Here is a 288358-nt window from a genome sequence, read left to right on the forward strand (position 1 = left end):
ACATGGCCATAGGAAGGAGTGTGTCTGATGCCCGGTCACCACATGAAGCAGACAGCTCTGTGAAGGCAGCCAGACTGCGAACCTGGCAGGCTGAATAAACCAAATGAGGTGAGGTTTCACTCTTGCTGGCTAGCTGCCAGCAATGTGGCTGCGGAACAATTTTTCTACTAATTGTAACTGAAACAAAAAAATATATTATTTATATATATATATACACTAATGTACGTGTGTATATACAGTATACATATATACACATATATATATATATATATATATATGCTGCTCACTTTTATCTGGTGTTAATTACATCAATTAACCCCACATGTGGGGATCAGAAGTTAATCATAACAAGTATCTATCGCTCAGTGCTATACATACTACAACAAATCCTCCCCATAACTCTCACTATCTAGGGCTGTCAAACAACTTATTATAAACTGGGCAAAGTAGTATATAAGTAAAAAACTCACCCATATCATATGTACGTGGTTAAAACATATTTGGAACGCACGCCGCCATTGTGGGCGGTCCCCTCGTGCGTGTCATCTCACAAACCAATCAATAACGCATTCTTTAATGACGTATATCCCCTCCGGGCAGCGCGTTATACACAACACGTTAGTTCCCATCTATAGACTAATGGAACGCACGGCGCCATTATAGGCGGTCCCACGTGCGTGCCAAGTTCCCGTGCCAAGTTTATGAACCCGGTCATAAATATATCTGAGTACACTCTAACTCCGGGTGAGGAAGAGTTGCTCAGTATGGGACTGGGATTTGTACCGATTTTTTCAAGGCCCAAATTTGACACAGTAATAGATCAATACAAACTGGGGCGTAAATTGCGATTGAAAGACCACTTCTGTGATACGGAAGAAGTGTCTAGTGAGGTACTAAATCAAGTCCTAAAAAAACCCAGCACTTATGACCCACCCACAACCAACCCAAACATCAAAGTATTCCTCAGAATGATTGATGTAGATCTGAAGGAGGATAAAAACAAAAACGTACACGACAACCTCACCCCTGCTCAGCGGGAGGCGGTAAAAACTCTGAAAAACAACAAACAGATAGTAGTACGCCCCGCTGATAAGGGGGGAGCTGTTGTCGTGATGAATTATTCTGATTATCATCAGGACATCTGCGAGCAACTGAAAGACACTTCTGTTTATGAATGTGTTCCAAAAAATCCGATGTATCTAATCAAAAGCAAAGTAGATATCCTCATCAACCAGGCAACAACATCAGGCTGGATTGATACGGGGATAGCAAATTTCCTGACAGTAGATTGCCCAATTTGTCCTATCATGTATACCTTGCCTAAGGTCCACAAAAGGCTGGACAGGCCTCCTGGCAGACCTATCATCTCTGCCAGGGGGTCTGTAATGCAGCCTATGGCGCAATTTGTGGACCAGGTATTGCAACCTGTGGTGATGGCAACCCCAAGTTTCATACGTGATACTCCTGATTTTCTTATGAAGATCAGCGACATCAGATTTACGGGGGATGATGTGGTATTAGCGACCATGGACGTCTCATCCCTCTACACGGTGATTCCACATGTAGAAGGGATAGATGCAGTGAGAAATAGATTGTTGAAGTCTAACCATACCATTCCTCCAATTGAATTTATCTGTACCCTTATTGAACAGGTCCTAATCAATAATCATTTTTTGTATGGTACTAAGTACTATGTCCAACGCAAAGGTACGGCCATGGGCTCTAACCTGGCCCCTGTATACGCCAACATTTTTATGGCGGAGTATGAAGAGAAGAACATTCTGAGTCCATACAAAGCATGTATTATGCATTACTATCGTTTCATTGACGACATTTTTTTGGTGTGGCAGGGAGGCATGGTGACTTTTGAAAAAATGGTCCATGAGTTGAATGAATTACGGTCCCCAATTCGCTTTACACACACAGCGAGCCTCACATCGATAGACTTCCTCGATGTGACAGTCTATAAGGATGGTAATAAGATTGGCACAAAACTGTATAAGAAACCGTCAGACCGTAACTCGCTACTGCACTACACGAGTTATCACCCAACAAATTTGAAAAATGGACTGCCTATATCCCAGTTCTTAAGGGTCCTTCGCACCAATACTGATACAGAAAACACGAGATGTCAGATTGATGAAATGCGAGAGAAATTTCTTGATAGGGGCTACTCACCGCAGATTGTAAAAAGCAGCTTAAAACGAGCTAAGGCAATACATTCAAGTGACAATAAAGACAAGCGAGTGAAGCCAAATGATCGCTTGATAGTCACAACGACCCATGATACAAGGGCATCATCTTTCAGAAAAAGCATCAAACAACACTGGGGGATAGTAGCATCTGACCCCAAGTTGAAGATGAAAAAACAACCGATGATAGCCTATCGCCGAGGTCAAAATTTACGTGATATGCTGATGAGACCTACACTGAATTTTAACGGATCCTCTGGCACTGAGTGGCTGAGACCCACACGGTTGGGTTGTTACAGATGCACAGGGTGCACCACGTGTCAGTCTATGAACACTGGTCAATTCTTTAACCACCCGCATAATGGGCAGAAAATCAGGATTCGGCACAGATTGAGTTGTACATCTGACCACGTTATCTACTTGTTAAAATGCCCATGTGGCCTGACGTATGTCGGGAAAACCGTCTGCGCCTTTAAAGAACGGATGGCTAATCACCGATCCAGCATTAGGGCAGCACTGACGTCAAAAACAAGTGATAAACCAGTGGCGCGCCATTTTCTAGAGAAAAAACATGCTCTCTCCTCATTGAGAAGTATCATAATCGACCAGATACCGACATTGAGTCGTGGAGGGGATCGAGCAAAATTACTCCTGCAAAGGGAGACGAGATGGATATACTCCCTGGACACCATCAGCCCTAGGGGCTTAAATGAATACAATTCATTTAAATGTTTTCTATGAAATTAACACTTTTTTCAAATTCTCTCAAAAGAATTTTTTCTTATTTTTTCATATATATTTTTTGTGTAAATGATGTTCTTTGATGGAATTCCTTGTGTTGGCTATTTGACACTAAATTCACTAGAGTGACATAATAAGCTTGGGTAACCATGGTCGCATACCACATCAAATTCTGGGTCTTTATAAAAGATAGGGACTAGCTTTGAGACTATTGGTTGTTGTACCTAGGTTATCATTAGGCTTTTTTAATAAAATATTATGTGCTTTATTGTTGTTTGTCTGGGGACTGCGATCCTGCTATATGCTGCTAACTAATTGCATTCATCTAAAACAACACCTCCTAACTTTCCTTATATATAGTTCTATGGTATGTGCCCTCTCATGATGGTAGATCTAGCATTTGTGGGTTAAATAGGCAGCAGCACATTGATATATAGACAAAGTGCAATACGATTACTAGACAAGCGCTGGTATTGTTTACAGATGACGCGCTTAGATACTGATATGCGTCCCCTAGCAACAGGCAGGGATTGGCCGCCGCATAGGACGCTGGAGACGCAGCGACGTCCTATTGAGAAGAGGACGTGCGCTACAGTGAGTGGAAGGGAACTTGGCACGCACGTGGGACCGCCTATAATGGCGCCGTGCGTTCCATTAGTCTATAGATGGGAGCTAACGTGTTGTGTATAACGCGCTGCCCGGAGGGGATATACGTCATTAAAGAATGCGTTATTGATTGGTTTGTGAGATGACACGCACGAGGGGACCGCCCACAATGGCGGCGTGCGTTCCAAATATGTTTTAACCACGTACATATGATATGGGTGAGTTTTTTACTTATATACTACTTTGCCCAGTTTATAATAAGTTGTTTGACAGCCCTAGATAGTGAGAGTTATGGGGAGGATTTGTTGTAGTATGTATAGCACTGAGCGATAGATACTTGTTATGATTAACTTCTGATCCCCACATGTGGGGTTAATTGATGTAATTAACACCAGATAAAAGTGAGCAGCATGTAGCATGAGATCAGTTGCCTTTTCTGTGAGATCCAGGACGCCATGATTAAGGGCCCAGTTGGGTCCGAAACGTCGGCTTATTTGTCATATCTGATGGATTAATAAAAAGAAGCATTGCCTTATAGCTGCTTGGTGAGTGCCCTGATTCTAAGTGACTTTACATTTGGACCATAAGCTGTGCTTGTGCGACTGGCGGGAGCACCTCCGGATAAGAACAAACTGAACCGTGAGTGCATTGGAAATTACAGTATATATATATATATATATGTATATATATATATATATATATATATATATATATATATATATATATATATATATATATATATATATATGTATATATGAGTCTGGCACTCCTCCTTAATTGGCAATAGTTGACAATCATGGGTCTGAAGAAAGGTAAATATATTGGTCACATAAAAATGTAATGTGACCACTACTGTATATTCACCTTTCTTTTTTCAGACCTATGAGTGCCACTGTAATGTTTTTAATTATTTATACTGCATTGGGAGTGCCAACGTCAACTATTGCCAATTAAGAAGGAGTGCCAGACTCTTATATATAAGAGTCTGACTGATTGTAGAACAGACATGGACATGTCACTCATCACAAATAATGACAGGCACAATGGTTAAGCCAACGTTTCAAAGCTTTACGATTAATTTTTAAGGTTATAGGAGACAAAGTCCTGTAACCTTGAAAAAGAAGCGTGATTCTGTTTCTCTTGCTTCCTCATGGGAAACCCCTTTGGGGGCCTGCCTATTTTCTCAGTCCCGGGCCCCACTATTTCTGGTGGCAGCCCTGGCCGCATGACCTCAGAACGAGGTGATTTTGGAAGTGTGCTGCCTGGCCCCGGCTACCAACACGAACAGCAGCTCTGTGAAGGCATGCTGGGCTCATCCGCCTAAGGTGAGGTCAGTGATGCCAGCAGGCTGCGGCACTATTTCTATAATAATTGTAACTGAGGCACAGGCTGTATATGTTTCTATGTAATGTATATCTGATTTTATAGATAGATAGATAGATATAGATACACGCAAGTCCCCGCTTGGCAACAAGCAATTTTAGTCACCCTTGGCAACAAGCAAGTTTAGACCCCCTTGGCAACGAGCAATTTTAGTCCCCCTTGGCAACAAGCTATTTCAGTCCCCCTTGGCATCAAGCCTGAAGCCCTTTGGCATCTCTTTTGTTTGGAAGTTCCTAGCAATGAGCATGTAGGTAAGTGGCACTTATGTGTCAAAAGTGTAATGGGCATTACGGTTTATTATATAGTATGTAATGGGCATTACGGTTTGTTATATACTTTAGTATATAATGGGCATCATGTGTGGCCTTATGTGTAATTGTCATTACGGCATGTGGCTTTATGTGTAATGGGTATTTCAAAGTTCACTAAAATGTGCAATGGGCATTACGGTGTGTGGTATAATGTTAGGCCGCGCCCCCTTTTCTCTGTGCAAGAGCCCCGCCTACTACAAATGGTGCGGGGGGTGGGTGCAAAACATGCTCTTGCTCCGGGCACCATGGCACCTAGCTACACCACTGGTCCTATTGGAGAAAGAGCGCTATATAAATAAAATTATTATTATTATTGAGAAAACCTACCTGTATGTGATCCTATCATTTACCAACTGACTCCTAATGGTGAAGGTCTACTAATCAACACCTGATCCCTTTCCTTCTGGAAAGAACACTTGGGAACATTATATTGTTGTATAATTTACTACATATCGTTTTTTTTCCTGTTTTGTTACGGTTTTGCTTTTGCCATCTTGGAATATTATCAAGAGATTCATCCACAACCCTGTGTACATTATCATCTGCAGGGAAGTACTATTATAGGGCTTATTTTCCATCTGATCATCACTTCCTGTATTGTTTGTTTCCAATACATATTCTGTTCTGCCTGTCTACAGGCTCAATTTTACAACATCACAATATACAAGCAGGGACAGATTGGGGGGGGGGGGGGGGGCTCGGGCGTTTTGTACCCCTGGTTCCCCCTCTATCTAGGGCCCCCTGTGGTCAGCATTTATTTTATTTTAGCTAAAGGTTTTGTGCATGGGAGTGGGGTAGTGCTGCAGCTTCACCTATGGGAGCCAAGGCACACTGACTCCACAAGTGTGCAGTGCATTACTGGGAGTTGACCAGTGAGACTTGCACAAGAGGTAAGAGGCTGAGATGCTTGTGCTGAGCTCTGATTTATGGAGCTCATCACATGCTTCTCAGGCCCATAGACGATAGCAGCAGCAGCATCATGGGAGGGTTTTAAACCAGAGGCAGCGCCTAGCCTGTGAGGTCTCCTACAGAGTAATGTACAGAGGGACACACACAGGCTTTTCATTTGGTGTGTGTGTGTGTGTATGTGTATATATATATATATTACTCCCCCACCCTGCAGTTACCCATTGACCAATTTTATACTGCCTTTGCACTGTGTTTTGACAGTGTAATATTCTCCTCGTGCAGTTTGCAGCCAGTAATGGCACATGGGAGCGGGCCTCCCTGTCTAAAGTGACCCCCCCCCCGCCCCCCGTAGGCTTAATCCACCCCTGTATACAGTGTCATACAGTATATATAATTAATGAGCAGTCTCTTTGTTTATCCTAGTTACATTGCGTTGCCACAAAGATGCATTTTCGGGAAAAAAAATCCTGCCATAAGCAGAATTGTAATGAACCTTATAGTCCATTGCTACAGGCATTCTGTGCTACATGCCATAGCGAGATATATGAGGACACATCTGTAATTGGATTGGATGGGAAAATGTAAATAAAACTTAAATATATTTTTTGTTTCATTATGGGTCCCATCCACACGATATCACATTATGCTGGGCAAATTCTCAACTATGGAAACCCCCCAAAATACTTCCAGATATGGGAGACTCAACATGTACAATTATTGTAAAATAAATAGGGGTATATGTATTGCTCATTCACTAGTTTAAGGGATGTTTATAAATGTATTCATGCTGGGATAGTTGCCCTGATAAGCTTATCTCCATATAATAACACATGTATTTTTTTCGCATTTAGTAACTTTGCTCACATTTCCACAGCTCTTTCTATTCCAAAGAGCATGCCATCACCACCAGAAGATGGCATCAGCTAGTGGCGATAAACTCCTAAATGTTATGCTTGGTATATAGGAGAAGACAGCTGCTCTTATGAATTAACTGTCTCCTGTTAAATAAACCTAGAACCTAAAAGTGAGTTGTTCATGCAGAACTAGCCAATTGGAATGTGAGTTGTTCATGCAGAAGTAGCCAATTGGGAGGGGAGGGGAGGGGGGGGGGGGGTTATGGTTAATATATAAGCTAACATGGAGTGGAGATTTTCTATTAGCTCTATACAATGTACATGGATTAAATGACCACAAATACATGCTTTGTACCAAGATTTTTTGTTGAAATGATTGTGTAGCTACAGTAGGTGTGTATATTTTATCAATAAGTTTTTAAAATTTTTCTCATATTTTGTCACATTTTAGTTGCCCAACTTGAAGCAGAATCTGTGCATACTTCCAGTGATGTCAGTGATACAGGTCACACTGATGGTCTCACATTCCAAGCTTCTGCCATTGCTGCAAGATCATCAATGCGAATGATGAAAGTGACACAGAAACTGGATTCAGTTCTGGTATGTTTCGTTATTTCTAATAGCTTTAGTTAATCTTTGAAGTTCCTTCCATGCTGTATGTAATAAGTAATGTACAAGCCTCTACCATTGGTAAGAAAATTACAAAAATAATGTGTACAGTATATGATTTGGGATTTTTTTGCTTTAGAATATTTTCCTACAAGCTATGAAGTCATGTTCTAATATCTAGGGCGAAATGTAAAGGGTGCGATTTTTAGTCATGTTTTAAAATCGCACATTTTTGGAAAAACCCCGAAATTAAATAGGGTGCGATTTTTTTTTTTAAAAGCAAGGGGCCAATAAATGCCCCGCATGCTGGGACTTGTTGTTCGACTGTAAAAAACTTTTTTTTTTCAATTAAATTTGACACATATCAGCCCTTCATCCACTGCTTAGGGACCCCGGGGACATTGCCGGGCTTCAGCCCTGGATGGGTAAAGCCAGGAGGGAGGGGAACACATCCCTTTATTGAGGGGGTCCCCACTCCCCCAGGTACCCCATCCAGGTACCCCAGCCACGGTGCGCATGGTACGGCCAGGGGACTTTGCGTAAAAACGTGTCCCCCGGGTGTGGCATGACACCACGGGCTGTTGGAGCCCAGTGCTGGTTCCAAAATATGGGGGACCCACAGTTTTTTTGTCCCCTGTAGTATTGGAACAAGGACCGGCTTAAGAGTCCGGGGCTGGTTTCAGAAATACAAAGGACACCTACACTTTCTGTCCCCCTGTATTTTTGGAACCAGGTCCAGCTCAATGAGACTAGTTATGCTCAAGAGGGGGGACCCCACGCCATTTTTATTTAATTTAAACTTTTACACATTTTTTAAGACAGAACCATGCACATATTTTAATGATCTGTGCGTGGTTTTGTCAAATTCGTCAGTCAGAACCTGGTGTATTGTTTTTGTGATTTTTAGTAACCTTTACCAAAAATCGCACCCTATTACATTTGCGAGTTGTATACTTTATAATGGGAAAACATCTGGATGTGAATTGAAGGGTGACCAAAAATCGCCACTTCAAAATGTGTTAATTTCGTGGCAAAAAGTGCAATTTTTACCACAATTCGCACCCTATTAAATGTGCGATCTTTGGAACATGTGCGAATTCAGACTTTTTGACCAAAAATTGCACATATCTAAATAATTGCACCCTATTACATTTCGCCCCTATAGTCCTTTAGTGGAGCAGTGTATCTTTTATTGGTGGTGGATGTTCTCCCTTATGTTGCTGAACACTAGGAACAATCTCAGGGTTATACAGTGGCGTAGCTACATATGTGGCAGACCTTGTGGCGGGTTGGGGGAGCAGCGCCAGTTGAGTCTGCGGTGGGCACCACTGGCTGAACTGACAGGCGTCCCAGGCAGCAGTGAGCGCTTCGCTGGTCCCGCCCTGTACACATCTAATGCGCTGACCCAGTGCTGTGCATATGAAATGAGCAGGTCCCACTCATTACATATGCACGGGGCGGCGACCCGCTCATTAAATATGCTTAAATATGAAAATATTAGACCTAGACTACGTACTGTACAAATACTGTAGCTAACGTATGTCATATAAAGAGGTTGGTGGTTAAAACTTCTGATAATTGCAGCCATCGCTCATCACTTCTTAAAATACTGTATAATAATGGCTCCTTTTGAAATCAGGCAAAGCCATCATTATTGGTACAATAAGCATGTTGCTCAAAATGCAGCAATGTCACTTAGATCATTTGATGACTACAGAACACATACTTTCTGGTCATTTTAATATAATAGATTAGGAGTGTATCGCCCGAAAACATCTGAGGGAATTCCAACATGGGAGCCAATGTTTTAAAGCTATATTTCCATAGGACCCAGAAATTCTATGCTTAGCAATGATTGCATGCAGCACAAATATTGGAGTACTTGAGCATATACATACTGGCCCCTATACTCGCCTACACACTTAGCACAGATCGCCCATACACACACATTGCTACGTGTGTATGGGTGATCTAGCCGCATGGAAGCACAAGGGCTATTTCCCTAGCCTGTATCACTCAGTATTTAGGCTAGCAGAAATCACCCCGTGTGGCTTAACTTTCTCTCCACCTCTGTCCCATATGCAGTACAACATGGTTTTGGCCATTACAAAAAAAATGTTCTTTAAGATACAGACTGAATTAGGCCCGGTATGTGGCACATGTGGGTTCCGTTCTGTATCATGGTGTAACGGTAGTCTATGGGCCAACAGGAGCATGGTAGACCCTGTGGTATGTAGGTCAAAATAATTGAGCATTTCCACATGGTCGCGAATCCATCCAAGAGTTATGAAATATATGCCGTAAATATTTTCTAAATCTCTTCTGAAATATCTGTATTATATAACTACAATCTAGCATCTTTTATACTGTCTATATATCCAGATTCATGTCAAACTTGGTGTTTCTTTGCTGCAAATGTTTTCATTCTAGCAGTTTAGAGCTAAGAAATATTCCCAGCAATTACTTTATGTAACTTTTATTTGTTCTAGCTGAAAGTTGATTAAAAAAATTGACCATGCATATGTAGTATCAATTCCTGCAGATCTTTTTTACATCATTTCTGCTGCTGGCTATACAGGTGGTTTACTCAAACTTCATTCCAACAAATACTAAAAAGAATTCTAAATTCACTGTGTTAATATCTGAGATGTGAATTCTTCAAATGTTAATTAATGATAGCCTACGGTTATACTAGTGCTATTTTACCCAGGGCTGTTTTAGAATTTTTTGAAGATTTTGTTCTGCTGTATATTTACTATACTATGCCTTTCAATAAAACCAATCAAATATTTTTTTTAACAGATTGAATCTCCCACTATCTAGTTCTTTCATATTTAGAAAAATCTGGGTCCGAGCAAAAATGTAAACGGTTCGCACCCATTTCTGCAACATACACATTTGGCAAAGAAAGCAATTGCCAGACTAGGCATACACATGTAGGCAGAGATTGTAAGTGTGGGCAGATTAATCCATACTTTAATGGTTCATTCTTTTTGGGCAGTAACCATGTGAATGTCTGCTGCTGGTGCACCTAAGAATTTGACATGTAACTTTTAATATATTGGTTAAAATAGTTGCGAAAAATAAAACCACAATACAAGACATACAACACAGTGTGATTAAAAATCTACACTCAGTGGGCCCCCAGTCTGTTTTTCCTATAATCAAAAAAGTAGCAGATATGATAGCTTCACTTGATCCCCTGGTGTGTATGGGCAATGACAATCTCGTGAATAATTGGGTGTTTTTACTTTTTGTAAGGTGCCGCTGCACCAATTTGTTGCTACAATATGCAATGTAGAGATTGTTGCTGGATCCGGGTGTGATCCCGACTCTGCTTAATTGTTCACAGCGGTATTGATAGCAGGCTGTGTGGTCTGGCTGGCATAACGGGAGAAGGGGTGTCAAATTGCACCGCTGTCTCCCCTGTTGCCTTACACACGTGGGTCCGCTTAGTTGGCCCTGGGACAGTGGTGCCACTCACGAGCTCCCAACACGTAATGGTGTTAGCGGGAGACAGATGGTATCGGCTGTCTAGGCTCCGCCGTTTCGCTAGTGCGTTGAGTCTGATGCCAGATACCACACTACTAAGTGGGGGAATCTGTATGTTACGGAGACCCGGGGGCGCTCGGCTATCTAAACGGATCAAAATGCAGTATAAAGGAAGCTTTTTGCGAAGCGTACGCAGACCGCTATCACACTCAGTGTGTGTGTCCCCAGTCCCTTTCCCTCCATATACTGCATTTTGATCTGTTTAGATAGCCGAGCGTCCCCGGGTCTCCATAACATACGGATTCCCCCGCTTAGTAGTGTGGTATCTGGCGTCAGACTCCACGCACTAGCGAAACGGTCCTACATTGGCGGAGCCTAGACAGCCGATACCATCTGTCTCCCGCTAACACCATTACGGTGTTGGGAGCTCGTGAGTGGCACCACTGTCCCAGGGCCAACTAAGCGGACCCACGTGTGTAAGGCAACCGGGGAGACAGCGGTGCAATTTGACACCCCTTCTCCCGTTATGCCATCCAGACCACACAGCCTGCTATCAGTACCGCTGTGAACAATTAAGCAGAGTCGGGATCACACTCGGATCCAGCAACAAACTCTGCATTGCATATTGTAGCAACAAATTGGTCCAGCGGCACCTTACAAAAAGTAAAAAAAAAACAATTATTCACGAGATTGTTATTGCCCATACACACCAGGGGATCATGGGAAGCTATCAGATCTGCCAATTTTTTATTATAGGGAAAACAGACTGGGGTCCCACTGAGTGTAGATTTTTAATCACACTGTGTTGTATGTCTTGTATTGTGGTTTTATTTTTTGCAACTATTTTAACCAATATATTAAAAGTTACATTTTATGTGTCAAATTTTTGGGTGCACCAGCAACAGACATTCTTCTCTTTTCTCTTTTAAATTGCACCTTGTATAATATTTGGGGCCTGTCAGATTGGCCAGTACCTTGGCCTAATAATTTGTTTCATTTAGGTAGGAAGATTTTGAAACCGCAATGACTGTTGGTGCACATCTTGCACAGGCTACATTGGAGGAGGTAATTGTAGTCTTTAGTGAGGACAGTTCAGTGGAGTGGAGAGGATGGAAATCAGACTAGAATGGGTCAAGCAATGAGTGAGAGAAAAGAAAGTAAGTAAGTAAGGTGGTTGTAGACACAAAAGGTTGTTTGGAGGCACAAAAGAGGTGTGAGACGGGTCAGTAGTTAGAGAGGGTATTGCAAGAAGGCCGAAGGGACAGTGGGGCAGATGTATTAAGCTTTAGCAAGAGATAAATGCAAGGGTGATAAGGAGAGATAAACGTACAACCAATCAGCTCCTTACTGACTTTTTTCAAACACAGCCTGTAACATGGCAGTTAGCAGGTGATTGGCTGGACGTTTGTCTCTCTTTATCAGCCTTGCATTTTTAGCCCCAGTGCCAGATGAGAGGGAGATATTGAGGAGGTGGGAAAGTTGGGAACAGGCAGAAGGAAAGAGGTAGTGGAGGAGGCAAGAGGGGATAGGGTCAATGGTGAGGTGGAGAGGGAGAGGAACAGATGCCGACCATGACTTCCTCACCAGATACATGGGAGAAAGATGTCTGTGTAGGCAAGAGAGATTGGGTGGGGCAAAAGGAGAGAGGAGGTAGCTGCTTGCTGGGTACATGAATTGATTTGGACAGGCGACAGTTGGTTGACAATAGTCTCATCCACTTTGATTATAGAGGGTAATGAGGTCTTTAACATATGCACACAAAAATATATTTGATTTTACATGAAACAGAAACACATAATCATAATATACTCACAAAACTGCAATACACAGTTCTTAAAAAAGAAACACACCTGAAGACAAATACAGAATGAAAAACAAAACAAAACTCATCACATTTAGCAATCACTTTATATTTTTCTCCTTTAATACCACTTTTACACTGATTAGCCTGGTCACACCTGGGATTTTCTACCTGGCTCCAATGCGGGTGCATCCCGACATGTGCCTTTTACACTGGCATCTCCGGTGCCGGAATAATTCAAGGTGGGTGACGTCACCGGAGGCAGTTCCTAAGCCAGCGCTGGGAGATGAGATCAGCTCCCAGCGTCGGATGTTTCATTGTTGTGAATGGGTCTTTTCAACTCTGTCCTTTTACACCTACAAGCCGGGTACCGGGTGTGACACAGTTTGTGACCCCACGGGGTAATACTTTCCTACAACTTGATCCTCCTTTTACTGTTATACTCCTTACAAACCCACCAAGTGAAAGTTTTACTGTAACTTTTTATATCAGAATCTCAATCAGCTTTATTGGCCATGTATACTTGCGTATACTAGGAAGTTGATTTGGATTGCTGTGCAACAGCCAGTTAGCCAGGCTTGACTACCTTCCTGGAATGGCCGGGAACCTCCCGGAAATCGGGTCCTTCTCCCGGCCCCTGGGAAGGTGGGCAAGTCTCCCACTTTGTGGTAATAGACCCCGCTCCCCTCATGCCCGCTGGTTTAATTACTGGAAATCGTGTGTCCACGGACAGGGGGCGGGGCAAAAATTACACGTTCGCTGAATTTAAGCCCCGCCCCTCTCCGCGGCCCGCAAATCACAGAGTTTTCTGGCATGGGGGTGGGGCCAAGTGATGTCAGCCTTGCTCCCGCCCCCCCTGACTTGTTGCCTCTCCGGGCTTCTCCCGGAGAGGTGAATTTGAAAGTAGGCAAGTATGCAGTTAGCTACAGTGAAACAGTGACAGTACAGATATGCATAACACCTACAGGTATACGCTAGATATACCCTGGGGATTATAGAAGCAGAGACAGCGCAGTTATCACTCAGGGAACACATAGCTACGGAGCTGCACATCACCTAGGCAGCCATTTAGTGGCGCCACAGGTCACCGCAAAAAGCCAGGTAGGTAACAATATAAGCAGAGACAGTACAGTTATCACTCAGTGAACACATACCTGCCGAGCTGCACAGCACCTAGGCAGCCATTAGCGACGCCACCGGCCGCCGTAACAGCCAGGTAGGTACAGTTAAACAGTGACAGTACAGATATACATAACACATAAAGTTATACGCTACTGGTCATCGCAATAGCAAGTTAGGTAACAATAAGCAGAGACAGAAGAGTTATCACACAGGGAACATATACCTGCTGAGCTGCACAAGGCCTTAGTGTCACCACTAGTTGTTGCAGCAGCCAGTTAGGTAATAATATAAGCAGAGATGGTACAGTTATCACACAGATGACATATTCCTGCCAAGCTGCACAGCGGCTAGGCAGCCATCATCGCCGCCACTGGTCACCGCAACAGCCAGGCAGGTAACAATACAAGCAGAGACAATACAGTTATCACAAAGGGAACATATACATGACCAGCTGCACAACGCCTAGGCAGCCATCAGCCATATGTGATATCATTGGGGCATTTACAGAAGTAAACAAAGTTGGTGAAAACAAAAATATATTCTTCAAACTGTTCTGCTACTGATCATCTATATCATGGGTACTCAAACTATTTTGCTCTGGGACCCCATCAGACAATAAAAATAATGACAGTTTCTGCAGAAGGTCATCACATCACATGTGTGGTCAGCTGAAAGCACATACATGACAGCAATGTGGAGGCACAAAATGATTGGAGGAGTCTAAAATAACAGACAACTCAACAGATTTTTCAGAGTCTTTGATTCACTGACTGAGATTAGAAAAGTCATCAGCCTGATGGTCAGCAACATGGAGTCACAGCCCATTCTGAGAAGGTCGGGACCCACTTTGGGGTCAGGACCCACAGTTTGAGAACCACTGATCTATCTATATATTTATATATGTCCAGTGACCATGAGTCTCCGAAACATTGCCATCTGCTGGCAGAGTGTGAAACTACATCTCTTTCTCACACATGCACAAACATAGAAGGTAGCAGACTAGCTTTCTTGTGCGAAACATATACATTCATTTAGGTAGTAGAGACATTTTAAATGCAGCCATGCAGCCTAGCCATGAAATATCAAACGTGACATGACTTAGAGAAGGTTGCTTAAGATTAGAACAGTTTCTTTTTAGGGGTATACATGCTAATGATTATAAAATTATATTATAATTGTAAAGTATATGTTCTTTTCCTCATACATCTTGTATATATGAATAGATTTGTCAATGTACTTCCACATTTGGTACCTGTGTGGCGTTTGCCTTTATAAATAAGTCATTGTTCCACTGTTATGGAATGGTCTCAGGCAGGCTGTGTGACAGGTGTTCTCTGGCAGCAGTCTTTGCACAGGTGCATTCACAGTGTGGGTGTGATGGTGGGAATTCAGCCAAGAGCAGCCATTGCTATAGAAATCCACAAACAGTCCTAGTCAGGAGGGATGTGCTATGTAAACAAAGGCAATAGGGGCAGCTAGCAGAAATGAAAAATTGCTATAAGAAGAGGAACTACAAGGTGGATGGTTATTGCTCATTACTGAAAGATCTAATGCTTTACATATTTTACTGGTTGTCTATGGCAGGTATTCAATGCTGTTTGCGAGTGGTGACAGCGAGCAGGGCTTCCTGCTCGCTGTCACCACTCACCCTGACAGCATTCAACACCACCTCCGCATCCGCCAATTCCCCCTCGCTCCATTTTTTGAGCGAGGGGGAATTGGCGGATGCGGCTCCAGAAGCAGCGAGACCCGTGGCTAAAAACTGCGAGTTTTCTGCAGCAGCCGCGGGTCTCGCTGTTTTGGGGAATTCTCGCCGTCCTGCTTTCTATTTTACAACTTTTGCTGGGACCATCATGCAATAGTCTTCAACCAGCAAGACAATTGGTCAAGAATGTAGTCAACATTTTTATATTTTACAACTTTTGCTGGCACCATCAAGAGATAGCCTTCAACCAGCAAGACAATTGGTCAAGAATGTTCTTGTTATCAACTATCTGTGGCTGTTTCTGCAGGTGTTCAATTAGACATGGATGAGGAAGGACCTCAGTAAGTTATGAAGAGCAAATTAAGTACTTATGCAAATTAGTTCAGAATTGAGACCATCTGATTGGGTGATGCAACTGTCGTTCAAAATAAGCCATTCTGATTGGTTTATGTACTGTCATTCAACAGTTTTCTATTTTACAACTTTTGCTCGGACCATCATGCAATAGTCTTCAACCAGCAAGACAATTGGTCAAGAATGCCCTTGTTATCAACTATCTGTGGCTGGTTTTGCAGGTGTTCAATTAGACTTGGATGAGGAAGGACCTCAGTAAGTTATGAAGAGCAACTTAAGTACTTATGCAAATTAGTTCAGAATTGAGACCATCTAATTGGGTGATGCAACTCTCATTCAAAATAAGCCATTCTGATTGGTTTATGTACTGTCAGTCAACAGTTTTCTATTTTACAACTTTTGCTGGGACCATCATGCAATAGTCTTCAACCAGCAAGACAATTGGTCAAGAATGCCCTTGTTATCAACTATCTGTGGCTGGTTTTGCAGGTGTTCAATTAGACTTGGATGAGGAAGGACCTCAGTAAGTTATGAAGAGCAACTTAAGTACTTATGCAAATTAGTTTAGAATTGAGACCATCTGATTGGTTGATGCAATTGTCATTAAAAATAAGCCATTCTGATTGGTTCATGTACTATCAGTCAACAGATTTCTATTTTACAACTTTTGCTGGGACCATCATGCAATAGTCTTCAACCAACAAGACAATTAGTCAAGAATGTAGTCAACATTTTTCTATTTTACATCTTTTACTGGGGCCATCATGCAATAGTCTTCAACCAGCAAGACAATTGGTCAAGAATGCTCTTGTTATCAACTATCTGTGGCTGGTTCTGCAGGTGTTCAATTAAACTAGGGTTAGGAAGGACCTCAGTAAGTTATGGAGAGCAAATAAAGCCAATATGCAAATTCGTTTACAATTGAGATCATCTGATTGGTTGATGCAATTGTCATTCAAAATAAGCCATTCTGATTGGTTCATGTACTGTCAGTCAACAGTTTTCTATTTTACAACTTTTGCTAGGACCATCATGCAATAGTCTTCAACCAGCAAGACAATTGGTCAAGAATGCTCTTGTTATCAACTATCTGTGGCTGGTTCATGTACTGTCAGTCAACAGTTTTCTATTTTACAACTTTTGCTAGGACCATCATGCAATAGTCTTCAACCAGCAAGACAATTGGTCAAGAATGCTCTTGTTATCAACTATCTGTGGCTGGTTCATGTACTGTCAGTCAACAGTTTTCTATTTTACAACTTTTGCTAGGACCATCATGCAATAGTCTTCAACCAGCAAGACAATTGGTCAAGAATGCTCTTGTTATCAACTATCTGTGGCTGATGTTCAATTAAACTAGGGTTAAGAAGGACCTCAGTAAGTTATGGAGAGCAAATAAAGCCCTTATGCAAATTAGTTTAGAATTGAGACCATCTGATTGGTTGATGCAATTGTCATTAAAAATAAGCCATTTTGATTGGTTCATTTACTATCAGTCAACATATTTCTATTTTACAACTTTTGCTGGGACCATCATGCAATAGTCTTCAACCAGCAAGACAATTGGTCAAGAAGGTAGTCAACATTTTTCTATTTTACATCTTTTGCTGGGGCCATCATGCAATAGTTTTCAACCAGCAAGACAATTGGTCAAGAATGTAGTCAACATTTTTCTATTTTACAACTTTTGCTGGCACCATCACGCAATAGCCTTCAACCAGCAAGACAATTGGTCAAGAATGTTCTTGTTATCAACTATCTGTGGCTGGTTCTGCAGGTGTTCAATTAGTCTTGGATGAGGAAGGACCTCAGTAAGTTATGAAGAGCAAATTAAGTACTTATGCAAATTAGTTCAGAATTGAGACCAACTGATTGGGTGATGCAACTGTCATTCAAAATAAGCCATTTTGATTGGTTTATGTACTGTCAGTCAACAGTTTTCTATTTTACAACTTTTGCTGGGACCATCATGCAATAGTCTTCAACCAGCAAGACAATTGGTCAAGAATGTAGTCAACAATTTTCTATTTTACAACTTTTGCTGGGACCGTCATGCAATAGTCTTCAACCAACAAAACAATTGGTCAAGAATGCTCTTGTTATCAACTATCTGTGGCTAGTTCTGTAGGTGTTCAATTAAACTAGGGTTAGGAAGGACCTCAGTAAGTTATGGAGAGCAAATAAAGCCAATATGCAAATCCGTTTACAATTGAGATCATCTGATTGGTTGATGCAATTATCATTCAAAATAAGCCATTCTGATTGGCTTATGTACTGTCAGTCAACAGTTTTCTATTTTACAACTTTTGCTGGGACCATCATGCAATACTCTTCAACCAACAAGACAATTTTTTTCTTTTTTTTCTATAAAACCATCAGGTTTAAAAGCAATCGCTTAAATAGTCTACCCTTTAGACTATCTCTCACATGACTTTCTGAGCGATAAACTTTTCTCCTTCATCACCTGGTTTTGTTTTTCTTTTTTTTTAAATGAAAAGAACTTACAAAGAACCAATAAAGCACCACAATACCATATCCCCTCTACCCTAAACTATACAAATTTTACAACATGCATCCATTTCTTTACTTTCCACACTCCCTCTGCATCCATACCACCTCCACCTTCTTTATCAAACAAATAACATGTATACAATTTCCCCAACACCATCCTAATACAATCATTCACACTATTATCTTATTTCTTATACACATACATATTCCTATTATCCCACAATACTTCCATTACACAACACATTAATAGCCACATCACTCTTTCTTTTATTTTCCCATTGACTCCCAAACCAAACATTGCCAACCTCCATGAAATCCCATTTACACCACACAATTCTCTACATAATCCACTCATACCCTTCCATACTTTTTTAGCAAAACCACATCCCCACATTACATGCAATACTGTCTCATTTATTCCACATTCTTCTCTCGGGCATATTTCTATTCTTGTCAAATCTCTCTTTTTAAGTACCATTCTTACAGGCAAGACACCATGCATAACTTTCCAAACCACATCTTTTTGTTTATTTGACATCCCATTCATTTCCATTTTCTTCCACACCACTTCTGCTTCTTTCAATCTCAAATATTCAATATTGCATACAGTTTCTCTGTCTTTCAAAATCTTTATTATTTTCTTCCTCCCCATAAAATCTTCCATACTCATACTTAACAAATCATTCTTCCTAATAAATCGCTCCACAAACACATACCATTCTGGGCAACTGAAAGCCATTGGCACACTCAAAGATCTCTTCATCCATCCAATCCCACACAACATCCATCCACCCAGGTATTTTGTCATACATGAGGTTTTTGAACTCCCCTTTAACAATCTCGCCACAATTGCCACATAATTCACTCCTATAAATCTATCAAAATTTGGAAAATTTCCCCCTCCTTTAATCCTAGATTTAACCACATTCTCACGTCTCAACCACTCCATTTTACTACCCCACAGAAAAACAAAACATTTCCTTACAATTTTTCTAAAAACACCATTTGGGGGGGGGGGGAACACACATGCAACATACAATAATATGGGAAGGATCACACTCTTCACAACTAGTACTTTCCCTGTCATTGATAAATTTCTTAATTTCCAGAAATCCAATCTTCCTATTACATTCATTCCAACTATCATTACCTTTTAAGTTATCATCGAAAATTAAACCCAACACCTTTATCCCCCCTGCCACTCTTGTAATCTCATTCACTTCCACATCAATTTCACCAAACACTCTATAATTACTTTTATCCCAATTAATTTTAAAGCCTGATGCATTACAGAAAAAACCCACTAATAATCTTGTCCTGTTTAAGGCTGCTTGGTTTTGACACAATACTACCACATCATCCATGTACCCCATTACTTTAGCACTCTTACCACCACTCCCAGGTATAAGTACTCCTCTCACAACCTTATCACACCTAATCATTTGTAACAGTGGCTCCATCACACAAATAAACAACACAGGGGACACAGGACACCCCTGCCTTACACCTGATTTAACCATGATCTCCTCACTCACATTCCCATTCACCAATATACGACTCGATGCCAAAACATACAAACTTCTTACTCTTTCTACAAACCCAGCAGGAAACCCCATTTTTAACAAAACTCTGAACATGTGCAACTTTATCAAAGGCTTTTTCAAAATCAAGACTCAAAACCACACAACCTTGTTTCCTATCTTTACAATCTCTCAGTGTATCCCTTAATAAAATCAAATTATCACTAATTTTACGTTCCGGTACAGCACATACTTGGTCTTCATTCACAATTTTTCCTATTACACTTCTCATTCGATTCGCCAAAATTTTTGAATATATTTTGTAATCTGAATTTAACAAAGTTATAGGCCTCCAGTTGCCCAGATCTCTTCTATCATTCTTTTTATATATTAAAACTACAACACCCTTACCCATAGACTTGCCAATTATACCATGTATCCACATAAACTGGCATACTTCCACTAAATCACTTCCCAACATATCCCAACACATACAATATAACTCTACTGGCAATCCATCTTGCCCAGGAGTTTTGTTTTTTCTTGCATTCATAACCACCATTTTTACTTCTTCCGCACCAATATCTTCCATCAAAACACTTTTATCTTCCTGACTCACTTCATTCTGTAATACACTTAAAACTTCATCTCCCATATCACTTTCAATACTTTTCCTTCCATACAATTCTTTGTAAAACTTAACTACTTCTTCCGTTAATTTACCACCACTAACATCCATTCCTTCTCCATTCCTTAATACATCCATATCATTTTTCCTTTTACATATTTTCCTGAAAAAAAACCTTGTACATTTCTCATTTTTCTCTTGATGCTCAACTTTCGCTCTAAAAATGATTTTTTCCCCCTATTTTCCAAATAGTTGTTTAACACACGCCTTTCTTTCACTATCTCTTCACTCATGTCAAATCCTAGATCTCTCATTTTGTAAAGATACCTCATTCTTACACATAATAACTCATACCTCATTCTTTCCTTCCTTACTTTTTTGATTCCCCATTTTCTGAAAAAACACCTCATCCTAACTTTCAGCCACTCCCACCATACTAATATATTCTCAAAGTCATTTTTTCTCCTCTTCCATATTGTATACATCTTAACCAAATCATCCCTTACTTTACAGTCTTCTAGCAAACGAACATTTAATTTCCATATACCTCTACCATATACATTGTTTACATTCCCTTGGACTTCACATATAATACATTTGTGATCTGAAAAAGGCATTCTTACCTGCTCTCCATTCATACATGATATACCTTTGGATATGAAAATATAGTCAATTCTGGAAGTTATGCCTCCTCTATCAGCAATATACGTTGGTGGAGGTGGCTTCCCCATACACACCGCAGCTGCATCTATAAAGGAAAAATCCGTAATAATCTGATTTAATATATTCCCGGTTATATCAACACTCCTAGTACTTCCATATCCTCTCCCACTTTTCTCAATTATACAATTGAAATCCCCCATTAACATAAGGGGTGTTCTTCCAGGAAGGAATAACCTTATCTTATCAAACAATTTCTTTCTTTCTAATTTACAAGCAGGAGCATATATACACATGATCCTAAACCTCCACCCTCTAAGACTAAAAGTCCCAACAATACACCTCCCTTTTTCCACCACAAAAAAATCCTCCCCTATAATATCCCTATTATTTATTACAATACCCACCCCATCATTTTTATTTAAACAAGACCCAGACCAAAAACTATCCCCTTTGTCCCATTCTTTTTTAATGGGCTCTGAAATCCCACATTCCTGTACACAAATTATATCAGCTTTTAAGTTTTTTAATATTTCAAAAACCGCAGCACGCCTGGGTCTGCTTGTTATCAGCCTGACATTTAATGTTGCAACTTTTACACTAATGTTGCTTGTAATATTAGGCATAGGTAGATTTAGAAGTCCCGTAAATAATTTCAAGGTAGTTGGTTACAAAAACACAACTTAAATCAGCATCATCCAATTTCATCATAGTTCTCCTTCCCAGTCAAACGTGCGATTGACTGTTTGGATGCCCCAAAAATATTAGAAGATTCAGTGGAAGATGGGGAACTGGCATTGTCTTCGGAACTTAAGGTAGTATCCATACCATCTGGTTCAATTGCTGAGGGACTGAATTTAACCCTTTCAATTCTGGCTTTTTTAACAGCCCTTCCATCAGGAGTTGCTTTCCTCAGTTTTATAGACTCCTCATCAGACAATATGGTATCAGCACTTTGAATATCCTCTGAATCTAAATTTTGACTTTCAGCTGAGCTTTCATCACTCTCTGTAACGAGTTGACTAGCCTCAGCTGCAAAGACTTTCAACTGCTCCTCACTGTGGTCAGTTGCAGTATCAGCAGTTTGCATTGCCTTAACTGGCTGTTGTGGATCTGGTGTAGCCTGTGCCTCCACCTCCATCTGTACTCCATTTTGCACAACAAGCACCTGGGCTATACATGTCTTTTTAGCCTCTGTTGTGCGAGTATCCTTAGCCATTTGGCATGCTGCCTCTCTGGCTTCTCTTTCAGCTTGCTCAGCTAATCTTCGAGCACCTTGCTCTTTTCGAGCTTTGGTGAATTCTGAGCATGTTTTGAAAGAATGTCCAGGTTCCCCGCAGAGGTCGCATTTGCGTTCCTCTGGGCACCGGTTTGCTTCATGCCCCTCTTTTCTGCAGTTTCTACAGGTTCTCCCTTTCTCTCACTCTTCCCTTGTGTGGCCATATTCAAAACATTTTCTGCAGAATCTGGGTTGGGTGGGGTAATATAGGAAGCACCTGTTGCCTCCAATTGTGAAATTAGCAGGAGGATGCATTACCCCACCTGGACATCTATCATCCCTCCTTAGTTTACACCAAAATTTTCTTTTGGCATTAAAGATACCCATACTGTTTTTCAAAAATTCCCCTCCTCTCACAGAACTGCAATACCTTGCAAGGAAAGCAAGTAACAAATCATAGTTCATAAACGGATTGTAAGCATGTACTGTGATTGGGACTTCTTGTGCAGTAAATAGGGGAAACATTTCTATCCCCTCCATTTTAGGGTCCAGATATTTCTCTTTTAACATTTCATAAACTTTGTAACTGTCTTTCCCATCGAAAAAACTGACATCATACATGCCCTGGTTAGGAACATCTTGGATACAAAAAATTGTACTTAGCTCCACTCCTGCCAGCTCCACCAAAACTTCCCTCACGAGATGATAAAGTCCACAGTCTTTCCTCCTTCTTTCTTGCACGATAAAACGGATTGAATTCTTCAGTCCAGGTGTTCCAGCCATGATGCTTCAAAATTCCTGCGGTGTTGATACCTCCTCAGCGTAGTAGATCCCACAGAAAAGTTTTCCAACCTCACAACCTCAGGCCCAGACCTCAGCCCGGGCCAAAAGGCTGCAAAGCCCAGACAATTGGTCAAGAATGCTCTTGTTATCAACTATCTGTGGCTGGTTCTGCAGGTGTTCAATTAAATTAGGGTTAGGAAGGACCTCAGTAAGTTATGGAGAGCAAATAAAGCCAATATGCAAATTCATTTACAATTGAGATCATCTGATTGGTTGATGCAATTGTCATTCAAAATAAGCCATTCTGATTGGCTTATCTACTGTCAGTCAACAGTTTTCTATTTTACAACTTTTGCTGGAACCATCATGCAATAGTCTTCAACCAACAAGACAATTGGTCAAGAATGCTCTTGTTATCAACTATCTGTGGCTAGTTCTGCAGGTGTTCAATTAAACTAGGGTTAGGAAGGACCTCAGTAAGTTATGGAGAGCAAATAAAGCCAATATGCAAATTCGTTTACAATTGAGATCATCTGATTGGTTGATGCAATTATCATTCAAAATAAGCCATTCTGATTGGCTTATGTACTGTCAGTCAACAGTTTTCTATTTTACAACTTTTGCTGGGACCATCATGCAATACTCTTCAACCAGCAAGACAATTGGTCAAGAATGCTCTTGTTATCAACTATCTGTGGCTGGTTCTGCAGGTGTTCAATTAAATTAGGGTTAGGAAGGTCCTCAGTAAGTTATGGAGAGCAAATAAAGCCAATATGCAAATTCATTTACAATTGAGATCATCTGATTGGTTGATGCAATTGTCATTCATAATAAGCCATTCTGATTGGCTTATCTACCGTCAGTCAACAGTTTTCTATTTTACAACTTTTGCTGGGACCATCATGCAATAGTCTTCAACCAGCAAGACAATTGGTCAAGAATGCCCTTGTTATCAACTATCTGTGGCTGGTTTTGCAGGTGTTCAATTAGACTTGGATGAGGAAGGACCTCAGTAAGTTATGAAGAGCAACTTAAGTACTTATGCAAATTAGTTTAGAATTGAGACCATCTGATTGGTTGATGCAATTGTCATTAAAAATAAGCCATTCTGATTGGTTCATGTACTATCAGTCAACAGATTTCTATTTTACAACTTTTGCTGGGACCATCATGCAATAGTCTTCAACCAACAAGACAATTAGTCAAGAATGTAGTCAACATTTTTCTATTTTACATCTTTTACTGGGGCCATCATGCAATAGTCTTCAACCAGCAAGACAATTGGTCAAGAATGCTCTTGTTATCAACTATCTGTGGCTGGTTCTGCAGGTGTTCAATTAAACTAGGGTTAGGAAGGACCTCAGTAAGTTATGGAGAGCAAATAAAGCCAATATGCAAATTCGTTTACAATTGAGATCATCTGATTGGTTGATGCAATTGTCATTCAAAATAAGCCATTCTGATTGGTTCATGTACTGTCAGTCAACAGTTTTCTATTTTACAACTTTTGCTAGGACCATCATGCAATAGTCTTCAACCAGCAAGACAATTGGTCAAGAATGCTCTTGTTATCAACTATCTGTGGCTGGTTCATGTACTGTCAGTCAACAGTTTTCTATTTTACAACTTTTGCTAGGACCATCATGCAATAGTCTTCAACCAGCAAGACAATTGGTCAAGAATGCTCTTGTTATCAACTATCTGTGGCTGATGTTCAATTAAACTAGGGTTAAGAAGGACCTAAGTAAGTTATGGAGAGCAAATAAAGCCCTTATGCAAATTAGTTTAGAATTGAGACCATCTGATTGGTTGATGCAATTGTCATTCAAAATAAGCCATTCTGATTGGTTTATGTACTGTCAGTCAACAGTTTTCTATTTCACAACTTTTGCTGGGACCATCATGCAATAGTCTTCAACCAGCAAGACAATTGGTCAAGAATGTAGTCAACAATTTTCTATTTTACAACTTTTGCTGGGACCGTCATGCAACAGTCTTCAACCAACAAAACAATTGGTCAAGAATGTAGTCAACATTTTTCTATTTTACAACTTTTGCTGGCACCATCACGCAATAGCCTTCAACCAGCAAGACAATTGGTCAAGAATGTTCTTGTTATCAACTATCTGTGGCTGGTTCTGCAGGTGTTCAATTAGTCTTGGATGAGGAAGGACCTCAGTAAGTTATGAAGAGCAAATTAAGTACTTATGCAAATTAGTTCAGAATTGAGACCAACTGATTGGGTGATGCAACTGTCATTCAAAATAAGCCATTCTGATTGGTTTATGTACTGTCAGTCAACAGTTTTCTATTTTACAACTTTTGCTGGGACCATCATGCAATAGTCTTCAACCAGCAAGACAATTGGTCAAGAATGTAGTCAACAATTTTCTATTTTACAACTTTTGCTGGGACCGTCATGCAATAGTCTTCAACCAACAAAACAATTGGTCAAGAATGCTCTTGTTATCAACTATCTGTGGCTAGTTCTGTAGGTGTTCAATTAAACTAGGGTTAGGAAGGACCTCAGTAAGTTATGGAGAGCAAATAAAGCCAATATGCAAATCCGTTTACAATTGAGATCATCTGATTGGTTGATGCAATTATCATTCAAAATAAGCCATTCTGATTGGCTTATGTACTGTCAGTCAACAGTTTTCTATTTTACAACTTTTGCTGGGACCATCATGCAATACTCTTCAACCAACAAGACAATTTTTTTCTTTTTTTTCTATAAAACCATCAGGTTTAAAAGCAATCGCTTAAATAGTCTACCCTTTAGACTATCTCTCACATGACTTTCTGAGCGATAAACTTTTCTCCTTCATCACCTGGTTTTGTTTTTCTTTTTTTTTAAATGAAAAGAACTTACAAAGAACCAATAAAGCACCACAATACCATATCCCCTCTACCCTAAACTATACAAATTTTACAACATGCATCCATTTCTTTACTTTCCACACTCCCTCTGCATCCATACCACCTCCACCTTCTTTATCAAACAAATAACATGTATACAATTTCCCCAACACCATCCTAATACAATCATTCACACTATTATCTTATTTCTTATACACATACATATTCCTATTATCCCACAATACTTCCATTACACAACACATTAATAGCCACATCACTCTTTCTTTTATTTTCCCATTGACTCCCAAACCAAACATTGCCAACCTCCATGAAATCCCATTTACACCACACAATTCTCTACATAATCCACTCATACCCTTCCATACTTTTTTAGCAAAACCACATCCCCACATTACATGCAATACTGTCTCATTTATTCCACATTCTTCTCTCGGGCATATTTCTATTCTTGTCAAATCTCTCTTTTTAAGTACCATTCTTACAGGCAAGACACCATGCATAACTTTCCAAACCACATCTTTTTGTTTATTTGACATCCCATTCATTTCCATTTTCTTCCACACCACTTCTGCTTCTTTCAATCTCAAATATTCAATATTGCATACAGTTTCTCTGTCTTTCAAAATCTTTATTATTTTCTTCCTCCCCATAAAATCTTCCATACTCATACTTAACAAATCATTCTTCCTAATAAATCGCTCCACAAACACATACCATTCTGGGCAACTGAAAGCCATTGGCACACTCAAAGATCTCTTCATCCATCCAATCCCACACAACATCCATCCACCCAGGTATTTTGTCATACATGAGGTTTTTGAACTCCCCTTTAACAATCTCGCCACAATTGCCACATAATTCACTCCTATAAATCTATCAAAATTTGGAAAATTTCCCCCTCCTTTAATCCTAGATTTAACCACATTCTCACGTCTCAACCACTCCATTTTACTACCCCACAGAAAAACAAAACATTTCCTTACAATTTTTCTAAAAACACCATTTGGGGGGGGGGGAACACACATGCAACATACAATAATATGGGAAGGATCACACTCTTCACAACTAGTACTTTCCCTGTCATTGATAAATTTCTTAATTTCCAGAAATCCAATCTTCCTATTACATTCATTCCAACTATCATTACCTTTTAAGTTATCATCGAAAATTAAACCCAACACCTTTATCCCCCCTGCCACTCTTGTAATCTCATTCACTTCCACATCAATTTCACCAAACACTCTATAATTACTTTTATCCCAATTAATTTTAAAGCCTGATGCATTACAGAAAAAACCCACTAATAATCTTGTCCTGTTTAAGGCTGCTTGGTTTTGACACAATACTACCACATCATCCATGTACCCCATTACTTTAGCACTCTTACCACCACTCCCAGGTATAAGTACTCCTCTCACAACCTTATCACACCTAATCATTTGTAACAGTGGCTCCATCACACAAATAAACAACACAGGGGACACAGGACACCCCTGCCTTACACCTGATTTAACCATGATCTCCTCACTCACATTCCCATTCACCAATATACGACTCGATGCCAAAACATACAAACTTCTTACTCTTTCTACAAACCCAGCAGGAAACCCCATTTTTAACAAAACTCTGAACATGTGCAACTTTATCAAAGGCTTTTTCAAAATCAAGACTCAAAACCACACAACCTTGTTTCCTATCTTTACAATCTCTCAGTGTATCCCTTAATAAAATCAAATTATCACTAATTTTACGTTCCGGTACAGCACATACTTGGTCTTCATTCACAATTTTTCCTATTACACTTCTCATTCGATTCGCCAAAATTTTTGAATATATTTTGTAATCTGAATTTAACAAAGTTATAGGCCTCCAGTTGCCCAGATCTCTTCTATCATTCTTTTTATATATTAAAACTACAACACCCTTACCCATAGACTTGCCAATTATACCATGTATCCACATAAACTGGCATACTTCCACTAAATCACTTCCCAACATATCCCAACACATACAATATAACTCTACTGGCAATCCATCTTGCCCAGGAGTTTTGTTTTTTCTTGCATTCATAACCACCATTTTTACTTCTTCCGCACCAATATCTTCCATCAAAACACTTTTATCTTCCTGACTCACTTCATTCTGTAATACACTTAAAACTTCATCTCCCATATCACTTTCAATACTTTTCCTTCCATACAATTCTTTGTAAAACTTAACTACTTCTTCCGTTAATTTACCACCACTAACATCCATTCCTTCTCCATTCCTTAATACATCCATATCATTTTTCCTTTTACATATTTTCCTGAAAAAAAACCTTGTACATTTCTCATTTTTCTCTTGATGCTCAACTTTCGCTCTAAAAATGATTTTTTCCCCCTATTTTCCAAATAGTTGTTTAACACACGCCTTTCTTTCACTATCTCTTCACTCATGTCAAATCCTAGATCTCTCATTTTGTAAAGATACCTCATTCTTACACATAATAACTCATACCTCATTCTTTCCTTCCTTACTTTTTTGATTCCCCATTTTCTGAAAAAACACCTCATCCTAACTTTCAGCCACTCCCACCATACTAATATATTCTCAAAGTCATTTTTTCTCCTCTTCCATATTGTATACATCTTAACCAAATCATCCCTTACTTTACAGTCTTCTAGCAAACGAACATTTAATTTCCATATACCTCTACCATATACATTGTTTACATTCCCTTGGACTTCACATATAATACATTTGTGATCTGAAAAAGGCATTCTTACCTGCTCTCCATTCATACATGATATACCTTTGGATATGAAAATATAGTCAATTCTGGAAGTTATGCCTCCTCTATCAGCAATATACGTTGGTGGAGGTGGCTTCCCCATACACACCGCAGCTGCATCTATAAAGGAAAAATCCGTAATAATCTGATTTAATATATTCCCGGTTATATCAACACTCCTAGTACTTCCATATCCTCTCCCACTTTTCTCAATTATACAATTGAAATCCCCCATTAACATAAGGGGTGTTCTTCCAGGAAGGAATAACCTTATCTTATCAAACAATTTCTTTCTTTCTAATTTACAAGCAGGAGCATATATACACATGATCCTAAACCTCCACCCTCTAAGACTAAAAGTCCCAACAATACACCTCCCTTTTTCCACCACAAAAAAATCCTCCCCTATAATATCCCTATTATTTATTACAATACCCACCCCATCATTTTTATTTAAACAAGACCCAGACCAAAAACTATCCCCTTTGTCCCATTCTTCTTTTTTAATGGGCTCTGAAATCCCACATTCCTGTACACAAATTATATCAGCTTTTAAGTTTTTTAATATTTCAAAAACCGCAGCACGCCTGGGTCTGCTTGTTATCAGCCTGACATTTAATGTTGCAACTTTTACACTAATGTTGCTTGTAATATTAGGCATAGGTAGATTTAGAAGTCCCGTAAATAATTTCAAGGTAGTTGGTTACAAAAACACAACTTAAATCAGCATCATCCAATTTCATCATAGTTCTCCTTCCCAGTCAAACGTGCGATTGACTGTTTGGATGCCCCAAAAATATTAGAAGATTCAGTGGAAGATGGGGAACTGGCATTGTCTTCGGAACTTAAGGTAGTATCCATACCATCTGGTTCAATTGCTGAGGGACTGAATTTAACCCTTTCAATTCTGGCTTTTTTAACAGCCCTTCCATCAGGAGTTGCTTTCCTCAGTTTTATAGACTCCTCATCAGACAATATGGTATCAGCACTTTGAATATCCTCTGAATCTAAATTTTGACTTTCAGCTGAGCTTTCATCACTCTCTGTAACGAGTTGAATAGCCTCAGCTGCAAAGACTTTCAACTGCTCCTCACTGTGGTCAGTTGCAGTATCAGCAGTTTGCATTGCCTTAACTGGCTGTTGTGGATCTGGTGTAGCCTGTGCCTCCACCTCCATCTGTACTCCATTTTGCACAACAAGCACCTGGGCTATACATGTCTTTTTAGCCTCTGTTGTGCGAGTATCCTTAGCCATTTGGCATGCTGCCTCTCTGGCTTCTCTTTCAGCTTGCTCAGCTAATCTTCGAGCACCTTGCTCTTTTCGAGCTTTGGTGAATTCTGAGCATGTTTTGAAAGAATGTCCAGGTTCCCCGCAGAGGTCGCATTTGCGTTCCTCTGGGCACCGGTTTGCTTCATGCCCCTCTTTTCTGCAGTTTCTACAGGTTCTCCCTTTCTCTCACTCTTCCCTTGTGTGGCCATATTCAAAACATTTTCTGCAGAATCTGGGTTGGGTGGGGTAATATAGGAAGCACCTGTTGCCTCCAATTGTGAAATTAGCAGGAGGATGCATTACCCCACCTGGACATCTATCATCCCTCCTTAGTTTACACCAAAATTTTCTTTTGGCATTAAAGATACCCATACTGTTTTTCAAAAATTCCCCTCCTCTCACAGAACTGCAATACCTTGCAAGGAAAGCAAGTAACAAATCATAGTTCATAAACGGATTGTAAGCATGTACTGTGATTGGGACTTCTTGTGCAGTAAATAGGGGAAACATTTCTATCCCCTCCATTTTAGGGTCCAGATATTTCTCTTTTAACATTTCATAAACTTTGTAACTGTCTTTCCCATCGAAAAAACTGACATCATACATGCCCTGGTTAGGAACATCTTGGATACAAAAAATTGTACTTAGCTCCACTCCTGCCAGCTCCACCAAAACTTCCCTCACGAGATGATAAAGTCCACAGTCTTTCCTCCTTCTTTCTTGCACGATAAAACGGATTGAATTCTTCAGTCCAGGTGTTCCAGCCATGATGCTTCAAAATTCCTGCGGTGTTGATACCTCCTCAGCGTAGTAGATCCCACAGAAAAGTTTTCCAACCTCACAACCTCAGGCCCAGACCTCAGCCCGGGCCAAAAGGCTGCAAAGCCCAGACAATTGGTCAAGAATGCTCTTGTTATCAACTATCTGTGGCTGGTTCTGCAGGTGTTCAATTAAATTAGGGTTAGGAAGGACCTCAGTAAGTTATGGAGAGCAAATAAAGCCAATATGCAAATTCATTTACAATTGAGATCATCTGATTGGTTGATGCAATTGTCATTCAAAATAAGCCATTCTGATTGGCTTATCTACTGTCAGTCAACAGTTTTCTATTTTACAACTTTTGCTGGAACCATCATGCAATAGTCTTCAACCAACAAGACAATTGGTCAAGAATGCTCTTGTTATCAACTATCTGTGGCTAGTTCTGCAGGTGTTCAATTAAACTAGGGTTAGGAAGGACCTCAGTAAGTTATGGAGAGCAAATAAAGCCAATATGCAAATTCGTTTACAATTGAGATCATCTGATTGGTTGATGCAATTATCATTCAAAATAAGCCATTCTGATTGGCTTATGTACTGTCAGTCAACAGTTTTCTATTTTACAACTTTTGCTGGGACCATCATGCAATACTCTTCAACCAGCAAGACAATTGGTCAAGAATGCTCTTGTTATCAACTATCTGTGGCTGGTTCTGCAGGTGTTCAATTAAATTAGGGTTAGGAAGGTCCTCAGTAAGTTATGGAGAGCAAATAAAGCCAATATGCAAATTCATTTACAATTGAGATCATCTGATTGGTTGATGCAATTGTCATTCATAATAAGCCATTCTGATTGGCTTATCTACCGTCAGTCAACAGTTTTCTATTTTACAACTTTTGCTGGGACCATCATGCAATAGTCTTCAACCAGCAAGACAATTGGTCAAGAATGCTCTTATCAACTATCTGTGACTGGTTCTGCTGGTGTTCAATTAAACTAGGGTTAGGAAGGACCTAAGTAAGTTATGGAGAGCAAATAAAGCTCTTATGCAAATTAGTTTAGAATTGAGACCATCTGATTGGTTGATGGTGCCAGCTGGGCTTCATTTCCTCTCCATAACTTAGTGACGTCCTTCCTCACCCTAGTCTAATTGAACACCTGCAGAACCAGCCACAAATAGTTGATAACAAGAACATTCTTGACCAATTGTCTTGCTGGTTAAGGGCTATTGCGTGATGGTGCCAGCAAAAGTTGTAAAATAGAAAAATGTTGACTACATTCTTGACCAATTGTCTTGCTGGTTGAACACTATTGCATGATGGTCCGAGCAAAAGTTGTGAAATTGGTTTATGTACTGTCATTCAACAGTTTTCTATTTTACAACTTTTGCTGGGAACCATCATGCAATAGTCTTCAACCAGCAAGACAATTGGTCAAGAATGTAGTCAACTATTTTCTATTTTACAACTTTTGCTGGGACCAACATGCAATAGTCTTCAACCAGCAAGACAATTGGTCAAGAATGCTCTTGTTATCAACTATCTGTGGCTGGTTTTGCAGGTGTTCAATTAGACTTGGATGAGGAAGGACCTCAGTAAGTTATGGAGAACAAATAAAGCCATTATGCAAATTAGTTTAGAATTGAGATCATCTGATTGGTTGATGCAATTGTCATTCAAAATAAGCCATTCTGATTGGTTCATGTACTGTAAGTCAACAGTTTTCTATTTTCCAACTTTTGCTGGGACCATCATGCAATAGTCTTCAACCAGCAAGACAATTGGTCAAGAATGCTCTTGTTATCAACTATCTGTGACTGGTGTTCAATTAAACTAGGGTTAGGAAGGACCTCAGTAAGTTATGGAGAGCAAATAAAGCCCTTATGCAAATTAGTTTAGAATTGAGACCATCTGATTGGTTGATGCAATTGTCATTAAAAATAAGCCATTCTGATTGGTTTATGTACTGTCAGTCAACAGTTTTCTATTTTAAAACTTTTGCTGGGACCATCATGCAATAGTCATCAACCAGCAAGACAATTGGTCAAGAATGTTCTTGTTATCAACTATTTGTGGCTGGTTCTGCAGGTGATCAATTAGACTAGGGTGAGGAAGGACCTCAGTAAGTTATGAAGAGCAAATTAAGTACTTATGCAAATTAGTTCAGAATTGAGACCATCTGATTGGGTGATGTCATGCAAAATAAGGCATTCTGATTGGTTTATGTACTGTCAGTCAAAAGTTTTTTTTTTTACAACTTTTGCTGGGACCATCATGCAATAGTCTTCAACCTTCAAGACAATTGGTCAAGAATGCTCTTGTTATCAACTATCTGTAGCTGGTTCTGCAGGTGTTCAATTAAACTAGGGTTAGGAAGGACCTCAGTAAGTTATGGAGAACAAATAAAGCCCTTATGCAAATTAGTTTAGAATTAAGACCATCTGATTGGTTGATGCAATTGTCATTCAAAATAAGCCATTCTGATTGGTTTATGTACTGTCAGTCAACAGGTTTCTATTTTACAACTTTTGCTGGGACCATCATGCAATAGTCTTCAACCAGCAAGACAATTGGTCAAGAATGTAGTCAACATTTTTCTATTTTACAACTTTTGCTGGCACCATCACGCAATAGCCTTCAACCAGCAAGACAATTGGTCAAGAATGTTCTTGTTATCAACTATTTGTGGCTGGTTCTGCAGGTGTTCAATTAGACTAGGGTGAGGAAGGACGTCACTAAGTTATGGAGAGGAAATAAAGCCAATATGCAAATTCATTTACAATTGAGATCATCTGATTGGTTGATGCAATTGTCATTCAAACTAAGCCATTCTGATTGGTTTATGTACTGTCAGTCAACAGTTTTCTATTTTACAACTTTTGCTGGGACCATAATGCAATAGTCTTCAACCAGCAAGACAATTGGTCAAAAATGCTCTTGTTATCAACTATCTGTGGCTGGTGTTCAATTAAACTAGGGTTAGGAAGGACCTCGGCAAGTTATGGAGAGCAAATAAAGCCCTTATGCAAATTAGTTTAGAATTGAGATCATCTGATTGGTTGATGCAATTGTCATTCAAAATAAGCCATTCTGATTGGTTCATGTACTCTCAGTCAACAGTTTTCTATTTTACAACTTTTGCTGGGACCATCATGGAATAGTCTTCAACCAGCAAGACAATTGGTCAAGAATGTAGTCAACATTTTTCTATTTTACAACTTTTGCTGGCACCATCACGCAATAGCCTTCAACCAGCAATACAATTGGTCAAGAATGTTCTTGTTATCAACTATCTGTGGCTGGTTCTGCAGGTGTTCAATTAGTCTTGGATGAGGAAGGACCACAGTAAGTTATGAAGAGCAAATTAAGTACTTATGCAAATTAGTTCAGAATTGAGACCATCTGATTGGGTGATGCAACTGTCATTCAAAATAAGCCATTCTGATTGGTTTATGTACAGTCAGTCAACAGTTTTCTATTTTACAACTTTTGCTGGGACCATCATGCAATAGTCTTCAACCAGCAAGACAATTGGTCAAGAATGCTCTTGTTATCAACTATCTGTGGCTGGTTATGCAGGTGTTAAATTAAACTAGGGTTAGGAAGGACCTCAGTAAGTTATGGAGAGCAAATAAAGCCATTATGCAAATTAGTTTAGAATTGAGATCATCTGATTGGTTGATGCAATTGTCATTCAAAATAAGCCATTCTGATTGGTTCATGTACTGCCAGTCATCAGTTTTCTATTTTACAACTTTTGCTAGGACCATAATGCAATAGTCTTCAACCAGCAAGACAATTGGTCAAGAATGCTCTTGTTATCAACTATCTGTGGATGGTGTTCAATTAAACTAGGGTTAGGAAGGACCTCAGTAAGTTATGGAGAGCAAATAAAGTCATTATGCAAATTAGTTTATAATTAAAATCATCTGATTGGTTGATGCAATTGTCATTCAAAATAAGCCATTCTGATGGGTTCATGTACTGTCAGTCAACAGTTTTCTATTTTACAACTTTTGCTGGCACCATCACGCAATAGCCTTCAACCAGCAAGGCAATTGGTCAAGAATGTTCTTGTTATCAACTATCTGTGGCTGGTGTTCAATTAAACTAGGGTTAGGAAGGACTTCAGTAAGTTATGGAGAGCAAATAAAGCTATTATGCAAATTAGTTTAGAATTGAGATAATCTGATTGGGTGATGCAATTGTCATTCAAAATAAGCCATTCTGATTGGTTTATGTACTGTCATTCAACAGTTTTCTATTTTACAACTTTTGCTCAGACCATCATGCAATAGTCTTCAACCAGCAAGACAATTGGTCAAAAATGCTCTTGTTATCAACTATCTGTGGCTGGTAGAGATGGCTAGTGAATCGTTGTCTCGACTCAGTGTCTCGAAACATTCAGCTGACTGCATGATTCGAGATACTCACTGTTGGCTGAGTCGGGACAGCAGCAGCAGCACACTGAATCTATGTTGGTAATTATATTATTAACAATCATTGCATAAGCAGCTGCCTGCCTCTGCCAGATGAACTGCACAATCATTATTAAAGCTGGTTCGGTTACTAAGCAGCAGCAAGGGACTGAGCCTCTGCAACTCCCTAATGTGTTGTGAGCCTTGCACTGTCTCTCTGTGCCTGCTGCAATTCCAAATGAGTTGTGATCCCAGCCACTGTCTTACTTCCTGTCTGCCAGCACACTGAGCCTCTGCAACTCACTAAGAGTTGTGAGCCAAGCCACTGTCTTACTTCCTGTCTTCCCTGCACACTGAGCCTCTGCAACTCACTAAGAGTTGTGAGCCAAGCCACTGTCTTACTTCCTGTCTGCCAGCACACTGAGCCTCTGTAACTCACTAAGAGTTGTGAGCCAAGCCACTGTCTTACTTCCTGTCTTCCCTGCACACTGAGTGACTGAGCCTCTGCAAGTCCCTGAGTGTGCTGTGAGCCCTGCACTGTCTCCCTGTGCCTGTAATTCCATATGAGTCGTGACTCGAGAGCCGAGTCACTGTCTCAACACACTTTACTGAGCTGAGCCGTGTGGCTCAACTCATTCCAATGAATCGTACTGCCCATCTCTAGTGGCTGGTGTTCAATTAAACTAGGGTTAGGAAGGACCTCGGTAAGTTATGGAGAGCAAATAAAGCCCTTATGCAAATTAGTTTAGAATTGAGATCATCTGATTGGTTGATGCAATTGTCATTAAAAATTAGCCATTCTGATTGGTTTATGTACTGTCAGTCAACAGTTTTCTATTTTACAACTTTTGCTGGGACCATCATGCAATAGTCTTCAACCAGCAAGACAATTGGTCAAGAATGTTCTTGTTATCAACTATTTGTGGCTGGTTCTGCAGGTGTTCAATTAGACTAGGGTTAGGAAGGACTTCAGTAAGTTATGGAGAGCAAATAAAGCCATTATTCAAATTAGTTTAGAATTGAGACCATCTGATTGGTTAATGCAATTGTCATTCAAAATAAGCCATTCTGATTGGTTTATGTACTGTCAGTCAACAGTTTTCTATTTTACAACTTTTGCTGGGACCATCATGCAATAGTCTTCAACCAGCAAGACAATTGGTCAAGAATGTAGTCAAAAGTTTTCTATTTTACAACTTTTGCTAGGACCGTCATGCAATAGTCTTCAACCAAAAAGACAATTGGTCAAGAATGCTCTTGTTATCAACTATCTTTGATTGGTTATGCAGGTGTTCAATTAAACTAGGGTTAGGAAGGACCTCAGTAAGTTATGGAGAGCAAATAAAGCCTTTATGCAAATTAGTTTAGAATTGAGATCATCTGATTTATTGATGCAATTGTCATTCAAAATAAGCCATTCTGATTGGTTCATGTACTGTCAGTCAACAGTTTTCTATTTTACAACTTTTGCTGGGACCATCATGCAATAGTCTTCAACCAGCAAGATAATTGGTCAAAAATGCTCTTGTTATCAACTATCTGTGACTGGTGTTCAATTAAACTAGGGTTAGGAAGGACCTCAGTAAGTTATGGAGAGCAAATAAAGCCCTTATGCAAATTAGTTTAGAATTGAGACCATCTGATTGGTTGATGCAATTGTCATTAAAAATAAGCCATTCTGATTGGTTTATGTACTGTCAGTCAACAGTTTTCTATTTTACAACTTTTGCTGGGACCATCATGCAATAGTCAACAAGAACATTCTTGACCAATTGTCTTGCTGGTTGATGACTATTGCATGATGGTCCCAGCAAAAGTTGTAAAATAGAAAACTGTTGAATGACAGTACATAAAACAATCAGAATGGCTTATTTTAAAAGACAGTTGCATCACCCAATCAGATGGTCTCAATTCTGAACTAATTTGCATAAGTACTTAATTTGCTCTTCATAACTTACTGAGGTCCTTCCTAACCCTAGTCTAATTGATCACCTGCAGAACCAGCCACAAATAGTTGATAACAAGAACATTCTTGACCAATTGTCTTGCTGGTTGATATCAACTATTTGTGGCTGGTTCTGCTGGTGATCAATTAGACTAGGGTGAGGAAGGACCTCAGTAAGTTATGAAGAGCAAATTAAGTACTTATGCAAATTAGTTCAAAATTGAGACCATCTGATTGGGTGATGCAACTGTCATTCAAAATAAGGCATTCTGATTGGTTTATGTACTGTCAGTCAACAGTTTTCTATTTTACAACTTTTGCTGGGACCATCATGCAATAGTCTTCAACCAGCAAGACAATTGGTCAAGAATGTAGTCAACATTTTTCTATTTTACAACTTTTGCTGGCACCATCACACAATAGCCTTCAACCAGCAAGACAATTGGTCAAGAATGTTCTTGTTATGAACTATTTGTGGCTGGTTCTGCAGGTGTTCAATTAGACTAGGGTGAGGAAGGACGTCACTAAGTTATGGAGAGGAAATAAAGCCCTTATGCAAATTAGTTTAGAATTGAGATCATCTGATTGGTTGATGCAATTGTCATTAAAAATAAGCCATTCTGATTGGTTTATGTACTGTCAGTCAACAGTTTTCTATTTTACAACTTTTGCTGGGACCATCATGCAATAGTCTTCAACCAGCAAGACAATTGGTCAAGAATGTAGTCAACATTTTTCTATTTTACAACTTTTGCTGGCACCATCACACAATAGCCTTCAACCAGCAAGACAATTGGTCAAGAATGTTCTTGTTATCAACTATTTGTGGCTGGTTCTGCAGGTGTTCAATTAGACTAGGGTGAGGAAGGACGTCACTAAGTTATGGAGAGGAAATAAAGCCCTTATGCAAATTAGTTTAGAATTGAGATAATCTGATTGGGTGATGCAATTGTCATTCAAAATAAGCCATTCTGATTGGTTTATGTACTGTCATTCAACAGTTTTCTATTTTACAACTTTTGCTGGGACCATCATGCAATAGTCTTCAACCAGCAAGACAATTGGTCAAGAATGCCCTTGTTATCAACTATCTGTTGATGGTTTTGCAGGTGTTCAATTAGACTTGGATGAGGAAGGACCTCAGTAAGTTATGAAGAGCAAATTAAGTACTTATGCAAATTAGTTCAGAATTGAGACCATCTGATTGGGTGATGCAACTGTCTTTTAAAATAAGCCATTCTGATTGTTTTATGTACTGTCATTCAACAGTTTTCTATTTTACAACTTTTGCTGGGACCATCATGCAATAGTCTTCAACCAGCAAGACAATTGGTCAAGAATGCTCTTGTTATCAACTATCTGTGGCTGTTTCTGCAGGTGTTCAATTAGACATGGATGAGGAAGGACCTCAGTAAGTTATGAAGAGCAAATTAAGTACTTATGCAAATTAGTTCAGAATTGAGACAATCAGATTGGGTGATGCAACTGTCATTCAAAATAAGCAATTCTAATTGGTTTATGTACTGTTATTCAACAGTTTTCTATTTTACAACTTTTGCTGGGACCATCATGCAATAGTCTTCAACCAGCAAGACAATTGGTCAAGAATGTAGTCAACATTTTTATATTTTACAACTTTTGCTGGCACCATCAAGCAATAGCCTTCAACCAGCAAGACAATTGGTCAAGAATGCTCTTGTTATCAACTATCTGTGGCTGGTGTTCAATTAAACAAGCGTTAGGAAGGACCTCAGTAAATTATGGAGAGCAAATAAAGCCATTATGCAAATTAGTTTAGAATTGAGATCATTTGATTGGTTGATGCAATTGTCATTCAAAATAAGCAATTCTAATTGGTTTATGTACTGTCAGTCAACAGTTTTCTATTTTACAACTTTTGCTGGGACCATCATGCAATAGTCTTCAACCAGCAAGACAATTTTTTTTTTTTTTAAACCATCAGGTTTAAAAGCAATCGCTTAGTCTACCCTTTAGACTATCTCTGAGCGATAAATTTTTCTCCTTCATCACCTGGTTTTTTTTTTTGTTTTTTTTTTAAATGAAAAGAACTTACAAAGAACCAATAAAAAGCACCACAATACCATATCCCCTCTACCCTAAACTATACAAATTTTACAACATGCATCCATTTCTTTACTTTCCACACTCCCTCTGCATCCATACCACCTCCACCTTCTTTATCAAACAAATAGCATGTATACAATTTCCCCAACACCATCCTAATACAATCATTCACACTTTTATCTTCTTTCTTATACACATACATATTCCTATTATCCCACAATACTTCCATTACACAACACATTAATAGCCACATCACTCTTTCTTTTATTTTCCCATTGACTCCCAAACCAAACATTGCCAACCTCCATGAAATCCCATTTACACCACACAATTCTCTACATAATCCACTCATACCCTTCCATACTTTTTTAGCAAAACCACATCCCCACATTACATGCAATACTGTCTCATTTATTCCACATTCTTCTCTCGGGCATATTTCTATTCTTGTCAAATCTCTCTTTTTGAGTACCATTATTACAGGCAAGACACCATGCATAACTTTCCAAACCACATCTTTTTGTTTATTTGACATCCCATTCATTTCCATTTTCTTCCACACCACTTCTGCTTCTTTCAATCTCAAATATTCAATATTGCATACAGTTTCTCTGTCTTTCAAAATCTTTATTATTTTCTTCCTCCCCATAAAATCTTCCATACTCATACTTAACAAATCATTCTTCCTAATAAATCGCTCCACAAACACATACCATTCTGGGCAACTGAAGGCCATTGGCACACTCAAAGATCTCTTCATCCATCCAATCCCACACAACATCCATCCACCCAGGTATTTTGTCATACATGAGGTTTTTGAACTCCCCTTTAACAATCTCGCCACAATTGCCACATAATTCACTCCTATAAATCTATCAAAATTTGGAAAATTTCCCCCTCCTTTAATCCTAGATTTAACCACATTCTCACGTCTCAACCACTCCATTTTACTACCCCACAGAAAAACAAAACATTTCCTTACAATTTTTCTAAAAACACCATTTGGGGGGGGGGGGAACACACATGCAACATACAATATTATGAGAAGAATCACACTCTTCACAACTAGTACTTTCCCTGTCATTGATAAATTTCTTAATTTCCAGAAATCCAATTTCTTCATAATCTTCCTATTACATTCATTCCAACTATCATTACCTTTTAAGTTATCATCGAAAATTAAACCCAACACCTTTATCCCCCCTGCCACTCTTGTAATCTCATTCACTTCCACATCAATTTCACCAAACACTCTATAATTACTTTTATCCCAATTAATTTTAAAGCCTGATGCATTACAGAAAAAACCCACTAATAATCTTGTCCTGTTTAAGGCTGCTTGGTTTTGACACAATACTACCACATCATCCATGTACCCCATTACTTTAGCACTCTTACCACCACTCCCAGGTATAAGTACTCCTCTCACAACCTTATCACACCTAATCATTTGTAACAGTGGCTCCATCACACAAATAAACAACACAGGGGACACAGGACACCCCTGCCTTACACCTGATTTAACCATGATCTCCTCACTCACATTCCCATTCACCAATATACAACTCGATGCCAAAACATACAAACTTCTTACTCTTTCTACAAACCCAGCAGGAAACCCCATTTTTAACAAAACTCTGAACATAAACTCATGTGCAACTTTATCAAAGGCTTTTTCAAAATCAAGACTCAAAACCACACAACCTTGTTTCCTATCTTTACAATCTCTCAGTGTATCCCTTAATAAAATCAAATTATCACTAATTTTACGTTCCGGTACAGCACATATTTGGTCTTCATTCACAATTTTTCCTATTACACTTCTCATTCGATTCGCCAAAATTTTTGAATATATTTTGTAATCTGAATTTAACAAAGTTATAGGCCTCCAGTTGCCCAGATCTCTTCTATCATTTTTTTTTATATATTAAAACTACAACACCCTTACCCATAGACTTGCCAATTATACCATGTATCCACATAAACTGGCATACTTCCACTAAATCACTTCCCAACATATCCCAACACATACAATATAACTCTACTGGCAATCCATCTTGCCCAGGAGTTTTGTTTTTTCTTGCATTCATAACCACCATTTTTACTTCTTCCGCACCAATATCTTCCATCAAAACACTTTTATCTTCCTGACTCACTTCATTCTGTAATACACTTAAAACTTCATCTCCCATATCACTTTCAATACTTTTCCTTCCATACAATTCTTTGTAAAACTTAACTACTTCTTCCGTTAATTTACCACCACTAACATCCATTCCTTCTCCATTCCTTAATACATCCATATCATTTTTCCTTTTACATATTTTCCTGAAAAAAAAACTTGTACATTTCTCATTTTTCTCTTGATGCTCAACTTTCGCTCTAAAAATGATTTTTTTCCCCCTATTTTCCAAATAGTTGTTTAACACACGCCTTTCTTTCACTATCTCTTCACGGGTGTGGATCGTTTTATCGAATGAAATTAGGTCGAATGTCATTTGGTCGACCCAACTAGGTCGAATGTGTAAAAAGCTCGACATGGGTTTATGTCGAACTTCCGACTATGTCGACTGCCATTAGGTCGACTGGGGTTATGTCGAATTGCTCTTTTTGGGTTTTTTTTGGCCGAAATGTCAACAGTGTCGACATGGACACTGTTGACATAGTGAATCAGACCCTCGCTTCGCTCGCAATGCTTCGGGCACGGTGGCTCGCTTCGCTCGCCACAGCTTTAATAACCTCCACAACGCCCTAGTGGATGGTAGGGCATGAACCACCGCCTGTCGGCACATGTCGGCACCAAAAAAAAACCAAAAAGAGCAATTCGACCTAACCCCAGTCGACCTAATGGCAGTCGACATAGTCGGAAGTTCGACATAAACCCATGTCGACCTTTTTACACATTCGACCAAGTGGGGTCGACCAAATGACATTCGACCTAATGTCATTCGATAAAACGACCGTATCCCCTCTTCACTCATGTCAAATCCTAGATCTCTCATTTTGTAAAGATACCTCATTCTTACACATAATAACTCATACCTCATTCTTTCCTTCCTTACTTTTTTGATTCCCCATTTTCTGAAAAAACACCTTATCCTAACTTTCAGCCACTCCCACCATACTAATATATTCTCAAAGTCATTTTTTCTCCTCTTCCATATTGTATACATCTTAACCAAATCATCCCTTACTTTACAGTCTTCTAGCAAACGAACATTTAATTTCCATATACCTCTACCATATACATCGTTTACATTCCCTTGGACTTCACATATAATGCATTCGTGATCTGAAAAAGGCATTCTTACCTGCTCTCCATTCATACATGATATACCTTTGGATATGAAAATATAGTCAATTCTGGAAGTTATGCCTCCTCTATCAGCAATATACGTTGGTGGAGGTGGCTTCCTCATACACACCGCAGCTGCATCTATAAAGGAAAAATCCGTAATAATCTGATTTAATATATTCCCGGTTATATCAACACTCCTAGTACTTCCATATCCTCTCTCACTTTTCTCAATTATACAATTGAAATCCCCCATTAATATAAGGGGTGTTCTTCCAGGAAGGAATAACCTTATCTTATCAAACAATTTCTTTCTTTCTAATTTACAAGCAGGAGCATATATACACATGATCCTAAACCTCCACCCTCTAAGACTAAAAGTCCCAACAATACACCTCCCTTCTTCCACCATAAAAAAATCCTCCCCTATAATATCCCTATTATTTATTACAATACCCACCCCATCATTTTTATTTAAACAAGACCCAGACCAAAAACTATCCCCTTTGTCCCATTCTTTTTTAATGGGCTCTGAAATCCCACATTCCTGTACACAAATTATATCAGCTTTTAAGTTTTTTAATATTTCAAAAACCGCAGCACGCCTGGGTCTGCTTGTTATCAGCCTGACATTTAATGTTGCAACTTTTACACTAATGTTGCTTGTAATATTAGGCATAGGTAGATTTAGAAGTCCCGTAAATAATTTCAAGGTAGTTGGTTACAAAAACACAACTTAAATCAGCATCATCCAATTTCATCATAGTTCTCCTTCCCAGTCAAACGTGCGATTGACTGTTTGGATGCCCCAAAAATATTAGAAGATTCAGTGGAAGATGGGGAACTGGCATTGTCTTCGGAACTTAAGGTAGTATCCATACCATCTGGTTCAATTGCTGAGGGACTGCATTTAACCCTTTCAATTCTGGCTTTTTTAACAGCCCTTCCATCAGGAGTTGCTTTCCTCAGTTTTATAGACTCCTCATCAAACAATATGGTATCAGCACTTTGAATATCCTCTGAATCTAAATTTTGACTTTCAGCTGAGCTTTCATCACTCTCTGTAACGAGTTGACTAGCCTCAGCTGCAAAGACTTTCAACTGCTCCTCACTGTGGTCAGTTGCAGTATCAGCAGTTTGCATTGCCTTAACTGGCTGTTGTGGATCTGGTGTAGCCTGTGCCTCCACCTCCATCTGTACTCCATTTTGCACAACAAGCACCTGGGCTATACATGTCTTTTTAGCCTCTGTTGTGCGAGTATCCTTAGCCATTTGGCATGCTGCCTCTCTGGCTTCTCTTTCAGCTTGCTCAGCTAATCTTCGAGCACCTTGCTCTTTTCGAGCTTTGGTGAATTCTGAGCATGTTTTGAAAGAATGTCCAGGTTCCCCGCAGAGGTCGCATTTGCGTTCCTCTGGGTACCGGTTTGCTTCATGCCCCTCTTTTCTGCAGTTTCTACAGGTTCTCCCTTTCTCACACTCTTCCCTTGTGTGGCCATATTCAAAACATTTTCTGCAGAATCTGGGTTGGGTGGGGTAATATAGGAAGCACCTGTTGCCTCCAATTGTGAAATTAGCAGGAGGATGCATTACCCCACCTGGACATCTATCATCCCTCCTTAGTTTACACCAACATTTTCTTTTGGCATTAAAGATACCCATACTGTTTTTCAAAAATTCCCCTCCTCTCACAGTACTGCAATACCTTGCAAGGAAAGCAAGTAACAAATCATAGTTCATAAACGGATTGTAAGCATGTACTGTGATTGGGACTTCTTGTGCAGTAAATAGGGGAAACATTTCTATCCCCTCCATTTTAGGGTCCAGATATTTCTCTTTTAACATTTCATAAACTTTGTAACTGTCTTTCCCATCGAAAAAACTGACATCATACATGCCCTGGTTAGGAAAATCTTGGATACAAAAAACAGTACTTAGCTCCACTCCTGCCAGCTCCACCAAAACTTCCCTCACGAGATGATAAAGTCCACAGTCTTTCCTCCTTCTTTCTTGCACGAAAAAATGGATTGAATTCTTCAGTCCAGGTGTTCCAGCCATGATGCTTCAAAATTCCTGCGGTGTTGATACCTCCTCAACGTAGTAGATCCCACAGAAAAGTTTTCCAACCTCACAACCTCAGGCCCAGACCTCAGCCCGGGCCAAAAGGCTGCAAAGCCCAGACAATTGGTCAAAAATGTTCTTGTTATCAACTATCTGTAGCTGGTTCTGCAGGTGTTCAATTAAACTAGGGTTAGGAAGGACCTCAGTAAGTTATGGAGAGCAAATAAAGCCATTATGAAAATTAGTTTAGAATTGAGATAATCTGATTGGTTGATGCAATTGTCATTCAAAATAAGCCATTCTGATTGGTTTATGTACTGTTAATCAACAGTTTTCTGTTTTACAACTTTTGCTGGGACCATCACGCAATAGTCTTCAACCAGCAAGACAATTGGTCAAGAATGCTCTTGTTATCAACTATCTGTGGCTGGTTATGCAGGTGTTCAATTAAACTAGGGTTAGGAAGGACCTCAGTAAGTTATGGAGAGCAAATAAAGCCCTTATGCAAATTAGTTTAGAATTGAGACCATCTGATTGGTTGATACAATTGTCATTAAAAATAAGCCATTCTGATTGGTTTATGTACTATCAGTCAACATTTTTATATTTTACAACTTTTGCTGGCACCATCAAGCAATAGCCTTCAACCAGCAAGACAATTGGTCAAGAATGTTCTTGTTATCAACTATCTGTGGCTGTTTCTGCAGGTGTTCAATTAGACATGGATGAGGAAGGACCTCAGTAAGTTATGAAAAGCAAATTAAGTACTTATGCAAATTAGTTCAGAATTGAGACCATCTGATTGGGTGATGCAACTGTCATTCAAAATCGCTTCTCGGCCTTTTGGCTAAGATCAAGTGTAGTATCTGTTCTTATCAGTGGGTATGGACTGGCCTCTGGCAGAGAATAGAGAAAGGCTGGACTGAGTAGCTGTTCTGATGGGCGGAGGGTGTGGGACCCCTCTTTTTTGCCTGGGAGTGGTGAAAAGTCTAGCTGAGTAGATTGGTCCAGGTTGGGGCAGGCCCCCAGCCTGGGCACAGCGAAAAGCTCAGCCTAGTATCTTAGTCCCAGTGTTTCTCCGCTCCCAGGGTTGAGTAGATTGCCCTTCCGATGGGGGTGCAGCCCCTAAGGGAGTCTTTCGAAAGGCCCAGTGGAGTACCCATTCCCATGCCAGGGGCTGGAAAGTGCCTGCTGTTGAGACGGAGAAACACTTGGTCGGACGCTGACTGGCTGGCTGCTTGGAGTCCGAGGCTGCACTGTGCCCCCGGGGAAACTCGGGGGTGCCGAACATGCACGGGTGATCCCAAAATCACCATGCACTAGTAAGCACTAGCACTGCGCACTTCCCCTCTAGGTACGCGCTTCACGTCCTTACCTCGTCCTTTTGGATGGGGTAGGACAATTTTTCACACACCCCCACCCTGGCCTTCTGGCTAGGGTCTTCTTTATTATTTATTTCTTTTCCTTCTCATGTTCGTCACTTCACGTTTTCTGTTTTTTTGTAGTTTGTCACATTTTTTTGGGTTGTGTGGTCGTCCCTTACGGGCCTTCCATTTCCCCAAAGTGCTGAAGCTCTCGCCTTTTGGGGAGAGCTTCGTGCCCCCCGAGGACGACCCCGAGCTGCAAGGCGGAGGGAAGTCCACTGCGGGTCTCTCCAAACCATGGGGTGCGGAGGACCCACCGTCCTAACCCTTTCGGGGGTTGAGGAATGAGGGTCTCTCTAAGTTTCGGCGAAGAGAACCCACCGTTCCCTATTTTCCCCTCTTCGGCCTTATGGCTGAGAGGGATTAGGGGAAAAACGGGGCCCGTCTCCTTCGGGAGATAAGCCCACTCGATCGCACGGCCGCTTTTGCCCGTGTTTAGGCACACCTCGGGCTCCTGAGTTTCTTCAAACTCAACTGTCATTCAAAATAAGCAATTCTAATTGGTTTATGTACTGTCAGTCAACAGTTTTCTATTTTACAACTTTTGCTGGGACCATCATGCAATAGTCTTTAACCAGCAAATCAATTGGTCAAGAATGCTCTTGTTATCAACTATCCGTGGCTGGTTCTGCAGGTGTTCAATTAAACTAGGGTTAGGAAGGACCTCAGTAAGTTATGGAGAGCAAATAAAGCCATTATGCAAATTAATTTAGAATTGAGATCATCTGATTGGTTGATGCAATTGTCATTCAAAATAAGCCATTCTGATTGGCTCACGTATTGTCAGTTAACAGTTTTCTATTGTACAACTTTTGCTGGGACCATCATGCAATCGTCTTCAACCAGCAAGACAATTGGTCAAGAATGCTCTTGTTATCAACTATCTGTGGCTGGTGTTCAATTGAACTAGGGTTAGGAAGGACCTCAGTAAGTTATGGAGAGCAAATAAAGCCCTTAAGCAAATTAGTTTAGAATTGAGACCATCTGATTGGTTGATGCAATTGTCATTAAAAATAAGCCATTCTGATTGGCTTATCTATTGTCAGTCAACAGTTTTCTATTTTACAACTTTTGCTGGGACCATCATGCAATAGTCTTCAACCAGCAAGACAATTGGTCAAGAATGCTCTTGTTATCAACTATCTGTGGCAGGTTCTGCTGGTGTTCAATTAAACTAGGGTTAGGAAGGACCTCAGTAAGTTATGGAGAGCAAATAAAGCCCTTATGCAAATTAGTTTAGAATTGAGACCATCTGATTGGTTGATGCAATTGTCATTCAAAATACGCCATTCTGATTGGTTTATGTACTGTCAGTCAACAGTTTTCTATTTTACAACTTTTGCTGGGACTATCATGCAATAGTCTTCAACCAGCAAGACAATTGGTCAAGAATGTAGTCAACAATTTTCTATTTTACATATTTTGCTGAAACCATCATGCAATAGTCTTCAACCAGGAAGACAATTGGTCAAGAATGCTCTTGTTATCAACTATCTGTGGCTGGTTTTGCAGGTGTTAAATTAGACTTGGATGATGAAGGACCTCAGTAAGTTATGAAGAGCAAATTAAGTACTTATGCAAATTAGTTCAGAATTGAGACCATCTGATTGGGTGAAGCAACGGTCATTCAAAACAAGCCATTCTGATTGGTTTATGTACTGTCAGTCAACAGTTTCCTATTTTACAACTTTTGCTGGGACCATCATGCAATAGTCTTCAACCAGCAAAACAATTGGTCAAGAATGCTCTTGTTATCAACTATCTGTGGCTGGTTATGCAAGTGTTCAATTAAACTAGGGTTAGGAAGGACCTCAGTAAGTTATAGAGAGCAAATAAAGCCCTTATGCAAATTAGTTTAGAATTGAGACCATCTGATTGGTTGATGCAATTGTCATTCAAAATAAGCCATGCTGATTGGTTTATGTACTGTCAGTCAACAGTTTTCTATTTTACAACTTTTGCTGGGACCATCATGCAATAGTCTTCAACCAGCAAGACAATTGGTCAAGAATGTAGTCAACATTTTTTTATTTTACATCTTTTGCTGGGACCATCATGCAATAGTCTTCAACCAGCAAGACAATTGGTCAAGAATGCTCTTGTTATCAACTATTTGTGGCTGGTTCTGCAGGTGTTCAATTAAGCTAGGGTTAGGAAGGACCTCAGTAAGTTATGGTGAGTAAATAAAGCCATTATGCAAATTAGTTTAGAATTGAGATAATCTGATTGGTTGATGCAATTGTCATTCAAAATAAACCATTCTGATTGGTTCATGTACTGTCAGTCAACAGTTTTCTATTTTACAACTTTTGCTGGGACCATCATGCAATAGTCTTCAACCAGCAAGACAATTGGTCAAGAATGCTCTTGTTATTAACTATCTGTGGCTGGTGTTCAATTAAACTAGGGTTAGAAAGGACCTCAGTAAGTTATGGAGAGCAAATAAAGCCTGTATGCAAATTAGTTTTGAATTGAGACCATCTGATTTGTTGATGCAATTGTCATTCAAAATAAGCCATTCTGATTGGTTTATGTACTGTCAGTCAACAGTTTTCTATTTTACAACTTTTGCTGGAACCATCATGTAATAGTCTTCAACCAGCAAGACAATTGGTCAAGAATGTAGTCAACATTTTTCTATTTTACATCTTTTGCTGGGACCATCATGCAATAGTCTTCAACCAGCAAGACAATTGGTCAAGAATGCTCTTGTTATCAACTATCTGTGGCTGGTTCTGCAGGTGTTCAATTAAACTAGGGTTAGGAAGGACCTCAGTACAGATGGAGCGGGCCTTATGCTTGCTGGCGATCCGCCAGCAACACGGCGCTCCATCTGACTGAGACGCACGCGCGTCTCAGTATCCGGGCGGCAAGGCGGACGCAATACTGTCCGCCTGCCACTCGAGGGGGGCTGGGGGACCCGAGGAGGCTGTGGGGGGGTGCGGTCGCCCGGTGTGGGCACCGGGCGACCGAGGGCAGCACCATCGGAAGGGGACGCGCGTCCCCTTCCGACACACAGATGGCGCGGGAGCAGGGGATGGTGATCGCCATCCCCTGCAAAGATGAATCCCGCTCCATCTGTAAGTTATGGAGAGCAAATAAAGCCATTATGCAAATTAGTTTAGAATTGAGATCATCTGATTGGTTGATGCAATTGTCATTCAAAATAAGCCAATGGTCCAATGTTAAATGCCCCCCCAGACCCCATTTTCTATTGTATACCCCCACTTTCCAAGTGGGCATGGAGTTGATTTTATATAGTGTGGCCGAGCCCGAAGCATGGCGAGCGGACGCGGATTACTTAACATGTATTCCGCGTCCGCTCGCCACACTATATAAAGTCAACTCCATGCCCACTTGGATTGTGGGGTTATGAACATGTCTATGGGTTTGGTCAATAGATCTTGCAAACCAATCCTTGCACGATGGAGAGACTATCCATTTCGGTTGCCAAGGTTGCGGCGCAGGCTTTCTCCTCAGCCTCCTGCACCTACTGTACAGTGTAATTTACCCTGAACCCTTTGGCTGGTTTCACACACTCCGGCTCCTGCCGGACGGTGAAATCCCGCACACATTAGTTGTGAATGGACACATGTGTCCATTCACACGGACGGCCACGGACATTTCCTGCCCGAACCTCGCAGCCTCCCTCTATAACAACACCCTATCTTGGGCATTGGACTCTGCCTGCCTTCTATCCCCCTTCGATGCTCCAACCCCCATCCGTGGCACTCTCCTTTCACCCGATTCCTTAAAAAGTGCTCTCGCACTGCTGAGCGCTTCTGGTAGAAATCACGCTCCCTTGTGGATTATCTCCATTTCAAATTCATTATTTCCTCCTTCAGATCTGCCTTTGCTCTGGCCAAGGAATACTACTTTAAGTCCCTCATCCTTTCCCAATCATCCAACCCCCACAGGCTCTTCGGCACCTTCAACACCTTGCTCTTCTGTCCTCCATCGTAGCCGCTGATTTTGCTACCTACTTTTCAACCAAAATCTCCTCTCTCAGGACTGCCATCACTGCTGCCATGACCTCACCCCTCCCTCCTCCCCTCCAACATCTCCACTCCCCTCCTTCCCACCCCTGTCCTTATTTTACCCCCACCACTGCCGCTGAAGTCCATTGTATCCTTCAATCCGCTTCTCCTTCCACCTGCCTGCTCGATCCTATCCCCTCCAATATTATCCGTCGTCTCAGTCCGTCGGTCTGCTCTCACCTGGCTCACCTCTTTAATCTTTCCCTATCCTCTGGAATCTTCCCCCTCCTCCTTCAAACACGCTCTTGTCTCCCCAATTCGCAAAAAATCTAATCTGGACCCCAACTCTCTGTCCAACTACAGGCCCATCTCCCTCCTCCCTTTTGCTTCCAAGCTCCTAGAACGTCTGGCCTATAATAGACTCCTAAGCCACCTTACTGCTAACTCAATTCTAGACCCCCTCCAATCCGGGTTCCGCCCTTTACATTCCACTGAAACTGCCCTGACCACAGTCACTAACTATCTACTATTGGCTAAATCCAAAGGCCTCTTCTCTATCCTCATCCAGCTTGACCGGTCAGCTGCCTTTGACACTGTTGACCACCCTCTCCTGCTCAACACCCCCCACTCCTTTGGCATCATTGGCACGGTCTTCTCCTGGTTCACCTCATATATCTCCGATGGCGCCTTCTCAGTCTCCACTCCGAGCTCCCCCTCTCCTACTACCCCGCAGCCAGTCTGTGTTTCCCAAGGGTCAGTCCTTAGCACTCTCCTCTTCTCCCTCTACACCACCTTTCTGGGCACCATCATCAGCTCCTACGGCTTCCATTACCACCTTTATGCTGTTGATATCCTAATCTATCTCTCCTCCCCCGACCTATCCCCATCACTCCTGTCCATGGTCTCTGAATGCCTCATGGCCATCTCAGCCTGGATGACCCAACTCTTCCTGAAACTAAACATGGCTAAAACTGAACTTCTAATCTTCCATCCCCCGAACATCCCCTCTTCTCTCACTATCTCCATCAGCATTGGTGAAACCAAGATCACCTCCACCGACCAAACGCGCTGCCTCGGTGCTATCATTGACTCCTCCCTCTCTTTTACCCCCACATTTGTGTTCTCTCACAGTCTTGCCGATTTTCACCTCCGCAACAACTCGCTCATCAGACTATTCCTCTCCACTGACGCAACCAAAATTCTCGTTCACTCTCGTAATCTCCCGCCTTGACTACTGCAACATCCTTCTCTCCGGGCTACATCTCGCCCGCCTCGCCCCTCTCCAATCCATTCTTAACGCTGCTGCTAGGCTCATCTTCCTCTCCCGCCTCTCTACCTTCGCCTCCCCCCTCTGTCTATCTCTTCACTGGTTCCCCATTCCTTTCAGAGTTCTCTTTAAATTCACCACCACCTACAAGGCTTTCTCCTCCATCGCTCCTTACCTCTCTTCACTGATCTCTATTCACACACCCTCCCGTCCTCTTTGCTTTGCTGCCGACGCCTCCTGACCTCTCACCTAATCACCTCCTCCCAATCCCGTGTCCAAAACTTCCCTTGCGCTGCCCCCTGCACTGGAACAACCTCCTGCCACCCATCAGGCTTTCTGATTCCCTTACCTCCTTCAAGCGCTCCCTCAAAACCCACTTCTTCCAACTAGCCTATCCCTACTCCTCCTAACCTTTCGCTCCTCCTATCCTGCCTACCCTACCCCTCCATCCGTTCCTACTTATCCTATTGTTTTTCGTTCGTCCACCCACCTCCTTTTAGTCTGTTAACTCTTATGAGTAGGGACCTCCTTCCTCATGTACTCACCCTACCTCTTTACCTCACCAGCGCTCCTGCCCTGTACTTCATCTTTAGTCTCCTCAACAATTTCAACACCTACTTCAGAACTGATGCTGATTTTAGTTCTACCAGCTATACCCCTATTTATCAACACACCCTGTACGTTACTCTTTAATTTGTTTGATTTTTTTTTGCTATGTATAGCGCTGCGGACACTTTGTGGCGCCTTAATAACAAACTACTACTATTTCCATCTTGCTGGAATTGCTGCTCGTGCCGCGTTACCTATATGTTTTAACAAGGAATTTTTATATTCCGATGGAGTTTGTGAGTGGTTAAGCAACCAAAAAGCAGGGTCTGTTGGTTTTGTAGCATTTAAAATACGCTGAGTTACCTTGATAACGTCAGACCAATATCTTTTCATTTTGGGGCAGCTCCACTAGATATATTTCAGTGTACCTACTTCTCGCATCCATCTCCAATAGGTTTGAGGAGTTGAAGGATATATTGCATGTAATAGAGAGGGGTTCCTGTACCATATCATAATTGTATATTGTTTCCTTTATTACAATGCACAAGGAACTATAGTGTGTGTTTAAGCAAATATTTTGCCACTCTTTTTCTGTTAACGTAATCCCCAATTCTTTTTCCCAGGTGCAAACCCAATGGGGAATCTGGGAGTCATATTTTTGTAGTAATGATTTATATATAGTTGAGGTTCTATGAGATTGAGTATTTACAGCTACACATTTTTTCTCAAAACCTGTCATTAGATAATGCCTTATCTGGATTAATTTCCAGAAGTCAGATTGGGGTATTTTCTATTGATCGCGAATGATTTGTTATAACTTAACTCCAGTAGAGTTCACCAGCTGGCCTACTCTAAAAAGACCACCTTGGGACCATTCTGAAAAACATTTAGAATTTAATCCTGGTAAGAAGGATTGATTTGCAATGAAAGAGGTTAAGGGGACAAATGTAGTAGATACATTCACATTGCTTCTAATGTTATTCCAAATTGTTAATGTTGCATTGATAGTTGGGTGTATATGGGATGGCTTGTATAATTTAGGGGTCCATGGTAAAATCTTTATCGGGAAAGGTATAAATGACGCCTCAATGTTTACCCACTGTTTGTAGTCTCTCTCTCTCTACTCCACTCTAGAATCCTATTTAAATGAATAGCTTGATAGTACAGCTTAAAGTCTGGAAGCTGCAGGCCTCCTACCTGTCTGGACCTTACTAAGGATGAAAGCTTAAGATGGGTACACACGGGGCGATATATTGCTCAATGCCCCCTTTTCATCGGCGACCAGAGATGGTTGCTGATGAAAAGAAACCTCTGCCGGCGGTGCCGCAGAGGTAATCAGTTGGTAGCTATTAGAACGGGGCAGAGAATGGGAACGTACACCCGACGATTTATCGCCAGGGCACACTCCCATCACTGGCAATATGGTCGCCAGCGACCATCTTGTCCGTGATATTAGCAAACATTGCTGCCGTGTGTACACGGCTTTAAGTCTAGGATATTTTCCCCCCAGATAAATTGCCTAATTAATGCATCCAGTGATTTAAACCAGCCTTCCTGAATCTGTATTGGTAGTGTCTGAAATAAATATAGACATTTTGGCAAAGTGTTAATTTTAAGTGCGTTTATCCTTCCTATCCAGGAAAGTTGTTACCTATTCCATCTGGAGAGTTCAGATCTAAGTGAAGAGATTAGTGTAGTGAAATTAGTGGAATAAAGATCGTTTAAATTTGTTGTGATTTTTATACCTAGGTAAGTGATATATGTGGAACTCCATATGACTGGGAAAGCTGATTGTAGTTTTACAATTTCTTCAAGTGGGGCTGTTACAATTTCTTCAAGTGGGGCTAAAATAATAAGTGCAAGTGATTTCGAAAAGTTTATTTTGAAATATGAAAGTGCACTAAATCTTCTAAACTCATTAATTAAAAGGGGAAGTGAAGTATATGGATTAACAGTGGAGACACAGCTCATCTGCGAATAGTGCCATTTTATATTCACTCTCCTATTCGTATTCCTGGGATACTTTTATTGGTTCTTATAGCAAGGGCCAAGGCCTCTATACACAACACAAAAATAAGGGGAGAGGAGGGGCACCCCTGTCTCGTACCAATGCCAATTCCGAATGAATCTGACCGTGTGCCATTTACCTTCACTCTTGCTGATGGCCCCCCTATATAGAGTCAAAATCCTATGTAATGCCGTAGGACCCAATCCCATATGCTCCAGTATTGATCTCATGAATGTCCAGTTCACTCTGTCAAATGCTTTTTCAGCATCTGTGGACAAGCGGATCATTGGAATATTTTTTTGGGAGACTTATTGAATTAAGCTGATAATTTTTGTTGTATTATCTTGGGCTTCTTGTCCTTATATAAACCCCACTTGATCTCCACGTATCAACTGGGGCATTTGCCCCTTCAGTCTATTTGCAATTATTTTGGAGTACAATATGAGGTCTACATTCAATAAGGACATAGGCCTGGAACACATTCTTATGGATTACAGTAATATGCGCTTCTAGAGATTGGGGAGAAAAATGTTCTTCACTGGATACTTCATTAAATGCTTTTAATAACATTGGGACTAAATCTCCTTAAGTGTTTTATAATTGCTAATTGTATATCCATCAGGGCCTGGACTTTTCCCAGAGGAAGATGAGGAGATGGCTACTTTTTCAATGTCGAACTAATGACCCTGTCGACCTAAAGTCATGTCGACCTTCCTGCATGTCTAACTTAATGTCGACATAAATGAATCTCAACCATAATGCTGGTGACGTAATGATACATACCCCGTTATTTATAACTAGTCCTAAGACCTGTCCGATGGATGGGTGACAGTTTTATGCTTATACAATTCTTATTCCACCTACCCTTCCCAACCACAGTAGGTCAAAAAAAATGTAGAAAATGAATAAACAATCAAGAGAAAAAATAATTGACTGGAGATCAATCTCGTATGGATTTCGAAACGATTTCTACAGTGTTTGATTCACAGATCACTCTGCCAGTGAGTCATTTATTCATTTCTATTTGTCAAAAGTTTTGTAAAGTAAAAATGTTTTTCATTTAATGGCCAATATCCTCTGACTGACCGATACATCTCTACAATAACGTATTTTAGTGGTCAGACCTTTAAAATATATGTATATAAAAAGATATTTTAGAGTGCGCTAGATGCTAGAATTAAATCTAAACCTAAAAAGTACCACTCAACAGATTATAGTACAATAATAAATGACACTGTCATAATAAAAGAGATCATTGATAATATTTCATTCAAATGTCCAATATCGGCACCTGATTACATAATACGCAGGATCCATTTTTGCAGTAAAGCTGTTTATTCAAAAAACCCAAAGCGTTTCGTCAAACGACTTCATCAGAGGTATAGCAAAAAAAAATGGTTATCAAAACAAATCTGGATGCTGGAGAATATTCTTTGATACAAATTCATAAAATCAAATCCATTTCATGTGGTAGATCAACTACTTTGAACAAAGATGAAAACAGCCACAGATAAAGGGTATCTTTAGAATAGGGTATCTGTCACTGTATAAAGAGTGACCACAGTAATAGGTGTAGCTCATTCCACTCTAACCTGAGTGAGACAGCACAATGCATGCTGTTTATGGTCTGACCCTGTCCTCAATACAAGATTATCATACACTGCATATGGTAGCAACAGTAGCATTACTTTGCATTATAGGACATAGGGCCTTATTCTGGTCTGTGCGTACTTTCCTGCACTCTTTCGGATGGCGTTTTTTTTAGTCGTCTGCGCATGCGTGGGCAACGCTATGCGCATGTGCCACGCAAGGTCTCCATACTTGTTCTCACCAATACCGTACAGAAATGTGCACCGCATTCACTCGGGAAATATGGGCGTCATTCGGAACTACACAGGGGCGTAGTTTCAAAGTGGGCTAAACTGGGCATAAACATGGGCGTACACGAGGGAGTGCACTAATTATGGTACGCTTACATTCGGACAGCACACCGAATGCACGCAAACAAAAAGGCCGGAAACATGCGGTCTTCATAAGCAAGTATTTGCGGACACCACTCGGTCATGCGCTAGGCATTCGGAACGCCCAATCAGTACAACCAATGTCAGCTGAACACAATACAATCCACTCCTTTACTCATTACTCATTAATCTCACGCTTGTCAGTGCTTCAATTGGAACCATTGCAGCTTAAATGGACCATTACTAAACACACACATATATGCTGCAGTTTTCACACACTTTTACTGTCATGAACCCCGGTTCCCGCACTGCTCGCATGCGCCCCTTACCGGCACGCTGGGGTAGTGTCCTCCGTAGGTCAGCTGCCGGCACAGTCGGCAATCCCTGGCGTGATGTCTTTTGCTTCCCAGTCACCCCTGCGTCACTGTAAGCTCCAGGTGTATTCCCTGATCAAGTTGCGGGTCACATGATCCAGGTAAACTCCATCTTACTTCCTGATCTGTGTGCTGCTGCTGCGGCTAATTCCATCACCTGCGTCTGATTCTCTAATCACCTGGAGGGATAAATACCCAGCTCACAGTCTCCTCCTTGTCTTGAACAACTCGTCAGTTTACCTGTGAGTTCTCCAGCGTTAAGCTCCTGTCAAGACTCCCCACGTGCTCCAGAGGTCCGGTTTTCCTGAGTCCGCTGTCTCCTGTGTTACTCTCAGCGTCCTGGTCATTCTACTCCTGCCAGAAGTCTCCACGTGTTTCCATCTGCCGTGTGATCCTGTCTTCTCGTGCAGCCCAGGTTACTTGCTCAGTGTCCGGTTATCCGTGGGTTCCGTGCCCGTCTCCTCTCGGCTCTCAGGCCGCTCCAGTGATCCCCAGTATCGGCTCCCTAGCCGCCCCAGTGATTCCAGCGATCCCCAGTGATCTCAAGTACCGGCTCTTTAGCCGCTCCAGCGATCCCCAGTGATCTCAAGTACCGGCTCCCTAGCCGCTTCAGTGATCCCCAGTGATCTCAAGTACCGGCTCCCTAGCCGCTCCAGCGATCCCCAGTGATCTCAAGTATCGGCTCCCTAGCCGCTCCGGTAATTCTCATTGTCTCCAGTGTCCCCCTGTGTTACCTTCACGTCATCCCCGGCTTCCAGGCCGCATCCCACTACTCTCAAGTACCCTCCGTATTGCTGTATAGCATTCAGTGCCATCGATCACCATCGATGGTTTTCGTACCCCATTAAAGACTCTTGTTATCCAAACTCTGCCAAAGTCACAGAGGGGCAGAGGGCCGCGACCTGGTCGGCAGTTGCAGCTAAGTCCATATCCCCTTGCGGGGGTCCCTGGTGAATACCACTGTCGGCTTAGACCCCGCGCCTCTACCTTAGGTCTCAGCCAATCCTCTGTGTCCCCGGCAGTTCAGCTCTCTCCTGTCTCCGTGCATGAGCTCCAGCTATCTCAAGCCTCCTCGCTTCCAGTTCCCTGCGCCCTCCACTGGCGCACCCAGGTCAGTGCCGGGAACACAGACAGTCCAGGCCGTGACAGATTGTTCAAGACCGATGGACTCGGCACGCGACCATAGTGTGGGGCCAGCGGCGCTTCAAGATGTCACCTCGCGTATAGAGACGCAAGAAGCGACGCAGCAGCAGGTGATTACATACCTCCAGGATGTGTCCACTCGTCTGGATTCTCTCCAGCAATCCCTCCGGCCACCTCCGCCACCAGTATCTAATCAGCCTGTCACTCATGCTTCTTCATATTTCCCTCGTCTTCAGATGCCTACTCCTAATAAATATGATGGCAATCCCAAGGCCTGTAGAGGCTTTCTAAACCAATGTGACATTCACTTTGAACTTTTACCACAGAACTTTCCGACTGCCAGAACCAAGATAGCATATATTGTCTCCTTGCTGTCAGGTTCTGCCCTAGATTGGATATCACCCCTCTGGGAAAGATCTGATCCAATTCTCACCGATTATGAAAGATTCGTCTCTACCTTCCGACGGATATTCGATGAGCCAGGAAGGCCTGTGTCAGCCTCTACAGAAATTCTCCGTATCAAACAGGGCTCTCGTTCCATGGGCCAATTCGTGGTTCAGTTTCAGACCCTTGCCTCCGAGCTCAAATGGAACAATGAGGCGCTAACAGCCGCCTTCTGGTTGGGCGTCTCAGAGCGCATCAAAGACGAACTTGCCACCCGAGATCTCCCCGAGCAGCTGGAAGATTTAATCTCCTTGTGTGTCAAAATAGACCTGCGCCTAAGAGAGCGAGGTTTAGAAAAATTAAAGAAAATAGTTCCCCGAGTCCCGCCTCCGTCTCAACACCGTCCTGCGACAACCTCCACAGAAGAACCTATGCAAATAGGTAGATCTAGGTTATCTACAGATGAACGGTCCAGGAGACAAAGAGAAAAATTATGTATCTACTGTGCCGCCCCCGGTCACTTCATTGGGTCCTGTCCCGAGCGTCCGGGAAACGCCAAGTCCTAACCTGCAGTGGGGGAGTCAGGTTAGGTTGTCTCAGTAAAGCTCCTCCCACCAATGACTTAATTCTACCTGTTGCCCTTGTGTCCCCTGTGGGTACCCTGAAAGTCTCAGCCCTGGCAGACTCCGGGGCTGCAGGGAACTTTATCTCAGCCGAGCTGGTAAAGAAGTGCAAAATCCCAATCCTGCCTCTTCCCCAGCCTCACTACCTCACAGCGGTGGATGGAAGCAGGATCCGCGGAAGTGACATTGTGTATCGGACAGTCCCTGTCTCATTCCACATAGGGGTACTTCATCAAGAATGTATGGACTTCCTGGTCATTCCTAAATCTTCTTATGATCTTGTGTTAGGATTACCATGGCTACAACTCCACAACCCCCGTATCGATTGGAGATCTCTCCAAATTGTGGAATGGAGCGATTATTGCCAGAAACATTGCTTGACTGAAGTAACTCCAGTCCGATCTTCCACAGTCAAAAGCCTTCCAGGTCTTCCATCAGCATATCATTCTTTCAGTGATGTCTTCAGTGAACAAGCCGCTGATGTTCTGCCTCCACACCGCCGATGGGATTGTCCCATCGATCTCCTCCCTGGAAAGTCCCCTCCTAAGGGGCGTACCTACCCCCTGTCAATCCCTGAGACCAAAGCGATGTCTGAATACATTCAAGAAAATCTCCAGAAAGGGTTCATCCGACCCTCTACCTCCCCTGCTGGTGCAGGATTCTTTTTCGTGAAAAAAAAAGATGGAGGGTTACGCCCATGCATAGATTATAGAGGCCTCAATGAGATAACCATCAAGAACAGTTATCCTCTTCCCTTGATCACTGAACTATTTGATCGTATCAAAGGGGCAAAAATTTTTACCAAGCTTGACCTCCGAGGGGCGTATAACCTAATCAGAATTCGCCAAGGCGACGAATGGAAGACTGCCTTCAACACTAGAGATGGGCATTACGAGTATCTAGTGATGCCCTTCGGTCTCAGTAATGCACCTGCCGTCTTTCAAGAATTCGTCAATGAAATTTTTAGAGATGTCCTATACAAATATCTCGTTGTATATCTCGATGATATTTTGATTTTTTCTTCAGATCTCCAGTCTCATCGGTCTCAAGTCAAAGAAGTGCTGTCCCGTTTACGTGCTAATAAATTGTACGGTAAACTCTCCAAGTGCACATTCGAAGTTCCCCAGATACCCTTCCTAGGGTATATCGTATCCGGCTCAGAGTTGCGAATGGATCCCGCAAAACTTGAAGCCATCGATAGTTGGTCCCAACCAACCACTCTCAAAGCAGTCCAGCGTTTTATTGGCTTTGCCAACTACTACAGAAAATTTGTCAAAGGATTCTCCACCCTCATCGCCCCCATCACAGCCCTCACCCAAAAAGGTGCCAATCCAGCTGTCTGGTCCGAAGAAGCCTTGTCCGCATTCCACCTGCTAAAACAAGCCTTTATTTCTGCCCCCATTCTCCGGCAGCCAGATACAGACAAACCTTTCCTCTTGGAAGTTGACGCCTCTAATGTGGGTGTTGGGGCTGTGCTCTCTCAAGTCACAGACGATGGCAAACAGCACCCCTGTGGGTTTTTCTCCCGGAAATTCCTCCCTGCCGAGAAAAACTATTCCATTGGCGATCAGGAGTTGTTGGCAATTAAACTTGCACTGGATGAATGGCGATATCTGTTAGAAGGGGCCAAGTTTCCCGTGTCCATCTTCACAGATCACAAGAACTTACTGTACGTCCAGACCGCCCAGTGCCTTAATTCCCGCCAAGCTCGCTGGTCCTTATTCTTCTCACGATTTAGTTTTAAAATTTTCTATCGTCCTGGGTCCCAGAATGTAAAAGCCGATGCACTGTCCCGCTCTATGGAAGATGACACAGTGCTACAAGAACAACGTCCCATCATCAGTCCTACGGCGTTTTCGGCCACCCATGTGTCACCTGTGCCACCTCGAGGAAAGATGCTAGTTTTACCTGAGCTCCAGCCCAAAATCTTGTCTTGGGCTCACGCCTCGCCCTTCTCCGGTCACCCAGGTGTTCACAAAACCCTGGAAATTCTTCGCCGGTCATATTGGTGGCCTCACATGAAAAAGGATGTCCAGGATTTCGTGGCCTCATGTCCTATCTGTGCCCAACATAAAGTCCATCGTCAGTCCCCTGCAGGTGCTCTCCTTCCATTGCCCATTCCCACGCGTCCCTGGACGCACATTTCCATGGACTTTATTTCTGAACTCCCAAAGTCTCAAGAATGTAATACCATCTGGGTGGTGGTAGACCGGTTCTCCAAAATGGCACATTTCATTCCATTGACTGGCCTGCCCTCTGCTCCCAAGCTTGCCCAGATCTTCATCCAACACATCTTTCGAACTCATGGACTCCCCACAGATTTTGGCCCTTATTCAAGTTCGTGCGGTACGGCCCGCGTGCGGCCGTACCGCCGATGTTTTTACACTGCACATGCGCAGAGGTGAATCTGCGCATGTGCAGCCCCCTTCGCCGCAGACGGATTTCGTCCGCCGCAAAGGGGGCGGATAGGGGCGTGAGAGGCATCATGCCCTCATTTCCCTATGTGTACGCCCCGCGTTTCATGGGCGTTCCCATGCAAACGCGGGGCGTATGCATGGTAATGAGGCCATGACGCAACTCATGGGGGCGGAAAGCTGACGTCGCCGGATGTCAGCTTTCAGCCCCCATACAAGCTACCACACGGACGATTGTCCGTGTGGTCTCAGCTTGCGGGAGCTGCCGCGGCGTGCGGACCTGCCTTCGATGGTCGACGACCATCGAATGCAGGGGGCAGCTCCCACCATGGTGGAGGCGTAGCCTCCACCATTTTAATGCGGATCGCCAGCCGTCCGTGTACGGACGGCCGTGGCGATCCGTAGGGTGGGCGGGGATTGGTTTGTGCGGCTGGAGCCCCGTGTGCGGCTCTGGCCGCACCAACCAGAATAAGGGCCATTGTCTCCGATCGTGGAGTGCAATTTGTAGCCCGCTTTTGGAGAGCTCTCTGTTCTGCCCTGAAAGTGAAATTGAACTTTTCCACAGCGTACCATCCGCAGTCTAATGGGCAAACAGAGAGAGTTAACCAAGACCTAGAAGCATTTCTGCGCCTGTATGTGTCCTCGTCACAAGACAACTGGGTCAACTGGCTGCCCTGGGCTGAATTTGCCCACAACTTCAGATACCACACAGCTACTGGCTACTCTCCTTTCTACGTAGTCTACGGTCATCACCCTCGACCACCGATCTTTGAGCCCTTACCAGTTTTGGAAGTGCCTGCCGCATCTTCCACCCTCAAACATTTTTCGCAAGTTTGGAAAAATGTACATGTTTCTCTCAAGAAAGCCTCAAAGAGATACAAGTTCTTTGCTGACCGTAAAAGAAGAGCAGTTCCTCAGTTAAAGCCTGGCGACAAAGTATGGCTTTCCACTCGAAATCTCCGCCTCCGAGTCCCGTCCATGAAGTTCGCCCCCCGATTCATTGGGCCATTCCCTGTGATCCAAAGGATCAATCCCGTAGCTTATAAGCTGAAACTACCACCATACCTGAAGATCCCAAATTCCTTCCACATATCCTTACTGCGACCTCTTGTTCTCAACCGGTTCCAAAGTACTACTCCTGAGCTCCCCAGAGTTTATACCCATCGAGGGGTTGAATTCGAGGTCGATAAGGTGGTGGATTCTCGCAAAAGATATGGAAATATCCAATACCTCATCGATTGGAAGGGCTATGGCCCGGAAGAAAGAAGCTGGATCAATGCTGCAGATGTGCATGCTCCCCGTTTGATTGCAGCTTTTCATAAAGACAATCCAAGTAAGCCCAAAGGGTGTTCGGTGCCCACCCTTAAAGGGGGGGGTACTGTCATGAACCCCGGTTCCCACACTGCTCGCATGCGCCCCTTACCGGCACGCTGGGGTAGTGTCCTCCGTAGGTCAGCTGCCGGCACAGTCGGCAATCCCTGGCGTGATGTCTTTTGCTTCCCAGTCACCCCTGCGTCACTGTAAGCTCCAGGTGTATTCCCTGATCAAGTTGCGGGTCACATGATCCAGGTAAACTCCATCTTACTTCCTGATCTGTGTGCTGCTGCTGCGGCTAATTCCATCACCTGCGTCTGATTCTCTAATCACCTGGAGGGATAAATACCCAGCTCACAGTCTCCTCCTTGTCTTGAACAACTCGTCAGTTTACCTGTGAGTTCTCCAGCGTTAAGCTCCTGTCAAGACTCCCCACGTGCTCCAGAGGTCCGGTTTTCCTGAGTCCGCTGTCTCCTGTGTTACTCTCAGCGTCCTGGTCATTCTACTCCTGCCAGAAGTCTCCACGTGTTTCCATCTGCCGTGTGATCCGGTCTTCTCGTGCAGCCCAGGTTACTTGCTCAGTGTCCGGTTATCCGTGGGTTCCGTGCCCGTCTCCTCTCGGCTCTCAGGCCGCTCCAGTGATCCCCAGTATCGGCTCCCTAGCCGCCCCAGTGATTCCAGCGATCCCCAGTGATCTCAAGTACCGGCTCTTTAGCCGCTCCAGCGATCCCCAGTGATCTCAAGTACCGGCTCCCTAGCCGCTTCAGTGATCCCCAGTGATCTCAAGTACCAGCTCCCTAGCCGCTCCAGCGATCCCCAGTGATCTCAAGTATCGGCTCCCTAGCCGCTCCGGTAATTCTCATTGTCTCCAGTGTCCCCCTGTGTTACCTTCACGTCATCCCCAGCTTCCAGGCCGCATCCCACTACTCTCAAGTACCCTCCATATTGCTGTATAGCATTCAGTGCCATCGATCACCATCGATGGTTTTCGTACCCCATTAAAGACTCTTGTTATCCAAACTCTGCCAAAGTCACAGAGGGGCAGAGGGCCGCGACCTGGTCGGCAGTTGCAGCTAAGTCCATATCCCCTTGCGGGGGTCCCTGGTGAATACCACTGTCGGCTTAGACCCCGCGCCTCTACCTTAGGTCTCAGCCAATCCTCTGTGTCCCCGGCAGTTCAGCTCTCTCCTGTCTCCGTGCATGAGCTCCAGCTATCTCAAGCCTCCTCGCTTCCAGTTCCCTGCGCCCTCCACTGGCGCACCCAGGTCAGTGCCGGGAACACAGACAGTCCAGGCCGTGACATTTACATTGCAAATAGTGGACACAACTTCATATTAATAATACTACTACACATGTCACTTCTACATGTATCAATTAAACCACACTTAATAAGTCCCATCTAAAAGATACGGGGGACTTTTTAAAGGGCATATCTACTATTAAATGGGAGACTGGCGATTTATTGGTCACGGCGGATGTGAGTTCCCTCTACACCATCATCAATCATGATGATGGTGTAGAAAGTGTCAGAACATTTCTGGAAAGATCTGATAAGCCTGTTTCCCTTCAAAATGTTATCATTGAGGGTGTCCAATTCATTTTACAAAACAATTATTTTTTGTACAATGAGGAATTTTATTTACAGAAGACTGGTACCGCTATGGGCACCAGATTCGACCCGAGCTATGCGAACCTGTTTATGGGCGCATGGGAGCTTGATACCATCTGGGCTCCCAATCCGGGTCTGGTGTCCTACATGCGGTACATAGATGACATTTTTTTCATTTGGAGGGGCGACAGAGATATCCTTAATACATTCTGTGCATACTTAAACAACAATAACCGCAATATAGTCCTTTCTTTTGACATCCAGGCAGTCCAAATTAATTTCTTGGACATTATGGTGTATATAGAAAATGGATCCCTTAAATTCAAAAATTATATTAAGCCAACCGACTCAGGATCGTACATTCCATACTCGAGTTGCCATCACGATCATTGGCTTAATTCCGTACCTATGGGACAATTTAAGAGGCTGAGGAGAAACTGCCTGGATGATTCGGTATATAAAACACAGGCTACCGAAATGAAGGAAAAATTTAGACCTTGCAGTTATAAAGAAAACATGATAATAAAAGGCTTAGAAAAAGTTGAGGAAAGCCAAAATCCAGAAAGGGTAAACCCTCCACTAGATGAACCAAGGTTAAGAAAAATGACGATTTTGCATATGCTTTCATCACCACATTCACTGATGAGCATAAAAAAATCGAACGGATTTTTAGCAGACACTGGAAGGTTATTCAAAAGGACCCCATTTTGGGTAAACTCATCCCAAAGAAACCCAAACACATTTATAGAAGAGCGCCCAATTTACGTACCAACTTAGTGAGCAGTAATTTTTCGTCCGACACCCCAAAACCTGGTATAAAATCCAAAGGTTTTTTTAGGTGCGGAGATTGCCAGGGCTGTAAAAATATCAAAAGCCAAGGCACCAACAAAATAGAAGAATATACTATCAATGGGTATAATATCAAAGTAGGGAACTTTATAACATGCAGTTCAAAAAATGTATTCTACATGATAAGATGCAGCTGCAATAAATGTTATATAGGACGTACCTCCAGGCCTTTAAATATTCGCCTAGGCGAACATTTCTCTTTCAATGGTCCTGGTGACACAGCTCAACACTGGGATGTAGGAGGGTCCGAAGGAGCCAGGCACCTATCCTAAAGCTTTAGAGGGTAGGCTCCTCCCCTACTGCATCCCTGGACTCTTCAGTTCGTGTTAGGTGCCCACTGGAGTGGGTGCTATTCTAAAGGGCTGTGGGAGCAGCCGAAGAAATAGAGTAGTTAGGGAATTTTTATTGTTTTATTAACTTTCACCCTAGCTAGGTAGGCACAGTGTGAGGATTCTCATAGTGAATCCTCACACTGCTAGCGCAGCAGGAGCTGACAGAATCGCGTCCTGTCAGCTCACTGTGCACAGGGGAGACGCTGTCTGGCCTCCCTGTGCAGCGCTTTCAGCCTCTATTAAGAGGCTGCCTGGGCTCCGGAGTATCCTGAAACCGGCTCCACGTTTAGGTGGGGATCATGGGGGACAGGCGCTCCGTGATGGCGGCGGCCATTTTATGCGGAGCTTACACGCTGAGCTCCTATATGAGAGGACAGCAGCGTTGTGACAGGCATGTTCCAAGTGGTCCCCAGTCGAGGGGGAGACACTGGAACTAGGAAATCCTACCTAAGGAGCGGCTGGCTGGGGGTGGTTGGCGCCAAAAGTCACGGACCCCGCAGCAGCAGGGACTTTTGGTCTCTTCCTTCACTCTGACTTTGGCGCCTTTCAGAACGCTTGCAGCGGAGCTGAGCTGGCTTACTGATCCTGGCAGAGTGACTTGGATTTCCTGGGCATCGCTTCCCCGCAGTTGAAACCAACAGTCAGATAAGTGATTGGGTGCATTGACTCTGTATAAACGCTTGTACATTGTTTGCACTGTGTATATTGAGATATATATTTTTCACTTGCATCATGTCTGAGCATCAGGCTGTGGTTTTGTGGGAGGGAGCCCTTAGTGCACTGAGCGCGTGCAATGTTTGCACACAAAAATTTGTCCCTGAGCAGATGGCCAAGGGGGGCTTATGTATTACTTGCGCTGATGTGAGACCCATGGGCAGTGAACCCCATAGGGCAGAGCAGAGTGAACCTGCGTGGGCCAGTGCCCTAGGCAGGTCAGTAAACGCTTTGGTGCAGCTTCTGGACAGGCAGAGTGATGTGTTGGTAGAATCACAGAGACCTATGCCATCATCTCAGCAGTCTTCTGGCTCCTTGCCTCTTACCCAGGCAGATCCTGCGCTTATTCAGGTGATGCAGGATACTGCTAAGGGGATCACCAGGTTCAGTGAAATACTGGACAAAATGGATGATGTTGCAGGGACCCCTAAAAGGTCTTATGCTATGCCTACTGTGGTAGATGAGGAGGAGGGAGCGTATACTGACACCCCCTGGGATCAGGGTGATGATTTTGAAGAGACCTCTGCTGCTGGTATAGAGGATCTTATTGTAGCTGTGAAACAGGCTTTAAAGCTGTCTGTGGAGGATAAGACTCCTGTTAAAGGTGTTTTTAAGCGACAGCGGAAGGAGGCTGTTACTTTTCCTTCAGATGAGGGGTTGCAGGAATTATTGGAAGGGGCTTGGAAAACCCCGGATAAGAGGCTACAGATGCCTAAGAGATTCCTTAGTCTGTACCCCATGCCAGAGTCTCATGCTGAACTCTGGGAAAAGGTGCCTGTTGTGGATGCTTCAGTGGCACGTTTATCCAAAGCTACGGTATTGCCTGTACAGGGCGGTGCAGCTTTTAAAGATTCTGTGGATAAAAACCTGGAGGGAAACCTCAAGGCTATTTTTGAAGGGGTGGGGTTTACCCTACGCCCCCTTATTGCTTCAGCCTGTGTCTCTAAGGCCATGATAGAGTGGGCTGGTGAATTATGCACCATGCTGCAGGCTGACCCTGGTGCTTTGCTTATAGCAGAAAAGATTAAGGCTGCTGCAGAATATGCGGTGGAAGCAGAGGAGGAAGCTCTTAAAATGGTGACCAGAGTGTCCACAGTCTCTATTAATGCCAGGAGAGTGCTCTGGCTTAAGGCCTGGGAAGCGGACAATGAGTCCAAGAAGGCCCTAGAAATGTTAGCTTTCAAGGGAAAGTTACTTTTTGGTTCTGAACTAGAGGAGATTATAAAACAAGCCACGGGCGGCAAGAGTACATTTCTGCCGGCCCCCTCAGCAAAGCAGACATCCAGATTCGCTGCTTTTAGGCCGTCCTTTCGGCCCTCCCCTAGAGGTGGTGCATCCTTTTGAGGACAGTCTTTCAGGGGAAAGTTTCAGACCTCTAGGGGCAAGACTCAAAGGTCCAAGTTTGGCTCCTTCCATAAGAAGCCTGCCTCCAAAGGAGAGGACAAACCCTCCGCATGACTGTCAGGGGATGGGCCCGACAGTGATAAAGGTGGGGGGGCGTCTCACACACTTCAGGGACGCATGGGCTTCTCTAGACCAGGATGCCTGGGTCTTAGAGATTATTACCCAGGGTTACAAAATCCCTTTCAAAGGGTTGTCTCCGAAGAGGTTCATCCCCACATCCTTGCCGAAACAGGTGCTCCTTCGCACAGCTCTTATGAGAGCGGCTCATTCCCTTTTGGAAAAAGGGGTGGTTATTCCGGTTCCCAGGGCAGAGTGGAAGAAAGGCTTTTACTCCACGCTGTTCCTGGTGCCCAAACCAGACGGGTCTTTCAGACCAATACTAAACTTGAAATCCTTAAATGTTCATCTATGGGTAGACCATTTAAAAATGGAGTCTTTAAGGTCAGTACTCCTGAGTCTGGACCAGGGAGAATTTTTGGCGTCCATGGATGTCCAGGACGCATATCTGCACGTTCCCATTCACCCGGAACATCAGACCCTGTTGAGGTTTGCTATAGGCGACCTGCATTTACAATTCCGGGCGTTACCCTTTGGGCTAGCAACCGCGCCAAGGGTATTCACAAAGATAATGTCAGTGATGGCGGCGGTGCTGAGGCTCAGGGGAATCACAGAGTCACTTGGCAGAGGCCATCAGTTTTTTGCAGGCTCACGGCTGGATTTTAAATTTACAAAAATCTCAGTTGGTACCATCACAGAGGCTCCAATTCTTGGGAGTCATACTAGATACCCATCTCCATCGGGTATTTCTCCCGGAGGTAAAGGCCAGGGATCTGGTCACCTTAGTCCAGGAGATTCTCAGGGCTCGGAGCATTTCAGTATGGAGGTGCCTCAAGCTCCTGGGGAAAATGGTGGCGTCATTCGAGACGCTTCAATTTGCCAGGTTCCACTCTCGGGTGTTCCAATGGAACATTTTGTCGGCTTGGTCAGGAAACACACAGACCATGAAGTCGGAGATGATAGTGCTGTCTTCGGACACTCGAGACTCCTTGAAATGGTGGACAGAAGTGGATTCCCTTCAGTGGGGCCGGTCATTACAGACCTGGGACTGGTTGGTAGTAACTACTGACGCCAGTCTCAGGGGCTGGGGGGCAGTAGTCCTGGATCTCAGGCTGCAGGGCCTGTGGACGGCAGCGGAATCAGTGTTACCAATCAACATCTTGGAGCTGAGAGCTGTCTGGAAAGTGATTTCCTTGGCGGGAGACAGGTTACGGAACCTCCCTTTGAGGATTCAGACCGACAATGCCACAGCTGTGGCGTATCTGAATCACCAGGGCGGTACACGCAGCAGATTGGCCATGTGGGAGGTGTCCAGAATCTTCCTATGGGCGGAACAGAATGTTCCAGCTGTATCAGCTATATTCATTCCAGGAGTAGAGAATATAGAAGCCGACTTCCTGAGCAGGGAGGAGCTCAAGGAAGGGGAATGGAGCTTACACCCTCAGGTGTTTCACCAGATCACCTTGATGTGGGGAACTCCGGATGTGGACCTGATGGCATCCAGGTTCAACCATCAAGTGCCCAGGTTCTATGCCAGAACGAGGGATCCACTAGCAGAGGCAGTGGATGCCATGACTATTCACTGGCAGGGAGATCTTCTCTATGCATTCCCACCAGTACCAATGTTAGCGAGACTTTTGAAGAAAATACAGGGGCAGAAGGTTCCGGTGATCTTAGTGGCCCCAGATTGGCCAAGGAGGTCCTGGTACTCGAGGCTTCAGAGGTTGTCTGTGGGCTCATGGCGTCTACCTCTGAGGCCAGACCTTCTAAGACAAGGCCCATTCAATCACCTGGATTCCGATCGATTGATTTTGACGGCCTGGCTATTGAAGCCGCCATTTTGAAAAGAAAAGGATTCTCTGAGGCAGTAGTACAGACTATGATAAAAGCCAGGAAAGCTGTATCCTCTGCAAATTATTATAGAGTCTGGAAGACGTACATCAGATGGTGTGAGAGACGAAAGGCTCACACATCTCACTTCAAGTTATCAAGGATGTTGGAATTCTTACAAGATGGGTTTTCATCGGGCCTAAGCCTTCAATCATTGAAGGTGCAGATTTCGGCCTTGTCCATCTATTTCCAAAAGAGGATAGCCATTTTGCCGGAGATTCAAACTTTTTTACAAGGGGTATCCAGATTGAAACCCCCTTACAAGCAACCAGTAGCGCCTTGGGATCTGTCACTGGTTTTGGATTGCCTTCAGAAGGCACCATTTGAACCTTTAAGGTCGGCTGACTATAAGTTTCTCACGTGGAAACTAGTGTTTTTGTTAGCAGTAGCATCTGCTAAAAGAGTGTCAGAGTTGGGAGCCTTGTCATGCAAATCTCCCTTCTTAATTTTTCATGATGACAGGGCTGTTCTGAGAACAGTGCCTCAGTTTTTACCGAAGGTAGTCTCTGCCTTCCATTTAAATCAGGAGATAGTTCTACCTGTGTTTCAACCCCCAGAGGGTTCTAAGAAAAGGGACAAGTTGAAGACTTTGGATGTTGTGCGTGCTTTACGCATATATGTGGACAGAGTGAAGAGTGTCAGAAAGACTGACACATTATTGGTACTGTATGACGTACACAAAATTGGTTGGCCTACATCTAAGCAGACTATTGCTAGGTGGTTGCGATCTGTGATAGCCTTTGCATACACCAAAGTGGGTAGGCCTGTACCGGCCAGAATTAATGCGCATACCACCAGGTCAGTTGCCACCTCTTGGGCGGTTCGACATGGGGCCACAGCTGAGCAGGTTTGCAGAGCTGCCACTTGGTCATCTGTTCACACATTTGCCAAATTCTATAGATTCCATGAGTTCGCGTCGGAGGACGCATCATTTGGGCGAGCAGTGCTGAGAGCTGCAGACCTGAGCGTACCCTCCCAAAGGACCGGCTCTGGAACGTCCCAGTGTTGAGCTGTGTCACCAGGACCATTGAAAGAGAAAAAGGGATTTTTGTAAGAACTTACCGTTCGAATCCCTTTCTCTGATATGGTCCTGGTGACACAGCGATCCCTCCCTTACGCTCAGTAAGTATGCCAGAAGTTTCATGATGTTCATGTTAAAATGGTTAAAAGTTAACAGTTTCTGTTATAAAGTGTGCAAACTGTGCATATAATATGTGCAGGCGTTTGTACTGAGTTAATGTATTCCAGTGGCTTTGAAAGATTGAACTGAAGAGTCCAGGGATGCAGTAGGGGAGGAGCCTACCCTCTAAAGCTTTAGGATAGGTGCCTGGCTCCTTCGGACCCTCCTACATCCCAGTGTTGAGCTGTGTCACCAGGACCATATCAGAGAAAGGGATTCGAACGGTAAGTTCTTACAAAAATCCCTTTTTGCGCAATATAAAAAAAGGCCTGGAGGCACATGCCCTATCTGCACACTTCAAGGCGGTCCATCAGTGTTCTGTGGGGGACATAGTAGAATTTGGTGGCCTTAAGGCAATCAAGGGCAGTTTGAGACAGCCAGACTGCACAGTGGCTTTGGCTAAAGCAGAAATGAATCTGATATTTAATTGCAAAACCTTGTTGCCCAGCGGACTCAACAGTGACTTTGAACTTAAGTGGTTCTTATGAGAGCTGTTGGGTCCGCTGAGTTAATGATAAAGACCACCTCTATTAAAAATCTATTATTAAAAACTTGTTAAAAATCTATTATTAAAAATTTATTAATAATTTATTGGAGGTTAATAACACCACAGAAATTACTGTATAAATGTGTTATTAGGAAAAAAATCTCTGTATTGCTGTACATATGCGCATTTTGCACATAGATTAGATTATAAAATGTGCATTGTTCTCATTTTTGAGATTTGTGATTAATTAACTGAATCCTCTATCCATTTAATTCCCATATTAAATAAATGGAGATGCGCATGTGTACAATGGATTTTTGCGAGTTTTGCAATTTTTCAAAAACCTTGTTGATTCCTTTGTGAATATAACCATAAAGCCCTATTAATGTAGGTGAATTTGTGTTAAGCTATTGTTGGGTAACCCCTCTCTCTTTGTAATTTTTCCCCATATGTCAAGCGTCCAGTTGCTATGGAGACCCGATGACACATCCGGCTCATTCTTCACGATCCACCCCATCAGCAACAGCCAGCCGGCAGGACACATCAGCACTTCCTATAGCGTGCGTTCCACCATTTACCCCGCCAAAATCCAACACCAGGAAGCAAATGACGCGACTTATGCGTCTCAAACTCAACCAATGGAATAGCCGAACTTCCGGATATATGCGGTTCAACGCTACTTCCGGGTACTGACAGCACATACCTGCTACCGGCGATCGTGTGGGTCCTGACAGCTCCGGACTCCACTGGCGGGCAGTGCGCTCATGTGTGTGCCGGTTTGTGTGGGAAGCACGGTGCGCATCAGGCTCATTTGAGCCATCGCTCCCCTTTACTCCATTAAATGATGCCGGATGTTGAAACGAGTTTCCATGGAAACAGACGCCCAGAAAGATGTTTATGTATAATGGACTTTACGAATATGATGAATTTTGGTATTTTTTATGTTGTTTTAGATATTATCATCCTTTTAATAAGTGATAGGAGTATTTTAAAGTGATTATGTAATGCAGGAAAGTTAAATACAGACAAAATATGTTACTTCCTGTTTCACTTCAATATGTCATTTCCTGTCCTATTGTGATTGGCTGTTCATAGAATAAATACAGGCTCCTCACTTCACTCTGACACATCTTGATAAAGGTCAGCCAGACCGAAACGCGTAGATCCTGTCAGAGGAAAGTGAACAGCCACACTCCTGGATGTATGTATGAGCTTTTTTAGCTATATTTTAATATTTTTGGATTACATTGGATACTTTGGATTCTTTTTGTATTTTTGTATTTTTTGTCTCGTATTTATGTCCGCATGATCTGTCTAGGGGACATACTTTTTTATATGGATTAAAACATTGTGAAAGATTTTTATCGAAATTGAATCTTCGGCTTCATTCCTGTTAAAATTTGAGTGCCCACCAATAGGAAAAGAAACTGCTATGGGCTTTTGCCCCCCTCTATAAGGGGTGAGTAAGGTACTGTACGCCACTACTTGTTGGCAAGATAGATCGATTACACAAATTTGGTGACATTCTACCTCCCTTAAAAAAACACTTTTATGTTTCATGTACCCCGATATACTGGAGCTACCGGGCTAACAGATACATATCCGGCTTCATTAACACCCCACTCATCAACACAAAGAAACCTTTATAGGTTTGAAAACTACTAAACACACCGTGAGTAGGGGTACGCCTTTACGTCATTCAATATAAAGAAACCTTTATGTGTGTATAATATTTGATTTAAACGTAAGTGAGGTACGCTGGCAAAACATTATTTTTGTACAGCTCCCACTTACCTAAAAAACAAGTCACTTTGTTTCTGAGACACTACTTTTTCTCTTTTTTGAACACTGGTGAAAACCCCGATATATTGGAGCTACCGGGCTAACAGATACTTATCCGGCTTCATTAACACCTCACCCATCAACACAAAGAAACCTTTATAGGTTTGAAAACTACTAAACACACCGTGAGTAGGGGTACGCCTTCACGTCATTCAATATAAAGAAACCTTTATGTGTGTATAATATTTGATTTAAACGTAAGTGAGGTACGCTGGCAAGACATAATTTTTTGTACAGCTCCCACTTACCTAAAAACCCACTTACCTAAAAACCCACTTACCTAAAAACCAAGTCACTTCGTTTCTGAGACACTACTTTTTCTTTTTATTGAGCACTGGTGAAAATCACCATACATGAGAATATATCCATTGCTGCTGAGAGGCTGAGTTTCCTGAGACTACGACCAAAGAAACCTTTATAAGAGGGATAACATCTAGAACCAACGTGAGTCTTGGTACGCCTTGTGGAACTCAACTTGTCTCAGCATTTACGATATCACTCACTAGAGTGTTTATAATAAGACACACACACGGATTTTTAATTTTTTGTTTATTTCTCTTGCTTTTCACGAATTTATACTGCTTGACCACCTTCACTTGAGACCAAGCCAACAATATGAAAATAAAAGTTAAAAAGAACGACTTCAAGTATCAATTTTGCGCCATTGTGTCGATATCCCACCTCTTTTCCCACATCGGGTTTAAAACAATGTAAAGCCTAGGTAAATAAACATATTAAGGGAGGAAAGATCAACCTAAGTTGATTGGGAGCGCTTTCCACCAGCTGTTTTCTCAAAAGATTAAGCGGCTGCTATATAGGGAGTAGTCAGTTCCCTTAGAAAATTGCACAATAGAAAAACAGATTAGCAGCGCTGGGGTAGTTTAAACAATTAACAACAAGTGAATCAATTAATAGCAAATAGTAACAAATTTAATGGCACATAAAAAATACATTTATCCGGATATGAAATTATATCATAAAAAATTAGTTTAAAAAGCAGAACTTGATAAAAGTGGATTTTGGGTGTATCATATAACCTGCATTAGACGATTCAGAGTCCCGTGGAGAAGTCCAAGTGTGAACCACAATGATGGGAATAGCCGCTGGAGGTGGATTTAAAGATGAAGTCCTTCTTTGAATTAGGGCAGGGTTTACCCACGGAAGGTACGACCTCAACGATTGATGCGGTGAAGATTGTAAATCCCGAATGGTGGTGGTACTATCTCCTTGGTACAGTAAACTCTGCTCTCGAATGTTTGGCAGGCAGGTGATGGGCAAGAATCCACTGGGCACCTACGCGTTTCGCTGACCCCCGTCAGCTTTATCAAGGTGTCTCTTAGGTTGTGCCTTAGGGGTATTTATACCCATACTTCCTGTTAGGTAATTACCATATGGAATTGATTCACTTGCAATTACAATAATAACAAACTCAAAGACATGCTCGGAGACAGAACTAAATTAATGTACAATTCATATATATACATAAATTAAAAAATCGCAGGATAAAACAATATAAAACATTTAGATGGGCTGTATTATAAATTGTAGCCTAGTTACGGAGTTATACTTCCGGGTCATTTCCGGATCCATTAAATCATAACATTTCAAAAGAATTTCATCAAAAAAACTACGGACCATTTAGGCACATTGCCCTTAATAAAATTTATTAAATCAGAGAAGACATACGTTACAAATCATTGTATGGGACCTATTATATTCATATGCACAATTTATCATTAGCAGGAAATGACGTTACGTTGTAGCTTGCGTCCCGGAAGTACAACATTATTACTAAACCACAATGGATGTGTGCTATTTGGTTTAGGTGGTCTTCTGTAACATCTATGGACTAGCCGGGGTGGTTGCGTGCATACCTTTCATTTAGTGATCATTCCCCCGTCTCAGTGTTTGTCCGTTCACAGACACTAACTTCGGAGACCAGAAGCGCCGGAAGTGATGTCACGGCGTGTCAGTACGTCTCAATAATCATTCCCCGCCACCTTTTCGTTGGCCTGGGAATGTTTGCGTTTCACTGCTCAGTCTATTTCCTGCGTGCCAGATCATACCAAGTGCATCGCTATAAGTATTCATTTCCGTTTGATCATGCTTTGGAACGCGGAAACGTGTGAGGGGTGGAACGCAATACTTTGGAGAAGTTTTATATTACCCAGATGTATGCGATATTGGTTTATATACGTATAAATCAACAAATCGTTTAATTAGGAGCACATTTATCCAGGTTTCTTAATCTTAGAATCACAAAAACGATTATTTCAGATCAGACTGTTTTGCAGAGAGAGAAATTTTCCTTTCTTCATTTATTATTTTTTCATTTTTAACTTTTAATTACCATCAATCATGTTTAATCTTTCATCAGGTTGCATTATGGGGATCTTTCGACAAAAATATCGTCAAAGGGATATTCTTATACCACTTTCCAATAAATTTATCCATTATGCAAAACCCTCAAACATAACATTCTATAAAAAATAATAAATAAATAAAAATAATAATAAATATAAAGGACAAAAGAAGGAGAAAAGGGAGATTGAATTTCATAAGTATGGTCTACAAAGGTGAGACCATAATGACTTATTTGTAAAGATTCAGGGACATTGATAATTCGGAGATGTTATCCATGATAGAGAAAGAGGTTTTATATATATGATGAATATCCTAAACATAGACAGGGGAGGGAGCAATACATGTATATAGTGGTGGTTTATAGAACAATATTCAGCTCCATTGAGTCGTTCAGTCCCTTCGGAAACAGTGAATTACATTTAAATATCCAATAGATTTCTTGACAACAAAGTGTTTTAAATCTATTGCCCCCCCGAGTGGTTGCTTTTATATGTTCCAGACCCAGGAGTTTAAGTCCTTCTGGGTTACCATCGTGACATTCTGCAAAATGTCTCGATACGCTGTGTAGAAGGTTTTTATTTAAGATGTTTTTACGATGCTCCAGAAATCTAGTTTTAAGAGCTCTTGTAGTACGACCTACGTAACGCAGTCCACATCCACAGCTGAGGAGGTAGATCACGTAGGTCGTACTACAGTTGATGAACCCCCTAATGTCAGTGGGTTTAGAGTCTACATCAAGTGTAATATTCAGGGTTCTGTTCTGTATGAACCCACAGGTTATGCATGAGGTTTTCCCACATTTGTAACAACCTGTAATTTTTTGTGGGAGCCACATCGTGGGTGACTCTGTTGGAATAGTTTCTTTAATATTCTTAGTTACTTTTAGCTCACTAGGTGCCAGTATTGATTTGAGGGATTTATTTTTCTTGTAGATGAAGGTTGGTTTGGGGGGGAGAATTTCATTTAGTGTGTTGTCTTGTTTCAAAATATTATAGTTTTTTTGGATAATATTTCTCACCTCTTTATATTGAGAGTTAAAGGTTGAAATAAATGCAATTTTGTTTACATCATTATGTTGGATTTCTATATTTTCACTATTCAGGTTGTTCCGTTTTTTTCCCTTTAATAAGGAGTCTCTATCCTGTTTTTTGGCCTCATCCCTCGCCCCTTCAACCAGGGGTTCCGGATATCCACGTGTTACGAAAGCTCTACTGAGATCTTTAGATTGTTCCTCATAGGTGGTCAGTTCGGAACAATTTCTTCTTAAACGAAGCATCTGACCCTTGGGGATATTTTTTATCCAATTAGGGTGGTGTGAACTATGAAAGTGCAGGTATGAGTTTGTATTTGTTTCTTTTTGATAATTCGAAGTCTGGATTTGGTTGTCCTTGATATCCAGACTTATGTCCAAAAAATCAATTTTGGTTTTGTGAAAATTGTGAAATTGTGAAATTCTTTTGAAATGTTATGATTTAATGGATCCGGAAATGACCCGGAAGTATAACTCCGTAACTAGGCTACCATTTATAATACAGCCCATCTAAATGTTTTATATTGTTTTATCCTGCGATTTTTTAATTTATGTATATATATGAATTGTACATTAATTTAGTTCTGTCTCCGAGCATGTCTTTGAGTTTGTTATTATTGTAATTGCAAGTGAATCAATTCCATATGGTAATTACCTAACAGGAAGTATGGGTATAAATACCCCTAAGGCACAACCTAAGAGACACCTTGATAAAGCTGACGGGGGTCAGCGAAACGCGTAGGTGCCCAGTGGATTCTTGCCCATCACCTGCCTGCCAAACATTCGAGAGCAGAGTTTACTGTACCAAGGAGATAGTACCACCACCATTCGGGATTTACAATCTTCACCGCATCAATCGTTGAGGTCGTACCTTCCGTGGGTAAACCCTGCCCTAATTCAAAGAAGGACTTCATCTTTAAATCCACCTCCAGCGGCTATTCCCATCATTGTGGTTCACACTTGGACTTCTCCACGGGACTCTGAATCGTCTAATGCAGGTTATATGATACACCCAAAATCCACTTTTATCAAGTTCTGCTTTTTAAACTATTTTTTTATGATATAATTTCATATCCGGATAAATGTATTTTTTATGTGCCATTAAATTTGTTACTATTTGCTATTAATTGATTCACTTGTTGTTAATTGTTTATACTACCCCAGCGCTGCTAATCTGTTTTTCTATTGTGAAATAAACATATTAAGCCCACTAAAGACAGTGAAATAGGTGTAACATGTCGATCAGACATTTTCATACTACTCCAGATAATGACTATGTGGGAGGAATGGTATAAGAAAGTGTGTTTACAAATAGAATCTTACTGTGCACATGAAAGAGGCACATGGTTTGTTTAAAGCACAGAACCAAGACAAAAACATTGGATAGCCAAAGTTTTGCAGTCTTATGGGGCCTACACATGTAGATGAGTGTAGATGAGCGTTCTGAGGGATGCTAGATCATGCAGCACACAGTTCTGCTCAACGATGTGCCGCTGAGTGGTCTGCCACAGCACATTGTACAGAACAAATATGGCCGCACGCAGCCTGCGTGCGGCCATATTTGTTCTGTACAATGTGCTGTGGCAGACCACTCTGAATGAGTGTGTGTGACTTGTGAGCAGACCACTCTGAATGAGTGTGTGTGACTTGTGAGGATGCTTGCCTGATCCCCAGCAGGGAGCTCAGGACAAGGGTGGAACTACTGGCCGGTGCGGGGGGGAATTATGGGATGTTGCGCTGCGGGAGGTGACGGATTGGATTCCCCAAGTAGGAGGGTAGGTGGAAGTGACCTTTGGCGCACTGGGTATAGGAATTTCTTCCAATTAATAGTGGAGTAGGTTGATTAGAATCCAAAATGTATTTTATTGGGACACAAAATTGATAAAAAGCAAAAACAATAACATCAAAAATCCTTCCTCACCCAGCTAGAGAGGTGGAGCCAAGGATGGTGTAGACAGAGTGTTCCAAGGGGTACACTCTGTAGGCTCCACAAACTTTAGACTGGGTAGTACTAGGCACAAAATAAAACATCAAATATAGTGGATACAGTTTTCTAAGTCCTTCTCACCCAGCTGAAGAAATGGAGCCAGGATGGTAGGTTGACATGGGGTCCAGAAATGAGGGCTCACCCCGTCGGCTCCACAAGCTTAGGCTGGGCAATGGTCCTCCGTGGTAAGCTGCAATCCTGTAGGGCCAACGCGTTTCAAGTCTAGAAGACTCTTTTTCAAGGCTAAGGATTGCTGTGGGGATTTCCTATTTATAGAAGAAAAAGGCGGGAAATGGTGGAGGCGGGGAGTGGGTGTGTCTCCAAACACCATCCCCGGATTTGTCGTGTCCGTCTGTCATCTCCGGCGCAACTTCCGGTCCTGTTACCGGAAGTGTGCGACTGACGTGATAGCGGCAACTTCCGCCGGAAGTTAACGCTCCATCCATACGGGGGATGATTCAGATAGTGTCCATGATCATCCTGATGAGGAGGCGGCGTCTACCTCCAGAAGTGGGAACTCCATCTCTTCATTGCGGAGGTTCTTTGGCTACATCCGCGGCCATTTTGGAAAAGGGAAAGATTCATGATGTATGGGAATCACCGGGCGCCATCTTAGGATCGGGTTATTCACTATTATAGCGGTGGCCATCTTTGATGTGGTCACAATATAGAGAAGTCCGGAGTAAATAGTACCTCAGGATAAAACAAAAGGACATGATTAGGAAGGCAATTGATAAATAGATAACGATATTCAATAAGTATTCATCTGAAATAAAAAATTCATCTGAAGTAAAAAATTCATGAAAAATGTTAAAAGATGGATAAAAGGATTTGATAAAAAGGGATAAAAATGGGATAAAAAATAGTGGATTTAGCAACAATTTATAAGAACCATTTGATTATAATTATAAATTGCTGCTAAATCCACTATTTTTTATCCCATTTTTATCCCTTTTTATCAAATCCTTTTATCCATCTTTTAACATTTTTCATGAATTTTTTACTTCAGATGAATTTTTTATTTCAGATGAATACTTATTGAATATCGTTATCTATTTATCAATTGCCTTCCTAATCATGTCCTTTTGTTTTATCCTGAGGTACTATTTACTCCGGACTTCTCTATATTGTGACCACATCAAAGATGGCCACCGCTATAATAGTGAATAACCCGATCCTAAAATGGCGCCCGGTGATTCCCATACATCATGAATCTTTCCCTTTTCCAAAATGGCCGCGGATGTAGCCAAAGAACCTCCGCAATGAAGAGATGGAGTTCCCACTTCTGGAGGTAGACGCCGCCTCCTCATCAGGATGATCATGGACACTATCTGAATCATCCCCTGTATGGATGGAGCGTTAACTTCCGGCGGAAGTTGCCGCTATCACGTCAGTCGCACACTTCCGGTAACAGGACCGGAAGTTGCGCCGGAGATGACAGACGGACACGACAAATCCGGGGATGGTGTTTGGAGACACACCCACTCCCCGCCTCCACCATTTCCCGCCTTTTTCTTCTATAAATAGTAAATCCCCACAGCAATCCTTAGCCTTGAAAAAGAGTCTTCTAGACTTGAAACGCGTTGGCCCTACAGGATTGCAGCTTACCACGGAGGACCATTGCCCAGCCTAAGCTTGTGGAGCCGACAGGGTGAGCCCTCATTTCTGGACCCCCTGTCCACCTACCATCCTGGCTCCATTTCTTCAGCTGGGTGAGAAGGACTTAGAAAATTGTATCCACCATATTTGATGTTTTATTTTGTGCCTAGTACTACCCAGTCTAAAGTTTGTGGAGCCTACAGGGTGTACCCCTTGGAACACTCTGTCTACACCATCCTTGGCTCCACCTCTCTAGCTGGGTGAGGAAGGATTTTTGATGTTATTGTTTTTGCTTTTTATCAATTTTGTGTCCCAATAAAATACATTTTGGATTCTAATCAACCTACTCCACTATTAATTGGAAGAAATTCCTATACCCAGTGCGCCAAAGGTCACTTCCACCTACCCTCCTACTCCAGTTTTTTTCGGTGCCTTGTGGGAAGACACCAGGAAGTTTTTTGACCCAGGCAGCAAGGGGATGCGCAGGAAACACAAGATCATCACCCTTTCTGGATTCCCCAAGTAACTACTGCTGTCTGCACCTGTCATACATCCCCGCAGCATAGTCTCTGTATTAGGGCCCTTCCCCTCTTCCCTTCATGTAAGGGTAGACAGAAAAAGGGGATGGTTGTCCGCACAGGGCCCTCATTGGGTTTGAGGAGTATAAGGACGCCCCTGAATTATGGTCGATAGGGTGTTAACCTATAAGTCAGCGCGATGGGAGTGTGCTACCACTGGACAACTAATGGATAATATAGCAAGAGGAAAAGAAAGAAAAGGATGTCCTTGATGTGTGCACATGAACAGTCTTGGTTAAAATGTAACCTTTAATAGTTTTATTAAAACTTAGCGAAATATGACAAACACACATGTAACATCAAAATTGTGAATACAAGGGAAGGATAGGTGTGCTTACTAAAAAAACGGTGACTCACTCTTGCGCACAAATGTTCAATAAATTATTGTTTTTCACAGGTTATTTTTATGTCAACCCACGTTTGTCAATTAAACATCAATACATGTTGTATCACGGTGTCCTTATTTATTAACCAAAGTGTCATACCATCAGCGGTACTCATGGGGGGTGTCCCAATGGGAGGTTACTGATTTGCTTATATCATCAGAAAGGAAAAGGGGAGAATTCACTCTCTTTTGTACCCCAATCTGGAGAGAGATACTGCTGGTACAGAGTAACAATTTAAAGGCAGTAATTACAACTGACGTGAACTCCTTATAATTTGATCTGAATGTTATAGTCGGTGAGTGTGACCCGAATGGTAACAGGCGACACCCTGTCGACTATCACACGCTACATGCACATCTTGGGTGACATTCAATAGGAGTCGATTTGTGTCTTTTTGCGATATTTTTGCAAAAAAACGGCGATTTCTTATTTTATCGCATTTTTGGGCCAAATCGCACATTTAATAGGGTGCGGAACGGCCTGTTTTTTGCATTTTTTTGGCGATAAATCGCACTTTCTAAAAGTGCGTAAAAAAATCGCACTTAATTCGCATCCAGATGTTTTCGCACAGAAAAGTATACAAATCGCTTATTTAATGGCATGTGCAAACGGAAATCGCATTTTTTTGGTCTATATAAATCGCACTTTTTTCAGACCAGGTTCTGATTGGGATTTGGGCTACAACTAACTTTGGTCAAGTGCAGTAATGGTTAATTTGATCACAGGTGTCCTCATTTTTAATCAGAAACTCCCCCACATATACACCAACATCATTAAGGATACCTGTGAGGGTTTGAGAGATGGAGATTTTGCAGAGTAGTTTTGAGTTGGCTCTATGTGATTATGCCCATTTGGAGGAGCTGCGCAGGAGGAGGGAGGAAGCTGCGCTCCAGATCCAGGTACCCCAACTACTGCGTGCTTCAAGTATGTAACGTACTAGGCTGTACCTGGACTCCCTCTCGGATCAACAAGTTGTGGGGATGTTTCGGCTGAACCGCATCAACCTGTTGGACTTATATGAGCGGGTAAGAGATGATTTGGACCCTTACGGGGGGCCAACTATGCAGTGTCTGGGCTGCAGAAATTAATGTGTGCCCTCTACTACTTGGCCACAGGCTCCACTCAGTCTGTGACCTCATGGTCCTTGGGGGTCTCACAAGCCACTTTCTCAAAGCATTTCAATCAAGTGTTACTTGCTTTAAAGAAGTTGTGGCGCACATACATTAGATTCCCACGTTCTGAGTCAGAGTGGCAGGACCTTAAGGTGGCTTTCTATAGGCTCTCAGCATTTCTTACGTGCTGGGAGCTATAGATTGCACACACATTGGGCTTCGGGCACCGCACGTGAGGGGACACGTCTATGTCAATAGGTGTGGGCGCCACTCCCTCAATGTGCAGGTGGTATGTGATGCCAGCCTCAAAATCCTAAGTGTAGTTGCACGCTACCTGGGAAACTGCCATGACGCCTATATTCTGAGGCACTCAGCCCTCTGGGACCGATTCCATGAACAACAAATGCCAGAGGGCTGGCTACTTGGTAAGGACATTTTTAATTATTTAAATATCTTCTCCTGTGGCGTGTCCCTATAGTCTGTGAAATTTACCCACACCTCCATTAAATCCTCATTAACATTACAATGGCCATTAATTGTGTGTAAAATATGCTGATAGCTGTTGTTACAATCACTCATTACCAACAGTAAGGGATCCCTGGACTAATGTGCATGTTGGTTTACATCTAAAGTGCCACTGTAGTGTGTAGCCCCTCTACTTTTACATTTTCACATGCATATTGCTGTTGTCCCACTTACTCATGTTAGGCCAATGCACATACCATATACTGCACTGACCGCATCTTTTCTGTAAAGGTGACTCAGGATATGGGTGTCTTCCGTGGCTCATGACACCTCTGCGATCCCCAGAAGGCCCTGCACAGCACCGCTATAATGATTCACATGTTGCCACCCGCAATGTTGTGGAACGCACCTTTGGGGTGCTGAAAAGTCGTTTCAGGTGTTTGGACAGGTCATCAGGAATACTGCTTTACCACCCAGCAAAAGTAGTGATGATCGTCCAGGCTTGCTGCATGTTACACAACATTGCCCTGGCCCAACCTTCCTATGTTGAGGATGCCGATGCAGTAATTGTGCAGGAAGCTCAAACTACCTTGGCAACGGTAGTACGGGGTACGCAGAGGGGGGATCTGATGCGCAGGGAGATCATCAGGCGCTACTTTTCAGGTAAGTAAATGTGTCTTTTTACCTACCCTGTATCTTGCCTGTAAGTGTGCACACATAAACTGACCCAAATACCATACTTTCTCATCAATATATAGGGGAGTAGTTAGAGGCCTGTGGTGACAGCATGCTGGTAAGTACATGATTGCATTTGGAAATACCAGTGACATCACATTCATGGGTCTGCAGCTGCTGATCAACTACACATCCCAGCATGGCCTGGCACAGTTTAACCAATCCATTGTATGAAAGGTGTGCCAGATCATGCTGGAATGTGTACTTCCATAGCAACTGGAGGCCTATGACTTCAACTCCATAGTTGTATACCTACTACACTTACAAGGTAAGGGAGTGGTGACATTTTCTAATATAGCTACACATTTTGAACATTTCAATAGCATGAAACCTTTTCTGGCATAGCAAAAAAAAATATTTAAAATTGACCACAGAAACTTCTGTTTGATGCACGTAATTTTTACTTGAAAAATTTCAACAAAAGCCACTTTTTTTTGTGGCCAAACATGAACAATGTGTACATATATGTTCAAAGATAAAGACAAAAAATATGCAAAAATATACATGTACAAAATATCCCATAAATGTGATAATAAATGCTTTTTAAAATGCTTTATTTTTGAGATGGCTGAGCACGCGCACACCCTCCCTTGGCACCTGAGCCCAGGCCAGCCCAGGCCGCCCCTGGTCCTAACACTCTGATGTAGGGGAGAAGTGGGTGAGCCACTCACTGGTGTGCTAGACACACTACTAACAGTAGAGGTAGGTGCCCCTACCAAATTAAGGTCCATATGGTTAATTTGTGCCTGCATACCAATTAATGCATTTGATTGCGCAGTTAGAGCTTGATTTTGCCCAATAATGGTTTCAGTAAGGGTGGCAATATGAGTATTATGCTCCCGTATGCCATTACTTATTTCGGACAAACGGGTGACTAGGGTAGTAGCCATCCGCACTTGTGTGCCCACAGCAATACGGACACTGCTGCCTAATCTTTTAACTTGTTGAAACAAGTTACGAATGTAGCCTTGGATGTTACCTATTTGGTGACTTTGCATCTCCATAAACTCAAGCTGCCTAGTTTTAAAAATATGCAATGAGTTTGCAATTTTTGTGGGTGTAATTGGTGTGTGGTTCGATGTGGTATGTGTGGGTTGGTTTGGGGTCACCACACTTGCAGCATTCTGAGTTTCTGATGGCGGCATGCTTTCTTCCTCAGGTGCCCAGGAGTCCACCGGCTGTAGAATGATTTCCATATCTTCCTCAACCACTTCTGATGATGTTGTGGGGTGTTGCCCTAGTTGTGATTGTCCTGTGGATACATAGAAAATGGTAAGTATTGAAGCATAATAGTGCAGTTTATGTGTAGTTAGATGTGACTAAGCTATACTGAGGGTTATGTCACATACCAATGGGTATTATGTACGTACACATGTACCATGTGACTTCATGTCATGGTAGCATTGGTAATAAGAGTGATGTCTGGTTGGCATTACATTCATTTCCGTAGCCATGTGGCACCCGGACATGAATGTAATGTTGCCAATTGTGTATGTGAAATGGGTGTGTGTAGTGTATGTGTAATGGTGCTTTTTTGCTTCCCCTTACCTGCAGCCTCTGCTTCTGTGCCATGTTTTCAGGGGCCCTGCGGTGCGTTTGCACTTCGGGACGGATGATCTGCAAAGGAAAAGATGGACAGACTTTATGGACCATGCATGGGCAGCATTTATGAAAATTATTAAAACTTAGGTACTTGTGTAGTTACTGCGCCACCGCGCGCACAGTCTCTCATGAAACTTGGCAGCTTGCCAGACTCTGTGTTTACTGTGCATGTGCTGCTCTAGATGTGATGTACGTTATCAGCATAGCGCTGGCAGCATGTAAACTGGACACCCCGGCACACAAACGGGGCTTCTAAACTAGACATCCCTGCACACCGCTATCAAAGAGGGTGTCCCAAATGAAGACGCTAAAATTTAGACGCTTTAGCACTTCACGCGCACAGTCTGTGTTTATTACCGCGCGGACAGCGTAACGTAGTCAGTCAGAGTGGTACGCAGTTAGCGTAGTCAGTCAGTAGTAGGATTGTGTGAGAGAAGGAAGTGTATGATGCCAGTGGCGAACCTGACTATGGCGATGGCGAACCTGACTATTTTCAGTCTGCCCCAGATGGAGGAGGAGGCGATGGCATTCCTGCAGGCCCACCAATTCCAGCCACACACCCAGACCTGCCCCAATGGCCACCCCATGAGGCTGAGTGTGAGGGAGCGGATGTAGCGCTGTCATATCTGCAGCTGCCGCAAGAAAATAAGCGTCAGGTCATAACAGTGGTTCAGGGGGTCTCATCTGAGCTTTGTCACCCTGATCCGCTTTGTGTACTGCTGGGCTGAAGAGCTGACCAGAATCAAATTCTGTGACAGGCAGCTCAACATTTCTCAGAAGATAACAGTCTTGTACAATAATCTGATGAGGGAGGCCTTAACAGTGGACCTGTTAGCGCAGCCTCAGCAGCGCATTGGAGGGCCAGGTACCATTGTAGATGTGGACGAGAGCCTCTACGTCAAGAAAAAGAGCAACGTTGGACGCATGCTGCCCCAGCAGTGGGTCTTCAGTGGCATCTTGAGGGAGACAGGCCAGTGCTTCATCACTGCAGTAAAGCGGCGGGATGCGAGCACTCTAATGGCTGCCATTGAGGCCAACGTGGAACCGGGTACCACCATCTTCAGCGACTGCTGGAGGGCGTATAACACGCAGCAGTTGGAGCAGGCAAAAGTGAACCACAAGTACCACTTTGTGGATCCTGACACTGGGGTCCACACCCAGAACATTGAACGGTTATGGGGTAGATGCAAGTGGTGCAATAAGCACCAAAGGGGGACCGCGCGCCATCACCTGGACTCGTACCTCCAGGAGTTTATCTGGAGGAAGAGTGTAGGCGCACAGGACCCCTTTAAGCGCATCCTGTATGCGCTGACCCTGCTCCCCCAAGTTGACAAAGATGACGACGCAGAGCCGACAGCATCCACGTCAGCAGCTGATTCCTCTGCAAGTGGTGGTGATGATGCAACAGCTGCTGCTTCCTGTTCTTAATCATGACTTTTTTCTAAATTTTATTGTTATTTACATTAAATATATATTGTTCTGGAATCATTTTTTCTGCATTATTCTTCGTTATATTTAACTAAAAAACAGTTAATAGTTAAAAAATCTCATTACTGTCTCAGGTGTATGATTTTGCAGGTGTGAATGTGTTCCTAACGTGTGGTGGCTCCACTAGGAAGCCTGTTGCTCTCCTGCACACCGAAGTTAAAGATATTTTTTATAGAGAGAACCCCAAATTTTCTTGAATAAACTAGAGGGGGTGCTGTTCCCGGCAGTCAAGCATATAGCATATTGGACAAAGAAGGAAAGGAACTGCTCAGGGGGGAACGCACTAAAGAAATAGAGTCGTAAAAAAATAACTTTTAATACATCATAATTAATAATCCCACAATTAACTTGAATGGGAGTACAGCGAAAAATGAAAGTTTAAAATATTAGACATACACACACATACACACAATGTGCACAAAAAGACAGGGAATCGGTGCTTTAAAAATGACACTTACGTCCTGACCAAAAATTATGCTCACAAGATAATAGCCAAAGATGTGGTCTTTTTTTTGATCACGGAAAAAATGTGTGTGGCCCTGTTCAGTAATTAATCTCCAATTAACCAGTGTAAATTTCTGAATTTAATTCAACCTTTTTGTAGTGACACTGCCACCTTCTGGTAGTTTTAATGACAAGGTATAAGTGGTTCAGGGACCTTTCTCACTAAGGACCTCTGATACACTATCCTATTGCACCATCTAGTGGTGATTTTAGGAATATTATACAACTTTTGTCTGATGCATAGGATTTTTCATAACCTTTTATTTGGCAATCCAGAAAGGCATAGTTGTAACACAATAATTAGGGTTTAAACACTTTGGAAAAAGAGGAGAAGGGACCATAAAATAAAGAGAACACAGATTACTGAGGGCTTTCCTGAGACCAAAAAGCAAGGTGCTCAGATAAGTGTAGTAGGCTGAAAATCGGAGTTATAATTATCTCCTTAAATTTTTATTCAGCAAAAATGAGCACAGTTTCAGGGCATCTGCTACCTGCTTCAAACTAGGTGTATAGAGTTTGACACCTAGGATGGTCTGATAGCGCCCTTAATAAACCAACATCATTTCATTAATCATTTATCAGGCTAGTGAGCATATTTGGACAGTCAATAACCGACACTAGTGTTTCGCTTAGCTTTGTCAAGGCCAACCTGTGTGTCACAGCTGATCGTTATTTATTGATATTGCCCCACCAATGGCATGCCTGGATTATTGTCATGTGTTTAGATAGGCCAATCGCCTATGCGTATTACTCTGTGTACGTCTCCCCTCCGTTCTGACGTCTCATTCAGCTCAGCTGTGAGCGTCAGATCATGTGGGCATTGTTTGGGTCACGTGGTCGGCGTCCCGCCCCACGTGACCAGCGTATCGCATCATCTCCTCGGCGCAATCCTAGAGGTCACATGGTCTCCCAGAATTATCTGGCTCCCATGTTGTGCGTCATAGCGCACATGATCGTCTTTTGGCCAATCCTGGAGTCAGAAACACTGAACCAGGAAGTCAGTTCATACGGAGCCCTAACCCTGTAACGAGCATGGTACATAATGCAAAGTGTATTATTGATATTTATACATATTTGCATTGAAATACATTGTTGTCTCTTGGCTCTATAGCGACTTGATGGTCCAGGGTATGTCTGGATAGCTTCAATAGAGTTGTCCCTTAATCAGCCTAGCGTTAATATATTGAACCAGGGAATCAATACATACGGAGCCCCCGCCCTGTAACAAGCATAGTGTATAATGCAAGAAATGTCTTTAATATTTTCACTTATTTACACTAGAATACATTATTGCATATTGACTGTATGCTATTCAGATAATCCAAGAAATACCTGGATGGTTTTGATACTATTGCACTATCAGAAAGTAGCGCTGTATTGGCTGTAGAGTATATGAGCCATTCATCATTTTAATTATAAATCTAAATAAACGGGCCAAATAAGTAGTGACAAATGAAAAGACATATAATAGAGAATTGTGATAGTGATTAAGGTCAGATCAAATGTTTATGATCTGGTGATCATCACCTAAAAGTGGTGATGATAGGTGAGTATTAGATGGTGATTGATAGTGACATGATAAATTATGATGTATTTTTAATTAGGAATTATGATTAGATAAGTGTATGAATTGGAAGTGTTGTGCTGTGATATAGCGAATGCTATCAGATTGTAGGAAAATTGGGATGATGGGGAGGGAAAGAGGAAGGTAAGTGACAAACTTAAAAGCAAAACCATGTGAAAAATGTGCAAATAAATAAAACAAGTGCCAGGGGGGGAAGAAAAAGGGGGTTTTGGGGTATCTTGGTGTAAGGATAGTTTCAAACTTGTGAGTACATTTTTATGATCTGAATGGTCATTGGTGTATATAGTGTCATTACATTATTTTAATTGTGTTAGACTTATTTTAAACCTGTTATTACAGTTTCATAATCTGAAATAGTCATTAGTGTATATAGTGTAACTTGGTTATCGACGTAATGTGCTGGTGTTATCCTGAGTAATCCAGGTGTGAATGGACGATAATTGATCATCCATATTGTTCTCATCGTTCATGAAGTTGGAATTTCTAGGCGTCAGCACCTGGCATATAGTAGCACAAAACTAACTAGAATACAGTGAAGGGACCCTTGTAATGGATTATCCTAGAACAAGAGATAGGAAAAGAATCCCATTACTTTTTCCTTTTCGAATGAAAAAGAAAGGGGGAGAGAAATTATATGGGTTCTTATATACCTTCATAAAAAATAGATCTTAGGTGGCATATTACATCATTATTTTATCACTTTCTCTCTTTCTTCCTCTCTCCTGTAGGTATTTACGCATCCAGAGGACTCCCTGAAAAAATTGGTAAGTATATTAATAAATTGTAATCATCATCACGGGAGAAATGGATGTTTATAGTAGGGAGCTTGGTTCATGGGAGGATGGCGATACCATAACATTTTGGCAATTGTGATCATGGTTGTATGTGGAGGAATAATCGTGCCATACTGTTTAGCAGATGTTATAATAGTGGCATATTCCGTATTTCCTCGACACTAACTGAGTGTTATGGTCATACATATATTTTAGGATTCAGGAATAAATTCTTCCACATTTGAGAAATCATATGAACATGAGGGAGGAAGGAGAAGATGGTGGGGGTATGTTGTCTCAGTACATATAGCTGAGAGTTTAGTACTTAAAGAAGAGATGTGTAGCTGAAGGTTTCGTATTAAAGAAAAGATGTGTAACTGTTCGCCTCATTCAGTCCCTTCGGGAAGAGGCTGTCCAAAAGGAAAATCATTTTGGTTTCGAATTGTAGGAGTTGTTTATCAAGATCTCCGCCTCGTATACCCAGTTTGATGTGTCTCATTCCAAATGCTCTGAGACCGTTGGGATCTCCATTGTGCATTCGTAGGAAGTGCCTGGCCACAGAGGTAATGTTCTTGAATTTTTGAGAATCCGTGCGAGCGTTTCTTATGCTGCCTACATGCTCCAAGATGCGAGTCTTGAGAGGCCTTGATGTTTTGCCTATATAAATCTTCCCACATGGGCACTCTAGATGATATACGGTGCCCACAGTGGTACATGTTATAAGGCTTTGGATCTTCCAGATTTTTGAGTTTTTGTCCACAAAATCTTCTTTAGGAATCATATACTTACAAGCCTTACAATGGCCACAGCTCTTGGAGCCTTTTCTGTTAGATCTGGGTTCACATATCTTAGATAGATGGCTCTGGACCAGGTGATCCTTGATGTTGCGTGATCTCCTCCAACATGTTTGTATCTTTGATGGTAAGATGGTGTTGAGATCTTTATCTACTTTTAGGACATCCCAATGTTTTTGGAGAATCTGATTGATCTCTTTCCAATGCACATTGAAGGTTCCTATGAATCGAATGGAGTCTGAGTTGTTCTTCTTTCTTGGTTTTAGAAGGGTTTCGCGGGAAAAGGTTTCCACTTGTTTGGTTGCCTTTTTTATTAGTCGCTTACTGTAACCTCTTCTTCTAAAACGGTCTTGCAGTTCTTTTTCTCGCATTTGGAATGTTTCTGGGTCAGAGACGTTTCGTTTGATCCTCATTAGTTCCCCTTTCGGGATGGCTCTAATGGTTGAGGGTAAGTGGGAACTTTCGGAATGGAGGATGCTGTTGGTAGCGGTTTTCTTACGATAAAGATCAGTGGAGATGACACCTTCTTCATTGATCCGAATTTTTAGATCTAAGAAGCTGATCTCTCTTTGATTCATCTCTGATGTCAACTTAAGGTTTAGTTGATTGTTGTTAAGAATGGCTAGGAATTCCTTCAGGTGTCCCAGATCACCCTCCCATAGGAAGAGGACATCATCTATGTACCTGAAGTACATAAGGATGTTTTCAGTGTATTTTTCCATAGCCTCTTGGAAAACCACTTCCTTCTCCCACCACCCCAGGTAGAGGTTGGCATAGGTGGGGGCACATGCTGTCCCCATTGCCGTCCCCCTAACCTGGAGGTAGTGGGATTCTTGGCACACAAAAAAATTGCGGGTGAGTATGAAGTTCAGTAACTCCAAAATGAATTCATTAAAGTCAGAACGGGTTCCCATGTTGAGAAAATATCGAGCCGCCTGCACACCCAGCTCATGGTTGATGCTGGTGTACAGGCTCTCTACATCACAGGAGACCAGCCAGACTCCAGGGTTGACTGAGATGTTCTGCAGTCTATTTAACACGTCTGTCGTGTCTTTGACATAAGACGGTAATGCAAGTACGTGTTCTCTGAGATGTTGGTCAACGTAGATGCTGGCCTTTTCTGTCAGGCTCCCCATACCTGACAGAATCGGTCTTCCCGGAGGTTTCTTATCATTTTTATGTATTTTAGGGAGTAAATACAGGGTGGGGGTCTTAGGTTTTTCCATTTTGAGGAATTCGAAGTCGTTTTTTGAAATGATATTATTGGAGTAGGCCGTTTGTACGATCTTATTGTACTGAGAGGTGAAAAGGTTACTTGGATTAAAAATCAGTCGTTTATAACAGGTAGTATCGTTCACATGGTTGTCTAGTTCTTCCAAATACATGGGTCTGGGCCAAAGGACTATGTTGCCTCCTTTATCTGATGCCTTTACAATTACATCATCCCATTTGGCTATCTCAGACAATGCCAACCTTTCCTGTTTGCTGATATTATCCCTTAATCCCTTCTTCCTCCTCATAAGGTCATCCAGGTCTTGGGATACCATTTCTTGATAGATCTGTACAGCTGGACATATTTGGCTATCAGGAAAAAAGGTGGACTTCTTCTTTATCCTGTTGCTATTTGGGATTGAGGTGAGAGGTATTTCTTGTTCAATTTCGTTTTCGAGGTCTTCCAGAATTTGTACAGCTATATGATCTTCCGCATCGAGGGAAACTGAATCATTGGCTTGTGTTCCGCCATTAGCTCCTGAGATGGATTTCTTGCAGAAGAATTTTCTTAATAGAATTTTTCGTGTAAATAGCTGAAGATCTTTTTCGACTTCGAAACGATCGAAGTCTGATGCAGGGGAAAAGGATAGACCCTTACTCAGGATAGTTTCCTGATCTTTGGTAAGTATTCTATCCGTGAGGTTGATAATGCGTAAGGAATCTACCTCCTCCTCCCTTGTTGTTTCTGTTGCTTTATTTAATTCTGGTACCTCCTTCTCTCCCTCGGCTCCCCTTTCCAGTCTAGGGCCTCTCTTTTTCGTCTTCGACCTCCTCTTCCCCCTCCTGATCTTTCTCCGTGATCTTGTCTGGTCTGATTTTGACCTAAAAAAACCCTCCTGTGATCCCACTGGGAAGATTGATTATCCGATATGTCCCCGTCTGATGTTTCAATCTCAGAGCTACTGAAGTTCAGTGTGTTGGTGTTACCTCTGATTTGGCGTGGTTTAGTATTCCACCTAAACACTTGATTCAGGGAATAATCAGTCTTGTCCCTTTGAAATTTCCTCCGTTTTCTTTCAATAATTTCTTGCTCGAAAGTCTCAATTTCTTTACGATATTTGTCATATCTTTTCAGAAAGGCCTCATTACTCTCAAAGTTTTTGAGCTTTTCCCCTAATTGGGTAATCTCTTGATTCAGTTGTGACAATACTAAATCATCATGTTTCATGAGGATCTTTATCAATTCTCTTGAACAATTAGATAGCACCATCTCCCATTCTTTTTTCAGGTCTCCGTTAGCTAATTCGAAAGCAGGAAACACTTTAGGTCTGAGACCCCTGGGTATAAGATGGTTTTTAAGGTAACTATCAAAAGTGCTCCTATTCCAGGAGGTCTTGCTCTGCCTCATAAGAGCTGTTTTGAGGGCGAACAAATCATCGGACCATCCTCCTAAGGAGGTGTCCGTTATGTCTTCACTGTTCGAGAATAAGGAATCAATATCGTTCTTCAGTTTGTCTCTTCTTTCTGCCAGGTCTCTGGTGAGACTAAATTGAGACATGGTAAAGTTGTAATACCTAATCAATATTGATACTGGGACACAAAGGTTGTTCTTATACAATTTTTAAGGTTTCATGGAAATATTTAAGAGAGTATAATTCTGATGGGTGCTAGGAGTGCGAGAAACTGAGTTTAACAGAGAACAATTGTAACGTGTGGTGGCTCCACTAGGAAGCCTGTTGCTCTCCTGCACACCGAAGTTAAAGATATTTTTTATAGAGAGAACCCCAAATTTTCTTGAATAAACTAGAGGGGGTGCTGTTCCCGGCAGTCAAGCATATAGCATATTGGACAAAGAAGGAAAGGAACTGCTCAGGGGGGAACGCACTAAAGAAATAGAGTCGTAAAAAATAACTTTTAATACATCATAATTAATAATCCCACAATTAACTTGAATGGGAGTACAGCGAAAAATGAAAGTTTAAAATATTAGACATACACACACATACACACAATGTGCACAAAAAGACAGGGAATCAGTGCTTTAAAAATGACACTTACGTCCTGACCAAAAATTATGCTCACAAGATAATAGCCAAAGATGTGGTCTTTTTTTTGATCACGGAAAAAATGTGTGTGGCCCTGTTCAGTAATTAATCTCCAATTAACCAGTGTAAATTTCTGAATTTAATTCAACCTTTTTGTAGTGACACTGCCACCTTCTGGTAGTTTTAATGACAAGGTATAAGTGGTTCAGGGACCTTTCTCACTAAGGACCTCTGATACACTATCCTATTGCACCATCTAGTGGTGATTTTAGGAATATTATACAACTTTTGTCTGATGCATAGGATTTTTCATAACCTTTTATTTGGCAATCCAGAAAGACTAGTGTCGGTTATTGACTGTCCAAATATGCTCACTAGCCTGATAAATGATTAATGAAATGATGTTGGTTTATTAAGGGCGCTATCAGACCATCCTAGGTGTCAAACTCTATACACCTAGTTTGAAGCAGGTAGCAGATGCCCTGAAACTGTGCTCATTTTTGCTGAATAAAAATTTAAGGAGATAATTATAACTCCGATTTTCAGCCTACTACACTTATCTGAGCACCTTGCTTTTTGGTCTCAGGAAAGCCCTCAGTAATCTGTGTTCTCTTTATTTTATGGTCCCTTCTCCTCTTTTTCCAAAGTGTTTAAACCCTAATTATTGTGTTACAACTATGCCTTTCTGGATTGCCAAATAAAAGGTTATGAAAAATCCTATGCATCAGACAAAAGTTGTATAATATTCCTAAAATCACCACTAGATGGTGCAATAGGATAGTGTATCAGAGGTCCTTAGTGAGAAAGGTCCCTGAACCACTTATACCTTGTCATTAAAACTACCAGAAGGTGGCAGTGTCACTACAAAAAGGTTGAATTAAATTCAGAAATTTACACTGGTTAATTGGAGATTAATTACTGAACAGGGCCACACACATTTTTTCCGTGATCAAAAAAAAGACCACATCTTTGGCTATTATCTTGTGAGCATAATTTTTGGTCAGGACGTAAGTGTCATTTTTAAAGCACTGATTCCCTGTCTTTTTGTGCACATTGTGTGTATGTGTGTGTATGTCTAATATTTTAAACTTTCATTTTTCGCTGTACTCCCATTCAAGTTAATTGTGGGATTATTAATTATGATGTATTAAAAGTTATTTTTTACGACTCTATTTCTTTAGTGCGTTCCCCCCTGAGCAGTTCCTTTCCTTCTTTGTCCAATGTGAATGTGTTCCTGAAACAGCACCACTATCCACGCCACCGCGTAGCATGGCGAGCGGCGGCGGTACGCATCCTACGACCTTTTCATACCCCCACTATCCACGTCGGCGTGGAGTTGATTTAATAAAGTGTGGCGAGCACAGCGAGCCATCGTACCCGAAGCGTGGCGAGCGCAGTGAGCCCCGTGAGGGGACGTGCATACCTGTGAAGCTATGTGCGTCCCCTCGCGGGGCTCACTGCGCTCGCCACGCTTCGGGCTCGGTGGCTCGCTGCGCTCGCCACACTTTATAAAATCAACTCCACGCCGATGTGGATAGTGGGGGTATGAAAAGGTCGTAGGACGCATACCGCCGCCGCTCGCCACGCTTCCGGGTGATGTGATATTGGAAGGTCGACAGCTGTTACGTCGCCTGGTGTCAATTTGAACAGGTTTAATAGTGTTTTGCACAGTGCACCCCTATGTACCCCTACACCCTACTAAATCTAGACGCTTAAGCGTCTAAATTTAGGTGCCCCCTTCTTAGCGGTTTGCAGGGAGTCTAGATTCAGACGCTTTAGCGTCTAAATTTAGGTACCCCCTTCTTAGTGGTTTGCAGGGAGTGTAAATTTAGACGCTAAAGCGTCTAAATTTTAGCGTCCACATTTGGGACACCCCCTTTGATAGCGGTGTGCCGGGGTGAAGGCCCGTTCGTTAGCGGTGTGCCGGGGTGTCCACTGTGGAACTACAAGTACCACAATGACCTGTCAGCGCTGGGCAGTGCGCGCTGCTGCTGCCTGCGCTATGCTGATAACGTACATTACATCTAGAGCGGCACGCGCACAGTAAACACAGAGTCTGGCAAGCTGCCAAGTTTCATGAGAGACTGTGCACGCGGTGGCGCCGTGAAACTACACAAGTACCAAAACTTATTGAGTGACATTAAAAATCTTGCATTGGACTGTGGACTGGCATGATATGTTTGGTATATAGGCGATTATGGTATACCACCAGGAGACCTAAAAGTGTGGGCTCACATCCATGTTAAGCTGGTACATAACCTGGTGTACATTTGTGGAAAAGCAGCAGGTGTGGAACTACATGGCCCAGCATAATGAACAGATTGTATGTATGAGCATTACATGTATCTATAATGACCTTGCTGGGATATGTAGTTCCACACCAGCACTATTGTTATGCTAACATTATAAGACAGCATTAGATGTAACAAACATTGCAATGTACGGGTCAGTTGTACATTTGTTCAACTTACCAGCGCAGGGTGGCGTTGGTGGCCTATCAGTATCCGCCACATGGAGGCCAGGAAGCACCTCGGGAGGTATGATCCTCCTCAGTTTCTTCTCATAGCTGGTAAAAGATACTTGGGTACTTATGTAGTATCTGGGCTGCCGATTTCTAAATCGGGTCGGATCGGGAGATCGCATCGCATCGCATGCGACCATGCGATTCGATGCGATGCGATGCGATGACCCGATTTTTCCATAGGAATCAATGTTAAAATGGACTGAGTCCATTTTAACATGGAATTCAATGGGAAAAATGGGTCCTTTTCATACCCCTACTATCCAAGTGGGCATGGAGTTGGATATAAACCTGTGGCGAGCGTAGCGAGCCACCGAGCCCGAAGCGTGGCGAGCGAAGCGAGCCCCGCGAGGGGACGAATACCGTCCCCTCGCGGGGCTCGCTTCGCTCGCCACGCTTCGGGCTCGGTGGCTCGCTACGCTCGCCACAGGTTTATATCCAACTCCATGCCCACTTGGATAGTAGGGGTATGAAAAGGACCCATTTTTCCATAGGAATCATTTTAACATTGATTCCTATGGAAAAATCGGGTCATCGCATCCGATATCGGATGCGATGCGATGCGATGCGATATCGCATCGCATCGCATCTGATTGTATGCCTTAACTTAAGGCATACAATCAAAAAATCGGCAGCCCAGATACTACATAAGTACCGATACTTGTTTTGCAGGTCCTCACCCAGTGCGGGTAGCTTCTTTGATGTCAGCGCTCATTTTGGCCTTCAGGTGCCGCTTAATATCATTTTGGACAGTGAGCTTGTGGTTGCTCACTGCATTGACGGCCTGAGTAATGGCCAGCCACATGGCCCTCTTACGCTGTGCAGTGGACTTATGATGGTGTTTCCACAACAGCCGGTCATATACAGGTAGCATGGCCCTCACTAATGCAACATTCTCTTCATACGTGAATCTGACCTTGCGGCCACTTTGGGTGCGGCCAGTATCTCCCTCCTCCTCCAGCTCCTCCATGGCCATGTCCGCCTCCTCCTCCAGGCCAGTCTCCCCCTCCTCCTCCTCACCTCCATCTTCCCCCACTTCACCCCAGTCGACCTCTGAGATGTGGGCCTCCTCTGTCTGGGTGATGAACACATCCTGGGTAAAAGACTGTGATGGCGATGCCAGAGGGTTCTCCACCTCCTCCATCTGGGACTGCTCCTCCGGAGCCTGTGCTAGCCTTGCTGTGGCCATGCTGCCTGCTACACTGCTGCCTCTCCCTCTGCCACTGCTTCCTCTCAGCATACCTCTGCTGCCTCTCCCCCTGGCTCCTCTGGTAGTGCTGGGTGTGACTGGCCCCCTGCTGCCTCTTACAACTCCCCTTCCACTGGTCTGTCCTCTCACTCCAATCGATCGCTCCTCTCCTCTCCATGCTCCATACTCCCTATCAAAGATTAAAATGGTGCCAGTGCCCCTTTATATAGGGGGTGTGATGCATAATGTAGGGGACTTAGGTGGACCAATAGGTTAGGGGGTTCTTTGGCATGCGGAGGCAGTGTTGTAAATCGCATTCCGGTTGGTCCAAAACTCGCACATGACCGGCGCATTAAATCGCACTTTTCTGTGTCATAATCTCGCACCACATTGCATTAAATCGCACTATATCGCACTTTTTATCCGCTTATGCACATCCCATTAAATATGCCATTTACACATGAAAACTGCGTGAAAAAAAGTGAGATTTGCGGCCATATGGTGCGATTTTAAAAAGTGCGAAAAACTCTCTTTCTATTAAATGTCACCCCACGTGTTAAATATGTATGGCTATAGTGAGTTGGAGTGCATGTGTCAAAATTGCCCCTGTGTCACTATACCTAGGAGCTCTGTGGCTCTATGTGATAATCTGCTGTATTTCGCACAATCTTGAAAAAGCTGGAGGCGAAGCGCGCGCTGGCTATCGGTGTCGCTCACTCCTGCGTACTCTGATTATTAAAATTGCATTTTGATTTATGTATTCCCTTCCAGGTTATTCTATTTTCAAAGTGTCCAGTATCAGCTCCCGACCCCATCTATCTATACGGGGAAGCCACGGCAGCATGATACTGAGCCCTGTAATGTCATGCACTTAAAAGCATGTCAGTGTGAGCAACAATTGTTTCTATGAATGTGTGATACGCAGCAGGTTACCTCCTAGAGCCAACACTTAATTGAGAGGAACCACTGTAAACACTACATTTATTAGATTATTGGACTACAGTGAGACATATGATTAGGATCCCTGGTAATCCAGCTCACCCTAAAGCGGTAACACAGGGGTTAATCGCACCCAAGCTGATACCGACCACACCAAAAAGTTACGGATATTGGATATAGGGGGAAATTTACTAAAGGACATTTGTAAAAAATAGGTGTATTTGTATCCAGAAATACACTTATTTTCGAAATTTACTATACCGAAAATACGGCAATGTGTGTTCGTATTGATAGCACATCAATACGAATTGCCGTATTTTCGGGATAGAAAATGTCAAAAATAAGTGTATTTCTGGATACAAATACACCTATTTTTACACCTATTTTTTACACATTTCCTTTAGTAAATTTCCCCCTAAATGTCAAAAATAAGGGTATTTCTGGATAGAAATACACCTATTTTTTTTACAAATTTCCTTTAGTAAATTTCCCCCATAAGGTCCATTACTGAATTGACACTTTGGGGGAAATTTACCAAAGGAAATTTGTAAAAAATAGGTGTATTTGTATCCAGAAATACACTTATTTTTGACATTTAGGGGGAAATTTACCAATATGAAAAACCTAGTTTTTCGTATTGGTATTTTCCCTACGACTGCATACGACTGTTTAAGTCGTATGCAAAGTCGTGTTCCGGAGGATCAGTTACAAAGCAGTCAGATACGACTGCTTTGTAACCCTCCGATGGTGTAATGATTCGTATTAGCGGCCAGTGGCGGATTCAGGGGGGGAGCTGAGGACCAGGGCTTTCCAACGAGCCCAGCCCCGTGTCTCTAGCCCCCCGGGAACCAGAGATATCGCCTGGCAAAGCTGTAACGTTTTTTCCCCATAGGATAATATGGGACCCGTCAATTCCAACACCCACCAGTCCCAACGGCTGCCAGTTCCCCCCCTGGCATCACAGAAGCTTGTGGTTGATCTCATTCAATTCCAAATCGCTGGGCCTTCAATATGATACCAGGCTGGTCCATATCGGTCAATCGGTTCCAGAGATATTACGTGTAAACTAATTTATTTTTTTTTTAAATGTAATTTCATGGCTGTTCATGTTCTTTGAGGGCAGATTACTCTGGAACCAAACGTTCATGTTTCACTGGACCAAAATCATTCAAAGCCCACTCAAAAGTTCTTCAATATGATACTTGTCTCATGTAAATGGGTCAGTTGGTTCCGAAGATATAGCTGGTTAAATAAGATAACTGGTTAATGAGGGGGAGGGGTGGTTTTCTCTCCGCCTCACACAAGAAAATGCAGGGACTAGGCTGGTGTAAAAGGGGCCAACCTGGGAATGCATTTTCTGGTGTGAAAGGGGTATTTTTTCAAATAGCCTGGACCTGCAGTGCTCTGAATACAGCCAGGCTCTGCCACTGTCAGTGGCTATCACTTCTGCCTGGCGGCTGTCCCCCATTTACAGCGAGCATGTATTCCCCTTGGCAATGAGCATGTAATCCCACATGGCAATGAGCATGGAACCTCTGGCAATGAGCATAGAACCCTTGGCAATGAGCATGTAGATAAGCAGCACTTATGTAGCATAATTTTTAATAGGCATTATGGTGTTTGACATAATACATAATGGATATAATGGTGTGTAACTTAACGTGTAATGGACATTATGGTGTAATTGTTTAATGTGCGCCTTTGGTGGACAATGTTCCTGTTTATGAAACGTATTGTGAATTTTGGCTTAATCTGTATGGCATTATGTGAATTCTGGCTCAATCCGTGTGGCATTATGTGAATTTTGGCTCAATCCATGTGGCATTATGTGAATTTTGTCACAATCCGTGTGGCATTATGTGAATTTTGGCTCAATACGTGTGGCATTATGTGAATTTTGTCTCAATCCGTGTGGCATTATGTGAATTTTGGCTCAATCCGTGTGGCATTATGTTTATTTTGGCTCAATCCATTTGGCATTATGTAAATTTTGGCTCAATCCGTGTGGCATTATGTGTATTTTGACACAATCCATGTGGCACTATTTGGATTTTGGCTCAATCCATGTGGCATTATGTGAATTTTGGCTCAATCCGTGTGGCTTGATGTGAATTTTGACACAATCCATGTGGCATTATTTGAATTTTGGCTCAATCCGTGTGGCATTATGTGAATTTTGGCTCATTCCATTTGGCATCATGTGTAAGGGGCAAGTATAATGGGGTCTAGTATTTTGTTGCATAATGTGTAGAAGTTGTATATGATGTTGTACACTACACTCAAGGACATGCCCCCTGTTGAGTGGCCACACCACATTTTCCGGAGCGCGCCTTCGGCGTGCGAAAATTACATCCTTCACTTTTGTCACCATGGTGGGCCTGCGTACTTTAAATGCCAGGGCCTATTTTTAATCCCATTCCCACCCTCTCTCTGCCGTTCTCTTAGCATGTACACCGGCACCACTAACACCGCCCCTCCCCCACCTAAACCCTCTTTTATCATAGTGCCCCCCCTGTCATTTTATCCTGGATCCGCCCCTGTTAGCGGCCGTATATACGGCTGCTAATACGAATTATTTCTAGCAGTCTGCACGGATCAAGTCAGATCCGTGCAGGCTGCGGTGTGTAAAAAAAATAGAAAAATAAATAAATAATAAAAAAAAAATGGCGTGGGGTCCCCCGCACAGCCATAACCAGCACCAGGCTGAAGGAGCCGGGGCCGGTAATTAAAAATCAGGGAGCCCGACAAATAGGGGCTCCCTGATTTTTAACAACCAGCCCCAGGCTCCAGGTCCGGGGCTGGTCCCCAAAATACGGGGGACAAAATGACTAGGGGTCCCCCGTATTTCAAGAACCAGCCCCAGGCACAACCAGCCGGCAGGCTAATGCCACAGCCGGGGGGAGACTTTTTATGCAAGTCCCCCCGGCCAAAGCATTAACCCTACCGACCAGTCAGCCTGGCCAGGGGGCCTGGGGGAGTGGGGACCCCCCCAATAAAGGGGTCCCCCCCCTCCAGGACTTACCTGACCAGGCTGAAGCCTGGTGCTGTCCTCGATGCCCCTGGGCGGTGGGCATCGAGCTGATAGTGTGGTTGATCTCATTCAATTCCAAATCGCTGGGCCTTCAATATGATACCAGGCTGGTCCATATCGGTCAATCGGTTCCAGAGATATTACGTGTAAACTAATTTATTTTTTTTTTTAAATGTAATTTCATGGCTGTTCATGTTCTTTGAGGGCAGATTACTCTGGAACCAAACGTTCATGTTTCACTGGACCAAAATCATTCAAAGCCCACTCAAAAGTTCTTCAATATGATACTTGTCTCATGTAAATGGGTCAGTTGGTTCCGAAGATATAGCTGGTTAAATAAGATAACTGGTTAATGAGGGGGAGGGGTGGTTTTCTCTCCGCCTCACACAAGAAAATGCAGGGACTAGGCTGGTGTAAAAGGGGCCAACCTGGGAATGCATTTTCTGGTGTGAAAGGGGTATTTTTTCAAATAGCCTGGACCTGCAGTGCTCTGAATACAGCCAGGCTCTGCCACTGTCAGTGGCTATCACTTCTGCCTGGCGGCTGTCCCCCATTTACAGCGAGCATGTATTCCCCTTGGCAATGAGCATGTAATCCCACATGGCAATGAGCATGGAACCTCTGGCAATGAGCATAGAACCCTTGGCAATGAGCATGTAGATAAGCAGCACTTATGTAGCATAATTTTTAATAGGCATTATGGTGTTTGACATAATACATAATGGATATAATGGTGTGTAACTTAACGTGTAATGGACATTATGGTGTAATTGTTTAATGTGCGCCTTTGGTGGACAATGTTCCTGTTTATGAAACGTATTGTGAATTTTGGCTTAATCTGTATGGCATTATGTGAATTCTGGCTCAATCCGTGTGGCATTATGTGAATTTTGGCTCAATCCATGTGGCATTATGTGAATTTTGTCACAATCCGTGTGGCATTATGTGAATTTTGGCTCAATACGTGTGGCATTATGTGAATTTTGTCTCAATCCGTGTGGCATTATGTGAATTTTGGCTCAATCCGTGTGGCATTATGTTTATTTTGGCTCAATCCATTTGGCATTATGTAAATTTTGGCTCAATCCGTGTGGCATTATGGCCCTTATTCTGGTTGGTGCGGCCGGAGCCGCACACGGTGCTCCGGCCGCACAAACCAATCCCCGCCCACGAGACGGATCGCCACGGCCGTCCGTACACGGACGGCTGGCGATCCGCATAAAAATGGTGGAGGCCTACGCCTCCACCATGGTGGGAGCTGCCCCCTGCATTCGATGGTCGTCGACCATCGAAGGCAGGTCCGCACGCCCCAGCAGCTCCCGCAAGCTGAGACCACACGGACAATCGTCCGTGTGATAGCTTGCATGGGGGCTGAGAGCTGACATCCGGCGACGTCAGCTTTCCGCCCCCATGAGTTGCGTCATACCCTCATTACCATGCATACGCCCCGCGTTTGCATGGGAACGCCCATGAAACGCGGGGCGTACACATAGGGAAATGAGGGTATGAAGCCCCTCACGCCCCTATACGCCCCCTTTGCGGCGGACGAAATCCGTCTGCGGCGAAGGGGGCTGCACATGCGCAGATTGACCTCTGCGCATGTGCAGAATAAAAACATCGGCGGTACGGCCGCACGCGGGCCGTACCGTCCGATTTAGAATAAGGGCCTATGTGTATTTTGACACAATCCATGTGGCACTATTTGGATTTTGGCTCAATCCATGTGGCATTATGTGAATTTTGGCTCAATCCGTGTGGCTTGATGTGAATTTTGACACAATCCATGTGGCATTATTTGAATTTTGGCTCAATCCGTGTGGCATTATGTGAATTTTGGCTCATTCCATTTGGCATCATGTGTAAGGGGCAAGTATAATGGGGTCTAGTATTTTGTTGCATAATGTGTAGAAGTTGTATATGATGTTGTACACTACACTCAAGGACATGCCCCCTGTTGAGTGGCCACACCACATTTTCCGGAGCGCGCCTTCGGCGTGCGAAAATTACATCCTTCACTTTTGTCACCATGGTGGGCCTGTGTACTTTAAATGCCAGGGCCTATTTTTAATCCCATTCCCACCCTCTCTCTGCCGCTCTCTTAGCATGTACACCGGCACCACTAACACCGCCCCTCCCCCACCTAAACCCTCTTTTATCATAGTGCCCCCCCTGTCATTTTATCCTGGATCCGCCCCTGTTAGCGGCCGTGTATACGGCTGCTAATACGAATTATTTCTAGCAGTCTGCACGGATCAAGTCAGATCCGTGCAGGCTGCGGTGTGTAAAAAAAATAGAAAAATAAATAAATAATAAAAAAAAATGGCGTGGGGTCCCCCGCACAGCCATAACCAGCACCAGGCTGAAGGAGCCGGGGCCGGTAATTAAAAATCAGGGAGCCCGACAAATAGGGGCTCCCCGATTTTTAACAACCAGCCCCAGGCTCCAGGTCCGGGGCTGGTCCCCAAAATACGGGGGACAAAATGACTAGGGGTCCCCCGTATTTCAAGAACCAGCCCCAGGCACAACCAGCCGGCAGGCTAATGCCACAGCCGGGGGGAGACTTTTTATGCAAGTCCCCCCGGCCAAAGCATTAACCCTACCGACCAGTCAGCCTGGCCAGGGGGCCTGGGGGAGTGGGACCCCCCCAATAAAGGGGTCCCCCCCCTCCAGGACTTACCTGACCAGGCTGAAGCCTGGTGCTGTCCTCGATGCCCCTGGGCGGTGGGCATCGAGCTGATAGTGTTGTCAAAAATAGAAAAAACTATTGTTTTTTACTGTGGCACTACAAGTGCCAGCAAGCCTCCCCAGCAAGCTGGGACTTGGAGAACCACAAGTCCCAGCCTGCTGGGCATTAAAGGGCCCGCTGGCACTTGTAGTTCTACAGTTAAAAAAATAGTGCACAAAACACACTGATACACTTTTAAAATAAAACTTTATTACACACAAAGCCCACACATACTAATACTTACCTATCTTCTCTCCGTTCGTAGCCCTGATGTCCTGTGTCGACGTCTTCTGGTCCTGTGTCATCTTCTTCCTCCATGTCGACCGTCGCTGTCGCCGTCCGGATCCGACGAAATCCATTTGGGAAGCTGTGGAAGGAAACCATACTCACCTGTCCCAGCGCGACGTAGTCCAGGTAAGGGTCTTTGCAAAAAAACAAAACGAACACCCGAATCCCTGCTTAGTAAATCAGAAACCACCATTCTTTTGAATGGTGATTTCTGTCGTATCCTATCGATGGTGTAGACATTCGTATTTGTAAATACAAATACGAATGTTCCATCTTTAGGACTACGAATTGTTGTATTTTTGGGATTGTAAATCCCAAAAATACAAATTCGTAAAAAAAAAGGTGTATTTCTCCCTACGAATACACCTTTTTTCTACGAATCCATTTTGGTAAATTTCCCCCATACTATCCCGAAAATACGGCAATTCATAGTCGTATTGATAGCACATTAATACGAATACGAATTGCCGTATTTTCAGGGTTAGTAAATGTAAAAAATAAGTGTATTTCTGGATACAAATACACCTATTTTTTTTTACAAATTTCCTTTAGTAAATTTCCCCCAGTGTCAACTATTCTCAGATGTAACACCCAATTCACGGTATCTGTACTGGACAGGTCATAAAATTGAGTTATAATATACTCAATGAATTGATACATTTGTTACTTTGGTTGTAGAGTTGTAGCAAAAAAATGTTAATTCAAAGTAACAAATGTATCAATTCATTGAGTATATTATAACTCAATTTTATGACCTGTCCAGTACAGATACCGTGAATTGGGTGTTACATCTGAGAATAGTTGACACTGGGGGAAATTTACTAAAGGAAATTTGTAAAAAATAGGTGTATTTGTATTTAGAAATACACTTATTTTTGACATTTACTATCCCGAAAATATGGCAATTCGTATTCGTATTGATGTGCTATCAATACGAATACGAATTGCCGTATTTTCGGGATAGTAAATGTCAAAAATAAGTGTATTTCTAAATACAAATACACCTTTTTTTTACAAATTTCCTTTAGTAAATTTCCCCCAGGGGGTTAGGTGGAAGATTCACTGTATCTTCTCTCTGGTTGTAGAGTTGTAGCAAAAAAATGTTAATTCAGAGAGAAGATACAGTGAATCTTCCACCTAACCCCCTGGGGGAAATTTACTAAAGGAAATTTGTAAAAAAAAGGTGTATTTGTATTTAGAAATACACTTATTTTTGACATTTACTATCCCGAAAATACGGCAATTCGTATTCGTATTGATAGCACATCAATACGAATACGAATTGCCATATTTTCGGGATAGTAAATGTCAAAAATAAGTGTATTTCTAAATACAAATACACCTATTTTTTACAAATTTCCTTTAGTAAATTTCCCCCCCTGTGTTATGTGTAGCATGACTATGAACATGCCAATATAAACTTCTTATTTTGAATCGTGACTGCATAAGACATAGCAGGATACCTCATAAAGCTACTTAGATCCTATATAAATAAGAGGAATCACTGCTAATATGTACACCCAATAAGTGCTGCCTTTACAAATCTTTGGGAACAAAGTCCACACTCAAAGCGATAACACGGGGGCTACCTGTAACCGTAGTGTGGAGGGAAGCAGCAGTAAATCGCCTGCCCATCACCTGTGACCAGTGTTGCAAGTAAGGGGGTACGGCATGGTACGGAGTACCTGTAAGAAATATGTTGCAGGTACGCAGTACCACTTACCCACTGTCAATTCTATTTTTATTTTAAGTCTAAATATAATGCACCCGCAGCCTGTTCACCCAGCGTTATGATTGGTGCTGTATCCACAGCCCGCCCACCCAGTGTTATGATAGGTGCTGTATGCAGCTACCGGCTACTGCTGATTTAGCCTGTCACACTGACAGGCATCAGCAGCGCTGACAGCATGAAGAGCAGGCGCCACTATTATAAGCACAAGCTGCCCGGCTCTCCCCCAAGCAAGAGCCAACCCACCAACAGTCATTCCCTGTTTCTCATTCCCTGTCTCCTGATGCCACGCCACTATTGTCATTTAGTCACTCCACTAGCTTTGTGTGACCACGCCCCCCCATGACACATGGCCACACCCATTTTTGGTGGAGGCTATCAGTACCACCAAGAAAAAAATTCTACTTGCACCACTGCCTGTGACACTTACAGCATGATCATGAACATGCTAGCATAGATCTCAAACCATAAAATTGAGATTGTGCGAAATACAGCAGATTATCACATAGAGCCACAGAGCTCCTAGGTATAGCGACACAGGGGCAATTTTGACACGCGCACTCCAACTCACTATAGCCACACATATTTAACATATGATGAGCGTGTAACATGTGATAGTCGACAGAGTGACACATTACCATTCGGGTCACACTCACCGACTATAACATTCAGATCAAATTATAAGGAGTTCACGTCAGTTGTAATTACTGCCTTTAAATTGTTACTCTGTACCAGCAGTATCTCTCTCCAGATTGGGGTACAAAAGAGAGTGAATTCTCCCCTTTTCCTTTCTGATGATATAAGCAAATCAGTAACCTCCCATTGGGACACCCCCCATGAGTACAACATGTATTGACGTTTAATTGACATACGTGGGTCAACATAAAAATAACCTGTGAAATACAATCATTTATTGAACATTTGTGCGCAAGAGTGAGCCACCGTTTTTTAATAAGCACACCTATCCTTCTCTTGTATTCACAATTTTGATGTTACATGTGTGTTTGTCATATTTCGCTGAGTTTTAATACAATTATTAAAGGTTACATTTTAACCAAGACCATTCAGGTGCACCCATCAAGGACATCCTTTTCATTCTTCTCCTTTTGCTAGATTAAGGGTAGACAGAGCAGTCTGCAATGCCGCCCACCCTGTGACCGTTTTCCCCTCTGCTTTCCTCCTCCTCCCTCATAGCAGCAGCAGCCCGGCAGCCAGCCCCACCTGATAAACTGGAGGAGCCAGCAGGCATGGGCAGAGCCTGGTGTAGCTCTACAGCTAGCCAGCACAGTGCCAGGTATGTGATGTTTTCTTGGGGGGGACACAATATTGAAGCGCGGGGGGGGAGTAGGTGCTAACGCTACTGGGGGGGGGCTGGGGTGCTAATGCTACTGCGGGGGGAGGGGCTGGGGTGCTAACGCTACCACCTCAGGGGGAAACACTCCTGACCATGGGGGGTGGGCGCTCCATGCAGGTTCCATCCACGCTGCAGCTGCTCCCGACCAACGTCACCAAACAGCGACCAGCGGCCGCATCCTGGTCACAAAGAAGGGCAGCACAGCCAGGGCCGGTGCGCCCCAGGCGAGTTGGGTGGGGGTGCCGCGGTGCCCGGGGGGGTACCTGCTGCACTGTCTGGGGAGCGGACAGGGGGGTCCGTCCGTGCCACGGGAGTACCTGCGGCACTGTGTATAAAGCTGGCGGCGACCCTGCGACGTCCCTGCCCAAACTCAAATATAAATTGCAGTGTAAAAATATATCTGTCCAGGATTTGTGGTCTACTTGCAAAAGCAGATAGTATTTACCCCACATGCAAAAATAATGTATGTATTGCACCCCTTGCATTGCAACATGGTTTGTCCAGGTGCAAACAGTAGTTACTTCCTCTTTCTTGCATATTCCTAACAAAGGGGTTTATTTAATAAAATAGGAGTTCTATTGAAGATGGGATGTTGCTATGAGCAATCAATCAGATTCTGTTATCTTCTAGAGCAGTGTTTTTCAACCACTGTGCCGTGGCACACTAGTGTGCCTTGAGCTGTTCTCAAGTGTGCCCCCAGATTTAAAGATGCCCAAACCATTTTACAGCAATAACCAGTTCAACTGTTATTTACTGGTCTCTTCTTTTCATGTGAAGGGCCAATGTATTTTATTTAGTTACCAGTGTGTTTGTTTTTATATGGGGCCAATAGGTTGTTTTTTTTTCCTGTGGGGGCCAAAGTTTTTGCCCTGTGGGGATCTCATGGTGTGCCTTGGCAATTTTAGAATCTTATTTAGTGTGCCGCAAGGTAAAAAGGTTGAAAATCACTGTTCTAGAGTGTGCTAGATATTGATTGGTTGCCCATAGCAACATCCCATATTCAATAGAACTAACATGTTAGTAAAAGAAAAAACTAAGAATCAAGCTGTCTGTCTTTACATTTAACCCCTTGAGTGGTGGGTTTTCCTGGGGCAGGACAAACCTACCAGGGCAGGTTTGTCCTGCCCCAGAAATACTCACCACAGAAGGGTCAGCCACTGCCTTATGCAGAGGCCCTTGCTCCCCTGGGGCTACATTCGGGCACCTGAACACACGATCGCCCAAGCACTCACGAGTGGCCCCAGACGGCAGTGGGGACCAGCCGTTTGGGTGAGAAATGCAAGCACCGGGGTGACGGTTGGAGCGACGAGGGGGGGAGCACTGAATCTGCTTAATGGTGGTGCACGCTGGAGACACCACTTGCGTGCACCTGCCCAGTGGTATGCCCAGAAATTTTCCAGGAGAGCCCGCTCCAGCATGGCAGAAATCACTTATGTGAGTATGTAGACAGCCAGCTCTGCCCACTCATATCTGCATTGAAACAGTTACTGATTACAAAATGCTGATGCTATAAATAAATAAGGGTCAGATAACCTTGAATACACTGACCATACAGTATTTACTGATTAAAATGTTGTGTCTCAAGGCTGTATCCTTGGTTTACAACTATTTCTTAGACAAGTTTTCTGAAAACCCATTTAATCCCTTACAGTAACTCTGAAGGGTTCTGCAGCTATAACAAAAGCATAGTGCGGTATTTCTGAAATCATTGATTCATGTACAACATGTGCAGTGTGTGCAGTGTGTGCTTTCTTACACTTTATTTGTCTTTTTTCTTTCCATCAATACATTTTTATTGTAGCATACTGTAGTTTTTAAATGGGGTACAAAAAAAGAAAGAGGGGACATTCAGGGAGGAGGGGGGGAGTATGGATATCAAAGTACAAACAAAATACAGTACAATACAGTATGTGTCGCTGCATAGAGCGATTAGTGTTAAAACAGTTGACAGAATACAATATTTAAGGATCAAATCACAGTGCACTATTTAGGCATTTATAACCATAGAGTATATCTATACATAGGAATGGTCCTATTGTTGTTGGGCCTCCGGGGGTTCATTTAGACTGAACTGAAGTGGGTCTGTAAGAGAAGTGGGTGGAAAGAACTTAGCACCCTCTCCTTCTGTAACGTAGGTGTGCCATAGTAACCAACGTATATGGGGGGAGGTGGGTGCGGGGGAAAACGGGACGAAATTTGTTTCCATAAGGAAATGATGGTTCGTTTTCAAAATGACTTGCAACAGAGATGGAGGGGTAGGTTGTTTCCATTGCTGGGATAAGTTAGCTCGGGCGGCAAAGAGAATGTGGCCTAGAAAAAACCTTTTCTCTGGTGTTACTTCTTGGGGGTAGATGTGGAACAATGCAGTGGATGGGTCCGGGGTGATAGTTAGTTTGAGAACAGTAGAAATTAGGGTGAAAACTTCAGACCAATATTGCAGAATTTTGGGGCATGACCACAAAATATGATATATGTTACCTACACAACCACATAACCTCCAGCATTGGCTGGAGCAAGAAGGCCAGAAAGTGTGTAGACGATCTGGGGTCAGATAGAGTCTCTTAATAAGTTTGATATGCATCTCTGTATGATTTAAGCAACGGGACATTACGTATGAGGAAAGGAAGATCTGACGCCACTGTTTGGAGGTAAATGTTCTACCCAAGTCTGCTTCCCATTTCATATGGGAGGACGTTTTGGAAAAATCTGTGGGGGTTATCAGAGTTTTGACCCAGAAAGAGATGTCTCTTCAAGTGCTTGTCTAGAAGGGTCTGGAGAGTACTAATTGGGATACAGCATCTGGAGTAGAGTAAGAAGCTAAATGGGTTTTCCAACAATGTGCGATTTGTAGGTAGTGAAAGTGTTCAGATGAGGGTAATGAGAATTGGCGTTGCAGGGTAGAAAAGGGGATCAGAGAATAGGCATCTAACAGATCTCCTAGAGTGATAACACCCCAGGACCTCCATATTTTTAAATTGAGATTAGGCATTAGTTTTGCTATGGTAATGATAGAGATGTTGGAAATATTGGCCGTCGAGGCCGGTAGGTTGGCTATTAGTTGGTCCCTTGCTTGCAGAGTTTTAGTGCTTTAGTGGTTGGAAGTAAAGTTGTTTGAGCGGGCCTGACATGTTTTAGGATCCTAATTAGGTCAGATAGAGGAATGTGGGGGGTTGCAGTTTGTTCAATAGTTATCCAACTTGTAGGGGAATTAGTCTCCATATAATATTTAATTGGGGCCAAGAGTCATGCTGAATGGTAGTGAAATAAATCGGGTAGGTCCAGTCCGCCGAAGGCCTTAGGTAATGACAACGGGCCATAGTTGGGGGTTTGGATGACCAAATATACTTTGTCATCATGGAGGTGGCAAGTTGTAGAGATCTCTTGGGGAAGGTGTAGGGGATAGTGCGGAATAAGTACATTAGTTTAGGAAGTAAAGACATTTTAAAGGCTGCCATGCATCCCATCCAGGAGATATCATATGATAACCAGGATTTGGATAGAGTGTCTAGGGTAGCGAGGAGAGGAGTAAGGTTTACGTTAAAGACATTAGCTGTGTTTGGGGGGATATAGATACAGTACCTAAATATTTTATTGAATCTGTTTGCCAATTATATTTATAAGTTGACTGTAGGTGGGCTAGGGATCTGGTAAGATTAAATGGAGGGGCATCAGTTTTGGTGGTATTAAGCTTATAATAAGAGGCTGCGCTATATGAAGTCAGTGTACTATGAAGGAATGGTAGCGTTCTAGTAGGATTAGTCACAAAGAGCAATACGTCATCAGCAAAAAGACTTTAGTTTATGATGGAGTGGGCCTATCTGCAGGCCAGGGAAGTTAGTGTAGTTACGTATGGTAATGGCTAGTGGTTATATAGAGAGAACAAAAATTAAGGGGGATAGGGGGCTGCCTTGCCTAGTGCCATTAGTGATCTTGAAAGGATCGGAGAGGAAACCATTGCTGAACACCCGGGCCGAGGGAGAGCTATAAAGTGTCTTGATCGATGTGAAAATCCGATCTTTGAAGCCAAAGCGCGATAGCACTTCCTGCATATATTGCCAGTTCAATCTGTCAAATGCTTTTTCAGCGTCAGGGACAAGAGAAGGAGGTCCTGTTCATCAGCCAGGGAATCAATTAGATTGAATACCCTTCTGGTATTGTCACGGGCCTGTCTTCCAGGCACAAAGCCTGTCTGGTCCGGGTGCACCAGCAACGGGAGGAATTGATTGATGCGGAGTGCCATCAACTTGGCAAACAGTTTGATGCCACAATTTAGTAGTGCTATAGGGCGATAGTTTTGGCAGAAGGCCGGGTCTTTTCCTGGTTTGGGTATAGTCACTATGCATGCTTCTAGTAATTCTGGGGGGGGAGGAGCCTAGATAAGAGAGCTCGTTAAAGAGATCTGTCAGGTATGGGGTCAAAAGATCTTTAAATGTAATGAAGAAGTTGGTAGTAAACCCGTCTGGGCCTGGGGCTTTATTATGAGGTAGTGATTTAATGGCCGACTGTATCTCCGAGTGAGACCAAGGGGCATTGAGGGAGTCTAGTTGTTCCGGGGTGAGGGAGGGAATCTGTACCTTGTCCAAGAAGGGGAAATTGTTTCTTTAGAGGGCTGAGGCGTGGAGGGGTCAGAAGATAAATTGTATAGTTGGGAATAGTATTGTACAAATTGGTTTGCTATGTCCTTGGGGTTTATAAGTTTTTCTTTATTGGGGTGATAAGATGTTTTATGCTATTTCTAGCCTGTTGAGTGCGTAATTTTCGGGCAAGCATTCTGCCAGATCTATTGCTAAAGAGTTAGAATTTATGCCTTAATCAATTGAGGGCTAATTGGGTACGAGCGAGAAGTAGTTTTTGAAGCTGGCTTCGTACACTTGATATCCTTTTTAAAGGATCTAGAGGAAGTAGTATTATTTTGGGATTCAAGCGCTGTTAGTTTGATCTCTAGGTCTGTTGGGTTTTAAGGGCTCTGTGCTTGAGATTGGCACCTGCTTGTATAGCTGCTCCTCTCGAGACCGCTTTAAAGGCACACCAGTGGTTTGTGATAGAGGTGTCCTGTGGGGAGTTGTTAGCGGTGTAGTTATTAATGGAGTTAAGTATAATATATTTGGATATAGGGTCTTTTAAAAGGTGTGGGAAAAGTCGACATGGTCTCGGGGGGGCTTTTGGATGGGTTTAAATTCCATTTCCATACAACAGGGGCATGGGCGGACCAAGTGATAGGCAGGATGTCGACAACTTTAGTGTGTTGTAAAATCCATTTATCGCAAAGGATGTAGTCAATTCTGGAGTATGTGTTGTGTACTTGGAAATAGAAGGTATAGTCACGGTCAGTTGGGTAAGTAGTCATCCAGATATCATACAGGTCAATTTCTAGAAGGAGATTGCAAAAGGATAAGGATGGGGTGGGGTGGACAATTGGGAGGAGCGAGATGTGGGTTGTTGGGATTTGTCCAATTTGGGGTTGAGGGCTAGGTTAAAGTCTCAAAGTACTATTAAGGAACCTTTAGAGGATTTTCGTATAAGGAGAAACAATTTATGTAGAAAGGAAATTTGGTTCTAATTAGGTGCATATAAACAAAGAATAGTTGTCAGTTTGTCCTCAAGGAGACCAGTCAATATTAGATATCTGTTTTCAGGGAAGAGGGGATGTGGGGATAGACCAGTGCACAGGTGTAAATAAGAGCAGTAATTTGAATATATGTATATATATAAGTAGGTACAGGTACAAGTAAGAAAGCTTGTTTTAAATTAAAGATGTGGAGGTGCTCCCTAGAGAGTAAACATAGGTTATTGGAAAAAAGGAGGGGAAAGACTCTCTTTTTGTCAGGGCACTCTTTATTTAATAATTTGTATGATAATGAAAAGAAAAGATTTTCAGAGTGATTTGTTTAAAGGGGACTCAGTAGGTTCCTCAAATATGCATGATGTGTAATAATTTTGTGATACATAAATTGATATGTTCAGGGAATTATCCCTGATATGAGTATGTTATAGCTAAAATTACTTCTTTATTGTAATTCCTTAAAAATAAGCACTAGACATAGACACACAAACAAATAACACAAAAAAGATACTTGTACCCTGCAGGTTATAAATATTCGTGGGGTATGCTCCCTTTAATAAATGTTCAGGGAATGCGTTCCTTCTGAACAGCTGGATATCTAATGATCACTTTGCCACAAGTAATCAACAAAGTGGATTGTATTCAGGAAGGAAAAATTGTTGTAGCTAACGTATCAATTGTAATGCTAACAAAGTTGCAGTCTCCCCATTTGAGGTCATATTTGAATATCTGTTCTGGCTGCACACAGTGATATCCCTAGAGGCAGTATCACATAGCATATAAGTGTTTGATCAATAAGTCAGTCTGGTCACAATCAATAAGATTTATAAGTCAGAGAGAGCATGTACAATATTAGTATCTTTAAGTTTAGTAGATATAACACTGAATAATTATGTATGAAGCTTAGCGAAAATATGAGTAGTTTAAACAATAATAGGTACTAATGCCTCAAAGGCAACAAGGATTTTTGAGGGGGGTCTCCTCCCTAAGTTGTAAGGAGAAAGAAAAAAGGGGGTAATGGGAAAAAGATGGAGGTAGTAGGCCAGACAAGTCTCCTAGGTGACAGTTCACCAACTATATATACCTATAGTGTGGCAGTGAATATGACTTTTCACAGCTAGGTCTCCCTAGCTGTTACTGGTCATATTCCGCCATACCAGCTGCCACTTGATATAATCAGTGGGCTTTTGGAGGCATTGTGGGATGTCAACCTAAATCCCTGTTGTTCCCCTTGAGGTGGCTGCTGCCCAGCTCTGTATTCCTGTGACAAGTTTAGGGGTTCAATGGTTTCCTACAGTGGGGTCACCCCCTCTGTGTACTAAAAAGGCCCAGGTTTTGTCAGCTTCCCTCAGCACAGAATTATGCTGTGGGGCTTCTTAGGTATTGCGGGTGAGCGGACCTCAAATTGCCTAGGGGTCCAGGGTGGATTGATAGGGGGTGGCTGCTGCCCAATTTGATATACCTGTGACAGTGTTATGGGAGTCAAGGGTTTCCTGCAGAGGGGTCACCCCCTCCGTGTACTAGAATGGCCCAAAGTTCTGTCAGCTTCCGTCAGTGTCTTATAACACTGAGGGGCTTAGAGGTATAGTGGGTGAGCGGACCCCCTCACTTGTAGGTATAGGGGTTAAAGAGCAGAGAGAGGGGACTGGTGCGGTATGATGTCTCTAGGACAGGTAGTTACTCAGGGGTTATAAATGCGTAGCATAGGTAGTTTTGTCCGTTCTAAATGAAAATGGACCACACTCTGTTACCCTGCTGTCAGTACCGGGAGGTTTAGAAAAGTATAGATGGCAGAGGTGGGGTAAGAAGAAAAAAAGAAAAAAGGGGGGGGGGGAGAAGGGTTAAGGGGAGAAGAGGAGCAAAGCGGAAGAGACCCGGATTACCTCCTTGTTCACCCCGGGGGTCAGATCCACGACCTCGCCCGGGTATGCTGCTGTAGCACCGTTGTGAATCACAGCTATTTGTGTACCGTGTGCCGGCTGCTGGGATAGGAGTGTGTCCCCGGGACCCGCTGTACCTCAGCGTGTCGCTGAGTCTCGGCAGCGTGTGTTCTTACACGCTGTCAGCCGCGCCGGCTCTCAGCAGTGTGTCTTCCTGCCCGCCGTCAGCCGCGTCCTGTGAGACAGTGTGAGCGGCGTGAGGAGTAGTAGGAGGTATCGGTCGGGACGTCCTTGGAAATCCAAGTGTCCCTATCGCTGCTGTCAGCGTCTTTCAGACCACAAACGATCGTTTCGCCGTTAGGCTTTTTCAATGTGTGTGGGGGATGGTCATATCTATTGCTCTTAAATAGCGTTTTGTAATCTCTGAGTCTAGTGCTGGTTGGTCAGCAGGAGGGAGGGGGAGTGTAGCGCTATCACCTCCACCTGATTTCTGAGAGGAAAGTGTGGGAATGTGTCCCAGGTGTGTATGCTTAGTAAAGAGAAGGGATCATCCAGTATGTAAAATAAAAATAACAAAGTAGAAAAGTGCGCTTAAGGCACAATGGTATTTGGGGAAATAAAGATTCTAATAAATAGATTATGTACATGATAAGTTTTATGTGCACGAAATGCACACAAAACAAAGGACATAAAGGTCCTTTTCTAACGGGAACATCTTCAAATGGACAAACTCTAACAGCAATCAAAACCGGAAATTCACTTATAATTACAATTATAGTTCCTCTGAAACAGAATTCTCAGAAAATGATGAACCACCCTCTGCATCTCAAAGACCTAATGCCTCTTTTTTAGAGGTAGGCCCATCTGGCAGAGGACATCAACGAAACCAAGGAAGAGGAAGATCCGGAGAGGGCAGAAGAAAAAGAAGGGACTGGAGAACTTGGGACTTTCAACAACCCGAACGACAGTCCCTGAGGATGAGGAAAGCTCAGTAAGCAGGGAAGGCCAATCAACAATAATTAACCTAACAGACAGATGCCTTACACCTGCGCATACCAAACTCCTTAGTAAGGGGCTTTCCTTCTCTCCCAACACACCACTCTACCGCTTCATCTGGGAAAAAGACCTACGCCTGTATGGCCGCAAACTACTGCTCAAAAAATACTTTGCTAGCAAGGAACAAGCCAGTCTCGACAGAAGTGAATCCCCGAGCACATCCTCCGAACAAGACTTAACAGAACAAGACTTACAAATGATCGAAATCCTGGAAGACCTACAAGATCCCTCTGCAGATGCAGAAGGGAGAACAAGTCGAACCATATACAAAAAGAAAAGCACCTTTATGCCCCAAGAAAATCTCAGCCCTGAGATTAAAATCTTCCTTGAGCTAGTCTCTAGAGACATGAACCGACTATCAATACAAAAAAAGCCCAACAAAAATTCCAATGTAACTCCTGAAGAGCAACACATTCTGAGGGACGTAATTGTCAAGCCATCAGACAAAGGAGGCAATATTGTCTTATGGCCCAAAGACCTCTACATAAAAGAAGCCCATCGACAACTCCTTGATACCAACTGCTATAAACAGATGATGTTTAATCCCACCAACAATTACAAGATTCTGTATGACCGTATGATCAATGAGGCCTACAACAAAGGCACTATCCTTAAAAGTGAACACTCCTTTCTATCTGTGGAATATCCTAAGACGGCAACTTTTTACATGCTTCCTAAAGTACACAAAAACTTATCAAATCCACCTGGAAGGCCAATAGTATCAGGGATAGATGGCCTCTTGGAACAAGCAAGCATTTTTCTTGACAAACATCTCAGACACCATGTCTTAACATTACCATCCTATGTACAAGATACAAGAGACATCCTGGCCAGAATACATGACATTTACCTTGAGGAGGACCAACTGCTGGTGACCCTGGACGTTGAGTCCCTCTATACAAGCATAGCTCACAATTTGGGACTTACAGCCATCAGTTTCTTCCTTACTATGGAAGGCATTGATGATTTTGGAGAATTCTTAATAACACTACTGCAATTCGTCCTTGAAAGGAACTGCTTCACTTTTAACGACAAGTATTACCTGCAAATCCGAGGGACAGCAATGGGCGCGGCATGTGCGCCCACTTACGCTAATCTGTTCCTCGGATGGTGGTAAAGAGAACACGTCTTTTCAGATAACAACGAAATATACACAAGCAAAATTGTCACCTGGGTAAGGTACATAGATGATATTATGTTGATATGGCAAGGAGACCAGACAAGCCTCCTTCAATTCATTGACAGACTTAACAGCAATGCCCTCAACCTCAAACTCACTCATTGCATCAGCAGAAATCAGATTACCTACCTGGATCTCACCATCTACCGTTCAGACAACAACCAACTCCTAACTAAACTGTACAGGAAGGAAACAGCCACCAACAGCCTTCTTTTCAAAGAAAGTGCACATTTCCCTCCCACAATTAAGAACATATCTAAGGGAGAATTATTAAGGTTAAGGAGAAACTGTTCAACCAAAGAGATCTTTTTAGATCAAAGCATTGAACTGACCAACAGATTGGTCGAACGTGGATACAGTACGAGATCAGTTAAATGGGCAAAACATCTTGCATCAAATGAGGAACGGGAAGACCTCATTTTTCCGAAAAACAAAAAAAGAGACCAAGGAATCAGTAACCAGATTCATCACAAATTTCTGTGATGAATGGAAGGAGCTTCAAAATATCATAAAACAGCACTGGCCAATCTACAGATGGACCCATATCTGGACACCATTACCGCTACAGGTCCACAATTTAGTTGGAGGAGGGCCAAAAATTTGAGGGACAGACTGGTGCAAAGCCACTTCCAGAGAATCCCGAAATTCTGACCAAAAGTAACTGGAACCTTCCTATGTGGCAAATGCAAGGGATGCAGTTACATTACCAAGAAAAACACCGTCACCAATCGATTCAGGAAAACTTTGAAAATCGAAAGCTTTATGAGCTGTGAAACACTAGGGGTAGTGTACTGTCTGGAATGCCCATGCGGAATGAACTATGTCGGCATGACCAGCAGAAAACTGAAATTAAGACTCCTCGAACATGTAGGCAACATCCGCAATGCTGAATCGGACACACACAAAATGAAGAAATTGACATCGGTAGCCAGACATTTTCTGACCAATCATGGAGGATCTCCTCAGGGTTTAAAAATATTTAGCCTGGAAAGTGTAAGACTCGGATTCAGAGAAGGTGACATTACAAAGGAACTCCTCAGGAAGGAATGTAAATGGATCTTCGAACTGAATACCACTAACCCTTGGGGACTGAATGAAAACAACACATTCGGATCTTTTCTTGAGTAAAAAAACTCCACAGATAAGAATGGACACAATTCCCATGTCAAAAACTATTGAATCCCCCTATCTTCCGCTAAAGCATACTGGATTCTCCATGTCAAGTCTTCCCTTATTACAAAAATCCCTAGTTCTCGTTAACAATAGGGATTCTTTTTCCAATTGGCTCCTAAAGGCCAATAATATACCTAGGAACATTATACCTCTCTCGCTCGACTACACTATTCTTTAAACTTCAAATAATCTCTCCAGTACCAGTACAATGTACCGAGTGTACACTAAATATCTATCCACTTCATAATCATTACTACTAATACTCTTTCACACATAAAAAATATTATATTTTTTTATTATTCATACTAACATTATGTTCACTATCTCCATTTTTCCTACTTCCAACACCTGGTACAATCCCTATGACAGGTCGCTATGTTTACAAGTGGAATATAACCGAACCTTTTTTTCTCATCTATGAGCATGTCAGCATAAGCATTAAGCGATTAGCCTCCTCCCATGTGATCAATTATCCAACTCTCTTACAAATATTTTACTGCAATATTAAGATGTCTTTCTTCTGTCTCCAAGTTCTTCCACAATATACTTGGGGACTATTATGTCCTCTGTTTTGTGGACATTTTGTGCACATAAAACAGATCATACATACATTCTGCCCATATACTTTTTTACTCTATTTTATAATTCTCACCAACACTATGTTCACTATCTCCATTTTTCTGTGTAAGAACACACACTGCCGAGACTCAGCGACACGCTGAGATACAGCGGGTCCCGGGGACACACTCCTATCCCAGCAGCCGGCGCACGGTACACAAATACCTGTGATTCACAACAGTGCTACAGCAGCATACCCGGGCGAGGTCCTGGATCTGACCCCCGGGGTGAACAAGGAGGTAATCCGGGTCTGCTCCTCTTTGCTCCTCTTCTCCCCTTAACCCTTCTTCCCCCCCCTTTTTTCTGTTTTTCTTCTTACCCCACCTCTGCCATCTATACTTTTCTAAACCTCCCGGTACTGAGAGCAGGGTAACAGAGTGTGGTCCATTTTCATTTAGAACGGACAAAACTACCTATGCTACACATTTATAACCCCTGAGTAACTACATGTCCTAGAGACATCATACCGCACCAGTCCCCTCTCTCTGCTCTTTAACCCCTATACCTACAAGTGAGGGGGTCCGCTCACCCACTATACCTCTAAGCCCCTCAGTGTTATAAGACACTGACGGAAGCTGACAGAACTTTGGACCATTCTAGTACATGAGTAGGTGACCCCTCTGCAGGAAACCCTTGACTCCCATAACACTGTCACAGGTATATCAAATTGGGCAGCAGCCACCCCCTATCAATCCACCCTGGACCCCTAGAAAATTTGAGGTCCGCTCACCCGCAATACCTAAGAAGCCCCACAGCATAATTCTGTGCTGACGGAAGCTGAAAAAACCTGGGCCTTTTTAGTACACAGAGGGGGTGACCCCACTGTAGGAAACCATTGAACCCCTAAACTTGTCACAGGTATACAGAGCTGGGCAGCAGCCACCTCAAGGGGAACAACAGGGATTTAGGTTGACATCCCACAATACCTCCAAAAGCCCACTGATTATATCAAGTGGCAGCTGGTATGGCGGTATATGACCAGTAACAGCTAGGGAGACCTAGCTGTGAAAAGTCGTATTCACTGCCACACTATAGGTATATATAGTTGGTGAACTGTCACCTAGGAGACTTGTCTGGCCTACTACCTCCATCTTTTTCCCATTACCCCCTTTTTTCTTTCTCCTTACAACTTAGGCCCTTATTCTGATCGGTGCGGAAATATCCGCGTGCGTTCGGGCCGCCGATGTTTTGTGTCTGCGCATGTGCAGAGGCGTCTCTGCGCATGTGCGAGCGGGGCGTACGGCCGAATCCCGCATGATATGTGAACACTCCGAACAGGGGGTGGAGAGGGGCGTGAAGGGCTATTTGGGCTCATTACCATATGCATACGCCCCGCGTTTCATGGGAGTGCCCATGAAAACGCTGGGCGTACGTATGGTAATGCAGTCGTGACGCACGTGTAGGGGGCGGACATATGACATCGCCGGATGTCAGCTGCCCGCCCAGATCCCTGCTTTTGCACGGCAAAATGTCCGTGTGGTCTGAGGTTGCGGGAGCTGGTGGAGCACTCGGTCCTGCATTCGATGGTCTGCGACCATCGAATGATGGGGGAGGTTCCCTTAGATGGAGGAGGCGTATTCCGTGTAAAATACACGTGCGGTCCGTTCGGACAGCTTCTTACCGCATACGGACGGAGTTGGCGAGCCGTATGGAAGGCGGGGTTTCGCATGCACGGTCCTGGCCGCATAATCGGCTCCGGCCGCACCGATCAGAATAAGGGCCTTAGGGAGGAGACCCCCCTCAAAAATCCTTGTTGCCTTTGAGGCATTAGTACCTATTATTGTTTAAACTACTCATATTTTCCCTTCCCTGAACATTTATCAAAGGGAGCATACCCCACGAATATTTATAACCTGCCGGGTACAAGTATCTTTTTTGTGTTATTTGTTTGTGTGTCTATGTCTAGTGCTTATTTTTAAGGAATTACAATAAAGAAGTAATTTTAGCTATAACATACTCATATCAGGGATAATTCCCTGAACATATCAATTTGTGTATCACTAAATTATTACGTATCATGCATATTTGAGGAACCTACTGAGTCCCCTTTAAACAAATCACTCTGAAAATCTTTTCTTTTCATTATCATACAAATTATTAAATAAAGAGTGCCCCGACAAAAAGAGAGTCTTTCCCCTCCTTTTTTCCAATATTAGATATCTACCATTATTATCTGGTATTTGGGAGTGAAGGACAAAAAATGAGTGTTTGTTGAATAGGATAGTGACTCCATTTTGTTTGAATGGGCCATTTGCATAGTAACCCGTAGGGTAATTTGGGTCTTTGAGCAGGGGGGGTTGGAGGAGATGAAGTTTGTTTCCTGGATAGCAACTACATCTGCCTTTTGCTTATAAAAGTAGGATAGGGCTAGTCTACATTTGTTAGGGGAATTTAGCACCTTAACATTTAGGGAGAGAAAGGTAGGCATTGCAAGATGGAGTGGGATCAAGGGCGTAACTACCATAGGTGCAAGGGGTGCAGCTGCTATGGGGCCCAGAGCTGAAGGAGGCCCATCTTTACTGTCTAAGTAATATGTTTTACATACATTTGTCTCCATCAGTTGCTAAATAGGGGGCCCTTACAAAACTTTGCTATGGGGCCTACGAATATCTAGTTATGCCCCTGAGTGGGATGATAAGGGGGGACTAGTCTGTATCTTGTGGAGTACATTGAGTCGAGGTGGGATAACAGCGACAGCTACTGAGGTCCAAAGGTTTGGGACATTGAGGGATAGGGGTGGGAAGGGAACAGAGGTAGGGGTGAAGGGAACAGAGGTAGGGGTGAAGGGAAAGAGAAAACAAGAAGGTCCAGTATATAGGACCTGCATAGCTCCTTCTGCCCCAATGCCACTGCTGTCTGAATAGTACAGGAAATTATTATTTTTTTCTGGCAAGGCACAGAAGAACAGCTCCAAGCTTTTATCATATACATCAATTCAAACAAGTTAAACCTGGAATTTACCACAACCCATACTCGAGAAAAAGTCATTTACCTAGACTTGGAAATCTTCATAAAAGATTAACTTTTGAAAACAAGAACACATGTCAAAGAAGTGAGTGGCAATAATATCTTGCCCTTGACAATTAATCATCACAACAAATGGATTGAAAACATCCCCATAGGACAGTTCCGAAGAAACTGCACTGATGACCAGGTATTTCAAACTCAAAGTGAAAAAATGAAGAACCAGTTCCTAATGAAAGGATACAAAGAAGATCTATTACAAAAACAACTGGAGGATGTCAAGAAAATTTTAAGAAAAGACCTATTGACATATAACAACAAGAAAAATATACCAGCAACTTCAAAGTCATCGAAAATCTTATACAAAAACATTGGCATGTACTCAGACTAGACCAAGCTCTATTACCAATACTACCTACAAAACCAAAAATCATCTATCGTAGAGCAAAAAAACATCAAGCAACAACTTGTCTCAAGTTAAACTAAAACTGACACTGAGTCCACCAATACCCATAACAAAGGTTTCGTTAGTTGCCTTAATTGCAAGGCATGTAAAAACAATAAAGGATCCACAAAACCAGTAACAGAATTAAAATCAAATCAAACAAATAAAAACTTCAAAATCCAGGAACACCTCTCAATAAATACTGAAGGAGTCATTTACTTGCTAGAATGCCATTGCGGACTGCAATACATCGGCCAAACTAAAAGAAAAGTCAAGATCAGGTTCGCAGAACACATTTATAACATCATCAAAGGACTAACAACTCATAGCATCTCCAATAATTTCCTGGAAAAACACAATAAAAATCCAACTGGTCTAAAATGTATAGCAATTCAAAAGATAAGTGAAAATTGGCGAGGTGGAGACTCTGTAAAAGAGCTAAGAAAAGCTGAAACCAAATGGATCTTCAACATGAAAACATTGGAGCCATTAGGTCTTAATATCGAAATAGAATTAAACGCATTTTTATAAGTGGTACCTGTTTTATATATATTTTATATAAATTTTTATATATATTTTCTTATTCCAAAGTTATGGAATAATAATAGATTTTCCTATATTATAAGCCATAAAAACAAAATTGTCAAAAGAAACATTCTAGATTGTGCACACATATTGAGCCATGAGAATGGAACTGACAAAACATGCGCTTCCCACCGATTTTTATCCCATTTCCGGAATACAACTTCCGTTTTTACTAATAAAGTTTTCCCTATAAATACCCACAATGCTGACACATTCATTTATCCTTGAAAAAGTGCGCATGACGCACAAAACGCATTGGACCAAAACCAAGATCCCCCAGCAAGCTGTCACCTGCACCCGCTTTCAACCTCTCTGCGGCCGTATCACAACTTCTGGCAACTTCCGGTTTCCGTATCAAAGACGGAGCATCGGCGCAGCGGCTGCCACATGAAAGTGTGGTCCAGCTAGACTCTGCGCTTGGAAGCCCTCACCTTACCACCACAGGGAACCTGAAGTCACACAGAGAAGGTACCAACTTTGAAATTAGGGTAAAATAGGGACAGCGATACCGGGAGTATCGATATCCACAAGCACAAAAAAATCATCTGTTCCCCAAAAGGGTGGAAACATCTATATTAACCATTTTATTTCTTCCAGGTACCACTTGTTATTAAATTCATATTATATTCATAGCCACCCCTCCCCCACTTCATATATATATATATATATTTTAGTTTAAGTTCACCCAGCGCTCCTTTACCAAAAAACTTCACGATCTTAAGCTGCTCCCACCAAAGCACGGAACCACAAAATTCCCTACAATGAATAGTACAGTAGAAAGCAGCGGAGGCTGCATGCCACCTGTGCCAACCTTCGGACTGCGCTCGGGGGGTATGGGCTCACCCATTGACGTAATGGTCTTGGATACCTGTTGAAACTGCCCCTGAACAGCCCCTGGAGCATTTCCTGGGTTGGATTGCCAGGTCTTTGGACCCAGGTTATATTTGGGGGCCATTTACACTGAGGCCTGACTCACCATCAAATGATTTTTGTCCCTGCTCGCAGCCCACTGCTAAGGCTATGGTGAGAAGGAGGCTGCTGCTGATGTCAGCTGCCCTCCCTCTCAACAGCTGGGGAACACCTGCCTTTTTTGGGACACCTCCGGAAAACACTGGTGTTATGCCCCCAAACGCCTGTGAATCACCTTGCGAGTGGCCAGTAACAGGCCGGTTATAGAAGTTCTTGGAAACTGCTCTCACTTTGCTTGCTTATCGCTTCATTCCTGAATCTGATCCTGCTGGTTATCTCCTGTTACCTGAATCCGGGCTACCTCCAGGCTGCTCATTCCCTTTCCCCTGCAAAGGATGGACCTATAAATATGAAGCATTAGCAATGGCTTAAACACAGCTTAAAAAAAAGTCTCCAGTGGCTTTGGGAGACGAAACGCGTTGCCCCACTTCCGCCCCACTACCGCCAGTTCATTCAGCAGACTTGTGACGGACTTCCGCCCTCACCCTCTGTCCCAGGATTCCCTGCCGTTACGTTACCCGTCTGGAGGCAACTTGCCGTATCCATCTGTGCACGCAGCCCGGCGCCCAGCCGTCTCCAGGAACCGGTCCTCGGCGTGCATCTGCCTGACAGGCCACCCGCAAGGCAGCTCCCGGAGGCACATTACTCAAGACGCAGTGAGTGTACCTGTGCCCGCTATTTAAGCACAATTCTCAAATCCCTGCTGCGTGGATTTACCACTAACTGTGCCTGCTACGCTTTATTAACCCGCAATTACCTGCCTGCTTGCTTGCTTACTAAACTCCTGCATGAACTTCTATGCGTGTCAATTACACGCTAATCCAGGCTTATTGTGGCTACAAGGATGGTGTTGGTAGAGAGGAGAAAACAGCACCACATTCCACGTTTGAGGGCAATTGGCTGCGGGGTGTGGGGTTACACTACAAGTAACCCAGTGTTGTACAGAGGAGGTGGGGGTGTACACCCTGCGCTTAATTGCCACACATCTAAAATATTAATGATTCAGATACAGTGTATGTGAAATATAATAATTTTTATTTTTCAATTTAATTTAACAGAGTTTTAAAAGAAAAAATCATTCGATTTATGCTCTGAATGTTAAAAATATATATGCACATATAAAAAATATTTAAATTTGAATTGATATAGTAAAAATGATAATAACAATTGATTACCTAGTACCAGTACACATACACAGAACGGATGGGGGGTCACAGGACAAACACTTAAAGTCCAGTACCGGTATTGTCCAGCAAACACTGTGTATCTTCCTTCTTTATGGAAAGTGTTCTGGGTGTACCTTATTCCAGGGTGCAGGGGGTCTGCCGGCAGACTTACCCGTCACTGCCGTGTTGCGCAAACGGCTGAGGCGGGGAACTTCACTTACATCGACTAGTTTCGCCGGTAGGCTTCTTCAGGATGCTGCGTGTAGCTCTGTCCCCTGCAGTATGGAGTTTAAGTACGCTTGTACGTTCCTTGATTGATTAGGGAACGCCTCTTAGTGGGCGTCAGAAAGATTCTTGTGTTACTGGTAGCTCCGTGTACTTCGGGATGTGATTGGCTCTCTGGGGCGGGTGTGTGTGTGTGACATCAAACGCGTCACTTCTGCCCTTCCTCCGGGATGTCCGAGCGTCGTATCAGCCTGTCTGATTGTGTTCAGGCGCGACATCACCTCCGCCCTTAATGAGCCGGCTTCTTGTATTCAATATCAGCTGTGGTTATACGTCATCCACGCAAGCGGGGTTGCAGGCAGAATTCGCCGCTTTCACTTGAAGGCTTGTTCTCAGTGGGCGTATTCCATATTCTATGCATTCCCCGTCATGTGCTGTTCTGGGCGCAGTAGTTCTCCTGCGTGTTTCATGTCATATTTGAGTTATAGGTTGCTGGATTGTTTTCCAAACATTAAAGACATTGGACATTGGTTTCTTCCTTGATTAGGGCTGCGTCCTGATTTCCCCCCCTCCAATCGATTGCGACTTTTCTGAGTCCGGTGAATTTTAATGACCTTGGGTCGTTATTGTGCTTCTCTGCGAAGTGTGAAGGGATGCTGTGGTTTGTTTTTTTATTTATAATGTTGCAGATGTGCTCTTGAATGCGTACGTGCAATTTCCTCTTTGTTTTCCCTATATATTGTAGCTTCTAAGGGCATTCCAACATATAAACCACTCCCTCGGTGTTGCATGTTATGCGGTCTCTAATTTTGTGTGTTCTTTGGTTTGAAGTTGATATTACTTCTTTTATGATTCCTGTGCCATTGGGTTTTGTCTTCTTACAGGCTGTGCAAAAACCGCATCTGGAAAACCCTTTAGTTTTTGGAATGCTTCTCTGGTTGAGGGTGTTCTGTTTGGGGTCCAGGTGACTCTTTACCAATGTTGATTTGATTGTGTCTGTTCTTCTGTACACAATGCGTGGAGCCCGAGGTATTAAGTCTTTCAGTTCTATATCGCCTTGTAGAATGTGCCAGTGTTTTTTTAGACTGGCTTCTAGTAGTTTGCTTTGTGTGGAATACTCCGATAGAAATAGTAGATTCTGGTTTGTTTTTTCTTTTTCTTTTTCCTTATATACCAGGAGTTCTTCTCTTTTTAGCATGTTTACTCTATCTTTTTCTTTCTCCAGGAATTCAGGTTTGTAGTCTTTTTGTTCGAATTTTTCTATCATTTGTTCTGATTGGATGTTGTAGTCTCTTTGTTTGGAACAATTGCGGTGTATTCTTCTTAGCTGACCTCCCGGAATGTTTTGTTTCCAGGCCTTGTGATGGTTGCTGGTTGCCCCTAGATATCCATTACAGTCAGTCGGTTTTATGTATGTCTTTGTTTCAATCTTGCCATCCTCTATGAAGATGTCCAAATCGAGGAAGTTTATGTTGGTACTGCTGATCGTGCTGGTGAACTCCAGATTTATTTTGTTATTATTGATATTTTTTATGAAGTCTTCTAGATCTGTTTTAGTCCCATTCCATATGATTATGACATCGTCAATATAACGGGCCCATAGGCGTAGGTTTTGTTCATACCTGTTGTTTGACCAAATTGCTTCTAGTTCCCATTGCGCCAAAAAGAGATTTGCGTAAGATGGGGCGAATTTCGTCCCCATCGCTGTCCCCTGGCGTTGGCGGTAGAAGGTGTCCCCATACCAGAAGTAGTTGTGGTTTAAAATAAAATGGATGGCTTCCATAATGAAGTTGGTCTGGTCCTGGTTTATGTTAGAGTCCTCTTCTAACCTTGTTTTCACGTTTCTGCACCCGTCTTCGTGTTTGATGCAAGTATACAGGGCTTTGACGTCGCAGGTGGCTAGGAGAAAGGTTTCTTCCCACTCTATGGCTTTTAACATGTTTAGTACCTGGGTGGTTTCCTTTATGTATCCTTTTTGTTTAATAACAATAGGTTGCAGGAATCTATCTATATAGCCTGATAGATACGCTGTGATCGATCCAATGCCTGCTACTATGGGCCTCCCCGGTGGTTGATTCATGTCTTTATGCACTTTAGGCAAGTGGTAGAAGACCGGTACAATGGGGTTGGGTGGTAGGAGGTATTCATACTCCTTCTTGCTCAGTATTCCTTGTTCCAGTCCCGACTTTAATAGTCTCTCTAGTTCTTTCTTATACTGATTTGTGGGGTTCATTTTCAGTTTCTGGTATGTGGTTTCGTCCTTGAGTTGCCTTTCTGCTTCTCCTTCGTATGTTTCTCTATCCATTACCACTATACCTCCTCCTTTGTCTGCCGGTTTTATTACTATGGAGTCATTCTTCCTTAGTGACTCCATAGCTTCTTTTTCTTGTTTGGTAATGTTCCAGTCTGTATTTTTGATCTTCTCTGGTATTTTCTCCAGATCTGCTTCTACCAGTTTTTCAAAGGTTTTTATGAAGGGCCCTTTCAGGTGTTTTGGAAAGAACACGGACTTAATTCTTAAGTCTGTGTGTATGATGTTTTTCTCCAGGTTCCCTTCATTTTCCCTTATGTCTTCTCCTTTTTCTTTTTCTTCTTTTTCCTTCTTTATGAAGTGTTTTTTCAAGGTCAGTTTACGGATGAATTTGTGTAGGTCTATAAACGTATTGAATTTTTTAAGTTTATTCGTGGGAGCGAACTTTAAGCCCTTCTGTAGGACCGCTAGTTCGGCTGGGGTAAGTTCGTATTTGCTCAGGTTGAAGATGCCCTTGTATGTCTCTTTTTCGTCTCTCTTCTTTCTTTCTTGTTGTGGTTTCTCTTCTTTTCTCTTGGCCTTTCTTCCCCCTCGCTTTCCTCGCTTGTGGAGGTGTTTCTTTTTCTCCTCTTTCCTTTGGTGTATGACGCATGTGTCGTTTTTTGGATGGCCCCTTGTCTGTAATCGGGTGGGGGATTCGTGTATACCTGGTCTAAAAAATGGTCCAGGTACTCTTCTGCTGGGTCTTCCTCGATTTCTGAGTCTGATATTCTACAGGCTATGTCTTGCAGTTGTATCCTATTCATCAAGGTGTTAACTGATGTGTTGTATTCTTCCTTTTCATGGTCGTTCACTCCTTTATTAAAACTATCAATCAGTGTTCTTTCTTTTTGGTATATTTCTTTTTTCTTCTCTTTTTGTGTATGGGGTGGATTTCTTGTTCTTTCTTCTCGGGATTTGGGGGGATACATTTGTTCCCTTTTCTGTCGATATGGACTTCGGTTGTTTCTGCTTCTTGTTTCTGTTCTGGGTTGGTATCTTGTGTTATCTTTATCTTCTCTCCATGGTGGAACATATTCCCTTCTTCTGTCCGTTCTCTCTGTTTGCCAGTTTCTGTAATCTTTCTTATAGTCCTCTATGTCCCTTCTAAATTTCTTCCTCTTTTGCTCGATAACTTCTTCTTCAGTTCTTTTGAGTTTATTCTTTGTAAGTGTGTCGAGTCTTTTGAAGTCCTCATGATTTTTCAGAGGTTGGATTTTTCTATGGATCTCTTCCATTTCTTGGGCCATCATCCTCATGGATTCTTCTCTGTCCTCTATGATTAATTTCATTAGGGTACTTGAGCATATGTCCAATGTGGTGTTCCATTTCTTCAGAAATTCTTCATTATTTGAATGGAAGGTTGGTTTCTTTATGATTCTTAGGCCTCTGGGGATCATCCTTTGTTCTAAATACTTATTCAATGTGGTGCTTTCCCACCACTGCTTTATTTCAAGTGTCTCCAATTTCTCCAATCTCAGGTATAGTGAGCAGAAGCTGTCTGCAGAGGTGCCTATCTGCTGACGGTATATATCCTGTAATATTAGGGAAAGACTCGAGTTGTTTGAACCTCTCTTCTCTGCTTAGTGCCATGTCTCCGTTCTGTGGATTTATTCGTTACTGGCTGAGCTGAGTAGTTCCCTCGGTCTTCTTTTGTAGTTGTCTGAGTGGGGGTGGGGTATTTAAGTCCGGAAATTGAGGATTTCTTCCCCCGGTGGTGTAGTATCTTTAAGTTGAATTTTCTTTTTGTTGGACAGGCTGCTATTTCTCAAGTAGTGGTAGACGGATGGGGTTGGTAGAGAGGAGAAAACAGCGCCACATTCCACGTTTGAGGGCAATTGGCTGCGGGGTGTGGGGTTACACTACAAGTAACCCAGTGTTGTACAGAGGAGGTGGGGGTGTACACCCTGCGCTTAATTGCCACACATCTAAAATATTAATGATTCAGATACAGTGTATGTGAAATATAATAATTTTTATTTTTCAATTTAATTTAACAGAGTTTTAAAAGAAAAAATCATTCGATTTATGCTCTGAATGTTAAAAATATATATGCACATATAAAAAATATTTAAATTTGAATTGATATAGTAAAAATGATAATAACAATTGATTACCTAGTACCAGTACACATACACAGAACGGATGGGGGGTCACAGGACAAACACTTAAAGTCCAGTACCGGTATTGTCCAGCAAACACTGTGTATCTTCCTTCTTTATGGAAAGTGTTCTGGGTGTACCTTATTCCAGGGTGCAGGGGGTCTGCCGGCAGACTTACCCGTCACTGCCGTGTTGCGCAAACGGCTGAGGCGGGGAACTTCACTTACATCGACTAGTTTCGCCGGTAGGCTTCTTCAGGATGCTGCGTGTAGCTCTGTCCCCTGCAGTATGGAGTTTAAGTACGCTTGTACGTTCCTTGATTGATTAGGGAACGCCTCTTAGTGGGCGTCAGAAAGATTCTTGTGTTACTGGTAGCTCCGTGTACTTCGGGATGTGATTGGCTCTCTGGGGGGGGTGTGTGTGTGTGACATCAAACGCGTCACTTCTGCCCTTCCTCCGGGATGTCCGAGCGTCGTATCAGCCTGTCTGATTGTGTTCAGGCGCGACGTCACCTCCGCCCTTAATGAGCCGGCTTCTTGTATTCAATATCAGCTGTGGTTATACGTCATCCACGCAAGCGGGGTTGCAGGCAGAATTCGCCACTTTCACTTGAAGGCTTGTTCTCAGTGGGCGTATTCCATATTCTATGCATTCCCCGTCATGTGCTGTTCTGGGCACAGTAGTTCTCCTGCGTGTTTCATGTCATATTTGAGTTATAGGTTGCTGGATTGTTTTCCAAACATTAAAGACATTGGACATTGACACAGTGGGGATATTAAGAACTTGCAATAAAAAAATTGTTTATTTCTATGAAATATTAGCTGCTATTGTGGTTTTAAAATTTGTCTATTTATGTGTCCACTCCAAGCTCATTGATATAAATCATTCTACGTGGTTAGGATGTATAATGTGAATAATGATATCGATGTAGGCAGGTAAAAGCGCAGTAGTTTATATATGGGTATATTATGTAGGTATTAAAAAGGGTATTAAATGATATAAATACATAAATAGAAGAAATTTTTCAAAGATAATAATTCCCTTTCTCTTCGAGACTGATATCTGGGTGTTATTATCTTCTTTGGGTTTTATATGAAGAATATTCTTTTTGAAATAAATAAATACGATAAAATTACAGGAATTATAATTTATAGTGATGCATGATTATTATATGCTTCTCCTTAGAATTAAAGCTGCGGGGGGATTGTGAGGTTGGGGGGGGGGGGGGGGGAGGCAATGGAAGAATTAGGGAGTCCTTTCCTTTTTTTTCCCGGTATGTGTGTTGTCTCTCATCTCTTCTTTCCTTTTTCTTTAGTCTTTTTTTGTGGGGCGGTGGTACTCCCGGGGAGGGGGGGGGGAAAGGGATTTCAAATGTTGGTGTTACATATTATTTCATAGGAAAGCTGCTAAGTCAAAGTCTATGTTCAGACCTTTCGGTGTCAAGGTCCCCATATTGTAAATGATTCTGGTTTCTTCCTTGATTAGGGCTGCATCCTGATTTCCCCCCCTCCAATCGATTGCGACTTTTCTGAGTCCGGTCAATTTTAATGACCTTGGGTCGTTATTGTGCTTCTCTGTGAAGTGTGAAGGGATGCTGTGGTTTGTTTTTTTATTTATAATGTTGCAGATGTGCTCTTGAATGCGTACGTGCAATTTCCTTTTTGTTTTCCCTATATATTGTAGCTTGCAAGGGCATTCCAACATATAAACCACTCCCTCGGTGTTGCATGTTATGCGGTCTCTAATTTTGTGTGTTCTTTGGTTTGAAGTTGATATTACTTCTTTTATGATTCCTGTGCCATTGGGTTTTGTCTTCTTACAGGCTGTGCAAAAACCGCATCTGGAAAACCCTTTAGTTTTTGGAATGCTTCTCTGGTTGAGGGTGTTCTGTTTGGGGTCCAGGTGACTCTTTACCAATGTTGATTTGATTGTGTCTGTTCTTCTGTACACAATGCGTGGAGCCCGAGGTATTAAGTCTTTCAGTTCTATATCGCCTTGTAGAATGTGCCAGTGTTTTTTTAGACTGGCTTCTAGTAGTTTGCTTTGTGTGGAATACTCCGATAGAAATAGTAGATTCTGGTTTGTTTTTTCTTTTTCTTTTTCCTTATATACCAGGAGTTCTTCTCTTTTTAGCATGTTTACTCTATCTTTTTCTTTCTCCAGGAATTCAGGTTTGTAGTCTTTTTGTTCGAATTTTTCTATCATTTGTTCTGATTGGATGTTGTAGTCTCTTTGTTTGGAACAATTGCAGCGTATTCTTCTTAGCTGACCTCCCGGAATGTTTTGTTTCCAGGCCTTGTGATGGTTGCTGGTTGCCCCTAGATATCCATTACAGTCAGTCGGTTTTATGTATGTCTTTGTTTCAATCTTGCCATCCTCTATGAAGATGTCCAAATCGAGGAAGTTTATGTTGGTACTGCTGATCGTGCTGGTGAACTCCAGATTTATTTTGTTATTATTGATATTTTTTATGAAGTCTTCTAGATCTGTTTTAGTCCCATTCCATATGATTATGACATCGTCAATATAACGGGCCCATAGGCGTAGGTTTTGTTCATACCTGTTGTTTGACCAAATTGCTTCTAGTTCCCATTGCGCCAAAAAGAGATTTGCGTAAGATGGGGCGAATTTCGTCCCCATCGCTGTCCCCTGGCGTTGGCAGTAGAAGGTGTCCCCATACCAGAAGTAGTTGTGGTTTAAAATAAAATGGATGGCTTCCATAATGAAGTTGGTCTGGTCCTGGTTTATGTTAGAGTCCTCTTCTAACCTTGTTTTCACGTTTCTGCACCCGTCTTCGTGTTTGATGCAAGTATACAGGGCTTTGACGTCGCAGGTGGCTAGGAGAAAGGTTTCTTCCCACTCTATGGCTTTTAACATGTTTAGTACCTGGGTGGTGTCCTTTATGTATCCTTTTTGTTTAATAACAATAGGTTGCAGGAATCTATCTATATAGCCTGATAGATACGCTGTGATCGATCCAATGCCTGCTACTATGGGCCTCCCCGGTGGTTGATTCATGTCTTTATGCACTTTAGGCAAGTGGTAGAAGACCGGTACAATGGGGTTGGGTGGTAGGAGGTATTCATACTCCTTCTTGCTCAGTATTCCTTGTTCCAGTCCCGACTTTAATAGTCTCTCTAGTTCTTTCTTATACTGATTTGTGGGGTTCATTTTCAGTTTCTGGTATGTGGTTTCGTCCTTGAGTTGCCTTTCTGCTTCTCCTTCGTATGTTTCTCTATCCATTACCACTATACCTCCTCCTTTGTCTGCCGGTTTTATTACTATGGAGTCATTCTTCCTTAGTGACTCCATAGCTTCTTTTTCTTGTTTGGTAATGTTCCAGTCTGTATTTTTGATCTTCTCTGGTATTTTCTCCAGATCTGCTTCTACCAGTTTTTCAAAGGTTTTTATGAAGGGCCCTTTCAGGTGTTTTGGAAAGAACACGGACTTAATTCTTAAGTCTGTGTGTATGATGTTTTTCTCCAGGTTCCCTTCATTTTCCCTTATGTCTTCTCCTTTTTCTTTTTCTTCTTTTTCCTTCTTTATGAAGTGTTTTTTCAAGGTCAGTTTACGGATGAATTTGTGTAGGTCTATAAACGTATTGAATTTTTTAAGTTTATTCGTGGGAGCGAACTTTAAGCCCTTCTGTAGGACCACTAGTTCGGCTGGGGTAAGTTCGTATTTGCTCAGGTTGAAGATGCCCTTGTATGTCTCTTTTTCGTCTCTCTTCTTTCTTTCTTGTTGTGGTTTCTCTTCTTTTCTCTTGGCCTTTCTTCCCCCTCGCTTTCCTCGCTTGTGGAGGTGTTTCTTTTTCTCCTCTTTCCTTTGGTGTATGACGCATGTGTCGTTTTTTGGATGGCCCCTTGTCTGTAATCGGGTGGGGGATTCGTGTATACCTGGTCTAAAAAATGGTCCAGGTACTCTTCTGCTGGGTCTTCCTCGATTTCTGAGTCTGATATTCTACAGGCTATGTCTTGCAGTTGTATCCTATTCATCAAGGTGTTAACTGATGTGTTGTATTCTTCCTTTTCATGGTCGTTCACTCCTTTATTAAAACTATCAATCAGTGTTCTTTCTTTTTGGTATATTTCTTTTTTCTTCTCTTTTTGTGTATGGGGTGGATTTCTTGTTCTTTCTTCTCGGGATTCGGGGGGATACATTTGTTCCCTTTTCTGTCGATATGGACTTCGGTTGTTTCTGCTTCTTGTTTCTGTTCTGGGTTGGTATCTTGTGTTATCTTTATCTTCTCTCCGTGGTGGAACATATTCCCTTCTTCTGTCCGTTCTCTCTGTTTGCCAGTTTCTGTAATCTTTCTTATAGTCCTCTATGTCCCTTCTAAATTTCTTCCTCTTTTGCTCGATAACTTCTTCTTCAGTTCTTTTGAGTTTATTCTTTGTAAGTGTGTCGAGTCTTTTGAAGTCCTCATGATTTTTCAGAGGTTGGATTTTTCTATGGATCTCTTCCATTTCTTGGGCCATCATCCTCATGGATTCTTCTCTGTCCTCTATGATTAATTTCATTAGGGTACTTGAGCATATGTCCAATGTGGTGTTCCATTTCTTCAGAAATTCTTCATTATTTGAATGGAAGGTTGGTTTCTTTATGATTCTTAGGCCTCTGGGGATCATCCTTTGTTCTAAATACTTATTCAATGTGGTGCTTTCCCACCACTGCTTTATTTCAAGTGTCTCCAATTTCTCCAATCTCAGGTATAGTGAGCAGAAGCTGTCTGCAGAGGTAGGCCTATCTGCTGACGGTATATATCCTGTAATATTAGGGAAAGACTCGAGTTGTTTGAACCTCTCTTCTCTGCTTAGTGCCATGTCTCCGTTCTGTGGATTTATTCGTTACTGGCTGAGCTGAGTAGTTCCCTCGGTCTTCTTTTGTAGTTGTCTGAGTGGGGGTGGGGTATTTAAGTCCGAAAATTGAGGATTTCTTCCCCCGGTGGTGTAGTATCTTTAAGTTGAATTTTCTTTTTGTTGGACAGGCTGCTATTTCTCAAGTAGTGGTAGACGGATGGGGTTGGTAGAGAGGAGAAAACAGCGCCACATTCCACGTTTGAGGGCAATTGGCTGCGGGGTGTGGGGTTACACTACAAGTAACCCAGTGTTGTACAGAGGAGGTGGGGGTGTACACCCTGCGCTTAATTGCCACACATCTAAAATATTAATGATTCAGATACAGTGTATGTGAAATATAATAATTTTTATTTTTCAATTTAATTTAACAGAGTTTTAAAAGAAAAAATCATTCGATTTATGCTCTGAATGTTAAAAATATATATGCACATATAAAAAATATTTAAATTTGAATTGATATAGTAAAAATGATAATAACAATTGATTACCTAGTACCAGTACACATACACAGAACGGATGGGGGGTCACAGGACAAACACTTAAAGTCCAGTACCGGTATTGTCCAGCAAACACTGTGTATCTTCCTTCTTTATGGAAAGTGTTCTGGGTGTACCTTATTCCAGGGTGCAGGGGGTCTGCCGGCAGACTTACCCGTCACTGCCGTGTTGCGCAAACGGCTGAGGCGGGGAACTTCACTTACATCGACTAGTTTCGCCGGTAGGCTTCTTCAGGATGCTGCGTGTAGCTCTGTCCCCTGCAGTATGGAGTTTAAGTACGCTTGTACGTTCCTTGATTGATTAGGGAACGCCTCTTAGTGGGCGTCAGAAAGATTCTTGTGTTACTGGTAGCTCCGTGTACTTCGGGATGTGATTGGCTCTCTGGGGCGGGTGTGTGTGTGTGACATCAAACGCGTCACTTCTGCCCTTCCTCCGGGATGTCCGAGCGTCGTATCAGCCTGTCTGATTGTGTTCAGGCGCGACGTCACCTCCGCCCTTAATGAGCCGGCTTCTTGTATTCAATATCAGCTGTGGTTATACGTCATCCACGCAAGCGGGGTTGCAGGCAGAATTCGCCGCTTTCACTTGAAGGCTTGTTCTCAGTGGGCGTATTCCATATTCTATGCATTCCCCGTCATGTGCTGTTCTGGGCGCAGTAGTTCTCCTGCGTGTTTCATGTCATATTTGAGTTATAGGTTGCTGGATTGTTTTCCAAACATTAAAGACATTGGACATTGACACAGTGGGGATATTAAGAACTTGCAATAAAAAAATTGTTTATTTCTATGAAATATTAGCTGCTATTGTGGTTTTAAAATTTGTCTATTTATGTGTCCACTCCAAGCTCATTGATATAAATCATTCTACGTGGTTAGGATGTATAATGTGAATAATGATATCGATGTAGGCAGGTAAAAGCGCAGTAGTTTATATATGGGTATATTATGTAGGTATTAAAAAGGGTATTAAATGATATAAATACATAAATAGAAGAAATTTTTCAAAGATAATAATTCCCTTTCTCTTCGAGACTGATATCTGGGTGTTATTATCTTCTTTGGGTTTTATATGAAGAATATTCTTTTTGAAATAAATAAATACGATAAAATTACAGGAATTATAATTTATAGTGATGCATGATTATTATATGCTTCTCCTTAGAATTAAAGCTGCGGGGGGATTGTGAGGTTGGGGGGGGGGGGGGAAAGGCAATGGAAGAATTAGGGAGTCCTTTCCTTTTTTTCCCGGTATGTGTGTTGTCTCTCATCTCTTCTTTCCTTTTTCTTTAGTCTTTTTTTGTGGGGCGGTGGTACTCCCGGGGAGGGGGGGGGGAAAGGGATTTCAAATGTTGGTGTTACATATTATTTCATAGGAAAGCTGCTAAGTCAAAGTCTATGTTCAGACCTTTCGGTGTCAAGGTCCCCATATTGTAAATAATTCTGGTTTCTTCCTTGATTAGGGCTGCGTCCTGATTTCCCCCCCTCCAATCGATTGCGACTTTTCTGAGTCCGGTGAATTTTAATGACCTTGGGTCGTTATTGTGCTTCTCTGCGAAGTGTGAAGGGATGCTGTGGTTTGTTTTTTTATTTATAATGTTGCAGATGTGCTCTTGAATGCGTACGTGCAATTTCCTCTTTGTTTTCCCTATATATTGTAGCTTGCAAGGGCATTCCAACATATAAACCACTCCCTCTGTGTTGCATGTTATGCGGTCTCTAATTTTGTGTGTTCTTTGGTTTGAAGTTGATATTACTTCTTTTATGATTCCTGTGCCATTGGGTTTTGTCTTCTTACAGGCTGTGCAAAAACCGCATCTGGAAAACCCTTTAGTTTTTGGAATGCTTCTCTGGTTGAGGGTGTTCTGTTTGGGGTCCAGGTGACTCTTTACCAATGTTGATTTGATTGTGTCTGTTATTCTGTACACAATGCGTGGAGCCCGAGGTATTAAGTCTTTCAGTTCTATATCGCCTTGTAGAATATGCCAGTGTTTTTTTAGTCTGGCTTCTAGTAGTTTGCTTTGTGTGGAATACTCCGATAGAAATAGTAGATTCTGGTTTGTTTTTTCTTTTTCTTTTTCCTTATATACCAGGAGTTCTTCTCTTTTTAGCATGTTTACTCTATCTTTTTCTTTCTCCAGGAATTCAGGTTTGTAGTCTTTTTGTTCGAATTTTTCTATCATTTGTTCTGATTGGATGTTGTAGTCTCTTTGTTTGGAACAATTGCGGCGTATTCTTCTTAGCTGACCTCCCGGAATGTTTTGTTTCCAGGCCTTGTGATGGTTGCTGGTTGCCCCTAGATATCCATTACAGTCAGTCGGTTTTATGTATGTCTTTGTTTCAATCTTGCCATCCTCTATGAAGATGTCCAAATCGAGGAAGTTTATGTTGGTACTGCTGATCGTGCTGGTGAACTCCAGATTTATTTTGTTATTATTGATATTTTTTATGAAGTCTTCTAGATCTGTTTTAGTCCCATTCCATATGATTATGACATCGTCAATATAACGGGCCCATAGGCGTAGGTTTTGTTCATACCTGTTGTTTGACCAAATTGCTTCTAGTTCCCATTGCGCCAAAAAGAGATTTGCGTAAGATGGGGCGAATTTCGTCCCCATCGCTGTCCCCTGGCGTTGGCGGTAGAAGGTGTCCCCATACCAGAAGTAGTTGTGGTTTAAAATAAAATGGATGGCTTCCATAATGAAGTTGGTCTGGTCCTGGTTTATGTTAGAGTCCTCTTCTAACCTTGTTTTCACGTTTCTGCACCCGTCTTCGTGTTTGATGCAAGTATACAGGGCTTTGACGTCGCAGGTGGCTAGGAGAAAGGTTTCTTCCCACTCTATGGCTTTTAACATGTTTAGTACCTGGGTGGTGTCCTTTATGTATCCTTTTTGTTTAATAACAATAGGTTGCAGGAATCTATCTATATAGCCTGATAGATAAGCTGTGATCGATCCAATGCCTGCTACTATGGGCCTCCCCGGTGGTTGATTCATGTCTTTATGCACTTTAGGCAAGTGGTAGAAGACCGGTACAATGGGGTTGGGTGGTAGGAGGTATTCATACTCCTTCTTGCTCAGTATTCCTTGTTCCAGTCCCGACTTTAATAGTCTCTCTAGTTCTTTCTTATACTGATTTGTGGGGTTCATTTTCAGTTTCTGGTATGTGGTTTCGTCCTTGAGTTGCCTTTCTGCTTCTCCTTCGTATGTTTCTCTATCCATTACCACTATACCTCCTCCTTTGTCTGCCGGTTTTATTACTATGGAGTCATTCTTCCTTAGTGACTCCATAGCTTCTTTTTCTTGTTTGGTAATGTTCCAGTCTGTATTTTTGATCTTCTCTGGTATTTTCTCCAGATCTGCTTCTACCAGTTTTTCAAAGGTTTTTATGAAGGGCCCTTTCAGGTGTTTTGGAAAGAACACGGACTTAATTCTTAAGTCTGTGTGTATGATGTTTTTCTCCAGGTTCCCTTCATTTTCCCTTATGTCTTCTCCTTTTTCTTTTTCTTCTTTTTCCTTCTTTATGAAGTGTTTTTTCAAGGTCAGTTTACGGATGAATTTGTGTAGGTCTATAAACGTATTGAATTTTTTAAGTTTATTCGTGGGAGCGAACTTTAAGCCCTTCTGTAGGACCGCTAGTTCGGCTGGGGTAAGTTCGTATTTGCTCAGGTTGAAGATGCCCTTGTATGTCTCTTTTTCGTCTCTCTTCTTTCTTTCTTGTTGTGGTTTCTCTTCTTTTCTCTTGGCCTTTCTTCCCCCTCGCTTTCCTCGCTTGTGGAGGTGTTTCTTTTTCTCCTCTTTCCTTTGGTGTATGACGCATGTGTCGTTTTTTGGATGGCCCCTTGTCTGTAATCGGGTGGGGGATTCGTGTATACCTGGTCTAAAAAATGGTCCAGGTACTCTTCTGCTGGGTCTTCCTCGATTTCTGAGTCTGATATTCTACAGGCTATGTCTTGCAGTTGTATCCTATTCATCAAGGTGTTAACTGATGTGTTGTATTCTTCCTTTTCATGGTCGTTCACTCCTTTATTAAAACTATCAATCAGTGTTCTTTCTTTTTGGTATATTTCTTTTTTCTTCTCTTTTTGTGTATGGGGTGGATTTCTTGTTCTTTCTTCTCGGGATTCGGGGGGATACATTTGTTCCCTTTTCTGTCGATATGGACTTCGGTTGTTTCTGCTTCTTGTTTCTGTTCTGGGTTGGTATCTTGTGTTATCTTTATCTTCTCTCCATGGTGGAACATATTCCCTTCTTCTGTCCGTTCTCTCTGTTTGCCAGTTTCTGTAATCTTTCTTATAGTCCTCTATGTCCCTTCTAAATTTCTTCCTCTTTTGCTCGATAACTTCTTCTTCAGTTCTTTTGAGTTTATTCTTTGTAAGTGTGTCGAGTCTTTTGAAGTCCTCATGATTTTTCAGAGGTTGGATTTTTCTATGGATCTCTTCCATTTCTTGGGCCATCATCCTCATGGATTCTTCTCTGTCCTCTATGATTAATTTCATTAGGGTACTTGAGCATATGTCCAATGTGGTGTTCCATTTCTTCAGAAATTCTTCATTATTTGAATGGAAGGTTGGTTTCTTTATGATTCTTAGGCCTCTGGGGATCATCCTTTGTTCTAAATACTTATTCAATGTGGTGCTTTCCCACCACTGCTTTATTTCAAGTGTCTCCAATTTCTCCAATCTCAGGTATAGTGAGCAGAAGCTGTCTGCAGAGGTAGGCCTATCTGCTGACGGTATATATCCTGTAATATTAGGGAAAGACTCGAGTTGTTTGAACCTCTCTTCTCTGCTTAGTGCCATGTCTCCGTTCTGTGGATTTATTCGTTACTGGCTGAGCTGAGTAGTTCCCTCGGTCTTCTTTTGTAGTTGTCTGAGTGGGGGTGGGGTATTTAAGTCCGGAAATTGAGGATTTCTTCCCCCGGTGGTGTAGTATCTTTAAGTTGAATTTTCTTTTTGTTGGACAGGCTGCTATTTCTCAAGTAGTGGTAGACGGATGGGGTTGGTAGAGAGGAGAAAACAGCGCCACATTCCACGTTTGAGGGCAATTGGCTGCGGGGTGTGGGGTTACACTACAAGTAACCCAGTGTTGTACAGAGGAGGTGGGGGTGTACACCCTGCGCTTAATTGCCACACATCTAAAATATTAATGATTCAGATACAGTGTATGTGAAATATAATAATTTTTATTTTTCAATTTAATTTAACAGAGTTTTAAAAGAAAAAATCATTCGATTTATGCTCTGAATGTTAAAAATATATATGCACATATAAAAAATATTTAAATTTGAATTGATATAGTAAAAATGATAATAACAATTGATTACCTAGTACCAGTACACATACACAGAACGGATGGGGGGTCACAGGACAAACACTTAAAGTCCAGTACCGGTATTGTCCAGCAAACACTGTGTATCTTCCTTCTTTATGGAAAGTGTTCTGGGTGTACCTTATTCCAGGGTGCAGGGGGTCTGCCGGCAGACTTACCCGTCACTGCCGTGTTGCGCAAACGGCTGAGGCGGGGAACTTCACTTACATCGACTAGTTTCGCCGGTAGGCTTCTTCAGGATGCTGCGTGTAGCTCTGTCCCCTGCAGTATGGAGTTTAAGTACGCTTGTACGTTCCTTGATTGATTAGGGAACGCCTCTTAGTGGGCGTCAGAAAGATTCTTGTGTTACTGGTAGCTCCGTGTACTTCGGGATGTGATTGGCTCTCTGGGGCGGGTGTGTGTGTGTGACATCAAACGCGTCACTTCTGCCCTTCCTCCGGGATGTCCGAGCGTCGTATCAGCCTGTCTGATTGTGTTCAGGCGCGACGTCACCTCCGCCCTTAATGAGCCGGCTTCTTGTATTCAATATCAGCTGTGGTTATACGTCATCCACGCAAGCGGGGTTGCAGGCAGAATTCGCCGCTTTCACTTGAAGGCTTGTTCTCAGTGGGCGTATTCCATATTCTATGCATTCCCCGTCATGTGCTGTTCTGGGCGCAGTAGTTCTCCTGCGTGTTTCATGTCATATTTGAGTTATAGGTTGCTGGATTGTTTTCCAAACATTAAAGACATTGGACATTGACACAGTGGGGATATTAAGAACTTGCAATAAAAAAATTGTTTATTTCTATGAAATATTAGCTGCTATTGTGGTTTTAAAATTTGTCTATTTATGTGTCCACTCCAAGCTCATTGATATAAATCATTCTACGTGGTTAGGATGTATAATGTGAATAATGATATCGATGTAGGCAGGTAAAAGCGCAGTAGTTTATATATGGGTATATTATGTAGGTATTAAAAAGGGTATTAAATGATATAAATACATAAATAGAAGAAATTTTTCAAAGATAATAATTCCCTTTCTCTTCGAGACTGATATCTGGGTGTTATTATCTTCTTTGGGTTTTATATGAAGAATATTCTTTTTGAAATAAATAAATACGATAAAATTACAGGAATTATAATTTATAGTGATGCATGATTATTATATGCTTCTCCTTAGAATTAAAGCTGCGGGGGGATTGTGAGGTTGGGGGGGGGGGGGAAGGCAATGGAAGAATTAGGGAGTCCTTTCCTTTTTTTCCCGGTATGTGTGTTGTCTCTCATCTCTTCTTTCCTTTTTCTTTAGTCTTTTTTTGTGGGGCGGTGGTACTCCCGGGGAGGGGGGGGGGAAAGGGATTTCAAATGTTGGTGTTACATATTATTTCATAGGAAAGCTGCTAAGTCAAAGTCTATGTTCAGACCTTTCGGTGTCAAGGTCCCCATATTGTAAATAATTCTGGTTTCTTCCTTGATTAGGGCTGCGTCCTGATTTCCCCCCCTCCAATCGATTGCGACTTTTCTGAGTCCGGTGAATTTTAATGACCTTGGGTCGTTATTGTGCTTCTCTGCGAAGTGTGAAGGGATGCTGTGGTTTGTTTTTTTATTTATAATGTTGCAGATGTGCTCTTGAATGCGTACGTGCAATTTCCTCTTTGTTTTCCCTATATATTGTAGCTTGCAAGGGCATTCCAACATATAAACCACTCCCTCTGTGTTGCATGTTATGCGGTCTCTAATTTTGTGTGTTCTTTGGTTTGAAGTTGATATTACTTCTTTTATGATTCCTGTGCCATTGGGTTTTGTCTTCTTACAGGCTGTGCAAAAACCGCATCTGGAAAACCCTTTAGTTTTTGGAATGCTTCTCTGGTTGAGGGTGTTCTGTTTGGGGTCCAGGTGACTCTTTACCAATGTTGATTTGATTGTGTCTGTTATTCTGTACACAATGCGTGGAGCCCGAGGTATTAAGTCTTTCAGTTCTATATCGCCTTGTAGAATATGCCAGTGTTTTTTTAGTCTGGCTTCTAGTAGTTTGCTTTGTGTGGAATACTCCGATAGAAATAGTAGATTCTGGTTTGTTTTTTCTTTTTCTTTTTCCTTATATACCAGGAGTTCTTCTCTTTTTAGCATGTTTACTCTATCTTTTTCTTTCTCCAGGAATTCAGGTTTGTAGTCTTTTTGTTCGAATTTTTCTATCATTTGTTCTGATTGGATGTTGTAGTCTCTTTGTTTGGAACAATTGCGGCGTATTCTTCTTAGCTGACCTCCCGGAATGTTTTGTTTCCAGGCCTTGTGATGGTTGCTGGTTGCCCCTAGATATCCATTACAGTCAGTCGGTTTTATGTATGTCTTTGTTTCAATCTTGCCATCCTCTATGAAGATGTCCAAATCGAGGAAGTTTATGTTGGTACTGCTGATCGTGCTGGTGAACTCCAGATTTATTTTGTTATTATTGATATTTTTTATGAAGTCTTCTAGATCTGTTTTAGTCCCATTCCATATGATTATGACATCGTCAATATAACGGGCCCATAGGCGTAGGTTTTGTTCATACCTGTTGTTTGACCAAATTGCTTCTAGTTCCCATTGCGCCAAAAAGAGATTTGCGTAAGATGGGGCGAATTTCGTCCCCATCGCTGTCCCCTGGCGTTGGCGGTAGAAGGTGTCCCCATACCAGAAGTAGTTGTGGTTTAAAATAAAATGGATGGCTTCCATAATGAAGTTGGTCTGGTCCTGGTTTATGTTAGAGTCCTCTTCTAACCTTGTTTTCACGTTTCTGCACCCGTCTTCGTGTTTGATGCAAGTATACAGGGCTTTGACGTCGCAGGTGGCTAGGAGAAAGGTTTCTTCCCACTCTATGGCTTTTAACATGTTTAGTACCTGGGTGGTGTCCTTTATGTATCCTTTTTGTTTAATAACAATAGGTTGCAGGAATCTATCTATATAGCCTGATAGATAAGCTGTGATCGATCCAATGCCTGCTACTATGGGCCTCCCCGGTGGTTGATTCATGTCTTTATGCACTTTAGGCAAGTGGTAGAAGACCGGTACAATGGGGTTGGGTGGTAGGAGGTATTCATACTCCTTCTTGCTCAGTATTCCTTGTTCCAGTCCCGACTTTAATAGTCTCTCTAGTTCTTTCTTATACTGATTTGTGGGGTTCATTTTCAGTTTCTGGTATGTGGTTTCGTCCTTGAGTTGCCTTTCTGCTTCTCCTTCGTATGTTTCTCTATCCATTACCACTATACCTCCTCCTTTGTCTGCCGGTTTTATTACTATGGAGTCATTCTTCCTTAGTGACTCCATAGCTTCTTTTTCTTGTTTGGTAATGTTCCAGTCTGTATTTTTGATCTTCTCTGGTATTTTCTCCAGATCTGCTTCTACCAGTTTTTCAAAGGTTTTTATGAAGGGCCCTTTCAGGTGTTTTGGAAAGAACACAGACTTAATTCTTAAGTCTGTGTGTATGATGTTTTTCTCCAGGTTCCCTTCATTTTCCCTTATGTCTTCTCCTTTTTCTTTTTCTTCTTTTTCCTTCTTTATGAAGTGTTTTTTCAAGGTCAGTTTACGGATGAATTTGTGTAGGTCTATAAACGTATTGAATTTTTTAAGTTTATTCGTGGGAGCGAACTTTAAGCCCTTCTGTAGGACCGCTAGTTCGGCTGGGGTAAGTTCGTATTTGCTCAGGTTGAAGATGCCCTTGTATGTCTCTTTTTCGTCTCTCTTCTTTCTTTCTTGTTGTGGTTTCTCTTCTTTTCTCTTGGCCTTTCTTCCCCCTCGCTTTCCTCGCTTGTGGAGGTGTTTCTTTTTCTCCTCTTTCCTTTGGTGTATGACGCATGTGTCGTTTTTTGGATGGCCCCTTGTCTGTAATCGGGTGGGGGATTAGTGTATACCTGGTCTAAAAAATGGTCCAGGTACTCTTCTGCTGGGTCTTCCTCGATTTCTGAGTCTGATATTCTACAGGCTATGTCTTGCAGTTGTATCCTATTCATCAAGGTGTTAACTGATGTGTTGTATTCTTCCTTTTCATGGTCGTTCACTCCTTTATTAAAACTATCAATCAGTGTTCTTTCTTTTTGGTATATTTCTTTTTTCTTCTCTTTTTGTGTATGGGGTGGATTTCTTGTTCTTTCTTCTCGGGATTCGGGGGGATACATTTGTTCCCTTTTCTGTCGATATGGACTTCGGTTGTTTCTGCTTCTTGTTTCTGTTCTGGGTTGGTATCTTGTGTTATCTTTATCTTCTCTCCATGGTGGAACATATTCCCTTCTTCTGTCCGTTCTCTCTGTTTGCCAGTTTCTGTAATCTTTCTTATAGTCCTCTATGTCCCTTCTAAATTTCTTCCTCTTTTGCTCGATAACTTCTTCTTCAGTTCTTTTGAGTTTATTCTTTGTAAGTGTGTCGAGTCTTTTGAAGTCCTCATGATTTTTCAGAGGTTGGATTTTTCTATGGATCTCTTCCATTTCTTGGGCCATCATCCTCATGGATTCTTCTCTGTCCTCTATGATTAATTTCATTAGGGTACTTGAGCATATGTCCAATGTGGTGTTCCATTTCTTCAGAAATTCTTCATTATTTGAATGGAAGGTTGGTTTCTTTATGATTCTTAGGCCTCTGGGGATCATCCTTTGTTCTAAATACTTATTCAATGTGGTGCTTTCCCACCACTGCTTTATTTCAAGTGTCTCCAATTTCTCCAATCTCAGGTATAGTGAGCAGAAGCTGTCTGCAGAGGTAGGCCTATCTGCTGACGGTATATATCCTGTAATATTAGGGAAAGACTCGAGTTGTTTGAACCTCTCTTCTCTGCTTAGTGCCATGTCTCCGTTCTGTGGATTTATTCGTTACTGGCTGAGCTGAGTAGTTCCCTCGGTCTTCTTTTGTAGTTGTCTGAGTGGGGGTGGGGTATTTAAGTCCGGAAATTGAGGATTTCTTCCCCCGGTGGTGTAGTATCTTTAAGTTGAATTTTCTTTTTGTTGGACAGGCTGCTATTTCTCAAGTAGTGGTAGACGGATGGGGTTGGTAGAGAGGAGAAAACAGCGCCACATTCCACGTTTGAGGGCAATTGGCTGCGGGGTGTGGGGTTACACTACAAGTAACCCAGTGTTGTACAGAGGAGGTGGGGGTGTACACCCTGCGCTTAATTGCCACACATCTAAAATATTAATGATTCAGATACAGTGTATGTGAAATATAATAATTTTTATTTTTCAATTTAATTTAACAGAGTTTTAAAAGAAAAAATCATTCGATTTATGCTCTGAATGTTAAAAATATATATGCACATATAAAAAATATTTAAATTTGAATTGATATAGTAAAAATGATAATAACAATTGATTACCTAGTACCAGTACACATACACAGAACGGATGGGGGGTCACAGGACAAACACTTAAAGTCCAGTACCGGTATTGTCCAGCAAACACTGTGTATCTTCCTTCTTTATGGAAAGTGTTCTGGGTGTACCTTATTCCAGGGTGCAGGGGGTCTGCCGGCAGACTTACCCGTCACTGCCGTGTTGCGCAAACGGCTGAGGCGGGGAACTTCACTTACATCGACTAGTTTCGCCGGTAGGCTTCTTCAGGATGCTGCGTGTAGCTCTGTCCCCTGCAGTATGGAGTTTAAGTACGCTTGTACGTTCCTTGATTGATTAGGGAACGCCTCTTAGTGGGCGTCAGAAAGATTCTTGTGTTACTGGTAGCTCCGTGTACTTCGGGATGTGATTGGCTCTCTGGGGCGGGTGTGTGTGTGTGACATCAAACGCGTCACTTCTGCCCTTCCTCCGGGATGTCCGAGCGTCGTATCAGCCTGTCTGATTGTGTTCAGGCGCGACGTCACCTCCGCCCTTAATGAGCCGGCTTCTTGTATTCAATATCAGCTGTGGTTATACGTCATCCACGCAAGCGGGGTTGCAGGCAGAATTCGCCGCTTTCACTTGAAGGCTTGTTCTCAGTGGGCGTATTCCATATTCTATGCATTCCCCGTCATGTGCTGTTCTGGGCGCAGTAGTTCTCCTGCGTGTTTCATGTCATATTTGAGTTATAGGTTGCTGGATTGTTTTCCAAACATTAAAGACATTGGACATTGACACAGTGGGGATATTAAGAACTTGCAATAAAAAAATTGTTTATTTCTATGAAATATTAGCTGCTATTGTGGTTTTAAAATTTGTCTATTTATGTGTCCACTCCAAGCTCATTGATATAAATCATTCTACGTGGTTAGGATGTATAATGTGAATAATGATATCGATGTAGGCAGGTAAAAGCGCAGTAGTTTATATATGGGTATATTATGTAGGTATTAAAAAGGGTATTAAATGATATAAATACATAAATAGAAGAAATTTTTCAAAGATAATAATTCCCTTTCTCTTCGAGACTGATATCTGGGTGTTATTATCTTCTTTGGGTTTTATATGAAGAATATTCTTTTTGAAATAAATAAATACGATAAAATTACAGGAATTATAATTTATAGTGATGCATGATTATTATATGCTTCTCCTTAGAATTAAAGCTGCGGGGGGATTGTGAGGTTGGGGGGGGGGGGAAGGCAATGGAAGAATTAGGGAGTCCTTTCCTTTTTTTCCCGGTATGTGTGTTGTCTCTCATCTCTTCTTTCCTTTTTCTTTAGTCTTTTTTTGTGGGGCGGTGGTACTCCCGGGGAGGGGGGGGGGAAAGGGATTTCAAATGTTGGTGTTACATATTATTTCATAGGAAAGCTGCTAAGTCAAAGTCTATGTTCAGACCTTTCGGTGTCAAGGTCCCCATATTGTAAATGATTCTGGTTTCTTCCTTGATTAGGGCTGCGTCCTGATTTCCCCCCCTCCAATCGATTGCGACTTTTCTGAGTCCGGTGAATTTTAATGACCTTGGGTCGTTATTGTGCTTCTCTGCGAAGTGTGAAGGGATGCTGTGGTTTGTTTTTTTATTTATAATGTTGCAGATGTGCTCTTGAATGCGTACGTGCAATTTCCTCTTTGTTTTCCCTATATATTGTAGCTTGCAAGGGCATTCCAACATATAAACCACTCCCTCGGTGTTGCATGTTATGCGGTCTCTAATTTTGTGTGTTCTTTGGTTTGAAGTTGATATTACTTCTTTTATGATTCCTGTGCCATTGGGTTTTGTCTTCTTACAGGCTGTGCAAAAACCGCATCTGGAAAACCCTTTAGTTTTTGGAATGCTTCTCTGGTTGAGGGTGTTCTGTTTGGGGTCCAGGTGACTCTTTACCAATGTTGATTTGATTGTGTCTGTTCTTCTGTACACAATGCGTGGAGCCCGAGGTATTAAGTCTTTCAGTTCTATTCATTGTAGAATGTGCCAGTGTTTTTTTAGACTGGCTTCTAGTAGTTTGCTTTGTGTGGAATACTCCGATAGAAATAGTAGATTCTGGTTTGTTTTTTCTTTTTCTTTTTCCTTATATACCAGGAGTTCTTCTCTTTTTAGCATGTTTACTCTATCTTTTTCTTTCTCCAGGAATTCAGGTTTGTAGTCTTTTTGTTCGAATTTTTCTATGATTTGTTCTGATTGGATGTTGTAGTCTCTTTGTTTGGAACAATTGCAGCGTATTCTTCTTAGCTGACCTCCCGGAATGTTTTGTTTCCAGGCCTTGTGATGGTTGCTGGTTGCCCCTAGATATCCATTACAGTCAGTCGGTTTTATGTATGTCTTTGTTTCAATCTTGCCATCCTCTATGAAGATGTCCAAATCGAGGAAGTTTATGTTGGTACTGCTGATCGTGCTGGTGAACTCCAGATTTATTTTGTTATTATTGATATTTTTTATGAAGTCTTCTAGATCTGTTTTAGTCCCATTCCATATGATTATGACATCGTCAATATAACGGGCCCATAGGCGTAGGTTTTGTTCATACCTGTTGTTTGACCAAATTGCTTCTAGTTCCCATTGCGCCAAAAAGAGATTTGCGTAAGATGGGGCGAATTTCGTCCCCATCACTGTCCCCTGGCGTTGGCGGTAGAAGGTGTCCCCATACCAGAAGTAGTTGTGGTTTAAAATAAAATGGATGGCTTCCATAATGAAGTTGGTCTGGTCCTGGTTTATTTTAGAGTCCTCTTCTAACCTTGTTTTCACGTTTCTGCACCCGTCTTCGTGTTTGATGCAAGTATACAGGGCTTTGACGTCGCAGGTGGCTAGGAGAAAGGTTTCTTCCCACTCTATGGCTTTTAACATGTTTAGTACCTGGGTGGTGTCCTTTATGTATCCTTTTTGTTTAATAACAATAGGTTGCAGGAATCTATCTATATAGCCTGATAGATACGCTGTGATCGATCCAATGCCAGCTACTATGGGCCTCCCCGGTGGTTGATTCATGTCTTTATGCACTTTAGGCAAGTGGTAGAAGACCGGTACAATGGGGTTGGGTGGTAGGAGGTATTCATACTCCTTCTTGCTCAGTATTCCTTGTTCCAGTCCCGACTTTAATAGTCTCTCTAGTTCTTTCTTATACTGATTTGTGGGGTTCATTTTCAGTTTCTGGTATGTGGTTTCGTCCTTGAGTTGCCGTTCTGTGTATGTGTACTGGTACTAGGTAATCAATTGTTATTATCATTTTTACTATATCAATTCAAATTTAAATATTTTTTATATGTGCATATATATTTTTAACATTCAGAGCATAAATCGAATGATTTTTTCTTTTAAAACTCTGTTAAATTAAATTGAAAAATAAAAATTATTATATTTCACATTCACTGTATCTGAATCATTAATATTTTAGATGTGTGGCAATTAAGCGCAGGGTGTACACCCCCACCTCCTTTATTGTGGCTACAAATCTTGGCTGCTACAAGTACTTTCATTTGCATCCATTTCAGAACGGCAATCCACTAAAGGGACATTTCTACCCTTATCTCTACAACACCCCCCATATTCCTGCTGGGACGCCAGCCTATGGTGACTTATGAAATTCACAAAAGTCTGCTATTTTATTCTTATCATACTGGCCTAAAGTATTTTACTATGTACTAATATATGCAATTGTGTCTATTATACTCCAATTTTAGTTTATTACCCACCTCAATCTTAGTATATTATTTGTGGTCCATGTTATATGTCAGTTATATTCCAGTTTTAGTTTAATTACCCACCTTAAATTTTAACTTATTATTTATGGTCCTATTTGTATGTGTTTAGTGTTTATTTTTATGTCCATATAAAATATATATATAAAAAAATTTTACAATCAAATTCAGCGTGTCCTCCACTCATTTTTGCTTGGTGTGCCCATATATATATAATTTTTGCTTATTGCAATTTTGATACTATCTCAGTTCTGATTAACAGCGCAGTGTGTTTCCTTTTTGTCGATAATCTGCAAGGCTACAAATTCACAGCACTGCGTACAGGTCTGAATCAGGCCTATAATACAATGAAAGTGCAGTAAGAATAATCAAATAATGCTTATCTGGAATAGTCCCTTACTTGAAATGTCTCTTAAAAATTCACAGGTCATGGTGACTCAAAGATGAACAACAGGAGAACAAGTAGAAGTAGAGCTCAAACAAGGGTTGTGCATTTTACGTAAGCTACAAATGTTAAATAAATGTAATAATGGTGAATTTACATAAATAGGTGTATTTATATGAGTACCTATGATACTGTATGAACATTAACTAGATACTGTTAAGGCCTATGGTAGGCATATTAACTGCATATTTAGTAAAAACCTATTGTATGTATATTAACCCTTTGAGTGCTAATTGAATTTGTCAAAATAGGTGAAAATTGACAAGCAAACATTGTTATTCATTATAATGACCTGTAATGTCTAATCTTTCTTTACACAACATTTGAATTAATATAACAAAAGTGAGCGACGTTGGCATATTTTATCCAATATTTTGCAAATCTCTCACAAAGATGTGGACAGTAATTTTTTTACCATCTCTAACAGAGATGTTGGCATCTTTAGCAGATATTTTGCGCAACTCTCACAGAGATGTTGGAACTCAAAAGGTTAACAGTGTATTGGTGATGTATATTGTATGTATAATAATTAACTGTCTATTGGCAAGGCCCATTATATGTATTTTAACTGTCTATTGGCAAGGATCACTGTGTAAGCAGCACTGACAATACTGTTTCTGCGGCATCGTATCGGCCACTTTCGCCCGGCGGTGCCAGCAGTACGACCTCCAGGCCACAGCGCATCACTTCCGCCCGGCCGGGGGACAGGAGTACTATGCAGGCCGCATCGCCTGGCGGTTGCTGAGCAACCAGGGGACGCCGGGCGGCGCGTGCTTGGCCACCTGATTTAAATGTATAATTATTGGGGGCCTGGTCCGGCGGCGGGGCTGATTGGCCAGTGTATCCCTTTTAAGGGAGCTGGCCCAGCTCAGCCCCGCCGGTGATATTGCTCCCTGCAGTGTGCCTGCAGCACTCTATTGTCCCAGTCTGCTGTGTCCCTGTGCTGTTAGGCTGTTCCAGCTGAGGGGTATTATTTCAAACAGCCGTGACCTGCAATGCTCTGAATATAGCCGGAAGGCCCCCTGCTCTCTGCCCAGCTGTCAATGACTGTCACCCCTGCAGCTTCCGCTCCAATTCTTCTCCCCGCTTTCACTTCAGCCCGCCCCCCCCCCCCCTTAATAATGTGGTGCCGGCGCTCGGCGTGCTCCCCCCGACGTCCCGCAGAACAACAGCGCGCACAATATTTCAAATGTCCACTCGGCTAGAAGGGACACCAGGAGGGGAGTGAGAGCGGTCTCTGTGCTGCGCTCTGCTCCTCTCCCCATAGAAGCAGCTGCACCACTCTCCATCTCTCCCTGCAGCAGCAGCAGCGAAGGCTCATATAAAATTTTACAGTAAGTGGCACTTTTGGGGGATTGCTTAAGGGACACTACACGTGGTGGTATGTGGGGGAATTACGCATAAGGTGTGGCTTAATGTGTAAGGGGCATTACGGTGTGCAGCATCATGTGTAAGGGGCATTATGTGTGCAGTATCATGTGTAAGGGACATTATGTGTGCAGCATCCTGTGCTGTTAATGTGTTAATGTGTAAGGGGCATTACGGTGTGCAGCATCATGTGTAAGGGGCATTATGTGTGCAGCATCATGTGTAAGGGACATTATGTGTGCAGCATCATGTGTAATGGGTACTATGGTGCACGGCATCATGTGTAATGGGTACTATGGTATGCGGCATCATGTGTAATGGGTACTATGGTGTGCGGCATCATGTGTAATGGGTACTATGGTGTGCGGCATCATGGGTAATGGGTACTATGGTGCCATCAAGCAAGAACCCCCTAGCAATGAGCACGTAGGTAAGCAGCACTTATGTGGCATATATGTAATGGGCATTATGGTTTGTTATATAGTATGTAAGGGGCATCATGATGTGTGGCACAATGTGTAATGGACATTATGGTGTGTGGCCTTATGTGTAATTGGCACTACGGCGTGTGGCTTTATGTGTAATGGGTATTACGAAGTTTGCTAAAATGTATAATGGGCATTACTGTGTATGGTCTAAAGTGTAATACCACACCTCTTTTTGTGATGCCACGCCTCCTTCCCATGAGGCCATGCCCCCTTTTTGCAGCGCGGCTGTGCCGCGCAAAGGTCCCGTTGCTGTTATTTCTATATCTGGGACCACCCATTACCATAATTCTAGATTCACCTATGGAAGTGTACTGCACAGAGTTCCGCCGGTGGGCGAACGACTGTGGTTGGAATTTCCCCATAAGCCTGGGGGTAGAGGTTTCAAAACCTCTCCTCAAGGGTGGGGGGGTACTGTCAGCAACACTGAAAATGCTGCTGTGGGCGGATCGGGAACTTCCGCCCGGCGGTGTCCGTGCAGCCAGCAGTACGTCCACCCGGCCACGGCGCATCACTTCCACCTTGCCGGGGGACAGGAGTACTATGCGGACCGCATCGCCCGGTGGTTGCTTAGCAACCAGGGGACGCCGGGCAGCACGCGCTCGGCCACCTAATTTAAATGTATACTTACTGGGGGCCTGGTCTGGCGACGGGGGCTGATTGGCCAGTGTATCCCTTTTAAGGGAGCTGGCCCAGCTCAGCCCCGCCGGTGAAATTGTTCCCTGCAGTGTGCTTTCAGCACTCTGTTGTCCCAGTCTGCTGTGCTCCTGTGCTGTTAGGCTGTTCCAGCTGCTCTCCAGCCGTGGTTCAGCCGTTGTCCAGTTGTGGTCTTGTCACCATCCAGCCGCGGTTCAGCCGTTGTCCAGTTGCCATCTTGCTGCGGTCTTTTTCCAGTCCTGGTCCGGTCTCAGTCCAGTCTTGGTTACGGTCCTGTCTTGGTCCGGTCCTGGTCCAGTCTTGATCCGGTTCTGTCTTGGACGGCTTATCTCCATCCAGTCCTGCCAAGTCACCCCAGGCATGAAATTTAACATCTGGTGGGTTCGGTCCGGTCACGTAAGTGCTCCAGTGGAGCCTGGTTCCTTATCTTTTATTTCTGTGGGCAAGCTGCCCTTTACCCTGAGTTATCGTTATTATTATCTTAGTCCTGCTCTCCATGATTCGGAGAGGCCCGCGGTTGTGGGCGCACGCCTGTTTTGGGGTACCGTTACTGTTAGCGTACTGTTTTATGTTGGTATGTGTTTTGTTTGGTGGCACCCAGTTATTACCTTGTCCGGTGCCTGTGACTGGGTAACACTCCCCGTCCTTGGCCTGCTGCCGTTAGCCAAGTTATTTAGTCCAGATAGGCCCTGTTAGTTAGATCGTTCTCTCGGTCCTGTCCCTGGCGGTCGCCGTAGGTTTGTACCATCCAAAAACCTGGTTGCATCAGGGTTGGAGCAGGCTTAACTCGCTCCTTCGAACGCGACTAAAGGAGAATCCTAGCACCTTGCAACCTACGGTCATCTGCCCGGTTAGAGTTAGAGTAGGGTTTTGCCATGGCCGTTCTAAACAGCGGTCCCGGCTGAGGGCTGTGCCCACCACCACTGCTCGCACACACCTGCGCACGTTACACACTGTACTGTGATTGAACAAGAAACAGATCCATACTATGGCTCTCATTCTGGTTGGCTCGCAAAGCAGCATTATTTCGCTGCTTTGCGAGCCTAGTACCAACGCCCGCCGTTCGCCTGAATGACCACCCCCCACTATGGGGACGCTCAGCATTTTCACGGGTATGCCCAAGAAACGCCACTGCTTGCCTCCTGTACACCCACCCCGCTGCGAGTGCCTCTGAGACTATGTAATTTTCCGAGGGTGCCCACAGAAATGACCTGTACATGCCCATATTCACTTTTGCGCATGCACAGATCTTCCACATCAGTCCCCATTGCGAATTTGCAATGGGACGAACTGATTAAAATTAGGACCTATAAGTGAGAATTTTAATAACCACATAGGCATAATTTGATCAAGCAGGAATCGACAGTTACCTTATTAAAATGCAGCAGTACTGTACTGTGGTTAGCGTTACTGCCTCACAGCACTGAGGTCATGAGTTCAATTCCCACCATGGCCCTAACTGTGCGGAGTTTGTATATTCTCCCTGTATTTGCATTGGTTTCCTCCGGTTTCCTCCCATAATCCAAAAATATACTGGTAGGCTAATTGGCTTCCAACAAATTAACCCGATAATGTCTGTGTGTGCGTGTACATGGGGCTGCGAAATATCTGTGTGCTATATAAGAAACTGTTAATAAATAATAATAAATACTGTAGGTCAGGTACTGTACATTAACAACAAGATTAATGTCACACCTTACAAGTTCCAAACAATGTGTTACAAAATGCTTATTATTTTTACTAACTGATCCAGAGAGGTATCCCATCTTTGTTTTCTCTGCAGTGCTCCTTGTTGAGCTTTCCAAATTACAAATGTGAAGTATTACTGCCAGGGACGCTTTCAAAATTAGTTGGATTCTCCATGCAGATTATTATTATATAAATACCCTAGAAAAGAGATAAGAATATCCCTTCATCTCTGTCACCTTAGGAATGCTTGAACAATCAGATTTGGCAAACATTGCATTTTCCATGATTCTGTTTTCTTTCTATTCTGCGTGTAATTTAATTACATTCGTTATTCTTTTTTTTTTCTGGCAATTAGAAATATATTTGAATAGGAACAAATATAACATACAGTAAAAACAAAGAAATATGTTGGTAGAAAAGAACGTACAGATCTATCTGGTCTGGACCTCTGTCTCTCCACTCGGCCCCCCGGGGACATACCCAGTGGACAGTGTGCTCCAGCCTCCGGCACAGGGAATTTGGCAGCTATTTCCTCCCAGGCTCTGGCGTCTCTTATGCATCACTGCTGTGTCTCCAGGGCACCTGGACTCAGTGCTGGCCAAGGTCCGACTAGGTGCCTGAATATAAGTACACGGCCTGAGGGTGAATGCATTTAACAGCATACCAGCTGCCAAACACATTGCCTCCCTGCTAATGCTGGGATTGCTGCACAAGCCTCACTATACCCTGGCTTGAATCCACTCCAAAATTTTTAGTTTGGAGAGCCACATTAACTTTCATTTTATATCATTATATTGAATCAGCTAAGCAACCTGCTTCATTCTGTTGACTCATTGGTTATCTATATACTTTATGCAAGTTTTCACACTTTTTTTATGGAGAAATATATAGCTAACTTGTGGGAGGTGAGGCCAGGTGTAAAAATATAATTTGGTCCCCCCCTCCTCCACCCCAACCCAAGTTCACAACATGCAACATGGCGGTCGGTAACAGACTGAGGAAGAGGGTGACTGTCATGCCTGAGGGTTTATCTTGATTATTTGGTGTGAGTTATTCTAGGGCTGGAACGTAGTGAAAGCTAGGGTTGTTTGTTAACTTTGCCCACATAGGTGGGTGGACCTCAGAGTGTAATATAGAGACCAGGGCTTGAATGCATGGATGAAAATACTGAGATCTGAGTAGATAAATATATGTTTAATGAAATTAGAGTCTGAGAATCGGGCGGAACCAAATGAGGACTGTGGCCAGACTGGAAATGGATGAATACTGGAATTGGCTGGAACCAAAAGAGTGCGGATTCTGGAATCAGCTGAAACCGTACTAGAACTAATGAACTAATGACTAATGTTAACTATCTTAGAGTGTCAGAGACAGAGGAGGATACACTGCAGGAAAATAGATGTAGCTCAGGAAAGATACCACTAATGCAGGGCAGGCACTTGATGGGAGTTCATCGATGATGACAGTTACCAATGTTGGCTGATATCGACAGTGACTCTAATTGGTGACTGGTAGAAGAGGGTGATGAGCTGGAAGGCTGCTACAAGCAGTGATCGATGGTGAATCGATGGTGAATAGATGATGGCCAATGGTAACTGGAGATATGATAGCAGGAGCTCTAGGAATCATCTGGAACCAAAATAGGGCATTTTCCAGGAACGAGCCAAGCTGTGCAGCAGGATTGTAGTTTGCAAAAGACTGTAATAACAGGATTTCCACAATAGCAGATACACAAGATACATCATTGCACTGGCAGATAGGGAGTCTAATCCCAGCATACTTATAGTGTCTCATACCTCCCAACATGACCCATGCCAGGAGGGACAAACTACTCTGCTGCTTGACTTTCCTCTTAATGTATGATTGCCATCACCTGTTTTTGAACAGGTTAACTAATAAGAAAGGTGTTCTCCACAAGTGATGGCAATCAAAATTAAGAGGGAAGTGCAGGAGCAGAGCAATGTGTCCCTCCTGGAGAGGGTCATGTTGGGAGGTATGGTGTCTCTGTACAGCTGAAAGGCTGTAGTTGAATTACAGTATGTCACAATTGGAGTTACAGTGTTTGTTGTAGAATGTCATGTGACAGAGTGCAAAATGGCTGCACCCATGTCTAGGAACTCCAGGGAATCCTGGTGTAGTGGAAGTTTGGCTGCAGCCTGTAAACCTGGTGGAGAAAGTGGGCATTGCAGAGCACTGTCTGGACCAGCAGAAGAGTAGTTTGCACCAGAGAGTCAGAATGAGTACTGCTGAATGACTGCGGGCCGCGCACTGCACCTGCTGCACCAATGGTAGCTCTGCCTCTGACTAAGACTCCAAGGGGTTTTAGAGGCTAGCAATCTGTTAAAGCCATGATGATTCCATCGCGACCTGCTGCTCCCCTTCCCCACAATGTCTCCCAAGGGGCAAGACTCACAAAACACTCACATTATATGACTCCACTATATTTAGCTGTAAAAAAACTAAAGAAATGTCTGACATTATCTCGCTGTTACTTAGGGGGAAATTTACTAATGGAAATTTGTAAAAAAAATAGGTGTATTTGTATCCAGAAATTCACTTATTTTTTACATTTACTATGCCGAAAATACGGCAATTTCGTATTCGTAATGATGTGCTATCAATACGAATATGAATTGCAGTATTTTCGGGATAGTAAATGTCAAAAATAAGTGAATTTCTGAATACAAATACACCTATTTTTTACAAATTTCCTTTAGTAAATTTCCCCCTTAATGCCAAGCAAGAATCATTTACAGAAGCAATAAACTCTGCCACGGCAATACTTTCTCAACTCACAAAGAGGCTAAGGATCGTATATCCACCTTAGAAGATGAGCTAGTCGAGGTGAAATCCCAGTTACAATCACAAGACATCACCCTTACGGCTCTACAGGATATATTTGAAGATCTAGCAAATTGCAATCAAAGATATAACCTGAGACTTATTGGCCTCCCAGAGTCCATAAAGCCTAGAGATCTTTTACACCTGGTGAGCACGTGGCTACCTGAAGTGTTGGGCATTTCCTCAGATTCATTTCAGCTTTTTGACAATGACCACTATCTTTAGACTCCTGAATTATCATGACAACTAAAAATAATGGAGGCAGGACAAATACCTACATCTACACTTTATAGCCATATTCGCACCAATTTAAACCCCTCTAAAGTTAAAAAGGGACTGACACATTGGAGTGCGGCCTTTCCAGATATCCCAATTATATCCATCATCAAAGCCACAATATCCCTAAAGAAGCAGCTACTGTAGTTTCCTCTTCTTATGCTGAGATGCAAGTCAAAATCCTACACAGGGCATATTACATGCCTAAACACCGTTTTCTGATGGGTATAGCAGATCATTCTAATTGCTTCAAATGCTTATCCCCAGAGGCCGATATTTATCATTGTTTGTGGTCATATGACATTGTACAGTCTTTTTGGTTGGAAGTCCAGTGCTACATCAACCACACCTTGAAGATACCTTTCACTATGACCCCCTCCTGGGCATTGTGGAATATCGACACACATGACACTCACACACCTCTCACTCGAGGCACTAAGTGCCTCCTAGCCAAAATTGCAGCTGCCACCAAATAAACTATCCTCTCCCAATGGATCCACTCTGACACTATTTCTTTACAACTTATGCTCCCAAGATTAAAATTCCTTTTCCAGATGGACTGGATAGAATGCTTGTTAGATACGGAATCTAAAGCATCAAAATTCTTTGACACTTGGTTGCTATTTATACCATCTCTCACGACTCAAGAAAAAGACCGTATTAGACAGGCGGTTCTGCTTACGACATGGTATAACTGGCCACTCTGGAACGGGGTCACCCTCCTTTCTGAACCACTGTCAGGTGTCTCTCCTCTCATGTTTGTCTACCATTTAGATCCGGAAATACATCCTTTAAATGTGTCTAGAACGATGATTGAACTATGTCTTATTGTGGAGTTACTGTAGTGTGCCATTCTGTTTCCCATTATGATATTATCTGTCAATTTCAATGTACTATATGTCAATTTCATTCAAATGTCAATAAAAATATATTTAAAAACTAAATAAATAATGGAGGCATAGCGCAAAACCCCAAATCTACGCTATGAAAATTCAAAATTGCTTCTATTCCAAGGGGGAAATTGCTTCTACTTTAAGATGGAAATTTACTAAGACTGTTCGTATTCCTATTCTTAATACGAATGAATATGACTGCATACGGCTGTTTTAGCCGTATGCAAATTCGTATTCCGGAGGGGAATTTAGTCAAATACGACTGTTTTGTTATCCCCGATGTCGTATATAGATTTGTATTAGCGGCTGTATATATGGCCACTAATACGAATTCCTATAGGCAGTCTGCACGGATCAGTCAGATCCATGCAGGCTGCAGTGTCCCCCCCACTGCCGTAACCAGCAGCACCAGGCTGAAAGAGCCGGGGATGGTATAAAAAAAATCATGAAACCAACCAGATAGAGGTTCCCCCGATTTTTTTAAACCAGCCCCAGGCTCCAGGGCTGGGGCTGGTTCCCAAAATTCGGGGGACAAAATGACTAGGGGTCCCCCTATATTTTAAGAACCAGCCCCAGGCCCAACCAGCCAGCAGGGTAATGCCACAGCCGGCCAAAGCATTAACCCTACCGACCAGTCAGCCTGGCCAAGGGTCCTGGGGAAGTTGGGACCCCCATTAAAAAGCCCCCCCCCCCCTCCAGGACTTACCTGGCCAGGCTGAAGCATGGTGCTGTCCTCGATGCCCTTGGGCGGTGGGCATCGAGCTGATTGAAGTGTAAAAAATAGAATAATAAACTATTGTCTTGTACTGTGGAACTATGAGTCCCAGCAAGCCTCCCCCGCATGCTGTAACTAGGAGAACCGCAAGCATGCGGGGGCGTGAAAAGGCCCGCTGGCACTTGTAGTTCCACAGTACAAGAAATTGTTAAATAAACACACACTGACACACATGAAAAATAAATGTTTAATACATACATTACACATTCATACTGATACTTACCTATCTTGAGCCCGTAGGTAGATTCCCTGGGTCCTGGGTCCGGAGCTCCAGGGCTGCAGAGTCCGGGGTCCGGGGCTCCAGGGCTTCAGGATTCAAATAAATCCATAGGGGTACCTGTGGAAGAAAATCCTACTCACCAAGGTCCTCCTAGCGGCCAATCAGGAGCCAAGAAATTTGGCCGCTTAGTGAATTAGGAATCACCATTCTTTGGAATGGTGATTCCTCCTATACGTATTTTTTGATGGTGTAAGCATTCATATTTATAAATACAAATACGAATGTGCTAAAAAAAACGAATAAGAATATGTGTATTTTTGGCATAGGAAATGCCAAAAATACGAATACACCTAAAAAATTTGTATTTTACTATGCAAACACAAATTTTTTAGGTGTATTTGCCTTAGTAAATTTCCCCCGAAGTCTCTTCCTTTTGAAGGTAATTGTCTCCAAGGGAATACGATTTGTGCTCCTATTCCTAGCAAACCTGTGGGGTTTTCATTTGTCGATCAGCTGACTTAGACCTCATCCTCACAAGCCAAGGTGGATAAAAGAAAAGCTCTCGCAGACAGCAGATGCCTTGAACAACATAATTTACAGCTACTTCTCCTGGATCCAGACCTCTGTGATTTTGCTGCATATACTGCATTCTTGTTCCAGTGTCTGCCTCCTGGATTTTGGAACTTATAGGCCTCAGCCAGTACCTGTGCCTCTGTCTGTGTACATACACTAATTGCAGCAGGCTCATTGTGCTTGTTACCTGCTGGCTTCAACAGTACACCCTAAGGAGCCATCTGTTCCAAAGGGATGTGGTATAGGGTTCCGTAAGTCGGGATTCCGACAGTCATTAGCCCGACGTCGGGATCCCGACAGTCATTAGCCCGACGTCAGGATCCCGACTGGCCGGACTCAGACAGCATGGCAAGCACAACAAAGCCCCTTGCGGACTCGGTGGCTCGCTACAATCGCCACCTATTCTATTCTCCCTCTATGGGTGTCATGGACCCCCATGAGGGAGAATAGCCAGTGGCCGTCTTGAACCCATCTGTCTGTGTTTTAACAGTCAGGATCTCGACGTCGGGTAAATAAATGTCGGGATCCCGACTGTCAGGACCCCTGTCCGGCATCCGTACCAAGGCCGATACTCTAAACCTTGATAATTATCCAAACCATTGGTTACCGTCCTGATCTGACATCCAAGCCATCGTTTCGCAGTCCAATATTGCAAGTCATCGGTTCAGAGATTGATAGATCAAGTTAGAGTGTCACTTCTAAGCTGCTATCTCACCCAGCTGCTCACATGATCCAGTTAACAGTCTGCCCTATGTGCAAGACTCACCTCAAGGCTCCTAATTTCCTTGTCAAAATATCTACCACTGTCTCACTAGAGCCATCTCCGGGAACACAAAGATCTATATGTCACACCTGAGGTTTGCATCTGGCTCTGGTCAGTAGAGGCAGGTACACTTTAAGCCCAGTCTGTAATGGGTACAATGGGTCTGAATCCCTATTGCTATAATCTCTTGGTAGCCTCAGGGATGGCCCACCTGTTATGCGGAGTACGCAGCTGAGTAAGGCACCATAGTAATCAGGATGCTGACAGTGTCTTCTTCATTGCTGTCAACACCCTGATCACTATGGCACCTCACTCAGCTGCCGATAGTCGTAACAAGGACATCCGCAAGCCGGGTAGAATTGAAAGTGGTGGGCTGCCCAGCTGTATTCAGACTCAGAGAAGGGCCACGGCTATTTTGAAATATTGTGCTGCCACTCAAGAACCACCACTGCAATTTGCCACCACTTGCATCTCCTGTGTACCTGGTATGCTGTGACCTGCTCCAAACATAAAGACCAAGACTACATCTTGATCCAGTGTATGTGATTCCTTGTCACAATAAGTATATATCAGAGTGTGTGTGTGTGTGTGTGTGTGTGTGTGTGTGTGTGTGTGTGTGTTTGTGCTGGGGCACCAATATTTATTTTGCCTCTGGGCAACTGGGACAAACTTACATCATTGGACAGAGTATATATACAAGTAAAAAAAGAAGACTCTTTTTTGAGGCACTTAGAAGGAAAAACCTAGGTATATTACCCTGGCACACATGTGAGAAAACAGTATTATCAAAATTGAACTTGTATTTATGTCAATTATTAACACAAAGACACGTAAGTTTACAGTATTTAAAAATTAGAGTTGAACTCTACTCTAGCTGATTGCTTTGGGAGTTATGACCTGGACTAATCCAGTCAATCAAATACTAGGCTGACAATTATGCAGTGAAAACCTTCAATGTTGTTTTTTAAGTACTTATATGTTAGTTGGGCGCCCACTATAGTTAGTACGCTCATACCCCCACTATCCATGTCGGCATGGAGTTGATTTTATATAGTGTGGCGAGTGCAGCGAGCCCTGCAAGGGGATGCGTAAAACTAAGCAAATAGCTTATTGGGCTCCCAACTAACATATAAGTACCGTTTTTTTTATAATATACACAAACTTGAAGGTAAAGATATAACATTTCCCTCTTATAATGCAATTAATTTCACAAACATTTCATATTCAACCCTATTAATTTGGTAATTACATCAAATTGCACAAGTACAGTGATAAGTATAAACCCGCAGATTTTATTACCACAATTCTGGATTGCGGTCTCTGCTCATACAGCACAGCACAGTATTATTCACAAAGGTTTGACAGCAAAGAATGTCAGAAGTTTGCCTATGATGAGGAAAACTTTTCAAGGATAGAACCAGGGGCGTAACTATAGCACCGCAGCCCCCTCCACCGCAGGGGGGGGCGCTGTGCATGTGGGGGCGCCGGGGGCTGCGGTGCTATAGTTAAACCCCCCCTCAATCCCCCGCAGACTTACCTATCGCGCTGGTCCCGGCGGCTCCGTTCTTCTGCTGAGGACCACCACAAAATGGCCACCCCCATATAGCACACAGTTCTCTGAAACTGTCTGCTGTATGGGGGCGGCCATTTTCTGGTGGTCCTGGGCAGAAGAACGGAGCCGCCGGGACCAGCGCAATAGGTAAGGCTGTGGGGGATTGAGGGGGGGTTTGCATGGGCGGCGGGGTAGGGGTGCTCGGCGGGGTAGGGGTGCTCGGCGGGGCGGCGACGGGGGGGGGCCCTAATGGTGGGGGAGCGCCCAAAACGTAGCTACGCCACTGGATAGAACCTATATATTGTATTTAAATATTGTCAATATTTTTGCTACAATTGTAGAGCCAACTTCATAGTTGGACAGAGCCTACGAATCAAGAATCGCAAGATCTGGAAGCAGTATTAGCACCCAGAATAACATTGCAATATACGATTCTTATGGCAGCATTAATTATACTGCAGGTACAGGCAGTTAGGTGCACTGAGGTCAATGGCTGGGGTGGCACTGGCTAGTATCAGAGTCAGATTTACACACACATACAGTATGTGATTTGGTGGTGAGTTTTGAATACAAAAATGATTAGCATAAAACAAATATAATAATAGCATAAAAAATAAATAATACAACGATGATATTTATAAGTTCTAAATATCTTCTTTGTATTATTGTAATCATTTTTAGAGTCAAAACTCTGGAGTGTACTGGAGTATGAGAAATGAAGCTGTGCCTCTCCTGACCTCATGTCACTAGGTACAGTTACTGGGGAGCAGGGCCAAATGATCAAGTAGGCAGAGTAGGCACCGGCTTATGGGCCCCACACTTTTAGGTTACAGAGGGCTACTGCCATCTGTAGATGGCGGTAGCTGTGGTTTCTGAAGTTGGTGCGTTTGGCAGCTTCACATCCCCCATAGGAACCAATGGAGGTTACGGCAAATATTGGAGATATTTTTTTTTTTTTGGGGGGGGGGGGGGGGATCTAGTTATAATTACCCCACTGAAAACATGCCATTTCAGGGATAAAGCTGCAAATATTTATTGATAAATGGGCCCTTAAATCTCACAAATACTCATAGCTGGAGGTTTTCTGAACAAAAAACAAACCCAATGTAATTACTGTGAAATTTTTATGATCAGTATATCTTTTCATGTTGGTCTTAATTGTATGAAAGTAAAGATACAGAACAAAGAGTTTTACATCTAGTGTTATACTGGGAGTGTGGGTGTAATCAATTAGAGAGTTACACTTGTCAGTCAGCTTTACATATAAAAAATGAATAGTTTGTGACATAGACTGCTTTATATCAATGACATGAACACAATCAAAGTTTCCTTGAAGAAAGCCAGAGAAAAACAGGACCTAGTTCAGAATCTGGAGCTCTTCAAATCTCTCTCTCTCTCTCTCTCTCTCTCTCTCTCTCTCTCTCTCTCTCTCTCTCTCTCTCTCTCTCTCTCTCTATATATATATATATATAGATATCTCTCTCTCTCTCTCTCTCTCTCTATATATATATATATATATATATATATATATATAGATATATCTATATATATCTATATACAACAGTGTTGCAAGTAAGGGGGTACGGCGTGGTACGGAGTACCTGTAAGAAATATGTTGCAGGTACGCAGTACCACTTACCCCCTGACCCACTGTCAATTCTGTTTTGATTTTAAGTCTAAATATAATGCATCCCCAGCCCGCCCACCCAGCGTTATGATTGGTGCTGTATGCAGCTACCGGCTACTGCTGATTTAGCCTGTCACACTGAAAGGCATCAGCAGCGCCGACAGCATGAAGAGCAGGCTTCACAATTGTAAGCACAAGCTGCCCGGCTCTCCCCCAATCAAGAGCCAACCCACCCCCAGTCATCCCGTTTCTCATTCCCTGTCTCCTGATTCCATGCTACTATTGTCATTTAGTCACTCCTCTAGCTTTGTGTGACCATGCCCCCTCATGATACATGGGCACGCCCATTTTTGGTGGAGGCTATCAGTACCACCAAGAAAAAAATTCTACTTGCACCACTGATATACAAGTAGCGATGGGAATGCACTCCTCTCACCAAACAGCTTGCCCGGTGCATTCCCTGGATACTCCTGGCGTGGAGTCCCAATACAGGACAGTGCGTGGGCGGCACTCGGAAATAACAAATCTCACTTGAAGCGGGTGTGTAATCAACGTTTCGAGACTCTTTATTTAATGTCTCATCATCATCCTGATGACGAGACATTAAATAAAGAGTCTCGAAATTTTGATTACACACCCGCTTCAAGTGAGATTTGTTATTTCCGAGTGCCGCCCATGCACTGTCCTATATATCTATATATATAGATATATAGATATATCTATATATCTATATATATAGTGTGAGATACCGCACTCTATGGATTCATAGTTCAACTCGGCGGTGCTCCACTTTTAAAGGCAACAAAGTCCCGCATATAACACTATTTGGAGAAGCAGGCACTCACCATTGGCAGCTTTAGAAGTTGAAAAAGATTTTATTCAGACATAGCTGTGGTCGACGTTTCGGTCCTCGACAGGGACCTTTGTCAAGACAATAGTATCCAAAGGACTGGAGGCACCAGGCAGTGTAACCATGCAGTATCCCTGCTGGCCATTTATAGCAATCCTATACTTAAATAGCACACACCCACTTCCTGTCAGAAAATCAAGCAGGAAGTAGGCTAAACTAGCCTTAATAGGGACAAAACCAACTCAAAATATTACTGTATCGCCAGTAGAAGTGGCAAGTAGCATAGTGTTAAATTTGCAGCGCTATGTCATATGCCGAATATACAAAAAACTTACTAGATGCTGGATACCGCAAAGCTGGATGCCCGAGAGCCCTGGAACGCACACGTATCCCGGAAGTGAGGCGCTTCTATGTGTGCAGTAACTGGACCGGAAGCGCTATGCGTTCCAGCGCCCGCCGGAAATAGGACAACAAGTGTCCTGAACATAGCTTAAAGCTGAGAAGGGGAAAAAACGAAAAAAGGGGGAAGGGGCACAATATCCTGTTTGTGTTCCAACTAAGTGGGACGCAAGCTGCTTAGTTCAAAATGAATAATAAGGCATAGTGCAACTATTAAGTTGCAAATAGGCACAGCGCTACACTATATATGTAGATAAATATAGAAAATGGGCGCAAGCCCACCATATCAATAGGGGAAGTTACCTTATGCCGCAAATGGCCAACAGGGCACTGCATCATCATACATCGTATCACAGATAATTCAAACTTACATATAAAATAATAATATATAATAATAATAACTGTGGGATGGACCTAAAATATATACACAACATTGTGCACATCATCAGTCTCGTCCCACAAGACAAAAATAGGGTATCATAGACAAAAAATCTAAAAACCAAAAATTGTGAAAAAATTTGAAAAACTAAAAAGAAGAAAAAATATGTATATGCTGCACTGTCAAAAAAATTCCTTTTGTATATAGAAACACATTGTGGCTGATGTGCTCATTGAGGCCCCGTGGGGCAACCGTCCCCAGATCATATATCCAACGGGCTTCTTTCTGGTGTAGTTTTCTAGTCCGATCTCCACCACGGACCAGGGGGGGGACATAGTCAATGAGCATACACCTCAAACTAGCAACCGAATGTCCCAATGCCATAAAATGTTTTGCCACCGGTTTGTCCAGCTTTTTTTGTTCCAGTGCCTGTCGAATCGATAACCAATGGTTTGCCATCCTTTCCCTAAAGCCTTGAGTAGTGAGTCCAACATAATAAAGTCCGCACGGACAAATGAGAATATAGATAACAAATGACGCCATACACGAGAGTCTGTGGCGAATCTTTATCTTTCTCCCTGTATGCGGATGGGGAAACGTCTGACCCACCAGCATGGATCTGCACGTAGTGCAGTCAGTACACCGGACACAGCCAAGACGCTGTGGAGGTAGCCATTTGAGGTTACTCGGGCCTGGTTGCATGTGTGGCCGCATGAGTAGTTGCCTCAAATTCGGTCCTCGACGGAAGGATTGCATCGGAGGTCTCTTGTCCAGATGTTACATAGTTACATAGTAGATAAGGCTGAATAAAGACTTGCGTCCATCTAGTTCAACCTACATTTTAATAGCTTATCCCTTGTAAAAGACAGAATATGGTTCTTATTAGTACCCCTGGATATTTTTATCCAATAAATGCTTGTCCAACCTTATTTTGAACGTATTTATTGTATCTGCCAACACCACCTCTCCAGATAGAGAGTTCCAAAGTTTAACTGCTCTGACCGTAAAGAATTTTTTTCTTTTGAGGGAACGAAATTTTCTTTCCTCTAATCTAAATTCGTGCCCTCGTGTCCTAGTTTCCTTTCTTGCAGTAAAAAGAGTGCTTGAGAGTTCCTTATATTGGCCCCTGATATATTTGTACATGTTGAGCATGTCCCCCCTTAAACGTCTCTTCTCAAGTGTAAATAGTCCTAGCTTGCTTAATCTCTCCTCATAGCTTAAATTCTCCATTCCCCTAATAAGCTTTGTTGCTCTTCTTTGGGTTTTTTCCAATTCCATGATGTCCTTTTTATAGTGTGGGGCCCAGAACTGTACTCCATATTCAAGATGCGGTCTAACCAATGCCTTGTACAGTGGCATAATTACTTTTGAGTCCCTAGTTTCCATGCCCCTTTTAATACATGCTAGAATTCTGTTGGCCTTTTTTGTTGCAATGTGACATTGAACACTGCACCCCAGTTTATTATCTATATGGACTCCTATATCCTTTTCAAGTGCTGAAGTACCTAATGCCTCCCCGCTTAGGTTGTAACTTGCACACTGGTTACGTCTCCCGAGATGCATAACCTTGCATTTATCCACATTGAACCTCATCTTCCACTTTTTAGCCCACTCATCTAGTTTGTTAAGATCATTTTGAAGTATGTTCACATCCTCTGTTGATTCAATAACTCTACTCAGTTTTGTGTCATCAGCAAAGATGGATACATCGCTGAGAATCCCCATCCCTATATCGTTAATATAAATGTTAAACAAGATGGGCCCCAGTACCGAACCCTGTGGCACTCCACTTAGTACTGGTATCATAGTTGATACTGCACTGTTCACAACCACTCTTTGTTCTCTATTACACAGCCAGTTCCCTACCCATCTACAGATATTTGCACCTAGTCCCAGGTCCACCATTTTATTTATCAACCTCTTGTGTGGTACTGTATCAAAAGCTTTTGCAAAATCAAGGAAGACCACATCTACTGCGCTTCCATTATCAAGGTTTTTGCTGACATCCTCATAGAAGCCAGTAAATTTGTCTGGCAGGAACGATTTTTCACAAACCCATGTTGGTTAATACTAAGTAAACTATGAAGGTCTAAGTATTCCAGGATACCATCCCTTAAAATTCCTTCAAATATTTTACCCACTATTGATGTTAAACTCACAGGCCTGTAATTTGCAGGGTCATCCCTTTTACCTTTTTTAAATATTGGCACTACCTCTGCTATTCTCCAGTCTTTTGGTACCATACCTGTTGATAGTGAATTTTCAAAAATGCAATATAGAGGGGTTGCAAGTTCCTCCCTTAACTCCATTAGTACCCTAGGATGTATACCATCTGGCCCTGGTGATTTGTTAGTTTTTATTTTGCTGAGCCTCAAAATTATATCCTCGGTCGAGAGATCCATATTGAGGTCCGGTTTGTTTGTCCCAGTTGAGGTATCTGTGCTTTCCACTAACTGCTCTCCCCTAGTAAATATTGATGAGAAGAACTTATTTAACACTTCCGCTTTTTCATTATCTTCTGCGAAATTTTTACCATTGATATCTGTTAGTGGGCCTATGTTCTCTTTAATTATTCGCTTGCTGTTTATGTACTTGAAAAACTTCTTGGGGTTAGTTTTGCTTTCTGTGGCTATACGCTCTTCGTTTTCCCTTTTAGCTACTTTGATTACTTCTTTACAAGTTTTGTTTGTTTCTTTATACTTGATGAACGTCTCCTCATTTACGTTATTTTTATAGAATTTAAACGCTTTTGTTCTTTTGTACTTTTTTGTCCAACCATGTTGGCTTTTTTTTGTTAAATTTACCTTTGTTGACTTTTGGAATGTATTTAGTAGTTAGTGATTCTAGCACATTTTTAAATGTATCCCACATTTCCTCTGCATTCTTTCCTTCGAATAACTCTCCCCAATTAATTTCTTTTAGAGCTTCCCGGAATAAAATGAAATTAGCTTTTCTGAAGTTTAGTACTTTACCCGGTCCTGTATTATATTTAGGTTTTCGGAAGTTGATTTCCAGTGAGACCATGTTGTGGTCACTGTTCCCTAGGTGTTCAATTACTCTGGTGTTTGAAACTAAATCTATGTTATTTGTTAATACTAAGTCCAATAGTGCCCCATTACGGGTTGGAGCATCTACCGTTTGAGTGATAAACTGATCCTTGAGCAAGCTTAGGAACCCACTGCTTTTAGATGATTTACATGTCTCATTTTTCCAGTCAATATCTGGTAAATTAAAATCCCCCATTATTATTACCTGCCCCTGCTCTGATGATTTTTTGATTTGGTTTAGGAGTAGTGACTCATCCCTATCATTCACATTTGGTGGTCTGTAGCATACCCCTAATAAAATTTTATTATTGGGTTTTTTATTTTTATCAGTTATCTCTGCCCACACGGCCTCCGAGTTATCTTCTTCTGTATCTGAGATCATAATTTGCCCACAAGATATTAAGTCCTTTTTTACATAAAGGCACACCCCCCCCGCCCCTTCTATTTTCCCTGTCTTTCCTGTAGAGTGTATATCCCTCCATGCTTAACGCCCAATCGTGTGACTCATTACACCAGGTTTCTGTTATACCAATAATGTCATAATCGTCCCTAATGGCCACGGCCTCTAGTTCCCCAATTTTTCCTGCTAAGCTTCTTGCATTAGCCAGTATGCATTTGAGTTTGTGTTTTTTATTAGATGCTACCGTTGAGGCTACGTTGGGATCTCGTTTCTCTATTGATTTCTTACTGATTCTAGTTTTTCTCCCCAACCCCCCTTCTCCACCCTCCAATCTCTTAAATGCCCCTTCATCACTGTACTGTCTAATATGCCCATAGTTTATATCTGCATCCCTCCCCCCTATGTCTAGTTTAAAGACTCCTCCAACCTTCTAACCATCCTGCCTCCCAGCACTGCCGCCCCCTTTCCATTCAGGTGCAATCCGTCTCTGCTGTATAGATGGCGCCCGTCTGAAAAGTCCGACCAATGCTCTAGGAACCCAAACCCCTCTTTCCTACACCATCCCTTTAGCCACGCGTTTAGCTCCATAAGCTCCCTCTGTCTTCCTGTACTAGCGCGTGGCACAGGTAAGATTTCAGAGAAAATTACCTTGGATGTCCTTGCTTTTAATCTACGTCCTAAGTCCCTGAAATCGTTTTTAAGGACACCCCACCTGCCGCTGACTTGATCATTTGTGCCAACATGCACCATGACCGCTGGGTCTATTCCAGCCCCTCCCAGTAATCTGTCCACCCGGTCCGCGATATGCCGTACCCGAGCACCCGGAAGACAACAGACTGTACGACAATCACGGTCCCGGTAGCAGATTGCCCTATCTGTCTTACGGATGATAGAATCCCCTACCACCACCATCTGTCTTGTGGTCCCTGGTTCTCTAGCCCCCGCTATGTCTGATGTGCCTGTCCTCTGGTTGCTAGAGGTACATGTCACATCCGACCCCACCAGTATTGAAGTAACATCCGCAGTAGCTTCATCCAGTCTGGGGAATCTACTGGGATTGGTTAAGTCAGCACTGGCCTGCCTCTTCCTCCCCCTACTACCCCTTCTGACTGTTACCCAGCTAGCTGGCTCTACCTCCTCATCTACTGCTAAAACCCCCTGATCCTCCAAAGTTTCCACCGTGAGGCGGAAACTTTCTTCTAATTTGGCAATGTCCCTCAGAGTTTCGATGGTCTGCTTTAGATCAGAAATCTGGGCTTCCAAAGCAGTCATCTCTACGCACCTCACACAGATGTATTCTCTTTGGATCTTTTGATCCAAATGCGCATACATCTGGCAAGACACGCACTGAGTGAGATTGCCGACCCCACTCATGGTTAATTAGTTTGGGTTCTGCTGTTTCGTATGGGGGTGCTATATGCTATATTATTTTAATTTTGTTTTATTTAATTTAATTTTATTTTATTTCAGTACTTATTATCTGTGGACTATGTTACTGGGGGGAACTAATGGGCACCTATACCTTAGTCAGAACAAAAAAAAGAAAATATGTAGTGTAGAGTGAAGGAAGAAAAGAGACAAAAGACAAGGAGACAAAAATGTACTGCTTATAACAGTGATCCTATGCAGAATCTACCCTATAGAATAAAAGAAAAGAATACTCCCAAACAACTCTAAACAACCAAATAATTAAAAAAAAGCACAAAACAAATTGAGAAACAGAAAAAAACAACAAAAAAAAACAGTACAATAAGTGGCAAAAGACGACAAGAGAGACAATTTATACAGTTTGATGCAGTATACTTGCGGTTTTATGCTTCCTCAGTTGATCGTGCAGCTCCTTGCTTCGCAGCGTACCCCGTCCTATTCCTGGTGCTTGCTTCCCCTGACCGACCTGCTTATCTTCGCATCACAGCCTCCTCCACACACGTGAGTCCTGCTCCGGCTCCCTGATGATTCTTCTTTGGTAACCTGGTTAGGCACCTGTTTGAAGGCGCCTGTTTGTCAGTGAAGTGAAGGTGAAGTGAAGGTGAAGTGAAGGTGAAGGACTGGCCTGGTTCCTGCCTGAGGGTGTCCGGGCTTCACCTTGTCCCCCTGGTGCCACTGATCAGCCCCTTAGACCGGTCCTCCTTGCCTGGTCCCCCCCTTACAGCACTGCACTGTACTGTACTGTACAGCCCCTCGTACACCCCCTTGGTGCCGCTGCCTCTGTACAGTCGGTTCCGGTGTACAGTCTCTTTTCCCGGTGCTCCTTGCCCGGGCCCCCCCCCGAAGCCCTGGTGCCGCTGTACAACCCCCTGTACAGCGAGATTCAGCGTGCAGCTAGCAGCGTGCAGCTGACTCGCGTCCCCACGCACTTCCGGCTTCCGGCTGAGCGGATGCGCGTCACACAGCGTCACACAGCGTCACACAGCGCGTCCCTCAGCGTCTCTCACAGCGTGTCAGCAGACAGTGCACAGGACAAGTCAGCAGACAGTGCACAGGCACTACTGACTACTGAGTCATTTTTGGATCAGTAGATACAATCGGCCAATATTTCTTAATTGCCTTATCCATGTCGTTGGACGCGGTATTGTATGTAGATGTAAAGATCATACGATTGGAGCCACTTTGTGTCTGTTTTGACTGTTTAGTCTGGTGCCTGGTGAGTGCCTTATGTATACATCTGTTGATGGTTTTAGTTTTGTAGCCTCTTTCTCTGAAGCATGCACTCATCTCATCCAATTGGACTTTGGCAGTGCTTTCAGATGAATTGTTTCGCAGAACCCGAGTGAACTGCGAAATGGGCAAACTTTCTTTAAGAGAGCTTGGGTGGTGGCTGCTGGCATAGAGTAATGAATTTCGGTCGGTCTCTTTTCGATAAAGAGTATAGCCGACCTTACCATTTTCTCTAAACAATTTGTCCCTATTAAGGCTAGTTTAGCCTACTTCCTGCTTGATTTTTCTGACAGGAAGTGGGTGTGTGCTAATTAAGCATAGGGTTGCTATAAATGGCCAGCAGGGATACTGCATGGTTACACTGCCTGGTGCCTCCAGTCCTTTGGATACTATTGTCTTGACAAAGGTCCCTGTCGAGGACCGAAACGTCGACCACAGCTATGTCTGAATAAAATCTTTTTCAACTTCTAAAGCTGCCAATGGTGAGCGCCTGCTTCTCCAAATAGTGTTATATATATATATATATATATATATATATATATATATATATATATATATATATATATATTTATATCTCCTCACAATAGTGTTATGTGGCGCCCTTGAATATTTTAAAATTGGAATAATTCCTGTCTTCCCTCAATTCTTATTTAACTAATTTATACACCATAGGAATTTTCATTCATGTATAAAACATTTATTAGTACAAGCATAAAAACAGTAAAACAAACTTTTCGTAATTGATTCTTGTTTTTTAGTAGTATTATCCTTTGATTGTGGAGGAAATCAAAAACCTGACGCGTTTCGTCTCGTCAAGAGACTTCATCAGGGGTGTGCCAATTAATTTGTAATAATCTAAAAGGGTACAATACCATAATGAGGAAAGACATCAAAAAACTTTACAATCATAATTTAAAACAAAAACAAAAAATATATATATATATATATATATACTTTGTCGTTATGCCGGGCACTTCCTCCTAGTGCTGGTACTTGTCGGGTGCCTTGGTCCCATTAATCATATAGACTTTGTAGGGGGTGGACGAAGCACTCCAGACTTTGTTCAGTGTCCAAAAACGAGTTTATTTATTGTGATTCAAATAAACTCGTTTTTGGACACTGAACAAAGTCTGGAGTGCTTCGTCCACCCCCCTACAAAGTCTATATATATATATATATATATATATATATATATATATATATACACACACATAACAGAACAGATGGAAGAAGAGACAGAGGATCAGGAATAGTTATTTTTAAGACATAAATCTATATAAATTATTAATAATTATACTCATTAATTAGTTCTTTCATTTTTTCAGAAATGGAGATACTCCAATATTGGAATATTGGAATCAATAATGAGTGGAATCAAAGTACATAGACATCCATTAATACTAAGAGGAAAAATAGGTATCATACCTGGAAGAGGTCGTTAGTAAAATAGACTGGTTATGTCTTCTTAGTTTGTTGTGGTACTTCAGGAGATTTTTTAAAAATATTTTTCTATAAACATTAGAGTAAAGTTTCAACATTGCGTCTAATCGAATGTAATCAAATGTATCTATATAATAAGTTGAAGAGTCTGTGTGCGTGTGTGTGTGCGTGTCCGTCGCATTGCGGACACACCGTGGCACTCAGAGACACCAAATTTGGCAACAAGATACCTCTGGACCCGGTGGTGTGCACCTCGAAGCCGTTTTTGGGAAATTTCTCTTAGAATTTTAAAGAACACCAAGTTTTAATTTTCCTTCATTGATGATCTGGGGAAAAGATCAACGATCTGGGAAACCGTGGACGAAGGAAAAACTCCACACCTGATTTCATTGCTGTCATTGAGTATGACAGACACATTCTAACATTATGGTGAAGGCTTTAAACAATTAGGAAATAATTGAGGATATACATAGACCACACATAACACACACACACATGTACACATTGTACACACACACACACACACACACACAGTACACCACATACGCACACATAGCACACAACACACACATTTATACGTAGAGCACCTCACACACTTAAGCTGTGTACACACGGGGGAGATAGGGGCTGAAATCGCTGGAAACACACCGCATGCAGTACAATACAAATCCATACACACTACAACACACACCCAAAAACAGTACAACAAACACACAACTCCTTGCTTCAATCAATTCTATGGAGCCGGACCACGATAAAATGGCCGCCCCATAAAGCAGACAGTTCTCTGAAACTGTTTGCGGTATGGGGCGGCCATTTTATCGTGGTCCGTCTGCATAGAATTATTAATTGAAGCCAGGAGGGGAGCCGGGACGCGCAGACAGGTAAGCCTGCGGCGATGGGGGGGGGGGGGAGGGGGTGGCACCGGCGGCTGGGGTGGGGAAGGAGGGAGGTGCCCCCCCATTAACGGCGGGGGTGGGGAGGCCGGCGGGGAGGGGGGGAGGCACCACCCCATTAACGGCGGGGGGCGCCCCAAACCAAGCTACGCCACTGAGAACACACACACTTAAACATTGCCAGGATATGCACAGCACACTACACACACATATATACGAAGCGCACCTCACAAACTTACACATTCGGCAGATATACACACAACACAACACACACATACATAACACACAACTCACAGTACAACACACACCAACATTCACTACAACACACACCCAAAAACAGTACAATACACAGAACACACACTTAAACATTGCACAGATACACACACATAACATACCTCTAACAGCACAACACACACCCACATTCACCACACACACCCAAAAAACAGTACAACACACATTTAAATTTTGCACAGATACACAAAGACACAACACACACATACTGTATATACATAGCACACCTCACACACTTACGCATTGGACAGATACATACAATATAACACACAAAACCACATACATTACAACACACACACAAAAACAGTACAACACACACAAACACACAGAACACATAAAAAATAATTTGCCGTTTATTTAACAGTCTGTACCGGCAAATAAAAACTGTACCTAATGTACCATTTCTACTTTGTTCCCCATATCTGTCTCTCCAGTCCTCCAGTTGCACAGAGAAATCTTTGTCCTGGCCAATGCACCCATTGATCAATACAAAGTGGGTACACTGCACTCACCCTGTTAGTCAGTTGGATATTAGGCACTTTGGTCGATGGGCATGAGCGCTGCATGCATTTGTTTGAATGTTATGAGTGTAAGAAGTTGAAGAATAAGACTGAGATGAAGATTTGTCATGTTATAGTGTACAATTTACTCAATAAATCGTGAAAAAAATATGTGTACATAGAAGTACAATCAAGAAATGAAAGTAGGATTAAAAATTAATTATGATTCAAACTGATAATTGTTTGGATGGCGGTGGGTTGCGAAACAAATCTATAGGTGGAGGGGGTATGGATATTGTGGGCATAATTGGTGTTTGGTACACCTACAGGGGGTACCCAGATGATGAGAAATTTTCACTACAGTGTCACCGTAGGGGGATTTCCAATTGGGATTCAGGTGGTCTTTTAGGGACCCCATTTACAATTCCGTTGGTCTCTTCTCCTGGAGCCTATGGTCTCCCTCAGTGATTGACTATCATTAAGGGAGACCGTAAGCTCAAGGAGAAGAGACCTACAGGATTGTAAAGGGTCCCTAAAAGACCACCTGGACCCCAATTGGGAATCCCCCTATGGTGACAATGTGACCGTGACACTGTAGTGAAAATCCCATCAATTGAGGGCCCCATGTAGGTGTAACAAACACCAATTATGCCCACAATATCCATACCCCCACCTATAGATTTGTTTCACAACCCACCCCATCCAAACAATTATCAGTTTGAATCAGAACTTATTTTTTAATCCTACTTTCATTTCTTGATTGTACTTCTATGTACACTTACATTTTTTTCACGATTTATTGAGTAAATTGTATACTTTGTAACATGGCAATTCTTTTTCTCAGTCTTATTCTTCAACTTCTTACACTCAACCTTATCAATGCACCCATTGATGATTGTGATGGGAAGAATTTGGCCCATTGCACCCATTCCCAGTGGGGCATTACAGTCGTGCGGGTAGCGTGAGTCGCGTCATGACATCATGTGGCCAGGCCCGTGGACCTGCTCCCACACTCAGGGGCTGCCTCACTGTTTGGTAGAGATGCCCGGTGCATGTGCTTTACAGATCCCCAGACCTCAGAGACTGCTGCAGGTTCAGTGAGGGGAGTGGCAGTGGCAGGGAGCAGTGAATTTTTAATTAATTCATTATGGCTGGGTAAGTAACGCCCACCCCGGTCCCTTCACACTCAGCGCCTGTAATTACACACCCTACAATCTGTACAATTTGAAAGTATAGAAATGGAGGTGTGGCCACATCCCTTTCTGATTTTGTACCGATTTCTGACCCTCAGATGTTGGAGGATATGTCATACAGTAGGTGCTAAATCTCAGGAGTGGATGTGGAATTCATCAACACATACAAGTTATCAACTCTGGAGCGTTGTGTTTCAAACAACAACACCACACCTGATTTCATTGCCGTCATTGAGTATCAATGCAAACACATTCTATCATTATGGTGGAATCTATAACAAATTACAATCTTAGGTCTTTGGCACAGCATATTGTAAGATGACATTTTTCAGCAATTTTGGAAATAAAGAAACCCCAAGGGTTTCCCGGGCAACGCCGGGCGGGTCAGCTAGTATACAATAAAGTAACTATTTGTTTCAAATGGTCATAATAAAAAGGAATCTACTCTTTTATTTTTTATATATTTTTTACCTGTTATTGGAAGATCCTTAGTTCCCTCCCGTTATTGGAAGCTTAGATGTAAATCCTTATATGTAAATTCTTCTGATCAAATCTAATAAAATTATGACATATATTTGATTTAATAGTTTTTATTGTTTTTAAAAGGGAAAGTGTCGCTTGGACCAAGCCGCAATCTTTACATTACATTACATTGCAATTTACAATACATTACATTATTACATTGTTACTATCCAATGGGCACATTGTATTGTAATCACAAGACCGCTGGTCCCGCCCTACTGGGCTACTAACGGTATTGCCTAGGGCACATTTCCAAGCGACCGGGTACATACGTACATAGATCACACTACATAGAAAAAAAAAAAAAAACAAGAAAAAAAAAACAAGCAAAGACATTATGTACCACATAAAAATAATGATAATACTAATAATAATGGAGATACTACAAATAACATTACATTTACAAATTACCTTATACCTTTTGCGGACAACGATGCACCCATTTAAATCTTTTCACTTAGTATGCCAGAATTATGAGCCCCCGGAGGCACGGACTTGCTGTTGCCTAAGGGGTTAATTGGGATGCATGAATATGAATAGACACCAGTTACTCTTTTTTGTACTTAGCCATTGACAGCTCATACCAAGATTGCACTTAATCCCTTCCACCACAAGACTTCCCTTACACACTACTGGGTAACAAATAACATAAGACATATCCTAACAGTTAATAGAATGACAATTACATCAGGTTTTACCCACTCTACGATTGTGCTTTATATTAATATTAATGTGCAGTGCTAATAAACATATGATTTCCATCTTACGTGGTTTTATTGTTTCGTTGATGCAAAAAAGTGTTTACATTTCAGTATTAAGTATGTTAGATTTATTTTTATTTTTTTTCCTTTTTTACTATACCTATTATCTTAAATTATGTTCTATATTTGCGTGACTAGACGTGAGCCATCTGTGCCAAAGTTTAGTGTAGTTGCTTAATCGTTTCCTACACATATATATGTGTTTTTCGTGAGTTGCAGTGAAATTAACCAGTGATATCCAAGCTGCAATATCAGGCCCATTTTTGGAAAGCCATGTCCTCGCTATCATTAGTTTAGCCAGTGCACACAAATTGAATACGTACATTTTATCGTGCTCATTAATTCTATTACCTATATGGATATTTAACACACAACTTTTGCAATCCAGTGCAGATCCAGGGATACCCGTGCTTATCAAAATTTGTTGTACCTTATCCCAAAATGCCCCAAGGACTCTACATCCCCAAGTTAAATGCCAAAAAGAAACAGGTTCGAGCTTGCACTTGGGACATAGCGACGAAGCACGGCTACCCATTTTAACCAATCTTGTGGTGGACATATATGACCTATGCAGAAAGAACAATTGCACTTGATGTACCCTTATTGAATTTGTTGTTGCATGGACAGAGGTCAAGGCCATACTCCATTCTATATCATTCAAAGGGCCCACGTCTGTCGACCACTTTTCCTTAAGATCTGCCAGCCCATCGTCGCACTTCGCTGCCACTAGTAGATTGTAAAGCCTTGACACGCCCTTACTTTTACTGCTCACTTGCAACGCTTTTTTTTATGGGCGATACAGAGAAGCATATCACCGTGTTCTTAAATTGAGATTCAAGTGCGCTTCTCAATTGCAGAAACCTAAAAAAAAAAGTGTCTGGGAAGATTAAATTCTGATTCTAGATGCATATATGATTTTAAAGTGCCCTGTTCGTATAGCTGACTAATGGAGTTTAACCCATACTGCCCCCAGATCTTATCAGGTTGAAGTACCTTCAGCTCCTTCAGGAGTTTATAATCTGACAGGGGGTGTTCCACCTCTATGGGCAGTATTCAATGAGAAAAGTTCTCCGTCTTTTGTGGAGAACTTGTGCTTTTTTCGCCGTGGAGAGAGGTTTTTTTTCTCCAAAGGCGAGCCACCCTATTCAATGTGAAATATTCTCCGTCTTTCTTAGTGATTCTCGCCGTCTCTCTCCGTGAAGAAATTCTCCATCTTTTGATGGAGAGCAGGAATGTGAACTTTTAAACTAAAAGGGTGTTTTTTTTAATTTTGGTGTCAAAAAATCAGGTTTTTTTTTCTGTGGAGGGCCATGTTATTTTTATTCATGTGCCTATAGCACATGAATATATATTTAATTTTTAAAAAAATATTTTTTTACATTTTTTTTTTTATTTTTTTTACACAGTGCAGCCAGCAGGGGGCCAGAGCGCTCGAGCCGCTCATTAGATATTCATATATTCACTGCACCCGAAGCACGTTCGGGTACAGTGAATACTGGGTCCCCCGCTGGCTATAGAGGGGGGCAGCCTGTGCTGCCTGGGTCCCAGGGGGGCCCCCTACCCTCACATATGTTCTGTGGCATCCAGGGAGACTTTAATCTCCCTGGATGCCACGTCCCTGTCAGCTCCCTGCTGCGGACGCTCGTCCGCTGCAGGGGTTAAGACTCGCCGCGAGTGGCGGCGAGTCTTATAAACATTGAATAGTGGCAGCAGGAGAGGCAACGAGCCCTCCGGAACACGGAGAGTGCACGGCGAGCAAAAAAAAATGCTCGCCGTGCACGGAGAATATTAGCATTGAATACTGCCCTATATCTGTAAATTTGGCTATTTTATTTGCTTCCCTCCAGATCTTGACTGCCTGCCGTACCAACGGTGGGTCATATCGGGTTACCCCACCCGACAGCAAACGTTGCAATGGGGTGGAGCTTAAGTTACCTTGTGCTACCAATAGTTTAACTATACCACTATCCACTTCTTCCTGTACCCAATCGCGTAGCTGCAGTAACTGCCCAGCCAGATAATAATATCTAAAGTTAGGGAGTGCAACGCCACCCTGCTCCTTTTTTCTCATCAATGTACTAATCTGGATCTTCGCCCGCTTGTTGTTCCATATAAAAGTAGATATTAGACTATTAATTTTTTAAAATAAAGAGATTGGCAAATATACTGGTGACTGCTGTAGGACGTACAACAATTTGGGCAAAATGATCATTTTTATTAAGTTAACACGCCCTATAGCAGTGAGGGGCAGGTGACTCCATGATTTGAATTTTGACACAATAAAAGCCATCAGGGGCTGAACATTTAACTGTATGAAATCAAGGGGGTTCCTAGATATATAAATCCCCAGGTATTTAAATGACTCTGACCACCTCACTGGTAATGCCATGTGAGGATAAGAGGCCGTCTGTGATTTTAAGGCCAGTATGCTAGATTTTTTTACATTTACCTCAAATCCAGAAAAACTACCATGTAGTTTGATTACCTGTAGTACAATAGGGGCAGATTTTACATAATCAGACAAGAAGATCAATAAGTCGTCTGCGTATAGGGCAACTGTATCATACTGCTGTCCCACGCTAAAGCCAACGGTTTCTAGATGATTTCTTATGGCACATGCCAGTGGTTCAATAGCCAGCGAAAATAAACTTGGCGACAACGGCAGCCTTGCCTTGTGCCCCTAAAAAGAGGGAAGGCATCGGATGTCCAGCCATTTACAGACATGCGTGCTGTTGGATTTGCGTATAACAACTGAATCCATCTGATATACTTGGGACCAAATCCAAATGCACGCAATGCCGCCCATAGATATGCCCACTCGACTGCGTCAAAGGCTTTATTGGCGTCTAGCGACATTATTGCTGAGTTGACAGTCTTATTTTCTGATATCTGAAGGTGCCTAAAAACTTTTCTAATGTTAATGGAGGTTGACTTACCAGGGAGAAACCCTGTTTGATTAGGGTGGATAATTTTTTCTAAGTATTTATTCAACCTTGACACCAGTATTTTTGCTAGTATTTTGGCCTCTGCTGGCAGTAATGAAATTGGCCTGTATGCCCCAGGGTCCGCCGGGTCCTTTTCTGGTTTTAATAAAAGAATAATCTTGGCCTCCATCATGGAGGGTGGACACACGCCAGCCTCAAAACATAACAGGAACAGTTCGAGCAGCAAGGGGGCTAAATGATCTATATACTGCTTATAAAGATCAATAGGGATGCTGTCTAACCCTGGAGCCTTACCCCCTGGTAGAGCTTTTATGGCATTCTGAATCTCTTCCAGTGTTATGGGGGCTTCTAACGCAGTGAGGGGAGTTTTATCCCACCTAGGAATTCCTGGATTTGGTATTGATTACAATTTAATCTAGACTCATTGAGTTCAGAAAAATAATCCCTGAACACTAACCCTATCTCTACTGCCTCGGTTAACAGCTTTCCATTCTTATCAAGAATCTTGGATATTGTGTTCATGGGATTTTCCGCTTGAGCCAAATAGGCCAAACATCTACCTGGTCTATCTGAATTGGCATAAATATGTTTTGATCTCTGCTTCAATACCTTTAATATTTGTTGTTTTAACATATTCTAGCCATTTCCCTTTGGCCTTCTCCCATGCCTCCTTGGCCTCTGTTGTTTTTGCCACCAGATATGCTGCTTCACATTCATTAGATTTATTTTCCAATTCTGCCGCTTCCTGCCTACTGGCTCTTTTAATCTCTCCAACCCTTTTCTTAAGAGTACCCCTCACAAATGCTTTAAACGCATCCCAAGTAGTAGTCCCTGATGCTGATCCTCTATTGATTACCCAGAATTACAAATGCTTTAAACGCATCCCAAGTAGTAGTCCCTGATGCTGATCCTCTATTGATTACCCAGAATTCTGCCCATTGTTCTACCAAATCTGCCCCAGTCCCGATGTTTGACAGCCATGAGGCATTCAATTTCCAAAACATACATCCCTTTGCGGTTGACTCCTTGAGTACGAATACCAATGGGGAGTGATCTGAAATCCCCCTAGATTTATATGACACTTCAGAAACCTGTGACAACAGCCCATTAGAAACTAGCGCCAAGTCTATTCTGGAAAATGCCTCATGAGATGTCGAAAAACAGGAATATTGAATGAGGTCTGGGTTTCTATCCCTCCATGGATCTATCAAGCCCATATCCTTTATAAACTGGCCAAACCCCTGATTGCTCCTACTTCTTCTATCCTCACTAACCAAACTTTTATGCCATCTATCTAATCGATGATTGAGTGCATTATTAAAGTCACCTATAATCACTACAGGGATGTCTGGAGACTGCGATATAAAATCCGCTGCTTTGACCAGAGTGTCAAAAGAGAAAGGCGGAGGTATATACACAGCCAACAGACATATATGCAATGCATTCATAATACATTCTAAGAAAACAAAGCACCCTCCCGGGTCTATCTTTACCCTTATGCATTCAAAAGTAACTGTTCTGTTAATTAAAACAGACACACCTCGAGCCGATGACGTGAAGGGAGCATGGTATGCTTGGCCTACCCAGGCCTTTTTAATAGCCTGGAGTTTAGACCCAACAAGGTGAGTTTCCATCAAGCATACTATGTCCCCTCTATAGTGCCCAATCTGCCGCATGACAAGTGAACGCTTTATCTTGTCGTTCATGCCCCTTACATTCCAAGCTAGAATACGAACCATTCAACCTGCACGTTTATCAAAAGAAAAATTAGCCACATACCATGCTCCCGGTAATGCCCACTTCTGGCTACAGTTACTTCTAGGTGCATCGCTGTCCGACATACATAGTTGCCGCAAAGTACACAAAAAGCATTTACCAAAAGAAAACCACAATAATTACATATAGTACATAAATACAAAATACATAAACCCCCCTCCCCCCACCCTGTATACCTAACCTCCCCAAGCATACCTATGGATCCCTAAAAAGAGAAAACACAGAAGAAATAGAGGGAAAAAAAATCGATAAACAGTGAACGTAAACCACTGAAGGCTTTACCCCTAAACCACGCTTTCTAAAAGTGGCAGTTATCAGCCCCCCGACATACTCAGTATACTATGTTTACACTTAATGCTTCTAAGGAGCTAGCTGGACTTTATCTGGAACTCTTTTATCCAACCATTCCCCGACTTCTCTAGGAGAATGAAAAAACACTGATTTGCCATCAATAATAATCTTCAATTTTGCAGGAAACATCATATAATATTTTATATCAAGATCTCTCAACCACTTTTTTACTTCTGAGAATTTAATCCTATTTTTCTGAACCTCCAAAGAGAAGTCTGGAAAAACTGACAGTTTGGACCCTTTGTATTCCAATGGGCCTTTTGTACGGGATAGTCTCAAGATTGTATCACGGTCCTGAAAATTTAACATCTTAAATATCAGGGTTCAGGGTGGATCCCCGGGAGGGTATGGCTTTGCTGGAACTCTGTGGGCCCTTTCGACCGCAAATTGCCCAGAGAAGGGTGCAGAGGTGTAATTAGCGAGCAACAACTGCTCAATGAAGTTTGAAGTATCATTCTCCTCCAATCTCTTCGGCAGCCCAACCATTCTCACGTTGTTTCGGCGTAATCTGCCTTCCACCTCAGATAATTTAGACTTAATCTCCCGGACCTGTCCCGCCATGTCTTCCATAGGCCGCAACATTTTATTATTAGAGTCCTCGAGGATTGAGACCCGGCTTTCAGCCTCCTTCATCCTGTCTTTTACCGCTTTTACATCCTGTTTGATCTGGCCCACATCTGTCTGAAGATCAGTGATCTTATCTGATAGCCGTGTTTCACTATTAGTGATGGCGTCCAGTATTTGCTGGAGAGTAGAGTCTGGAATAGCATCGGGGTTGGTCCCTTTTGCTGGGGTGGTTTGAGGAGTTGTAAGGATAGTTTGCGATGTATTGCCAGCTTGGGACCTGGCATACTTTTCCAGGCGTGTTGCTGCTGCCGACTTGTGCATGGTGTACTATACACTTATACCCCTTTGCAAACTGTTAGTGAATGGTGGTATTCATAAAGAATATCTGCAAAGATTGTACAGACTACAGTCCCGGTGCACACCGTCCCAGCACCTGTCTGCTTAATCTCCCACCTGACACAGTGGGGAATGGCAACCTTTATTTCTATCACCAAGTTTTTATTTAATTTTCCCCACCTGGGCAGCGGTTTGCACTGTATGTGCCTGTCCTTTTATATACACCCGGCAAGTTTCTTAAAAGGGCCAAAAAAGTATACAGTACATACCCCCGCTGCACTTCCAGTGTAACCTTGTTGGGTGCTCAATGGCGTCCTGCACCACTGCTTTATCCCCAGCCACACGATCCACACTTCACTTTCAGATACAGCCCGACGCTCCAGCGCACTGATGTGGCTACCGCTGTACTCCCGCCGTCCTGGGCTTACTGCTCCACACTCTGTTCCTACACGCTGCAGCTCTGTGCGTCTGCTGGGTGCCGTACACGGCTGAGTAATGATCAGGGACGTGCAGTCAGGGGAGGCAGAGCCTCCCCTGTCATTAATGTTTAATATAATAATACAATACAAAGAAAATACTTATGACACATATTATGTGTCATAAGTATATGCTTTGTATTATTACAATCATTTTTACTGTTTAAAAATTTTTTTTTATTAGCTTAGGAGGCACCAAGAGCGGTGCCTCCCGCTGTACATATTAAAGTAACAAACACAGGGGTGGGCAGTGGGCAGGGCTGAGAACCGAGCTCAGTTAAAAGCTCGTTTAAAAAAGATGCATAGGCGGCACCTATAGCGGTGCCTCGGTGACAGGGACGTGCATTCTGCCTATATGAAAGCACACCCCTGTCACTGAGGCAGAAGTGATTGGACAGTGGCGCTGTCTCAGTGACAGGGGCAGCTTTCATAAAGGCAGAAAGCGCGTCCCTGAACCCTGGCTCCTATAGGTGAGGTGCCGCTTTTAGCAGTGTTTTTAAAGGTGGACGAGCTGTGCAACCGCTGCACAGCTCGTCTGCTGCCTTGTACTGCCGGGTATGGGGGACGGAACTGGGCTGAGCCGAGCTGCCAGCGCCCGCTGTTATCTGGCACCGGCACCCGCTCTGCTCCCCATTACCGTCCGTCCGGGGACTCACTGCCCGGCGCTCGGTCCTGTGCCTGTCCCAGGACGGGACGCTGCCGTGCAGTCTGCTGCCTTGTATTGCCGGGTGTGGGGGGCGGAGCTGGGCTGAGCCGAGCTGCCAGCGCCCGCTGTTATCTGGCACCGGCACCCGCTCTGCTCCCCATTACCGTCCGGGGACTCACTGCCCGGCGCTCGGTCCTGTGCCTGGGTGCCTGTCCCAGGAGGGACGCTGCCGTCACAGCTGCCGTGCAGTCTGCTGCCTGCCTAGGTATCCATAAGCGGTTCCTGGGCTGCCGCTAAATGGTAATTTGTGTTTGGGTATGGAGGGTGGGTGCTGTGTTTTTTTTCTAAAGTGGCATACTGTAGGTTTATTTGTGTTTGGAGGGTGGGGGCTGTGTTTTTTTTTAAGTGGCATACTGTAGGTTTATTTGTGTTTGGAGGGTGGGGGCTGTGTTTTTTTTTAAAGTGGCATACTGTAGGTTTATTTGTGTTTGTGTTATGAGACAGACATGTGTGTTTGTGTTGTGACAGAGGGGTATATCTGTTTGTATTTGTGTAAAGTGACAGGTGTGTGTTTGTGTAAAGTGACAGAGGTGTGCACTGTTTCTGTGTGTTTTTTAAATTAAGTATATTGGCCCAATGTACTGGCCTCTGAGTTTATTGGCTGTGTGGGGTGCTGGCTGAACTCAGAGGTTCTAGTAAAGAGGCAGACATTTACAAGGCAAAACCATGCATTGATTGACCTTTCAAATAAAACCTCAGAGTTCGGCCATCACCCCGCACAGCCACTGAACTCAGACGCTAGTACTTCATTTAAAAATATACTTATTTTACACAAACACACAGAAACCATACACACCGCTGTCACTTTACACAAACACACACCTCTGTCACAACACAAACACACACAAGTCTGTCCCTTAAGAGGCTAGCGCTAGTTAGTACATTTGGCTGCATGTTTTTTTTTTAAGTGAAAAGGTATGTGGGCATATCCCATGGAGGCTTGGTGGAGCCAGCGACGACGGGTCTGTGCCGAGCGCTGGGTCCAGGAGCTGCTCTGCCAGGTCTCTGCTGCTTATGCAGGGGGCAGCTACCGCACCTGCCTGTCAGTGCAGAAACAGCCCGAACCCAATGCCACCAAGCCAGTGCCTCACCAACCACAAACCTCACCGCACGTCACTGGTAATGATGGCGCCTGGACGTTGCTGCTGCTGACACTCTGCCGGATCACAGCTTTCTGCTCCACGCTCTGTTCCTACAAGCTGCAGCTCTGCGCGTCTGCTGGGTGCCGTACACGGCTGAATAATGATGGCGTCTGGACGCTGCTGCTGCCGATACTCTGCCGGAACGCAGCTACTGAATTGTAGCTGTTACTTGTGGGGGAGTTTTCTGAGTCCAGCCGGCTCCTACTTTGGAGATAGGAGATGCCGGGGGAGCTGCTGCCACACACACCTCACGTCCTCCTAGCCATGGCCCCGCCCAATTATGACATATATTTAACGTTTGTACAATATTTTTTTTAAATTAACTATTACTTTCATGTATGTATGTACATACCATTCATAAACTGACTTGACTCTATTGTTATTCGCTCCTATATATATATATGTATATATATATATATATATATATATATATATATATATATATATGATTCCAAAGATATGTATATCAACCAATTTGGAATATAATCTTTTATTATGCCTATAGGGATACAATTTTTTTCTCTTATTAAGTGATATTTTATACATAGGGATTTTTTTTCTCTAGGTGACCCAATAAATTTAAATTTTTACATACCTCAACAAGTAGGTGTATAGTCACACCTTTTAGGATTAGGTCAATGGCAAAATATCACTCCTAGCAAACAATAAGCAAACAGTCATAAAGAGGTTAACAAGAACCATTCTTAAAGTAATCATTAAGTCCAAAAAAAAAAATATATATATATATATATTATTTTTCTTTACCTTATAGGGCCAGTGCATGTGTGCTCCTCAAAGACCAAAAAGCAAGTGAGGCTAAGGTGCCACTGTGTCTATATTTATAGGGAGATTTTGTTTAATAACAAAGTTACCTAGTTCTATTATATTTATTTATTTTTAATTTTTTTATATGTTACTTTTTATTATAACCCATTCCAAGTAGGATATAAGATTAGTGCACCAATTTTTATGTTTATGTTTATTTTATGTTTATTTTAATAGGTTTTTATCTTATTTTCTGGTGCTAATAACGGTGTGAATGTGCCACAGATCTAGTGCTTTTTTACTTATTTTATTGTATTGCAGAGTGAGGTAGTTTCCCATCTCCTATATATTTGGCTACATCTGTCACTCAAAGTGGGTGTCTGTGTCTATAACGCTCTGTTCCTGGACTTTCCTCTTAATGTGTGATTGCCTTCATCTGTGCTGAACACCTTTCTGAGAAATTAACCTGTTTAAAACAGGTGATGGCAATCATACATTAAGGGGAAGTCTAGAAACAGAGCATTGTGTCCCTCCTGGAAAGGGTCATGTTGGGAGGTTTGTGACAGAGAACCAGCCCAGTGAGCCCACAGACAGTGCCAGACACCCACTGCCTTCCCATGTTGCCCAGCACTGCTACTCCACAGCCACCAGGTGAGCGCCCCCCTCCCGCGATTTGCGGCAAAACCTCCCCTCCCGCGCGCCCCCCCCTCCCGCGATTCGTGGCAAAAACACCCGCTCCCCCGCGACCCCCCCTACCGCGATTCGCAGCAAAAACACCCCCGCGACCCCCCCTCCCGCGATTCGCTGCAAAAAGAACCCCCCCACAACCCCTCCCGCAATTCGCGGCATAACCACCACCCCGCGACCCCCCCCTCCCGTGAATCGCGGCAAACCCTCCCCCGTGACCCCCCCCCCGATTCGCAGAAAAAACACCCCCCCGCGACCTCCCTCCCGCGATTCGCGGCAAAAAGAACCCCCCCGCGACCCCCCCTTGCACGATTGGCGGCACCCCCCCTGCGACCCCCCTCCCGCGACTCGCGGCACCCCCCCGTGATTCGCGGCAGCTCCAGAATTAAATTGCACATGGAAAACACTGACATGGCTATGGTCGACAATGAAAAAGGTTGACATGAGTTTTTGAGTAATTTTTTGAATATTTTCATATTCATTCTCATGTGTCGACAAGGACACCAATGAAGGGTCACACTTATGTCAACATTTACATGTGTTGACCTTTCTGTGTTGATTTTTTTCTTGTGGCGATTCGCGTCACACCCCCCGCAACTCCCCCTCCGGCGATTCGCGGCACCCCCCGCGACCCCCCCCCCTCCCGCAATTCGCGGCAACCCCCCACCGGAACCCCCATGAACCCCGCTCTCCCGCGATTCGCGGCACCCACCCCCCGCAACCCCCCCCCTCCCGCAAATCGCGGCACCCCCCGCGATTCGCGGCAGCCCCAGGATTAAATGGCACATGCAAAACACTGGCACGGCTATGGTCGACAATGAAAAAGGTTGACATGAGTTTTTGAAGATTTATTTCATTTTTTGAATGTTTTCATATTCATTGTCATGTGTCAACATGGACACCAATGAAGTGGCACACTTATGTCAACATTTACATGTGTTGACCTTTCTGTGTTGATTTTTTCTTGTGGCGATTCGCGTCACACCCCCCCCCTCCCGCGATTCACGGCACCCCCCCGTGACCCCCCACCTCCCGCAATTCGAGGCAACCCCCCACCGGAACCCCTGTGAACCCCGCCCTCCCGCGATTCGCGGCACCCAACCCCGCGACCCCCCCCCCTCCCGCAATTCGCGGCACCCCCCGTGATTCGCGGCAGCTCCAGAATTAAATTGCACATGGAAAACACTGACATGGCTATGGTCGACAATGAAAAAGGTTGACATGAGTTTTTGAAGTTTTTTTTTTCATTTTTTGAATATTTTCATATTCATTCTCATGTGTTGACGAGGACACCAATGAAGTGCCACACTTATGTCAACATTTACATGTGTTGACCTTTCTGTGTTGATTTTTTTTTGTGGCGATTTGCGTCACACCCCCCCCCCACAACCCCCACTCCCGCGATTCACGGCACACACACACACACCTCCCCCGCGATTCTCGGCACCCCACCCCATGACCCCCCCTCCCGTGATTCACGGCACACCCCCCGCGACCCCCCCTCCCATGATTCGCCGCAACCCCCGCCCCGTAACCCCCCCTCCCGCGATTCGCGGCACCCACCCCCGCGACCCCCCCTCCCGCAATTCGCGGCACCCCCGCGCGATTCGCGGCAGCTCCAGAATTAAATTGCACATGGAAAACACTGACATGGCTATGGTCGACAATGAAAAAGGTTGACATGAGTTTTTGAAGTTTTTTTTTTCATTTTTTGAATGTTTTCATATTCATTCTCATGTGTCGACATGGACACCAATGAAGTGCCACACTTATGTCAACATTTACATGTGTTGACCTTTCTGTGTTGATTTTTTCTTGTGGCGATTCGCGTCACACCCCCCCCACCCCCCCTGCAACCCCCACTCCCGCGATTCACGGCACACACACACCCCCCGCGATTCTCGGCACCCCACCCCGTGACCCCCCCTCCCGTGATTCACGGCACACCCCCCGCGACCCCCCCTACCATGATTCGCCGCAACCCCCGCCCCCATAACTCCCCTCCCGCGATTTGCGGCAACCCACCCCGCGACCCCCCTCCCGCGATTCTCTGCAATCCCTCCCCTCCCGCGATTCGCAGCATCCACCCCCCCACAACCCCCCCTCCTGCAATTCGCGGCACCCCCCGCGACCCCCCCTCCTGCAATTCGCGGCACCCTCCGCGACCCCCCCTCCCGCGATTCGCGGACACCTAAGTTGCAATACAGGGCATCTTTCATACAATTCTAACCATATTTCTCATATACAAACGTTCACAAATTAAGGGGGCGCAGCCCCTTACGACGGTGTGAAGAGCGCCCGTAGGGCGCGATGAATCACCTAGTTCTACTATAACTAACTGATAGTGATACATAAGTGAATAATTTATATACAAATATTGGGTAGAAATAATTTATACTTTATTATGTGGTGAGTGTACTGTGGTTAATAGAAAAACAAGTTAATGCCCCATAATTCCATATTATATTATACGGCAGTGATTTGCGTATATAAGAAAATGTTAATAAATACATAAATTGTCAACACGTTTACACTGCTTTTTTCTATCGATTTCCCCTCTTTGTGCATTTGTCATTTTATATGTAGAGCTCTCTTTGTCCATCTGTCTCTTTGCCTCCCTGCTATTGTCCCCCTTTATATGTCCCTGTATCTGTATGTATCTCCATGTACTGCTCTTATTATATCTGCCCTTTGCACAATAACCCATATTTTTCATTGTGCCCCTCACATATGTACTAATCCCCTAACTTCTTCCATCTTTCTCTTTTTCTGATGAATTCAGTGGAGTCATGGTGGTGGCCAATCTGTGCTTGCTGGGTGATCGGTGCTGCGCTGGGAGAGGGGTACTGAGTCAGAGGCACAACTAGCACCCATTTGGCTGGAACACCAACAAAATTCTTGCCTAGGGCATCCAAATAGTTAGGGCCGGCTCTGCTTCTTACACCCTCTGGAGACTTCTTTCTTTTCTTCTGCCAATACCAATATTATTTTCAAGTACCCCCAACAGGTCTGCAGTGTACCCCAGGCTGGGAACCACTGGTTTAGGAGACAGCTTTAAGAGACACTGGTTTAGGAGACAGATATATGTTTACACAGCAATGTACATTTCTGTTTGAACACAGCCTATCTAACTTTCTCTGCACGTTACATGTTGCCCCACCTGCAGTGCCACATGGTTTTGCCCATTTGTGTGCTTTTTTGCTTTGCTAACAGAGCTGGTCCATAGTCCACTAATGTGTTTGCAATTGCGAGTGAGCATGCGATGAGTCCAGGGGACGTCTTTATAAATTTCTGGGTAGCAGCAACACTTGCTAACATTAGCAATTCCACAGCCTAGAAAATTGTGCTCACTAAAGTATAAGTAAGTGGTGCTCTAGCTACAGCTGCTGGGATTGGACACTACAGAATTGTTCAGCAGCGATAAATTGATACGACATTGCCATTCGTTATTGGTAACTAAGCACCCATGATGTCTAGCATCCATAATCTAGATCTAGAGCGCGCCTTACCCTAATATTCACAAAGAAAAGATTATTTCGTTTTTTTCCTGGTGATTATTCTAGAATCTGGGCAACATCTCACTTCTAAAAATTCACACTTTAGTAAATTTACCCCTACACCTCTATGCATTGAAAGAATGGTGGCGGATTATATAGGTGACAGCATCCAAGTAGGCATGTCAGACAGTCCTTCTCTATACTGACAAGAAAAAGAGGCAATGAGGGGCCCTTGCACAAACTGGCTTTATACTACCTAAGTTGTCCCCCCTCCAATATTTAGTGCAGCCTGTATCCTGGTCAGCGAGTGGCAGAGGAGGTTACTGCCACAAAATGTGGAAAAGACGATGTTCATCAAAATGATTTATAAATTCCTCCAGGAAGAATTTTACCAGCAATTGCCTGAAGACACTACACAGAGACTTGTAATAGTAATATAAATCTCTCTCTCTGTATATATAGGCAGCACTAAAATGGTTGGGTTCTTGTAGATTTGTTTTCCTGAATGGGTGGCTGCAGACTGCTTTGCATAGCCGTATACACCAGCTGAGCTGTGGGGGTGTGTTGAAGGGGGCGGTGCACTCTGGGGTCAAGTTTTATTTTTTGAAAATATGTTTATTCAGAGCCATTACATATAAAAGTTAAACAGTGTACAATAAAACAACAATAAACAACTTCTCGAACATAGCAGACACATAGGGCCTTATTCGAGTTCACACTTTCAGACAAAATCCTTCTTAGATGGACAAAACCATGTGCACTGCAGGGGGGCAGATGTAACTTGTGCAGATCTTATTAGATTTGGGTGGGGTTTTACTTCAATGTGAGATCTATATTGCAGTGTTAAAATAAAGCAGCCAGTATTTACCCTGCAAAGAATCACCAAAAAATCACCAAATCTATTTCTATCTGCACATGTTACATCTGCCCCCCTGCAGTGCACATGGTTTTGTCCATCTAAGAAGGATTTTGTCAGAAAGAGTGAACTCGAATAAGGCCCATTGATAGCACAGTTTCAAAGACTTATAATCTGTGGTAATACTGAATACCAAACCTCTTTAGGCCGTTTGGCCCACTGGACCGGGGTCTTATAAACCAGTTTTATAGATGCCAGTTGAGATTTGTTGACTACCGGTATAGGTAAGAGTGTTGTGTTTCCTTATACATTCGGGGGATACTAGGCCCATCATTTTTCATATAATATAAGGGGGAGGTGGAGATTTCTATATAGTGGTGTAAATAAGGAACAAAGGGTTGGGGAGGGATGAAGGGGGGGGAGGGGAGGGTACCTTATCGGATTTCTGCTCTGTAGATCATTATGATAACTTTAAACATTCATTCAAACTACAATGTCCTTACGAGTCTCAAGTATCTTATAGATATTCTGTCTTAATTCTGGGTCACGGCTGTCTATGAATGGTGCCCAGACCGCGTAGAAGCGTGAAGAGGGTGAGTTCGCGTTTCGAAGAGTGTCATATCGGTCGTAATACATATATTTTAAGAGGAGGGTCTCGACCTCAGTTACAGTGGGTACATGAGGGGTGATCCAGGCATTTAAGATAGCTTTTTTGGCTTCCGTCACTATAAGTGTCAGGATGGGGATTAGGTATAGCTGAGAAGGGGGGAGTGACCATGGATCGAAATTTGCAAAAAGAAGCGGGATCGGGTGGAGTGAAACTTTTGTTTGGAAGTTCCGATTTATGAAATATATTAGTTTAAACCAAAATTTCTTTATACACCTACAGTTCCAAAAGTTATGGAGGTAGTTTGCTAACTGGTGTTTGCATTTAGGGCATTTCCCCGATTCCTCTGGTACATAGTGGCTGCGTTGTTGTTGGGTGATATAAGCTCTGTGAAGCGTTTTGATATGCACCTCCTGAAGAATTGAGGCTTTCAGCATACGTATGGTGGAGTGATAATATTTATAGAGGAGTGTTTTGTCGTCCGATAATTGGATATCTTGTGACCACTTATGCGATATCTTTTCCCATACGACCTCCGCCGGCAGTTCCGCTAGGGTTTGATATAAAAATTTGGTTTTGTATTTGCCGTATTGGAGTTTCATGATTAAAACCTTTAGCCACGGTGGTGTTTGGCTCTGGGTGTTCATATTGGGAAGAGATCTGGCATAGTGCAGTAATTGATATATAGCGAAGTAGCTGTTTGCGGGGATACCGAACCCACCTTGAAGCTCCGAGGCCACCAATATTCCGCCCCCGGGGTCAAATACCTGCAAAATAGCTTTGAGGCCCTTGTTTCGCAGACGGTGGAAAATCGATCTATCCACTCCTGGTGGGAACATTGGATTTCCCCAGATGGGAAGCCATTGTGATACGCGGGGGTCGTGGCACAGAGCAGTGGAGATCGTCCACCAGGCTGTGTGGACGTCTTTGAAAAGAGGGTTTTTGTAAATGTGTGTTGGTATGTGAGTCTTAGGTGTGTGTAGGAGAGTGGCTGGGGAGTAAGGGGAAAACATAGCGCTGTCCACGTGGAAGTCCTAGTAGTCACTTTTCTCTAGTAACCAACCCAGAGCAAATCTACACAGGAGTGATCTCGAGTATTGCTTCAGGTTTGGGACATTGAGGCCTCCCAGATTCTTGGGGAGGTGTAGTTTGTGTAGTGCGATTTTTATTTTTTTGCCATTCCAAAGAAACTGTGAGAGTAGGGAGTTAATTTTAAGAATGTCTTTATTCTTTAGTGGGATAGGAAGCATTTGCATCACGTACATCAGTTTGGGCAGAATCATAGATTTTATGACTTCCGTTCTACCTAGCAGCGACAGAGGCAAGTCTTTCCACGTGGTCAGCGACTTGGTTATGTTTTAAATAATTGGGTCATAGTTGCTGGAGTATAGTTGGTCGATTGTTACGGGTATGTATATGCCTAGATATTTTATCTGTTTTTTTTTTATCTTTATGCTGCGGAGGTTTTGATCATCTGGGAAAGAGGGGGGTAATCCTCTCAATGGCCCTTATTCTGATCGGTGCGTACTTTCCCGAATTCTTACGTAGCGGTCCGCACGCCACGCTGTGCGGACATCGTCCGTAGAAACGCCCCCCGAGCCTCAGCCTTCGGACAGACTCACTCTTTAAGAAGAGGGAGTGTGTACGGACGACATACAAACCTTGTGTGTGCGGTGGTCTTCCAGCGTAAGCACGGTCTTACCGCGTCAGAACGGACGGGAACCTGGCCGTACGCACCGATGCGGTGTATTTACGCACAAATCACCACTATTATCAGAACACCCAAATCTGTACCATGACCCGCGTATGCAATTAGGCAACCTCATTAAAAAGGGATTGTTTTTAATGGTCATCTATTATTTATCTAATTGATAATTAAACACTTTACTACCACTTTAGATTAACCCTTACATCATGCTAAGTGCACAACATTTTATCTTGCCCCTTTACGCCCATGTGTTATCTAGGCATATGTATATACCTTTTGCACCTTACATAACTAAACACCATTAATTATAGTTATATACTTATACTGTTAAATAAAACAATAACACACAGACCACTTCGAACTTTCAACACAAATATTTATTATTACATAACAAAATATAAAAATGTAAAAAAATTTATAGCAGCAGGTCACATACAGTCTCCACCTCTGCGGCCATGACCAGAAGGTGCTGCCGCAGCCTGAGTAGGGCCCCTCTTAAGCCCTCGCCTTCTTGCCTCTGGGGATCTGTGGGCATGTTAAAGGGGGAACAACATTAATTATGCTATTCAGGTTGACCTTGTATAGTCAATCTTAAGTACCTACAGCATGAGAAATCATACATACAAACAATTACATAGGCAATACTGTTTGTAATGGTAAAAATAAAAATGGGCCCACACACACACACTGGCTTACACTACTGAATATGTGACTGATAAAAATCTCCTGCCTTAACACTCACCAATCTACTAGAAAGCTACATCCAATACAACATGCCAAATTTTGCCATACATATATACCTGCATGTCACTGCTTAATAGCTAAACTGCATGATAGATAGATACATAGATGGATACATAGATGGATGGATAGATACATGGATGGATGGATTGATGGATGGATGGATACCACATTTAAAGGCTAGCCTAGTCCCTCTACCCCTTACTTCCTGAATCATTGTCACATTGCCAGATAGGTGAAACTGCTGCACTAATCCGCTTCCTTACACCAAACAATTTCTAAAGTCAATCCATCCTACAAAATAGCTTTGCAAAATACATGGCAACAACACGGGCCAACTGGCTAGAGGGGGGCCCATGGGAACTGCCCACTTGTGACTACTCCATTGATGTTTTATTTCTGCTAGTATAGAAAGGCCCTCCATAAATAAACACTCATCACCTACGTGAGCCTCCAGATTCCACGTTTTTTGCTTGGGCCTATAACCCCTAAGTGTGTCTGTTTTAACCCACTTTTGTTTATTAATTAATAATAGAGTAAAACACACTAGATTCACCAGTGGTACCTAACAAATAGTAGTACCACCAATTATTAATGATGCCTTATGTTTACCTACCAATTCCTTCTTCCTCCACCACCTCACATGCCTCCTCCTCGTCCCAGACCTCCGAGGCCACCTCCTCCTGTACCACTTCTTCAGCGGCCTCCTCCTGTACCACTTCTTCAGCGGCCTCCTACTCGGCCACTTCTTCAGCGGCCTCCTCCTCGGCCACTTCTTCAGCGGCCTCCTCCTCGGACACTTCTTCAGCGGCCTCCTCCTCCTGGCCCTGCTCACGGGCCTGTCTTGCACGGTCACGTGCTGTAAGGAAAATAAAAATGCAGAGTGTTAAATAAGGCACATGATTTGTTCATTCATCATGCAGCAAACACAATGACATATTAGACCCACATTACAGCATGTCAAACATGAAGTACCACACAGATAGTGTATGCCATGTTTAACTCATGATCAACCAGGTTACCTTATTGGCAAAAAAAGGTCATGGAAGCATTAATGTACAATTGGCCATTTAATGTGTAAACACTTACATCGTGCAATGCTGGTCCTTAGTTGCTGGAGCTTTTTGGGCTCCCGTCGCCTCAGATCAGACCATCGCCGCTCCAGCTGGGCGATGGTCCTGCGCACCTGGGTGCGCGCGAATATGCGCCTGCGGGCAGCGGCATACGCCTGGCGCATCTGGCGGTTAGTTATGAAGGGCCCCGCACGCCCCAGCCTGGTCTCCATAACGGAGACCAGTGCCCTCAGCTCCGCGGCAGAGAAGGGTGCTGCTCTCCCATAGGCCGCCATCTTAGCAGTGGCACAATTCAAGCAATCATGTCCTGTAATTGGTTGTTCAGAGTGATATTTGGTATTAACTTTATTGTTCATTTTGTCATTAACAGCGTGTATGCGCCACAACAGACGGCTAACCCATTGCATCGCCAAACCACACTTGCTGTACCTTTGCATAGTTGAGCAGACCATGCATTACTTAGTATCTCCTAAACAGACAGGGTGAAAGAAGTTTGCAACCCATTATATATAATCAATTACATTCACCAAACATGGGTGAAAACAACAGGTGTAATAGTCTGCATCACTAGCCAGTTACACCTTAAGCTGGGTACACATATGTACAATCGTCGGGCCGTTCTTCCGATCTGCGGACGAACGGCCGTTCGATTGTATATATGTGTACGCTGTCCCGATCCCTTCGTTGCGATCGATAAACGGCCAAAAACGCTCTTGGCCGTCCACGGTCGGTCGGTCGCAGGTTCTTTGCTGCTTAATATTCTTCCGACAGGACGGCTCCATATCGAAAGAAAAGTGACATGTGTACGCACGTTCGATCGATATGCAGCCCGTTCCTGCGATCATTCCTCCCAAAAGCAGCACGCCCATGTGGGTGTTGACTAGCTGCGTCATCCCTCCATCAGCGCAGCATGTAAACAACAGGAAGTCTTCTCCCCCGTACTTTCCGCGCCATGCTGTTAAAGAATATTCGTTGTGTGTGCATTCCTTTTGAAATAAATAATCGTTGTGTGTGCATTCCTGACAGATATATAGTTATAGAAGATAGATAGATAGATATATAGATAGATAGATATGTGATGTTCATTGTTCTGCATAAACACTTAACATTTATTAAGAAATACTGACAAAAAAATACTGTGAACACTTTGTTTATTTGAGGTAAAACGGTGGTCGGACCTGAACAGAGTGTCACATACAGGTGCTTGCCATGACATAAGTGCCACGTGAAGGTGTAGCAGGAACGCCCGCCCACCCACCCAAAAAACATCAAAGACATTGGAACATGGTGGTGTATGTAGTGGAAAGCGGTCCCACGGCAGCAACGCATCACATGGGAACATCCCGGCCTGCTCACATGGGATGCATTGCTGCCGTGAGACTGCTTGCCATGACATAGGTGCCACGTTAAGGTGTAGCAGGAACGCCCACCCACCCAAAAAACATCAAAGACATTGGAACATGGTGGTGTATGTAGTGGAAAGCGGTCCCACGGCAGCAACGCATCACATGGGATCATCCCGGCCTGCTCACATGGGATGCATTGCTGCCGTGAGACTGCTTGCCATGACATAGGTGCCACAAGAAGTTGTAGCAGGAACGCCCACCCAGAGCCGCCGAGAGGGAGGGGGGGCGGGTACACTTTACCGGGGCCCGGGCCTGTCAGGGGGGCCCGGGTCCAGAGACACACGACACACACTTTTTTTTTCATTTACATGAGCCAGGCGCCTGGTCTGATAGCAGCTGTGTAGCGGCGGCTGCGTGAGCGGCCGGGTGCCGCCGGCTATGAAGGACCTGGAGAGGCAGGGTGAGGGGTCTTCACAATTTTTTCCCTGACAGCGTGAGCGGCAGCAGCCAGTCCTCCGCTGCGGAGCTCTGCAGACACTCTCGCGAGATGATTATTTCATCCTCTCACGAGTCTGTCTGTGTCTGTGTGCAGCAGCAAGCTCCTGCAGTGCTGGCCGGGGGATGCCTGCACGCTCAGATTGACTGCCGCCGGCGTCCACCCCCACATGAGCTGCTCGCATGCTGTGATTCACTGACAGCCTGTCAGTCCCTCCGCCTTAGCCAGCCGCCGCGGTGTGCTTAGAGTTCTTTCATTCCCGCGGGTCCCAGGTCCCCCAGCCCACCTTCCCCACAACGACGGATGCTGCCAGAGTAAAGCGGGCATGGCTACTCTCCGCAATTGGCACAGTCCCTGCCTGCGATCGAGGTGGTACCGCAAAGTAGCTGATCCAACAGGTGACTTCTATACAGTTATATGTGGGCTGTCTGTCACCTTATTGGGGCCTTTATCTTGTTTCTGTGTATATGGGCTGTGTTATTCTATAAGTGGCTTTGTATCTGTTATGGAAGTACATTTATTTATATATGCAAAGTCTATCTAATTTATTCATTTCGCACGCAACCAATAAGTGAATGTCCAGATTTATAATCAATGAATATTATTTATAAGTGTAACCAGATGAAACTGTATCATGGATAATAAATATAACAATACAGGTATTACATAATAACGATTATTATTCCAGCATCCTTAAATAAAGCTAACCTCAGTGATGTATAAATATATAAATGTGAATACAGAGCTGGGGGGGGGGGGGTGGCTATACAGTAGCATGAAAGAGCCTGATTGTCGGCCATTTTGGCCAGAACACATGTTGGCATTCCGCCATCTTAGATTCCACTACATGGCCCACAAAGGACCCTTAACAAAAGACTAATAACTTCCGCCTGGCAATCACACATACAATCTAAGGACTAATCATACCCTAATCATATCACAAGCTATTACACACACACCATCCGAGCATCATGCTATCCACATTTGTTACATATAAGTTGGTTTTATCCGATAGTTTATCTAGATATTCTCACTGGATATCACACAAAGCATTCACACTCTTTAATAGAAACAGTCCATACATGTTCACGCATAGCCTTACACATGCATTCAAATACCAAGAATCCAGACAATAGTGGACTACCCTCACAGCACATGTTATCTTACAGTTACATCCGATTATCTAGATAATCTAGCCAGACAATATACTTTAAAAGCTTTCAGTTTTACACCCACACATGGACACACAGTGGCTAGTCCAAACACCAATGTTAGCCGTTTACCGGCACAAAGGACACACTGCAGGCCGGAGCCTGCAGCACATGTCTACAATTGATTCCAGGCCTCATTCTGCTTACATAGTAATAGCATCCACCATGCTCAAATCAGTATAATCACTACAGCTTATCCTTACAAATACCAATCTATATAATCTACCGACTGCTGCTATATGTAGCTATTGTGAACCACAATACAATCCATGATGATAGCACGTGGCTGAGCACATGGCACACAGCCGATAGGCCGTCCACATGTAAACGTACACAGCTATCTCTACCAATTTAAGCATATCCTTGCTCACAAATCATAACAGCTACACATACCCATATATATCAGATTCCAATCCTCACTTTATCTCTAACAGTCACGTTTCCCATACCTTCCGATCATTTGACCTTCTCAGACCTTCAACACTCCATACCTGAACCATACTCTCATGAATAAGCTCTATCCCTTATCAATATTCCGAGCCATGCCTGATACACAGAAAATTAAACATTTGATACTTATCCCTCACTCATGTCCTGGCGAGTCCAGTCCCATAGCTCCTTCCGTCTCCTGCTAAAATCACACACTGAACTATTTGATTTTCTCTTGCTTTCAAGAGAACTCTCGGGGGAGGGGTGAATCCATTCATTCACCTGGTTTCACTAGCCTATAGACACGCCCCTTTGTTTGCTGTATCCTGTGACTGGCTCACTGGTGTTTGGGAAATGTTAATGACTTCATCTCTAATGCTGGTTTTTCTGTAATTACTCTAATGTGAACGTATAATTTGTATAACATGCAATATGATATGGAATTCTAATAACTGTCATCTGATAGCTAATGTAATTTCGCTCATTTAGAGTCCAAACATGACATTATGGGCTGAAATGTGTAACTTGAAATGCAATATTTCCTGGCTTATGGGAAACAAGATTATGTATCCCTGACTATATTAATGTTATGGGCATGGTTATAATTATAATTATGGAAATTATATGCTGGGAAAAATTAGGCATTGACAGTCGTCCATTTGACAGTATATAAAACTGTCACATTAATAATGCATAATTTCCGCATTAATTTTCATAATTCATAAAATTTCAATATTTTCTCATAAAAATATTTTTCATTGATAAAAAAAAAGATTTTAAAAGGGTGGAACTTATGTGTATATGTATAAAGAAGGGGATGTATCATTTTTGCGCAATGGCTTAATCCGAGATTAATAATAAATGGGGGAGTGCATTTACTTAACGCCGGCATGTCCAGACCATGACCTCACAATAGTTGTAGGGCCACAGCCCAGACACACACGACTGAATGATACATTTGGGGAGTGTATGTGTAGTCTATATGGGTGTAGTGTTCCTGCATAGGTGTTGTGTTACCTACCGCAGGGTGTACAGGGTTGAACAACCTTCATATGTCCTACAAAGGATGCTGGGAAAACATTGATGAACAATCATAACGAACAATTTTACAGAGTATTATAAAGATTTCCTGAAAGAGTGGAGAACAGTCATTTCTCCTTGGGCAGTAGGGGAATAAAAACCTGAATAGGGTCCCAGGACAAAAACCTTCTACGCCCTTTGGGTCATTCCTAGTGTCTCTTGACATTAAAATTAAGGGCTAAAAAGTCTCTAGTGGGTCTTCTGCTCATCACGACGTAGGGTCGTCTAGGGGTCATCATTCTCTTGGTCGTCTTGTATATTTCGTCGGCTCTTGGGGCTTTCTAGCTGGGTTCCTGTCCAGTCATCTGTCGGTATCCAAGTCGTCATCTCGAGGACCATCGTCTGTCTACAGCTGGGCTTGTCTTTTCTTATCCATTGCATCTGTAGGAAAAAGAAGTATCAATATCTTTGCATTTTCACCTATTTTCCCTACCATTCTTGGCTTCTTGTATTCCATCCGATCCACTTGTAGACTTCCGATAGTTCTGTCGTTGACTTGTTTCCCTGCAGAGACATAAACAGAAAGAACTTCCCAAGCGTTAAAAAAAACATCCCGCCTCCCACATCTGCGAAGCTTCTACACTCTAGAGTGCTATAGTTTAACCCTCGCCTTACTGTCTTTTGACACTAGGTGGCGCTCTCATTTATTTAAGGGTATTTCTACCCTGTACTACCAAACCTCTTTCAGTTTAACCTCTATACCACTCCATATATTACAAATACAGTTTTCTGAGCCAGATAATCTGTGTTCTTCTTCGGAAAAATGTGACTAGAGGAAATCTGAGATATTCAGAATATTCAATCTCTCATTTTCCTCTTCTCTGTCTAATCGCTAGGGACTATCAGTTACTTGACATCTGGACCTAACACTATCAATATCTTGAGATTTTTAAATCTCATTTAAAAACTCTGTTATATATATCTCGTTGTCTAGGGGATGAAACTTTTTTTCAATGTTAGGTCCATACTCTCTCCATGCAATTAGGAGCAATAGGGGTTTCCAAATTCAATGCGTCACATTTTACCGGGTCCAATCACAGCTCTTTCCGGCTTACTAAACTTACTAAACTAACAGAAAAACAAATCTTTAGACATCTTACACGACACATGTCTGATTCTGAGAACCATCAAAACAAACAATGACAATCAAACAAACAAGAGAGTACGTATAGACTTAACTTCCATTTCCCCTTACTTGATTCCTAAGAACCTGGACTGACAATTACATCACATACAAGTCACCACTAGGTGGCTATTAACTTTTAACCACTTCCCTATATCTATGTGTTTACATACATATGTGTCATGGGAACTATATGTCATGTAATGAACAAGCATGTTTCAAAAACAAATTTCCCAATACGTCATTACCCTGTTATCGAGGGCGGATCATATGCAGTACTCCTTTGAATAGAACATGTTATCTTGTTCTCTACCTTTCCTCGTGTTCTATACCTGTATGTCTTACCATAGTCTAAACCTTCATGTGTTCGCTGTAATATTGTGTTCTACTCTTAAATCTTTAATCTACTTGCTGAAAGGGGAGAAAGAAAGTTTAGGAGTCTTTCTAGTTACCGTTCTTCATTTGGGTGACATCTCTGCTTCTCTATACCTACAGCAGTTATTAACCTGGGGATGTAATTAACTTCAAATACAATTTGGCATTCTCAATTTATCTTGTTACCTTAATACTTATTACCTGAGTCAGCGTGAAACCAGTATACCTACTTCTCCAGTTGTGTCAATTTGGCATCAACTGTACCGTCTCTTACCACTTGGGAAAAACAGCATCCTCTCTGGCTGTTTGACTCCGCCTTACATTTGACTTCTCTCGTCTCGGAGATGACAGCGGTCTGGAATATTACGTCAACACTTACTAATCCTTAACAAGGAGTTGACACAGGGTATAGGTTAGTCAGTTTCACAATTACATCAGACACTTTAGAATAACTGGTCCCATTATATACGAATGGGGGGTATTGCTATTTTGCATTAACAGTCTAATTGCACTTGTAACATCACTCTTCCTATACCACAGTTTTAAACAAACACTATGCCTCCACTATGCCTCTTCTTACCTCGCGTTGATGAGAGCAGACATTATTTTTCAATTCTTATTGTGTAATTCATCCGGTTCGAAGCTATCAACACTGGGAAATTCTAACTTGCTGCCTTGTGTCATTTTTCTCCATTTATTTTGGTAAACAACTGCTCGTTCACCGTGCTTCCTGCACATAATAAAAGCAGCCGATCCTTTTGGCCGGCTTGCTTCCTCCCTATCTTGCACGTTATCACAGCGTGACCCGTTATTACCCATAATTACAGGAATAAACGTTCACAGCTTAATAGATATCGGTGGGTTATTACTTGTCTGAGAGCTCCCCAAACACTCACTTCTACAGCGTCCTAGAACATCCCACAGTCAAGCAGGTGCGAAGGATACGAGGTATGATACTCAATCACCAGGTCTTTCAACTAGCAGCGAACTTCTAGCCAACTTGCAAGGTGCGGCACAATTTTTCCAGGGTACAACAAACTTGTTTTCCTGTACCCCCAAAAATTGGATTTCTAAAGTAGCTAATCGGAAACACTGGGTTCCGATGTATCTTCTTGTACCCTCCTAGCGGAATCAATTCCACTGAAGGGGCAGTTCCTATGGGCACGTCGTCACGTGAACCCGGTCCTAACTGGACTGTCCTACACTGGACTACACTGCGCTGAGTCGTGCCGTCACACACCCGTTCGCCTCAGTTATGTTTCACACTGGGCGCTAGTTACACCTTGGTCTTATGCTTATTTTTGAAATATTTCTGTACAGAAAATCTTCCTAGGCTGGTAGCTCTTCTACTGGATGTCACACGAGTGTTCCCTTGACTATCAATGGGAATTTAATCAATACTACTTGAATTTCTTGAATTTTGAACAATAATAAAAGAATCCTGTTTGTAACTCAACAGGAGTCTTACTCAATATGTATGAATTATAATTATCACTCAATTAAGTATCACTACCCATCCTTGGGCATTTACCTGTACAGCGTACCTAGGCAATCACATGCGCCCGCACATGTGTCCGTCACGCAAACAGTGTCTCACTGAGCGGCAGACGTTGACACCCATGTGTCCGAGTCCCGCCTTCTTTTGTATACTTTGCAAACCTATTTGCACTTCTATTTAACTTAACTCTTCAAGAAATCCAAATAGCACACTCTTTCTATAACATTTGTGGTTAGCAAGGATATGGCACTATGAATTTAACACCTCTTACAATACTGTAGATATCTCACATTCACAGGGGAAAACAAATGCAATTTTACTCTTAACAGGTACAAACTCCACACAGTACAATACATCTTACCAGTTTTTCATGCACTTATGCATTTGGGATAAAGATCACAATAGTTACAAAAAGAAATATTCTGTCTATTGAGCCTATTCAAAACTACAGTCTCTGCTGGGAGAGTATAAATGAACCATTCCTATTCAAACTCTCCCTTTGGCTATGGTTGTAAATCTATTGTCTCAACACCTTAATTTACATCTAAATACCCTCTGGCTGGCACTTTTAAAAGTTAAGAATCTTTTTCTGTCTTTTAGCCTGGAATAAAAAAGGAAAAATGTTATATATCATATTTGGTAACAATTAGTTTCAGTTTCAGGTTTAATACTTTAGAGTAACATTCAAATTTCATACTGCTTGGAATTTGTTGATTTTAACTGTACCTGATTTTTCTATTGACTGGTATTTTATCTCTCTCTGCTTTTATCTTTCTAAAGTTAAAATACTTATGACTCAATCCTATCAATTATGGGAATGAAAGTTTACCATTAAACACTCTTAGCCACCTTGCCTACTATTCTCATTACCATATGTTGAAAGGCATACTAAAATTAAAATAAATTTATTTAGTAGAAATAGCATTTTTACCCAGAGTTCTTTGCAACATACAATTATACAATGGCTCTCTCAGGTTGAGATGGTCTGCAGTAAGATACCTGCAATTTATGGCTATACATTATTCCCTTATAATCCGCTTCTGCTGCAATTATAAAAGATGTGCATTTATTTAAAATTTGCACTGCTTATAAAACAATTCAAATAAAAAAAAAAAAACAATTCAACCTGAAACAGCCCTTGCTAATCATATCTGACTATTATTTAAAAGATAAACATCAAAAGGAGATACCATCACATGAGAGAAAACAAATTATTAAAACATATTTACTTATAGAATTGCATCTTGATATTTAAATATAAATAAATGTTTTTCCTTTTGTCCCAAAGTTCAAATTAGAGCTTTGTAATATTACAGATCCAACACAGGCCCCTAACCGGCAGTAATATGGAAACACACAAAAACGCACCAGAAAAAAAATAAAAAAAAAACTTTTTCTTCTTTTCTGGTAGATGATCCCACACCTGCCGATATTCGCAAACCTGCGCATATCTGCACATCGTCAAATGCTTAATCCCGAGGACTGAGCCCCCATCTATGGAAGTACATTTATTTATATATGCAAAGTCTATCTAATTTATTCATTTCGCACGCAACCAATAAGTGAATGTCCAGATTTATAATCAATGAATATTATTTATAAGTGTAACCAGATGAAACTGTATCATGGATAATAAATATAACAATACAGGTATTACATAATAACGATTATTATTCCAGCATCCTTAAATAAAGCTAACCTCAGTGATGTATAAATATATAAATGTGAATACAGAGCTGGGGGGGGGGGGTGGCTATACAGTAGCATGAAAGAGCCTGATTGTCGGCCATTTTGGCCAGAACACATGTTGGCATTCCGCCATCTTAGATTCCACTACATGGCCCACAAAGGACCCTTAACAAAAGACTAATAACTTCCGCCTGGCAATCACACATACAATCTAAGGACTAATCATACCCTAATCATATCACAAGCTATTACACACACACCATCCGAGCATCATGCTATCCACATTTGTTACATATAAGTTGGTTTTATCCGATAGTTTATCTAGATATTCTCACTGGATATCACACAAAGCATTCACACTCTTTAATAGAAACAGTCCATACATGTTCACGCATAGCCTTACACATGCATTCAAATACCAAGAATCCAGACAATAGTGGACTACCCTCACAGCACATGTTATCTTACAGTTACATCCGATTATCTAGATAATCTAGCCAGACAATATAAGGAAAAAAATGAGCGCTGGTGCAGTACGGGAAAAATAGGTAAAGGGAAAGAGAAAAAGCAATATGGTATAAAGGGAGAAAGATTACAAAGCGGCACCTGTAAAGAAAAGAGGGGATTAATGAAAAAATGTGTCACAGCTCCTTTGCAGGAGTTTGATGAAAGTCCGTTCAGGGAGACCTGTATACCTGTCCCTACCTCTACCTGAGCGTTGACGTGCAGGCTGCAGCACGGAAGGAGCGGGCGGCAGAATGGAAAAGCCGCGTCTGAGTGAGCTCCACTGCTGCAGCGTGTCAGCGCGTCCCGTAGCTTCCCGACTTGGTAGATGAAATTCTTAGCGGGGTCCGGGAAGCTACGGGACGTGCTGACACGCTGCAGCAGTGGAGCTCACTCAGACGCGGCTTTTCCATTCTGCCGCCCGCTCCTTCCGTGCTGCAGCCTGCACGTCAACGCTCAGGTAGAGGTAGGGACAGGTATACAGGTCTCCCTGAACGGACTTTCATCAAACTCCTGCAAAGGAGCTGTGACACATTTTTTCATTAATCCCCTCTTTTCTTTACAGGTGCCGCTTTGTAATCTTTCTCCCTTTATACCATATTGCTTTTTCTCTTTCCCTTTACCTATTTTTCCCGTACTGCACCAGCGCTCATTTTTTTCCTTATTCCGACAGGAGAAAAAGGGGATCTTTTCTCCCTTTTCTCAAATCCATTGAGCTGCTCATTAATTAGCGCAAGTGACCCGCACCTCCTCTAGCCAGACAATATACTTTAAAAGCTTTCAGTTTTACACCCACACATGGACACACAGTGGCTAGTCCAAACACCAATGTTAGCCGTTTACCGGCACAAAGGACACACTGCAGGCCGGAGCCTGCAGCACATGTCTACAATTGATTCCAGGCCTCATTCTGCTTACATAGTAATAGCATCCACCATGCTCAAATCAGTATAATCACTACAGCTTATCCTTACAAATACCAATCTATATAATCTACCGACTGCTGCTATATGTAGCTATTGTGAACCACAATACAATCCATGATGATAGCACGTGGCTGAGCACATGGCACACAGCCGATAGGCCGTCCACATGTAAATGTACACAGCTATCTCTACCAATTTAAGCATATCCTTGCTCACAAATCATAACAGCTACACATACCCATATATATCAGATTCCAATCCTCACTTTATCTCTAACAGTCACGTTTCCCATACCTTCCGATCATTTGACCTTCTCAGACCTTCAACACTCCATACCTGAACCATACTCTCATGAATAAGCTCTATCCCTTATCAATATTCCGAGCCATGCCTGATACACAGAAAATTAAACATTTGATACTTATCCCTCACTCATGTCCTGGCGAGTCCAGTCCCATAGCTCCTTCCGTCTCCTGCTAAAATCACACACTGAACTATTTGATTTTCTCTTGCTTTCAAGAGAACTCTCGGGGGAGGGGAGAATCCATTCATTCACCTGGTTTCACTAGCCTATAGACACGCCCCTTTGTTTGCTGTATCCTGTGACTGGCTCACTGGTGTTTGGGAAATGCTAATGACTTCATCTCTAATGCTGGTTTTTCTGTAATTACTCTAATGTGAACGTATAATTTGTATAACATGTGAGTGCAATATGATATGGAATTCTAATAACTGTCATCTGATAGCTAATGTAATTTCGCTCATTTAGAGTCCAAACATGACATTATGGGCTGAAATGTGTAACTTGAAATGCAATATTTCCTGGCTTATGGGAAACAAGATTATGTATCCCTGACTATATTAATGTTATGGGCATGGTTATAATTATAATTATGGAAATTATATGCTGGGAAAAATTAGGCATTGACACTGTATATATAAGGGCTGTATACAGTATGTGGGGGCTGTTACCCTATAAAGGGAATGTGTATCTTTATATACTTGATATATCTGTATTAGCTCAAAGGGGACTGTATATGGTGGCTGTGTCTGTATATAGGGGCTTTGTTACCTTTTAGGGGGCTGTATATTGTGGCTGTGTCTGTATGTAGGGGCTTCATTACATTATAGGGGACTGTACAGTATGCCTAAAGGCCCATACACACTAGACGATTTTCAGCTGAAAATCGCCCAGTGTGTATGGGCCACCGATGACAGACTAGCGATGATGCGCGCTCCTGCATCATCGTTGTCAAAGTCTCCCATCTGCTGGTTTTACCAGCATGCCAGAGATGATGGCTGGTTTATTCAGCCATCATCTCTCTGTGTGTACGGGCCACCAGGCTGAAAGATTAGCCACTTTCAGCCCGGCAGACCAGCCCACTGCCTCCCCCTGGAGTGTTGCTACCTCCCCCTGCTCAGTATAGCGCCGCACGGAGCAGGGAGGAAAAGCAGCCACCATCCACCCGCCTCCCCATCCGCCGCACCCCCTACTCACCTTCACCTGCACGGAGCAGGGAGGAAAAGACGACGCCGCCGTCCACCCGCCCCCTGTCTGCCGCACCTCCTGCTCACCCCCTGCTCCATAGCATAGAGCAGAAGCCGCCTGCCGTCCACGTCCACCGATCACAGCCGCTCCAGGGTCGGGGTTTGCACGGCAGCCCCCGCTCCCCTTCTCCCTCCCCCTGCTTTATATAATAAAGGTTCAGTTAAAGACATCCACTGCCCGCCCGCAGCAGCTCCAGCCCCCCCGCAGCAAACACAAACTGGCCACCAATGTCTATTCATATTAATATTAGCCAGTAATATATACATTGCTGGCACAAGCCAGCGATGTATATATTACTGGTCCCCCTGCCCACCAATGTATGTAGATTAGCCATTAATATATACATCGCTGGCAGATGCCAGCGATGTATATATTACTGGTACCCCTGCCCACCAATGTACGTAGATTAGCCATTAATATATACATCGCTGGCAGATGCCAGCGATGTATATATTACTGGTACCCCTGCCCACCAATGTATATTGATTAGCAGATGCCAGCAATGTATATATTACTGGTACCCCTGCCCACCAATGTACGTAGATTAGCCATTAATATATACATCGCTGGCAGATGCCAGCGATGTATATATTACTGGTACCCCTGCCCACCAATGTATGTAGATTAGCCATTAATATATACATCGCTGGCAGATGCCAGCGATGTATATATTACTGGTACCCCTGCCCACCAATGTACGTAGATTAGCCATTAATATATACATCGCTGGCAGATGCCAGCGATGTATTTATTACTGGTACCCCTGCCCACCAATGTATATTGATTAGCCGGTAATATATACATTGCTGGCACACGCTAGCAATGTATATTGCTAGCGTGTATATGAGGCGGTAACGTATGGCTAGCACTGTATACGTTACCACCGCCACTGCCCGACAATGTCAATTATGTTATGGGTGCAACGTATACATTGCTGGTCTGCGCCAGCAATATATGCGTTACCGCCGCCACTGCCAAACGCCTGCGATCGCTGGCTATTTGCTGTCTAATCGACAGCAGGTGGATGTTTTGGGGAGTGCCACTCCCATTTTCTGGGAGGTCACCACAAAATGAAGGCATTCCCCAGCCAATTCAGAATTGATCGCTTGGCTGCGTGGTTTGGTTTGAATCCCAAGGGTGGGAGCAGCGGCCATTTTATTCAGTGCACGTCTGCCCTTGGGGCCTGATTCAGAATTGATCGCTGCTACTACTACTACTACTACTACCCCCCCCCCCCCCCCAAGGCCTTTGCTGTGCTGAGTAGTCCTGGCGGAGTTTACCTGATTGCTTGGCTCTGAATATATGCAGCCAAGCAATCAATTCTGAATCAGGCCCCAAGGGCAGACATGCACTGAATAAAATGGCCGCTGCTCCCACCCTTGGGATTCAAACCCAGCCCATTATGTAAATAGCCTTGTATATGAAAGATTTTCAGCAAAGTCTTTCGCCTCCTGAAAATCTCTTGCTCTTGCTCATAGCTCAGTGTGTACGCACTACTTTGGTGACAGATATATCTATCAAAGATTTTGGCAAAGTCTTTTGAAATGAAAATCTCTCTTGTGTATGGGCCTTAACCCTCCTCCTAATGCTACCGAACCCCCCTCCCCTCCCCATTTTTTGTATCATCTGCTAGGGGGCACCAACAAAAATCTTGCCTAGGGCATCCAATTGGGTAAGGCCGGCTCTGGCTACGTGTAAGGGGAAGGAAGGTGAGAGGCTGAGGTCGAGCTCCAGCTGACCTTTTGTAAAAGCTTCCTGTAAGAATTGTTTCTGCCTTTATTACAACGGGCCAGTATACATGTAATCCTGGCCCGTTTGGGCCAGGATTACAAAACCACAAAAGAGAGCTGAGTATCCTTTCCAGCATTCTGATATTAGAAAGGACACTCAGAGGGCCAGTATTTGTCTAGATTGCATTTTATATACATCATTGTTTATTGTATCCCCATGTCATTCCTTTCCATCTTATTGTTCCCTTATAATAGCATGTTAAACCCTGGCAGAGCATGTAACTCCATGGCAATGAACATGCTAACCCCATGGCAATGAGCATGTTAACCCCTGACAGACCATGTTTACCCCTGACAGACCATGTTTACCCCTGACAGACCATGTTTACCCCTGACAGACCATGTTAACCCCTGACAAACCATGTTAACCCCTGACAAACCATGTTAACCCCTGGCAGAGCATGTTAACCCCTGACAAACCATGTTAACCCCTGGCAGAGCATGATAACCCCTGGCATCAAGCATGAAACCCATAGCAATGACCATGTACAGAACTTACTGTATGTAGCATAATATGTAATTATGGTGCGTGATATAATATGTAATAGGCATTACAGTGTGTGTCATTATGAGTAATGAGCATTACGGTATGTGGAATAACATGTAATGTGAATTACAGCGTGTGGTAAAATATGTAATAGGTGTTACGGTGTGTGGCATAATGTGTACTGGGCATTACAGCCATTATAGCATGTGGTATAATATGTAATGGGTGTGTGACATGTGCATACCTTCCAACATGACGCTCTCCAGGAGGGACACAATGCTCTGCTCCTTGACTTCCATCTTGATGTATGATTGCCATCACCTGTGTTGAAACACCTTATCAATGAACCTGTTCAACACAGGTGATGGTAATCATACATCAAGATGGAAGTCAAGGAGCAGAGCATTGTGTCCCTCCTGGAGAGGGTCATGTTGGGAGGTATGCGTGTGTAATAGGCATTACGGTGTAAATTTGGCCCTGTCCCTATTTCCGGCTCTGCACTTTCATCCTGTATCCTACATTTGAAAGAAATTGGCAAGCCCTGCTATATGATGGTGGCATGGGGGAGCAAGCGCTGGCGGAGTATGCATGGAGCGCCCTCCGTGGGGGCACCGGGAAGTTTTTGTACTGGGGCCCAGGATTTCTCTTGGCAGCCCTGCGCCCACCCACCCAAAAAACATCAAAGACATTGGAACATGGTGGTGTATGTAGTGGAAAGCGGTCCCACGGCAGCAACGCATCACATGGGATCATCCCGGCCTGCTCACATGGGATGCATTGCTGCCGTGAGACTGCTTGCCATGACATAGGTGCCACGTGAAGGTGTAGCAGGAACGCCCACCCACCCAAAAAACATCAAAGACATTGGAACATGGTGGTGTATGTAGTGGAAAGCGGTCCCACGGCAGCAACGCATCACATGGGAACATCCCGGCCTGCTCACATGGGATGCGTTGCTGCCGTGAGACTGCTTGCCACGACATGCACCATTAAGGTGCATGCTGCTGGCCTCCAAATAAACAAGAAGGAGAAAAAAAGTTAAATAAAGTACACAAACTATTTTTTGACTTTATAATGCAAACCGTTATAAATTTTCTCATATAAAGAGTGTACTACTGCTACGCCTTTTTGGATTTTTGAAATTTTTTGGGCTACGGTATGGACTTTTCCGCTTAGTTCTTGTAGACATTTATGGACTTGTGTCATGTTTTCTTGCATTGTGCTTTCGTCGCTGGACGTGTCAGGTGATGGTGTGTTCTTCTCCCCCTCTGCACTGACATCTGAAATCTCGATGATATCTATAATAAGTACAGATAAAGAAATGTTTACCTTTCCACAAATGATACGTCACTATCCCATAAAGATGATTTGCAGTATACACTCACCATCTACACTGCTTGTGATCGCAATCACTTGGTGGCCCTCTGTGGTCCCTTCCATCGGCTGCGCAGCCTGGATATCATCTACAGTGACAAGGTAAAGTGACGTACTACACCTTGTTTTGTGTATAAAACATGTGTTGTTGTGTTGGTGTGCTGGTACAAAACCTTACCTGTTGTACTCTCCTTCTTTATTTTCAGGTTGGAGGCCCTGTCTCTGCCTTCCTCATGTCTTCTCCTGGACTGGATTTCCTCTGAGTAAAAACAAGCAACATGTCAGCAAAACACACAAAATGTAATGGATCAAGACAGTATATTAATAAAGCCACCTAGGGCATTGTACTCACTTCTTTTAATAATTCCACGAATTTTCTTTAGCTTGGCCTGCTCCTTGTGCTTCAGGTCCGACCACCGTTTCTGTAGCTGGTATTTGGACCTTCTTTTCCCAAACTTCTCCTTTATCTCCTTGCATACACGCTGCATAATAATTTCTTTTCTATAATTCGTCTTCGTGTATGTTTTTCGCGAACAATCGTAGTCCCTTCTATCCAGCATTTTTACCATCAGTTCCACCTCTGCAGATGACATGGCGGAGGCGCGCGTCAATTTTTTCTCCTTGTTGTCCTGTCTCTCAGCGATTTCTTTATCTGTTGTTATCAGTGCTGAATTGGAAAACAAAGGTGCTGTACTGGCCTCCCCCATATGCGGTGGCGCCTGACCCTCCAACATGGCTCCTCGATGTCCCGTGTCTGTGTGACGCCAAGCACGTGAGTGGGGCGGAGATTCCTGCGCTCATCCAATCACTGTGTTTCAAGCCACGTTCAGCACGAAAGCATATTCCGTCGTTGCTGTTCGAGTGATCGGAGCTGCGCTGCGAATTTTCCGGACTGTATATCGACATTTCTTTCGGTGAGTATTAAAACAAAATGTGTATTTTTCTATGACAAGGGACTTCAATCTGTGGGCCATGGGTATGCTGGGGCTTGTAGTGACCGTGTATCCTATGTCCCACAGAGTTTCAACTCCTGTACTATAGCTACAGTATATCTAGTGGCCCACAGACTGAACACCTGTACATTAAATGGTTTATGGTGTGCTTTGTGTATCAAGAAAATAATATGCCTTTTTATTGTATTTTTTGGAACAGAAATTCAACCATGGCAGAAAAAAATGTTGAATTTATGAAGGATTTCATTGAGGCCTACAGGGATCAGAATTGTTTATGGAACACCAAATCCAGAGACCATTCGAATAGGCAGAAGAGGCTATCTGCTCTGGAGGAGCTGGTGAGGGTGAGCCAGACATACTACCCCATAGCAAATGTAGAGTGGGTCCGGACTCGCATTGCTAATATGAGGACCGTATTTAAAAAGGAACTAAATAAGGTGGAGTCCTCAAAGCGGTCTGGGGCAGGGGCAGACCAAGTCTATGTGCCCAGGCTGTGGTACTACGACCTGCTGGCCTTCACGGTGGACCAGGAGCTGCCCAGGGAATCAGTCAGCAACACTGCAAGGAACCAGCCTGCCCCCTCCACCTCCTCGTGCAACCAAGAGGTTTCTGATGACACCATTTGCGGCACAGTAAGTAGACGGATTTTATTTTAAATTTTTTTTTTAAACCAGATAAATATAACAGCAAGTACAGTATAAAAATTGTGAACATGTAAAATTAAAAGGGGGGGGGGGGGTATCGCCCCCTGCAACTGACCTCTCTGTTGGGCACAACAGAGAGGTCAGTTGCAGGGGGCGATACCCCCCCTTTTGGTTATACATCGTCAATTTGACCTTCTCTGTGGCCCTAAATTCTGGTTCTTCTCAGTGGTGGAGGTATACTCTTATCCGCCTGAGAACACAGTGATCAATATTCAGACATCGCAAGTGCATTTACCACATTTTTTGTATTTGGAACTTTTGGTTGGGATTGGTAATCCCTGGTATCTACACTGTTGAAGTCTTTCTGGCGCGGATTATTGGAATATTTTTTTGTGGTGTAAAATTAACTAAATAATATCATTCTGCCAATCCACAGCGCCAACACCAATAAAATACTGCATGTATTCATCCCTGGTTAATTTAGCACGCATAGATGCATTTCTGGTATTTAAATTAGTATTTGGTATGTCTGGTATCTAAATAATTAGTTTCCAGAGATGCCAGTCATAACGCCTCTTCAACTAGCTCACTTTCATCCATGGCAGCAACATGGTGGTGTGTGGGCTGCGTTCTTCTGCGTAGATATAAAAATATATGGAAGTCTTAAAAATCAATAGTGATACATCATTGTCATCTTGTTTTGTTACAGCCATCGCTATTTGCTGAGGAGGAATCTTCGGCATCGCTGGACGTGGCATCACAGCTGCCTTCACCGTCCCTCTGCTCCACCCCCACACCAACCGCCACGACCAGCGCTGAACCTCAAACAAGCGCTCAACCTCCAGCAGAAGCACCATCACGAAGAGGGCGCAAAAGGCCGAGGCAGACTCCAGATGCTGCGGACGTGGCAACCACCAAGATCCTGGAGTCTGCCAACAGATTGATGACCATGGAGGAGGATGATGCGGACCGGGTGGGGAGTGTATTGGCTGACAATTTGAGAAAGTTAGACCCGGCTACAAGGGTGGAGGTAGAGCGCATATTTTATGAGACGCTGTACCGGGCCCGTGTGGGGACTCTGTCCCGGCACACACGGCTCACCGATGAGACCCCTCTGCCTAGGGTTGAATTTCAACCCATCAGCCCAGCTCCTATACCCCAACAAGCGGTATTTCACCCGGTGCAATATCCCCAGTACCAACATTTCCAGCCACCAACTGGGCAAAGGCAGCACCAACCGTCAACGTCGGCTAATACGCTCCCACCAGGTCCACCTGGTGGCCCCTTCCAGAGTTTAGTGGAAAGTCCATCTCCCTCCCAACCACCGATGGATACAGGGGATTATGGGGTGGGACAAGTTTACCACCAGATGTAAATATTTTATATAGTTGATTTAATTGCATTATTGTTTTAATAATATAGTTTAAATATTTTTATGTTTAAGTATTTCTTTATTATTTATTTCCTTGTTATTTATGTTATATTTGTTATAAGTTTATAAGTTAATAATTTATATAAAAATTAAAAATGCTCTAATCTAGTTGGTGTCCGTGTGAAAATATCATTTACCATGCAGGGTGACTATAGGGCACAGATATATATATGGGGTACATGCATGTTGTTTCAATATTTACCTTCATGTATTGCTCCTGGAGACTGTACAAAAGTACCAGGAGAAATTGGCATAGAAATAGGTGTGGTGGAGCCACTACTTGCTAGTACATAAACACCAGTACTGGGTACAGCCTGCACTCCAGGTGTCGTGGCATTGTGCCCTCCAGGAATGCCTGGCACCTGAGTCTTACCACTCACTTGCCGTGATTCGGTCAGTAATCTGTCCCAAGACCAGGCTATCGCCTCCACCTCCTCCTCCTTGCTGCAAGAAGACGCGGAGGACAACTTGTGCGGGACTGTGAGTATACAAATTTTATTGGCAAAATATTGATTTGTACACACCAAAAAACAATATATTTACAATGACAAAAAGGTACATTTTTAAGCAATCATGTCATTCTGCCACTCCACAGCCCCAACACCATTGAAATAATTCAAGTACTCGTCTCTTGACAACTTTGCTTGCGTTGATGCATTTCTGGTGTTTAAATTATTTGCCAAAGCTGTCAGACCAATAGGCTCGTCAACAACTTGGCTCTCGTCCACTGTAGCCCCCAGTTGTTGTGTGTGCACCGCTTTTCTGCGCATGTAGTTGTGCAGCACACAACAGGCCAGCACCACTTTGTCAATCTTATCTAGGCGCAGATTGATGGCACTGTGAAAAATTCTGAATTTATTACTCAGAATCCCAAACGCATTTTCAACCACTCGCCTGGCACGTGACAGGCGATAGTTAAAAATGCGTCGTTCCCTGTTCAGTGCCCTTTGTGGGTAGGGTTTAAGGATATTAGGGTGCAATGCAAAGGCCTCATCCTCCACAAAAACAAAGTTCAAACCGTGCTCATTTTCAGTCCGCTCTGGCAGATTCAGTTCATTTTTTTTTCAGTTTGTCATGGAAAAAGGTATTCTCCAGGGCTCCTCCATCTGAAACTCTACCATTTTTCCCAATGTCCACAAATACAAACTCGTATCGGGCATTAGCGATGGCCATTAGAACAATGCTGAAGAACCCCTTATAGTTATAATAAAAAGAGCCACTCTTTGCAGGGGGCATGATTCTGACGTGTTTGCCATCGATAGCTCCACCACAATTAGGGAAATTCCAAAGATCACGGAAATCACGTGAAATATTCTGCCACTCCTCCTTGGTCGATGGAAACTGCAATATAAAAGTATATGCGTATTAATAATCTGTTGGGTTGATTTTAGACCCATCAGCCCTCCCCCATTGCAGCCTCAAAGCTATTACCCGCCTTATCAAAATGACCCCCCACCCACTGGTGTAAAAGATTAAATTAACAGGCATTGTAAAGACATACATATAGGGTACAGGTATGTGCACAGCTATACATATGGGGGACATGTATGTAATTTCCATATTTACCTTCATGTATTTGTCCTGTAGAACTTGGACGATGGCATCACAGGTGTCTGGTATTATCAACCCCAGCGCTTGAGATGATATTGCGGTGGTGAATCTCAGGTCGGCAAGGGTCCTGCCTGTTGCCAGGTAACGCAGCGTTGCCACCAGTCTCTGCTCTGCAGAAATAGGCCTCCTGAAATAGGTGTCCTCTCTCTCTATTAAAGGGGTAACCAGTGTCAGCAGCTCCATGAAGGTAGCGTCATCCATACGGAGATAATTCCTGAAGTCATAAGGATTGTTCTCCCGTATCTCCTGTAGCAATGGCATGTGGGAGAAGGTGTCTCTCCTCAGAAGCCAGTCTCTGGTCCAGCAGCTCCGATTCTTGGTCCTTTTTCTTTTTTTAATAGCCTGCAATCTAATGGCCATAGCAGCCAAAATGCACGCACGAGCCTTCCTTCTCCTCAAGCTCATAATTAAAAAGGCCCAAATGCACCGATAGACGAACGTACGTACGTATATCCTGTACAGCTAGCAATGATCTGAATAGTCACGGCTCTATTCACTGTACTACACGAACGATTCTTTGTTCCGTGATCACGCCTCGTTTTGGTATGCTCTTTTAATCCAGCCCATTATGATAATGTTGTGTGCATTTTTATCGTGCGAATAGCCAGAACGGGAGAGTGTGTACGGTGGTACAATCTTTTTCTTGCGATTGTTTGGACGGGAGTACATCGGACGTCGCAAGTAAAATTGTACATATGTGTACGCGCAGATCGGTCGTATGTTTCGGACGGCCGAACGTGAATTCGGTCGATCGAACGGTCGCAAGAAAAATGAAATTGTACATATGTGTACCCAGCTTTACTCTACAAGGTACTAAACAGCTTTATTATAGTGAAAGCTATACAGCAGAAACATAGCAAATAGTGCCAGACCTTTTCCCAATATTAGGCCATGGTGCCATGTGTACACTTACCTTCTACCGGCCCACACTAGAGATGTGGAATGCAATGTAGCTAGCATCAAGCCAGTATTTAGACACCTTTCACATGTGATTTGGATGCAAGCACTGATTACTATTGCCTGAGTGGTGGACTGGATTTACATATGGAATGGTTAGTGTCATTTGTAGTACATACCAAACAAGTGCACAGTACAAATGTACATTCACATATACATTTCATGTCTGACCACAGTTTTAGTTGGTCATTGGTGTACAAATCTGCAATTAGCTACTAAAATCAGACTTACTAAGTTTGCCAGTTTTTTTTTTTTTCGCTGGTAGGGGCGTGGCCTATGCGCCGCACGGTCTACGCTGCCGTACGTAACGCTGCCGCACGGAACGCAGGGTGTCGCTGATATACGCCAATTACAGAAATATGATATAAAGGTGTGCTAGAAAACTGCAATGTTGTTGCAAACATGGCTGGCTCACAATCTGCCAGGAGTGCCAGGATGTTTTGGAACACATGGAGGACATCACCTCCTATGTGCCCCTCAGCACAGACCAGCCAGGGGCAGATGAGCAGGCTGCTGGGCCATCCACATCAGCCCAAGCAGCAGCTGGCCCATCTTCTGCCTCAGCAGAATCATTGGGAACACAACAGGTGGCTTCCCAACAGAGTAGCCTGGCCAGCACTTCAAGTACAGCGACAGGTGGCCGTTGCCGTGGCCAAAATAGGCCAACGGAGGAACCAAGCAGCAGAAACATGGCATTCGAAGCGCAGGAGCTTGCAATCCTGGTACCCCGTGCACGGGATTGGATCGAGTGTCCACAGGACAGGTTGACACACACAAGGAGATGGAAGATTTGGGAGGACATAACTGCGGAGATTAATGCGGTGGCTCCACAAGTTCGTGAGGTGGAGCACGTTAAGAAGAGGCAAGTTCATGTGTAGAAGACCAGTAATGTTTAAAATAGATGTTAGATGGAGTTGGGAAATGGCCGGTCACGTTGCTTGGAGCCACAGACATGTTTGCCATGTCATTTAATCGATAGTTATTGTAGGGTGAGTGTGAATGTATCCTCTAAGGGTTGTTTTTATATTTTCAATGATTGTAATTTGTGTGTAATGAAGCACATGTTGTAATCTGTTGCAGATTGCAATGGTTGCTACAGCAAACATGAGGAGTGACATGTAGTAATATGTAAACTTTGATTGCAGGTGGCACGACTTCAAAACCAACCTCAAGAAGAAATTGACCAAGCGGTGGGAACACAGCCACACCTCTGGGGCTGGCCCCATGCCAGGAAAACTGAAGCTCACCCCCCTGGAGGAGATGGCAGAGTGCTGCATTGCAGTAGAGGAGGTCTGGGGGGTGAGCACCATGGATAGCGAGTCCCCAGCGGAAGTCTTTGCTTCTTTTGTTGAAGGTAATTATTTGCCATGGCATAAGTATTTGTTCCTAATTTGCTTGGAATGTGTTGTAATTGTAATTTTCTCTTTCACCAGCATCCCCACCGCTTGGTCAAGAATCTCTTGAGGAGGTGGAGGAGTCTGTGCCACCTGCCACCAGTGCCAGGCACGTGCAGCAGCAGCAGCCACCGGCCAACCCCGATTATGACAGGTGGGGGCAGGTGCTTGGCCACATTCACCAGCAGGGAGACTTGGCATCAAAGCGGATGCGTAGGACCGAGGAGGTCATGCAGGGTTTGGTCAGCACCCAGCAGACAATAGCTGGGAGCCTGCAGGCTATGGCTGAGGCCCATCAGGCCATGGCTGCTAGCCTGCAGGTGCTGGCAGATCAAGCCCTGCGGCAAAATGACCTCCTCCTCCACCATAATGAGCTTATGGTGGAGCTAGTTTCAAGCAATAGGGTCCTAATGTCATCCGTTTCTGGTGCATTCCCACCAGCAGCACTCCCTGCTGGCAGAGGGGGAACACCATCCCCCCCCCACCAGCATCTGCTCCACCTGGGCCACCATCCGATCGTGGCCGTGGGCGTAGCCGAAGAGCTGCTGCACATGGCAAGGAGCCTACCAGGGCCAAACGTGCCCGCAAATGAACTTGTGTCCGCATTAATCTCCACCCTTATGTCTTCCCAAATCTTTCATTGAGCTGTGTGTGTCAGCTTCCTGTGTCCAATCCCGTGCAGAGGATACCCACATTTGCCCTCGTTTCGAATGTCTTGTTTGGTTCCCCTGTTGGCCTCTTTCGGCTACCATTACTGTCTGCTGTACTTGAAGTGTTGGTGCTATACTTTTGTTGTGAAGCCACCTGATGTTTTCCTAATGATTCTGCTGTGGTTATGTATGTCACAAAATCATTTATTTATTATATATTATTTTTGTACATTCCTGGCATTGTACCTTTTATTTTGTTACGGTTTCCATTTTATTTTTGAATTTATTGTAATAAATGTATTTTTGTATCCCCAAATGTGTGGTTTAATTGTTACATGTAGAAGTAACATGTCTATTTATATTATTGATAGTAAGTTCTGTCCATTGTTTGCAGTGTAATTGTGTGTGAAAACTGCAGCATATATGTGTGTGTTTAGTAATGGTCCATTTAAGCTGCAATGGTTCCAATTGAAGCAATGAGAAGCGTGTAATTAATGAGTAATGAGTAAAGGAGTGGATTGTATTGTGTTCAGCTGACATTGGTTGTACTGATTGGGCGTTCCGATTGCCTAGCGCATGAACCAGTGGTGTCCGCAAAGCAATACTTGCTTATGGACACCGCATATTTCTTGCCTTTTTGTTCGCGTGCAGTCGGTGTGCTGTCTGAATGCACTCCCTCGTGTCTGCCCATGTTTACGCCCAGTTTAGCCCACTTTGAAACTACGCCCCTGTGTATTTCCGAATGACGCCCATAATACGCCCATATTTCCCGAGTGATTGCGGTGCACATTTCTGTACGGGATTATTGAGAACAAGTACGTAGACCATGCGTGGCACATGCGCATAGCGTTCCCCACGCATGCGCAGACGGCTAAAAAACGCCATCCGAAAGTATTCGGAAATATACGCACCAACCAGAATAAGGCCCAATGTCATCAGCTCTGATTTGTGAATGTTGATTTTATAGCCTGAGAAAGTGCAGAATTATTGGATAATATGGTAGGCTTCGGGAAGTGAATGTTGTTGGGCAGTGAGAAATAGAAGCATATCATCTGCAAACAGGGATACTCTTAGGTCTACAGATCCAATTTGAATTCCTTGAAACCTCGGGGATTGTCGGAGGACAATTGCCAAGAGTTCCAGGGCTAGGGCAAATAGGAGGGGTAATAAAGGGCACCCCTGCCTGGTGCCTCTTAAAATAGGGAACGGATCTGAGAGGATCCCATTACAGTGTATTCTGGAAGCAGAGTTGCTATACAGTGTGTTTAATATGGAGATAAATTTTTCGGGGAAAGAGAATTTACGCAAAGTAATGTATAGATGATCCCAGTGGACCATGTCAAAAGCCTTTTCCGCATCCAGCGAAAGTATCGCCAGCGCGGGGCCCGACATGACCCACTGGGACTGCTGCAGCACCGACAGCACCCTCCTGATGTTCGTTACCGGATTGCCTCCCATAACAAATCCAGTTTGGTCCTTGTGTACAAGGGTAGGTAACATTGGTTTTAGTCTCTCGGCCAAGATCTTAGTTAGGATTTTGTAATCCAGGTCTAGCAAGGATATGGGTCTGTAGGAGCCTGGGTCCGATAAATCACGGCCCGGTTTGGGGAGTACTTTAATTGTGGCTGTATTGAAGTAAAGAGGGGCTTGGTCTGAGTGGAGAATAGAGTTGTACATGTCCATTAGTATGGGGGCGATTTGTGGTGCAAGGAGCTTGAAATATTCTGACGTCAAGCCGTCTGGGCCTGGGGCTTTTCCGGGCTTGAGACCTGCTATAGCATTCAGTATTTCGTCTAGTGAAAAATCTTTACAAAGAGAATCGGACATGGGTTCTGTTAAGTGTGGCGTCGGAAGATGTTCCCAGAATTGTGTGGCTGCACACTCATTGGAAACGGGGGCTGAGTATAATGATTTATAATAGGCATTTAAGGTATTGGCAATTTGCACATTAGTGGAGGTTATGGTGCCATCTTGACATTTCAGAGGATGGATTGTGGCGGGGGAGTTATACCCTTTGAGTAGATTTGATAGTAATCTACTAGATTTATTGCCGTACTTGTGGAATTTAGCATTGGAGGCGAAAGTGTAGAGTGCTTCAGATTTTATAAAAAGACCCTCAAATGTGGCCTTGGCCTGGGAATAGCTAAGCTTGGTGGCTGGGGTGGGAGAGGATTTATAACTCAAGAAAGCGGTAGTGAGGTCTGCTTGGGCTTGGGCAAAAGCTAGGGCTATCGTTTTACGTTGGTATGAGGTGTGTGCGATTATACTCCTCTGATTGCAGCTTTGGAAGCCTGCCAGAATAGAGCAGGGTTAGTACGGGCCGTTTCTATATTGTTGTGTGTACAGTATATTCGTCCCATGCTTTTAAGACCACTGCTTTTAGGGAGTCGGATGTAGTAATAGATGAGGTGCATCTCCATGATATGAACAAGATTTTTTCTGGTGACACTTTCAGGGAAATCCAAATCACAGCATGATCGGATAGTGAGATTGGTTCTATATGAGACATGAGAATTTTTGGGAAAAGGTCCGTAGAAGTAAGTATGTAGTCTATCCTGGATAGTGTGCTGGTGGCTGAGGAGAGACACGTATAGTCACGGTCAGTGGGATGGAAGATCCTCCATATATCCTGTAGGTGTAGTTGAGCTGCTTGAAGTAGGGAATTGTTAGCTAGGGAGCTTTCTTGAAGTAGGGAATTGTTTATCTAATTCTGGATGGGAAATTAAATTGTAACTCAACAGGAGTCTTACTCAATATGTATGAATTATAATTATCACTCAATTAAGTATCACTACCCATCCTTGGGCATTTACCTGTACAGCGTACCTAGGCAATCACATGCGCCCGCACATGTGTCCGTCACGCAAACAGTGTCTCACTGAGCGGCAGACGTTGACACCCATGTGTCCGAGTCCCGCCTTCTTTTGTATACTTTGCAAACCTATTTGCACTTCTATTTAACTTAACTCTTCAAGAAATCCAAATAGCACACTCTTTCTATAACATTTGTGGTTAGCAAGGATATGGCACTATGAATTTAACACCTCTTACAATACTGTAGATATCTCACATTCACAGGGGAAAACAAATGCAATTTTACTCTTAACAGGTACAAACTCCACACAGTACAATACCTCTTACCAGTTTTTCATGCACTTATGCATTTGGGATAAAGATCACAATAGTTACAAAAAGAAATATTCTGTCTATTGAGCCTATTCAAAACTACAGTCTCTGCTGGGAGAGTATAAATGAACCATTCCTATTCAAACTCTCCCTTTGGCTATGGTTGTAAATCTATTGTCTCAACACCTTAATTTACATCTAAATACCCTCTGGCTGGCACTTTTAAAAGTTAAGAATCTTTTTCTGTCTTTTAGCCTGGAATAAAAAAGGAAAAATGTTATATATCATATTTGGTAACAATTAGTTTCAGTTTCAGGTTTAATACTTTAGAGTAACATTCAAATTTCATACTGCTTGGAATTTGTTGATTTTAACTGTACCTGATTTTTCTATTGACTGGTATTTTATCTCTCTCTGCTTTTATCTTTCTAAAGTTAAAATACTTATGACTCAATCCTATCAATTATGGGAATGAAAGTTTACCATTAAACACTCTTAGCCACCTTGCCTACTATTCTCATTACCATATGTTGAAAGGCATACTAAAATTAAAATAAATTTATTTAGTAGAAATAGCATTTTTACCCAGAGTTCTTTGCAACATACAATTATACAATGGCTCTCTCAGGTTGAGATGGTCTGCAGTAAGATACCTGCAATTTATGGCTATACATTATTCCCTTATAATCCGCTTCTGCTGCAATTATAAAAGATGTGCATTTATTTAAAATTTGCACTGCTTATAAAACAATTCAAATAAAAAAAAAAAACAATTCAACCTGAAACAGCCCTTGCTAATCATATCTGACTATTATTTAAAAGATAAACATCAAAAGGAGATACCATCACATGAGAGAAAACAAATTATTAAAACATATTTACTTATAGAATTGCATCTTGATATTTAAATATAAATAAATGTTTTTCCTTTTGTCCCAAAGTTCAAATTAGAGCTTTGTAATATTACAGATCCAACACAGGCCCCTAACCGGCAGTAATATGGAAACACACAAAAACGCACCAGAAAAAAATAAAAAATAAACTTTTTCTTCTTTTCTGGTAGATGATCCCACACCTGCCGATATTCGCAAACCTGCGCATATCTGCACATCGTCAAATGCTTAATCCCGAGGACTGAGCCCCCATCTATGGAAGTACATTTATTTATATATGCAAAGTCTATCTAATTTATTCATTTCGCACGCAACCAATAAGTGAATGTCCAGATTTATAATCAATGAATATTATTTATAAGTGTAACCAGATGAAACTGTATCATGGATAATAAATATAACAATACAGGTATTACATAATAACGATTATTATTCCAGCATCCTTAAATAAAGCTAACCTCAGTGATGTATAAATATATAAATGTGAATACAGAGCTGGGGGGGGGGGTGGCTATACAGTAGCATGAAAGAGCCTGATTGTCGGCCATTTTGGCCAGAACACATGTTGGCATTCCGCCATCTTAGATTCCACTACATGGCCCACAAAGGACCCTTAACAAAAGACTAATAACTTCCGCCTGGCAATCACACATACAATCTAAGGACTAATCATACCCTAATCATATCACAAGCTATTACACACACACCATCCGAGCATCATGCTATCCACATTTGTTACATATAAGTTGGTTTTATCCGATAGTTTATCTAGATATTCTCACTGGATATCACACAAAGCATTCACACTCTTTAATAGAAACAGTCCATACATGTTCACGCATAGCCTTACACATGCATTCAAATACCAAGAATCCAGACAATAGTGGACTACCCTCACAGCACATGTTATCTTACAGTTACATCCGATTATCTAGATAATCTAGCCAGACAATATAAGGAAAAAAATGAGCGCTGGTGCAGTACGGGAAAAATAGGTAAAGGGAAAGAGAAAAAGCAATATGGTATAAAGGGAGAAAGATTACAAAGCGGCACCTGTAAAGAAAAGAGGGGATTAATGAAAAAATGTGTCACAGCTCCTTTGCAGGAGTTTGATGAAAGTCCGTTCAGGGAGACCTGTATACCTGTCCCTACCTCTACCTGAGCGTTGACGTGCAGGCTGCAGCACGGAAGGAGCGGGCGGCAGAATGGAAAAGCCGCGTCTGAGTGAGCTCCACTGCTGCAGCGTGTCAGCGCGTCCCGTAGCTTCCCGACTTGGTAGATGAAATTCTTAGCGGGGTCCGGGAAGCTACGGGACGCGCTGACACGCTGCAGCAGTGGAGCTCACTCAGACGCGGCTTTTCCATTCTGCCGCCCGCTCCTTCCGTGCTGCAGCCTGCACGTCAACGCTCAGGTAGAGGTAGGGACAGGTATACAGGTCTCCCTGAACGGACTTTCATCAAACTCCTGCAAAGGAGCTGTGACACATTTTTTCATTAATCCCCTCTTTTCTTTACAGGTGCCGCTTTGTAATCTTTCTCCCTTTATACCATATTGCTTTTTCTCTTTCCCTTTACCTATTTTTCCCGTACTGCACCAGCGCTCATTTTTTTCCTTATTCCGACAGGAGAAAAAGGGGATCTTTTCTCCCTTTTCTCAAATCCATTGAGCTGCTCATTAATTAGCGCAAGTGACCCGCACTTCCTCTAGCCAGACAATATACTTTAAAAGCTTTCAGTTTTACACCCACACATGGACACACAGTGGCTAGTCCAAACACCAATGTTAGCCGTTTACCGGCACAAAGGACACACTGCAGGCCGGAGCCTGCAGCACATGTCTACAATTGATTCCAGGCCTCATTCTGCTTACATAGTAATAGCATCCACCATGCTCAAATCAGTATAATCACTACAGCTTATCCTTACAAATACCAATCTATATAATCTACCGACTGCTGCTATATGTAGCTATTGTGAACCACAATACAATCCATGATGATAGCACGTGGCTGAGCACATGGCACACAGCCGATAGGCCGTCCACATGTAAATGTACACAGCTATCTCTACCAATTTAAGCATATCCTTGCTCACAAATCATAACAGCTACACATACCCATATATATCAGATTCCAATCCTCACTTTATCTCTAACAGTCACGTTTCCCATACCTTCCGATCATTTGACCTTCTCAGACCTTCAACACTCCATACCTGAACCATACTCTCATGAATAAGCTCTATCCCTTATCAATATTCCGAGCCATGCCTGATACACAGAAAATTAAACATTTGATACTTATCCCTCACTCATGTCCTGGCGAGTCCAGTCCCATAGCTCCTTCCGTCTCCTGCTAAAATCACACACTGAACTATTTGATTTTCTCTTGCTTTCAAGAGAACTCTCGGGGGAGGGGAGAATCCATTCATTCACCTGGTTTCACTAGCCTATAGACACGCCCCTTTGTTTGCTGTATCCTGTGACTGGCTCACTGGTGTTTGGGAAATGCTAATGACTTCATCTCTAATGCTGGTTTTTCTGTAATTACTCTAATGTGAACGTATAATTTGTATAACATGTGAGTGCAATATGATATGGAATTCTAATAACTGTCATCTGATAGCTAATGTAATTTCGCTCATTTAGAGTCCAAACATGACATTATGGGCTGAAATGTGTAACTTGAAATGCAATATTTCCTGGCTTATGGGAAACAAGATTATGTATCCCTGACTATATTAATGTTATGGGCATGGTTATAATTATAATTATGGAAATTATATGCTGGGAAAAATTAGGCATTGACACTGTATATATAAGGGCTGTATACAGTATGTGGGGGCTGTTACCCTATAAAGGGAATGTGTATCTTTATATACTTGATATATCTGTATTAGCTCAAAGGGGACTGTATATGGTGGCTGTGTCTGTATATAGGGGCTTTGTTACCTTTTAGGGGGCTGTATATTGTGGCTGTGTCTGTATGTAGGGGCTTCATTACATTATAGGGGACTGTACAGTATGCCTAAAGGCCCATACACACTAGACGATTTTCAGCTGAAAATCGCCCAGTGTGTATGGGCCACCGATGACAGACTAGCGATGATGCGCGCTCCTGCATCATCGTTGTCAAAGTCTCCCATCTGCTGGTTTTACCAGCATGCCAGAGATGATGGCTGGTTTATTCAGCCATCATCTCTCTGTGTGTACGGGCCGCCAGGCTGAAAGATTAGCCACTTTCAGCCCGGCAGACCAGCCCACTGCCTCCCCCTGGAGTGTTGCTACCTCCCCCTGCTCAGTATAGCGCCGCACGGAGCAGGGAGGAAAAGCAGCCACCATCCACCCGCCTCCCCATCCGCCGCACCCCCTACTCACCTTCACCTGCACGGAGCAGGGAGGAAAAGACGACGCCGCCGTCCACCCGCCCCCTGTCTGCCGCACCTCCTGCTCACCCCCTGCTCCATAGCATAGAGCAGAAGCCGCCTGCCGTCCACGTCCACCGATCACAGCCGCTCCAGGGTCGGGGTTTGCACGGCAGCCCCCGCTCCCCTTCTCCCTCCCCCTGCTTTATATAATAAAGGTTCAGTTAAAGACATCCACTGCCCGCCCGCAGCAGCTCCAGCCCCCCCGCAGCAAACACAAACTGGCCACCAATGTCTATTCATATTAATATTAGCCAGTAATATATACATTGCTGGCACAAGCCAGCGATGTATATATTACTGGTCCCCCTGCCCACCAATGTATGTAGATTAGCCATTAATATATACATCGCTGGCAGATGCCAGCGATGTATATATTACTGGTACCCCTGCCCACCAATGTACGTAGATTAGCCATTAATATATACATCGCTGGCAGATGCCAGCGATGTATATATTACTGGTACCCCTGCCCACCAATGTATATTGATTAGCAGATGCCAGCAATGTATATATTACTGGTACCCCTGCCCACCAATGTACGTAGATTAGCCATTAATATATACATCGCTGGCAGATGCCAGCGATGTATATATTACTGGTACCCCTGCCCACCAATGTATGTAGATTAGCCATTAATATATACATCGCTGGCAGATGCCAGCGATGTATATATTACTGGTACCCCTGCCCACCAATGTACGTAGATTAGCCATTAATATATACATCGCTGGCAGATGCCAGCGATGTATTTATTACTGGTACCCCTGCCCACCAATGTATATTGATTAGCCGGTAATATATACATTGCTGGCACACGCTAGCAATGTATATTGCTAGCGTGTATATGAGGCGGTAACGTATGGCTAGCACTGTATACGTTACCACCGCCACTGCCCGACAATGTCAATTATGTTATGGGTGCAACGTATACATTGCTGGTCTGCGCCAGCAATATATGCGTTACCGCCGCCACTGCCGAACGCCTGCGATCGCTGGCTATTTGCTGTCTAATCGACAGCAGGTGGATGTTTTGGGGAGTGCCACTCCCATTTTCTGGGAGGTCACCACAAAATGAAGGCATTCCCCAGCCAATTCAGAATTGATCGCTTGGCTGCGTGGTTTGGTTTGAATCCCAAGGGTGGGAGCAGCGGCCATTTTATTCAGTGCACGTCTGCCCTTGGGGCCTGATTCAGAATTGATCGCTGCTACTACTACTACTACTACTACTACCCCCCCCCCCCCCCCAAGGCCTTTGCTGTGCTGAGTAGTCCTGGCGGAGTTTACCTGATTGCTTGGCTCTGAATATATGCAGCCAAGCAATCAATTCTGAATCAGGCCCCAAGGGCAGACATGCACTGAATAAAATGGCCGCTGCTCCCACCCTTGGGATTCAAACCCAGCCCATTATGTAAATAGCCTTGTATATGAAAGATTTTCAGCAAAGTCTTTCGCCTCCTGAAAATCTCTTGCTCTTGCTCATAGCTCAGTGTGTACGCACTACTTTGGTGACAGATATATCTATCAAAGATTTTGGCAAAGTCTTTTGAAATGAAAATCTCTCTTGTGTATGGGCCTTAACCCTCCTCCTAATGCTACCGAACCCCCCTCCCCTCCCCATTTTTTGTATCATCTGCTAGGGGGCACCAACAAAAATCTTGCCTAGGGCATCCAATTGGGTAAGGCCGGCTCTGGCTACGTGTAAGGGGAAGGAAGGTGAGAGGCTGAGGTCGAGCTCCAGCTGACCTTTTGTAAAAGCTTCCTGTAAGAATTGTTTCTGCCTTTATTACAACGGGCCAGTATACATGTAATCCTGGCCCGTTTGGGCCAGGATTACAAAACCACAAAAGAGAGCTGAGTATCCTTTCCAGCATTCTGATATTAGAAAGGACACTCAGAGGGCCAGTATTTGTCTAGATTGCATTTTATATACATCATTGTTTATTGTATCCCCATGTCATTCCTTTCCATCTTATTGTTCCCTTATAATAGCATGTTAAACCCTGGCAGAGCATGTAACTCCATGGCAATGAACATGCTAACCCCATGGCAATGAGCATGTTAACCCCTGACAGACCATGTTTACCCCTGACAGACCATGTTTACCCCTGACAGACCATGTTTACCCCTGACAGACCATGTTAACCCCTGACAAACCATGTTAACCCCTGACAAACCATGTTAACCCCTGGCAGAGCATGTTAACCCCTGACAAACCATGTTAACCCCTGGCAGAGCATGATAACCCCTGGCATCAAGCATGAAACCCATAGCAATGACCATGTACAGAACTTACTGTATGTAGCATAATATGTAATTATGGTGCGTGATATAATATGTAATAGGCATTACAGTGTGTGTCATTATGAGTAATGAGCATTACGGTATGTGGAATAACATGTAATGTGAATTACAGCGTGTGGTAAAATATGTAATAGGTGTTACGGTGTGTGGCATAATGTGTACTGGGCATTACAGCCATTATAGCATGTGGTATAATATGTAATGGGTGTGTGACATGTGCATACCTTCCAACATGACGCTCTCCAGGAGGGACACAATGCTCTGCTCCTTGACTTCCATCTTGATGTATGATTGCCATCACCTGTGTTGAAACACCTTATCAATGAACCTGTTCAACACAGGTGATGGTAATCATACATCAAGATGGAAGTCAAGGAGCAGAGCATTGTGTCCCTCCTGGAGAGGGTCATGTTGGGAGGTATGCGTGTGTAATAGGCATTACGGTGTAAATTTGGCCCTGTCCCTATTTCCGGCTCTGCACTTTCATCCTGTATCCTACATTTGAAAGAAATTGGCAAGCCCTGCTATATGATGGTGGCATGGGGGAGCAAGCGCTGGCGGAGTATGCATGGAGCGCCCTCCGTGGGGGCACCGGGAAGTTTTTGTACTGGGGCCCAGGATTTCTCTTGGCAGCCCTGCGCCCACCCACCCAAAAAACATCAAAGACATTGGAACATGGTGGTGTATGTAGTGGAAAGCGGTCCCACGGCAGCAACGCATCACATGGGATCATCCCGGCCTGCTCACATGGGATGCATTGCTGCCGTGAGACTGCTTGCCATGACATAGGTGCCACGTGAAGGTGTAGCAGGAACGCCCACCCACCCAAAAAACATTAAAGACATTGGAACATGGTGGTGTATGTAGTGGAAAGCGGTCCCACGGCAGCAACGCATCACATGGGAACATCCCGGCCTGCTCACATGGGATGCGTTGCTGCCGTGAGACTGCTTGCCACGACATGCACCATTAAGGTGCATGCTGCTGGCCTCCAAATAAACAAGAAGGAGAAAAAAAGTTAAATAAAGTACACAAACTATTTTTTGACTTTATAATGCAAACCGTTATAAATTTTCTCATATAAAGAGTGTACTACTGCTACGCCTTTTTGGATTTTTGAAATTTTTTGGGCTACGGTATGGACTTTTCCGCTTAGTTCTTGTAGACATTTATGGACTTGTGTCATGTTTTCTTGCATTGTGCTTTCGTCGCTGGACGTGTCAGGTGATGGTGTGTTCTTCTCCCCCTCTGCACTGACATCTGAAATCTCGATGATATCTATAATAAGTACAGATAAAGAAATGTTTACCTTTCCACAAATGATACGTCACTATCCCATAAAGATGATTTGCAGTATACACTCACCATCTACACTGCTTGTGATCGCAATCACTTGGTGGCCCTCTGTGGTCCCTTCCATTGGCTGCGCAGCCTGGATATCATCTACAGTGACAAGGTAAAGTGACGTACTACACCTTGTTTTGTGTATAAAACATGTGTTGTTGTGTTGGTGTGCTGGTACAAAACCTTACCTGTTGTACTCTCCTTCTTTATTTTCAGGTTGGAGGCCCTGTCTCTGCCTTCCTCATGTCTTCTCCTGGACTGGATTTCCTCTGAGTAAAAACAAGCAACATGTGAGCAAAACACACAAAATGTAATGGATCAAGACAGTATATTAATAAAGCCACCTAGGGCATTGTACTCACTTCTTTTAATAATTCCACGAATTTTCTTTAGCTTGGCCTGCTCCTTGTGCTTCAGGTCCGACCACCGTTTCTGTAGCTGGTATTTGGACCTTCTTTTCCCAAACTTCTCCTTTATCTCCTTGCATACACGCTGCATAATAATTTCTTTTCTATAATTCGTCTTCGTGTATGTTTTTCGCGAACAATCGTAGTCCCTTCTATCCAGCATTTTTACCATCAGTTCCACCTCTGCAGATGACATGGCGGAGGCGCGCGTCAATTTTTTCTCCTTGTTGTCCTGTCTCTCAGCGATTTCTTTATCTGTTGTTATCAGTGCTGAATTGGAAAACAAAGGTGCTGTACTGGCCTCCCCCATATGCGGTGGCGCCTGACCCTCCAACATGGCTCCTCGATGTCCCGTGTCTGTGTGACGCCAAGCACGTGAGTGGGGCGGAGATTCCTGCGCTCATCCAATCACTGTGTTTCAAGCCACGTTCAGCACGAAAGCATATTCCGTCGTTGCTGTTCGAGTGATCGGAGCTGCGCTGCGAATTTTCCGGACTGTATATCGACATTTCTTTCGGTGAGTATTAAAACAAAATGTGTATTTTTCTATGACAAGGGACTTCAATCTGTGGGCCATGGGTATGCTGGGGCTTGTAGTGACCGTGTATCCTATGTCCCACAGAGTTTCAACTCCTGTACTATAGCTACAGTATATCTAGTGGCCCACAGACTGAACACCTGTACATTAAATGGTTTATGGTGTGCTTTGTGTATCAAGAAAATAATATGCCTTTTTATTGTATTTTTTGGAACAGAAATTCAACCATGGCAGAAAAAAATGTTGAATTTATGAAGGATTTCATTGAGGCCTACAGGGATCAGAATTGTTTATGGAACACCAAATCCAGAGACCATTCGAATAGGCAGAAGAGGCTATCTGCTCTGGAGGAGCTGGTGAGGGTGAGCCAGACATACTACCCCATAGCAAATGTAGAGTGGGTCCGGACTCGCATTGCTAATATGAGGACCGTATTTAAAAAGGAACTAAATAAGGTGGAGTCCTCAAAGCGGTCTGGGGCAGGGGCAGACCAAGTCTATGTGCCCAGGCTGTGGTACTACGACCTGCTGGCCTTCACGGTGGACCAGGAGCTGCCCAGGGAATCAGTCAGCAACACTGCAAGGAACCAGCCTGCCCCCTCCACCTCCTCGTGCAACCAAGAGGTTTCTGATGACACCATTTGCGGCACAGTAAGTAGACGGATTTTATTTTAAATTTTTTTTTTAAACCAGATAAATATAACAGCAAGTACAGTATAAAAATTGTGAACATGTAAAATTAAAAGGGGGGGGGGGGTATCGCCCACTGCAACTGACCTCTCTGTTGGGCACAACAGAGAGGTCAGTTGCAGGGGGCGATACCCCCCCTTTTGGTTATACATCGTCAATTTGACCTTCTCTGTGGCCCTAAATTCTGGTTCTTCTCAGTGGTGGAGGTATACTCTTATCCGCCTGAGAACACAGTGATCAATATTCAGACATCGCAAGTGCATTTACCACATTTTTTGTATTTGGAACTTTTGGTTGGGATTGGTAATCCCTGGTATCTACACTGTTGAAGTCTTTCTGGCGCGGATTATTGGAATATTTTTTTGTGGTGTAAAATTAACTAAATAATATCATTCTGCCAATCCACAGCGCCAACACCAATAAAATACTGCATGTATTCATCCCTGGTTAATTTAGCACGCATAGATGCATTTCTGGTATTTAAATTAGTATTTGGTATGTCTGGTATCTAAATAATTAGTTTCCAGAGATGCCAGTCATAACGCCTCTTCAACTAGCTCACTTTCATCCATGGCAGCAACATGGTGGTGTGTGGGCTGCGTTCTTCTGCGTAGATATAAAAATATATGGAAGTCTTAAAAATCAATAGTGATACATCATTGTCATCTTGTTTTGTTACAGCCATCGCTATTTGCTGAGGAGGAATCTTCGGCATCGCTGGACGTGGCATCACAGCTGCCTTCACCGTCCCTCTGCTCCACCCCCACACCAACCGCCACGACCAGCGCTGAACCTCAAACAAGCGCTCAACCTCCAGCAGAAGCACCATCACGAAGAGGGCGCAAAAGGCCGAGGCAGACTCCAGATGCTGCGGACGTGGCAACCACCAAGATCCTGGAGTCTGCCAACAGATTGATGACCATGGAGGAGGATGATGCGGACCGGGTGGGGAGTGTATTGGCTGACAATTTGAGAAAGTTAGACCCGGCTACAAGGGTGGAGGTAGAGCGCATATTTTATGAGACGCTGTACCGGGCCCGTGTGGGGACTCTGTCCCGGCACACACGGCTCACCGATGAGACCCCTCTGCCTAGGGTTGAATTTCAACCCATCAGCCCAGCTCCTATACCCCAACAAGCGGTATTTCACCCGGTGCAATATCCCCAGTACCAACATTTCCAGCCACCAACTGGGCAAAGGCAGCACCAACCGTCAACGTTGGCTAATACGCTCCCACCAGGTCCACCTGGTGGCCCCTTCCAGAGTTTAGTGGAAAGTCCATCTCCCTCCCAACCACCGATGGATACAGGGGATTATGGGGTGGGACAAGTTTACCACCAGATGTAAATATTTTATATAGTTGATTTAATTGCATTGTTTTAATAATATAGTTTAAATATTTTTATGTTTAAGTATTTCTTTATTATTTATTTCCTTGTTATTTATGTTATATTTGTTATAAGTTTATAAGTTAATAATTTATATAAAAATTAAAAATGCTCTAATCTAGTTGGTGTCCGTGTGAAAATATCATTTACCATGCAGGGTGACTATAGGGCACAGATATATATATGGGGTACATGCATGTTGTTTCAATATTTACCTTCATGTATTGCTCCTGGAGACTGTACAAAAGTACCAGGAGAAATTGGCATAGAAATAGGTGTGGTGGAGCCACTACTTGCTAGTACATAAACACCAGTACTGGGTACAGCCTGCACTCCAGGTGTCGTGGCATTGTGCCCTCCAGGAATGCCTGGCACCTGAGTCTTACCACTCACTTGCCGTGATTCGGTCAGTAATCTGTCCCAAGACCAGGCTATCGCCTCCACCTCCTCCTCCTTGCTGCAAGAAGACGCGGAGGACAACTTGTGCGGGACTGTGAGTATACAAATTTTATTGGCAAAATATTGATTTGTACACACCAAAAAACAATATATTTACAATGACAAAAAGGTACATTTTTAAGCAATCATGTCATTCTGCCACTCCACAGCCCCAACACCATTGAAATAATTCAAGTACTCGTCTCTTGACAACTTTGCTTGCGTTGATGCATTTCTGGTGTTTAAATTATTTGCCAAAGCTGTCAGACCAATAGGCTCGTCAACAACTTGGCTCTCGTCCACTGTAGCCCCCAGTTGTTGTGTGTGCACCGCTTTTCTGCGCATGTAGTTGTGCAGCACACAACAGGCCAGCACCACTTTGTCAATCTTATCTAGGCGCAGATTGATGGCACTGTGAAAAATTCTGAATTTATTACTCAGAATCCCAAACGCATTTTCAACCACTCGCCTGGCACGTGACAGGCGATAGTTAAAAATGCGTCGTTCCCTGTTCAGTGCCCTTTGTGGGTAGGGTTTAAGGATATTAGGGTGCAATGCAAAGGCCTCATCCGCCACAAAAACAAAGTTCAAACCGTGCTCATTTTCAGTCCGCTCTGGCAGATTCAGTTCATTTTTTTTTCAGTTTGTCATGGAAAAAGGTATTCTCCAGGGCTCCTCCATCTGAAACTCTACCATTTTTCCCAATGTCCACAAATACAAACTCGTATCGGGCATTAGCGATGGCCATTAGAACAATGCTGAAGAACCCCTTATAGTTATAATAAAAAGAGCCACTCTTTGCAGGGGGCATGATTCTGACGTGTTTGCCATCGATAGCTCCACCACAATTAGGGAAATTCCAAAGATCACGGAAATCACGTGAAATATTCTGCCACTCCTCCTTGGTCGATGGAAACTGCAATATAAAAGTATATGCGTATTAATAATCTGTTGGGTTGATTTTAGACCCATCAGCCCTCCCCCATTGCAGCCTCAAAGCTATTACCCGCCTTATCAAAATGACCCCCCACCCACTGGTGTAAAAGATTAAATTAACAGGCATTGTAAAGACATACATATAGGGTACAGGTATGTGCACAGCTATACATATGGGGGACATGTATGTAATTTCCATATTTACCTTCATGTATTTGTCCTGTAGAACTTGGACGATGGCATCACAGGTGTCTGGTATTATCAACCCCAGCGCTTGAGATGATATTGCGGTGGTGAATCTCAGGTCGGCAAGGGTCCTGCCTGTTGCCAGGTAACGCAGCGTTGCCACCAGTCTCTGCTCTGCAGAAATAGGCCTCCTGAAATAGGTGTCCTCTCTCTCTATTAAAGGGGTAACCAGTGTCAGCAGCTCCATGAAGGTAGCGTCATCCATACGGAGATAATTCCTGAAGTCATAAGGATTGTTCTCCCGTATCTCCTGTAGCAATGGCATGTGGGAGAAGGTGTCTCTCCTCAGAAGCCAGTCTCTGGTCCAGCAGCTCCGATTCTTGGTCCTTTTTCTTTTTTTAATAGCCTGCAATCTAATGGCCATAGCAGCCAAAATGCACGCACGAGCCTTCCTTCTCCTCAAGCTCATAATTAAAAAGGCCCAAATGCACCGATAGACGAACGTACGTACGTATATCCTGTACAGCTAGCAATGATCTGAATAGTCACGGCTCTATTCACTGTACTACACGAACGATTCTTTGTTCCGTGATCACGCCTCGTTTTGGTATGCTCTTTTAATCCAGCCCATTATGATAATGTTGTGTGCATTTTTATCGTGCGAATAGCCAGAACGGGAGAGTGTGTACGGTGGTACAATCTTTTTCTTGCGATTGTTTGGACGGGAGTACATCGGACGTCGCAAGTAAAATTGTACATATGTGTACGCGCAGATCGGTCGTATGTTTCGGACGGCCGAACGTGAATTCGGTCGATCGAACGGTCGCAAGAAAAATGAAATTGTACATATGTGTACCCAGCTTTACTCTACAAGGTACTAAACAGCTTTATTATAGTGAAAGCTATACAGCAGAAACATAGCAAATAGTGCCAGACCTTTTCCCAATATTAGGCCATGGTGCCATGTGTACACTTACCTTCTACCGGCCCACACTAGAGATGTGGAATGCAATGTAGCTAGCATCAAGCCAGTATTTAGACACCTTTCACATGTGATTTGGATGCAAGCACTGATTACTATTGCCTGAGTGGTGGACTGGATTTACATATGGAATGGTTAGTGTCATTTGTAGTACACACCAAACAAGTGCACAGTACAAATGTACATTCACATATACATTTCATGTCTGACCACAGTTTTAGTTGGTCATTGGTGTACAAATCTGCAATTAGCTACTAAATCAGACTTACTAAGTTTGCCAGGTTTTTTTTTTTCGCTGGTAGGGGCGTGGCCTATGCGCCGCACGGTCTACGCTGCCGTACGTAACGCTGCCGCACGGAACGCAGGGTGTCGCTGATATACGCCAATTACAGAAATATGATATAAAGGTGTGCTAGAAAACTGCAATGTTGTTGCAAACATGGCTGGCTCACAATCTGCCAGGAGTGCCAGGATGTTTTGGAACGCATGGAGGACATCACCTCCTATGTGCCCCTCAGCACAGACCAGCCAGGGGCAGATGAGCAGGCTGCTGGGCCATCCACATCAGCCCAAGCAGCAGCTGGCCCATCTTCTGCCTCAGCAGAATCATTGGGAACACAACAGGTGGCTTCCCAACAGAGTAGCCTGGCCAGCACTTCAAGTACAGCGACAGGTGGCCGTTGCCGTGGCCAAAATAGGCCAACGGAGGAACCAAGCAGCAGAAACATGGCATTCGAAGCGCAGGAGCTTGCAATCCTGGTACCCCGTGCACGGGATTGGATCGAGTGTCCACAGGACAGGTTGACACACACAAGGAGATGGAAGATTTGGGAGGACATAACTGCGGAGATTAATGCGGTGGCTCCACAAGTTCGTGAGGTGGAGCACGTTAAGAAGAGGCAAGTTCATGTGTAGAAGACCAGTAATGTTTAAAATAGATGTTAGATGGAGTTGGGAAATGGCCGGTCACGTTGCTTGGAGCCACAGACATGTTTGCCATGTCATTTAATCGATAGTTATTGTAGGGTGAGTGTGAATGTATCCTCTAAGGGTTGTTTTTATATTTTCAATGATTGTAATTTGTGTGTAATGAAGCACATGTTGTAATCTGTTGCAGATTGCAATGGTTGCTACAGCAAACATGAGGAGTGACATGTAGTAATATGTAAACTTTGATTGCAGGTGGCACGACTTCAAAACCAACCTCAAGAAGAAATTGACCAAGCGGTGGGAACACAGCCACACCTCTGGGGCTGGCCCCATGCCAGGAAAACTGAAGCTCACCCCCCTGGAGGAGATGGCAGAGTGCTGCATTGCAGTAGAGGAGGTCTGGGGGGTGAGCACCATGGATAGCGAGTCCCCAGCGGAAGTCTTTGCTTCTTTTGTTGAAGGTAATTATTTGCCATGGCATAAGTATTTGTTCCTAATTTGCTTGGAATGTGTTGTAATTGTAATTTTCTCTTTCACCAGCATCCCCACCGCTTGGTCAAGAATCTCTTGAGGAGGTGGAGGAGTCTGTGCCACCTGCCACCAGTGCCAGGCACGTGCAGCAGCAGCAGCCACCGGCCAACCCCGATTATGACAGGTGGGGGCAGGTGCTTGGCCACATTCACCAGCAGGGAGACTTGGCATCAAAGCGGATGCGTAGGACCGAGGAGGTCATGCAGGGTTTGGTCAGCACCCAGCAGACAATAGCTGGGAGCCTGCAGGCTATGGCTGAGGCCCATCAGGCCATGGCTGCTAGCCTGCAGGTGCTGGCAGATCAAGCCCTGCGGCAAAATGACCTCCTCCTCCACCATAATGAGCTTATGGTGGAGCTAGTTTCAAGCAATAGGGTCCTAATGTCATCCGTTTCTGGTGCATTCCCACCAGCAGCACTCCCTGCTGGCAGAGGGGGAACACCATCCCCCCCCCCACCAGCATCTGCTCCACCTGGGCCACCATCCGATCGTGGCCGTGGGCGTAGCCGAAGAGCTGCTGCACATGGCAAGGAGCCTACCAGGGCCAAACGTGCCCGCAAATGAACTTGTGTCCGCATTAATCTCCACCCTTATGTCTTCCCAAATCTTTCATTGAGCTGTGTGTGTCAGCTTCCTGTGTCCAATCCCGTGCAGAGGATACCCACATTTGCCCTCGTTTCGAATGTCTTGTTTGGTTCCCCTGTTGGCCTCTTTCGGCTACCATTACTGTCTGCTGTACTTGAAGTGTTGGTGCTATACTTTTGTTGTGAAGCCACCTGATGTTTTCCTAATGATTCTGCTGTGGTTATGTATGTCACAAAATCATTTATTTATTATATATTATTTTTGTACATTCCTGGCATTGTACCTTTTATTTTGTTACGGTTTCCATTTTATTTTTGAATTTATTGTAATAAATGTATTTTTGTATCCCCAAATGTGTGGTTTAATTGTTACATGTAGAAGTAACATGTCTATTTATATTATTGATAGTAAGTTCTGTCCATTGTTTGCAGTGTAATTGTGTGTGAAAACTGCAGCATATATGTGTGTGTTTAGTAATGGTCCATTTAAGCTGCAATGGTTCCAATTGAAGCAATGAGAAGCGTGTAATTAATGAGTAATGAGTAAAGGAGTGGATTGTATTGTGTTCAGCTGACATTGGTTGTACTGATTGGGCGTTCCGATTGCCTAGCGCATGAACCAGTGGTGTCCGCAAAGCAATACTTGCTTATGGACACCGCATATTTCTTGCCTTTTTGTTCGCGTGCAGTCGGTGTGCTGTCTGAATGCACTCCCTCGTGTCTGCCCATGTTTACGCCCAGTTTAGCCCACTTTGAAACTACGCCCCTGTGTATTTCCGAATGACGCCCATAATACGCCCATATTTCCCGAGTGATTGCGGTGCACATTTCTGTACGGGATTATTGAGAACAAGTACGTAGACCATGCGTGGCACATGCGCATAGCGTTCCCCACGCATGCGCAGACGGCTAAAAAACGCCATCCGAAAGTATTCGGAAATATACGCACCAACCAGAATAAGGCCCAATGTCATCAGCTCTGATTTGTGAATGTTGATTTTATAGCCTGAGAAAGTGCAGAATTATTGGATAATATGGTAGGCTTCGGGAAGTGAATGTTGTTGGGCAGTGAGAAATAGAAGCATATCATCTGCAAACAGGGATACTCTTAGGTCTACAGATCCAATTTGAATTCCTTGAAACCTCGGGGATTGTCGGAGGACAATTGCCAAGAGTTCCAGGGCTAGGGCAAATAGGAGGGGTAATAAAGGGCACCCCTGCCTGGTGCCTCTTAAAATAGGGAACGGATCTGAGAGGATCCCATTACAGTGTATTCTGGAAGCAGAGTTGCTATACAGTGTGTTTAATATGGAGATAAATTTTTCGGGGAAAGAGAATTTACGCAAAGTAATGTATAGATGATCCCAGTGGACCATGTCAAAAGCCTTTTCCGCATCCAGCGAAAGTATCGCCAGCGCGGGGCCCGACATGACCCACTGGGACTGCTGCAGCACCGACAGCACCCTCCTGATGTTCGTTACCGGATTGCCTCCCATAACAAATCCAGTTTGGTCCTTGTGTACAAGGGTAGGTAACATTGGTTTTAGTCTCTCGGCCAAGATCTTAGTTAGGATTTTGTAATCCAGGTCTAGCAAGGATATGGGTCTGTAGGAGCCTGGGTCCGATAAATCACGGCCCGGTTTGGGGAGTACTTTAATTGTGGCTGTATTGAAGTAAAGAGGGGCTTGGTCTGAGTGGAGAATAGAGTTGTACATGTCCATTAGTATGGGGGCGATTTGTGGTGCAAGGAGCTTGAAATATTCTGACGTCAAGCCGTCTGGGCCTGGGGCTTTTCCGGGCTTGAGACCTGCTATAGCATTCAGTATTTCGTCTAGTGAAAAATCTTTACAAAGAGAATCGGACATGGGTTCTGTTAAGTGTGGCGTCGGAAGATGTTCCCAGAATTGTGTGGCTGCACACTCATTGGAAACGGGGGCTGAGTATAATGATTTATAGTAGGCATTTAAGGTATTGGCAATTTGCACATTAGTGGAGGTTATGGTGCCATCTTGACATTTCAGAGGATGGATTGTGGCGGGGGAGTTATACCCTTTGAGTAGATTTGATAGTAATCTACTAGATTTATTGCCGTACTTGTGGAATTTAGCATTGGAGGCGAAAGTGTAGAGTGCTTCAGATTTTATAAAAAGACCCTCAAATGTGGCCTTGGCCTGGGAATAGCTAAGCTTGGTGGCTGGGGTGGGAGAGGATTTATAACTCAAGAAAGCGGTAGTGAGGTCTGCTTGGGCTTGGGCAAAAGCTAGGGCTATCGTTTTACGTTGGTATGAGGTGTGTGCGATTATACTCCTCTGATTGCAGCTTTGGAAGCCTGCCAGAATAGAGCAGGGTTAGTACGGGCCGTTTCTATATTGTTGTGTGTACAGTATATTCGTCCCATGCTTTTAAGACCACTGCTTTTAGGGAGTCGGATGTAGTAATAGATGAGGTGCATCTCCATGATATGAACAAGATTTTTTCTGGTGACACTTTCAGGGAAATCCAAATCACAGCATGATCGGATAGTGAGATTGGTTCTATATGAGACATGAGAATTTTTGGGAAAAGGTCCGTAGAAGTAAGTATGTAGTCTATCCTGGATAGTGTGCTGGTGGCTGAGGAGAGACACGTATAGTCACGGTCAGTGGGATGGAAGATCCTCCATATATCCTGTAGGTGTAGTTGAGCTGCTTGAAGTAGGGAATTGTTAGCTAGGGAGCTTTCTTGAAGTAGGGAATTGTTTATCTAATTCTGGATGGGAAATTAAATTGAGATCTCCACAGAGAATGATATGGTAGAAGGGAAGAGAGAGGGGTAAACACATAATATTGCATTGCAACTATCAAGAGCATACTGGCGTAACTATACAGTGTGTGTCTGCAAAACCCATATAGTTAGTTTAGTTTAAGTAGGGGGGGGAGAGAGAGTGTGGGGGGAGGGGAGTTAAGCATTAAAGTAGCAACAGGGGAGGGGGGGGGGGGAGAGAGGTACAGTGATGGAAGGGTGACTGTCCATCCATAAATGGAGCGTTTTTACCTTTTTCAGTGAATAATTGAAATATGGAGTAAAGTGAGAGGTAAGGTAAAGGTTGGGGGGGGGGAGGCTAGAGCCTCTAAAATTGAGGATTGAGCGTGTTATTCCAGGAAACATTATCTATCTGCAATTGCTGAACTGGGCCCGCCAACATTCAGCAAAAGAAGTAGGAATTGGTGGACAGTTTTCCATATTATCTTGTAGTAACAGTGGGGAGGAAAGCTTATAGACCATTGTCTTGCTGCTTAAGTATCTGCCGCCCAGTCCGTCTGCGGGTGGTGCGGCTTCATCTAGGTAGGCTTCGGCGTCCAGGTGGGAGAGAAAGTCTTTAAATGAGTTCCCCTCATAGATGCGCAGTCGCGCCGGATACAACATGGCAAACTTTATCCCGTCACGGAACAGTCTGGAGCAGGTGGGGGCGAAGTCTCTCCTAGCTTTGGAAAGCTCGGCGGAGTAATCTTGGAAAACGAGGATCTTATGGCCTTGCCATGTAATGTCCCTGGTTTTGCGAGAGGATGACCATATGACTTCCTTATGTAGGCGCCTTCTTGTGGCTGTTGAGAGCCCAGTCTGTGTGCGCATTCGATGATTAGATCATTACACCTGTCTGCAATATGCAAGAGTTCTGGCAAAGTGATTCTAATAAAGTCAAAGAGATCTTGCCCTCTCACAGATTCAGGGATGCCTATCAGCCGTAGGTTACATCTCCTGGACCTGTTCTCGAGGTCCTGAACCTTGTTATGGAGGTAGTTTATTTCCTTGTTTGCAGATTTAAGAGAGGACTTCAAGTCAGTAATGTCAGCAAAGTTTGCGCCTACTGTTTGCTCTGTGGAAATAACTCTCTGTTGGAGCTGATCTATCCTTCTGCCAAGATCATCAGTCTGTGCCTTTAGCAGGGGACCTATAGCTGTCCTAATGGCCAAAATCATGTCCCCATATGTGACTGGGGAATCGGGGGAAGGCAGGGTCTGGAGCGGCTGCGGGTACTCACTGTGGGAATCGCTCTGGTCATCTTGGTGAGGGAAGCGCAGGGGGGGACTGGGACCCCTTGAGTCTGGGGTCGGCGAGGTTGGTGCAGCTCGGCAGGAGCTGGCGTCTTGCGCCATCTTAGGACCTGGTGTCTGGCGGTCTTTGTCTCTCCTGCGTGCTTGGTTGCTTGGCATAGCGTTGTAATAGCGCTTCATACAATGGGGTGTAGGTAGGGGGAGGCGGGTTATTGTCAGGGGGCGGGACCAGGAGTCCTCACTCATATAGAATTTATAGAATTGCTGAGCCAGATGTTAAGTCAGTTTAAAGGTAAAATAAAATATAATACTGGGTAAAATGCAAACATCGCTGAGCTTTGGTGGGGGGTGGTGGAGGATGGTAGTTTCCACCTGTGGCTATAGACCTGGGAGAAGAGCAGGGGTGTATTGTAATCAGCATGCAGCACCTGAGCCCCTGTTGCCTGGCAGCTTGTATGTGTATAAGACGTCAGGTCAATGTGGTTCTTATGGTGAGGCACAGTCCCTTCAAAGTGCAGCAGCCTGATGATGAAGGCTTGTGAGGCTTATTATTAGCCTGGGGGCTGAAACAGATAGCCCAGGGTCTGTTGTGTGCTGCTGTAGCATTTTAAAATGGCGGCCGGGCTTTGGGAGCAGGGAGGCTTAAAAGCCTGAAATCGCACCCACAGTTTTTCCTGGAGGGAGAGCTGCCCTTGGGGAAGCCTCCGGGGGTGGTGGGAGATGTGCGGAGAGGAGGTGGGTACCTGAGGCGGGCGTAAAAGCCTGCGATCACGTCTGTGATGTCCGCGTCTCAGCCTGCTCCAAACTCCAGGCCCCGGCTTCACTGGCCGCTCCGTCAGAGTAGGCTGCAACCCGCAAAGACGCTTAGAAGCGTCTCCCAGCTCCGCTGCTATACCCGGCGGGTGTCCCCGGTATCTGGGCGCTTCGGTGGATGGGTTGAGGGCAATTCAGGGGGTCCAGGCACCTGCAATCGGTGACTTTTGGTGTCCTCAGACGGAGCTCTCAGGAACAGCGTCTGGTCTGGGTCCCGGTCAAGCCACGCCCCCCTCTGGGGTCAAGTTTAACTATAACTTAATACTTTAACTTAATACAATATCAAAATAAAACCCATGCTGCATAAAAAAGGCTGGTGAAGGACAGTAGGCACACTGATGTTGGTATTCCCCTGCAAGTGTTGTGGGTGTATACTTGTATATGAGTGTGGGTGTATGGCGTGTGGGTGTATACTTGTATATAAGTATATACTTTATTTTAAGCAATAGGGGCCCCTTGTGTACTTGTACCCCCCACCCACAGCAATCTCCCTCTCTCCATCCTTAGTCTAGTAATCTTCCTCATTACACCTAGCCCACATCACACTGTTACATTTTTGGGAAAAAAGGAATGAGAGACAGATACATTTACATTGAATCATCTGCACCACTTCCCAACACTTTAACAAGTATAGTAGCTCTTACTAACTGCTTTAGGGCTCATCTACATTTGGATATTTCATTTAAAAAGATTCCTCTCAGATGTAACAGTGCACACCCACGCTTCTAGGTGCCACTTCACAATCTCCAGTGGCGGTTTTTACGTATGGGCTGCAGCCCCCCGAGGTAAAATCTGCCACTGTAGTGAAGCCAAATGCAGTCTGTGAGACTGCACTGGCTTCACTGTGACTGGCACTGACTTCTTATTGGACGTCTGACCTGCCAGTCACCCAAAGTAGTCCCAATCCTCTGGGATGCCTCTATGGGCTTCTGCATGGCAGCCCATAAAATCCAGGGTCTGCACATGCGCAGTACCTGCAGCAGTACTCTCCATGTGCTAGTACCTATATTGTACAGGGCATGCGCCAGTCCCGGTGCCTGTCATCATTGTACAAGTATTGGGAAGAATGCAGCAGGGACCAGGAGGAGCAGCGGTGGCAGGGGGGAGCCGGCATCGCAGCCAGCAGCCGCCCCCCTCCTACCATAAGGTAGGAGCCACCACTGACAATTTCTATTCACAATATCTCCATATATGAAATTAGAGATGACCTTTGGGTGGAGCATGACATACCCCCTCAATAGGGCGCCATGCAAAATTCTACCAACTGTAATCTCCCTGAAACTAGTTTTCAAAAAAAGGCAAGTATGATTCTAAGGAGTTAATGTTCTTAAGCGTTCACTTGCATGTGCCAAAATATATATATATAATTAAGGCCACAGAGGCATAAAAAAATTCTGGTATGATAGTTTATGTCGTCACTGGGAAACTACACTGTTTTCAAGAATTCTTTGCTCGCTTGGGATATAATTCCGTTTGAAAAATATTTCTAAAGTTATAGTGGTTTTTCATGAAAAGGAATAGTGGGCCACAAAATTGACTAGCACACCATAATTACTTTATTTTGTATGTGGTACTTAACATATGAGAACAGCAAATGATACTGTTATGTACAGTATATGAAAATAAATAAGAAGGCACATGGAACCTTAGCTAAATAGGAAAATAAGTACTGGGATATGCATTTGAAGAAATTTTTTTTTTAGTCCTGGTACAGTGGGACAGATTTGATGGAAGGTGAAAATACAGGAGCGGTTCAGCCCCTAACTGTCATGTTACAGACTGAGTTTGAAAAATTGCATTTATGAGCAGATCGGTTGATGTGTTATTACCATTCTCTTTACCATTTTATCACTTTATCACTTCACCAGGCTTAATAAATCTGGCCCAGTATTCAGCCAATATACTGTAATATTAAGTGCAGCATGATTACATGGATAAAAGTATTTTCAAAGTGCATCTATTACCTACAGCTATTGCAGGAAAAATATTTTTTAGATATAAAGGTAGAGAAAGACCATTTATCAATATGCAGAAATAATACACACATTGCGCAGCAATAAAAAAATCTTTTACAGACACAATTAGCCAATATTGCACATCCCTGAAGCAGTTTTTCCCAGTTGCCCTGCTACTGGCTGAAACATGCTTCACTGGCCAATCTGATTGCTCTATATTGTTTTCTATGGGCCTTATTCAAACTTGAATGCTAATTTGGGAATTTGCAGTTTACATTCGAGGAGAAACCACCATCCAGACAGAAAGAGAAGACCACCACTGCCAGGACCCTCTGATCATCTGGGGACAGAATGCCCATGCACGGGGGACTTTTGTGCCTTGTCAGCGCTACTACGCATGCACAAAAAGCAGGAAATCCCCTGTGGCAATGACAGGGCCGGCGCCACCACTAGGCAGCCTTAGGCATTTGCCTAGGGCGCCGGCCACTAGAGGGCGGTAATGAGCTGCAGGAGGAGCAGCTGCAGGAAAGGTCCCGCCGGCGCCGATGAAAGCAGGAGGAAGAAAGTGCAGCACCTGCCAACTTATTCGGGTGAGCAGTGGCGTAACTACTAAATTTTCGCCCCCCCGCCACAAATTTAGTCAGCGCCCCCCCAGAGATAGTTAACAAGCTCTACAAACCTTCTAGCGCTGGCGCTTCTGACGGGTCCCCGCGGCTCTCCGGACTCCGGCTGCTAATAAAAAGTGACACTTTCTGTTAGCAGCCGGCCCGGGACCCGTCAGAAGCGCCAGCGGCAGGAGGTACCAGCGGGCGGGGTGCGCGTCGCTGGCAGCCGGGCAGCCAATGTGGGGAGCGTGTTTACAAGTAGAAGCCGCGTCTCACCTACCCGGCGGCCGGCAGCAGGAGCAGCAGGGGGAGGGGGAGCGCCTTGGCCACACTGACAGCTAGCCGGAAAACCCGGCAAAGGAGCAGCCAGCCGCCCGGCTCCCTGCCCCCTCCATTGACAGTCTTATTAGATGGGGCACAGAAAAATAGTTAAATACTGTATTTTTATTAATAAATAAAATCATTCCCTGCAAATTTCTATGAAATATAGATATATCTATATATATAGATATAGATCTATATCTATATATAGATCTATATCTATATCTATCTATATATATATATATATATATATATATATATATATATATATAGATATATATATATCTATATAGATATATATATATATATATATGTGTGTGTAATATATATATTTCACAGAAATTTGCAGCGAATGGTTTTATTTATTAATAAAAATACAGTATATAACTATTTTTCTGTTTGCTTCACATATTGTCATATTTGAGTAATGTGGCACTTCATTAGCCTTAACAGGCTTATGTTGATATGCATAATTTTTTTTTTTTTTTATTTATGTTATGTTAAAGTTTGTCATATTGTGCACTAATGTCCTGTCTGCCGGATCTGTTCCAGGCGCGACGCCGGAAGGACGCTGTCTGCCTGTTGCAGGGGTAACAACCGTAGCTGAGGGATTGGTGATGTCATCTCCTGCCGCCCTCCTTGCAGCGGGGTCCTGCTGGCGCCGTGCGTGGACCAGTGTGTGGCTGATAGGACATGGTGTTTAAAGGTGAGCTCTTCTATGTCTGTTTGTAATGCTCCTGAAAACGGGGCTGACTCCCCCGAAACGTCAGGCTAATTAAACTTTTTGCGCCCTAACTGCTGTAGTGCCGGTTTATGTCCCTGGGTCTGAGGACTTTGGTGGGATACTTGTGCTGTGTGTGTATGTGTTTGTGTGTATATATATATATATAATGTATGTATGTGTGTGTGTGTGTGTGTGTATATATATATATATATATATATAGCAACTCCAGATGCGAGCACCCACGGTCTTGGAAATAACGGCAACCACAGACAAGGTATCTGCAAGCTTTCGGGCCTTTATTAGCCCTTCGTCAGGCAACACAAGATAAAACATACAAGACAGTGCTCACCTTAAATACATGTGTAGCTTACACCTGGTGTCTCGTCGCCCAGCCCCCGGCATGTGTGTCAGGAGGAAGTTCCGGGTGTTACCTCACAGAACCTCCCCTCCACACAGCTATCCGGCGGTAACCATGGAGACAGAGACACTCACAGTTCTGTGAACTAGTCTCACCTCCATTACAATGTATGGAGGAGTTCGTGTCGACAGTTCTGTGTTGATTACATACAAAAAACAAATATATACAAAAAATATATACAAAAGTGTCGCATAAATGTAGTGATAATCTCTACAAACAAGAGCATATATAGAGTGCAGTCAAATATAATTTAAATACATAAAGGTATAGCGAGCAAAACAACGGGATTTTATATTGGGACAATTGTAGCATATACAGTCTAAAGTGACACTGTTAGTTAGAAAAAATGTTCATGTTTAATTGGTCATTCAGCCCTTTAGGTTTGACGGTCTCCAGTAAAAAAATCCACTTATACCCCTTTCCCACTGCAGGCTTTACACGTGTAAATGCCGTTTTTTTAGCCTTTTTAAACGGCTAGAGCTGCAGTGGGAAAGCTCCAGGTTGCTTTACACGGGTAACAAATACCGGTTTTTGTTACCCGTGTAAAAAGCAGTGTTTTTACCGTGTAATAGCCGTTTTTTCGGCAGTGGGAAAGGGGTAGCCCTTTACCCGTTAAAAAAAAAACCGGCATGGGGTCCCCCCCCACTGCCGAAACCAGCACCAGGCTGAAGGAGCCGGGGCTGGTAATAAAAAATCAGGAAACCCGACAAATAGGGGTTCCCTGATTTTTTACAACCAGCCCCAGGCTCCAGGTCCGGGGCTGGTTCCCAAAATACGGGGGACAAAATGACTAGGGGTCCCCCGTATTTTAAGAACCAGCCCCAGGCACAACCAGCCAGCAGGGTAATGCCACAGCCGGGGGACACTTATGATATAAGTTCCCGCGGCCAAAGCATTAACCCTACCGACCAGTCAGCCTGGCCAGGGGCCCTGGGGGAGTGGGGACCCCCCCAATAAAGGGGTCCCCCCCCTCCAGGACTTACCTGACCAGGCTGAAGCCTGGTGCTGTCCCCGGTGACCCTGGAGCGGTGGTCACCGGGCTGATGGTATTGTGTAAAAAATAGAATAAAAACCATTGTCTTTTACTGGTGAACTATGAGTCCCAGCAAGCCTCCCCCGCAAGCTGGGACTTGGAGAACCACAAGTCCCAGCCTGCGGGGCATTAAAGGGCCCGCTGGGTCTTGTAGTTCCACAGTAAAAGAAAGAGTTAAATAAACACACTGACACACGTGAAAAATAAAAGTTTAATACATACATAACACATACATACTGATACTTACCTATCTTGAGTCCGTAGGTAGCCCTGGTCCTGATGTCCTGGTCCGTGTCGGCGTCTGTATCCAGTCGGCATCCCTGTCGGCGACGGCGTCGGCGGTCCGGAGTCCGAAGAAATCCATTTGGGAAGCTGTGGAAGGAAATCCTACTCACCTGTCCCAGCGCGACGTAGTCCAGGTAAGGTCTTTGCAAAAAAAACAAACCGACACCCGAACCAGACCGGACTGACGGAAACGCACGTGTGTTTGTTTACATCGTGCGGCTCCGCCTCCCGAATGCCGCTATTGGCCGCCTTGCGGCCTAGCGGCTCCTGATTGGCCGCTAGGCCGCAAGGCGGCCAATAGCGGCATTCGGGGGCGGAGCCGCACGATGTAAACACACCGTGTGGCTCTCTGCCTGTCCGCTTGGTTCGGGTGTTCGGTTTGTTTTTTTTGCAAAGACCTTACCTGGACTACGTCGCGCTGGGACAGGTGAGTAGGATTTCCTTCCACAGCTTCCCAAATGGATTTCTTCGGACTCCGGACCGCCGACGCCGTCGCCGACAGGGATGCCGACTGGATACAGACGCCGACACGGACCAGGACATCAGGACCAGGGCTACCTACGGGCTCAAGATAGGTAAGTATCAGTATGTATGTGTTATGTATGTATTAAACTTTTATTTTTCACGTGTGTCAGTGTGTTTATTTAACTCTTTCTTTTACTGTGGAACTACAAGACCCAGCGGGCCCTTTAATGCCCCGCAGGCTGGGACTTGTGGTTCTCCAAGTCCCAGCTTGCGGGGGAGGCTTGCTGGGACTCATAGTTCACCAGTAAAAGACAATGGTTTTTATTCTATTTTTTACACAATACCATCAGCCCGGTGACCACCGCTCCAGGGTCACCGGGGACAGCACCAGGCTTCAGCCTGGTCAGGTAAGTCCTGGAGGGGGGGGACCCCTTTATTGGGGGGGTCCCCACTCCCCCAGGGCCCCTGGCCAGGCTGACTGGTCGGTAGGGTTAATGCTTTGGCCGCGGGAACTTATATTATAAGTGTCCCCCGGCTGTGGCATTACCCTGCTGGCTGGTTGTGCCTGGGGCTGGTTCTTAAAATACGGGGGACCCCTAGTCATTTTGTCCCCCGTATTTTGGGAACCAGCCCCGGACCTGGAGCCTGGGGCTGGTTGTAAAAAATCAGGGAACCCCTATTTGTCGGGTTTCCTGATTTTTTATTACCAGCCCCGGCTCCTTCAGCCTGGTGCTGGTTTCGGCAGTGGGGGGGACCCCACGCCGTTTTTTTTTTTTAAATTCTCCCCCCCCCCCCTATCTTTACACTGCTTAAACGGGTTTTTAAACGGGTAAGTGTGAATGTGACAAAAACAGCTTTTAAACGGTAATTTACCGTTTAAAAGCTGCAGTGGGAAAGAGTCTTTATGGCTCTTACCCGTTTAAAGACCCGTTTAAAAAAAACGGGTCTTTACCCGTGTAGGCAGTGGGAAAGCAGCATAAGACTCAAGACGCAGGAGGCTTTTGTGCCTATCACCACGTCTTTTGTCTTCAGGGACATGATCTATGATTACATGCTTGAAACTTGCCAGATTATGCTTCAATTCAAAGAAATGTCTGGCAAGGGGCTGGTCAGAAGTTTTGCCACCCAATGCTGCCCTGATTGTAGTGCGGTGCATAGCCATTCGCTCCTTAAAGGGGCGAATGGTTTTGCCTATGTAACATAAGCCACACGGGCATTTCACCATACACAACGTAAGCTGTACTACAGGTCACAGCGTGTCTAATCATGTAACGTTTCCCTGAGTGGGGATGGTAAAAGTATTTGGTTGCTATCATGTGTTGACATGTCGTACAGCCGACACATTTATAGTAGAGATGTGCACCGGACACTTTTTCGCGTTTTGGGTTCTGATTACCTTCAGGTTTTGGGTTCTAATGGGTTTTGCCAAAACACCCCCTAAAGGTTTTGGGTTTTGGGTTCTGATTTTTTTTTAAAAAGCATAAAAATGGTTAACATTGCATAATTTAGGTGTTTTTTTGCTCCTATGCTATTATTAACCCCATCAGCTTTCTTCTCCACTCATTTACAGTCTATTCTGAAGACCTCACACCTCACAATATTGTTTTTAGGCCAAAATGTTGCACCGAGGTAGCTGGATGACTATGATAAGCAAGACAAATGGGCGGCACAAACACGTGGCCCATCTAGGAGTGGCACTGCAGTGGCAGATAGAAAAACTAGGCCCCAAAGAGCACATTATTCAAAAGAAAAAAAGAGGTGCAAGATGGAATTGTCCAAGGGCCCTCCCACCCAAACTAGGCCCCAAAGAGCACATCATTCAAAAGACAAAAAAGAGGTGCAAGATGGAATTGTCCTACGGCACTCCCACCCAAACTAGGCCCCAAAGAGCACATTATTCAAAAGACAAAAAAGAGGTGCAAGATGGAAGTGTCCAAGGGCACTCCCACCCAAACTAGGCCCCAAAGAGCACATTATTCAAAAGACAAAAAAGAGGTGCAAGATGGAAGTGTCCAAGGGCACTCCCACCCAAACTAGGCCCCAAAGAGCACATTATTCAAAAGACAAAAAAGAGGTGCAAGATGGAATTGTCCTACGGCACTCCCACCCAAACTAGGCCCCAAAGAGCACATTATTCAAAAGATAAAAAAGAGGTGCAAGATGGAAGTGTCCAAGGGCACTCCCACCCAAACTAGGCCCCAAAGAGCACATTATTCAAAAGACAAAAAAGAGGTGCAAGATGGAATTGTCCTACGGCACTCCCACCCAAACTAGGCCCCAAAGAGCACATTATTCAAAAGACAAAAAAGAGGTGCAAGATGGAATTGTCCTACGGCACTCCCACCCAAACTAGGCCCCAAAGAGCACATTATTCAAAAGACAAAAAAGAGGTGCAAGATGGAAGTGTCCAAGGGCACTCCCACCCAAACTAGGCCCCAAAGAGCACATTATTCAAAAGACAAAAAAGAGGTGCAAGATGGAATTGTCCTACGGCACTCCCACCCAAACTAGGCCCCAAAGAGCACATTATTCAAAAGACAAAAAAGAGGTGCAAGATGGAATTGTCCTTGGGCCCTCCCACCCACCCTTATGTTGTATAAACAGGACACGCACACTTTAACAAACCAATCATTTCAGCCACAGGGTCTGCCACACGACTGTGGCTGAAATGATTGGTTCGTTTGGGCCCCCACATCACAAGCTGCCATTTAATATGTCCCTGCACAAACTGGCTCTACAGAGGCAAAAGGTCGTCCTCATCCTCATCCAGCGATTCCTCACCACCATCAGTATCTTGTTCTTCCTCACCCTCACAGAGTATTAATTCGTCCCCGCTGGAATCCACAACCACAGGTTCCTGTGTACTTTGTGGACGCTGGTCTTTCTCGTAGAATTGATAATTCATTTTTATGAACATCATCTTCTCCACATTTTTTGGAAGCAACCTCCTACGCTTATTGCTGACAAGGTTCCCAGCTGCACTAAAAACTCTTTCGGAGTACACACTGGAGGAAGGGCAACTGAGGTAATATAGAGCCAGTTTGTACAGGGGCTTCCAAATTTCCTTTTTTTTCTGCCAGTACTGGTAAGGACTCTCTGACATGCCTACTTGGGTGCTGTCACCCATATAATCCTCCACCATTCTGTCAATGGTGATAGCATCATAGGCAGTGGAAGTAGACATGTCAGAAATTGTTGGAAGGTCCTTCAGCCCAGACCAAATGTCCAAACTTGGTCCTTTATCACCACCAGCGGGGGGTTTAGGAAATCGCAGTTGTTTCCTTGCAGAACCAGTTGCTGGAGAAAATGAAGGAGAAGGTGCTGCTGAGTCACTTTCCACTTCAGAAGATGACAGTTTTCTAACCAGCAGTTCTTTGCACTTCTGCAGGCTTGTGTCCGCCGGAAAGAGTGACACCACGTAGGCTTTAAACCGAGGATCGAGCACGGTGGCCAAAATGTACTCCTCTGATTTCAAAATTTGTACCACCCTCGAATCCTGGCAAAGCGTATGAAGGACTTCATCCACAAGTCCCACATGCTTAGAGGACTCGCTCCGTCTCAGCTCCTCCTTCACTTTCTCCAACTGTTTCTGCAAAAGCCTGATGAGGGGAATGACCTGACTCAAGCTGGCAGTGTCTGAACTGACTTCACGTGTGGCAAGTTCGAAGGGTTGGAGAATCTTGCACAACACTGAAATCATTCTCCACTGTGCTTGAGTCAGGTGCATACCCCCTCCTTTGCCTATGTCATAGGTGGATGTATAGGCTTGAATGGCCCTTTGCTGCTCCTCCATCCTCTGAAGCATATAGAGGGTTGAGTTCCACCGCGTTACGACCTCTTGCTTCAGCTGATGGAGGGGCAGGTTCAACAGTGTTTGCTGCCGCTCCAGTCTTTGGCATGCAGCCGCCGAATGACGAAAGTGGCCACAAATTTTTCGGGCCACCGAAAGAGTCCCCTGCACAGCTCTGTTGTCTCTTAGAAAACTCTGGACCACCAAATTTATCGTGTGAGCAAAACAGGGCACATGCTGGAATTTGCCCTGCTTTAATGCCCGCACGATATTGCAGGCATTGTCTGACACCACAAATCCCCAGGAGAGTCTAAGAGGGGTAAGCCATTGCCCAATGATTACCCTCAGTTTCTGTAAGAGGTTATCGGCGGTGTGCCTCTTACGGAAAGCGGTTACACACAACGTAGCCTGCCTAGGAAGGAGCTGGCATTTCCCAGGTCCTACTACTGGTGCTGCTGCTGTTGTTGCTGCTGGACAAGGTGATTCATCTACCCAGTGGGCTGTCACGGTCATGTAATCCCTAGTCTGCCCTTTTCCACTTGTCCACATGTCCGTTGTTAAGTGGACAGTGGGTATGACCGCATTTTTCAGGGCACTGAGAACACTTTTATGCACTTTACTGTACAGCTTCGGTATCGCCTGTCTAGCGAAGTGGAATCTTGACGGTATTTTGTAACGGGGACACACTAAGTCCATCAATCGTCTAAATCCTACTCCAGCAGTTATGGACACCGGAAGCACATCTAATACAATCAGATCTGCTAAGGCCTCAGTTACCCGCTTTGCCATTGGATGACTGCTGTCATACTTCATCTTCATGGCAAAGGACTGTTGGACAGTCAATTGCTTAGTGAAATAAGTGTTCCGACTTCCCCTCCGGGATGATGAATGACTCCCAGCAGCAACAGCAGCAGCGGCAGCAGTAGGAGGCGTAGCAATGCAGGATCATCCAGAAGAATCCCGGATAGGAGAGGAGTCAGTCAGGCAAGTAACATGGCCTATAGGACTACTCCCAATCCTCATTGAGGAAGAAATTGACGAGGAGGGACTTTGCGGTGTAGTTGGGCACGTGGACACAACAGGACAAAGGGATTTAGTTGTCCCTGGACTGTGTACATTCTTAGCCACAGTTTCTGAACTAAACAGCAACTTATGAACGCTCTTCAAGTGACGTAGAAGGGAGGATGTCCCTAGGTGGGAAACGTCCTTACCCCTGCTTATTTGAGCTTTGCATAAGCTACATATGGCAAAACAATTGTTGGACGGTTTGGGATAAAAATAATTCCAGACCGAAGAGGTGGATTTATTGGTCTTCTGTCCAGGCATGGTGATGCCCTTTGGGATCTCACGGACAACAACTGTCTTGCCCGGTGCCTCATTTAAGCAAACCGCATCAGCATCGTCCTCCTCGTCAATTTCTCCCTCAGCACCAGCTTCATCAATATCCTCCTCCTGGTGTACAACACTGACACCTTCATTATCGACATCTGCAACTGCACTGTCTGTGATCCTTCCAGCACATGCAGAGGGTGTGCTGCGAATGCTGAAAGGAGCATCCTCTTCCCGTACAGTGATGGGAAGGTCAGGCATCGCAACCACCAACACCCTTGGACTCTCCACTGGGATTTGTGATACCATGTCTTCTTTGGAAGGCAGAGTTGTTTGCTGGATTTTTGTTGGTGACACCTTAAATCTCTTAAATTTTAAAGTGGGAGAAGGAGGAGGAGGAGGAGGAGGAGGAGGACTTTGATCATCTTGTGAAGCTGAGCAACTAGTCATGAACATAGGCCATGGCCGTAGCCGTTCCTTGCCACTCCGCGTTGTAAATGGCACACTGGCAACTTTAAGTTTCTCCTCCAATGATTTGCTTTTTCTTTTTAAGGGCCTTTTACTCAACTTTGGCTTTTTGGATTTTACATGCCCTCTACTTTGACACTGGGCATCGGCCTTGGCAGACGACGTCGATGGCATTTCATCGCCTATGTCATGATGACTAGTGGCATCAGCTTCAGAAGCACGACGAAGTGGCTCCTCATCTTTTCCTTTTTTTTTATCCTCCATATTTTGGATATCTAACGGTAGGCAGCGGTGTCAGCAAACTGGATACCGAGATATCAGCTGGTTGTTGTCACTATCCAGTGACAACAGCAGCAAGATACAAAAGTGGATATATATCAGTAACACAACAAGTGGCGTCAGCAAACCAGAGTTATGTACTGCGATATCTAACGGTAGGCAGCGGTGGCAGCAAACTGGATACCGAGATATCAGCTGGTTGTTGTCACTAGCCAGTGACAACAGCAGCAAGATACAATATTTATTTTGTGGATAGTTACACTGGTAGGTAACACAACAAGTGGCGTCAGCAAACCGGAGTTATTTACTGCGATATATGTAACGGCAGCGGTGGCAGCAAACTGGATACCCAGATATCAGCTGGTTGTTGTCACTAGCCAGTGACAACAGCAGCAAGATACAATATTTATTTTGTGGATACACTGGTAGGTAACACAACAAGTGGCGTCAGCAAACCGGAGTTATTTACTGCGATATATGTAACGGCAGCAGTGGCAGCAAACTGGATACCCAGATATCAGCTGGTTGTTGTCACTAGCCAGTGACAACAGCAGCAAGATACAAAAGTGGATACACTGGTAGGTAACACAACAAGTGGCGTCAGCAAACCGGAGTTATTTACTGCGATATATGTAACGGCAGCAGTGGCAGCAAACTGGATACCCAGATATCAGCTGGTTGTTGTCACTAGCCAGTGACAACAGCAGCAAGATACAATATTTATTTTGTGGATAGTTACACTGGTAGGTAACACAACAAGTGGCGTCAGCAAACCGGAGTTATTTACTGCGATATATGTAACGGCAGCAGTGGCAGCAAACTGGATACCCAGATATCAGCTGGTTGTTGTCACTAGCCAGTGACAACAGCAGCAAGATACAATATTTATTTTGTGGATACACTGGTAGGTAACACAACAAGTGGCGTCAGCAAACCGGAGTTATTTACTGCGATATATGTAACGGCAGCAGTGGCAGCAAACTGGATACCCAGATATCAGCTGGTTGTTGTCACTAGCCAGTGACAACAGCAGCAAGATACAAAAGTGGATACACTGGTAGGTAACACAACAAGTGGCGTCAGCAAACCGGAGTTATTTACTGCGATATATGTAACGGCAGCAGTGGCAGCAAACTGGATACCCAGATATCAGCTGGTTGTTGTCACTAGCCAGTGACAACAGCAGCAAGATACAATATTTATTTTGTGGATAGTTACACTGGTAGGTAACACAACAGGTGGCGTCAGCAAACCGGAGTTATTTACTGCGATATATGTAACGGCAGCGGTGGCAGCAAACTGGATACCCAGATATCAGCTGGTTGTTGTCACTAGCCAGTGACAACAGCAGCAAGATACAATATTTATTTTGTGGATAGTTACACTGGTAGGTAACACAACAAGTGGCGTCAGCAAACCGGAGTTATTTACTGCGATATATGTAACGGCAGCAGTGGCAGCAAACTGGATACCCAGATATCAGCTGGTTGTTGTCACTAGCCAGTGACAACAGCAGCAAGATACAATATTTATTTTGTGGATAGTTACACTGGTAGGTAACACAACAAGTGGCGTCAGCAAACCGGAGTTATTTACTGCGATATATGTAACGGCAGCGGTGGCAGCAAACTGGATACCCAGATATCAGCTGGTTGTTGTCACTAGCCAGTGACAACAGCAGCAAGATACAATATTTATTTTGTGGATATAGGGGGAGGGGCCCTAAACTGCACACCCTGGACATATGAGGTGCTACCTGCTGAGACTTGTAGTGCAGCAAGCAGGAGGAGGAGTTTGCAGGTGCACACTAAATATATATGCTAGACCTTTTAATATCTTGCTATATTGCATTTGAGGTTATTAGCATAGTAATGGCCATTAGTATCGGCTTGTCCACCGCGTCCAGGTTACCTCATTAGGACAAGTCCCTAACACTACTCTGGGACAGGTCCAGGGCACAGGGCCCCCCAGGCCTGCCCAGCAGAACCACCCCATGGCATCACATTAGTGTAAAATTAAAGTGATAGTAAAAGGGATAGGGGAAATTATATGTGATAGGACTTACCAAGGTAAGAAGTAATAATAAATGTGAAGGGTGCTACATATATATTAAACAAACTAAAGGGGTGATTGAAAGTATACGATATGATGCCATGGAGCAGCCCAGCAACAGCAGCCCAAAGAGCCCTGAGCCCCAAACACGGTCCCACAGACTAACACTCAGCATATATGTATAGTAGGACTTACCCTCATAGTGCCAAGCTGAGGTGTGCAGTCTTGAATGTTGGGACTCCAACCTAATTAAAATCAATTTGGGACAGGTGGGTGGGGTGCAAGTTTAGGAGGAAGGCGTCTCTAGTTCCTTCCAGTGTGTATGAATACACAATATATAGTACATAGGGGGAGGGGCCCTAAACTGCACACCCTGGACATATGAGGTGCTACCTGCTGAGACTTGTAGTGCAGCAAGCAGGAGGAGGAGTTTGCAGGTGCACACTAAATATATATGCTAGACCTTTTAATATCTTGCTATATTGCATTTGAGGTTATTAGCATAGTAATGGCCATTAGTATCGGCTTGTCCACCGCGTCCAGGTTACCTCATTAGGACAAGTCCCTAACACTACTCTGGGACAGGTCCAGGGCACAGGGCCCCCCAGGCCTGCCCAGCAGAACCACCCCATGGCATCACATTAGTGTAAAATTAAAGTGATAGTAAAAGGGATAGGGGAAATTATATGTGATAGGACTTACCAAGGTAAGAAGTAATAATAAATGTGAAGGGTGCTACATATATATTAAACAAACTAAAGGGGTGATTGAAAGTATACGATATGATGCCATGGAGCAGCCCAGCAACAGCAGCCCAAAGAGCCCTGAGCCCCAAACACGGTCCCACAGACTAACACTCAGCATATATGTATAGTAGGACTTACCCTCATAGTGCCAAGCTGAGGTGTGCAGTCTTGAATGTTGGGACTCCAACCTAATTAAAATCAATTTGGGACAGGTGGGTGGGGTGCAAGTTTAGGAGGAAGGCGTCTCTAGTTCCTTCCAGTGTGTATGAATACACAATATATAGTACATAGGGGGAGGGGCCCTAAACTGCACACCCTGGACATATGAGGTGCTACCTGCTGAGACTTGTAGTGCAGCAAGCAGGAGGAGGAGTTTGCAGGTGCACACTAAATATATATGCTAGACCTTTTAATATCTTGCTATATTGCATTTGAGGTTATTAGCATAGTAATGGCCATTAGTATCGGCTTGTCCACCGCGTCCAGGTTACCTCATTAGGACAAGTCCCTAACACTACTCTGGGACAGGTCCAGGGCACAGGGCCCCCCAGGCCTGCCCAGCAGAACCACCCCATGGCATCACATTAGTGTAAAATTAAAGTGATAGTAAAAGGGATAGGGGAAATTATATGTGATAGGACTTACCAAGGTAAGAAGTAATAATAAATGTGAAGGGTGCTACATATATATTAAACAAACTAAAGGGGTGATTGAAAGTATACGATATGATGCCATGGAGCAGCCCAGCAACAGCAGCCCAAAGAGCCCTGAGCCCCAAACACGGTCCCACAGACTAACACTCAGCATATATGTATAGTAGGACTTACCCTCATAGTGCCAAGCTGAGGTGTGCAGTCTTGAATGTTGGGACTCCAACCTAATTAAAATCAATTTGGGACAGGTGGGTGGGGTGCAAGTTTAGGAGGAAGGCGTCTCTAGTTCCTTCCAGTGTGTATGAATACACAATATATAGTACATAGGGGGAGGGGCCCTAAACTGCACACCCTGGACATATGAGGTGCTACCTGCTGAGACTTGTAGTGCAGCATACACTGGTAGGTAACACAACAAGTGGCGTCAGCAAACCGGAGTTATTTACTGCGATATATGTAACGGCAGCAGTGGCAGCAAACTGGATACCCAGATATCAGCTGGTTGTTGTCACTAGCCAGTGACAACAGCAGCAAGATACAAAAGTGGATACACTGGTAGGTAACACAACAAGTGGCGTCAGCAAACCGGAGTTATTTACTGCGATATATATGTAACGGCAGCAGTGGCAGCAAACTGGATACCGAGATATCAGCTGGTTGTTGTCACTAGCCAGTGACAACAGCAGCAAGATACAATATTTATTTTGTGGATAGTTACACTGGTAGGTAACACAACAAGTGGCGTCAGCAAACCGGAGTTATTTACTGCGATATATGTAACGGCAGCGGTGGCAGCAAACTGGATACCCAGATATCAGCTGGTTGTTGTCACTAGCCAGTGACAACAGCAGCAAGATACAATATTTATTTTGTGGATACACTGGTAGGTAACACAACAAGTGGCGTCAGCAAACCGGAGTTATTTACTGCGATATATGTAACGGCAGCAGTGGCAGCAAACTGGATACCCAGATATCAGCTGGTTGTTGTCACTAGCCAGTGACAACAGCAGCAAGATACAAAAGTGGATACACTGGTAGGTAACACAACAAGTGGCGTCAGCAAACCGGAGTTATTTACTGCGATATATGTAACGGCAGCAGTGGCAGCAAACTGGATACCCAGATATCAGCTGGTTGTTGTCACTAGCCAGTGACAACAGCAGCAAGATACAATATTTATTTTGTGGATAGTTACACTGGTAGGTAACACAACAGGTGGCGTCAGCAAACCGGAGTTATTTACTGCGATATATGTAACGGCAGCGGTGGCAGCAAACTGGATACCCAGATATCAGCTGGTTGTTGTCACTAGCCAGTGACAACAGCAGCAAGATACAATATTTATTTTGTGGATAGTTACACTGGTAGGTAACACAACAAGTGGCGTCAGCAAACCGGAGTTATTTACTGCGATATATGTAACGGCAGCAGTGGCAGCAAACTGGATACCCAGATATCAGCTGGTTGTTGTCACTAGCCAGTGACAACAGCAGCAAGATACAATATTTATTTTGTGGATAGTTACACTGGTAGGTAACACAACAGGTGGCGTCAGCAAACCGGAGTTATTTACTGCGATATATGTAACGGCAGCGGTGGCAGCAAACTGGATACCCAGATATCAGCTGGTTGTTGTCACTAGCCAGTGACAACAGCAGCAAGATACAATATTTATTTTGTGGATAGTTACACTGGTAGGTAACACAACAAGTGGCGTCAGCAAACCGGAGTTATTTACTGCGATATATGTAACGGCAGCAGTGGCAGCAAACTGGATACCCAGATATCAGCTGGTTGTTGTCACTAGCCAGTGACAACAGCAGCAAGATACAATATTTATTTTGTGGATAGTTACACTGGTAGGTAACACAACAAGTGGCGTCAGCAAACCGGAGTTATTTACTGCGATATATGTAACGGCAGCGGTGGCAGCAAACTGGATACCCAGATATCAGCTGGTTGTTGTCACTAGCCAGTGACAACAGCAGCAAGATACAATATTTATTTTGTGGATACACTGGTAGGTAACACAACAAGTGGCGTCAGCAAACCGGAGTTATTTACTGCGATATATGTAACGGCAGCAGTGGCAGCAAACTGGATACCCAGATATCAGCTGGTTGTTGTCACTAGCCAGTGACAACAGCAGCAAGATACAAAAGTGGATACACTGGTAGGTAACACAACAAGTGGCGTCAGCAAACCGGAGTTATTTACTGCGATATATATGTAACGGCAGCAGTGGCAGCAAACTGGATACCGAGATATCAGCTGGTTGTTGTCACTAGCCAGTGACAACAGCAGCAAGATACAATATTTATTTTGTGGATAGTTACACTGGTAGGTAACACAACAAGTGGCGTCAGCAAACCGGAGTTATTTACTGCGATATATGTAACGGCAGCGGTGGCAGCAAACTGGATACCCAGATATCAGCTGGTTGTTGTCACTAGCCAGTGACAACAGCAGCAAGATACAATATTTATTTTGTGGATACACTGGTAGGTAACACAACAAGTGGCGTCAGCAAACCGGAGTTATTTACTGCGATATATGTAACGGCAGCAGTGGCAGCAAACTGGATACCCAGATATCAGCTGGTTGTTGTCACTAGCCAGTGACAACAGCAGCAAGATACAAAAGTGGATACACTGGTAGGTAACACAACAAGTGGCGTCAGCAAACCGGAGTTATTTACTGCGATATATGTAACGGCAGCAGTGGCAGCAAACTGGATACCCAGATATCAGCTGGTTGTTGTCACTAGCCAGTGACAACAGCAGCAAGATACAATATTTATTTTGTGGATAGTTACACTGGTAGGTAACACAACAGGTGGCGTCAGCAAACCGGAGTTATTTACTGCGATATATGTAACGGCAGCGGTGGCAGCAAACTGGATACCCAGATATCAGCTGGTTGTTGTCACTAGCCAGTGACAACAGCAGCAAGATACAATATTTATTTTGTGGATAGTTACACTGGTAGGTAACACAACAAGTGGCGTCAGCAAACCGGAGTTATTTACTGCGATATATGTAACGGCAGCAGTGGCAGCAAACTGGATACCCAGATATCAGCTGGTTGTTGTCACTAGCCAGTGACAACAGCAGCAAGATACAATATTTATTTTGTGGATAGTTACACTGGTAGGTAACACAACAGGTGGCGTCAGCAAACCGGAGTTATTTACTGCGATATATGTAACGGCAGCGGTGGCAGCAAACTGGATACCCAGATATCAGCTGGTTGTTGTCACTAGCCAGTGACAACAGCAGCAAGATACAATATTTATTTTGTGGATAGTTACACTGGTAGGTAACACAACAAGTGGCGTCAGCAAACCGGAGTTATTTACTGCGATATATGTAACGGCAGCAGTGGCAGCAAACTGGATACCCAGATATCAGCTGGTTGTTGTCACTAGCCAGTGACAACAGCAGCAAGATACAATATTTATTTTGTGGATAGTTACACTGGTAGGTAACACAACAAGTGGCGTCAGCAAACCGGAGTTATTTACTGCGATATATGTAACGGCAGCGGTGGCAGCAAACTGGATACCCAGATATCAGCTGGTTGTTGTCACTAGCCAGTGACAACAGCAGCAAGATACAATATTTATTTTGTGGATACACTGGTAGGTAACACAACAAGTGGCGTCAGCAAACCGGAGTTATTTACTGCGATATATGTAACGGCAGCAGTGGCAGCAAACTGGATACCCAGATATCAGCTGGTTGTTGTCACTAGCCAGTGACAACAGCAGCAAGATACAAAAGTGGATACACTGGTAGGTAACACAACAAGTGGCGTCAGCAAACCGGAGTTATTTACTGCGATATATATGTAACGGCAGCAGTGGCAGCAAACTGGATACCGAGATATCAGCTGGTTGTTGTCACTAGCCAGTGACAACAGCAGCAAGATACAATATTTATTTTGTGGATAGTTACACTGGTAGGTAACACAACAAGTGGCGTCAGCAAACCGGAGTTATTTACTGCGATATATGTAACGGCAGCGGTGGCAGCAAACTGGATACCCAGATATCAGCTGGTTGTTGTCACTAGCCAGTGACAACAGCAGCAAGATACAATATTTATTTTGTGGATACACTGGTAGGTAACACAACAAGTGGCGTCAGCAAACCGGAGTTATTTACTGCGATATATGTAACGGCAGCAGTGGCAGCAAACTGGATACCGAGATATCAGCTGGTTGTTGTCACTAGCCAGTGACAACAGCAGCAAGATACAATATTTATTTTGTGGATAGTTACACTGGTAGGTAACACAACAAGTGGCGTCAGCAAACCGGAGTTATTTACTGCGATATATGTAACGGCAGCGGTGGCAGCAAACTGGATACCCAGATATCAGCTGGTTGTTGTCACTAGCCAGTGACAACAGCAGCAAGATACAATATTTATTTTGTGGATACACTGGTAGGTAACACAACAAGTGGCGTCAGCAAACCGGAGTTATTTACTGCGATATATGTAACGGCAGCAGTGGCAGCAAACTGGATACCCAGATATCAGCTGGTTGTTGTCACTAGCCAGTGACAACAGCAGCAAGATACAAAAGTGGATACACTGGTAGGTAACACAACAAGTGGCGTCAGCAAACCGGAGTTATTTACTGCGATATATGTAACGGCAGCAGTGGCAGCAAACTGGATACCCAGATATCAGCTGGTTGTTGTCACTAGCCAGTGACAACAGCAGCAAGATACAATATTTATTTTGTGGATAGTTACACTGGTAGGTAACACAACAGGTGGCGTCAGCAAACCGGAGTTATTTACTGCGATATATGTAACGGCAGCGGTGGCAGCAAACTGGATACCCAGATATCAGCTGGTTGTTGTCACTAGCCAGTGACAACAGCAGCAAGATACAATATTTATTTTGTGGATAGTTACACTGGTAGGTAACACAACAAGTGGCGTCAGCAAACCGGAGTTATTTACTGCGATATATGTAACGGCAGCAGTGGCAGCAAACTGGATACCCAGATATCAGCTGGTTGTTGTCACTAGCCAGTGACAACAGCAGCAAGATACAATATTTATTTTGTGGATAGTTACACTGGTAGGTAACACAACAAGTGGCGTCAGCAAACCGGAGTTATTTACTGCGATATATGTAACGGCAGCGGTGGCAGCAAACTGGATACCCAGATATCAGCTGGTTGTTGTCACTAGCCAGTGACAACAGCAGCAAGATACAATATTTATTTTGTGGATACACTGGTAGGTAACACAACAAGTGGCGTCAGCAAACCGGAGTTATTTACTGCGATATATGTAACGGCAGCGGTGGCAGCAAACTGGATACCCAGATATCAGCTGGTTGTTGTCACTAGCCAGTGACAACAGCAGCAAGATACAATATTTATTTTGTGGATAGTTACACTGGTAGGTAACACAACAAGTGGCGTCAGCAAACCGGAGTTATTTACTGCGATATATGTAACGGCAGCAGTGGCAGCAAACTGGATACCCAGATATCAGCTGGTTGTTGTCACTAGCCAGTGACAACAGCAGCAAGATACAATATTTATTTTGTGGATAGTTACACTGGTAGGTAACACAACAAGTGGCGTCAGCAAACCGGAGTTATTTACTGCGATATATGTAACGGCAGCGGTGGCAGCAAACTGGATACCCAGATATCAGCTGGTTGTTGTCACTAGCCAGTGACAACAGCAGCAAGATACAATATTTATTTTGTGGATACACTGGTAGGTAACACAACAAGTGGCGTCAGCAAACCGGAGTTATTTACTGCGATATATGTAACGGCAGCAGTGGCAGCAAACTGGATACCCAGATATCAGCTGGTTGTTGTCACTAGCCAGTGACAACAGCAGCAAGATACAAAAGTGGATACACTGGTAGGTAACACAACAAGTGGCGTCAGCAAACCGGAGTTATTTACTGCGATATATGTAACGGCAGCAGTGGCAGCAAACTGGATACCCAGATATCAGCTGGTTGTTGTCACTAGCCAGTGACAACAGCAGCAAGATACAATATTTATTTTGTGGATAGTTACACTGGTAGGTAACACAACAGGTGGCGTCAGCAAACCGGAGTTATTTACTGCGATATATGTAACGGCAGCGGTGGCAGCAAACTGGATACCCAGATATCAGCTGGTTGTTGTCACTAGCCAGTGACAACAGCAGCAAGATACAATATTTATTTTGTGGATAGTTACACTGGTAGGTAACACAACAGGTGGCGTCAGCAAACCGGAGTTATTTACTGCGATATATGTAACGGCAGCGGTGGCAGCAAACTGGATACCCAGATATCAGCTGGTTGTCACTAGCCAGTGACAACAGCAGCAAGATACAATATTTATTTTGTGGATAGTTACACTGGTAGGTAACACAACAAGTGGCGTCAGCAAACCGGAGTTATTTACTGCGATATATGTAACGGCAGCAGTGGCAGCAAACTGGATACCCAGATATCAGCTGGTTGTTGTCACTAGCCAGTGACAACAGCAGCAAGATACAATATTTATTTTGTGGATAGTTACACTGGTAGGTAACACAACAAGTGGCGTCAGCAAACCGGAGTTATTTACTGCGATATATGTAACGGCAGCAGTGGCAGCAAACTGGATACCCAGATATCAGCTGGTTGTCACTAGCCAGTGACAACAGCAGCAAGATACAATATTTATTTTGTGGATAGTTACACTGGTAGGTAACACAACAAGTGGCGTCAGCAAACCGGAGTTATTTACTGCGATATATGTAACGGCAGCGGTGGCAGCAAACTGGATACCCAGATATCAGCTGGTTGTCACTAGCCAGTGACAACAGCAGCAAGATACAATATTTATTTTGTGGATACACTGGTAGGTAACACAACAAGTGGCGTCAGCAAACCGGAGTTATTTACTGCGATATATGTAACGGCAGCGGTGGCAGCAAACTGGATACCCAGATATCAGCTGGTTGTTGTCACTAGCCAGTGACAACAGCAGCAAGATACAAAAGTGGATACACTGGTAGGTAACACAACAAGTGGCGTCAGCAAACCACAGTTAAAAATTTAATTACTGAGTCTGCGATATCTAACGGCAGCCAGTGGTGTCAGCAACAACAACAACTTAATTATTTTTTTTTATATTTTTATATATTTTTAATTTTTTTTTTATTTTTTTTTATATACTCTGAGAGGTAGGTACAAGGTAGTGGCACTGGCAACAACAGAGGTGACTGCCTGGTAGGTGTTTACAACCATATAACAGGTAGCCAGGCAGCACAAAAACCCTCTCTGGCAGCACAATAAAAATTATTAAACCCCCCTCTGTCTGTAGTATTCTGTAGCAGGCTAGCAGCAGCAGTGACACAATTAGAGATGAGCAGGCTATAGCAATATAGAAAGAAAACCCCCTCTGCGGCAGTACAATAAACCCCCCTCTGTCTGTAGTATTCTGTAGCAGCAGCAGTGACACAAATTACAGATGAGCAGGCTACAGCAATATAGAAAAAAAAATCACTCTCCAGCAGCACAATAAAAATGATTAAACCCCCTCTGTACTTGCAGCTCTTTAGCAGCAAGCAGCACAGTGACACACACAACGCTCCAGCAAACCCCCCTCACGGAGCAATAAATAAAACCCCCCTCTCTGGCAGCACTGCTGCCTGCTCTGCGTCGCCCCACAGAATGAAGATGGCGGCGGCGGGTCCCGGCTTTTATGTAATCCGGATCTCGCGAGAATCCGACGTCACCAATGTGACGTCGGGCCTCGATTTCGGCTCCGGGCCTGCGCGGGAGTCCGCGGACGTCCTGGATCCGGATTCGGATTCAGGACGTCCGTGCGGATCCGGATCTCGGAGATCCGGACCCGCTCATCACTAATTTATAGCATCCTGGTTCGCGTCTGCGAATCCTTTTGTCAGTCTGTAGATGTTCACTGATGTCACTGTGTACTAACCAATCCCTAATACTTTTACCTTTCTTATAACAGGGCATAATTTTAGAATGTTTCAATTGTCTAAGTTCAGTGTCATTCTGTACGACTGGCCACAATTTTTTACTCCAATAATTAATGTCACTACTGGCTGTTGTAAAGCCTTGTACCCAGTGTATCCGCTCACTACCACCTTGGGCAGCAGTATGACTAGGATTCTTAAGGGCTTGTTCCCTAGTTACACCCCCAACCTTTTTGCGTGCTCCCTCTAGAATATTATCAGGGTACCCACGATCTTTAAATTTATTCGTCATCATTTCAAAGGTTGTGTCTACTGCTGCAGTCTCACTGGTGATCCGCTTTGCTCTCAGGTACTGCGAGTATGGGAGACTACGTATGGTGGCAGGAGGATGGTAGCTGTCTGCCCTCAGTATCATGTTTCTATCAGTTTGTTTTGAAAACAAGGACGTGGAAATCTTGCCTTCAGATACAGAAATCATAACATCAAGAAATGCTATTTGCTCAAGGTTCATCTGATAAGTAAATTTAATTGAACAATCCCTCTGATTGATGTCAAAAACCATTTTTTCAAAGTCTTCAGGACGCCCCCTCCAAAAGAGGAGCACGTCATCAATATAACGTTTGTAAAAAATTACACTGTCTCTCACTTCACGGGAAAAGAAAAAATCCCTTTCTAAATCAACCATGTACGTGTTGGCGTAAGCGGGAGCCACGGGGGATCCCATGGCACACCCGCTTACCTGCAAGTAGTACCGGTTGTTAAACAAAAAATAGTTCTTAGTGAGTACCACTTTAAGAAGAGACAGAAAAAAATCCAAATTTGGACCTTCATAGAGAGGATTGTTCAATAACAGTTTTTCAACAGCTAACAAACCCCCATCATGGGGGATGTTGGTGTAGAGACTGGTGATGTCCAGGGTGCATAGCCACGTACCCTCTGGAACATCACCAATCTCCCCCAATTTGAGCAGCAAGTCTGTAGTGTCTTTTAAATAGGTATCCCCATTCTGCACACACGGCTGGAGAAACGCATCCAAGTATTGGGAAATGTTGTTAAATAATCCTCCCCGGGCAGATATAATAGGGCGCCCCGGGGGGTTCTCCAAGCGTTTATGAATTTTTGGCAGTGTGTACAGAATGGGGACCCTAGGTTGAGACACTTTAAGGAAATTACCAACTTGTTCTGAAATCAACATAGTAAAAATTGCACCATCTATAATCTTAAATACTTCAGTTTTATATTGATCAGTTGGGTCATTCCTCAATTCACAATAAACATTCTTGTCAGCCAACTGCTGATAGATCTCATTACAATACTGATTGACATTCTGCACGACAACCCCACCCCCCTTGTCCGCAGACCTAATGACCACATCTCTGTAGCCATTAAGGTCCTTGAGGGCCTGCCACTCATCTTTTGTAAGATTATTTTTACGTTTAACTGAATGAGATTGTGACTCCATCACTTGAGCATCCAGTGCTTTGATGTAGCCCTGTATAGATACATTATGTGTCACAGGGTCAAAACTAGATTTGTTACAAAAACGTTTAGAGATGGTTGAATCAGTGTCCAAAGTTCTGGCAGGTAAAGACTCAGTTCTTTTAGAGAAAAAGTCTTTCAATTTTAATTGACGATTAAGATGGTATAAATCAATTTTCCAATTGAGACTGTTGAAAGGGTTGGTTGGCACAAAACTCAAACCCTTATTCAACACCCTCAATTCTGGCTCTGTAAGAATCCTGTCAGAAAGATTGAACACCTGATTTATTTGTTGCGAGTTTTGTTTTTCTTTGATTTGGCGGTATCGTTTGCCACCTCGCCTTGTACGCTTTGGGCACGACCTCTGCCACGTCTTGTTGTTACTCCTAAAGGGAGTTTAACACCAGCTTGATTGTAGCGGGCTGTGTCGTCGCCTGATGATGAGGGTGCATCACTGGAATAATTATTAGGATACTGGCGGCCCCTCCGTTGATTATAGGGCCTGTAATTGGTTCTGGAATCAGGCTTGCCAGATAGCCACCTGTACACTTGATGGTCAGAGTAATCTCTGTTAACAGTGTCCAATTTCCTTTTCTTAAAGGCTACCAGTTCAGATTTGTAATCAGCCACCTGAGATTGAATTTTATCCAGCCAATCCTGACTTTTATCTTGTATCAGGATGCTTTTGTTTTTACCCTCATATTCTTTAATTTTTTCACGTACCAGTTTTAGTTCTCGTCCAGCTTCCTCTACAACAATAGTCATTAGGTCGAGGGAACACTTATTTAACACCGCAATCCATTTACGGCAAAATTCACCGTTATGTCTGCCAATAGTCGGTGCATTATTAACCCGGAATCCCCGGGGAATTTTCCTCTCTCTCACATAGTCAGACAAAGTAATGCCGTGCAACAAATAGTCCACCTCTTTTTTCTTTAAACGCAGTAATTGGAAATATACATCATCTGGAGTGACATCTCCGAGAGAGTCCACAAATTTCTCAGTGAATAAAATAGCGTCTGTATCACTTTCAGACAGACTTAGAGTCTCACAATGCGGCACCTGTGTCCAATCAAAGCCACCAGCTTCATCCATATCAGCACAGGATATATGCTTAAATGCGAACACAAAAACCAAAGCACAAATTCCAGCAGGGGAAATGTTCAATGGTATAACAGTTCCTTCAGTACAAACATGTACACTGTATTCAATTCTGTGGAGGTGCTATCCGTCTGAGCATAGCCGTGAACAGCTGTCCACATATCAGCTATGCTAATATAGCAGAGTCCAATAGACCGGCACCCTCCTCAACACAGCAACTGCCGCGGTGCTTCCAGCAATTATAACTTACAGCAACTCCAGATGCGAGCACCCACGGTCTTGGAAATAACGGCAACCACAGACAAGGTATCTGCAAGCTTTCGGGCCTTTATTAGCCCTTCGTCAGGCAACACAAGATAAAACATACAAGACAGTGCTCACCTTAAATACATGTGTAGCTTACACCTGGTGTCTCGTCGCCCAGCCCCCGGCATGTGTGTCAGGAGGAAGTTCCGGGTGTTACCTCACAGAACCTCCCCTCCACACAGCTATCCGGCGGTAACCATGGAGACAGAGACACTCACAGTTCTGTGAACTAGTCTCACCTCCATTACAATGTATGGAGGAGTTCGTGTCGACAGTTCTGTGTTGATTACATACAAAAAACAAATATATACAAAAAATATATACAAAAGTGTCGCATAAATGTAGTGATAATCTCTACAAACAAGAGCATATATAGAGTGCAGTCAAATATAATTTAAATACATAAAGGTATAGCGAGCAAAACAACGGGATTTTATATTGGGACAATTGTAGCATATACAGTCTAAAGTGACACTGTTAGTTAGAAAAAATGTTCATGTTTAATTGGTCATTCAGCCCTTTAGGTTTGACGGTCTCCAGTAAAAAAATCCACTTAGACTCAAGACGCAGGAGGCTTTTGTGCCTATCACCACGTCTTTTGTCTTCAGGGACATGATCTATGATTACATGCTTGAAACTTGCCAGATTATGCTTCAATTCAAAGAAATGTCTGGCAAGGGGCTGGTCAGAAGTTTTGCCACCCAATGCTGCCCTGATTGTAGTGCGGTGCATAGCCATTCGCTCCTTAAAGGGGCGAATGGTTTTGCCTATGTAACATAAGCATTTCACCATATACACAACGTAAGCTGTACTACAGGTCACAGCGTGTCTAATCATGTAACGTTTCCCTGAGTGGGGATGGTAAAAGTATTTGGTTGCTATCATGTGTTGACATGTCGTACAGCCGACACATTTATAGCATCCTGGTTCGCGTCTGCGAATCCTTTTGTCAGTCTGTAGTCTAAACGTTTTTGTAACAAATCTAGTTTTGACCCTGTGACACATAATGTATCTATACAGGGCTACATCAAAGCACTGGATGCTCAAGTGATGGAGTCACAATCTCATTCAGTTAAACGTAAAAATAATCTTACAAAAGATGAGTGGCAGGCCCTCAATGGCTACAGAGATGTGGTCATTAGGTCTGCGGACAAGGGGGGTGGGGTTGTCGTGCAGAATGTCAATCAGTATTGTAATGAGATCTATCAGCAGTTGGCTGACAAGAATGTTTATTGTGAATTGAGGAATGACCCAACTGATCAATATAAAACTGAAGTATTTAAGATTATAGATGGTGCAATTTTTACTATGTTGATTTCAGAACAAGTTGGTAATTTCCTTAAAGTGTCTCAACCTAGGGTCCCCATTCTGTACACACTGCCAAAAATTCATAAACGCTTGGAGAACCCCCCGGGGCGCCCTATTATATCTGCCCGGGGAGGATTATTTAACAACATATCCCAATACTTGGATGCGTTTCTCCAGCCGTGTGTGCAGAATGGGGATACCTATTTAAAAGACACTACAGACTTGCTGCTCAAATTGGGGGAGATTGGTGATGTTCCAGAGGGTACGTGGCTATGCACCCTGGACATCACCAGTCTCTACACCAACATCCCCCATGATGGGGGTTTGTTAGCTGTTGAAAAACTGTTATTGAACAATCCTCTCTATGAAGGTCCAAATTTGGATTTTTTTCTGTCTCTTCTTAAAGTGGTACTCACTAAGAACTATTTTTTGTTTAACAACCGGTACTACTTGCAGGTAAGCGGGTGTGCCATGGGATCCCCCGTGGCTCCCGCTTACGCCAACACGTACATGGTTGATTTAGAAAGGGATTTTTTCTTTTCCCGTGAAGTGAGAGACAGTGTAATTTTTTACAAACGTTATATTGATGACGTGCTCCTCTTTTGGAGGGGGCGTCCTGAAGACTTTGAAAAAATGGTTTTTGACATCAATCAGAGGGATTGTTCAATTAAATTTACTTATCAGATGAACCTTGAGCAAATAGCATTTCTTGATGTTATGATTTCTGTATCTGAAGGCAAGATTTCCACGTCCTTGTTTTCAAAACAAACTGATAGAAACATGATACTGAGGGCAGACAGCTACCATCCTCCTGCCACCATACGTAGTCTCCCATACTCGCAGTACCTGAGAGCAAAGCGGATCACCAGTGAGACTGCAGCAGTAGACACAACCTTTGAAATGATGACGAATAAATTTAAAGATCGTGGGTACCCTGATAATATTCTAGAGGGAGCACGCAAAAAGGTTGGGGGTGTAACTAGGGAACAAGCCCTTAAGAATCCTAGTCATACTGCTGCCCAAGGTGGTAGTGAGCGGATACACTGGGTACAAGGCTTTACAACAGCCAGTAGTGACATTAATTATTGGAGTAAAAAATTGTGGCCAGTCGTACAGAATGACACTGAACTTAGACAATTGAAACATTCTAAAATTATGCCCTGTTATAAGAAAGGTAAAAGTATTAGGGATTGGTTAGTACACAGTGACATCAGTGAACATCTACAGACTGACAAAAGGATTCGCAGACGCGAACCAGGATGCTATAAATGTGTCGGCTGTACGACATGTCAACACATGATAGCAACCAAATACTTTTACCATCCCCACTCAGGGAAACGTTACATGATTAGACACGCTGTGACCTGTAGTACAGCTTACGTTGTGTATATGGTGAAATGCCCGTGTGGCTTATGTTACATAGGCAAAACCATTCGCCCCTTTAAGGAGCGAATGGCTATGCACCGCACTACAATCAGGGCAGCATTGGGTGGCAAAACTTCTGACCAGCCCCTTGCCAGACATTTCTTTGAATTGAAGCATAATCTGGCAAGTTTCAAGCATGTAATCATAGATCATGTCCCTGAAGACAAAAGACGTGGTGATAGGCACAAAAGCCTCCTGCGTCTTGAGTCTAAGTGGATTTTTTTACTGGAGACCGTCAAACCTAAAGGGCTGAATGACCAATTAAACATGAACATTTTTTCTAACTAACAGTGTCACTTTAGACTGTATATGCTACAATTGTCCCAATATAAAATCCCGTTGTTTTGCTCGCTATACCTTTATGTATTTAAATTATATTTGACTGCACTCTATATATGCTCTTGTTTGTAGAGATTATCACTACATTTATGCGACACTTTTGTATATATTTTTTGTATATATTTGTTTTTTTGTATGTAATCAACACAGAACTGTCGACACGAACTCCTCCATACATTGTAATGGAGGTGAGACTAGTTCACAGAACTGTGAGTGTCTCTGTCTCCATGGTTACCGCCGGATAGCTGTGTGGAGGGGAGGTTCTGTGAGGTAACACCCGGAACTTCCTCCTGACACACATGCCGGGGGCTGGGCGACGAGACACCAGGGGTGAAATGTAATAGGATGAGAGATTCAGAAAGTGAGAGATTTGGTAAGAAATCTCCAGTTTTTTTAAAGCGGCAATCATTTACACTGCAAAATCAAACTGGTTTTGCAGTGTGAATGATTGCCGCTTTAAAAAAACTGGAGATTTCTTACCAAATCTCTCACTTTCTGAATCTCTCATCCTATTACATTTCACCCCAGGTGTAAGCTACACATGTATTTAAGGTGAGCACTGTCTTGTATGTTTTATCTTGTGTTGCCTGACGAAGGGCTAATAAAGGCCCGAAAGCTTGCAGATACCTTGTCTGTGGTTGCCGTTATTTCCAAGACCGTGGGTGCTCGCATCTGGAGTTGCTGTAAGTTATAATTGCTGGAAGCACCGCGGCAGTTGCTGTGTTGAGGAGGGTGCCGGTCTATTGGACTCTGCTATATATATATATATATATATACACACACACACATACCAGCCTGGGGGGGAGGGGGGGCGGTATCCTGTAGGTTTGCCTAGGGCGCCTAGATGCCTTGCACCGGCCCTGGGCAATGAGCACGTAATCACTCCATGGCAACCAGAAGGAAATCCCCCTGGCAACGAGCATGTAATCACTCCATGGCAACAAACAGAAAATGCCCCGTGGCAACGAGCATGTGACTGCTGGCAATTACCATGTAGGTAAGTGGCCCTTATGTGACAAGTTGTGAAAGTGGGGGAATTCACCTCCCAAGTGCGGTCCATCAGCACAGGAGCCCCCCAGGGCTGTCTACTTTCACCCCTACTCTTCTCCCTGTACACCAACAACTGCACCTCAGAGGCGCAAACAGTAAAGATAATCAAATTCACTGATGACACTACCGTCATTGGCCTTATCAAGGACGGGGATGAATCGGCCTAAAGACAAGAAGTGGACCGATTGGCCCGGTGGTGCAGCAGCAACCATCTAGAGCTCAACTCACTCAAAACAATTGAGATTTTAGTGGACTTTAGGAAGAAGGCTGTTGGTGTTCCTCCGCTAACAATTGCTGACAGTGTGGTGTCGCTAGTGGACTCCTTCATGTTCCTAGGAACCACAATCTCCCAGGACCTTAAATGGGGGCCCAACACCGATTGTTGGAAAAGCGCAGAAGTGGCTATTCTTCCTTAGGCAACGGAGGAAGTTCAACATCCCACAGAAACTTCTGCTCCTCTTCTACTCCGCAATTGTGGAGTCTGTACTGTGCTCCTCAATACTGGTCTGGTACGGCTCTGCCAGCGAGAGAGACAAATGCAGACTCCATAAGGTAGTCAGAACTGTGGAGAAGATAATCGGGAGAGACCTTCCCTCTTTCCAGGATCTGTACCTGTAGGACCAACTACATGCTGGCCATGGCTTGTTTAACCTGCTGCCATCAGGCAGACGCTACAGGGCTATTCCCACCAGGTCCACCAGAAGCCTAAAACATTTCTTTCCACAAGCGGTTCACCTGTTGACATGTGAACTCATGAACACCTCACTGTCTAGTCGCGCCATAACCCTTTGCACATAATCTAACACGGTGTCTCCTCTGAATAACTTTCTATATGACTGTACATGTTCCCCCACCTGTTTAGATTGTTTATACTGTATGCTGTTTACTTGTTACCCACCTGGCTGCTGCACAGCAAACCGAAACCAATTCCTAGTATACGCAAGTATACCTGGCCAATAAAGCTGATTCTAATGTATAATAGCCATTTTGGTGTGGAACATATTGTGTAATGGGCATTACCCTGTGAGGCATAATGTGTAATGAGCATTACTCTGTGGGGCATAATGTGTAATGGGCATCATGCTGTGGGGCATAATGTGTAATGGGCCTCATGATGTGCGGCGTAATGTGTAATTTGCATCATGGTGTGGGGCGTAACATGTAATGAGCATTATGGTGTGGGGAGTATTGTGTAATTGCCATCACAGTATGGGATGTAATGGGCATCATGGTGTGCAGCGTAATGGGCATCACAGTATGGGGTGAAATGTGTAATTGACATCACGGTGTGCGGCATAATATGTAATTGGCATTACGGATAAACAGTGTATAAGGATTTAAGTAGCCTGTCATTGTTTGGGCTTAATTTGTGAGGCATACTAGGTCACTGTGTGGGCCTTTATGTTTTTATGTCACTGTGGGGTAGATTTATAAAGCTCAGTGAAGTGACCAGTGTCTGGTCTTTATCACCAGCCAATCAGTTCCTACCTGTCATTTTTCAAACCAAGCCTGTAACTTCAAAGTTAGGAGCTGATTGGCCGGTGATAAAGTAACAGCCACATTATCACTTCACCAAGCTTAATAAATCTGCCCCTGTGTGGCCTTCAGCCACCCAACTTAAGCGTGGGAGGACAATGACCATTCCTGCGGTAACCAATGTTTGGTCATGCAGGTTGCAAAAGTGAGGTGTAAGGTAATTGTCTTCCTGTTAAACCACACCCATTATAACTAGGCCACACCCCTTATATTACACCACGCCCCTTTTTGGCACGCGCAGTTTCTTTACTAACAAATTATGTATGGGGGGAGGGGCGCATTTTTAGTTTGTTGCTCTGGAAGCTATATTATCTAGAAACAGCCCTGGTTCTGCACATGTGCAAAGTACCGTACATCAGTACTTTGCATATGATATTGTGTCGCCGAACCTCCTGGACTTCAGTCGGGATGAGTGTAAGAGGATCCTTTGGAAACTGGATAATTACCCGCTCTTTAATCCCCATTGTTCCAGTTCAGCGGCACTGTGCATGCACGAGGGGCACTTTTTATGCCTAGCCAACCTTTACACTTTTACAATGTTGCTGACCATCAGGCTAATGACTTTTATAATCTCAGTCATTGGATCAAGGAGTCTGAACAATCTGTTGAATTGTCTGTTATTATAGACTCCTCACATCATTCGGTGCCTCCACAGTGCTGCCATGTATGTGCTGTCTGCTGACTACACATATGATGACCTTCTGCAGTCACTTGCTGTTACATAGTTATTTTTATTGTGAGATGGGGGTCCCAGAGCAAATTAGTTTGAGGACCCCTGCCCCACAGCATTAAAGAATTAGAGAAGACACAGCCCCTCGCATGTGCCCGCAGAAGGAGAAATCATTCAATGATTGGCGAGACTCGCTTATATTTTCGGCCGCCATGATGAAGAGAGGGTGAGCTGCTGATGTCACTCATCTACATGGCCATTCCCATGGTTCAGCGCCGCCACCGCCCCCATCCACCCCCCCATCCCTCCCTCCCCTCTACATAATTCACAGTAAAAGAGCAACTCGCCAAGGCCGTTCTCAGTCGGGGTTGCACATGCACATAAATGCGCATACGCAAACGCGACCATCCAATCAAATATGCTGCACTGTACTTCAACCCTTATGATTATTATCCCTTCAATCAGGGACGACAGGGAGAAGGGGGTGGGAGTGCTTGACTGGAAATTACTGAAGGCTGTGGGGTTCATGAAGTAGTTACCACGTTGTCAAAATGGCGGAACAACATACCAGTAATGTCAGATTGGGCGGCTGTGCATGCCCAAACAGCATCACTTGAATTGTTCCGTCTGGTGCTATCTAGTGGCCAATGATGTACAAAACAATTGGATTTCCCCCATAGAGGGGAGGAGCAGTGTTAGCTTTTTATGATATACAGTAGTATTATGAAATTAGATTCCTATTATACTATTTATTTTATATTCAAAATATAAATGGAGGTTTGGGTGAAAAATGAAGTACACAACATATAATCATCATATCTAACTGTGGGCAAGCACTTAAATACATTTTAAATTGTAAAATTAACCCAAAACTCTTCTAGAAATTGAACAGCAACATATTTTTTTTAAATGAAGGAAACCTTTGGTAATTCAGTTTCAAGTGTGGTACAGTGTAAACACTGTTTTCCAAATCCCCAACCTCCTATAACTTCATTTCTCTACTAGCAAAAGTTTGGCAGCCGTGTGGCTGTCATGGTCTACTGACACAAAGCAGTGAGTTTTGGTGTTCGTGTGCCAGGCACTCATACTGTATCTTAATTAAATATAGCTGGCTTATCCAAGTATCAGTAAAGTCCTCTTAGGACAAAACATGGGCTTTCTTTCTGCAGATACTGAGACGTTATTTACAAATGCCGCCTTTTCAACATTTAAATAAGCTTCTTTAGCTATTAACTGTATTTATTCACAAATTTGTGAATTAAGTGGATGCATTTTACCATACAAGTTACAGTATATGTTTTACAAAATAGATTACAGTATATTTGTTTTTAATTTTCTTAAAATAGTAACATCTCAGTATACCTGTATTATTGAGAGGGGTTTCAGTCTGCATACCGGCGTTCGGGATGCCAGGAAAACTCAAACACCAATCACAATGCCGGCGCCAAAAATCCTGACTGTTGGCATCCAGAACTTAAGTATGCTGTGGAGAGTTAGAGTTGGGCAGCGTGGAGGGTGTGTGTGTGTGTGTGTGTGTGTGTGTGTGTGTTAGTTTTAGGAAGTATAGAGGAGGTTAGGTTTAGGCTCTGGAGAACGCCAAGAGGGTATGTTTAGGGTGCATGGAGGTATAATGACCCATTTTGTACATAGTGAGAATAGCAACGCAGTGATCATCCAGTCATGGCTGGGCATCTCTGCTCTGGTGGTCCTACACTTCCCATTTCAACTTGTTTGGATGGCCATAGTACAGTAAACTAGTAATCTGTACAATGTGAATACTTTTTCAGGTATATGGAAATATTCTCTCCACAAAACCATGCAGGAATGGGGCATATTGGAGAAGCTGCAGTTTTCACTCTCCATTTGATCACTTCTCAAGCTTAGTACAGCTGGCCCTCAGAGAGATAAGATAAGCACTAAGGCTATTGTGTTATGCTCAGTGTGAGGCCATGCCCCATTCTTGATTATGCCCTCTCTATAACATGTGTGTTCCAAAAATAGCTCAGGGGCCATGTTAAAGTGTGCAGCATGTTGATAATAAGAAATAGACACTGCGGCATCTAAGCATTTTTAAAATCAGGCAACGACTTTAAACATCTGTTGGGCCTAGTGAAGCTACCTCCAATGACATGCCTCCATTTTTGCCAATGCTCTCAGCTTCCACCCCCAAACTCATGCTGCCTGTCAATCAGGCTGTGACAAACAAAGCACTCTGAATAGAGCTGCAGCACACTGGCACTGGTGCAATCATGAACACATTAGTAAAAAGTGATTGAATCGGGAGGCGTCTGGGTCTGAATCATCTTCACATGTCCATCATGCAACCCAGAGGCATAACTAGAACTTTGTGGGCCCCATAGCAAAATTTTTAATGGGGCCCCCCTAACTCAGGTCTCTACTATTGCGCATCACACCGTGAGTGAGACACAATGAATTATACGACACATCGCAATGCCCATTACACATTATGCGACACATCGCAATGCCCATTACACATTATGTGACACACCGCACTGCCCATTACACATTATACGACACATCGCAATGCCCATTACACATTATGCGACACATCGCAATGCCCATTACACATTATGCGACACACCGCACTGCCCATTACACATTATGTGACACATCGCACTGCCCATTACACATTATGTGACACACCGCACTGCCATTTACACATTATGCGACACATCGCAAAGAACATTACACATTATGCGACACACCGCAAAGCCCACTACACATTGGAGGTTATTCTGATCGGTGCGGCCAAACGTGCGTACGTTCCCTATTAACGTACGCTATCCGTACGCGGCCGTTGGGGTTAAGTCCACCCACAACTCAGCCGCATACGTACGGCCAGAAACAACGTCTAAGGGGAGTGGCGTACAATTGAGCGTACGCCAACGTACACAGACGGGCCAGCCCTTACACTCCGACAACTGGCGTACAACTGAGCGTACGCCGCCGTTTACGGCCGTCTCGCGTCCGTCTTCCCACCGACTTCTTGCGGAGATCTGAGCGTACGCCAGCTTGCACGGACGGGTCCCTATTGTTTTCAATGGAAAACTCAGCTTATGTCACCGCTCGTGAGAGTGAGCATACGTCCGTGTACGCTGGCATACCCTTCACATATATGGACCTGCAAATCTTGCCTTTCAACTAGAATTCTGACAATTAATTATTCTATTTGTTATTCAATTATTGTTTTCTATTAACTCAATTGTCTACCTTAATAAAGACCCTAATAAAACAACATTTTAACCCTCATTACATGTATATTTGTTATGTTCTAATGTGGCATTTTAATCACTATCTATGTGTCCCCATATTGCTGTTACTTTTAAATCAAGTTATGTTGGTGTATATGTACTAAATTATGTCAATAATTAGTTTGTCCAAAATGTTTAACATGTATACCTACCCTGATGTTATGTGAGATATTTTAATCGAACAACATTAAACATTCATGCATTTTCACTGTGTTATTTTACTCAAAAACACACACATTCACACATCAATCATTACCCCTCACCTCAAATTACAAATTACAAATATAACTTACATTACACATCTGTATGTACCTACCCTTACAAGCCCTCTAACATATTTATTATTAAAAACACAGGCAATTTATAACAGAATAGAAACTTTTATTTTTAACAAACATAATAAGGGGGGGGGGGGGGGGAAATAAATTAAATGCGGGCCTCCAGTAGGCCAAAAAGAATCTGCAAATATAGCAGGGTCAGGAAGATCTCCCGAATAATGGCGGCCACCTCCTCCTGGTGCTGTTCAGTGTCTGTAGTGAAGGGATAAAAAAAAAAATAATATATAACATACACAAATGTTTGTTGTATTTGTACATAATAAAAAGTTGTGAGTTATGTGTGAAGGCCACATACATTTTTAAACTACATTGAAGATGGGTCTGCTGTAAACACAGTACTAAAAAATAATATGTTAACACACACATACTGTACATAGTAAATAACATTAATTAAATTACTCCTTCTTGGATGAATGCATGCTGTATCCCAATTGGTAGTTTGGTTTTGGGGGACTGTCCTCTAACCTCACAATTAGGCTGTGCTATTTAAGGGTTATGACATTGTTGCGGCTTAAGCACTCCTTACTATTTTAAATTTAGGACATTGCTGTACAAATTATAGGCCTACAGCTATGTTTGTAAAGCATGCATCCGCATGGCCTCACACACTATTAACAAAACAATCTCTACATTTATGTTGCACATCATGCTGGGAACTGGAGTTACCCAACACCTGGAGCCACATAACTACAACACCACTAATGTCGGATATGTCATTGGATGTACTGTTATGTCAATTATTCAAGGGGTGAGGCATGGCCACACTCAAAAAAACCACCAAGGGGACCCTTGTTCATGGAGAAGGACAGGCCACACCTCATGGTCGCCCTGCAGTGATATGTTGCAACTAATGTTGATGTTGGATACACATATGTGGTTGTTGTGATTCTTTATGTGTAGAAATGTGTAGGTAAACATTAGACACATTATTTACTTACGGCTACTTGAGCCATCCTGGTCGCCGCTGGTTGGGTGTGCGGTGGTTGGGGGGGTCAGGAGCAAGGGGGATGGGATTGGACTTTGGATGCTGGTAGTGGGTGTGAGTGGGGATTGGAGAGGTTTGGGGGTGGGTGGTGGAGAGGTGTAGGGGGGTTGGAAATGGGGTGGGGAGGGGGTGGGGGTAGGGGTTGGGGAGGGTGTGGGGGTGGGGGTTGGGGAGGGTGTGGGGGTGGGGGTTGGGGAGGGGGTGGGGGTTGGTGAGGGGGTGGGGGTTGGGGAGGGGGTGGGGGTTGGGGAGGGGGTGGGGGTGGGGGAGGGGGTGGGGGAAGGGGATGGCGAAATTGGGTGGGCCCCAGCTTGACCCATTGTCTCCTCCTCTTCCTCCTCCTCTTCCTCCTCCTCTTCCTCCTCCTCTTCCTCCTCCGGCTGCTCCTGGGCTGCCTGGTCCCGGGCTGCCTGCTCCCGGGCTTCTATGCGGGCTCTTGCCCGTGCTGAAATGTTCATGTTGATGGCATAGAAATCGAAGATTGGGTTTCATAAAAAAGGGGGAAAGAAAAATTCACATTAGTCATACTCATAACCTTCCAAATTATCATTGCTGTTATATTTCAGACATTTATCATGCAAACTAATTGATATGCTACACCCAAAAACTGAGCAACTACTTAAACCCCCCCTATACACCCCCTATACACCCCAAATACACCCATATACACCCCCTATACACCCCATATACACCCCCATACTCAGGAACATATTTATAAAAAGTACAGAAAACATTGCAAAAAAACGCTGTCATACTAGTAAATAAAAACTTACATCGGGCAATATGGCGGCGAAGTATACATAGCAACACTGGCTGCCGCCGGCGCAGGTCAGACCAGCGCCGCTCAAGTTGGGCCAGGCTTCTGTCAACGCCGGTCCGGGCGAAGATTAGCCGGCGGGCAGCATTATATGCCCGCCGCTTGTCACTATTAGACACATAAGGGCCCCTGGGCCCCAGGCGCCGGTCCATGACCTCAACCAAGGCCAATAGCTCCGGGGTAGAAAACGCCCTAGCCCTGGTTGAAGTCATAGTGGCAATGGCGCAGTTATTAATTGCAGGTACATATATCACTTTTGGTGCTTGCTGATTGGTGTAAAAAATTGTTTGTTTAGTATTAACTTTATTAATCCTTCTTACATGAACAAACTGGATGCGAATAGAAACTTACGCGGACCGTTCCGATATACACACACCATAACCAACAGCATGCATTCAATGTATAGAGAGGAACTGTATATACAGTGTGCGGAAAATAATACACGCAACCGTCTACTAATAAATACGCTGCTTAAAGGGGGCACAATACACCGATTTCCATGGAGAGACGTACTGTATATACAGTGTGCGGAAAATAATACACGCAACCGTCTACTAATAAATACGCTGCTTAAAGGGGGCACAATACACCGATTTCCATGGAGAGACGTACTGTATATACAGTGTGCGGAAAATAATACACGCAACCGTCTACTTATAAATACGCTGCTTAAAGGGGGCACAATACACCGATTTCCATGGAGAGACGTACTGTATATACAGTGTGCGGAAAATAATACACGCAACCGTCTACTTATAAATACGCTGCTTAAAGGGGCACAATGCAACATGTTGGTGTATGACAATTTCATACTCATTACATATGTAAGGAAAGCATTATAACGTGATGTTTTGAAATGTGACTCACAAAGCATACACGAACTCCAACAGATACCAGCTGACAACACTCATCATTGGAATGACAGGTGCCCACATTTCACGATGTAGCACACAATGCTCCACAACCTGTGTATGTGCATATACAGGTGATTGATCAGGTGCGTTGAGACCTGCGAAATTTAAGCGGGAATTATCGGCGGGAAATATCGGCGTAAATGAGCAACTACATTGCGGGGAAAAATATACGCCCCCTTGTTCATGGCGGGAGATTAACATATAAATATTCAGTCAAATGCAGGCCACAATTGCTGCAAACATGTCTAGTTCAGACGATTCCGCAGCTGAGGACGCTCTCCAGAGAGCAAGAGCAGAATCCTTGCTTGAAAGGTTGAGGCAGAGGGAGCAGGAGAGGACAAGGAGGACCCAAGACCAAGCGGGCCCCTCAGTAACAGGCCCTGTTCAACCTCCACCAGCTCCACAAGGGCCAAGCAACCAGCCAGAACAAGAGGTTGCATCTCTCCAAACAGGTGTGACCCAGCAGGTGCATGGTGAGAGAACTGGGGCCACCAGAAAACAAGCTGCAACATCGAGGGTGAGGACTGAGCAGGATACCACCACCAGAAAGAGAAACCCTGCATTTGTAGAGGCCAAATTGCAAATTCTAGTGCCCAGGGCACGCGAATGGATAGAATTGGCACCCAGGAAGCCGGGTGCCAGTGCAAGGAGAAACCATTGGGACAAGATCACAGAGGAAGTGAACCAGGTGTCACCAGTGGTCAGAGATTGGCTGCTAGCGGTGAAGAAAAGGTTAGTGTGTTTGTCAGGGCTATTTTTCAGCAGGCTCCAGCAGGAACTGAGGCCCTTATTCTAGTTCACTCGGACAAAATATTTCTTAGATGGACAAAACCATGTGCACTGCAGGTGAGGCAGGTGTTACTTGTGCAGAGATAATCAGATTTGGGTGGGGTTTTACACCTGCCTCACCTGCAGTGCACATGGTTTTGTCCACCTAAGAAATATTTGGTCAGAAAGAGTGAACTAGAATAAGGGCCTCAGTTCCTGCTGGAGCCTACTGAAAAATAGTTCTGGTGTTTGCCCCCCTGATAATGTCATATGTGTGTACATATGTTACATGTATGTTTTGAGAATAATAGAAAGGTGTGTTTGTAGATAGTGCTACACTTCAATGTCACATGTGAACACAACCATGTCTAATAACCCACATTGATATTTGAAACATGCACCATTGGTGTGATGTGAGGTTATGGGCACAGTTCTGCTCATGTGAAGTATGTGATGGGACAATAGAAAGTGTGTTTTTGAAAGAGTTGTTGTAACATGTTCCATATGATGCTACTGAAACAAGAATGACCAAACTGTGCACATGTAGCTGGTGAGAAACTACACATCCCAGTATGCCATCCCATAGTTAAATTACTCCATAATAACCACATTGTCAAGCTATGGTGGAATGTGTAGTTTCACAACAGGTGGAGGTGCATAATTTGGCCATGGATGATGTCATTTCTGCATAGTGATGTATGTATGTGCATTTACTGGCCTAATGAATGAGATGAGACACTGAAATGCCTCCTAATGGAGACATTAATGTGTGTGTGGGACACATATGGCTAAAAAACATAAGATCACCCACACTAGGAAATGTCACGTAGCTAGGGTTACCACCTAGTCCCTTTAATTCCGGACACATATTAATTACACAGGTTCTGTGGCTGGCTGACTTCAAGACTCCACTTCACCTAATTTTAAACTGCCACAGAACCTGTGTAATTAACATGTGTCCGGAATTAAAGGGACTAGGTGGTAACCCTACACGTAGCACAGTGGTGCACATATCTCATGGTGATATTTGTATTTTTAAACTTGTAGGTGGACTGACTTCAAAACGGCAATGAAGAGGAAGATGACTGACCGGTACAACCACAGCATGTCCACCGGGAGAGGGCCTATGCCCGATCATTTGAAGTATACCCCCCTGGAGCAGGACGCCTTGGACGTCATTGATGTGGGCGAGGTCAGGGGGATCTCCAATATGGACAGTGAGCTCCCGGCGGAGGTCTTTGCTACTGCTTTTGATGGTAAGTCACAGTAATGCATTGTATTTTGATAGATATTTTTTAGTGCGTATGTGATGGTGACATTGTTTTCAATTATTATCCTAGCAGAAGCAGAAACCCAGGATGCACCGGCAGCATCTTCCTCTGCAGAGCCACAGGTGGAGCAAGTGGTCCAGCCTCCACCAAGACGTCACCCCCAGCCCCAGCCACAGGAGACATGGGATGAGAGCGTGTTGGTGATGCTGGAGAGGATCGAGCAGCAAGGGGTGGATGCTGCGATCCGTCAGCAGCAGGTGGGGGAATTTCTGGCGGAGTGGAAGGCCACAAACAGGCTGCAGTATGAGGCCTTGAACCGCATTAATGACACTCTGGCGGCTGGCATGCAAAGCATTGGCCAACACCTCAGCCGCCAGAATGAACTTCTTGCGGAGCAGCTGACCACCGCCAGGTCCCTAAGGGACAATCCCCCATCTGCTGGCCCACCCCAAGCTGCTCCCCAACCTTCCACCTCTGCTGACCCTCCTGTGTCCACTAGGGGAAGACGCCGCAAGCCAGCTGAGCCAAAGGCCCCTGTCCCCAAGGCCCCATCTAAAAGGGGGAAAAAATAATGAGACCTGGTTCACTTCCTCTGTGGTTGGGCCCCAAATGTTTAAATTGCACTGGACATCCACTTCCTGAGTTGGCCATCTATCCATTTGCGTGCCATGGGCATTAAAGTTCTTATTTTGACCTCTACAAATGCAGGATAAATTTTTGGTGGTGTGTATCTTGCTTAGTATTCACCCTGGTTGTTGCAGTACGTATTCTGGTGTCCCCATTTCTTTCACCATTGCATTTGCAGGGTAACACATGTTTGGAGATATGCAACCTCTTGTTCTGGCTGTTTTTTTATTTTTGTGTCTATTTTATTTGTTTATTTGATTTCTGACATTAAAGTGTGAAATAAGCTGTGATGCTGAACAGCAAATAAATTTATTTTACCAATTAAATCAAAATTGTGGTATGTGTAATTTCTTGTGTGAAACAAATACTACATTTATGTGTACTTACTGACCAGGGTATTTTTGAACATTTGTTGAAGTGTGGTAGAAGTTTCGGTACTCTTTACCTAGAACGGCGCCCACGATTGAAATCGCGGGCATCGCGGGTAAAATCGCGGTAATCGCGGGTAAATCGCGGGTACATCAAAATCGGGTACCCGCGATTACCGCGATTTTCCCATAGGGAACAATGTTAAAAAGGCAGATTGACCGCGATTTTACCGTTAAATGCCTCAATGCCCGCGATTTTTACATAGGAAACAATGTTAAATGGGCCACAGAGCCCTAATAGTCCCCCTGAAGTCTTAAATGGCCCCCAAAATTTTTAACGCCACCCCACAATCAACGTGAACCCGAAGCGTGGCGAGCGCAGCGAGCCCGCGAGGGGCGGCGGTACGCGTCCTACGACCTTTTCATGCCCTACTATCCACGTCGGCGTGGAGTTGAGAATAGAATAGTGTGGCGAGCGCAGCGAGCCACCGAGCCCGAAGCGTGGCGAGCGCAGCGAGCCCCGCGAGGGGACGCGGATACCTTCACAGGTAAACGCGTCCCTTCGCGGGCTTCACAGGTGTCCGCGTCGCCACGGACACCTGTGAAGCCCGCGAGGGGACGCGTTTACCTGTGAAGGTATCCGCTGCGCTCGCCACGCTTCGGGCTCGGTGGCTCGCTGCGCTCGCCACACTATTCTATTCTCAACTCCACGCCGACGTGGATAGTAGGGCATGAAAAGGTCGTAGGACGCGTACCGCCGCCCCTCGCGGGCTCGCTGCGCTCGCCACGCTTCGGGTTCACGTTGATCGTGGGGTGGCGTTAAAAATTTTGGGGGCCATTTAAGGGTTAATGGGCTCTGTGGCCCATTTAACATTGATTTCTATGGCCAAATCGCGGGCATTGAGGCATTTAACGCTAAAATCGGGTCCATCGCGCCTTTTAACATTGATTTCTATGGGAAATCGGTAGCATCGCGTCGCGGGCATCGCGGGTACATTTATGGCCGGCCACGACGCGACCGACGCGATTTTTCAGATTTAACATGGTTTTCAATGGGAAAAACGCGGGCATCGCGTCGGTCGCGTCGCGGGCAGGCATAAATGTACCCGCGATGCCCGCGACGGGCGCCGTTCTAGGTAAAGAGTACCGAAGTTTCCCATGTGTAACCCTCTCCATGGCCATTCCCATGTTCCTATCCTACTTTTTCCTGCTAATTAGTTTGTGTCAGCACATGTGCAGAGCAACTAATACCGCTTTCAGACCGCACTCCGAACACGGCATATTGCCGTGTTCGCGGGGCCTAAACACGGGTCACGGTGCGGTATGAAAGCGCCACACTCAGAAAACCCGTGTTGAGCAACACGGCTTTTCAACCCTGGTAATTACCAGGGTTGAACACGGCTCTAACACGTGTTTGCGTGCGGTCAGAAAGGCCCCGACACGTGTCATCCGACACTACTGTTTGTGAAATGCCGCTATTGGTGGATTCCTGTGAGGTCAGCAGTCTGACCCCGGAAACCAACAAGCAGCACGCTGGAGCTGCGGACCACGGGACACAGGCACCATCCCAGCCTGCGCTCCACACTTCTTCAGCCTGCAATCCACATTTTTGGGATCCTATTGCTCCACGCTTGGACAGGCTGCAATACACACCTGTCCAGTGTGTATTCCACACTTCTACAGCCTGCAATCTAGTGTGTATTCCACACAGCCTGCTTTACAGCAATATGTCCTCTCTCTGGACAGAAGAGGAGGTGAGGGAATTGCTCAACATTAGGGGTGACGAGGAGATCCGCAGACAGATCACCGGAACCGTAAAGGACGCTGTGGTCTACAAAAATATTGCGATGGTACTGGCATCCCGTGGCTACAAAAGGACACAGCAACAGGTGGTCAATAAGCTCAAGGCGCTGCGGAAACAATTCATGAAGGTACACGACCACAACAGACACAAAAGTGGTGCGGCACGCCTAGAATGGAAACACTATGACCAGTGTGCAGGTGTATTTGGATACACAGCATTAGCCACGCCAGTCAGGCTGTCATCCAATTTATCTGCTTCAAGCAGCCAGGCTTCTGCAAGGGACCATGAGAACAGCAGCGTTGCAGACTCTTGTCCACCGTCGCCACTGTTAATAGATGATGACCCGGCAGACACCATGGAGCAACATCATGGGGGCCATGATGACAGTATCGGTGCATCTGTTGAAGCGGCAGAAGGGACACAGGCCGTAGTAAGTACAAATGTATTAACAAATGTGTGATGCCACTATTTATTTTACAGTGAGTCTGTGTGTGTGTGTGTGTGTGTGTGTGTGTGTGTGTGTGTGTGTGTGTGTGTGTGTGTGTGTGTGTGTGTGTGTGTGTGTGTATATATATATATATATATATATATATATATATATATATATATATATATATATATATATATATATATAGAAAAGGGAGTCCAAACCGCGCACAGCCAAAAGTAATTAAGAGTGCGTCCTTTTCTTTCTTAGTAGTATTTGCAGCTTTCTCCAGGGAACCAGACCACGGTTCAATATCCCACAAACATGTAAAAAGAAATGGAGAGGGAGCGCACCATGAGCATAAAATTCAATACTTTACTTGAAAGTGTAATAAAGCTCACATACATGAAAGTAAACAGAGATCTGCTTGCCAGAATAAACCCCCGCACCACGCCAACAGCTTCAGACCGGGACCAGCCGTAAACCGTCTGTGGACATCAGGTAGGTCAGGAACAGAATTGCACAGCGTCGTCAATCAGGCCACGCCCAACCGGTTTCGTCATAGGTAGACTTCGTCAGGGGGTGTTTCTATTCAGTGTGCAGGTATGGTATATATAGCTGTTATTCAGCTGGAAACAATTGACCCTCTCACGATCAATCAACATCCTAGCTCTGGTTACAGCATTATAAATCACTCAACATATATATGGCAATATAATAAAATTTACAAACATAGTAATAAAAAGAAGAATTGATACATAGTATGACAATTTACAATAATAAAAAAGTTTTATACATATATAGGTAAACAATTTATAATAACATTTAAAAACAGTTTTTTTTTTTTTTTTTTTTACTGATAAAACACGTATCTGTGCAAAATTTAGCAATTTAGACCGATGTTGTTCGTTTACTAAAGAGAGGAGCAGAGAGAACAGACGTTAATGACACAAGCAATATAAATAAAACAATCAGAAGATTTTCACTAAAAAAAGTTGCGAGGCTGACTTACACCCAGGCAACCCACCGGCGACACACTATCGACACAGCATCTGAGGTCCGCAGACCCAACACAGAAGCCGGTCAGTGAGCCGTCAGTGAGCGCCCTCTAGTGCAAGAAAGATACAACATCGCAACCCTCATTCATTCCCACTGGCGAGAAAGTATCTTTCTTGCACTAGAGGGCGCTCACTGACGGCTCACTGACCGGCTTCTGTGTTGGGTCTGCGGACCTCAGATGCTGTGTCGATAGTGTGTCGCCGGTGGGTTGCCTGGGTGTAAGTCAGCCTCGCAACTTTCTTTAGTGAAAATCTTCTGATTGTTTTATTTATATTGCTTGTGTCATTAACGTCTGTTCTCTCTGCTCCTCTCTTTAGTAAACGAACAACATCGGTCTAAATTGCTAAATTTTGCACAGATACGTGTTTTATCAGTAAAAAAAAAAAAAAAAAAAAAAAAAACTGTTTTTAAATGTTATTATAAATTGTTTACCTATATATGTATAAAACTTTTTTATTATTGTAAATTGTCATACTATGTATCAATTCTTCTTTTTATTACTATGTTTGTAAATTTTATTATATTGCCATATATATGTTGAGTGATTTATAATGCTGTAACCAGAGCTAGGATGTTGATTGATCGTGAGAGGGTCAATTGTTTCCAGCTGAATAACAGCTATATATACCATACCTGCACACTGAATAGAAACACCCCCTGACGAAGTCTACCTATGACGAAACCGGTTGGGCGTGGCCTGATTGACGACGCTGTGCAATTCTGTTCCTGACCTACCTGATGTCCACAGACGGTTTACGGCTGGTCCCGGTCTGAAGCTGTTGGCGTGGTGCGGGGGTTTATTCTGGCAAGCAGATCTCTGTTTACTTTCATGTATGTGAGCTTTATTACACTTTCAAGTAAAGTATTGAATTTTATGCTCATGGTGCGCTCCCTCTCCATTTCTTTTTACATATATATATATATATATATATATATATATATATATATATATATATATATATATATATATATATATATATATATATATACATACATACATACATACACACACACACACACACACACACACACACACACACACACACAAGTACTCCGAAAGTGAGCGTAATTTTTTGTTGGGGGGGGGGGGTGTGGGGTGGGAGGGTATATGTGTGCAATCGTTTGTGTGTGTGTGTATGTGTGTGTGTATATGTGTGTGTGTGTATATATATATATATATATATATATATATATATATATATATATATATATATATATATACATACACACACACACTGACAACCAAAGAATTTTCCAACTGAAATTTTTTCCAACATCATTTATTAAAAAAAAATTATTTGTAATCTCTTGCAGTGTTGCTAATGTGGAGGTGGACGAATACCACAACCACGTGTTTGCTATCTCCACTGCTATGTTAATACAATATTAAGCGGATTGTAATGTTCCTTTTTTTTCCTCCCTTTTCTAGTACAGGTTGAGTATCCCGTATCCGAATATCCGTTATCCGAATTATTCCGAAATACGGACATTCCAGAAAGTGAAAAAAATTTTTTTTTTTGCTAAAAACTCACTGGGGACATTTGTAACAGCATCACTGGGGACATGATATGTAACTGGCACTATATATGTGCAAGACAATGATTGCTTGGCATTCAAATTCAGTGCTGAGATAGTACACACATTTTGTTTCACGTTTTGAAACCTTGTTTTTTGAACAACTAAAATATATTTGTGTGTATTTTATGTGGTAATAAAATATATTTGTGTGTATATTATGTGTTTATACAGCATAAATGCAAGATACTTCAAAATACATCATTAAAATATTAAAATATTCCGAAATACGGAATAATCCGTTATCCAAAATTCTCCTGGTCCCGAGCATTTTGGATACGGGATACTCAACCTGTATATTCGGTTCCTCCGAGAAGAAAGCGAGTGAACAAAAACGAACAAATGGCCAGAGTCATGGCCAATGTCATTGGCGAAAAATTGCAGGAAATGGAC

The 288358-nt window shown here is 43.4% G+C and overlaps 1 protein-coding gene and 1 pseudogene across 4 annotated transcripts; both read left to right on the top strand.

Moving 5' to 3' along the window:
- Window positions 1-7444: 7444 nt before the first annotated feature.
- On the top strand, window positions 7445-155108 carry LOC146052837 (uncharacterized). 4 transcript variants are annotated; one of them, XR_014467700.1, is made up of 5 exons: window positions 7445-7596; window positions 88848-88883; window positions 103614-103762; window positions 106560-106659; window positions 149072-155108. XR_014467700.1 is itself a non-coding variant. In XM_083167952.1 (5 exons), the coding sequence occupies exons 1-5, from the start codon at window positions 45608-45610 to the stop codon at window positions 149146-149148; spliced, it is 378 nt and encodes a 125-aa protein (XP_083024078.1). In that variant the 5' UTR covers window positions 45509-45607; the 3' UTR covers window positions 149149-155108. The 4 variants fall into 4 exon arrangements, 1 of the variants encoding a protein (XP_083024078.1); XM_083167952.1 differs by lacking the exon at window positions 7445-7596 and adding an exon at window positions 45509-45623; XR_014467702.1 differs by lacking the exon at window positions 106560-106659.
- On the top strand, window positions 45710-45845 carry LOC146052839 (U2 spliceosomal RNA; annotated as a pseudogene).
- Window positions 155109-288358: the final 133250 nt, after the last annotated feature.

The sequence above is a fragment of the Crinia signifera genome, unplaced genomic scaffold (assembly GCF_055691185.1).
Source record: "Crinia signifera unplaced genomic scaffold, ASM5569118v1 HAP2_SCAFFOLD_129, whole genome shotgun sequence".
In the NCBI taxonomy this organism is placed as follows: domain Eukaryota; kingdom Metazoa; phylum Chordata; class Amphibia; order Anura; family Myobatrachidae; genus Crinia; species Crinia signifera.

What these genes read in the sequence shown, in the direction of transcription:
- LOC146052837 (XM_083167952.1), top strand. An exon ending in AGGACTCCCTGAAAAAATTG is followed by an intron (nt 88,884 to 103,613) that starts GTAAGTATATTA and finishes CTCCGTTCGTAG; the next exon opens with CCCTGATGTCCTGTGTCGAC. An exon ending in GCTAGCCAGCACAGTGCCAG is followed by an intron (nt 106,660 to 149,071) that starts GTATGTGATGTT and finishes AAAAATTCACAG; the next exon opens with GTCATGGTGACTCAAAGATG.